General features: G+C 39.7%; 8 protein-coding genes across 21 annotated transcripts in view; 7 read left to right on the forward strand and 1 right to left on the reverse strand.

Annotated features, from left to right (window-relative positions):
* The first annotated feature begins 28,429 nt into the window (after positions 1-28,429).
* Positions 28,430-84,562, forward strand: LOC121867858 (uncharacterized protein PF11_0213-like). Its single transcript, XM_042367983.1, has 3 exons — positions 28,430-29,125; positions 29,284-29,409; positions 84,539-84,562. Exons 1-3 carry the CDS (start codon positions 28,430-28,432, stop codon positions 84,560-84,562), a joined length of 846 nt encoding a protein of 281 aa, XP_042223917.1.
* LOC121867950 lies at positions 80,780-114,791 on the forward strand. Of its 3 annotated transcripts, none has more exons than XM_042368102.1 (8): positions 80,780-81,388; positions 88,819-88,826; positions 105,668-105,763; positions 106,663-106,838; positions 108,286-108,415; positions 109,644-109,790; positions 110,677-110,820; positions 112,841-114,791. In XM_042368102.1, the coding sequence occupies exons 3-8, from the start codon at positions 105,678-105,680 to the stop codon at positions 113,010-113,012; spliced, it is 855 nt and encodes a 284-aa protein (XP_042224036.1). In that variant the 5' UTR covers positions 80,780-81,388; positions 88,819-88,826; positions 105,668-105,677; the 3' UTR covers positions 113,013-114,791. The 3 variants fall into 3 exon arrangements, with proteins under 3 accessions (XP_042224036.1, XP_042224037.1, XP_042224039.1); XM_042368103.1 differs by lacking the exon at positions 88,819-88,826 and adding an exon at positions 95,559-95,568; XM_042368105.1 differs by lacking the exon at positions 88,819-88,826 and having other exon boundaries at positions 80,780-81,392; positions 105,672-105,763.
* Positions 114,792-119,096: 4,305 nt separating this feature from the next.
* Positions 119,097-149,770, forward strand: LOC121867951 (DNA-directed RNA polymerase I subunit RPA49-like). Its single transcript, XM_042368106.1, has 9 exons — positions 119,097-119,273; positions 129,422-129,631; positions 133,271-133,458; positions 133,897-134,025; positions 137,746-137,858; positions 141,477-141,710; positions 142,085-142,207; positions 147,456-147,583; positions 149,592-149,770. The coding sequence occupies exons 1-8, from the start codon at positions 119,162-119,164 to the stop codon at positions 147,580-147,582; spliced, it is 1,236 nt and encodes a 411-aa protein (XP_042224040.1). The 5' UTR covers positions 119,097-119,161; the 3' UTR covers position 147,583; positions 149,592-149,770.
* On the reverse strand, positions 149,659-159,919 carry LOC121867952. The gene is made up of 2 exons (XM_042368107.1): positions 159,073-159,919; positions 149,659-152,419 (listed from the first exon to the last, which is right to left on the reverse strand). Exons 1-2 carry the CDS (start codon positions 159,772-159,774, stop codon positions 152,297-152,299), a joined length of 825 nt encoding a protein of 274 aa, XP_042224041.1. The 5' UTR covers positions 159,775-159,919; the 3' UTR covers positions 149,659-152,296.
* Positions 159,920-165,544: 5,625 nt separating this feature from the next.
* Positions 165,545-173,266, forward strand: LOC121867953 (tRNA-splicing endonuclease subunit Sen34-like). Of its 10 annotated transcripts, none has more exons than XR_006089272.1 (3): positions 165,545-166,041; positions 169,788-169,883; positions 170,827-170,886. XR_006089272.1 is itself a non-coding variant. In XM_042368109.1 (3 exons), the coding sequence occupies exon 3, from the start codon at positions 172,116-172,118 to the stop codon at positions 173,010-173,012; it is 897 nt and encodes a 298-aa protein (XP_042224043.1). In that variant the 5' UTR covers positions 165,576-166,041; positions 169,788-169,883; positions 171,981-172,115; the 3' UTR covers positions 173,013-173,266. The 10 variants fall into 10 exon arrangements, 8 of the variants coding, with proteins under 8 accessions (XP_042224043.1, XP_042224042.1, XP_042224045.1 ...); XR_006089273.1 differs by having other exon boundaries at positions 165,547-166,041; positions 169,788-169,839; positions 170,827-170,884; XM_042368109.1 differs by lacking the exon at positions 170,827-170,886 and adding an exon at positions 171,981-173,266 and having other exon boundaries at positions 165,576-166,041.
* Positions 173,267-187,853: 14,587 nt separating this feature from the next.
* LOC121867859 (inverted formin-2-like) lies at positions 187,854-228,953 on the forward strand. Its single transcript, XM_042367984.1, has 15 exons — positions 187,854-188,042; positions 212,590-213,122; positions 213,319-213,414; positions 213,545-213,758; positions 214,238-214,353; positions 215,721-215,880; positions 216,704-216,876; positions 217,263-217,342; positions 217,473-218,667; positions 218,971-219,087; positions 219,534-219,674; positions 219,869-220,047; positions 220,522-220,631; positions 224,088-224,263; positions 227,966-228,953. The coding sequence occupies exons 2-15, from the start codon at positions 212,667-212,669 to the stop codon at positions 228,209-228,211; spliced, it is 3,459 nt and encodes a 1,152-aa protein (XP_042223918.1). The 5' UTR covers positions 187,854-188,042; positions 212,590-212,666; the 3' UTR covers positions 228,212-228,953.
* An 8,838-nt stretch (positions 228,954-237,791) lies between these two features.
* Positions 237,792-268,515, forward strand: LOC121867956 (DNA polymerase epsilon subunit 2-like). Its single transcript, XM_042368120.1, has 13 exons — positions 237,792-237,905; positions 240,301-240,448; positions 242,770-242,942; positions 249,190-249,289; positions 250,887-251,031; positions 253,458-253,566; positions 256,785-256,926; positions 257,147-257,251; positions 257,733-257,863; positions 258,799-258,802; positions 264,328-264,510; positions 264,915-265,091; positions 267,271-268,515. The coding sequence occupies exons 1-13, from the start codon at positions 237,844-237,846 to the stop codon at positions 267,361-267,363; spliced, it is 1,572 nt and encodes a 523-aa protein (XP_042224054.1). The 5' UTR covers positions 237,792-237,843; the 3' UTR covers positions 267,364-268,515.
* Positions 268,516-268,632: 117 nt separating this feature from the next.
* The window catches only part of LOC121867955 (ninjurin-1-like), a 28,177-nt gene continuing 8,451 nt past the window's right edge, over positions 268,633-288,358 (forward strand). Inside the window, exons 1-4 of one of the 3 annotated variants that reach the window (XM_042368116.1) lie at positions 268,633-268,751; positions 277,478-277,575; positions 277,792-277,993; positions 284,909-285,097. In XM_042368116.1, the coding sequence (XP_042224050.1) occupies positions 277,484-277,575; positions 277,792-277,993; positions 284,909-285,097 (483 nt within the window). In that variant the 5' untranslated portion in view covers positions 268,633-268,751; positions 277,478-277,483. Of the gene's footprint in view, positions 268,752-271,793; positions 271,916-277,477; positions 277,576-277,791; positions 277,994-284,908; positions 285,098-288,358 lie in introns of those variants that run through there. The other 2 variants (XM_042368119.1, XM_042368118.1) reach the window with 2 other exon arrangements.

Raw genomic sequence — 288,358 nt, forward strand, 5'->3', positions numbered from 1 at the left:
GAGGAGGGAACTTCCATTACTTAGAGGCAAGATGTTTGTGTGTTTGTGTACTATCCTGTCCGGCTGTTCATAGATACTTGAGTTACAGTAAAGTCTTGTGCAGTATAATATGTTGCTCATCGCTTCCTGGAAACTCGAGTCTTCACAATAAACGAGGAGGTGGGTGATGACAATACCCTCAGGCCAAAACTGGTCAAGGGATAAAAAAGGAATGAGTCACAATACTAAGATGTTACTAGAGGAAATTATAATCAGAATTATGATATTTATTCTTACGTATGAAGGTCGACCACAGAATTTCGAGGTGATTTTCATATATAATAAATTAAAAGTTTGTATTCAAGGGTTCGGAGCAACGAGATTAAAATCATAATTATACGCCAACCCGGGTGTAAGTGCAGATGTAGAGCCATAATAAGATATGCCAGTTTACGTGGTGTTCCCTGGGTGCATGACTTGCACCACTGTATTTTACTTCGCGCAACTCCTCAGCCAGTCGGGTGAGTTGGCGCACCCTAACCTCTCTGCGAGCAGCCGCCACATTCTGGTTTTTGTACTGAGCATCTCATCCGATCTTTAAGTGTAATTTCAGCCAGGTTATGTAAAGGTCTTTGTGCTGCTCTCAAATATGTCGTGTGAAGATTATCAATTTTTTTATCGGGAGGATCGTTTCTACAACACCTGTTGCGGAAAGATCTCTCATACACTCACTGTTTGCCAAAGATTGTCTATATTGATGCAACCTGTGTGTTTAGTCTGTCCAGGAACTCTCAGTCCAAGGTTGTTCTAGCAAGTGAAGGTTCTCAGTGTGTTTACTTATGACGTCACACCAGCACAAAAAAGTAAACTTCACCCGCCGAGCAAGTACTGTAGTGTGGACCAGGGTGAGGTACTGAGGCCCGTCCTGGTTGGTGTTTCTCAGTGGTTGATAAAACTTGCACTGCAGACTGTAAACCTAAATTATTATCTGGGTAATGTATGTTAGTACAGCACATGCACTATATCTACTGCTACTTGTGCGTTCCAGATGTACCATAAATAAAAAAAAATGAATGAAGAATACAGGGTGGAGTACAGCGAGAATTACCACCCCAGTAATAGTATAATGACTTCCCCCGGAAAAGCAATTATAGTGAAAGTAATAAAATTAAATTATTAGACAGGATAATCTCTCTCGTGAAGCTGCTGTGTTGTCTGCTGTCACCTCAACGTCTGTTTGGGGTAAATAACTAGTTATCTTTACCACTTGTTATTTTATAAATATTATCATTGTTGGTGTTCATACCCGTCTTACGGCCAGGATACTTTTTAACACTGCTCCTCCTTCTCACCCGATGCAATCTCCTCTTGTCAGCCTTATTAGAACCATCCCCGGGGGCCCATCACTTTATGTGCCATGTTTGAGCAGCAGCAGATATAGACCTGAACAGACAAAGGCACTGGCTTGGTTGAGGGAGACGCTTAGGTGCATTATAATATAAGCTGTCTTTTGTGTACGTGATATAGAGTACAGTTGTTGTACCGTTAGTACCTTAGCCTGTATTACTCACAGTTAGGACCTGCGTCAGGTGGTGTGGTGGAATAGCAGTCTTGACTCTGATACATCCTGGTTGTGGATAATGGGGTTGATAGTGACCACATAACTTGTTCTGTGTCCACACCCCGCATGGAACAGTAGTTCACAGTACCCGGACAAAACCTCAAGAAATTTGTAATTTTTCTTATGATTACTACAGTCTATAATATTTAATGGTGGTCAGTAAACATCAGTGATTCACAATACCGGCACAAAAAACTCTAGAAACATTTGCTTATTTATGAGGTATTTATATATATTTATCAACACCCCAGAGGACCATTATGCAGTAATTCATAACATTTGGTCACAAAACCTTGCGAAATATGTAGTTGTTCCTGGGATAACTGTATCTATCTGTAACCATTTACAACCAAATCGGGTTCATAGGTGCAGCATCTCACCATAAAATAAGATCAACAAAATCCATTTATTAAACCTTAGAATTGTGTTGATTTACTGTACACTAACTTATGGTTCTCCAGCGTCTTAGCAGATTATCATACATCGTTCAGTTTTTTTTAACAGTAATCAATCATTATAATTATGTAAGTACAGATTTACTTTGTTTACTGTAAATGTGAATCATCATATTTTTACGTATTCATAAGCGTCTGTAGAGAGAAGCGTGTAGATTAGTGTGTAATAGGAAAGCCAGTGACTGCTAATGTACTGTTACTCTGGTCTTGGAGAAACTACACTATTTTTTCAGGATGCAGTTTGTTTAGTTTTTATCATTGTTGCCGTTCTTCTTTTCTTGACAAGTGAACATACTGTACTAGTGCGTGTTGATTTGTATAAATAAGCATAAATTTAGGTCTATATTCCATTGAAATTATTTACCAAGTACAATAACTCATAAATTCGTGGCATTCTAAAAAAACAAATTACTGTATGTATCATTTTGTGTAGATACTGTACATCCCAACCTAAACCAAATATCGTTTTATCTTAACATTGATGTACACTTCAGGAGAACTTTGTACGTATATTAGCGGGATAATGTGTGGAATATTAGTCATTTCCGGGAAAGTGAAATGGTTAATGCTTGTGTTTTCTTAACCCAAAGGTGAAAGTCTGGTCATTAATGCTGGCTCGTGGTGCTGTGACCCGATACAGCTGAATTTACCTATCCTGGTGAACAACGGTAAATGGAAATTGGGGTTTTTCGACCAACAAACTGGTTCTGGTTGACCACGACCAAAGACTTTACTGTACTGTTTATACACTGATCTATCTCTCGTTGGGGCTGTTAAGTTACCCCTCTGGTTCATGTCGTTTTCAATTTATTCTTCCCATCGCTTCACAATAAACTGTTTTAGTTTTGTTTACAAATATCAATATAATTTTGAATATTATGTTTTTTCCGAGTTGTTGATATTAAATATAAGTAATTAATATCCCAAAGTTGTAAGTAAATAACTACTACTTTTACTCCCTTTTTTTTTTACTGTGTTGTAAGTTAAATATAAGTATTATGCTCAATATAAACAGCAGAGGTGAGGTAGTGAGTTTGTGGGAAGAGTTGGCCAGTATGTCGTGTGTACAGTTTACCGCCGCTGGGAGATATTGATGGGTGTCTGTTGTATGTGTGTTCAGTAAAGTGTCTTTTGTTAGTGACAGCTCCCAGTGTACAGTATTTGTTTATCTCTCTCATTCTTTCTTATCATCTCTTCTTTATCTCTCTCTCTCTCTCTCTCTCTCTCTAGTTTCAATGTGTGTTTTATTAGCGTAGTTCCTTATATCTCTTACAATTTATCCCCTCTTCCCTATACTTCTTCAATTCTCTAGTAACTTGATTTAGCTTTTTTTTAACTGTTAATTCACTTTTTAGCTGTATACATCATGCCTGACTGGACCTGACTGATGGTGGTTTTCACTCATGAGGGATTGTAATTTTAAATGAGGCATAACGCAGACAATGGTCAATTTCTCCACACACTTGTTATCGTCTGTTCTTGGTTGTAGAGTTATTCCTTGTTTATTTCCTTGTGTTGTTCCTTTCCTTGTGTTGTTCCTTTCCTTGTGTTGTTCCTTTCCTTGTGTTGTTCATTTCCTTGTGTTGTTCCTTTCCTTGTGTTGTTCCTTTCCTTGTGTTGTCCCTTTCCTTGTGTTGTCCCTTTCCTTGTGTTGTCCCTTTCCTTGTGTTGTTCCTTTCCTTGTGTTGTTCCTTTCCTTGTGTTGTGTTGTTCCTTTCCTTGTGTTGTTCCTTTCCTTGTGTTGTTCCTTTCCTTGTGTTGTTCCTTTCCTTGTGTTGTCCCTTTCCTTGTGTTGTTCCTTTCCTTGTGTTGTTCCTTTCCTTGTGTTGTTCCTTTCCTTGTGTTGTTCCTTTCCTTGTGTTGTTCCTTTCCTGTGTTGTTGTCCCTTTCCTTGTGTTGTTCCTTTCCTTGTGTTGTCCCTTTCCTTGTGTTGTTCCTTTCCTTGTGTTGTTCCTTTCCTTGTGTTGTTCCTTTCCTTGTGTTGTTCCTTTCCCTGTGTTGTTCCTTTCCTTGTGTTGTTCCTTTCCTTGTGTTGTCCCTTTCCTTGTGTTGTTCCTTTCCCTGTGTTGTTCCTTTCCTTGTGTTGTTCCTTTCCTTGTGTTGTTCCTTTCCTTGTGTTGTTCCTTTCCTTTTGTTGTTCCTTTCCTTGTGTTGTCCCTTTCCTTGTGTTGTCCCTTTCCTTGTGTTGTTCCTTTCCTTGTGTTGTTCCTTTCCTTTTGTTGTTCCTTTCCTTGTGTTGTCCCTTTCCTTGTGTTGTTTCTTTCCTTGTGTTGTTCCTTCCTTGTGTTGTTCCTTTCCCTTGTGTTGTTCCTTTCCTTGTGTTGTCTTCCCCTGTGTTGTCCTTTTGTGTTGTTCCTTTCCTTGTGTTGTTCCTTTCCTTGTGTTGTTCCTTTCCTTGTGTTGTTCCTTTCCTTGTGTTGTTCCTTTCCTTGTGTTGTTCCTTTCCTTGTGTTGTTCCTTTCCTTGTGTTGTTCCTTTCCTTGTGTTGTCCCTTTCCTTGTGTTGTCCCTTTCCTTGTGTTGTTCCTTTCCTTGTGTTGTTCCTTTCCTTTTGTTGTTTCCTTTCCTTGTGTTGTTCCTTTCCCCTTTCCTTGTGTTGTTCCTTTCCTTGTGTTGTTCCTTTCCTTGTGTTGTTTCCTTTCCTTGTGTTGTCCCTTTCCTTGTGTTGTTCCTTTCCTTGTGGTGTCCCTTTCCTTGTGTTGTTCCTTTCCTTGTGTTGTTCCTTTCCTTGTGTTGTCCCTTTCCTTGTGTTGTTCCTTTCCTTGTGGTGTCCCTTTCCTTGTGTTGTTCCTTTCCTTGTGTTGTCCCTTTCCTTGTGTTGTTCCTTTCCTTGTGTTGTCCCTTTCCTTGTGTTGTTCCTTTCCTTGTGTTAAGTGGTGAGCGTTTTATTTTTATTTTATTTTATTTTTTTACAATTTATAGTTTATTTACATATTTTATTATCTTGTCTTGACCTTATTGTATCATGTTGCTGTATTTTTTATTTGGTTTAATCTTGAAATTGTATTTACTTTTGTGATTTTAATGTTGAAGGTAATATTTTATGTGTGTGTGTTTATATTTTTTTAATATTTAATCTTGTACACTGGGATCTCACTTTGCGGTTCTCACTTTGCGGTAAAAATAATCAGTTTGGAGTTGATTTAATGGTGAGAGTTTTAGTGAGAAATCAGTTGAATTAATGTTGTATTGTGTTATGCGGGAACAGCTCTTTGCTTCCTGCTTAACGGTAAGTAAAAATTCTATTGACTGACCTAATTAGTATTCAGCTGTTCTTGTCACACATCAAGACGGTTGTCACTGCTCTTTAATCTGCCTTTAGTCATTTATTTTCTTCTCTTGGTTGCTCGCCATTAATCAATTCAAACGTGTAGAGTATGACCTAGATTAGGCCTGATTTGACTCGCTAACCTGGATTTGTATACTGACCTGAGGTGCTTCCAGACCAGCGCTCGTGACCTTGTTCTTAGGGACTTCCACGTGTGTTGGGTCGTGTTTGTTGACTGATCACCGTCTCTCTCCAGGACCAACAAGGATATGACAGAACAACGTTGTCTCTACTCCTCCCTCACTCGTGTGTGGTGTTGATCAAGGGATAAGGGGAGGGGGGCAACACCAAGGGGAGGGAGGCAACACCAAGGGGAGGGTGGGAAATGGCACTAAAGGCCCAGAACAACAAGTAGAAATATTCCCCCACTAATCGTTGCAATTGTTAGAGTTGTAATTCTCCCGAGTCTCAAACTGTTTTAACAAGACAGTCTAAGAGGGTTGTGAACGAGGCAATAGACACCTCACAGTAAAAGATACGCCACTTCTGTAGTCTAGATAATTTTTGAAGAAGTGATACTTAATGTTGTAGCCACAAATTGTTGCATGCTGCGCAAATCATGTGATTGTATAATTATTAATTTGTAATGTCATTCAATAAGGGTTGCCAAAAATTGGTCATGGGTGTAAAGTGCCTTTACAAACAATATCCTTCACACCAGTGTATGTCAAGAGAGGAACACAGCGCCCATATTTCACCTAAACTCTAGCTTACAGTAAGACTACACCAGTATCAGGTGACACAGCAGATCACAGGATTCAATTGTCCGTTTTTAAATTTTCTCTAAATCCTAATCTATCTCGGTCAATATTTTCAAGGTGGAGCAGATTGAGTATAAGCAGTTCGCTGCCTAAGGATCCTATTAATTCATTAAATAGTTATAGGGGCGTAGACGGTGTCCCGTCACATAATAGTTATAGATCTCTTAATCAGCAAACCAATTAGAGGTCAGAATAGATATAAAACCCGTCCACTCGTGACTACGTGTGTGTTAATCAGATCTGTGAGACCATGAAGTGGTTCTACACATCCACTATAATGGCAGAAAGGTACAAAGATATAATGCCGCCACTGTCACTTCAGTAGCGACATAAAAATACCAATTAAATTATCTTTCAAACAATTTAAATTACACTAAGAGATAATGTCTCCATTTTTGTTAGAAAGATAATGCTGGAAGGCGCTATCAGCAGTAAGACATGTTGGGCGATGGAGGGATGGGGTGTGAGTTGGGAAGTAGGTTGGGTTTGGGCGTAGGATGAGGCCTACTTTGGAAGTGACTTTGCTGGGGTGGTGCTTTCCAGGGTTAAAGCCCTCCTAGGGTTGGGTCTTTCTATGATGGGCCTCTACTTAGAAGGGACGTAGCACTTCGGGGGTGGAATCTTGCATGGATGGGGCATTGCTTGTGGTGGAGCTTAGTTGAGATGAAACCTAGTTCGGCGGGGTCTTGCTTGGGTATTCCCAGGGCTGCTCCCCAACTGGTCCTCGATGACATAGGCAGCGAGTTACCAGTTCTTGTAGCTATCTAACTTGATGTTGCTTTCCCAGTCTGATATGCGCGTGAACCTGCCGCTTATTATTACTACTAGTTTGACCGGCTGACGGAGGCGAGGTCAGGCAACAACCTGTGTACAGGTGGCGGCTGAATACACAAGGCATCTCTTGCAGCCTTGTATTCCAAGATGGCTGTAAACTGCCTTTCATATACGAGTAATCCAAGATGGCATCTCTTTGAGCATAATGGAGAAGAGTTCTTTATGTTGAATATTATTTCTTCTGCGTGATTCATGATGCTCGCACGTTCAATGTCTCAAAAACGTGTGGAAGCTGTGAGTTGTGACATATTGTTGGCGAGTAATCTGAAACGTCACCTTTTAATTGATAATGTGACATATCCATGACAATACAGTTTGTGTTGAGTCGTTGTTTTCCTTTTTAGTGATTCAAGATGGCTGCAAGGTGATTGTCTCAAGTGCTTAAAACCTCCTCATATGATCTTGCAGCTGCGTAAGCCGTAATTACATTCTGCTGATAATGTAGAAACAAATCAAGCGTCATGTATTGGCTTGCTAAAAGTGATTCAAGATGGCCGCACAGTGATCGCGTGTCATATGAATGAAAGGTGTTGGTTGTGGTAAGTTGTTCCTGAGTCTGAAACAACTCTGCTGATCATACGTGTCAGGCATGAAGACCTGTGTATTATAGTATGTCTGGTCCTGCTGCTGGCCGCTTCAAGATGGCTGGAACCTGAATACATTTCACATGTAACAAAATCTGATGTGTTGTCATGCCTTTGAGCAATATGATGCTGCAAGTTATAGATCACACCCGTGGGAAACCGTAGGAGGAGTATAATGAAGTGTACGGTACAGTATATCAGTAGTGAGGTTAGTTTTTGTTTTTATCCTATCGTGGAGGACATAGGTTAGGACATCTTAGTTGGCTGTCAGTTTATTCTTCTTGCTGTATTGTCCGTTCAATACTACTCTAGTTTCTTGGTTAACGCTGTAATGATTCCTTTGAAATCTCAACGATTCACGTGTTAATATTTTCTTGTGTTGTGTGAGATATGAGTACAGTGATCTTATTTCGCATTGAAGAGTTCAAAAGTTTTAGCAGTATATCCGTAATTGGCCCAAGTTTAGTATTATGTATTTTGTCGTCATTATGCATAAACTCTGTAATTATAGTACAATGAATTAGGAAATAAATAAACTTTTTTTTTTTTTTTTTTGCCGAGAGAGGTGTAACTACTGATGACTACTGCGCATCACGACGGCGCAGTCTTGATATCGCGTCTTATCCCAACTACCATAACGGCTTGATTGTATACCTTTATAGTCTTGGTCTCCCCATTATGCTTCTGTGCACGTATTTATGATATGAACGGAACTCGTTTAAAAGAAGTTAGAGGACTGTGGGGGGGATGAAAGCTTGCAGGCTTATCATAGATTGTTTACGCATGAAAGAAATTGAGGTCGGTGGATTAAATCACAATTTCTCTATATTTGTCGTACGTCCTGAGGGGAATTCTCGTGCCGATCATCTGAGTTAAACTGTCTACGATTTTGGGGTTAGTGATGATGGAAGGGTATTGAGATATAATAATAATAATAATAATAATAATAATAATAATAATAATAATAATAATAATAATAATAATAATAAATAATTTGTTGTTCAAGTATTAGGTACCGGGTGTACAACTACATCTGTATTATAACATCGGATAAGGTAACAGTGAAGGCCTCTTATCCCTGAGTGGCGGCAACTCATTCAGTGAAGATAGATTTATTAAGTTGCCATGAATAGTTAAGAGGTTAATGAGGTGGTTACAGATTATCAGTGTCCTGGTTTTTGTGGTGGTCCGAATGAGTGTGGTAATAATGGTGCAAATTTGATGTCCGTTACTTCTTGGCTCTAGATTGAGAGCATAAAATTCATCTCTATCTCGTTCTGTATCCTGCTTGCTGATTGGTCGTGAGCATAGACCACTCATCTCTTTGATTCTGTATCCGATTTGGTTATTGGTCTAGAGCATAAACTACCCCTCTCTTTGGTTCTGTATCTTCCTCGCTGATTGGTGGAGAGAAGGAAAAAAGTCACCCCTCCTAACAAGAGTCTTTACATTTAAGTCCACAATGATTTAAAAGAGTTGATTTGTTTTGATGCTGTCCGGAGGCAGGATTCTCAAAGGTCTCAAAAGCTATATGAACGAATCTAAATATCTCATTAACTTACGACCAAACAAAGGCTCCTTCATCTTGTTTTCCCTTCAAATAGAGATGTGTGGTAGTGGCTAAGGGTTGAGTAGTGGCTAGGGGTGAATGATGGGTAGTTAGTTAAGAGTGGGTAGTGATTTGGGTTGGGTAGTGCGTATGGGTGGTTTATATTGCCCCTCTTATCGACCTGGGCAAAAACTCGGAGGGAAGAGTATGCAGGCCAGCATTGTTAAGTCGACTGTGTCTCTAGATTAAATCGGACAATATTTTTATTTGGGGTTAAAACGAGGATTGTCAACCTAGATGTTCCCTCGATATGCAAATGAGTAAATAGTATTGGTACATATTACTGTTAGTTCCAGTCTCTCTCTCTCTCTCTCTCTCTCTCTCTCTCTCTCTCTCTCTCTCTCTCTCCCTCCCCTCAGACCTGTTCAACTCCTTGCCTCCAGCCTTCCTTGTCAAACTAGGAAAACTTTTTAAGGAGGTTTTCAACAGAATGTGTTAGGGAAGTGACTACCAGGATCTCAAAAGTCCCCACGATAATTATTCCTCGTAGCTGAAGATATAGGAACACACACAACTTATAAGAGCTATTTTAGAAGAAAGTTACTTGAGAATCATGAAATACGTTCATTGTAATTCTCGTATAGTAACCTGTTCTGGAAGAGTCACTGAATTGTATTCCATGAAAGAATCTTCTAAAACAATTGTCTGTTCGTTGTTATATAGTAGTGAGGAAACAAGTAAGTCTTTTACAATTTGATAATAAAATGACTTACATAAACTTAACATTGTTGACGTCGTCGCCGTTAGAAGAGTCTTTCCTATGTCTCACTGGCCACCAAGACAAAAAGGAAATATTCACCCTTAGATATTTTATATTGTATTAGTGTTGAGGGTCGCTGAGAACCGCTTATGCTGCGTGTAATAAGTTCTCACGAGCTGCCGTCCTCTGCCGTCCTCTGTCGTGTTCCCGGGGTCTGATGGCAACTTAATCCATTGCTTCAGGCTCGACAAATTGTTTGATCATATGATATTTTAATCTTTTATGAAAATTCAGTGCATGGAAACAGTGGAAGCTTTTTGTAGTTTTGAACTTTTAAAGTCTTGTTTTTGAGCGATTAGGAATAATTCATCAAGCCAAAAATAATTGATATTTAAATCATATTATGGTTTTAAAAAGAACTTAACATTTGTGGCATTTTAAACATTAAAAATAACCATCATTAACATTTTATATATTGGGGCTTTGCTCCATGTAAAGATTTAGATAATACTTGGATTTTAAACAAATATTTGACAAATTAACCTGGAAAAAACTTATTAAGATACATCTAGAAATTTAGTTTTCAAGGCATCAAGAATATATTTGGCACACTGAAATTTTCAAAAGATGTTCAGGACTCATTTAGAGTTTCATGTCATGACTCGCGCATACTGTATTGTGTGTTGATTCTACCTCCTAACTGGTGTCAAGTGAACGTATCTAGTGTAATTGTGATGTTATTTTGAGCAGTGTTTTATCTTAATAAATGAGTGAGAAACATTCTTACATCAACACTTACGACAAAAACTTAACCTCTGAGATATCGGTGCTAAAACGTTATATACATACCTGACAAGACCTGTGTATTTTAGGGTAGTGATACGCTCATACGATTTTCATAAACAAAAACAAATTAGCTGGCCAAGGTAAATTTTATATATTACAGTAAACAGTGAATCGCGTACTGATATTTTCCATATGAATTTTTTTTTCAGTAAATAAATAAATTAATCATCCATTGTCAGTTAAATTCCCGCCACCAAGACCCTGAGTGTTAGTAAGAAGAGTTAAATTCATGTTATATCGGTTCTCGTATTAAGTAATAAATAGTTTTAATCGTACGTCTTAAACTTATGAATACAAAAAAAACCGAGATTGTAAAGTAACACACTGAGGGCAGAACATGTCGCCAGCATCTGGGTTGGACTCTCAAAAGATGGCAGGAATAACTTGTACCCGTTTGTAGCCTACACTTGGCCACGGATCTGAGTCACCTCCCAGAGCCTATCAACCTACTCTGCTCTGCTCATCACCTTCGTACATGTTATTATCTAAGACGTTGAGACATTATCTTGTTCATATTTCGTCAGTTTACCTAAATATTAAACATGAGGCCGCGTTTTAGTGAGCTAGTGTGCGCCTTCCCTGACTTGACTGGTGCAAATTTATTCAAGTGCTTGACTATACTCCTGTTGCATTCATGGCCAGTGGGCTGTCAGAGGAGGTCGTTAGGTCAGGTCTGCTTTGCCTAGCGTGTCATCGATATAATGAATACAACTTGTGGTATTAATTCTCAACTGCTTTACCTCATAAACACCAACATAAGCTGTCAAGACACTTAACTTAAGCCTGTTTATGGGATCAGTATTCAAGGTACAAATATGTCTTTCTTCTCGGGGCTATTAAAGGTGTAAGGTCACTTGTTTGAGACTCTGGTACCTTATGTCACCCTCCAATGGTACTATACCTTTTACCGTTTATCGCCTCGCACTGCCTTGTATTTCTCTTACTCCACACCCACATCCTTCTTACTCCACACCCACATCCTTCTTGCTCCACACCCACATCCTTCTTACTCCACACCCACATCCTGTTTACTCCGCAACCACATCCTTCTTACTCCACACCCACATCCTTCTTAGTCCATGCCCACGTCCTTCTTTCTCCATACCTACATCCTTCTTACTCCACACCCACATCCTTCTTACTCCACACCCTTGTTACTCCACACCCACATCTTTCGTACTCTACTCTACAGGTTTTCAATCGGTACCCCAGTTGGCCCCACACAAACTCCACGCAGCCAAGAAAAACTAGTTCGATGATTTTTCTGGTTTTGTTTTAACTCCATTTCCTTTCCATAAACCAAAACTAATTATCTGTTTTATTATAGATCTTGAAGAAAGTTTGAGATAATGTGAAAGTTAATGTTCCGTGAAATGAGAAGTAACCCCGAAGTGAAGGTTGAGGTGTCCGGCGACCAATGGTAAGCCGCCGTTAAGCTCCTCCTTGTAAATCATCATTAACACTGGACACGATACCTCGACCTCGACACGATACCTCGACCTCGACTTAGTCCTTTCTGAGGGCTAGTTTAGATCCTTCTCTACGATTATCTTGTAGTCCCGCGACGATTATTATTTTTAGTCTATAATAATTCTTTGTGGATGGTAATTATTTCTACTATGGACCTGATAACTTAATTTGGCGGAGATTATTACTTGAATATTTATAAACTAACTTTATATTTCGGTGGAATTAATTAATACACTATATTCGATAACTAAATACCTTGGAAAATAATACATTACTAAAGGTTATGTCTTAAGAAATAAATATTATAAATAGCTTTCTTAAATACGAGTAAGATAACGTAATATATCAAAAGAGTTTACTTAAAGCCTTGAAGTTGTACGATAATTTTGTACTTTGTCGACGATACTATTTCATACCGTCACGAGAGCTGGAGCTTAATATACCCTGGCGAGGATAATTATAAGTCTCCTGGACGCAATACTCTTGGAGGCAGTAATTTAATGAGACTCACCGATGGATTAATATTTAAGAGATGATAATTGTGTTCCTCGAATACCCGAGTCTAATTTACTTCTCTCTGGATTATAATGAAATCCTTTAGTATAGTAAATTGGCCTTTTAATGAGGACAGTTTGACCTGGAGACTTGAGTACTCTTAGGGCTTGAGTACACTGATGTATATACTGTACTCTTAGGGCTTGAGTACACTGTATTCTTATATCCCTAGCTTCAGTTAAAACTCTTCATATGAAAAATTCAACCTCTTGACCAAGTTACTTTACACTATTGTAAATACCAAGAGATCAATAATTTTAAGTGCTTATGTCTCACAAGGAATGATAATGAAAAAAAATCACCTGAAGATTAATTAACCTAATCTAACCTAATCTAACCTAATCTAATCTAACCTAACCCTGACCTAACTTAACCACGCTAACCTAACCTAACCTTACCTTACCTTGCTTTACCTAACCATAAATTAACCTAACCTAATCTAACCCCCTAAGGTAGCTAGCATCAAGACGGTTAAATCATCAGGTGATATAAGCTGAGGTGTCTAATCTTCAGGTGATCCGGGAAAAAATAAGTCAATTAGGAGAATGTCTTCGTCGGTAAATCTGTAGCGAGATAGTACCGGTGGTAATTTAAATCCGTGAATTATTGTTTGGTATTGAGGTGCTTTAGCGATCTAGAGAACCTGTAAACACTGTAAAAAACCAGGTCTTAGTTTCTTCAATAGACAACAATAATCAAGAAATACGAAAGATGTTCCTTAATGTACGACAACCAACCTTTTGAGTACGGTAGTTGGTAACTGTCGTACGAGGTCACTTGACGTCCGTAGTACGATAATTCACGGTCTAGGAGACGGTTCCCTTAACCTTTAAAGCTTGTAGTCTGCCCTCAATTCCTTCCTTGCTTTCACTCCTAGTCCTTCTTTGACCCCCTTCCCCGCCCCTCCCTATCAACATTCCCTCCCTGGCTTCCACCCTCCCTCCCTCACTCCCTCCTCCCCTACCCCGTATAGACCCTCCCCCACCCTCGTATAGTCCCTCACCCACCCCCCGTATAGTCCCTCACCCCGTATAACCCCTACCCACCCTGTATAGTATCTCCCCCCTCCCTGTATAGCTCCACCTCACTCCCGTATAACCCCTCCCCCACACCCGGATAACCCGTCCTCCTGGCCGTATCTCGAGGGTGGCCTAGTATGACCCAGAACGCGGGCTTGGCGGACCAGGTCACCAGCCTCTTACACCCAACACCTACCTGGTATTTCCTCTTGGGAGATATCTACCTGCTGCGCTACTCCCTCCTTTCTCTTCTGTCGTCTTTTCTTTTTATTTTCTTCTTTTTTCCTTCTTATTCACACTGGTCTTCTACTCCATGCGCCAAAAATTTTGAGCAGATTCAGTTAGTGAGGTAGAAGGCGCCCCGACGACTGTTAGAGGCATAGAGTTGATCCACGAACTGAGGAAATCTTTATAAACGTGGAATTTTAAGTTTGTAAAATTCTTGCAAAAATTACGGTATTTGATATACACTATTACACCAGTTGTGAAATGATATAATTCTAACCTAACCTAACCAAAACTTACCTCAGTGTTTTTGGGTATTTTAGTTTGGGTCGTTTCATAGTACAAGATACTAACGGCTATTAATACAAAAATCTATTTCTAAAAAAAAATTACTGGAAAAATACAAAAATACAATCAAATAAAATTTTTATTCGAGTTAGTAATACACGACTCCCAGGCCGCCCACAGTGTGACATATGAACCCCGGGTGGAGGTTCAGGCGGGTCGTACACCAAACAAACCGACATTTATTTTTTTTTTTTGTGGGACATTTGTGTAATACAAGTGTGTGAACTGTGTAGTGTTTTGCCTCTCAGTAATGGTGATAACGTGCTTTCAGTTAGTGTGGGCTGGGCAGGTGTGTAAGCTGGCAGGTAAGTAGAGTGGGTAGGTGTGCAGGCTGGGCAGGTAAGTAGGGTGGGAAGGTGTGGGAGTATAATCAGATAGGATGTGTAGGTGTAAGGTGGCCAGGTATGTGAGTGTAAAAGCAGGGAAGGTGTGTAGGTGTAGGGTGGTCGGTTATGTAGATGTAGGCTGGCCGGATGTGTAGGTGTAGGCAGGCCGGATGTGTAGGTGGGGGGGTGACCGGTTGCATAGGTGTGTCAGGTCCATAACGGGATAACAAGGGAAATATTCAGGAGACTGGACAGCGGCACCCAGACCAAGGTAGACCATAATGTCAGGGGTCAACTGCGAGTGTCTAACCCTGTATTGTTATGTTCCTTGATTTACTTGTGTTTTCATCTGTTTATTTATGACTGTGGCTCTGGATGGTTCATTGTACTTACACGATAATTACTACATTGCTACCACAATACTGCCACACCATAATGACAATCGCCACAGCATAAGTTTCACCATAGCAACAATAATCACATCTGGCACTATAACGCGAAGACTAACAACACTATACTACCTATATTACTTCTATACACTATATCCCCTGTCACACCACACTACTGGGTTATTACATCACACCACACCACCACCACACCAAACCACCACCACACCACACCACCAAGCAGACGTAAGCTAATATCGTAGTGGCAGCCTGGGATGATTTACCCTTCCCAGCAACTCGATTTGGGGCTTACGTATCACACAGCCTCACACTCTTACCTCCCTTACTCGCAGTGTCACTTAGGGCGATTGACTCCTTCATATACCATTGGATTATACTCCTCTAGGACAGTGTGGGATAGTACTGTGTTGGACTGGCATATGCAGGGTTGGGTGGGGCGTGGACTAGACTGTGTTGACGAGCCTGAAGGGTTAACGGGCGATAAGAGGGGAAAAGGAGGTGAGGTGAAGGGAAATGAAGAGAATTAAACGAGAGAGAGGAAGGGAATTATAGCGAAAGAGAGGGAAGTGAAGGGAAAATATTATAATTACAACGAAAGAGAGGAACTCGAAGGGGGAAATGAAGAGGTTTGTAACGAGAGAAAAGGAAGCGAAGGGGAAAGATGAGAATTAAACGAAAGAAAAGTAAGCGAAACGAAACAGAAGCGAAGAGAAAAAAAATGTTACTGAGGACGAAAGGAAACAATTAAAAGAAATATACTAGAGTAGACTAACTACAGCACAGGTGAATATAACCTGAACCTGACCTGACCTGACCTGGCCAACATTAACCAATGTAGATCTAAATTAAATTACTACCAGACCTAATTTAACTTTATTTAACCAAATCACTCTAAACCCAATATAACCTAACCAAACCTATTTTAACCTAACCTAAACAAACCCAACCTAACCTAACCCAACCTAACCAAACTCAACCTTACCAAACTCAACCTAACCTAACCAAACCCAACCTAACCTAACCAAACCCAACCTTACCTAACATGACTATTCGAACCAAATCTTACCCAATCATTCATCATTATTGTAAATTTTATGAAAGTTTTGCCTCTTTTTTACTTTATTATCTCTGTTTCTCGCGTCTTGGTTGAGAGGAGAACACGAGACTGGTCCAGCTTTGTCCCGGGTAATGGTGTGTCATCTGGTGACCTGATACTGCTGGCGAGGGTATAAGGGTGGTGTTGGTGGTAGTGGTGTTGGTGGTAGTGGTGTTGGTGGTAGTGGTGTCGGTGGTAGTGTTGGTGGTAGTGCTGTTGGTGGTAGGGGTGCTGGTGGTAGTGGTGTCGGTGGTAGTGTTGGTGGTAGTGCTAGTGTGGTGGTAGGTGGTGTCTGGTGGGTGTGGTGTCGGTAGTGGTGTGGTGGTAGTGGTGTCGGTGGTAGTAGTGCTGTTGGTGGTAGGGGTGCTGGTGGTAGTGGTGTCGGTGGTAGTGTTGGTGGTAGTGCTGTTGGTGGTAGGGGTGTCTTGGTGGTGGTGTTGGTGGTAGTGGTGTTGGTGGTAGTGGTGTTGGTGGTAGTGGTGTCGGTGGTAGTGTTGGTGGTAGTGCTGTTGGTGGTAGGGGTGCTGGTGGTAGTGGTGTCGGTGGTAGTGTTGGTGGTAGTGCTGTTGGTGGTAGGGGTGTCTTGGTGTCGGCGGTAGTGTGGTGGTAGTGGTGTCGGTGGTAGTGTGGTGGTAGTGGTTGTTGTGGTGGTGTGGTGGTAGGGATGTAGTAGTAGTAGTAGTAATGGGAGAAAGATCTACAATTTGTATTGGATGTTAGTAGTAGTAGTAGTAGTAGTAGTAGTGGTGTGACAAACTCCTGTCCATAGTGTATCATTCTGATGTATGGATGGTCGCCATTAGGGGGGTAGCCTACACACCCACGCGTGCACGTATGCCCTTACTACCTGGACACAGCAGTCCAGCCTGTCACCTCTCCGTCCTTCCCTCATAAGAACCAGTATTATCTTGTGCCTGGGACCAAATCATATGTTCGGAGGCGGACGTAACTGCCGCCCAAGGTGCAGATCATTATGCCGGGTGACAGACATTGTTGTCTGTTCTAACCAGTACCAAAAATGCACTAGCTGTGTTTGTGTGAGAAACAACCGACCATGTGTGTCTTGCATAAAGGGAAACAATTGCCGCAACCCTTATAACCTTCATGGCAGGGAGCCGACACAGGAGGCCACATTGGATATCGCCGGGACCCAACAGCCCGCTGATATCCTAAACGATAGCAGTGAGCCCACTCAACCTGAAAATGTAGTACCAATAAACGCTGCTCCAATAGTAGCTGATGTCCACGAGGTGAATGAGAGACAGCCACCACAGTGGAATGGCATGTCGATGGAAAATGCTGACATATGGGTTAAAAAAACTTACTCAGAAATTGTCAGGTGGTCGCCAGCTAACCTGTTTGAACCACCCAAGTGTGCGGCCACCAAAGAAATGATTCGGGAGATGATTAGTCTCATAAGTGAGTACACTCAAGACCGCCTCCTTGCCCTGTTAGCTCTTCATATACTGGCAACAATACCACATCTATTCTGTCAGAGGACACACACAAAGACTAAGCACAAAGAAAATGCGGCAGCAATGAAGAGAAGACTGACATTGTGGCAGAAGGGGGCCCTTGATGATCTCCTATGTGAAGCAAGAACACTGCAGGAGAGACTAAAATCTGCAGGAGACGGAAAGCAAAACACTGATGATGCTGCAAGGAAGTTTGGAAACAAAATGCGTGTGGGAAAAGTGTCTGGCGGTAAGATCTCTCACAGAGGAATCCACCGGTGGGGTCCTGCCAATAAACAGAGAGACTTTAAAACAACTGAAAGAAAAACATCCCTCTGTAAGTGATGACGAAGGCATCAGGTTTCAGAGTGCCTATATCCCACCAAATGCTGTCCTGTTCGAGAAAATAATAGGAGGGATGGTGTGGAAAAAGGTACTGAAGACTCAGGGAGGAGCCGGCCCTTCAGGTCTGGATGCAAACGGATGGAGAGTCATCCTCAGCACTAACAAGTTTGGCCCCGCAGCAAGGGATCTCTGAGCGGCCATTGCCGTCCTTGCAAGAAAGCTGGCATCATCATGCTGCCATCACCTTCATGCTCTGACGGCCTGCCGCCTCATTCCCCTGGATAAGAAGCCAGGATGTAGACCTATAGGAGTGGGGGAAGTGCTGAGGCGAATCATCGGAAAATGCATAATGGAGGTGGTAAAGGATGATGTCAGGGCAGCAGCAGGGAACCTGCAAGTTTGTGCAGGCCAACAAGCTGGAGGGGAAGCTGCCATTCACGCCATGAGAACGATATTTGAGCAACGTGATTGTGAGGCCGTTCTCCTGGTCGACGCTTCAAACGCATTCAACATACTTAACCGCAAGGCCGCACTGCACAACATCAAGATCAAGTGTCCAAGCTTTGCAATGTACGTTGAAAACTCCTATAGGAATCCATCAGACCTTTATATAGTAAACAACAAGGCCCTAAGAGGTGATACCATCTTACAGTCAACCGAGGGAACAACACAGGGGGACCCTGTTGCAATGGCAATATATGCAATAGGCCTATCAGTGATCCAACAAGAAATAAAATTTGAAACAACTGGGGTCAAACAAGTGGCGTATGCTGACGACCTTACAGGAACAGGAAAAGTGGAGGACATCAAAAAGTGGTGGGACCTGGTAACATCGCGAGGTCCACAAATAGGGTACCACCCAAACGCCAGCAAGTCCTTCCTCATCGTGAAGCTAGAACATTATGAACGGGCAGAGGAGGTTTTTGGCGGAAGTGAAGTCAAAATAACTAAGGACGGCCAAAGACATCTAGGCGCATTAATTGGCACTACGGACTTCAAGACCGAGTACGTAGCGGGAAAGGTGAATGAGTGGGTTAATGAAATCCAAGCTCTGTCTGAGATTGCTAACACAGAGCCACATGCGGCTTTCGCTGCATTCACCCATGGAGTCAAGCATCGTTGGAACTACCTGATGCGTACTATCCCTGGTATCGGATCCCTCCTCCACCCTCTGGAAGAAGCTATCAGTGTCAAGTTCATTCCCAAATTAGTTAAACACACTCACTTAACCCCAGCAGAAAGAGCACTTCTTGCACTTCCATCAAGACTGGGAGGGATGGGACTAACCAATCCACAGGAGATTGCAGCCACCGAACATCAAAATTCACTTAAGCTCACGGCAGCCCTCACGGACCACATAATAGCCCAGAACGCAACAGGGGAGGTCGTGACCGGTGAAGTAAACGAGATTCGTAGGTCCATTACGACAGATCGACAGCACTGCCAAAATGATAAGTTGCAGCAACTGTTGCTCCAGGTTCCAGAAAATTTGAAAAAAAAGTAGCTATAGCGCAGGAGGTGGGCGCCTCGAACTGGTTAACTACGTTACCGATAAGGGCAAATGGTTTCAGTCTTAACAATTAAGAATTTACAGATGCCATTGCTCTAAGGTACGGTCGGCCAGTAGAAGGTTTGCCCTCCCAATGCGTGTGTGGCTCTTCCTATGACGGCGATCACGCCATGGTGTGCAAGAAAGGGGGCTTCATATGCATGAGGCATGATGAAGTAAGGGACCTTACAGCAAATATGTTGAAGGAAATCTGCCGGGATGTCATGGTAGAACCGACCCTCCTTCCATTGGATGGTGAGATCCTCCAACATAGGACTTCAAACACATCTAACGAAGCCCGTGTTGACGTCAGTGCTCGAGGATTCTGGACGCGAGGACAGCGAGCTTTCTTCGACATCAGGATTTTTGATCCCATGGCCGCATGTCACCGTAACCTAGCTCTCGATGCTGCACATAGGAGGAACGAGAACGACAAGATAAGGGCATATGGGGAGAGAATCCAAAACGTTGATCAAGGCAGCTTCACTCCCCGAGTGTTCACAACCTCTGGTGGGATGGGCCCAAGTGCAAGATGTTTCTTCGCCAGACTCGCGGAGGTGATCTCCGAACAGAAGCAGCAGCCCAGAAGTTTCGTTACAGCCTGGATGAGATGTTGACTGTCTTTCTCTCTCCTTCGGTCGGCTTTGCTCTGCCTCAGGGGAACGAGAGCTTCTGCCCCAATTCCGACAACTGCTGCAGATATCGACTATGAGGCTACAGTCACTGAATGCCGCATAGATCTGCGGCTCAACTAATTTAACACAGATAAGATAGTTAATATTGTATTATGGTGGCGAAGGTGTGGCTATTGGGGGAGGCTGAGGCCACGTTTAAAAAAAAAAAAAAAAAAGTAGTAGTAGTCAATAGTAGTTTTAATAGTAATAGCATTCGTAGTAATACCTATACTAATGGTCTTGATGTTCAGTGTAGCGTTAACAGAACTAACATTTTTCCCGCCGCAGGCACCACCAAGACTAGCCTCCCCGTCCTAGTGTCCGTCAAGATGATGGTCGGGCTTGGCGTAAACAGACATGTAACTTAGTGTCATAACCATGAATTAAAGTTATCTGCCTCACCTGTCGAACCTAGTTGACAAGAGAGGTAGTTCTTGAATGCTCGCTAATTGACTGGGTGTTTATGTATACAGATAATTTGGTGGGATAGTCTGTAGTGGGTAAGTATACATATAATTTGGTGGGATAACTTGTAGTAGTGTGGGTATACATGTGATTGGGTGAGATGGCTTGTAAGTAAAGGAATCTGGCTCACCTAGTGCCCATAACTCTAGGTTTACCTGACTACCACGAGGACTGGTTTCTTGGTTAACCTCCGTGTGATCGGGACTGTAAATGTCGAGGGTGCGGGAAGGCAGGTAGTCAAGGTGAACGGGAACCGCACCAGCACCTGTGTGATATAAGGACACACACACACACACACACACACACACACGAATGTAAGGTACGAAACTCTCTGATACCTCCTTTCAACACTCAGGCTCATCAGTACCCGAAAACTTAACGTGACATTAAGAAAAGAGACGAAAAAAAATAGGGTTCTTCACCATGATCGTGAAGCGTAATACCGGAAAAAAGTCGTCAATAAGGAAGAAAATGAAAATGAGGACACTTGAGGCCATAATCACACCTCAGCCAGCTTATGGTCGTGTGAACAGAAGCAACAATAACCTCCAGAAACTAGAGAAGGTAGAGCTCTCTCTCTCTCTCTCTCTCTCTCTCTCTCTCTCTCTCTCTGAGGGTGAGAGAGAATGGGAGAGTGTTTGAGCTGTGCTGGAGGAGGTTGAGTAAATATTACCTAGAGCTGTGACCTGATCTCAAGTACCCGCCAGTGTGATGGGTGATGGTGGAGGCCGGCTGCCCGCACAAACATTGCCTCCACGGATTAATGTACCGGGTTTTTGTGAGTGTGACAAGTACCTGAGTGTGACAAGGACCTGTGTGTGACGGTGATTGTGGAGGGCCTCCAAGTACTGCCAGGCAAAGAACGCCTTAACTGACCTCAGATATCTGCGAGTGTGATACCAGATGATGGTTGTGGGCGGGCACCAGGTCGGACCACGCCAACAACGCTTCAGCAGACCTCAAGTGACTGGGTGATGCTGGTAGCCGGTTTCCAAGTACCGCCCCGCAAACAACTCCCCGACGCCATCGCACCAACACTGAATGATTAATGTGCCCGAACTTCATTAAAGAGATGGATACATTAGAATTGGTGAGGATTTGTTTGAAGCTAACAAGAATTTGCATAATGTGAAAAGTGTTACAGTAGCTGGGAAGGTCACTGGTTTAAGAGACCAGTCAGACGAAGACTAACTTAATCTAACTTTCATGTCGACTCCTCAGACTTGGAGGGAAGAATCGTGTCAGTACAGTAAAATCTCGTGTGGTGGCAAGAGAGAGGTACATTACCCAGCAATGTACCTTTAAAGTAAATGATAACAGAGGTGTCCGTAAAAAAGTCTTAGACCAAGAGAATACAGGAAACGTCACTGGTTGAGAAGTTGAGTATAATCGCCTGTCAGATTAGCATCAGAATTCAATATCTTTTATGGGTGGATTTTAAAGAATGTTTGAACTCCCGAATTATTTTCTTTATATGTAGTTTTGTTGTAATTTATTAGGTATAGGGAACTTCGTCAATTTAGTGATCATAATCGCTGAGTACTGTAGTAAACCCTCCTATTGTTTACCTTAATACAGGAGAGATTTAACCTTATCTTACCTTTTAAGTACATGAAAATTTTATCTGATTTAAGGGAAGAAACACTACTCAGAACCCGTCCCCTTTGCAACACACCACGGAAGGAAAGTTTTTTGTTCTTTGATTACGAAAGAAAATATGATAGTTTGTAAAGTACGAACATTTCTCGAAATACGAAAAAGGAACACAAGTCTAAATCTTGCCTCTGAAACATATTTGAGTTTCTTTGATTACTATACATAAATTATAGCTTTTGTCAAAATGTGTGTGATCACGAAACGCGTGTATGTACTCACAGCAAGAGACATCTGATGTATACCCCACTTTTCTTCAGCCGCGAGGTAAGTGTCCCTCCCTCGAGCTGTACCGCACCTTATCAAGTACAGTATGTCGGCGTGGCTACCGTGCCAATCATGCCGACACATCTCCAGGTGACCCTCAGCCACAAGTTCATTCTCACCTCCTCGTCACATGTCTCACTTTCCTCCCCTGTTGTTGTAAAGTCTTACCACCACCACCACCACGACCCAGATTCTTCACAATAGCTTAGGATAATTTTGACCTCAAACTGGAGATGTGAAAATGCATCATTGAACTTAGGACATCAGGATGTATTGCCAGATGTATTTACCATAATTTGGAGACGTTAAAATGTATCTAACTGGTTGATTTAAAGGCATCACACAGAATTGGCAACGATAATGGGGTGGAAATTGAACTTTTAAAACTCTACTAGATGCAATTGCGTTCTTTTATGCTCAAAACTTACACATAACTGGATATATTTACTCTTATTATACTTAAAACTTGAGATAATTACGTTCTCTTATAGTGGGTTAGAGAGAAAGAAAAAGGTAAATGATCCTATGAACGTGTGAGAATTCTGGCCGGGGTTGTAATAGTGTTATGGGGTCGATGGTGAATCAGCTGACTTGTGTAGCCAGGTGCAATGTTTACTTTATGTTGAGAAGGAAGGCATTTAGGGAGAAGGGGTGGGAGCACGTGGCTTACCTAGTGCTAATGTAATCAGGACAAGCTCTAGCGACTAACTGATGATAGGAATATAAATGATTTTTCGATGTTAAATAAAAGTATAATTACTGTATTTAGCCAGATCATATCCTCAGTACTTTATGTTGTTTCAGAATATAAACTGACTCAGGCTAATATCTGGCCCCAGATGCTTACAGTAAACCGGCCACAGGGTATAGAATGACCTGTTATGCCTGCTCACTACCACACACGTCATTTGATTGTTGATTCACCCGTTGGACAACACACACACACACACACACACACCTCACTTTCACGAGTATTGTCAGAGAACCACGAAGTCCTCATACTGGGTTACAGTGTCATGGTGGCTCTCTCTCCCTCTCACTCCATCTCCCTCACTGTATCTCCCTTCCACTATTTCTCTCCCTCCCTTCCTTCAGTACCCTCCTTCTGTCTCTCTCTTTACCTTCCTCCTTTCACAACCCTTCCTCAATCTCCCTTCTACCTTCCGTGTCTCTCCCTATATCTCCTTCACTCCTCCTCTTCCCTCCTTCCATCTCTGTATCTCTACTTTCTTCCCTCCACCTTCCTACATCTACCTCCCTCCCTCCCTCCCCCCACCTAATGTAGCTTCTGCCAGTCATCCTCACCTGGCCTAGTCTGCCCTCCTACCTGGCCTGATCGGGACGTTCACCTGGGTCTAATCTGGTGTCATCTGTCTAACGTCGGAACGTGAGGGGGGGGGGTCTACCTGATGGGCGTTCACCAGGTCAGGCCGTTCACTTGGCCAGCTCCTAATCGTTTCCAGCTTGTAGATTTTATTTTAACATTTTACACACACACACCGGCTCCTACTACCACCTGAGATCCCTAGCCCGAGAATTGCTGTTCGACACCACAACCGCATCCAGCCCATACGTGCACGAACTGATCGCTATAAGAACAGCCCAGTCCCAACCATTGTAAAAATTATCAATAACTTGTAATAAACCAGTGTATTCACTCCCAGTAAATCCTACTTCTTACACTGTCACTATGTTAAAATGCCCTGTAGTTTGAGCTTTTCCCCATCTAGTTATTATATATCTTATTTGTATCACTTATGTTACTTGTATATTATTTGTAAATCGAAACCCATTCCCCAAATATGTAACTGTATATTTTCAGCCTTCTAGCTGCTATGCTCTTTCAATAAACCGTAAATTATTTTTATCATTATTATTATTATTACACACACACACACACACTATTCATTATATTTTTATTAGTTTTTTGTGTTTACATAATATATCTGTTAAAATCTTGTAATGGTTTGTTGATTTTTATTCATATTTTATTGACATAATCTGTTGCTTAAAATCAGGTAGCGGTTCATAGACCTTTATTTAGATTTTATTTACTTAATCTTTGGCTATAAATCTTATAGTGAATAACAAAAAAAGTAAATTTCAATATATTTTCCTAACCTATCCTTACCTACCCATGTTCCGCATCAGAAGTTTTAGGGTAGACTTATCTAAATTATATCCCGTTGTTTTATAATGATTTAATATCGAATTCCTTATCGCTTGTTTTCATCTCGAACAAAATATGGGGTTGTCCGGGAGAGTAATTTAATATTCTTGTGTTTATTATATCCAGTGAAGTAAATTATTCTTAAGAGTGACGTGAGTCTTAGAAATAACATGTGATTTTTGTCTTTACCTTTAGTGATGTCAAAAGAATGTAGCGTATCTTACGGTTGAGTCTTAATGTAGCTATCGCATGACGTCAACCTCTTTCGTGCTTTTCTTATATTTCCAGTTCCTAAAGGTTGAGTCTTGGTGTATTTTTGGAGCCATTTGTAATATATCTCTCTAATATTATGGCTTAAAATCAACCTCTTAAATGCTTTCTTATGTATTTAGTTACGAGGAAATTTTAACATATGCACACCTGAGAAATTAGACTTGAGATACCGAGGCTCTTGGGTGATTATCGTACACGGCAACTGGTTTTTTTAGACATGGTAATAGAGTATTGTCTCCCTGATGGATAATTATCGTTTTTTGTCCCACAACTTAGGAAAACTTGTTATTGTACTCACAGAAAACCTTATTTAATCTTTGTGGTCATGAGAATTTAAGAGAAGCTAATATGAGTTTTTTATTTAATGCTTTTCATGCGTTGTCTTAGCTGAGTGATGTGTGACGTTTGTATTAGTGTGTTGCCGAATCAGGAAACTTTTATTGTGTGTCTAGATTAGTTACTCCGTTATTGACACACACACACACACCTAAACTACACTCGAGGGAAGTGCCAATTCACGTTGAGTATTGCCTTTTATTTTGAACCAGAGTTGTGACCTTGACCTCTGACCTTGTGTGCCCTTAAAGGTATCAGCTGTAAAGGTTGTTGTCATGAATATAAAAGAAACAGTAAATAAGACAAGTAATACTAGTTTATCTCGTACTGTTCTCGCTTTATGCTGGAGACTTACACTGAGACATTGACAGAGAGACAGACGGACACTATCTCACTGTCTCTTATATCACTACCTCACTATCTCCTGCCTATCCCTATCTCACTATCTACTGGCTCAATATCTTCAACTTCATTACCTCCTGCCTCAATATCTACTACCTCAGTATATCCTACCCCACTACCTCCTCGGCGTGTAGACAGAAATTGTTAGTATTATACTTTATGTAAAATAAGAGAGTGATGTACAGACTGCGACGTGTATGTGCATAAATTATGTATGTGTATGTGTGTGTGTGTCTGGATGTTTTTTGTGTGTGTGTAGGGGTGGGGGGGGCGTACAGTAAATAATTCTTAATATAATTCTTAATAATATGAATAAATATATCAGTAAAGAAAAGATTGCGATAAATAAAATCCCGTTTTAGATCTTGTCAGGGAAAGCATGAAGGTTCTAGGAACGGTGTGTGTGTGTGTGTGTGTGTGTGTGTGTGTGTGTGTGTGTGTGTGTGATCGGCGTGAAATGGGTGGTGAATGTTAAACACGTTCACCCACCACCACCACCCACCAGAAGCTTATCTCTGAGGCTGTCATGACCGCCTGACAGCCGCTAATGTGTCTTCACTGTCACGGAGGAAAACTGTGTTCCAGAAAGACTTGTGACTTAACTGACATATATTATGACATGAATACTAATACCAACATAATAATAAGAAGAAATAAATAAAAAGAAATTAATAATGATGAAAATGATAACAAACGTAAGTAACGCTAGCCACGTAACCTCTCAGAGTCGACGTAACACTCCGTAACACCCCCTCCTCTTTTTGGGAGCTGGTGGTAACGGTGTGTACAGAAAGCTCTCGTGTTATAGCTGGAATGTGTTATGTTGGGTTTGTTTTCCTGGAGTAGGTGGCTTTCTCCCGGTGGGTGCTGACGGGGAATACCCGACCCCCACCTGCTGCTGACAACACGGGTCTCTCTCTCTCTCTCTCTCTCTCTCTCGTATACCCTCTACTTTTTGTTGAATAAACTTAACGCTACACAAAAGGCTCAATGAACGTTTATAACCTATGAGGTACCGAGGTTTTTAGTTAGCATTCTTCTCACCAGAGGGAGACCACAACAGCTTACCGATACACACTCGTATGTCTGCCTTGTCTGTGTGTCCGTACGCTGTTTCTTGCGCCCCTGGTGAAGGTCACAAGGGTCAGAGGTCAAAACGTTTTCTCGGAACTTAACTATCGTGGGGTGACACTTTTAAAACTTCATGGGTGTTAAGTATCTTTAAATAAAGTTGTAAACACCAGATTTCTTTTTTTTTTTTTTGCCCCCGAGGGGGCTAGTTTATTGGGCACCCCCTTGTCATCCTGTGGTGCAAGGCGAAGCGCAAAAGCGTTTACAGCGCCCATCTGGGAAGCATGTGTAAGTCATGCTTGCCTTTATGACTCGTGCATTAAGGGCGTAAAAGCCTGAAGGGTCATGGGTTTTGTCAGCAATTTACCTAAAGTAACAGAATGATGAGTGTGTAGGGGGGAAAATTCCCGGTACAATTTATCTGTTTATGGCAAAGCGTGGCAGGTCCCTAATAACGTCAAGTGTCAGGCCTGTCTCTAGGAGGGGGGATATCTGGTCAGGGAGGGAAGAGGTGTTGGTAACAGGGTCATCAGTGGTTTGTGGGTAAGAAAGTCAGGAGTTACCCCGGGAGTTTGGGTAGGGCCGCTGGGAGCAGAGACTGGGATGTCGGGCATTGAGGTCCCCCACAAGGAGCTCTTAAGTTTCTGTGTGAAGAGATCAAGGTGACAGCTGCATGAAGGTCAAATTACAGGTGTGACAACGGGCTTAATATATTTTTAATCTGTATTATTATTATTATTATTATTATTATTATTATTATTATTATATTATTATTATTATTATTATTATTATTATTATTATTATTATTATTGTGTTAATGTTGTTATTGTATAAATGTCAGGGAAGAAATATTGAGTTAGAAAGGTATTTTTTTTATTAACGTTATAATGTTTCTGTTTAATAATTGTATATTTTATCTTTTGCAGGTAAGTTGAGGAAGGATGTTGAGTGTTCAGCGGTAAGACGAGAGAGTATAAGACAAACACGACGATAATTGGTAAGACTGCTTTGAAGGTAACTTGTTTATGTGACTAAAGAATGCAGTTAAGTAACGTGTTGGAGTAATTATGTGTCTTGTCCAGTACCTTGACACACACACACACACATACACACACACACCACTCCTTTTTGGGCATAATCCCATTTTTACCTCTTCGTTATCTCCCTCTTCCATCCCAGCTATGAATAAGGTGCTATAGCCTTTGTCTGCTGTAGAGGGGGGGAAGAATGCAGCTCCTTCCCTCTCTCACTCTCTCCCTGCCACGCCCACTCCCTCTCATACCTCCCTCTATACCACAGAACCCCCTTTATCTATGGGTTACTTTTATGGGTGGTAAATACCTCACGTTCCTGACAATCTCTGGCTGTATCTCGAGGTTCTATGGCTCCCTCTACCTCCACGATGGCTGTTACTGCGACTACAGACGCGCACGACCCGTAGTTCCAAGATCCTGAACAATTGACACATGCATTTAAATATATTGAAATCTTCCGTCAAAGTCCAGATTTTCGTGATGAATTTGCCCCTGTATCAGTAATGGACTCTACTAACGTCTTGATCTGTTTATATTATTTCTAAAACACAATTTTAATTTGGTTGTTAATCTAATGATTGATAACCCGACCAAAGATATAAAGATTGATAACCCGACCAAAGATATAAAGATTGATAACCCGACCAAAGATATAAAGATTGATAACCCGACCAAAGATATAAAGATTGATAACCCGACCAAAGATATAAAGATTGATAACCCGACCAAAGATATAAAGATTGATAACCCGATCAAAGATAAAAAGATTGATAACCCGACCAGAGATATAAAGATTGATAACCCGACCAAAGATATAAAGATTGATAACTCGACCAAAGATATAAAGATTGATAACCCGACCAAAGATATAAAGATTGATAACCCGACCAAAGATAAAAAGATTGATAACCCGACCAAAGATAAAAAGATTGATAACCCGACCAAAGATAAAAAGACTGATAACCCGACCAAAGATAAAAAGATTGATAACCCGACCAAAGATATAAAGATTGATAACCCGACCAAAGATATAAAAATTGATAACCCGACCAAAGATATAAAGATTGATAACCCGACCAGAGATAAAAAGATTGATAACCCGACCAAAGATATAAAGATTGATAACCCGACCAAAGATATAAAGATTGATAACCCGACCAGAGATATAAAGATTGATAACCCGACCAAAGATATAAAGATTGATAACCCGACCAAAGATAAAAAGATTGATAACCCGACCAAAGATATAAAGATTGATAACCCGACCAAAGTCACTATTATAATATCGGTATTCGTTTCATCATCACTTAGAATCGGTGTATTTGTTCCGTATCTTCAAGACCTCGTAGGACCGTGAACCAATATGTGTAGCGAAGACCATGACAGTGATACGGCTCACTTAAAAATCTTGAAATGTAAAATATAAAGATTGATAACCCGACCAGAGATATAAAGATTGATAACCCGACCAAAGATATAAAGATTGATAACCCGACCAAAGATAAAAAGATTGATAACCCGACCAAAGATATAAAGATTGATAACCCGACCAAAGTCACTATTATAATATCGGTATTCGTTTCATCATCACTTAGAATCGGTGTATTTGTTCCGTATCTTCAAGACCTCGTAGGACCGTGAACCAATATGTGTAGCGAAGACCATGACAGTGATACGGCTCACTTAAAAATCTTGAAATGTAAAAGTGTGTTATTACCTTTGTGGTTTTTATATTTAATTTTAGTTCGTATTTTTTTCGTGTTATTTGGAGCAGGAGGAATAACATTATTGTTTGTAATTGTTCATGTAATGGATTCCACCTCCACCTCCCGGTCAAAGCCATGACAGATGGAGTTTTTTGCCGGATTTCCACTTGTTTCACGGTGTTACTTGACCTTCTCCAGACACAAGCATTTCTGTGGGTTTCTTTTTAGGTTAGGTTAGGTTAGGTTTCTGAGGTTGGGTTAGGTTTTGACGACATGTAATCCAAGGTGGTGACGGGTTTGTATTTTTATTCTTAACAGTCGGTCATACACTCATCCACCCACCCAGTACAAGGACCGACTTGGATTCTTTGGTCACCTCAACAAGTTTCCTCTGGGGCTTAGGTCTCACTCACCTGACCGCCACTGTGGTCAAACATTTCCTCAGAATAACGGTGTGTTAGTTCTGTTTTATTATTGTTTTTCATGTTTCATTTTTTCTTATTCTCTCTCTTTTCATGCCCCCTATTCTCTCTCTCTCTCTCTCTCTCTCTCTCTCTCTCTCTCTCTCTCTTTCTCTCTCTCCCTCCCCATCATACTCAGAGCCCGACACACTAACCAAACAGGGAGGAACTACCGCCTGGGAAGATATTGGAAGCATAATGAATTGAATTGAATTTGAATTGAAACAGTTTATTTAGCCAGAAAAATACAGAAACAGAGCACCTGATATATACTATACATTTATCTTAAGGAAGTATTATATAACAGTTAGTATCATCTGGAATAGTACAATAGCGTGGTGGTAATAAGAACATTTCACAATGTTGCCACGGTTATCACGAATATTTATTTATTTCATTTAATTATTTTTTAGTATATATATATATATATATATATATATATATATATATATATATATATATATATATATATATATATATAAATACATTACAGTGGAATTGAAAAACATAAGTATAATGGGGGAGCAGTACAACATGGGTTGTACAGTAAACCCTGCTGTCACAAAAATTGTGACCAAGTCTCAGGTTGCTGATCTGACTTTCTACCTCATTTACACACAATTGCAGGGTCTCAATTGTTTCTCTTACTTTGACAACACAACATACATATATCGTTTCTCACTATTGATCTTTTTTCCTTATGGTTCTTTATTATTATTATTATTATTATTATTATTATTATTATTATTATTATTATTATTATTATTATTGTTGTTGTTATTATTATTATTATTATTATTATTATTATTATTATTATTATTTCGCCCCAGGCCCTGATGTGGGTCCGTGTGACCTCTGCCCGGGTGGGCTAATTCCATAAAAGTCACGTGTTACTGATGACTTATTAACTGCAATTATGTTATTATTATTTACTATTATATAATTATAATTATTATTATTATTAATTATTATTACTATTACTATTACTTATTATTATTATTATTATTATTATTATTATTATTATTATTATTTATTATTATTATTATTATTATTATTATTATTATTATTATTATTATTATTATTATTATTATATCACAAACTATGAACGGAAGAGCCGTGTGTATGGTGTGTGGTGGCCTGGGTGTGCGTGAGTCCGTGAGGGTGGCGGCAGCGCTGGGTATTATCTAAGAGAAAGCTTGAGAATTTTCCGCAAGAAGTCGCAGTGCCGGATTTAGACCTGTGGAGGCCCATGGGCAGCCTCTTTGTGGAGACCCCCCCCCCCTCATTATAACCCAAGAGGGTGGGGTGGTGAGTGAAGCGAGCCTAAACCTTATGGGAGTTCCGGGGGGCGCTGTAAGCCCCCAGGAAAGTTTTGAAATTTGAACACTTCTTTGGAGAATTTTGAAGCCATATGCAGTTATATTGAGGAAATTAGAACATTGAGAAATTTTTAATTAACTGTATATTTATTGATAGTGTACAAATTCCCAACACACACACACAAAAGTGAGACATGACTGGAGTCATTCATGTGGTTTCAAGTCGACTAGCCCTGATATAGCTACTACCGCACATGTGGAGGCCCCCAGATTGTGGAGGCCCCTGGGCAGCTGCCCACTTTGCCCACCTATGAATCCGGCCCTGAGAAGTCGTAAGCTTGGCTGGGACACGTGCGGTCACTTGGTCACCCTGAGAAAGTCTGAACACCTGCGGCCACACATACCCATCACACGACACGACACAACGCTGGTGGTGATGATGCTGATGATGATGACCTGTGTGACTCCAGATGAGGATTGGCGGCCTTTCTTTTCTTTTTTTTACGTAACCACAAATTGTATCGTGTGAAAAAATATTGTAGTGTTGCAACGTGAATGACGTTAGGTCAGGTTAGGTTACATTGCTTTTGAAGTGCCGGTTTTTTTATATATTTTTTTTTAACTCCAGGTATTCTTGATAAGGTAACGTTAGCTTCACTTAAGGCAAGGTTAAGGTTAGGTTTACGTTACTGTTATGTTGGGGTTGGTTGTGTGTGTTTGGTTAGGTTTGGTTAGGTTGCGATATTGGGATACTTTTTCCCATCATAAAAATGCCTGACTAAGGGGTGAGGCAGGAGAGGGAACGTGGGGTGAGGCAAGAGAGGGGGGGGGTTAAGTGGTAGTGCAGGAGGATGACACACTCCCCTCCTCACACCCCTCCTCACACCCCTCCTCACACCATAATGAAGATAACACCTCACTCATTACGCTCATAAAACTTCCTCAGGTAGGGAGATAACCTCTGCCCGATCACAGGAGGGAAAAAAAAAGAACTTTCCTCCACGACAAAGATAACAAGAACCTCCCAAATTACTGGGCCAAAAATTAAGAAATTGTGTGTTTGATTTTTCGATTTTTTATTTATTATAATTTGGACTTTTAGTTTTGCAGGTATGTGATATTTTATTTATTTATTTTTTTATTTTTTTTGTTGCGTCGGGTAGCTTTATGAATGCCAATCCTGAGTGTCTATTTTGATTGATTTAGTGAGATTCCTTTACCCACCAGCGTTAACGCAGGTTGTGAATAATTTCTCGTTGCCTTTTTGTGGTTTTTGGTGTGTGTGTGTGTGTGTGTGTGTGTCTGTGTGTCTGCGTGTGTGTCTGTGTGTCTGCGTGTGTGTGTGTGTGTGTGTGTGTGTGTGTGTGTGTGTGTGTGTGTGTGTGTGTGTGTCTGCGTGTGTGTGTGTGTGTGTGTGTGTGTGTGTGTGTGTCTGTGTGTGTGTGTGTGTGTGTGTGTGTGTGTGTGTGTTATATTCAGGTGTTGGGAATGAGATATACAATAAACACAAATTCTTATAATTCTATTTGGTTTTGTTGTACAGTATATTAAGTGACCAACACACCATAATACTGTATGCCGTATATCACCCACAAGATGAACTCACCTGAACATATATCATTCAGGTATTAATAATAAGAAACTATATATAACACCATTCGTCTTATATATGTCATTACTATATCTTCAACCTCTATATAAGAATCATTAGTAATAGTAAATTAAACTACAGTAAATACCAACGTTATATGATTACCTTAACTATCAATCTCTCATACATAACTACACGGTCAGTTATATACACTATCTTATATATCCCGAGGGAGAATAAGCTCAGTCATCTTATCAAACAAGAACGTAAAGTGTCTTCCCTCTTACAAGTCGTGACCCTATCTTGACCTCTCACAGCCCGCGGAGGAACTTACGCTGGTTACAGATGGGATTACAGATCGACAGTACTGAAGGTCAACGTTAACTACTGAAGGGTCAATAAAAAACCTGTTTGGTATAGATACAATATAACGTTATTAATGCAGTGTAGTTGTGTGGATTCATTCATGGTTTAAGTGGTTGTAATTTTATACTTGATATTTGGGTACTGTACAGTATAAGTGGTGTATGTGGAGCATTATTGATATGTTATTCTATAAGTCCAGACTACATATAGAGACTAATAGTTTGATATAATTCGTGCTATTTATACAGTACTTTTAAAGGTATATTTCTGCTTAAATATATATAACTGGTAGATAAAACCTTTACAGTATTATATATCAGGCATATAAGTCCAGCATACTTCAAAGACTTATAATATGGTAGATTGTAAAAATTATAGCAACATTATTTTTTTTTATTGCTCAAACCTCCATTAAAAGATTTAGGATAATATGTCTCACCGCCAACACGTGCTGACCCTGACCTGACCTCCTGGTGTGGGGGGCTAAGTTCAGGCTCGTTGCTTCAGTTGACAGCCGCTTGGTTAGGTCGTGGCCCAGAGAACAAAGTGAAGGAAGGGAACATCCTCCTGGTGCGTGATGTCGTGTTAAAGTTCTTACAGTAATATAATGAAAATTTTGAGTTGTAAAAGCAAAGAACTGTTGCATGCACTACGGCGTTTTGTGCAATGTTGTACAAGCACAAATGGTTCCTGTAATGTGGAGTCTTACTGAAAAGAAATTATTTAATTGGTGTAGTTAACTTTTTCGGTGAGTATTTAATTTATATAACTTCCTGTTTAAAGTTCTTACACCAATGCAGTGAGCTGTTTAAGCTTTAAACATTGTACTGGCCAACCCCAATTTCCGCTATCTCTTAAACTAGGGCAGATTTTTCCTTAACTATATACCCATGAGCGTCATTATTACAGAACAGTAGAACATCATGACCCAGGCCTCACTTGTGGCTGTACCGAGGCGGGTAGTCACATGGGCGGAGTACTGACGCGGCTCACACCATCACTGAGACAGACTACTGTACCAGAGGCGAACCACAGGCTATAGTAAGCCACTGACGTATCCTTATGAGAGTTACACCACACTGATATTAATGCAATAACCATGTGACTTACAGCTCACTGTTATTGATCCGACTCAAATCAGTGACCTGTTATGTGTTGAATTACAGTAGTGGATGCCAGTGGTCTTACCCATGAGATCATATTCTGTCCAACGTACAGCAAGTTTTGTTACAGGTACAGAACTATATTGAAGACTATATTACTGTAACAGGCCAATCGGATATACGAGTATTACAGCCCTGCATTTTAACGGTTCTGCATTAATTAGACTGTGAAGCTGTCATTTCCATTGGTGGACAGGACTGAACCTTGACTCCTGGCGTATGATGTAGTGAAGGTCAGAGGTCAGTACCATTAGACAGTCGTTAAGAAATCATTAATTGTAATGTTAGTAGTGCGTGGCGGTAGCGGGAGGTGGGTACACGCCGCCAACTGAAGACGGTCTCACCGGATAATGATTTGTCATTGTACAAAAACCCATCAGACCAGGTTACTTAGTTTTGTCCGACGAGCAGGATATGGTTTGATGAATGAGAATATGACTGATAGCTGTTTAAAGAAGTTAAATTAAACAAAAAACAAATATACTAGAAAAACATGAAACGAAAAGAAAAAGAGCTGGATGTAAAGGGAGAAATAAACCTTTAGCTGCCAGAAGACGGAAGCCAAAGCATACAACATAATAAAAGCAACAATCCATCGTTAAGCGAACACCACCTCTTGACGAGCTTAGCGAGGCTCAGGGTTAGGAGGTAACGAGATGAGACTTACTAACGACTTGGTTCTGTTAATCTTAGGTTACTACACACCTGAGCCCGACGCTTGGTTTATTTCTGTTCATGAGTCGAGAGTGTCAGTCAGTACCCACGAGGTTGATAAGGGCGCAGATGGAGTGAACCGTAACGTGTGACGATACTAACCCAAGAAGATATAGAGAGAGAGAGGGAGGCAGGTAGATACAGACATGGATAGATAGATAGATAGATAGATAGGTAGATTTACACACAAATTTACATTGATTCAGCGTGTACATAGAGCAGGGATATATACATTGGTAAAAAATAAGTCGATTCGACCAAGGTTAGACCAACAAAGTCATCATTATGCTTACCAAACCTAACCTTACCCAACCTTAGTCCTTGGTAGTGTTTACGTACTGTCGAGTTGAACTGTTGGCATAATAATTTGCATGTGCTTGTATGTTTGTGTACTTGCCCACGTACTTGTACTTGTAACTTACCTGGTATACATGTACTTGTATTCTGCACCTCTATGTACACTCTACCTGTACTTGTGCCTGTACTCTTATACATAATTTAATCAATACCTATTTCTGTATTAAACCTTACTTATATCTGTACCTGTAGCCGATACTCTTACTTGTTCCTGTACTTGTGGCTGTACGCTTAGCTGTACCTTTATTCGTATATGTACCTGTACTTGTACCTATGCCTGCTCTTTCATGTATGAATCAATGAAACACCAGAATAGTTTGGTAAGCACGTCGTAGATGGTAGACGAGAACAGACCTGGAGCTGAAATTTATTCGTTCTGTGTGAAGACAAACTCAAGGTAAACGCCGTGAATTAAAGGCAAACATTGTAAGTGGACAAGAAATATAGCTTTTATGTTTTTTTTACCCCAACAATACATGCCACGTCACAACTTGCAGCCTGTCAGACCTGTTACAGGCTCCCACACACAGCCCTAGGGCAGCCACAACCCCCGGCAGCCCCTCCCTTCTGTCTCCCTGACCTGCCCACCTGCTTGCTGGGGTCAGCAGGGGTGAGGGGGAGCGGCAGCAATGAGTAGGTCAGCAGACGTCCCCGGCTTGCATGATCACCCTACCCCGCTCATCCCAGCCACCGCGCTAGAAAGTACCATTTTTTTTATACTTCTTCTTTACTGGTTATGTATCTAAAAAGTTAACGATAGTGAGGCTGCTGCAGTCTTACTTTTGATCTCCCGTGTGTGTGTGTGTGTGTGTGTGTGTGTGTGTGTGTGTGTGTGTGTGTGTGTGTGTGTGGTCAGTACAGTATATGGGTGGGTGATGTACACACATTCATCAGGATGGTTACGGTCCACTGAGTAAGTCCGTCTCGCCAGAGGTGCCTGAGGGCTGTGGCGTCACTAGGTTACATGTTATGCATCGCCATTTTCAGAGAGGAATCGCTTAGTCTTACCCTGCCCGTCCACCCGTGTGAGGCACGTAACCTGAGAAACACTTCGCACATCGGCTTAAAATTTGGTCCATACTGCAGCTTTATAACATTGATGTTTAGGCTGAGGTTACTAATTAATAATTTAATACAAATTCAACAACCAGAAATTCTGTATCACATCAGCACCTTCACTGTTAGTGCAGTTTTCTCTATTGTTGTTATTGTATAAAAAGTGGTGCGTGTGTGTGGTTTTTGTTGTCTTTTTATGATAATGCAATTGTGCCCACCAGTGTATCACCATAAAAAATACAACAAAAACCAGATACACGAGGACCACTTTTTATACAATGACAACAATGAAGAGAGAAAAAACTGCACTAACAGTGAAGGTGTTGATGTCCTGGCCAGTGTCAACACTGAAAGTGTGATGCTGCTTCCCCTAACTGACCTCCTTAGTTCATAGGTAAATACACATGTTTGTGTATGTGTGTACACAGGCGTAGACACACAGTCAGAAAGGCAGAAGTATTTCTTAGACACAAACTAGTTAGGGAATGAGATAGCAATGAAACAAAACTACATTGTTGTGGTCGGGCCAAGGTGAGGGTGGTGCCTTACACCTGTACTGTCTCCATGTTTAGAGGCTGCAACCCCCCCCCACCACCACCACCGTCATTATGTACACCTCGTACATCTGCTGTCACTTTTAGATCCATCAAGCGAAGATCCTGAGTATTACTACAAGACAGTGTGAGATAGTAACATTACCGTATAATATCCAATGTTTTCCTTCTTGTGGTATTCATGATCCGAATACTGAGGCGTGGAGGACCAGATGTAAACACCTTATTGGACTGCTGTAAGACCGAGCTACTAGAAGTTTTGAGATAAATTTCAAACAAACTAGAGAGTGAAGGTTCCTGTCAGCTAAAAAAGAGGTAGAAGGCTTACAATAACACCATGAAGTGCTGGTAGCTACAGAGGTGGAGGGAGTGTGAAAGGTTTATTACACTGGCGCCTGACTGAGAAGGTTCAACGTCTCCTGCAGAATGATGTGCAAAACTGTGCGAGTAAAAGAGAGAATAAAAAAGAATACAAAAAAACTAACAAACAAGGCTGCCAGATGGTGTAGTTATGACCAGCTTCTGTGTGTTAACTTGTACATGATGAACTCATTCTCCTCTCCATGCACTCCAGCGACACCACACGATGGACGGAATGAGGCCAAGTCTTGCCCTTTTTCGGGATGAAGTACTGGTAAAAGATGACTCGGTATCATGGAGTAAGGAAGATGACCTAGACTTGCCTTAAAAGACCCCGGGTTGACCTAGCATCAAGGAAGAGAGTTGTTAATTGCCAGGCACATGGATGATGATAACGAGGATGACAAAGAATTAGACATAAGCTTAGTTTGTAACATGGCCTGGAGGTGCAGTGTGGAGCCCGTGATGTGAGCGGGTCAAAGCCTCAACGGAAAAAAAAAATCCGTGTCAGTAACTCACTCTCTCACTTACTCAGGAAAGGCATCCATGAAGCTGACTAACGCGGGTAAACATTTTCTCCACTGTTCGTAGTAATGAATGGCTGACCCACCACAGTTGTGAGTCACATACAGTACACAGGCATCACTGACTGCCGTGCTGAATATGCAGATCCTCGTACAATAGTCTCACGTTACTTCTACCAGTCAAGTCATGACCTCTCTCTCTCTCTCTCTCTCTCTCTCTCTCTCATTCACAATCAAGTTGTACTTACAGAACAGGTTATACCACCCCACCATACTATATAATATAAAGTGTGTGTGTGTGTGTACATATGTAGAGGATTAATATGGAAACCTTCCCGTAGATACACATCCTGGTGGAGGCTCACTTGGGACGCCCTGAGTGGGGATCATTTGGCGTCGAGAGAGCCACTGCAGGTGCTCATCATTATCACCCTCTACCTACAGCAGGTAACTGTAAATTAGGTCATGTGATGAATGTGTTATGGCAGGTGAATAAACCATAGCGTGACGGGGATTGGGGCGACAGGTGGGCGGAACAGCACAGGTATAAGGTGGTGCTGGTGAAGGGAAGGTGTCCTTGGCCTCGGGCGGGAGTAGACATATCACCTTGACCACACGCCACACGGCTCTACCACCTAACACTACCTATAGACTTTGTTTACGCTTTTCCATATATTTTACTCCATTTTATACCTGATGTTTGCCCTTTACTGACTTACTGCTGTTATAGTTCTGTACAGGTAAAGTCATTCCTTCATATTAACCGAATAACTGTAGGAGCCTTTACCTAAATACAGATAGAAATATGTTTAAAATTACTTAACATATCATTTACACTTAGTAATGTAACCATCTTGATTCATTATCTTCTCGTAGTTAAGAAATAAACCAAGAATTGAGTTAGAATCCTCAGATGGTGTCTGGTACTACTCAATAACTAACTGCGAGAGTAAAGCAATGCATTAATTTTTTTGTTCCAACCTCCCCTGGGTCACCGCCACCCTGCCAGACACCACAGCGCTGAGTGGGGATTTACCGTGGTAAGCCCTCATTCCTTGCACCCCATTCCCCAGCCCATCTTCCCTCCCCATCAACACCTACCCCTCCACTCCTCCCATCTTCCTCAACTCCTTTTCAACGTAATTCACTGAGCTTGATGGCCCCTCCCCCCAGCTACACCATCTCCATCTCCTGAACACCCCCCCCCTCCCACACATATCTTCACGTGTTTCCCTCCACACACACACACACACACACACACACACACACACACACACACACACACACACCTATGCTTGTTCAACCAGGACCAGTGGCTTGAATGAGTGTGTGCGCGCGTCTGCGTGTAAAATCGTATTGATATTCTTATTTTATTCTTTTATTATTTTCATTATTGTATTTTTTATTCTTTAATACAGAATACAGCCCTGTATTATTATTATACATCATCATCATCATCATCATTATTATTATTAGTATTATTATTCTTATTCTCGTCTCTCTCTCTCCTCTCTCTCTCTCTCTCTCACCTTACATTCGTTCCATCTCGCCCACGTACTCAGTTTGCGCGACAGTTTTAATTATTGGGAATAAAGAGGGCAGCCTCCCCAGCCCTCTGTTCTTGGCGACCTCCCAGCCCTCTGTTCTTTGACGACCTCCCCAGCCCTCTGTTCTATTGACGACCTCCCCAGCCCTCTGTTCTGTGACGACCTCCCCAGCCCTCTGTTCTGTGACAGCCTCCCCAGCCCTCTGTTCTATTGACGACCTCCCCCAGCCCTCTGTTCTATTGACGACCTCCCCAGCCCTCTGTTCTGACGACCTCCCCAGCCCTCTGTTCTGTTGATGACCTCCCCAGCCCTCTGTTCTGTGACGACCTCCCCAGCCCTCTGTTCTTTGACGACCTCCCCAGCCCTCTGTTCTATTGGACATCCCCAGCCCTCTGTTCTATTGACGACCTCCCCAGCCCTCTGTTCTATTGACGACCTCCCCAGCCCCTCTGTTCTGTGACGACCTCCCCAGCCCTCTGTTCTGTTGACGACCTCCCCAGCCCTCTGTTCCTTTGACGACCTCCCCAGCCTCTCTGTTCTTTGATGACCTCCCCAGCCCTCTGTTCTTTGTGACCTCCCCAGCCCTCTGTTCTATTGACGACCTCCCCAGCCCTCTGTTCTATTGACGACCTCCCCAGCCTCTGTTCTGTGACGACCTCCCCAGCCATCTGTTCTATTGACGACCTCCCCAGCCCTCTGTTCTATTGACGACCTCCCCAGCCCTCTGTTCTATTGACGACCTCCCAGCCCTCTGTTCTATTGACGACCTCCCCGCCCTCTGTTCTGTTGATGACCTCCCCAGCCCTCTGTTCTATTGACGACCCTCCCCAGCCCTCTGTTCTATTGACGACCTCCCCAGCCCTCTGTTCTCATTGACGACCTCCCAGCCCTCTTGTCTATTGACGACCTCCCGAGCCCTCTGTTCTATTGACGACCTCCCAGCCCTCTGTTCTGTTGACGACCTCCCCAGCCCTCTGTTCTATTGACGACCTTCCCAGCCCTCTGTCTATTGATGACCTCCCCAGCCCTCTGTTCTATTGACGACCTCCCCAGCCCTCTGTTCTGTTGATGACCTCCCCAGCCCTCTGTTCTGTTGATGACCCCCCGAGCCCTCTGTTCTGTTGATGACCTCCCCAGCCCTCTGTTCTATTGACGACCTCCCAGCCCTCTGTTCTATTGACGACCCCTAGCCCTCTGTTCTGTTGATGACCACCCCAGCCCTCTGTTCTATTGACGACCTCCCCAGCCCCTCTGTTCTACTGACGACCTCCCCAGCCCTCTGTTCTATTGACGACCTCCCCAGCCCTCTGTTTCTATTGACGACCTCCCCAGCCCTCTCTTCTGTATTGACGACCTCCTCCCCAGCCCTCTGTTCTATTGACGACCTCCCCAGCCCTCTGTTTTATTGATGACCTCCCAGCCCTCTGTTCTATTGACGACCTCCCCAGCCCTCTGTTCTATTGACGACCTCCCCAGCCCTCTGTTCTATTGACGACCTCCCAGCCTCTGTTCTATTGACGACTCTCCAGCCCCTCTGTTCTATTGATGACCTCCCCCAGCCCTCTGTTCTATTGATGACCTCCCCAGCCCTCTGTTCTATTGACGACCTCCAGCCCCTGTTCTATTGACGACCTTCCCAGCCCTCTGTTCTATTGACGACCTCCCCAGCCCTCTGTCTATTGACGACCTCCCCAGCCCTCTGTTCATTGATGACCTCCCCAGCCCTCTGTTCTATTGACGACCTCCCCAGCCCTCTGTTCTCTTGATGACCTCCCCAGCCCTCTGTTCTATTGACGACCTCCTCAGCCCTCTGTTCTATTGACGACCTCCCCAGCCCCCTGTTCTATTGACGACCTCCCCAGCCCTCTGCTATTGACGACCTCCCCAGCCCTCTGTTCTATTGACGACCTCCAGCCCTCTGTTCTATTGACGACCTCCCCAGCCCTCTGTTCTATTGACGATCTTCCCAGCCTCTGTTACATAAGAACATAAGAATGGAGGAAACTGCAGTGGGCCTATTGGGCCTTATACTGCGTCCTGCTTACACTCAACCCCTATTGCTCATATGAGCATCCAACCTACGCTTGAAGCAATTCAGCGTATTCGAGTTAATGATGATATTTGTAACTTGTTCCATTCATCCACTACTCTGTTTCCAAACCAGTGTTTACCTATTTCACGCCTAAATCTAAATTTGTCTAATTTAAAACCATTGTTACGAGTCTGCCCTGGTTGATAATTTGAGTACCTTTTTGTAATGTCCCCTTTGTTTAGCCCTGTCTTCCACTTATACACTTATCAGGTCGCCCCTCGCTCTATCAGTCTCTCGAGGGAAAATTAAGATGCTTTAACCCGTCTCTATACTCAAGGTTCCTAATGTCACCTGGATTATCTTCTCATTCTCCTCTGAATTTTCCATGATTCTACATCCATTCTGTAACACGGTGACCGTGAACTGAATCATGAATCCAGGTGTGGTCTCACAAGAGCAAGATACAGTTTAGGATGACCCTCGCTTAGTCTTGTAACTAACACTCCTTTCAGGCGAACCCAAGCACTTTTATTAGCCTTGTTACGAGCAAAACACATTGTTTACTTGGCTTAAGGTCTTACTTATCATTACTCCTAAATCTCTCTGCAGTCGGATTTCTATGGCATCATTGTTCATCTGGTATCTGGTTTCTGTTTACATCTCCTATACTGAGTACTTTTACATTTGGTCGACATTGATTTCATCTGCCATTTTCAGACCATTCGAAAAATTTGTTTAGATCTTCCCTGTAGTTTTGCCGAGTCCTCGTCAGATTTGATAACACGCCTCTATTTTAGTGTCATCAGCAAATTTTACTTATGTTGCCGTTCATGCCGATATCTATGTCAAGCTTATGTATATAATAAACAATATGGTCCAAGCACTGGAGCCTTGGGGAACTCCACTTGTGACGTTGCTCCAATGGGATTCTAGTGCTGCACGCTCACTCTCATGTTTCCTGTCCTGTAACCACGCCCTAATCCATTTAAGGATGTCACCTTTGATGCCGCCATTTACCTTTCTAATTAGTCTTTTCGGGGACCTTGTCAGAAGGTTTTGCTAAAGTCGAGATATACCACATCATAATTGTGCTCATTCACTGATTTTGAAAAACTGATGAAAAGAATGTTAATAGATTAGTTAGGCAAGAACGTCCGCTTAGAAGCCATGCTGGGAACTGGCTGATCAATTTGTGCTTCTCCAGGTGATTTTGGATAGAGTTTGAAATGATTGCTTCCAGTAATTTGCCTACTATTGATGTTAGACTGATTAAGTAGTAGTTAGAGGACAGCATCTATCTCCTTCTTGAAAAAATCGGTATTACATCTGCTATCCCTCCAGGATTTCTGCACTACACTCCAGCCAAGGGACATGTTAAACAATCCTGCTAAGGGCATACTAAGCTCTTTTCCCTTACATTCTTTTATTACTCTGGCAAATATCTCATCGACCAGGTGACTTTATTAGGCTTTAGTTTGTTCATTTGCTTAATAACATCGTTACTAAATACCACTATCTCAATTTAATTTGTTTTCTCTTTACTATCTCTGGAATAGAGTCGGTGCCTGGCATCATGTTTAGGTTTTGCAGAAAACTGTTGAAAAATATTTATTCAAATTATTGCTCATTTCTCCACAAGTATCAGTGAGCTCGCCGGAGTCTGACCAGATTGGTCCAATCTTTTTCTTTGTTTTAGTTTGATACATTTGGTAGAATCTTTGGGGTTTGTTCGCCTCCTTGCTGTCTTACCTCTATTATTCTCTTGCTTTCTTATCTCGGTTTTAACTCTACTCGCCAATACCCTATATTGTCCGGAGGAATTTCGCTTACCCATTTATCCTTCTACCCATAGCCTTCCTTTGGCCAATGATGTTCTTTAAATAATTATTTATCCATTTAGAAATAACATTGTTGTCTGATCTGAGCTTTTTTTGGTATGGGTATGGGTTCTGCCTTTTGCATTAAGTAACTCACTATTTAAATTATCGGAACCCTGCAATCTCAGATCTCGTTATCAGGTCGGCAATATCTGTCAGGTTCACGCTGCCGACAACTTCTCTCTCAGTTGCCTTCTTTAAACTGCCTTCCAAAGTTTGTCCCTTCTGAAATCTCAGTAATTTTAGTGAACAACTTTTCCTTACGCTCGTCTCCTGAAAATCTAACTGAATCAATTCTTTGTGATCGCTGTTTGCAAGTTCGGTTTCTCACCTCTTTATTACTGTTAATGAGGTTTTCTGTTCGCTTAACCAACCAGTATATTATTACCCCGTGTGGGTTCGGTTATATGTTGACTTAGGAAACAGTCTTGGATCGCCTCATGAGAAAATCCTCTGATTCTGAGTTACCTGTATGACAGTCCAATCTATTTGCCATAAGAAGTCGCCTAACATACAGACTTTATAGTATGGAAGCCCCAAGATTTCTTATCCTAGATAAGTCGCTTCATTGACGCTTATCAAGATTGGGGTCTATATATTACCCCCAGTAGATTAATTTTTTCCGACCGTCACTTTAATCTATCCAAATTGTTTCTGTATTCCTCTCAGTTTTTATTTCCTTATTTATTTACACTTCAGATTATCCTAAATATGATTGCTACTCCGCTTCCTTTCCTCTGTCTGGGTTTTACTGGTATAATGTTTGGTAACCCAATTTGGTATTTTGAATTGTAATTCACGTGGTATCTAGGTTAGATCCATGTTTCAGTGAATGTAATTTATATCGATTTTCTCGCTGTATACAATTTCGCGCCTTAAGATTATCCATTATTTTCATATTTCTACCGTTCGCATAGTATACATTTTGTGGAAGTTTAGTCGTGGTTCTGAGTCCTTCCCCACCAAGGCGAAGGTTTAAACTCCTGTCTAATTTAGTTTTGGTCATCATTCCCAACACTATTTCCTGCAATCTTCGCTTTGTTTACCCGCCCACTGCAGTCTCCTCCACCCTGTGCTCCTATATGTTCTCTTAGCAGCTTAAAGACTTCTGATATTCCTTTTTGAACTGCCCTCTAGAGCCCCAGCCAGGGTTGTTACCCATCCTTAGACAGGTGCACCCCATCCCAAGCATAAAGGTCCTTCCCACAGTTGTCCCATAATGAATGGAATCGATACACCAACATTCAGTCAAGACGGTCAGCACCAACCGCCTTGGCCAACCATTCATCACAACCTTCTAGGCAGGACACTTGATATGATGGTAACTTCCTTGGGTCCTATGGTAATACGATCTATGGCTATTCTGAATCATCAAGAAGTTCTTCGTTTCCTACACTGGCCAATATCATTGCTCCTGCACTGGAGCAAGCAGATAATGGGTCACACTCCAATACCAGACAAGACATCCATCCAGACCCCATTCTTGCTTTTAGTCCCATGGCCTTTACCCTGACCAAAGTCTCAATCACCCATCAAGGACTGAACGGGGTTGCGCTGTACCACTGTTGTTGTCGTTGTTGTCGTATCCTTCGAGCGCTTCTTGACCACCAGCTTGGTCCTCCCACTACTCACGACTTTCCACTCGTTTGATTTTTCGTCAGACACTGGCTTTACTCGTCCAGCCTCTCCTTTTAACTTCGCCAGCTCTTTCCTTAATTTCAGGTTCTCCAACGTGGCCCTCTCAATTTCTAACTTGGCCCTCGCCAATTCTTCAGTGGACCACTCCAGTTTGGTCAACAAACTCTCATACCCAAGACCGCACATATCACTGGCCATATCTGATAATTATCCCTCTGGAGCTAACCCTGCCGTGACCTTTCTATTGACGACCTTCCCAGCCCTCTGTACTATTGATGACCTCCCCAGCCCTCTGTTCTATTGACGACCTCCCCAGCCCTCTGTTCTATTGAGAGGAATCAATTAGCAGAATGGCGCTCCTCACTCACGTCGCCTGGCTGAGAGAGTTGGTGCTGTGTATGTTGCTGTATGTACTGAGAGCCATCTAGTGTTAGACTCTGTTGTGAGTCCTGAAGGATTATAAAAGGATATCTGTTGTGAGTTCTGAAGGATTTTAAAAGGATATCTGTTGTGAGTCCTGAAGGATTTTAAAAGGATATCTGTTGTGAATTCTGAAGGATTTTAAAAGGATATCTGTTGTGAGTCCTTAAGGATTTTAAAAGGATATCTGTTGTGAGTTCTGAAGGATTTTAAAATGATATCTGTTGTGAGTCCTGAAGGATTTTAAAAGGATATCTGTTGTGAATTCTGAAGGATTTTAAAAGGATATCTGTTGTGAGTTCTGAAGGATTTTAAAATGATATCTGTTGTGAGTTCTGAAGGATTTTAAAATGATATCTGTTGTGAGTTCTGAAGGATTTTAAAAGGATATCGGTTGAGTCCTTGATCTAGCATATATCTTCTTTAGTTAAGTTGGATTAGGTTAATTTAGCTTAGTTTTGGTTAGTTTAAATTTGGTTAGGTTAATTTAGCTGAAGTTAGGTTTCTTTAGATGAGATTAGGTTAATTTAGGGTAGGTTAGTTAAGCTTAGGTTAGGTTAGTTTAGCTTAGGTTAGGTTAGATTAGGTTAGGTTAGATTAGGTTAGGTTAGGTTAATTTATGTGAGGTTAGGTTAGTTTACGTTAAGTTAGGTTAGGTTAGGTTAGGTTAGGTTAGGTCAATTTATGTGTAGTTAGGTTAGGTTAGGTTAGGTTAGGTTAGGTTAGGTTAGATTAGGTTCGTGTAGGTCTTAGGCGTTTAAATGTTAATCTCAAGAGACGCAGGAGGTGTCATACATCAGGTGGGGGAGAAGGCCAGGGTCACTCAGCTAACGTTTGGGAAAGATCAGGACGTACAGGAAAGGTCACCATCTCTCAACACTGTCTCGGGCCCTCTCTACCTTCTACAATATCTATAACTTACTCCCAAGGTGAACAAGGTTGACCCCCAGACAACCACCATTTTTTTTTTTACATTTTGGTAAATTATGACGCTTTGACCTTTTAGCACATGTAACTAATTTGACCTTTTGGTGGATCATAGTTTGACCTTTTGATAAATCTGACTAAATTTGCCTTTTGGTGGATCATAGTTTGACCTTTTGATAAATGTGACCAAATTTGACCTTTTGGTGGATCATAGTTTGACCTTTTGATAAATATGACTAAATTTGACCTTTTGATGGATCATAGTTTGACCTTTTGATAAATCTGACTAAATTTGAACTTTTGGTAGATCATATTTTGACCTTTTAATAAATCTGACTAAATTTGACCTTTTGGTGGATCATATTTTGACCTTTTGATAAATCTGACTAAATTTGACCTTTTGGTGGATCATATTTTGACCTTTTAATAAATCTGACTAAATTTGACCTTTTGATAAATCTGACTAAATTTGACCTTTTGGTGGATCATATTTTGACCTTTTGATAAATCTGACTAAATTTGACCTTTTAATAAATCTGACTAAATTTGACCTTTTGGTGGATCATATTTTGACCTTTTAATAAATCTGACTAAATTTGACCTTTTGGTGGATCATATTTTGACCTTTTAATAAATCTGACTAAATTTGACCTTTTGGTGGATCATATTTTGACCTTTTGATAAATCTGACTAAATTTGACCTTTTGGTGGATCATATTTTGACCTTTTGAGGGATCTTACTCTGACATTTTTTAATAAATCATACTATTTTGAACTTTAATAAATCAGACAACAATATATTGCCACTGAAACACCAATACTCTTTTGGCCTTCTGATGGACCACAGTACTACAGGAGTGAATAAAGTAGGACACACAACACGTACTGAAGCTTTCACAGAAGGTGTACAGAACCTACGTCTCATGGTACTCTACACCTTGGGGCTCCCTGACCCTCCTCCAAAGCTGCCCGGGGGTTGTAACAGAGGTATGAGGGGCGAGTTTACGCATCTGGGGCCAGGTGGGAGAGAGAGGTTTAGAGAGAGAGAGAGAGGGGAGGAGAGAGAGGTTTAGAGAGAGGGAGAGGGGAGGAGAGAGGGGAGAGAGAAGGAAATAAAGGAGATGGAAAGACCGGGGGAAATGAGGAGAGGTAGAAAGAGGGGAGGAGATTGAGAGAGAGATGTAGAAGAGACAGAAAGGAAAAATAGTAGGAGATGGAGAGAGAGCGAAAGACAGAGATTAGACCAGAGAAGGGGGGTGGGGTTAGTGCGTAGGGAATAGAGGTGAAGGTTGCCCCGTTTAGTCAGGTGTAGATGATGGATCGTCGGGTTTGGAACAGATGTACAGGTTAGTCACATATGGATTAGGTGTGGGATGAGGGGTAGGTGGTTAGGTGGTGGTGTCAGATCTACAGGTGTGGGATGAGGAGTAGGTGGTGGTGTCAGGGTCTACAGGTGTGGGATGAGGGGTAGGTGGTGGGGCAGGGTCTACAGGTGTGGGATGAGGGGTATGTGGTAGTGTCAGATCTAGGGAATATATTAGACGGAAGACGGGAGCATAGTCAGGTCTGAGTTAGGTATAGGAAGGTGGTGGCATCTAGAGCGGGGATAGTTGTCACCGGAATAGGGGAAGGTGTGGGGAAGTGGGGGCCAAGGCGTCTCCAGATCAGGGCTAGGTGTTGGAGGTTTGTCACATGTGGGTCAGGTGTGGGGCCATGTGGTGGAGGGGGGGAGGGTGATCAGATCCTGTTTAGCTATTAGAGTTGCGTCAGTGGGTGTCCCCGAGGCTGTGTTGTTTATAATTGGCAGGGGGAAGGCGTGGCCGCTGGCACTGAGGCTCTCTCGTCATAACCTTCCCTCCCAATGTACTTCAGGGTGGTCCGCTGTACCTCAGGATGGTCCAATGTACAGTACATACTTCTGGATGGTCCATTGTACCTCAGGATGGTCCATTGTACCTCAAGAAAGCCCAGGATCCACCAGCATGGGCCTCTATCAGTGGTTCATGATGTATACACTGTAACATATCACCTCAGTCTCTGGCAAGTTAGGAGTTGATGAAACACTCGCGAGAAACTGCAGTAATGTATCAAAAGGAACAGTCACAGAGTTGAGTGCAATACTGAGCTTCGTCACAGACACCTCGTATGGTCACCTGGTCACTACTTCAGCAGGTACAGGAACAAGAGACCTTTTAATACAGATTTAGATTACCTTAACCAAAATTAACCTCTCATTTAACTTATACCACTGGCTAGCAAAGTTGTTGATAAAGTGAGTAAAACTGATTAGATTATTATGAGCTTCTTACCATCTCCCACTTAATTCAATACGCTGGTGGTTTAATTAAAGAAAGAGTAAAGATACAATTAGGATTATATCTCTTTACTAATTGCTATACGGAGGAGACACATCGAGTTATACGAGAGGTTTAAAGCTGGCATGACACTTTTTATGGAACCTGTCTGTCTGTGTCTGAAGGAGTCGCTTGTATAGTGTGTTTATGGATCCCAAAATATTCATCTTCCGCCCACTGTGAGTTCTTGGTAGATTTCCTGAAGATCCTGCCGAGTATAACAGTGTTCTTTGTCGTGGCATTTGTGTTATTGTCTGGTATTATTAATGTTCACAAGCAGAAGGCGGGCGTTTGTTCGTCTAGCGTACTTAACCGTGAATTAATCGTTGCGAGGTTGGAAGTATTATCAGATGGTGTTGAGGTCTCGTGCTAGCGGTGTTGATGTCTAGTGATGGCGGTGTTAATTTCGCGTGCTAGCGGTGTTGATGTCTAGTGTTGGCGGTGTTGATGTCTAGTGTTGTCGGTGTTGATGTCTCGTGCTAGCGGTGTTGATGTCTAGTGTTGGCGGTGTTGATGTCTAGTGTTGGCGGTGTTGATGTCTAGTGTTGTGGGTGTTGATGTCTAGTGTTGTCGGTGTTGATGTCTCGTGCTGGCGGTGTTGATGTCTCGTGCTAGCGGTGTTGATGTCTCGTGCTGGCGGTGTTAATGTCCAGTGCTAGCGGTGTTGATGTCCCGTGCTAGCGGTGTTCTAAAATGCAGACATAGAAGCATCACTCCCTGACCCTCGGAACACAGCCCTCCCTTGTGGTCCAGCAAGACGACAAGGGATGTAGGTGAACCAAAAGTGTGTGTGTAGTGCAACCTATGTAGCCCCCGGCAGGTGAAAGGTAGGTTTCCTGACCCAAGGTGAATGGGCGCACTGGGTCAGTGACCAAGGACTAGGTCACCTGAAGCCCCTCCCTCCCTCCATCCTTTCCTCCATCCCTCCCACGGTCTCCACGCCCACCGTCCTTCCCGTCTGGTCGAGTGGCCCCCCTTGGCTTGCCTCAACCTTCTCATTCTTCGGTGTCTTAGTTCTTCTGTCTCTCAGTTCTCTCGTTCTCGGTGCCCCACTTCTCATATTTTTTGTCCTCTTTCTATCGTTTTATATTTCTCATCCCTGTGTTTGTCTTACATATTCTCAGAACTTAAATTTTGTTGTATTCTAGGGAAAATTTCTGTCGATATATCCCCTTCCAGTGCTGTGCTTCTCTGTATATCAGTCGTGTTGTTGTGTGCCCTGATTCTGTGTCGTCGAATTCCTGAACTTCATCCAATAATCTGTTGTAGCCTTAACCTGTTGTTCTTTTATGTCCTTATCCAGTTGGCTTTTGTGGTCCAACCTACCTGTGTTTTTTGTGTTCCTCCACCGGGTTGTTCTGATTGCCCTACTGTGAGACTGACGCACTGACAGACGATCATTATCACTACCGTTTTAGTACATGGCGGCGAGAAAACATACTCTCTTACTGAAGGGATGTTTTAGTAGTAGCTGTTAGTATATTATAATGAGAAGTTACCATCCCTAACTCCCCACATGACAACAGGTATCCCTGATTCCCTATATGGCAACAGACATTCCCGACTCCCCAACATGACAATAAATAATGGCAACAGGCATTCCTAACTCATCATGAGGCCAGAAGACAGTCGAGGCTGTACAACACAAGAGCTTCTCTGCTCAACAACCATTAAAGTGTCAGCTTGAGGCAGAGGGTCAATTGGCACTCACTTTTGACAACTTTATGGTGGAGCATCCACTGCTGGGTCAGGTATGATGCCTTCTACCTAAGAACCCTGAACCCTCGAACTCCTTACGTGAATAATCGAGTCACGTTAAAGGCGTTAAGAAGCCCATCGTAAACTAAGTAATTAGAATAGGTTAGGTTTGGTCAGGTTAGGTTAGGTTTGGTTAGGTTAGGTTTGGTTAGGTTAGGTTTGGTTAGGTTAGGTTTCATTTCTTTCAGATATGACTTGGTGAAACATAGGTTTCATTACTTTTAAATTTGAAACGGCAGCGTAACCCGACTTACCCAGTCTAGGCTAAGGTCAAGTTAGGTCTCATTATATTTAAGTACGGCTGTCTTTCCCTTTCGAGGTTCAGGGTTCACTAGTAGTGGTTCTCAAAAACGATATTCTCTCCCTTGATTCTCAAACACTTCTACGTCATATTTACTCCAGTAACTAGTAAATTAAGTTCACATATCACAAGGTTGAATTATGATACTTCACAAACATGTCAGTCAGAATGGTGTTGATATGTAACAAAGAATCAACTGTAGTTAGTTGGATGTGTTGTCTCGTCCTCAGCTGTGTAGTGTAGAAGTCAGTTATTGTTAACCTCTTGAGTACGATAACTTAACGGTGCTCTAAGACCCTGGATGTTGAGGCACCACAATACCTTCATAATAATAACACTTAGAGAAATGTTAAGGTTTGGGATCTTTAAGAGTATTGGCAATGGTCTTGTGATTTACAGCGACCGTTTGTGACTCTTAGTAGTTGTGTGCAGCCACCTGGTTAAGTATCGTGATTTGTGTTAGGTATTAATGGTTGTCAGGGAAGTTAATGGATGTTTCGTAAAGCATATTGAAAATTTGTGGCGTATTGTGAATCTGTATACTGTGTGTGTGTGTGTGTGTGTGTGTGTGTGTGTGATATATACTGTACAGCAGATAGTTTTCGCCGCTAAACTAAACAATTCTCGAGGTAGTGATTCCTGTTTGTGAGTTATGGACCTTAAACCACTGCCTAAGCGGCTTCAGTACTTGGAAGATTAAAAGAAACTGAACACTGCTTTCCGAGTCTCAACCTGGATATAATTAAACTGTCCTCCTTTAACAAATGTTTACACGAGCACCTGTGTGGTCAACAAAGGTACAGTTGTCATGGTGACGGTGAGGAGAGTTATAAGAATGTGTTATCAGGGCCACATCATCCCGCCATCCATCAACCTCCCTAGTGACCACGACCCTCAGGAGTTTCATTAATTATATTTACCCTCTAACTAGAGATGAACGAATGCAGGTGGTACATGTACAGTCTCAGTGTGATGAGGCAGCTAATTGCGTCTCTGCTTTTTTTCTTTATGTCTTTAATAAGTGAGTCAGATGCGTCTTCACATCTTCCTGAAGGGAAAAAATTAAGGAGTGGCCACACACCCTAGTCCGGCTCTCCTGTTTATTTTTGATAGAGAGCTGAGTATGACACAGCCTGTGGGCGAAATAAGTGGTTTTGGTGCCCACCAGGTTAGGTTAGGTTAGGTTAGGTCAGGTCTAATTGGTGTGTGTGTGTGTGTGTGTGTGTGTGTGTGTGTGTGTGTGTGTGTGTGTGTGCTTTCATAAAATCTTACATTGTAGTCTGTGAACACACGCGGCCCTCTAGCAAAAATAAAATCGAGACGAGGACGACAAACAGCCACGTCTTGCTACACGACCGCTGGTACATCCACAACATTTACACAAGATGACTAACTTGACTTAGGTCTTATTAATGTCCCTCTGCATTAGGTAGTGACATAGATCAACATGGCTACCTGGACCACTCTTGAGTATTACCCACTTAACACACGTACAGTTATATCAAGCTTGTCGACCTATAAATAAAACAATATAAATTTTTACTAATGATGCTTAATTCTTAGTCCTTACAACGGGACGCTTCTTATCTTCCTGCCAGAAATTTAAATGGAATTTTAGTAATGGTGTCCGTCTGCTCGTCTGTGAGAAATCTGTTTTGTTTTGTTTTTTCGGTGAGTTTTCTAAGACTCGGTCAACTAACTCGTATAAAGGACTAATATGGTGTACCTGCCAACACTTTAAACAGCTTTTCCCACCATCACATTCATGGAGACTCCCAGACTTGCCTACCTGCGTCCAAACACCAATACCAAACTTATTACCTGGATCTTAAACAACACACACACACACACACACACACACACAGAGCTACCCCAGACTTCCCTACATGAACATAAACTAACATTACCATTATTCTAGTTGACAGTATCGCAAAGAAGGTTACCAAAGCTTCTCTGGTAATATAAAGAGTCTCACACAGTGGACTTGTGGTTAGCAACCCTAATAACTTGGTTGCCACACTTACCGCTTCAGTGACTTCTTGCTACTAACGGGAAAGTCAGTATTTATAACTTTTTTTTTAGAACGATAACTTAATCCTTTGAGTAAGACGACTTCAAAATACCACATTTTGTAGCGATCATTCAGTCATTTTTTGTGTGTGTGTGTGTGTGTGTGTGTGTGTGTGTGTGTGTGTGTGTGTGTGTGTGTGTGTGTGTGTGTGTGTGTGTGTGTGATTCTACAACCCACTAAGTTCTCTGTCTTTTTATTTGTAATCTGAATTTCATAAAACTTCAAAGATCTTCAAAGGTTACTATACAGTTTTTTTTTTAATTTGAATCCCGTGTTGACTGACGTATATTTATATTTGTATCTTAAGCCGGGTGGCACACACACACACACACACACACACACACACACACACACACACACACACACACACACACACACACACCTGCAGCCCCCCACCCAACTCGCGCAGTCCGTCACTACAACAAAATTCAGCCCATAAGAGCCCGCACCGATAGATATAAGAACAGCACCATCCCATCTATTGTTAAAATAATAAACAACTCCTGATTTATGTACTGTACAGCCCTGTAAATGTATTCAATGCATATTATATCATTATGTCTAAATCAAATGTAAGTCTGTATATTTTCAGCCACCGGCTCCAACTCTATTAATAAACCGTTTATTATTATTATTATTATTATTATTACACACACACACACACACACACACACACACACACACACACGTTGAAACCTTTTAAGAGTGGTCAAAACTCCAAAGAGAACTTTCCACTCGACAAAACAAAGAAATATCGCTGTCAAGAGAATATTCATTGTGTTTTGTTCTTACTACTTTGTCATTGTGTCTAACGGTGAGACCACACGCACGACGGCACTGGGTACTTTAACTTCTTCAGAAATTGTGAATGCGTAAATTTAAGTTGTATTTTATATGAGTGTTGTAAATGGTGAGAGTGTGAATGAGTGAATATGAACGATTGAGTGTGAATGAGTGAGTGAGTGTGAGAGAGTGATAGTAAGTTGAGTGTAAGTGTGTGAATGAGTGAGTAAGTTGAGTGTGAGAGAGTGAAATGTGAGTAAGAGAGTGTGAATAAGTTAATACACACAGAACATAACCCAACTCTCGGTCTTGGTTTCACTCCCCATCACTCACTGCTGCTCTAGGGGACATACAGACCTCTAGGTAATGCTCCACTGATTGTAGGTCAAGTAGGCTCCATTCCTGATAGGCTCCGAGGATACTAGGTCACAACTTAACCCAATCATGAATATTAAAATGGGAGCCTTTGTGTTTGGAACCTGTTATGACTGGGACCTATTTAAGAGTGGAAAAAAACACACACACACACACACACTTTATGTACGCATGTATTTATATTATATGTACTCTGTGATCTTTATATTTACGTGTGTGTGTGGGGGGGGGGGTGGGACTCCTCATCACAACAGTGGGAGGCGCCGCCGCTACAGGAGCCCACGACACACGGGGCAGACCACAGCAGGACGCCTGATGGCCCTCTCCCCTTTGGTCCCGGCCCGCCCCTCCCGCCGCTAGCTTACAGATTTATGCTCTTCATATACAACCACTTGGGACTGTAAATCATCCCCACACTGATGGATTTATTCTCCTTATTTACAGCCTCTGGTGATTTTCATTTACTATTTTTCTCCTACCTGAAGGATAAATGTTTTATTCATTTACAACTGCTTCTGGTTTTGCCTGTACAATCTCTGCTTGTTAGTGTATTTATGAGGCATATTTACAGTCAGTGAAGTTTCTTATTTACAGTTTGTCTGCCACCTGATGGAGATATGTTTTCATTTACAATATAAAATCTCTCCTGTGAAATATCAGCGAACAGGAGAGTATCTCGGTGAGTCATCCTTGGGTCTGCCTCTCCTGACTGACTTAACTGAGAGAGTATTTCCTCCTCGTGCGGTGCTGCCTGGCGTATGGCTGTGTTATTTATGACGGTTGTGAATTTTTTTGCATGGTGGCTTAACATTATTTTCTTAAGACCCATAGAGACACTGTAAATGTTTTCTTTACACACACACACACACACACACACACACACACACACACACACACACACACACACACACACACTATACAACCCTGTGAGAAACGTACACATAAATTTCAAGTCATGGTTTCTGGTAGTATATTGTTGTGAACTTTCATCTTGTCCGATTGACCTCCGAGGAAGATGTATATGAGGGAATAATTTTGAGGTGTTTGACCTTTGAGATCATAAACTCGAACTGTGTCTACTTGTGATTGATGGAGGTCAAGGTGTTTATGCACAGTTTTGTATTAAATGAAGGCCTACTCACTGGGGGTGGAGGCGGGGAACTTATGATTGATTATTCTCTCCTCCACTCTCATCCCTCCCTTCCGGGCCTCTCCTTCTCTCCTCTCCCTTCCCCTCTCCTCCCCTCTCCTCTCCTCTCCTCTCCTCTCCAAGCTTTATTCCCTATGTGGTTACCTCCTAGTGCTAGTCTGTCTCTTTGTCTTGTGTTGCTGGTCTTATCTTTTTATATTCTTCACATTTTTCTTGTCTTTATCACCACCACAAGTCACCAATTCGTTCACCACCACCACCACCACCACAAGTCACCAACTCCACCCATCATAATACTTCGGACCTTCCCTTATGTGTTTCTCTCTAAGGCTGTTCAATAGTCTGTAAGTATATTTCCCCTTCCCTTAACTAAAGACGTAAGAACACCTGTAAGTAAAAACGATTAACTATTATTTGAAGATTTTGGGGTGAATTAAATAGGTTTAAAAATGGTACTGACGTCCCAAAGAAATAGAAACTCTCTTTTAACCAAATTTGGGGGAAAATATTGTTTGGGGCTGCGGGTGGTGTTGAGGCGCTGGGTGAATGAAGGGCGTGACGAGGCCCCTGTGGCAGTACCAGTCAGCGTTGCCAGAAAAGTCTCACCCAGTTTTGCTAGATATGGATTAGTCATTGTTGCCAGATACTGAGAGAAAAATAGCTATCGTATGAGGCTGCCAACGTTATCGTATTTGTGGGATATCTCGACAGGTAATTCTTTATAAGGAGTGTGTGTATATACAGTACATGTGAATGGATAAAATGAAGTGGGTGTTTTGTGTGTACATTAATCACGCTTATCTTTCCAATTACTTCTTTGTGCAGCTTAGTCCTTTAATAGAAATCTTTGTTGATAAGTTCTTACCTTGCATTTTTTATATTTTCATGACTATACCCTGTACTGTATCTCGCTTGTTGCAGAGAAAACACCCATTAAATGTGTTACCCCTCTAACGACTTAAAGTACTGACGCCAATATTATTTAACATTTCCTCTTTTCAAACCTCAAACGTATCCTACATTTGAATTTAGCGATGGAATTAAGTACAATTATCATACTGGGTTTAACATTATTGTACGTGTGTGATAAGTATCGTACCTGTGGCAACACTGCTCTCGGCCAGCTAACTACAAAATGCAAAAATTCATGACGTGACTTACGGATATTTTTCGCACGTGAGAGATATTTACTCGACAACTCTAGGTTAGGTTAAATTTGATTGTTGTTTCGATTTCAATAGCTGCAAGGGTTGTTGTATCGTGTTTGTTTTTACCGATTCATCTCGTTTGTTCAGTAAGACTGCTGTATATTAGTGTTATCAAAAAGGCAGTAAACCTTATCTTATAGAATAGTCAAACTTTACGTAGGTTGACTTGAATTAGGTTTTATTCTGATACTGATTAAAGAAACACAATATCGCCCCCAGCCAAACTCATCACATTGTTGGCACCACACCGCAGGCACCACACCGGCCGCAGGCACCTCACCAGCCGCAGGCACCTCACCTGCCGCAGGCACCACCCACAAAGATTCACGGGTTTCAGAGGTGACACGATACCGTTTTAGAAGTGTTTGTGCACACACACACACACACACACACACACATTTACATAAAAAAAATATCAAGGACAAAAACTTGTAAGCTACTGTTCCACCAGCGTAGAAATGATTTTCTAAGAATGAATATCAGTTTTTCTCGATCAGTGAGGACTTAAGAATTGTTATAGTGTTTCATAGTTATTAATAAGTAAGAGGAGGAGGATGACAGTGACCAAGGCAGGGGCATCTTGGTGTGGCTCCGTTAGGCGAGAATCAGGTTGAACAGGTCTTGGATAAATCCAGATTTGGTGTACTAGCTACTCGCTGTTCGGGCGGCTGCCACTACAGTACAATACAGTACTGTACTTCTATAACTGAATCTTTTCTACCAACACTGTGACGTGCGGTTGACTCTTGACTCGTCAACAGTTTTACAATGTGGATATCTTATAAACTGTGAGAGAGCGAAGACTTTTGAGGGAAATGTGTGATGGGGGTGTATCTGTTCCTTGGTCGTGTCCGAGACGGTGTGTCGGTGAGGTTAGTCTGCCTCTAGGTGCTGCTGGAGGCCGCGGGAAGGCCTGCATTAGTAGAGTTCCTCCCGGTCGGTCATGCTGTCTTCAACACAGCATGTTGGGTCCAGCGCAGTTCCTCGTGCAGCAGCAAAGTGCATAACATTGTCCACCAGAGATATGGCGCGTCAAATATGTTGATTTAACAAGTTCAGTCGTTTCTGCACCGTCACCTGCATTTTGGTGCTCCATGGAACACTGGCAGACTCTAATCTTAGTGCTCCAGTGACCACCAGGGAACACCGGCAGGCTCTGTCTTGGTGCGCCAGGGAACAGTAAAAGGCTCTATGGTCGTGGTTAGTACTGAGGTTTAAGCACCGACCATGGCTGGTTTTAGGTGGTCGGTTAGCACCTGTAGTGACACACGTTGTGCCAGGCCAGGATGATACTCACAATAAACACCAAGTGATCATCCCTTGTGTAGAATATGTATTTTACTCCGCGTAATGATAAATATTATTGTGTTAATGAAGAAAGATGCTACTCTGACCCCAAGACTCAGGTCAATAATAATAATTATAGTCCTCGGTGTCCTCTGTTAGCGTCACAGTTTTGTATATACAGTTTTCTGTACCCAGTCTAAATATAGTATTAGTAAAGGTTGAAGCGTTGACCCAGTTACTGTTGTCAGGAAATAAATGTCAATATTACGTGTGTTTATATCATGTGTAAGATAACCTTTGATCTGCTCTGACCCGTCATATTTACCACCTTTGATAGTGTGGCGATTATTACTTTATAATTTGTCATAATTTACATTTTAACTAAATTAAAGTTATTAAGCATCATAAAACAGGGTGAAATTACAGATTCAGATATACAATATATGTCTTTTAGATTTACTTATAGGAAACACTGGCTGGTCTGTCTGAAGAAATAAAACTAGCTCATTTTTTCCACCATTATGAAGAAAGTTAATGCACAACGCTGGAGGAAGCATACATCAACTGTGTGTCCGGATGTTTAACAAATAATCAACAAGTTAGTGATGGAAACGAATGATTCATTGTTTGTGATGTGTGAGAGTTTCTCGAGTCCAGTTCCTCACCAGTGGTAGAAGACGGTGTTCACTTAACCACAGTCTCATACCAGTTATTACTTCGGGGTTATTAAGTTTTGTTCCTGTCTCACCAGCCATTATCACCACCAACACAAGATTAGAATATACACATTAGAGTCTAAATTGCTTGATAATCGTACATGCATTACATCCTGGGTCTTTGTTATCTCAAATTCAAAGTAATGAAATATGCAATTTATAGATGCTTTATTGCATCCTGCTTGAGCAATTAGAGACTGAACTTTACAATTGGGGAGGTTAGGTTAGGTTAGGTTTGGTTAGGTTAGGTTTGGTTAGGTTAGGTTTGGTTGATAGATAGATGACGTGTTAAAGAATATTAGCATAAGTGCACATTAAATTATGAAACGTTGAAAAATCGTCAGTAAGACAAATGATGACGCGCTCCATCGATCACTACTTCGTCAGGTATAGTGTTTGTTGTACCCTACAAGGTGGTTTGGTTAGGCAGGTCTTGAGAGAACTTTACGCAGCTTAAGTTCTTGTCTGGGAGGGTCTTGTTTTGTTCATACATGTTTATACGCAAAGTCGTGTTAAAAATATGCAAGCGCTCTGTGTATAGGAGTTGAAAGAGAAATAATATGATAAGACACATTAGTCGTCAGAAGGGTAGAGATCATGGTACAGGAGAAGAATTATTTAGTGAAAACAAGGACTAGTTTCACCAGGGAGGGAGAGAAGGTAATGCTGCACACTTCTTGGGTAATGACTCGTGTGGACTGACCCGCCCGTATACCCGTGTTAGGGAAGCAGTAACTTAGGAGGTGCATTTTTATTGGCTGGACCAACCGGTTTTACCAACAATTTGCCGTAATATTTCTCACAGGTGTGTCCAGAACCAACTCTCCAATATCTCAAGTATTTCTGATACTAGGAATGATGTCACGAACTAACCTCGCTAAAAAGGTTTCAAATGGCGTTATCTTTGTTTTCCGGAATCAACTTGTAATTTTTCAGTATTGCCTTTATTAGAATTGTTGAACCAAACGTTCTATAGTATCTCGTTTTTTAAAGGTGCTCGTCTTCGAAAAAAAATGCTCGAAAAATCAAACTGACGTGTACTGTATACAGTGATATCCATATAAATAACCTTGTTACAGCCTATACGAGCATGGTATCACTGCTAACGTAACTAACGTAATCTTGTGAAAGTGGGTCCCATAGGTCTGACGGCAGTGCGGATACTGCACACTGAATACTAAGCCATCAGTGCTAAAGGAAGCAGCGTTGCCGGCACTACACTCCACCGCCTTCACTTAACCCAACTGTGAAGTTAAGAACCCATACACCGCCGGGTGGACCGGGAGTGCCCCAAGCGTAAATAAGCGACCCGTGTGTGTGTGTGTGTGTGCGCATGTGCGTGTGTGTGTGCGCGCGCGCCCCTCCCCCTAAAAAAGTTGGAACCCCTCACCTGGGAGTCGATTACTCCACATCGTAACGCTTGGAGGAACACCACCACACGAGAAGGTGTCAATACTTTCGAGTTAGCCCGACTGCAAACCGAGGCAGACAAGCCCCAACGCCAGAAAGACGCTGCCACCGCCCCTCCCGCACTAGATGCAGCCCTCCACATGTGCAACGAATGTGGACGACCCTGCGGGTTCCGTATCGGCCTCTTAAGTCACCTCAAAACTCACTGACCTAGGTGACATCCCTAATAACTCATATCATTGTATCATAGCTGGATGATCGTCATACTCGATTCCGAGTGACAGCAAAGTAAGTAGTAGTAGTAGTAGTGTGTGTGTGTGTGTTAATATGGCAATATGGAAAGAATGTGTTATCTAAGGAAAACGTTGCAGGAGCTGTCATGAATGGGCTGGTCAGCTGAGAAGTACCTGTCGATGTAAACACGATCATTAGGACGCCTGGTTGTGCGCCGCTTATTGTGTTGTCAGTGGTGATAACCTCAGGGCTCATTGGTTTGACTTAATTGACGGAAGCCGTAAATTAAAACATGATAATGAGCTTAAGTTAACCTGCAGCACGTGTGATGTGTTCTTAGAGGAATTAAAGGTATGTTCTAATGTTAAGTTGGTTTATTTTGCCTTTGATATGTGTATGGCATTATAGGAGATCTATTCCCAAATAAGTTGAGAGATAAGGATAGTGTTTAGAGTTGTGTAAGGAACCGTGACGGGTGATTGGGTTAAATTCACCTGCTGCGTAGTGAAGTGTTTGTATGGATAGATGACAAGGAGAAGACTATGTTTGAGACCCATCCTGTTGGCTAGTGGGACACGACTCATTGGATAGATAAAGTCATAATGAGGATAGTATAACATGGAGGAGTCTTAACCATGCGCCATCCTGTTGGCTAATGGGACAAGATACATTGGATAGATCAAAGGTTGAGTTAGGATAGCATGTCATAGTAGAAACTGTCTGAGTCTCATGCTGAATAGATGAACACGGATCGTTGAAGGGATAGATAACTAGATATATGACCTATACGTGTTGTTACCAATATCTTCTTCAGGTAATAACACTTGCCAGTCTTGATAACTGTTTTAAGGGTCGTGACAAGAGTTGCCCCCTCTGGCTGGAGATGGTCAGTGATTGGCTGTATGCTTGAGTGTTGTCAGTCACGCGGGCCTTGACCAGACTCCTAGTGTTTTTGTTTATTTGTGGTTATTATTAGTTTTATTTCCTACATATACGCCTCGGTGGTTACAGTGCATCCTGTTATGTATATTATGTGTATGAGCTTGTTCAGTTTAAATAGTAATGATTGTACTTCCGTATGATTACTAGTAAGTGCGTGTGCGTGTGTGTGTGTGTGTGTGTGTGTGTGTGTGTGTGTGTGCGTGTGTGTGTGTGTATGTGTGTGTACAGTATGTCTTCCCTGATAACGTTTGCAGTACACCATAGAGTAGCATAATATGAAGTCTTTATATAGTGTTGTTTATACATTGATTAACACTAAATGTTGCTGTTGTTGTTTTTTGTAAACATAAACGTTTCAACTTTTATAACAATCTGTCTCAACTCATTCAACTACAGGTTTATACCTTTGTAATTATGGCCCCATAAAGCTACAATCAGAACTCATACGCCATTCATTCTGGTTCTCCTGCCTGGGGATATGATAAGAGCTCCTCGTAACTGAGCTGCGGCGATGATTACACAGACATTCCTGTGTAATAAGCCACGATTACATCTGAATATTGCCGGGTCGGGGCCCATGTGCGTCCCGTTTTACGTTGAGGTGGTTAGGAGGGGCAGCTCACCCACACGTCTTTCCTTAATCGGTTTCAAGTCTTAGAATTTCTGGATTATCGAATACATTTTCGTAATTGATGATCATATAATCGGTGTAGACCCAGAATTATGTAGAAATTCTTTTATATTTTATAGTTACTCGAATATTGTAGTGTTTTTTTTTCTTCTCTCTTTCGGGTCTTGATGTGTCTTCTTCTTCTTACAAACATTTATGGTCAATTATAAATGGTAATGGGCGCAAAGATGCCTAACCACTACAGCCCCAGAACAGAACCTAAAATTTTTGTTTTCTCTCCATTTTTCAGCGGGTCATAATTGCATTTTTGGCCTAGATTGGGGAGAAATGTTGAATTATATCACGGATGTTGTCTCTTTCATCAACATCCGCAATATAATAGAACCGGTCTCTCTCCCCAATGTAGGCAAAAAATGCAACTCTGTCTTCCTTGTTGTAAAACTTGTCACTTACAAGATAAATTCACTTCCAATTACATATTATTTGGTGGTAAATGTCTGTCTATTTCCATTAATTAACTTCAGATAAAAGTCTTCCAGTTAGGTTATTGTGTTGTTTCCTGGATGTTTGGAGTATTTGAAGCAGGTCGAGAGGGTAGCAGGTCGATAATCAGGTCGAAAGGGTAGCAGGTTAATATGCAGATAGACCAAATAGAAAGCAGATAAGAAAAATTAGCAGATGGAGCAGATGATTAGTATTGTAAAATAAATGAGCAGATAGAATAGTAATGGCTAGCAGAGGACAGGTCGAGCAATAGGTCACAGGTCGTATATCAAACGGATAGGAGGAGGTCGAACATTAACAGAAAGTCGACTTGTACTGAGTGAGACCCAGCATCCAACAGGTCACATACCACACACGTCGAACTAAAAGCAAATTCATGAAATAATAGGTCACCACTTGTTCTTTCTTGTGTCTTGGTGAACAGTAGGAAAGACGAGGAGGAGGAGGCAGGGGGGCAAGTCGACGTCTAACCTAAACTCCAGCTCGAAAGATTCATACGGATGTTAAAACCTGGCAAAAACTGGACGAGTGTGTGTAGCCAGGAGGCAGATTCTCAAACTCCCATACGGAATAATTTTTTTTTTTTTTTACTTTCATCACAAGGATAAGAAAACACGTTGAATTCAAGGGGATATCTAGGGGTTAGTTATTAGTGATTTGGGGAGTGTTTGAGATGGCGTGGGTGGCGTGTGGGGAAGGGTGTAAGTATGTGGGGTGGTGTAGGGGTGTGTGAGGAGGTGTGTGTGTGTGTGTGTGTGTGTGTGTTTTGAGTGAATTTCGTCTAGAGTTCAGTTACCTCAACAATCATCACCGAAGTTCGTATGATTGTTGTTGTGTATATATATATATTTTATTTTTGTTCTTCAACAACTAATCATCAAAAATTAAACTGTAAGTAGCGGAAATGTTCACTGTTCATCCTGGAAGTTATAATGACGTGTTGCCGGTGTTGGAAATGTTCACTGTTCATCCTGGAAGTTACAATGACGTGTTGCCGGTGTTGGAAATGTTCATGCCGTCCTCTGAGACATTGGTTCATATTATCTCATTGTGCCACGGAGGAAGTCATCATCCAGTTAAAACTATGATGACAGTGTTCAACCGTGTTCCCATCACCGGCTGTTGTGTGTCTGGGAAAATACACCCGGAGGTTAAAGGCTGCACACTGTTTAACATAATGGAACATGAGTTTACAAGTAAGTCATTATACTTGTAAACAATGAAGTCATAGGTTTCAGATCTGACATCATCATGACATCTGTTAATAATGAGATGGTTTACTAATGAACAACTTTGCTTTTGAGGAATATCAGTTTAACTTTGTCTATGTTGCGTTTGAGGGATGAGCCACTTAACACCCTTCTAATAATAGCACAAGTTAAGAGGGTACATTTGAACATACTGTACAAACCTTTTACGAATTTAGTCAAGGGAAAGTCTCGGTACAATTTCGACTCCATCATGTTCGTCGTGGGTTGAGAGATTCGGGTAGATGAACTCTATTCTTGGCTCCAGTTAAAGGTAAATTTTAACGAAAGAGCCTTTGAGAGTCGGAGCAAAAACTGGATGTCTGGTCGCTGGGCACCGGAAGGGCTTCGCCTCCACCAGATTCTTATCGGGTCAGCCTCACAATGGGCAATGTCGGGAGAGGTCAGGTGAACCGGTTATCCCATGCAGTATGATAACTGCATCTTCTGTCTTCGATAACTCTAACTCATCAGTAAGATAACTCTATACCTTTTGTTAAAGAGAATTTTAACCCATTCAGTATGAAGACAATATTTTGATGCGGAAATTAAGTACAGTTATTTCATCTTTTATGTACGATAACCTAATCTTCGTGTACGATAACTCGGCTCGCAATAACTTTACTTTATTTGTGATCAGTTAATCTTGTTTGTGTGAAAACTTGTATACGGCGACCTCCCCAATCTGTTAATTAAATTTTTCCTTGGTCATGGCAGCTTGAGTGTGAAAAATAATGTAAAAAATAAATTTACTTAAAAATTTGCTTAAATGTAATAAATGACTTTGTATTAGTTACCCTGATGTGCGATGACTAAACCTTGAGCACAGTACTGTAACCTACTGAGTACCCTGACCAAACCAACTCATTAGTAGACTACAGTTATTAATCTGTCATAAAAGGTATTTCTCGCTAACTTCCCATCTAACCTTGTGATAAAGCCCACCACAACAAGAACCCAGACAAATTAAAACGATAAAATAATTGAAACAAGTAAACTAATTATCTTTAACTATATATCAGCGAGACGAGTAGTATTTTTTTTTTCTGGGCCGTAAAGGTAGTCTCATGGCTCCCGGAGAGGTGAGAGCCATTATTCTTTTACTGGCTCTTAAAGCTAGGTTCATCTTCTCCCGGTTGCCTGTGTTGTGAGTTAACCGCACAACGATGTTTCTCAGTGTCGTATTTCTTAGCCCTCTGAGATTGATGACTTAATTTCCTGAGTACTATAGTTTTTTTTCCTTGAGTACTATATTTTTTTCCCTGAAGACGGTATCATATTCTGCTTGGTACGATAACTTAATTTCGATAACTTAGTCCTCTCAGTAAGATAACTTAGTAATTACGACAATAATTTAACCCCATAAGTAAATTGACCGCGATAACGACCTCTTATGTAGTGCATTCGATTAACACCTTGAGATAAAATAAAATTAATTTCTGTTAACAACTATTTTGATCTCTCACACTGCTCAAAGTCACACAACACCATCAAGTGTGGAGAACAACAACTCTCTAACATGCTGGGATGGGTCAACACAACGCCGCGTCTGTCTGCACACTTGTATAGATTGCCTTCACATGTTAGTTCCCTCATCCATTTACTTCTTGTTGTGAGTGGCTGTGACTACAAACCTTACGCCTGGCTCCTCAAGTACAGTAGTCAAACACCAATGTATCGTCCTTGAAGATTATATCATCGTTTGGGAAATAAAAGACCAGAAGATAAGTACATTAAGTAGTTGTGTAATTAGACCTTGATATTTAGGTGGTTTAGCTGTCGGGGTCACTGAGCACCGTACCCAGGTGTTTCTCTCCTCAGACAACCTTTAATAATTCATAATAGCACGACTCCAGACTACTCTTCTTGTTTATGGGGTGTAACTATACTGGCAGAGCCTTATATACGCCTGTGACTAATGCCTTTATTAAGTATAGACAAATATCAACAGGTTCTACTTGGCGAAACGGAAGAAAATAATCAATAATCAGCATATACCTAGATCACGCGCACCTACAGTGATTTACTTGCATATATATATATATATATATATATATATATATATATATATATATATATATATATATATATATATATATATATATATATATATATATATATATATATATATATATATATATATATATATAGTAATGGTAGTACTAATGACATTGATAATAAAAGATTGAATTTATGTGAAAAAGTTTGGATTTTACAAAGATTAGGAACCCCGTTTATTTCATTTGATTAAACATGCAAATGCTGACTGGGAAGGGGATTAGGTTTAGCATTAGAGTGTTTAATCGTCAAGTGAAATAAGCGGGGGTTATTAATCTTCATGAAGTCCATAGATTAGAACAAGAATGGCTGTCATATACCAATAAATGCTGTCACTTTAGCAAGAACGCTTTTGCCATCAGATAAAAAGCAATAATTGTAATCTTTTTTATAGGTAAATCACCTGGGTTTTTTTTACGTATATATGAGTTACAAACATTTTTTTTTAATGGTTGAGGAAAATAAAATTAATATAAAACTTGTGGTAGGTAAAGGCAGGACCGTACACTGAATACACTGCTCCCTGCCTCTACAGTTCTCTCCATAAAGTCGTCTCACTGATACTATATTACATGTAGTTTAAGTATAAATAAGATTATTATTATACTCAGGTAACATGATTTATATATATATTCATAAATTATTCATTTAAAGACTTTAATTTGGACTTACAGTATATGAATTAAAGATGACGATGATTTGATCCAAATAAAAGTTGGGGACATTTTTTTGTGGAGTCTCGCCTTAAGTAGACAGAGGCGTCAACGTGTTAGTCAGGGTGTTAACTCAGTCACAGGATGATTGTTTGTTTAGTTTTTAGTTTCCATTGTGATCTTTTTCTGGTGCTTCTACAGTCTTTCACCAAGAACTGACTCGAGCTGATCAATTTTTACTTTATACTTTATTATTATTATTATTATTATTATTATTATTATTATTATTATTATTATTATTATTATTATTATTATTATAATAATAATAATATTTTCGCCCCCCAGGCCCTGATGTGGGTCAGTGACCCGTACCTGGGTGGGCTAATCCCCGGTAAAAATTTTAGTTTCAGACATCCCTGTATTTAGATATCCAAACTATTTGATTGCCGTAAAGATATGAAGGTGCAAATTGTTCAAAACACTTCACATAGTTTTGATATCTAACCTAACTTAACCTAATTCCTACAATTCCCCGGGTAGTCGAGCTTAACAGTCTAACTTAATCTTCCCTAACCTAGCACTCTAACAAGCCAACCTTGACTTAGCCTAACCTATAAGACTCCTAAAACTCTCCACTGACCAGGAAGAACACAAGGATCTGATATCATCCTTTATGCTCCCTGAAGTATATGTAACCTAAGCATATTTTTTGCCATTCTTCCGACTGTTCCATATTTCGTAGTCCTTGATCTCTCAGCCAGCGAAGAAATTTCAGTGAATCTAAGTACCTAAATGGAACTTACACAGTGCAACCTGCTTTAGCCAATACTTCAAAGTTGGGTTTCACCGGACTGTTTTGAGGTCAGGCATAATAGACTACAGAACTCTTGTGTGTGTTGGCGGGTGCTCGTGTACAGCAATTATTGCTCAGTCACTGACACCACTTTATGTTCTGTGGCTAGTGAAGGAGGTACTCGTTCACCTACAGACAGGTCCTGTTACAGTAAACACCAACTGCCGTCTTGTATTATTAGTAGTCAAAATAAATGCAGTTGGCTGTCCAGATACTATGTTCAACAATTATCGCATTATTCATAAGTAAATATAAATTCAAACTCAAAACAGTACTATATTAGGATATGTATGATAAACAAGACACAAACAGTGCTAGGAAGTGTAGGATATACAAGACACAAACAGTGCTAGGAAGTGTAGGATATACAAGACACAAACAGTGCTAGGAAGTGTAGGATATACAAGACACAAACAGTGCTAGGAAGTATAGGATAAACAAGACACAAACAGTGCTAGGAAGTGTAGGATATACAAGACACAAACAGTGCTAGGAAGTGTAGGATATACAAGAGACAAACAGTGCTAGGAAGTGTAGGATATACAAGAGACAAACAGTGCTAGGAAGTATAGGATAAACAAGACACAAACAGTGCTAGGAAGTGTAGGATATACAAGAGACAAACAGTGCTAGGAAGTGTAGGATATACAAGAGACAAACAGTGCTAGGAAGTGTAGGATATACAAGAGACAAACAGTGCTAGGAAGTGTAGGATATACAAGACACAAACAGTGCTAGGAAGTGTAGGATATACAAGAGACAAACAGTGCTAGGAAGTGTAGGATATACAAGAGACAAACAGTGCTAGGAAGTGTAGGATATACAAGACACAAACAGTGCTAGGAAGTGTAGGATATACAAGACACAAACAGTGCTAGGAAGTGTAGGATAAGCAAGACACAAACAGTGCTAGGAAGTGTAGGATATACAAGACACAAACAGTGCTAGGAAGTGTAGGATATACAAGAGACAAACAGTGCTAGGAAGTGTAGGATATACAAGAGACAAACAGTGCTAGGAAGTGTAGGATATACAAGAGACAAACAGTGCTAGGAAGTGTAGGATATACAAGACACAAACAGTGCTAGGAAGTGTAGGATATACAAGACACAAACAGTGCTAGGAAGTGTAGGATATACAAGAGACAAACAGTGCTAGGAAGTGTAGGATATACAAGACACAAACAGTGCTAGGAAGTGTAGGATATACAAGACACAAACAGTGCTAGGAAGTGTAGGATATACAAGAGACAAACAGTGCTAGGTAGGAAGTGTAGGATATACAAGAGACAAACAGTGCTAGGAAGTGTAGGATATACAAGACACAAACAGTTCTAGGAAGTGTAGGATATACAAGAGACAAACAGTGCTAGGAAGTGTAGGATATACAAGAGACAAACAGTGCTAGGAAGTGTAGGATATGCAAGAGACAAACAGTGCTAGGAAGTGTAGGATATACAAGAGACAAACAGTGCTAGGAAGTGTAGGATATACAAGAGACAAACAGTGCTAGGAAGTGTAGGATATAAAAGAGACAAACAGTGCTAGGAAATGTAGGATATACAAGACACAAACAGTGCTAGGAAGTGTAGGATATACAAGAGACAAACAGTGCTAGGAAGTGTAGGATATACAAGAGACAAACAGTGCTAGGAAGTGTAGGATATACAAGAGACAAACAGTGCTAGGAAGTGTAGGATATACAAGAGACAAACAGTGCTAGGAAGTGTAGGATATACAAGACACAAACAGTGCTAGGAAGTGTAGGACAAGAGACAAACAGTGCTAGGTAGTGTAGGATATACAAGACACAAACAGTGCTAGGAAGTGTAGGATATACAAGAGACAAACAGTGCTAGGAAGTGTAGGATATCCAAGAGACAAACAGTGCTAGGAAGTGTAGGATATACAAGACACAAACAGTGCTAGGAAGTGTAGGATCTACAAGAGACAAACAGTGCTAGGAAGTGTAGGATATACAAGACACAAACAGTGCTAGGAAGTGTAGGATATACAAGACACAAACAGTGCTAGGAAGTGTAGGATATACAAGAGACAAACAGTGCTAGGAAGTGTAGGATAAACAAGACACAAACAGTGCTAGGAAGTGTAGGATATACAAGAGACAAACAGTGCTAGGAAGTGTAGGATCTACAAGAGACAAGTAGGAAGTGTAGGATATACAAGACACAAACAGTGCTAGGAAGTGTAGGATATACAAGACACAAACAGTGCTAGGAAGTGTAGGATATACAAGAGACAAACAGTGCTAGGAAGTGTAGGATAAACAAGACACAAACAGTTTTAGGAAGTGTAGGATATACAAGAGACAAACAGTGCTAGGAAGTGTAGGATAAACAAGACACAAACAGTGCTAGGAAGTGTAGGATAAACAAGACACAAACAGTTTTAGGAAGTGTAGGATATACAAGAGACAAACAGTGCTAGGAAGTGTAGGATAAACAAGACACAAACAGTGCTAGGAAGTTTAGGATAAACAAGACACAAACAGTTTTAGGAAGTGTAGGATATACAAGAGACAAACAGTGCTAGGAAGTGTAGGATAAACAAGACACAAACAGTTTTAGGAAGTGTAGGATATACAAGACACAAACAGTGCTAGGAAGTGTAGGATAAACAAGACACAAACAGTGCTAGGAAGTGTAGGATAAACAAGACACAAACAGTTTTAGGAAGTGTAGGATATACAAGACACAAACAGTTTTAGGAAGTGTAGGATATACAAGAGACAAACAGTGCTAGGAAGTGTAGGATAAACAAGACACAAACAGTGCTAGGAAGTGTAGGATAAACAAGACACAAACAGTTTTAGGAAGTGTAGGATATACAAGAGACAAACAGTGCTAGGAAGTGTAGGATAAACAAGGCACAAACAGTGCTAGGAAGTGTAGGATAAACTAGACACAAACAGTTTTAGGAAGTGTAGGATATACAAGAGACAAACAGTGCTAGGAAGTGTAGGATAAACAAGACACAAACAGTTTTAGGAAGTGTAGTATAAACAAGACACAAGACTCTGCGGGTCATCAGTAAACCAAATGAAGAATGTATCTGTTTTTTCTCGTCACGTCAGTAGTGTAAGATAGACCAGGTGACCGTTTTCATCAGTTTCTTCTGGACAAAAACTAATACCTAACATTGCTTACAAATTAATTATTTATGATATGGATTAAGAAACCTCAAGTGTGAACCGGTGTTCTTAATTGGAGATAAGGGCTTAGATAACGTGATTTTTAAGCCACTCACATGTCAAATCTTCGACATTCCAGTCAAATCGTATTCAACTTTGACTTTTCGTGCAAAAGAAGAAAATTGCTTCATTTAATTGTTGTAAAGTGAGATATCCATTTCATGATATAGGTAAGCATTTCAGGAACCAGTGAACCGGAATGATGCGATGTGCAATGGAACAGAACGATCAGTTAGGGACAATTGAATGTTGGCTAAGAAATTATCAGCTGTTGTGTCTCGGATGACGTATGGTTGTAGACAGCAGAGTTGCCAAGGCAGAGGTTGTTGATTTTAGGAGAAAATTAAACATATGTCAACCTATCCCGTATATCCATAATGCCAAGTGGATTTATGCTCTAGGATGATCCGTCTGATGTATGAAGCATTAAAATACATCTCCCTGACAGAAAGACATTATTCTTCCGAGCACAAAAGAAATATTTGACAGGATAGTACACCGTCATCGGATTATGCCTTTGTTGCATGTTTTCCAGCTGGAGGTATACTGCACTGTAACTGTTTAAATATATATTTTGTTTGATATGGGACATTAACGAAGTTTGTGATTATATATTTTGATAAAGAAAGGTTTTAGTAATATATTTTGAAATTTAGAGTACATACAACGAATTATTTTGTGTTGCATGATATTTTGTACTTTGGTGAGATATCGATGTGTGAGACGGTTAGTGAGGACGGAATTACGTTGCTATTCTGTCTGCTGTCAGGATGACCCCAGGTAACAAGTTGGTTTTCAAAATGGCCCCTGATCGAAATGGGATCATCCATTCCACCGAGACTTTTTTATTTATTTCAGTAATTTCATCATTATCAATTACCTCTGTTATTTAGAATCAGGATGTAGATATACAGTCATTTATTGCCATCGATAAAATCACCAAATTATTGTGTGTGTAAATGAGTGGTGAGTGGTGAGTGGTGGAGCCTCTTTCCGTCGACAGCAGGAGATGGCTTTCCCTGGCCTACATGGTGTTCCCTCGTCAGTATATTCTGGGTTACTTGCACGAGGGGTTGAGCCTCGATGATGACCCTGGTACTGTGGCTGGCCATGGTGTGATGGTGCGTGTGTGTATGTATGTGTGCGTGTGTGTGTGTGACGTATATTTTAGGTGTAAATAACTTAAGATAGGGATACAATTATTTCCTCTTATCTAAGCTAAGACCACCACTTTAATGATACTCTCACCTCTTAGAAATTACTGTAGCTGTACTTTATACTGAGTCGTGTACTTGTACTGATGTCTCCTGAATAAACTTACTGAATCTCACTTTAGCTTCGTGTAATCTGAGGCCCTCACTCCTTGGCTAAGTCTCAAGGTAAATAAATAGGACATTGACTCTGAAGGCGGGAAAAATGCAACACGACTTTTTTTCTACGGCTGCAAAGGCTGTAAGAGGCTGTGCAGTACCTAGTAATTTTAATAGAAAACAATAACATTAATCTCTCTTTGTCTTTCTTCTTCATTATTATCTTTGTACGTCAGGTGTCGGAGGCCACTTTGAAACGCTGTCTCCAGGATGCACCAAGACTTTAGGCTCATTTTTTCTTCTCCTAAATGGTGTTAAGAGAACCTAACTGAAGTTGGGTTCTCAGTTCTCCCCAGTAGTAAACTTTTAAAAGGTCTTGGAAAATGTGAAACTACGAAAAGAAATTACAGAAATTCTAGTGTAAAGATTAAAGGTCGCGAATATTTGAGAATTGTTTCATACTGTGTTTACTATCTGAATTACAGCGTCTGGCCACACAGCTCTGCAAACTCCACGACACCCTAAAATCCTAAATAGTCCAAATTCCAGCGAGGCTCAGTTTGTCTTTTTTCACCTGAGGAGTGTTTGGAGGACAGGTCGTGACTTACCTTTTTTAGAACACAACGGTCTGAGTTCCCTTATTGTGTTTTTTTTTAATTGTCTTATTGTGAGTCTTATTTCGAACTAGGGCTTTCGAAACATTATCGTTGTAATTTGTCTGTACCGAACGCAGTCATTGCAGCATATTTTTTAGGGGGGTTGTCCGGACACAGCATCCTGAGAACTGTATTTTAAGATTATTTTAGTTCTGTCGCCTGAAAACTTTTTTTTTTTGGGGGGGGGACATGTTTCTACTAAACACGGCCCACATTTCTTTGAGAATTCTTACTATGGCATTCCTATTGTGAACGTGTCCGGCCTGAACCCATGTCGTGGTGAGTTTATCCCCTGGAAATGCATGACTCCTCTGAACACGGCCGCTTGCCTTAGTCGAGTCCAGCGTGTGCATGCCACCATGAATTGTATTTACAAGAAAAACTTGATTTCTTCGGTGTTTTTCAGTCTGCTGGAAATTCTTGCGGTTGATTGTATCTTTGACATAGAATAATGTTGTTTATTGATCTACCTCGTGGATTTAGGTGTCTACATTAAGATAAGTGTGAGTGTGTTTGTCATACTGCACTTGGTTAATGAGTTGAAGTGTTTACATTGAGCTGAGGTGTTTGCATGAACAGATGAGTGTTAAGTGTGTTTGTCGTAACTACATTTAGTTAAGGAGTAATCGAGCGCTATGTTCACCCCGGTGGTCTTTAATAATCAATGGTGGGAAGCGTCACACACAACACAGGAGTAAGGACAGGGATGGATTTTATATTACCTTGCTTTGTTATCAACTTACCGGGTAATTATGTTATGTTATACGTGGTGTTATGTTATATTTTTGCCTTATCTTCATTTTTGATGTGTTATGTTACACTGTCATGTCATGTGGCACCTTCCTCGGTTACGTCACCTTATTGTGGTGGTTTTAAGAGAATGTTTCTTATTATTTCTATATGCTTATTTTGTGTCATGAATATGTGTGTGTGTGTGTGTCGCTATATACAGTTACGTGTGACTAATAGACAGTGTCAAGTAAACAGCGCCTGATTGTAAACTTTACGTCAAGTTTTTAGTCTGTGTGTGTGTGTGTGTGGGTGTGTGTGTGTGTGTGTGTGTGTGTGTGTGTGTGTGGGGTGCCCTCGTGCAGCTCATACACAAGGAGGGCTCTCTGTACACACAGGGATGGTTCATGTACACACAGGGATGGTTCACAAGTACACACAGGGAGGGTTCACATGTACACACAGGGATGGTTCACATGCACACACAGGGATGGTTCACGTGTACACACAGGGATGGTTCACATGCACACAGGGATGGTTCACAAGTACACACAGGGAGGGTTCACATGTACACACAGGGATGGTTCACAAGTACACACAGGGAGGGTTCACATGTACACACAGGGATGTACACACAGGGATGGTTCAACACACACAGGAGTGGTTCTCATGTACACACAGGGAGGGTCTACATGTACACACAGGAGAGTCTACATGTACACACAGGATGGTCTACATATACACACAGGAGGGTTCTGTACACACAGGGACAAAACCAGTCCCGTCCTGTTGTCCGCCACCCGTTAAAAGGAAACTGGGTTATCCAGGGCCTTCACTGTCAGGCCGACCTCGATTATCCAGGGCCGGTAATCTGGCAATTATCCAGGGCCGTAATCTGGTTCCAATTATCCAGGCCGGTAATCTGGTTCACAATCATCCAGGGCTGTAATCTGGTTCACAATTAATCCAGGGTCGGTAATCTGGGTTCACAATTATCCAGGGCCGGTAATCTGTCTTTCACAATTATCCAGGGCCGGTAATCTGGTTCACACTAACCAGGCCGGTAATCTGGTTCACAATTATCCAGGCCGGTAATCTGTCTGCCAATCATCCAGGGCCGGTAATCTGGTTCACAATCATCCAGGGCCGGTAATCTGGTTCACAATTATCAGGGCCAGGGCGGTAATCTGGTTCACAGTCATCAAGGGCCGGTAATCTTCTACAATTATCCAGGGCCGGTAATCTGGTTCACAATTATCCAGGGCCGGTAATCTGGTTCACAATCATCCAGGGCCGGTAATCTGGTTCACAATTATCCAGGGCCGGTAATCTGGTTCACAATTATCCAGGGCCGGTAATCTGGTTCACAATTATCCAGGGCTTTTAACGGACTACAAGACTTGAATGTAGTTTAGCGGAGAATTTTTTTTTATTTGAAAACGAATATTGTTTTGACTTTTAAAATATCAACAACAAATAAACCCGTTTTCTATGTCACAGGTGAGAATCATAACAAAGTTGGCTAAGAATTGTTGATACTTGTGTGAGCACGGGGCTGGCAGTACGACACACACACACACACACACACACACACAATAAACCTACAATAAACCTACAATAAACCTACAATAAACACTACAATAAACCTACAATAAAAACTGTAAACCACTGTGGATTTAGAAACAGACAGACTGAAAGGAGAACGACTGCCGCCACCCTTAGCATCACAGTGAGGTGGCGTAAGTCGGAGGTGTTCACTCTAGTGTTACAGGTGGCGGCTGCTGATCACGTCCTTAGATACTGTCACTAAGGTGGTGGTTATGACTGTATGGTGGTGGCGTGTGTGTGTGTTGAGGGGTGGGTTATGTTACAGTCTCTCTCTCTCTCTCTCTCTCTCTCTCTCTCTCTCTCTCTGTTTTTTCTTTCTTTCTTTATCGATGTATGATTTTTTTTTATGTTTTTCAAAGTTACCAATTTAGTTTCCACTGAAAATTAATAAAAAAAAACTCACACAATTTTTAACCTGTCGAGAGCCACTGAACCGAATGAAACAAGATCTAGTATATTATTGGTGTGGTAATTTAGGTGTGTCCAAGAGGGAGTGTTTCCTCATAAAAACACACACACGCGAGGTATTTGGACCCAACCACTCATTTTTGTTGCGATATTTGAGTTTCATGAACAAAAATTCGTTCATTCTCCACAACTTACAAAACCGATTAAAGCGAAAGTTGTCCCACATGATCGTTGGAGCAGGACTGTTCAGGTTTGTTCATGGTACGTGTTATTTAGTACAAAACAACATGGCAGCCGTGACCCAATCAGCATCAACATTAGTGATAATGAAATAGTAATTAGTTAAAGTATAGTTAGAGCAGGTAGACGAGGTGGGGGAGGTGAGGTTGTTGACTTGAGGGATTGTGTTTATCGAGGATACTAGAAGTCTCTCTCTCTCTCTCTCTCTCTCTCTCTCTCTCTCTCTCTCTCTCTCTCGGCGTGATGACCACCTTGGCTGAGCAAGTCTTGAAGGTCTTTATGCCAGTTCTTTTGCACCTTCCTCACCTTCCTCACCTCTCCTTGTGTCTCACCCATTGTCTCCTCTTATTCTCGTCTCCACGTTGATCTTGTGTTTCCTATTTTGTTTTCGTCTTTCTTAGCCATTTATGCATATCTTCATCTCTAGACGTTCTCCTCACGCTATCCTTTCCCATTTATCGCTGTCCTTCTTCACCCCTCACTATCCTTCCTCACCTCTCACTATCCTTCCTCACCTCTCACTATCCTTCATCGCCTCTCACTATCCTTCCTCACCTCTCACTATCCTTCCTCACCTCTCACTATCCTTCCTCACCTCTCACTATCCTTCCTCACCCTCACCATCCTTCCTCACCTCTCACTCATATCCTTCCTCACCTCCCTCACACCTTCTTCACCCCTCACCTTCTTCACCCTCACTCATCCTTCCTCACCTCTCACTATCCTCTTCCTCACCTCCTCACTCATCCTTCCTCACCTCTCACCTTATCCCTTCATCGCCCTCACCATCCTTCCTCACCCTCACCATCCTTCATCGCCTCTACCATCCTTCCTCACCTCTCACTCATCCTTTCACCTCCTCACCATCCTTCATCGCCTCCTCACCATCCTTCACCTCTCACTGTCCTTCATCGCCCTCACCATCCTTCCTCACTCTATCCTTCCTCACCTCTCACTATCCTTCCTCACTCTCACTCATCCTTCCTCACCTCCTCACTATCCTCTCATCGCCCTCACTCATCCTTCCTCGCCTCCTCTATCCTTCCTCACCTCTCATCCTTCCTCACCTCTCACTATCCTTCCACACCTCTCACCATCCTTCATCGCCTCCTCACCATCCTTCATCCTCACCTCTCACTATCCTTCCTCACCCTCACTCATCCCTTCCTCACCCTCTCACCATCCTTCCTCACCTCTCACTCATCCTTCATCGCCTCCCACTATCCCTCCTCACCTCTCACCATCCTTCCTCACCCCCTCACCATCCTTCCCTCACCTCACCATCCTTCCTCACCTCCTCACCATCCTTCCTCCTCCTCACCATCCTTCATCCTCACCATCCTCCTCCTCATCATCCTTCCATCCTTCCATCGCCTCTCACCATCCTTCCTCACCTCCTCACTATCCTTCCTCACCTCTCACTATCCTTCCTCACCTCTCACTATCCTTCATCGCCTCTCACTATCCTTCCTCACCTCTCACTATCCTTCCTCACCTCTCACTATCCTTCCTCACCTCTCACTATCCTTCCTCACATCTCACTATCCTTCTTCGTGAAAAGCTTAAAGGTCAAGATCACAGAGGTCTATATACTGGTCCTATGGCTGGCAGTTGAGTTGTTGATGGTGGCTTTGGCGGACGCTCGCTGCCGGGTGTCTGCAGGTTGAAACTGTCGTGCTGCACAAGAGGGGCCGAGGATCTGCATTCACTGGATATTTTCTTTCTTTTGGTGCTATAGTAAGGAGCTGAAACAAGACCTCAAGATCACCAGTGGGTACAAGGGTGGTGAGCTGAGACAAGATCACCAGCAGCTGACACGAGTTTAACATTACTACCAACTGAGATTACCTAACTTAAGATTACCAACAGCTGAAAAGAACTTAAGATCACCAGCACCTGAGACTAACTTAAGATCACCAGCACCTGAGACTAACTTAAGATCACCAGCAGCTGAGACTAACTTAAGATCACCAGCAGCTGAAACTAACTTAAGATCACCAGCACCTGAGACTAACTTAAGATCACCAGCAGCACCTGAGACTAACTTAAGATCACCAGCACCTGAGACTAACTTAAGATCACCAGCAGCTGAAACTAACTTAAGATCACCAGCAGCTGAAACTAACTTAAGATCACCAGCACCTGAGACTAACTTAAGATCACCAGCACCTGAGACTAACTTAAGATCACCAGCACCTGAGACTAACTTAAGATCACCAGCAGCTGAAATTCGGATCAGAAGTGGGAAGGTGGGGAGTGGGGAGGGAAGGGGATGAATGTGGTCAGGCTCGGGAGTATGCAGGTCAGCTACCCGCGTCAGGCCAAGCTAGGTCACTGACACCTGACGACTCAAGCATTCAGTCCCCCTACACCTGTTGCTTGGTACGTGCCCCGAGGGAGGGTGAGGGAGACAGAGAGAGTAAGAAGTATGCAGGGAAGATAACGTATGATAAGGAAGGAAGAATGAGGGAGAAAGAGGAGGAAAGGAGAGAGGTAAGAGTATAAGTGATAAAAGGGGGTATTTAGAACCGAGAGTGAAAAAATGAGGGGGAAGGAAAAAGGAAGGAGAAGGAAAATAAGGAAAAGGGAAAGAATTAAGAGAGGGAGAGGCGATGGGGAAGGAGAATGGAAGGAGATGGAAAAGTAAGAGACAGAGGAAGAAATAGTCAAAGATGAAAGAATTACTGCAAGGATTAGAGGAAGACCATAGGGAAACAGGGGGAAGGAGGAGAGGAGGAGAAACAAGACGAATACAGAGAAAGCGAGAAGACGGGCTGGACCCTGAAGGTTTGAACGTCGCACAAGCACACCTGGTGACCAACTCCCCCCTTCAACACCCCCCCTGTACCCACTTTCTTACTTCCCCTCCCACATCAACCCTCCCACTTTCCTGGTTCTCCATCAGCAACCCTCCCAGCCTCCTACCGTCTCCAACTTCATCTTTCCTCTTCACGAGAACATCTTCCACACAACCAACTCCACGACGCAGAAGGCGCAGTAGGGAGGTGGACGTGAGGAGGAGTGGGCGTGTGGACAAAGGTGTAGTCATTAGCATACTGAGGTAAGGATGTGTGGACGGTCCTCTCCTGCATCTACTGGAGAGGAAAGGGGGGAGGAGGAGAAGCCTTCACCACACCTAAGACGAGTTTTGTCGGGAGGCGGGGTTCTGTATAGGGGGTGGTGCCTGTGCGGGGTGGGGCCTGTGCTGAGGGTGGGGCTTTTTGACGGGTTGGGGGCTTGTTGGGGGATGGAATCTTGGTGGGGCCTTTTTTTTACGTGCGGGGCGTTATTTAGGGGCGGGGCTTATTAAAGAGTGGAGCTTAATCAAGAGTGTGGCTTGTTGGATGTGGACCTTAATGAAGGGAGGGACTGGGATTTGTGAAAAATCAGAGCTTGTTGAGGAGCGGAACTTACTGAAGGGCGGAGCCTTAGAAGGGGCAGGATCCCTCTTGAGGGCGGACCTTGTTTATGGGCGGGTTGTTGTTAATGACAGAACTTGTTCAATCGTGTATCGGCATAGAAGTAAACTGGTCCCCTGTTGTTATAACGTAGACAGCAGTAGCCATTGTCTGTCTGACAGTGAAAGCACACATTGCACACACAAGGTCAAAATTATAATATTAGTTTTGTTTCTAGGTTTTGATGCCGAACATCTGGTAGTTGAATCAGCCAATGAGACGTAATCATTCTACCAATGGATACCTGTTGTGTATGTAAGACAATAGGCGGCGAATAAAACTCAGAGGCACCTATGAAGAATCGACACCCTGGCGGCTGTCCGGCGTAGAGAGATGAGAGCGGGATATTTCCTGGAACCTGTTTTATAATGGTGTGTCGACAATGACGGCGTGCGTCAGCATGTAAACAGTGTTTCTCCATTATCCACCTGCTTAATTATTATCAGTCTGTCTACATGTCCCTATCTCTTTCTCCTGTTATTTTTTGTTCTTTAGGTGATCTTGCTACTAAGGTTTTGTCTCCAGGTGGAATTAACAGAAACACGCCAAACATAATTTAACCTTCGACTGCCAAAGTGACTCAAGTCGCTCGATGTTACTGTTGCCTGTGTTGGTCATGTTACTTTGAGGTAATAATAACACTAAGTGTATCTAATGTTGATTTAAACTAGTTCCCTGGTGTCGGGCTGGCGATTGACGGTTCAGGTTAACTAATATCTTGTCAGTGAAAGAAAAAACGTGTTGTGTCCGCAAAAACGTAATTCTAAAAAATATGAATCATTCCAGATATTACGAACTTCGTAATTGTATGAAAAACATGATACATGGTGCTTAAAATAGTTTTAGGAGAGCGTTTATTGCTGCAGCATGTCTGATGGGAAGTCTTACTTGCTGATTTATAAATAATTTATTCTGCTGCATATATGATTGTTTTTCTTCTATTAATTTGGCATAAAAACCATTAATATCGTATAGATTTCCTGCTGTTAAGTATTTATTCTTCACATTATTTCAAAATGATGGAAAATAGTCGAAGATGTACTCCTGCACGATTCCTTCCCCGCGTCGCACTGCTTGACAACCCAACTACTCAGCGCTGTTGATCGGAAATCTATACCTGCTGCCCTTTTATCTCGACAACAGGGAACCAGTTTAGAGTAGTTGCTACGCCTAAGGAAACAAGCAATCATTGGGTATCAAGGTGATCCAGTAGCACAGGCTTGGCAGTAATGGAACCGAGTGTGTGCCCGTCAGTTAGTGCTAAAAGGATTGATCACTTGGTCCATTGGCATTAACCCCTTCACTACGGGGACGTCACCTTCAATACGCCAGCCTTTAATTCGGCACAGAGGGGATCCCGTACCCAACTCACCTCACATACTAGGGCACGAGAACAGGAAATACCGTCCATGTCGAGAGTTTAGTTCCACGCTTAGTTTTCTCATGGTGGTGTTTTCTAGCAGTTAAGGCTTTATATTCCGTCGGTTGATTGGTCGGAAAGTCTCTTTAAATTTTAACCTTTGAACCAATAAACCCTCGAACCAGTGAATCATCGGAACATGGAAAGAATCGCCTCAAGTTCCCAATTCTAAACAAACCTGCACGATTTTGTTAAGGTGATTATGAATCTGTAACATTACATAGCATAACCCATCATTAACCTTGGTGTGTAGAACAGCATCAGTTGATGGCGGGAACCTTTTCCCGAGTTTAGTTTTTTGGCGGCGCCATCAACCATTTTTTGCATAACGCAATTATTGTTCTATTTTTAGTAATATACATTTACTGTGCAGACAGTATCTCCCAACTCCTTGTAAATAACACCCAGGAAAGTCATGTGATGAGAGCATTATAACACGGAGGGACAAATACTCGTTCACATAATCATTGTAATCCTGACGCGGCAGTGCACGGTTTTTCAGTTTGAATCGGCCCGTGCACGGCATCCGCACCTCCCTGTGTTTATCTCGTAATTAATCTGAATCTCACTGAGTGATTTATTTTCTACATAACCTAGACTAAGTTTCTCTCGCCCTAATAATACGCAAATGAGAATTACCAAAGGAAAGTATCCGGTGGTTAAGGTACTGAGCCGGGAGCCAGGCAGGTCATGCCTTCGTCCTGGCGCGCGACAAAACCCAGGCGAGTGAGAGAAGCGTGGTTAGTAGTGCCCGTGTCGTGGTGGTGGTGATTCCTCCTCCTATTGCTCCTCATTTTGAGTGTTCACACTGCATTGTACATTTTGTGCTCAACCTTCCCACTATACCAGTACTGGTGTTCCAGGAGTGTTAAGACTGCGTTAAACTTTATTGTACCTGTGCTTGTGGTTCCAGAAAAGTTCATACTGCTTTCAACCTGTAAGCTGAACCTTCCTGCACTGAGAGTACCTGTGGATGTTGTAAATAACTAAAGTGTTAAAACTAACTGTATTGTGGATGTTAGCGGTGAATGGTTGTGTCGCAGATACCTGGCGGGATTAATCCTCTCACCACGGGTGGAGTGAGGTCTGTTACAGCACCAGCAACCTTGAGCAACCAGCACACCTCTTTAACAAGTTTAAGGACACTAACTCATGAAAAAGTGATACGGAAATAAGCTTATCGTTACACCACTATATTGATCGTTGTAGCCCCGTCAGCTCTACCTGACATACCTGAATAATAATGGGAGGAAGAAGATAGTGGTGGCCGACAGTGAAGATTCTGGAGACCAGGACCAGTAGTTTCCACGTGTGTTGCGCCTCAACACACACACACACACACACACACCAGGTAAGACGAAGTTCCAGGTTTGTATCTTACTGAGGACATTGTGTTTGGAGGGTCCGGAGCCAATTCAAAACTGGGTTAGGACAGGTTATTAATCTGAGTTCTCAGAAATGCATTTACTCTAGATTCGGGGTTTGATTCCTGGACCTCCAGGTATTACGACCCTATTGGATCCAAATTGGGTGAAGTTATGTTATTTGTGTGATCCTCGGAGTTCCTGCCTCTGTAGACCAGAATCGGAATTTAAAACCTGTTATTGGAACGTCCACAGTTAGGCTGTGTCCCCTGGGGTGGGGTAGGGGGGTACACGAGCTGTGGCAACAATTTTGGATGCTTTAGCTCAGTGCCGCACATGACTGATAATGTCTTTTGTGTGTTTGGATTCTTTTTATTTCTAGTACAGCGTGACGCAGCTGCTGGCATATTCTTGATCGCCTTGTTTCATCCAGTGCAGAAAAACATAAATCATAATCACTAAAATACCCCAAGATCCTTCATTTTATATATATATATATATATATATATATATAATTTTTTTTTGGGGGTGGGGAGGGGGAGAAGAAATGAAGTAAACCATAAAAGCAAAAAAGTTTTCATCATGCCGTTAGACGCCTCTCGGCGAGACATGCATGTTGCCACTAACCTGTTTCTCTCGCTCCCAGCTGTCTCTGGGCCGTCTTGTCTCCCTATTAACTAATCAAAAAAGTTCCTAGCCATAAAATGCTTCAGTAACGGTTGCCATTTAAGGTCATAATAATCGAAACTTAAATTAAAATGTTAAATACCATCTCCATCATTGTGTGTGTGTAAAGTGGGACACATAATACAAGACAAACTAACTTATTATATAAAGATGTGAATGGTATAAAATCAACAAGCTTATAGGTAACATATACCTGTATATTGCCCTCAAGGGGAGTAAGAATATGGAGGTGACATAATATGAAAAGTGAATACAAGATAGAATAATAATAGATAAGGTTAGTGCACACGGAGGCTGTAGCTTGTTGCAACAGATAGACAGTGTCAACACCGGCGTTGGGGTGGTCATGCACTTGACCAGGGCAGTGTTGGTGTGTGTGCTTGCTCGAGTGGCTGCTTGACTGACTGCTGAGCTGCGCAAGTAAACCATTGCCTGCTTGTTGCTTTCGCAGGCTCACTGCGTGTGTGGTTGATCTACTCAGTAGTTATTTACTGATTGACTGAGGCACTGCACAAGTAAATCAGATTCTGTTTGGTGTTTGCTTACAGTACTCACTAGCTGTCTGTATTAGTTGCAGCCGAATGGTTTGTTTGTCTAATTAATCGATTGTCTCAGCTAATGAGACAGTGCTTACCTGGTAATATTGGTATTACACATTTTAGAGTGAATTCTAAACTACTGTATAGTCTGTGCTTCTTAGCTCAGTGTTTGACTAGCCTGTGTCAGCTTGAGCCATCACTGAATCCTGTCACCGTATTAATATATATATTCTTAATACCAGTGACCTAGATATTTTATGATTCAAGACCAGAGAGGATTGGTCGTGGTGCAGAGCTGTAGTGATTATGCACTGTGCAGCATTGATAATTTGACAAGTATCTTATTGTCTTAACTCCTGCAGTACATAGTGGTGTTACCTGGGAATAATAACGTGAATAATATTAGAGGTGATTGAAACATGGCTGACTGAGAATCTTAGACACGAAAGGTTAACATTGTCAGCGACGACTACACCGGGTGTGTCGTGTGCTCCAACTCAACACTTGATCATGGAGACAGAATGATGCTCAGTGTGTCAATGATGTATTAAGACCATATCCTAGTCTCTCACTCTCACTTGTCAGCTATAGTTTTCCTCCTCCTCCTCCTCCTCCTCCTCCTCCTCCTCCTCTTCCTCCTCCTCCTCCTCCTCCTAAATCAAAGTAATGAGCTGCTATATCGTGATCGTCTGTAGCCCTGTCTGTTATCGAAGGTAAAAATGTACCTCGTAGTGAAAGACTCCACGTGTTTTATAGATGCAAATTACACTGAGGATCTGAGGAATACAAATGGTTGTCTGGGCGAGAAGAAGAAAAAACATGGCCGTTAAGCTTAAATGAGGGTTATTTGTAAACTCTTTAGATCTATAGCATGATGATTGACACCTGGACAAAAATTGGATCAAGTACACACCTTACCGTATTTACTACAAGTATTGCAACGGCGATACTGATTGGTTAATTAGATGGATCTCGGGATAGAGTTCAGCTTGTCTTAGCCACCTTGATTGCAAAGGAAATATTATGTATGCGAATAATCAGATAAAAAACATTAATAATACCTTATATTCGAGAGGGAAATCTATATTGTATCTTATTAAACAATGGCGGACTGCTAACATACGTCGGTCATATTGTTGCGTGACACATTGATTATATATTCATAGTATTATTTCACATTGATTGAAGAGATATCTTCGCCGCATCAGTGTTATTTCAGTGTTTGCCTGCTGGGAGACTATTATACACCAGTACTGTACCGGGAACCTGTCTAGTGTCTACCAGTACCGGGAACCTGTCTAGTTTCTCTCAGTGCCGGGAACCTGTCTAGTGTCTCTCAGTGCCGGGAACCTGTCTAGTTTCTACCAGTACCGGGAACCTGTCTAGTGTCTCTCAGTGCCGGGAACCTGTCGAGTTTCTACCAGTACCGGGAACCTGTCTAGTGTCTCTCAGTGCCGGGAACCTGTCTAGTCTAGTGTCTCTCAGTGCCGGGAACCTGTCTAGTTTCTACCAGTACCGGGAACCTGTCTAGTTTCTACCAGTACCGGGAACCTGTCTAGCGTCTACCAGTACTCGCCGGGAACCTGTCTAGTGTCGACCAGTACCGGGAACCTGTCTAGTGTCTACCAGTACCGGGAACCTGTCTAGTGTCTACCAGTACCGGGAACCTGTCTAGTGTCTCAGTGCCGCTAACCTGTCTAGTGTCGATTAGTACCGGGAACCTGTCTAGTGTCTACCAGTACCGGGAACCTGTCTAGTGTCTACCAGTACCGGGAACCTGTCTAGTGTCTACCAGTACCGGGAACCTGTCTAGTGTCGATCAGTACCGGGAACCTGTCTAGCGTCTACCTGATGCATGGGACGGAACTGAAACAGGGAAACAGTTCATCTCTGTTTCCCTGTTTCAGTTCCGTCCACGTCAGTCGTCTTGATACAATTTTGTGTTTGTTTGTAGTGACTCGTGTGTTTGTTTATAGTGACTCGTGTGTTTGTTTATAGTGACTCGTGTGTTTGTTTATAGTGACTCGTGTGTTTGTTTATTATGGCTCTTGTGTTTGTTTATAGTGACTCATATGATTGTTTTTCATCAAATTTCTAAAAGTTGCTCAGAAGTAACTTTAATAAGACCAGTAAAATAAGTCATTTCTTCTCTGCAACTATCCATTATAACACTTCGTTGGCCAATCGTTCTTGGGTAAATTAAGAAACAATTAGAAAATAGTCTCTTTTGTTGAGTAAAGAGAATTTAGTTTAGTTGATCCACTGAACCGTAGTACGAAAAACTCTACGGTGGAAACTATTAGCATTTTACTTGTCTTGCCCGCGCCAGTCATCACTAGTGTAGGCGTGAGTTTCCAACACTTGCAGGTCGCTGTGAGGGGCAGGCTGCTGTGAGGGGCAGGCCGCTAAAAGTTCTGTAGATGATTGGTCTTCGTAGGTGAGTATTTAAGAATGCATCTAACTGGCTGACTTAGGGTAAAACACAAAACTATCGTACTGAACTATTGCCACATACGTTGATATCTTCACTAATGCTAAAAGAATTCGTGTAGTTAAGGTTGTCTCAGTGTAATAATGGTGTTGTTTTTAGGGTTTATCTTTGTACTGTAGCTGAAGTCAACCAATCAGGTGCATTCTTACCTGTTTTACTTGCAAGAGAGTGGCTGTGAGAGTAAACATTTTTAATTTGTTTTTCTCTATACATCATTAAATCTGATTCTCGAAGGGTCGCACAGTACAGTACTTTGAATTTTCCTCGTAGCCGGAGATGTAGGAACACATCCACTTAGTTGGTTAACTACAGCCCAAACTTTATTTCTAATAGGGGCATTTAAATTCCTTTGAGACGCAACATTGACTAGACATGTTCCTTTAACGCCAAAATTAAGCTTCAAAATTCTTGTGGATTTAAACCCAAGACCCTGAAGTGGGTGATACATTCCCCTGCGTCTTGGCCGGTTCCCTGCCAGCACTGAAGACAAGCGCGGAGTGTGTGTAACCTAGATGGACTCCCTCGCGATGTCGCTGGCAAATTTACATATTCCACCAAACACAAATACCCACTTGCAAGGCTTGGTCAAATACACCGTGCTCAGGGTGAATGCTTAATCGCACGCAACAATTCATGCAAGTGCAACAATCAACATAACAGCATTAATTAGGGAAGTCGAGAGTTAAATATACTAGACCAGTTTTTGCTCTGTTGGGTCACCTGCGAGATGGGTATCAGAGTAGGTTCATACTTGTGGGTGGTGACATGGTACTCAGTGACTCTGGGGGCTGGTCTGTGTATACGCGTACTGTGAAGCATTCTGGGGGAGGTACCGTACTCTCTCTCTCTCTCTCTCTCTCTCTCTCTCTCTCTCTCTCTCTCTCTCTCTCTCTTTCTTTCCCTTTCTCCATTCCTTCCATCCCTCAGACGACCCCACCTTCACCTGCCTTCTCAGGAGGTGGATGGGAGGGTAGGTCGCAGGTGTGGGTAAACATTGCTGACGACGCAAAACATAGCCAGCCACAGCGACCTGGGTTAGTAGGGCGTTGTCCGGCTGGATCAAGGTTGGGCTGCAGTGTCTCCTGTGTGCCTCAATGCGTAGACCAGAGGACGCTTAGGTGGTCATGTTGATGTGGGGTAGGTGACATGGTCTGATGCTATTATTATTGTTATTATTTATTGTTATTACTGTTATTGTTGTTGTTGTTGTTATTGTATTTGTTGTTGTTGTTGTTGTTAGTAGTACCTTTATTATTATTATTATTATTATTATTATTATTATTATTATTATTATTATTATTATTATTATTATTATTATTATTATTATTATTATTGCCGTTACTTATCATTATTTTAAGAATGTTGAAGGTTACACAAGTTTCTGGGATAATATTTTAGTATTTGAGGTGGGTGGTGGTGGGTTTTTTTAGGGGTGGGTGATATGGTCGTGTTGGTAATGGTGATAATGATGATGTGAGAAGTGTGGGGATTTGGTGATAGTGATAATGGCGATGGTGGTGATGATAATGAAGTTGATAGTGGTAATATTGATGGTGATTATGATAGTGATGATGATGATGATAGTGATGATGATGATGATGATGATGATGATCCAGGTTACCTTTGACAATTAAAAAAAAGAATACATCACCATCAGAGGCGACCAATCAGGCGTCTCACACACTACCACCAGCCATCAGAGACAAGCAGTCAGAAGATGCAGTGTCATCAGAACCATATGTGTCAGCAACAGTCAGCTATTAAGACATATTATCAGCTGTGTCAGGAGGAACAAACACTCAGAACAACATTGTATAATGAGAACAACATCGTATAATCACCTGCGTTCTGTGATATAATAGACTATAATCAGATAACACTAGTTCTTGTGAGTTATATTAGTATGATTGAGAATGGTATATAATTACGTGGTGAATTGTGCGTATCAACGATGATTTCTATAATATATTGAAACAAGTTAGTATCACATTTTAGGTTTGATCATTCATTACCTATAATTAATGCAGAAATGTGTTAATGTTATTTTAAGTAAATTGTACATAATTAACATAATATTGACATTAAAGTAAGGTTAGGTTAGGTTAGGTTAGGCTAGGTTAGGTTAGGTTAGGTTAGGTTAGGTTAGGTTAGGTTAGGTTAGACGTAGTAACGCTTTGATGAAATTAGATTAATTCTTCATTAAGTACGTGAGGAGCTTCTGACGTCACGTTGAGGTCGAGTAAACACAGAACTAACGTGAATTCGAAGACAACATGACACGTCATTGTGGCTTCGTGAGTTGAAGTGTAATGGATGTGAGTCAGACAAGATAAGTATTATATTGTGGTTTGTTGAAGACACTTAAGATCACCTCCCGTCACGAGTGACGGGAGGTGATAGACGTGACGGGAGCCTGAAGGGAGATGTTTCATCGGTAGTGTCTGGTTGTGTAGGAGCCTGGGTGAGTCTCTCTCTCTCTCTCTCTTGTCACACATCATTGACCTTCCTGCTTTCCCTCTACCTCCATCCTTATACAAGTGGCTTTACATTCTTTCTATCCATTACACACGCTAACCTAGAGGATTACAATTGAAATGAGCCTTAACCTAACCAATTTAAGGCTGGAGCCCTTACGGCTGAGCCCAAATAAGGATGGTTTTGTTAAGATGGATCAGGTTAGGTTAGGGCCAAGGAGGACTGGTGCCATTTGGGAGTCACTCACCCTGAGACTGTCTTCCTAGTCAGCGTGGAGGTAACACGTAGTCAAATGGTGCTTGGGATTCCCTGTGGCCTGCCCTACCTAGACCGGTGTTTGCCATCTCTTGTGTGTGTGTGTGTGTGTGTGTGTGTGTGTGTGTGTGTGTGTGTGTGTGTGTGTGTGTGTGTGTGTGTGTGTGTGTGTGTGTGTGTGTGTGTGTGTGTGTGTGTGTGTGTGTGTGTGTGTGTGTGTGTGTGTGTGTGTGTGTGTGTGTGTGTGTGTGTGTGTGTGTGTGTGTGTGTGTGTGTGTGTGTGTGTGTGTGTGTGTGTGTGTGTGTGTGTGTGTGTGTGTGTGTGTGTGTGTGTGTGTGTGTGTGTGTGTGTGTGTGTGTGTGTGCGTGCGTGCGTGCGTGCGTGCGTGCGTGTGCGTGCGTGCGTGCGTGTAGGTGAAGCTTCTCAGGAAGGCTAGAGACTCAACCAGCGACCTTATTTGCATCCACACTCATACTCCTGCCACCACTAAATTCCTACTGCTGTGTCGTTTCCTTCTGCGTCTACTGATGCTACTTCTCGGCTGAGGTTGCTCGCCCGGAACAGTTTCATATACTTAAAGCACGTAGGTGTCTTGACATACATATTAATCAGTTTTGGGACACCTCGTGACCCAGGTATATTATAGGTGTTTGTTGCATACAGATGTGATAGACAACAGTGCATAGCGTTATCCTTAGCGGACTGTGTCAGGTCTCTGAGCTTTCCAGGAAGTGGTTAAGCTGAAGACTTCACTCACCTCAACTGCCCCCCAGATCTTCCTCCTCCGTACTGCCCACCTGCCCACCCTCCCTAACCTTGAAACTAAGTGAAGGCCAGACGTCCTACAAATGGTTACAACAGAAGACATCATAGACCTAACCCGCCCCGACCAATAACCCAGCTCTTCCGCACTATCACATTAATCTTCACTCCCCAGTGACCTCACTATGTGTGTTCTTTTTTCTCACACACAGTAGACCAGAATCCAAAATAACTCTACTGATTTTCTCCCTCCCTCCCTCCCTCCCTCCCTCCCTCCCTCCTTCCTTCCCTCTCTTTCTCTCCCTCCCTTCCTCCTTCTATTAGAGCCTACAAGCATGCAGAAGAGCCCCTCTGTCAGCCTAACTCCTCTTGGCAGGTATCCACCCCCTCTTAAAATTCCTTTCTCGTGAGGAGAACCGAACACATTATTGATTGAGGTTACAGCTGCATGTATGAAAGTTGACCAGGAAGCGAAAGATGTGTAACCTGAAGAAACACGTGATTAGAAAACATAACGAGGGAAGGTGACAAGAAAGTTACGATTATCAAAAGAAACAAGTAAATGATTACAGAAAAGTATGATAACGAGAATAGTGTTCAGCAAGAACAGAGGCCGCTGTTATGTGGGCTGGTGATGGTGTCTCTCTTCAACACTTCTGTCTCAAGTGCGTCGACCTTTTCTTCCAGTATTATGGCCGAAGTCTTATAGCTTTTATTTCTGTAATAAAAGTAAATGGTTGTCATTCACGTAAGCTGAGTACAGAACTTAGAGGTGCTGGGGAAGTTGACAGTTGTGCAGGGTGCTTAGAAACTATCTTTATGTTTGTGTTAGTAGAGTCCCTCGAGGAAGTTACTCATCCAAATATCAGTATATACTGTACTGTCTGACATAGTTATCCCTCACCATGTCCGCTGTGACTTAGACTTGCATGAGGATGAGTAAACAACGCACCACTGATGGTTATGATGCGATGTTTACAGCCGTAATGCTTCCTTTACGGTCACTTGGGAAATTTCCAGTTATCATGGTGAAGAATACAGTTGTGTGCAGGAAGGGCTGGCTTATGTACCGATGTTTGGGATGTTTATCTTCTTCGGGGGACTGTAAGCAAAGAGCTACATCAAGGAACTTTGTAAACACTGTAGAAACAGAATTGTTAGAGTGTGTGATCTTCGTGTCATATGATCGTCGACCAGTCAGATTACAGTCTCAAAGTTGCTCACCCACTTCTAATGAACCGGTTTGGATATACGTGAAGCTCACACAGCAAAAGGAATAAGTGCTAACTAAATTTTTTTGACACATACAGTGTCTGTACCGTATTTTATTGACTTGATACATGTAGTTTTTGTCTTATGTGTTTCACATGTTTACAAAACCCTACGAAGTAAAAGAACACGAAATTTGTTCGCCGTAAATCTTAATGTTTCGATAAATAAATGTAGTAGTAAGTGAACGAAACTTTAAACCGAGCGACTTTGGTCAACTGCCGTCTTATGTTACTACCGGAAAGATTTTTGTTATTGTGTTTAGATAAACCAAGCTCTTTCTGGGGGTACGAAAGTATTCTTGGATTGCTGGTATTACCTGATGGAGGTGGCATCAGCGGGATCCACGTCCAGCGACGTCGACCCTGGGAAGCCTTTAGGCACTAACCAACCCGGACGCGAGTCATCCGGGTCTGAATTAAAGTGAGGTCGACTTATTTGGCAAGAACAACAATAAGCTCCACTCAACAAGTTTTGTAACTGTAACATCGGCACGCGGCGCCAGTTCGTGGCTCCTGTTGAGCGAGAGATAAAGTGGTCTTGTACAGTAGAAAGCTGCTGATGCCTTACCCAGAAACTTGACAGTCGGTAATCACAGTCTTAACGCGCTGCTTCTCGGTCTTTATGGTCTCAAAGTGTTCATGGAAAATTCAACAGTTGACTCAGTTTTAGTATTTTACCTTCGTTTGAGTATTAAACTTGCTTCGTTATTACGCTGGAACATGACAAGAACTTTACGAGAATCACAGCGTCAAGTGTAACATCCTCACAGCATTGCACTGCCCCACGACCTCCTCAGCATTGTACTCTACTTTCGCACGACCTCTTCACAGCATTGTACTGCCCCACGACCTCCTCAGTACTGCACTGCCCCACGACCTCAGCATTGTACTGCCCCACGACCTCCTCAGCATTGTACTATACTTTTCCGCGACCTCCTCAGCATTGTACTATACTTTCCCGCGACCTCCTCAACATTGTACTATACTTGCCCACGACCTCCTCAGCATTGTACTTTCACACGACCTCCTCAGCATTATACTTTCACACGACCTCACATCATTGTACTGTCCCACGACCCCCTCACAACATTGTACTGTCCCATGACCTCCTCAACATTGTACTGTCCCATGACCTCCTCAACATTGTACTGTCCCATGACCTCCTCAACATTGTACTGTCCCATGACCTCCTCAACATTGTACTCTACTTTCCCACGACCTCTTCACAGCATTGTACTGCCTCACGACCTCCTCAGCATTGTACTCTACTTTCCCACGACCTCTTCACAGCATTGTACTGCCTCACGACCTCCTCAGCGTTGTACTGTCCCACGACCTCCTCACAGCATGGCACCACAGTCGTCTGGCAACTCAGGGAAGGCTCTATCATGGCATCGTGCCCAGGTATATATTTGCACGATAAAACTAGTTATTTCTTCCTGACTGACACGCGAGTGGTTACCAGAGCCACCCCCTTGCCTGTAATTACTGCCACCTGGACGTGTTGTCATCTGGAGCCCCGTGAATAATGAAACTCAACATAGGTACTCTACACCGATGCCTCGACATAGGTACACTGGTGCCTCAACATAGGTACACCGATGCCTCGACATAGGTACTCTACACCGATGCCTCAACATAGGTACACCGATGCCTCAACATAGGTACACCGATGCCTCAACATAGGTACACCGATGCCTCGACATAGGTACACTGGTGCCTCAACATAGGTACACCGATAGGTACACCGATGCCTCAATACCGATGCCTCGACATAGGTACACCGGATGCATCAACATAGGTACTCTACACCGATGCCTCAACATAGGTACACCGATGCCTCAACATAGGTACACTGATGCCTCAACATAGGTACACCGATGCCTCGACATAGGTACACCGGATGCATCAACATAGGTACTCTACACCGATGCCTCAACATAGGTACACCGATGCCTCAACATAGGTACACTGATGCCTCAACATAGGTACACCGATGCCTCGACATAGGTACACCGATGCCTCAACATAAGTACACCGATGCCTTAACATAGGTACACCGATGCCTCAACATAGGTACACCGCTGCCTCGACATAGGTACACCGATGCCTCAGCATAAGTACATCGATGCCTCAACATAGGTACACCGATGCCTCAACATAAGTACATCGATGCCTCGACATAGGTACACCGATGCCTCAACATAAGTACACCGATGCCTCGACAAATTGCTCTTACCTTTTGTGTAGGATGGAAGATTTGGATGTACTGTGGAGTAGACGTGTTTACAGTCTTCCAGAATGGGCACAACGCTTCGCCAAAGATTCGGTCGTAGATATGTATCCATTCTTCAGTTTTTCTTTGGAGATAAATTGGTTTTCCTTATTCTTCCTCTCCCCTCGTCTTCCCTCTCCCCTTCAGGTGGCCGGGGGCTGCCCTCCTAGTACTGCAATAATAATAATAATAACAATTACGGTTTATTGAAAAAGTTCTGCAGCCCGAAGGCTGAAAATATACATTGGACAAAAATTACTTATTACATACAAAGACATGGGGTGGGTGGGTCGTTTAACAAAAGCTTTCATTACTAAAAGGAGAAGGAAAATTAATTGAACATACAAATTATTATAGTTTACAGTTGATGACCCGGGCCTGGGCCGGTCATGGAGACATCGGGTGGTGTGGTGTTCACATGGTGTAGTAACTCGTCCTCCGGTGTTGATATGAAGGACCTCACGTGGTACTGGAGACACCGGGTGGTGTAGCACCACGTGAACACCACACCACCCGGTATCCCCATGACCACGTGAGGTCCTTCATACTGTGTGTGTGTGTGTGTGTGTGTGTGTGTGTGTGTGTTTCGTCCTGTAGGAATGGGACTATTTGACCACTACTAACAACACTTCCTCGGGCGACACTTTTACGTAACAGGTAACGCTCTGACAAACCCATCCAAATAATTTAAATACGCCCCTATATGTATCCGCTTCACCAGCACCTCCCTTACACCGCTTCCAACACGCAGGAGTGTACCGCGTTACCTGTCCACCACAGCGCCGCCACCTGGCCGATCAACGTAAAGCTACCCCTCCCCCCCCCCAAAAAAAAAAAGTTGAGTACCATTTTCTTGCTTATGAGTTGTGTTTATCATTTATCTTCGTTTATTCGGCTAATTCACTTTCGACCGTAACGTCTTTGTTTATTTAATATAGTTTCGCTTCTCCTTTCGTCAGTATTTTCGACTCCCCGTCATCTTCAAGTGCTGTGACGTGTATTTTCTGCCAACCTGTTCAGTTAGCTCTTGAGAACCGGTGGTGCGTGAGGCGGTGAGTAGTAAAAATGGTGTTTGTGTAGTCTTAGTTACAAGCGCGTGTCATCTTCAGGGAGGAGACCGTCCCCACCCTCCCTCCAGCCGCAACCTTGACAGTTATAATGTTTAAAATAAATATATATTATACAACATCAGTTACCAAGGGTTAAAAAGTTGTAAGGTGTGTGTGTGTGTGTGTGTGTGTGTGTGTGTGTGTGTGTGTGTGTCCTGCTAACGCATTTACACCGTGTTAAATATAATCCCAACCTTCCATCCTTTATTAGTGATGATTGTGGGATTGTGGATTTTTTTTTTTAGAGTGCATTCATCATGTCCGCCTCTCCCTCGTGTTGACAGATATACTATTTGCACTGTTGGTATTTTTAAAATGGTTAAAATAACTTGTACATTACAAATACTACCATTAATGTTAAATAAATGTTGATTATAACTCGGGGTCTTCTTTTTATTTTATGTAGATTAATGTAACTATTTAGAATCAATAATGTTAGAAAATAAGAAATATCCCCTCTATTTATCAACAGTTCAGCACAAGGTATTATAATTTCTTAATATATCTGTACATATAACCGTAATATATAGTCTTTATATAATATTTACTCTGTAGTTATGACGATTCTCGTCTTCCTCATGTAGAATTTCTGTCTAATTGGAGTAAATAAAAGGAGTTTGAAACGCTACGTGAAAGAAAAGTCGAGGATGATGGCGAAGATGAGCTGATGTAACCGACCTGTTGCACTAGTTTTTCCCGGCGACGCTGCGGGAGTGTTGGCTCCTTGTGTCAGCCTTAGTGGGGGTTGTGTGTGTGAGGGCTGGCTGCACGGTGCTCATCCTTATGTGAACTACAATCATAAGTGAAAATAGAACTTAGATGAGGTTCAGGATCAGGGTATAATTGAGCGGCAGGTTTTGTTGATGGCGAGTGTTACGTCAGCTTCAAGCGTTAGTGAGGATTAAGGCTCGGTGATGCGCGAGTCGAAATGACGCCGAACTTTTGGTGAGACTTCAGTAAGGATTAAGGGTTTGATGATGATGCCCCGGTCTTGTGTGAAGTTTCAGTATAGCGAGGGTGAAGACTGTGAGAAGCAAGGTGTGGTAATGTTCAGCTTTACGTAAGACTCAATCTTAGTGAGGGTTTACGTCCACTCTTAGGGTGTAGACAGTGTACAAGAACCGCATCTTAGATTACGTGCGTTTGACAGTATCCTAGAGTGACGTTTGACAGTATCTTAGAGAGAGAGAGAGAGAGATGTGTGACAGAGCAGTAGTAGTGTGAGGTGAACAGTTGTGTCGTGGTCCATCGGATTATTTAGGTTAAGCGACCTGACTGGCCTCTTTCTGCACTTGATCTCGGTAGCAGCGGGATGACAACTCTCTCCCGCTAGTCCAGTTATGGGCATTAGTGTATCCATTTACATACCAACGTACATCTTTTTTTTTTATGTCCTAATTATAAAGATGGTCTTGCTGTTTGTAGAGTTGTGGAGATTTATTTATTTATTTATTTTTATTCACGGTTTTTGCTGTTAGTTATATTCTTACCAAGATTTTTGTGTGTGGTAATGGTATATATTTTTAAGTTTAGGCTCCTACAGCGTTAACATATTTATGAAGTTTGTAAATTCCTTGTGTGTGTGTGTGTGTGTGTGCGTGCAGACAAGCGCCAACGCCGGAAAGACACTGCCACCGCCCCTCCCGCACTAGATGTAGCCCTCCACATGTGCAACATCTGTGAACAACTCTGCCAGTCCCGTATCAGCCTCTTTAGTCACCTCAAAATTCACCAATGAAGGTGACATCCCTAATAACTCATACCATTGTATCATATCATTGTATCGTCATACTCGATTCCGAGTGACAGCAAAGTTGTGTGTGTGTACAGTGGCAATAATGATAAGTACTGTAATGACTCGGGGTGTGCCTAATAACAAGGTTCGTAATGAAGGTGGATAACTCCGCTGCACCGCAACAAATTACTAATATAACGAATTCGTGTGAGATCTTGTTTTTATAATGTCTACATACAAGATCGTATTCCCGGTACAAGTGTGTGAAGGAAGGTACAAGTGTGAGTGAGGGGAGGGAGGATACAGGTGTGAGTGAGGGGATGGGGTACAAGTGTGAGTGAGGGGAAGGAGGCTACAGGTGTGAGTGAGGGGATGGGGTACAAGTGTGAGTGAGGGGAAGGAGGCTACAGGTGTGAGTGAGGGGATGGGGTACAAGTGTGAGTGAGGGGAGGGAGGATACAGTGTGTGAGTGAGGGGAGGGGGTACAAGTGTGAGTGAGGGGAGGGAGGATACAGGTGTGAGTGAGGGGAGGGGGTACAAGTGTGAGAAACAGCACACACACACACGTGCATAAGACAGTTCTGTACCCTAGATAGCTAACCTGGGGTCCAAACTCATTCATTTACCTCGTCATCTTATTTACCTTTTTATCACAGGTGTATAATTAGTGTCATCCTTCTCCACAGTCGTCTAGTGAACATTCTCAGGCCATCTATATCTTTATACACACATTACCACTGTTTAAGAACATCTTGACGAAAGCTACGAATACTTCAAACCTGTGTATTTGTTGTGTCCAAGTTCCCAAGTGTCCCCGATTATATAACTGGCCTCTACCAACTTTTCACCGTAGATCGTGATACTTAACGTCAAGACACCGGTAATTTGTGGCCAGAATTAACTTTTAAGATCAATGGAAAAAAAAAGGTCTCCGAAAATTCTGATTTCCTTTGATGTCTTGTTAGTTGTTTATTATTAGTGTTATTATTATTATTATTATCGATTTATACATTTATATATCCATAAATATGGTATTAGTGTTGACCGCTTCCCATGACTGATGTATGAATATTAATGAGAGGAACGGGTGATAAAAATACAAATCACTTTAACCTAACTCACGACTTACATAACCGCAAGTGGCCCATGGTGGGTGTAAAGAGGGGCCACAATTACCTCCTACAAACCGGTTCTGGAGACATGCTGGCCACCTCAACGGTCACCTCACACATATCATTATCTTCTACCTCCAATAGACTCACATCAGAGTCAGGTCATTATTGTTCATGGAGTTTTTTTTTAAGATATATAGTTGGTCATCTCCCCCGAGTGCTCGCCACTAGCCACATCTGTCTATCACTTGCTTTACAACAATTATTTCCAATTCCGGAATAATTAGAGATACAACTTAAGGCACCCAGAGCTACTAACACCACCCCCCCATGCGCTCCTCTCAGTCCCAGACCTCCATAAAATATCACGGTGTGCAGGTGTGTAACAACTTACCCCCACACATCCGAGCAAAGACTACGCTCCCTTCCTTTAAATCATCTCTTAAAAAATATATATTGTCTAAGTATTGATATTTCTTGTAATACCTACTATATATATACCTGCTCTTATTGTACCATCAAAACCGTTTTATCGGAAATTATCATGTAAATAGATAAGAAATTACCATTGCAATAAATATATTTGCCAACTAGACATAATCCTGACAGCTCTGTCCTCTTGTTCAACCTTAATACTGTACAACCCATGTTGTACTGCTTCCTCATTATACTTATGGTTTTCAATTCCACTGTAACGTATGTATAATATTTATAATATAAATGTAAAAAAATAAAAATAAGTAAATACTAAAATAAATAAATAATGAAGTGATAACACTGGTAACATTATGAGATGTTCATATCACCACCATGCTATGTGTATTATTCCCGATGATACTAAGTGTTACATAATACTTCCTTGAGATAAATGTACAATATATATCAGGTGCCTACAGGAGAGCTCAGGCTCTCAACTGGCTCAGCCATGTTAATATTGTTATTATCTAATATGCTATGGCGCTAGGCGTGCGTGTATCTGCTCTGGGCAGCCGAAACGGCACAATCGTTTTTCATCAAACTTGGTGGAAAAATCGCAAAAAATTCGTAGAGTGAAACAAACCTGGTTCCATGTCGATGGTTTCTTTAGGAACGCATTAATTAACGATTTTATTTACGCTGGCAACAGATGTCGCTGTACTCTGTCAGCCGGCAGGACGATTGCAGTTACCATACGGCTCCCTCCTCCTCCCCCCACTTTTTCTCTTAGCCTACTTTTTTTTAATGTTGTTTGGATTCGTAAAGGAAGGAAGATGAGTAAATAGAAGAAAGAAGGGGAAACAGACAATAGTTAGAGATAACAGGTGGGGGGAGCTGAGTTTCATCATGCGTCTGGATGCGCAGTTTCAACTTTACCAGAGCATTTTCGGACCTTACGAGGCTACAGTGTGTACTTATTTCTCTCCTTATGGCGAATATTTCTTTAACTAATTATTCTAACCTTTATTCTATTCCTTCCTATAGTATATTAGATACTGTAAGTATCACGACCATGATTATAACAACCACGACCATGATTATAACAACCACGACTATGATTATAACAACCACGACTATAATTATAACAACCACGACTATGATTATAACAACCACGACTATGATTATAACAACCACGACCATGATTATAACAACCACGACTATGATTATAACAACCACGACTATAATTATAACAACCACGACTATGATTATAACAACCACGACTATAATTATAACAACCACGACTATGATTATAACAACCACGACTATGATTATAACAACCACGACTATGATTATAACAAACACGACCATGATTATAACAACCACGACTATGATTATAACAAACACGACCATGATTAAAACAACCACGACTATGATTATAACAACCACGACCATGATTATAACAACCACGACTATGATTATAACACGACCACGACCATGATTATAACTACGACCATGATTATAACAACAACGACCATGATTATAACAACCACGACTATGATTATAACAAACACGACCATGATTGTAACTACGACCATGATTATAACAACCACGGCTATGATTATAACAAACACGACCATGATTATAACAACCACGACTATGATTATAACAAACACGACCATGATTGTAACTACGACCATGATTATAACAACCACGACCATGATTATAACAACCACGGCTATGATTATAACCACGACCATGATTGTAACTACGACCATGATTATAACAACCACGACCATGATTATAACAACCACGACTATGATTATAACAACCACGACTATGATCATAACCACGACCATGATTGTAACTACGACCATGATTATAACAACCACGACCATGATTAAATACAGACGCGAGCTCACTTCTCCAAATATTTCCTCCATTACTGTTTTGTCGAACTATATAGTGAACTGGGCACGAAGGGCGAAGGATCTCCTGTTATTCACTCTACTCTATATCTGTGTTTTTCTGGCTAAATAAACTGTTTCAATTCAATTCAGTAAAGAAACTAGAACTCTATAAAAACTTGGTGGGCAGTGAGATTCGTAATATTCTCTCTCTTTTTTTTATCTAAACTATCACAGTTAACCTCCATGGATTATATCTTAAGTAATGTTCAATATCTTGTACAAACGATGCTAAAGAAGGTCTTTTTTTTTTTTTACTTATTTACGATGAAATCCCGTCAGTTTAATAGATGGTATTGGCCTTTAGGTGTACTGTTAGCTATTATATAGAATAAATAAACCACGATTAATATCAAACCGAAATAGTGACCCCGTTATACACACACACACACACACACACACACACACACACACATTAATGACACCACCACATAGGGGGGAACATAACCCGAAGTACAGGCAGCAAAAATCACATAGTTTGTAAACAGTAAACACATCAGGTTTGTCCAGCCTCGTGACTCTTAATACCTTGACCTCTGACTCAACCAGTAGAGAGAGAGAGAGAGAGAGAGAGAGAGAAGAGTGTGTTGAAGGTTATCATTGTTGCCAGAATGAGGTAATAGCGAGTAAGAAACAAATGGAGACAAATTTGAGAGAACTGTATAATTCATGCAACAGACAGAACGAAAGAGAAACAAATAAACCTATGAAAGAGAGAGAGAGAGAGAGATGTGGTCAAGGATTCAATATCTCCGGAGTCATTTGTACGACTAGGTTATCACACAACTGTTACACCCGCTGCCAAGGTCCTCCTGTAGGTGTGGACGACTCGCCAGGTGGGAGGAGGTAATGAGAGAGATGCTGTGAGGGATGGGGATGATGGGAGAGATGCTGTGAGGGATGGGGATGATGGGAGAGATGCTGTGAGGGATGGGGATGATGGGAGAGATGCTGTGAGGGATGGGGATGATGGGAGAGATGCTGTGAGGGATGGGGATGATGGGAGAGATGCTGTGAGGGATGGGGATGATGGGAGAGATGCTGGAGGGATGGGGATGATGGGAGGGATGGGGATGATGGGAGGGATGGGGATGATGGGAGGGATGGGGATGATGGGAGGGATGTAAGAGATTAATTTTATCATAAGCAACTTTTTGTGTAAGGGGCTCTTCTTTTTTTACATTTCCTATTTTTTCTCTATTTATTCTTCAATACTTATATACTTGCTTCATATCTATATTTTCTATTAATCTTTTCTTGTGTATATATATTAATAATTATATATTCTAAGTCTTTCTCTCTGTAAGTATCTATCTTAAATTTCTTTGCTTATATTTTCTAAGTCAATATTCTTTTTTTTTTACTTTATTCCTTCTGTTATATATATTATTGTATTTTCTGAATATTATGTCCTTACTCTCAATTATATCCTGTTTTAGTTATATTCTATACGATGGATTAATCTGGGAAACCATGTCATTCTTACTATAACACTTATTATACTTACCACGGTAGCCTGCCACCACCCAGACTTTTATTAGAATATAAAATATCTCATTGGACTGTGAGGTAGCATGCTTGCGAGCTTCTAGGCACGTGAGTTACAATAGTTATTTTCTGAGAACCAACGGGTAGAAGGGGTAGAGCGGTGATACTCGTAGTTTACTAATTCAATATTTATTAATATAAAGAGTGAACAAGATGTTAAATAAGTACACTCAGACAATACTGGACCACTTAGGTCTTACTTTACAATTCATAAAATAGATCTTCAATTATTTATTACATTATTAAACAGCTGTTATATTATTTCTTTGACAAGGAGCAAAATAGATCTTCAATTCTTGGTTACAACGTTAAACAATCATTATATTACTTCATTGTCAATACAGATGGTTATACGACACACTTGACAATATCCCAGATTAACATATTATTTATAACATCATGTTATTTGGGAATGAACAGCATGGTACTTTTCCCTTACTTGGTAGTACATTAGCATTTTATATGTTGTGCTAACTGAGGGTGAGAGAGACCTTTCTGGATGGCAAAGTCAGGTCAGTTGTGTAAGGTAATTACAGGTGTGTAGAAGGGAAGGGGGGGGGGTTGTGTTAAGCAGCGACACAACTGGCAATTATCGTACATAAAGGTGTGTGGACTGGGCGGGAATTTCACAGCCATGAGCGACGATTACTTGTTGTTGTCGTCACGGCAAGACGTAATATGGACAGTTCGTTTCCTTGGTGGGTTTATTTTCTTCTAAATTATAAAAATAAAATATTGATAGGTTGTGGATTTGATATATCTTTTGGGTGGTGTTCGTGTTTCTGTACTATTTTAGATAGTATATGCTTAGTAAATATAAATACCTATTTATTATACTTATTTTGTAAGGCAGGTAGAGAAAGACGTGAAAAGATATTTCTTTAGAGAGAGAGAGAGAGAGAGATATTACAGACTTCCGACACAGGCACACCAATAACCTGTAGAAGACAAGGACACAGTCTCATAAATTTGTACATCAAAACTTTCCTCCAGGTAGCGATGCTTTACAACGCGTCTAATTTTAATGCTAATAAAGTTAATTTTTTTCCCTCAACTAGCGATGCCAAAACGCAAATGAGTGTCACTCAAGCTACGACACAGAGGTGGTTGTTCAAGTGTTAGTAGTACACTAAGATTCAATTAGCTGAACGTATCCTAACCCAATCTGACCTAACGGTTCGATCCTCGGGCGCTCCCAGTTCACCCAGCTGTAAATGGGTACCTAAGTTTACAACTATGGGAACGTGAATGCGGTCGAGTGCAGTACCGGCCACGCTGCCTCCTTGTGTACCGAAGGGCGAAGGCTTGGTATACATTGTGCTGTATCCACACTGCACCCTTACGACCACTCATGCCTATGGGACCCACTTTCACTTTCTCACTATGTCTCATTCTCTATTTGTCGATCAATATATCTGTGTATCTATGTGCCTCAAGCAAGGCCCACCGGGAGACTGGTGACCCCTCACAAGGTGGCGCAGCTTATCCCAGGAACTCCTTTGTATTTGTGAACGATATTAAACCTATACTGTACAGGAGGTATTATGTGGGGTGTTGATCACTGCCTTGTGGTCCGTAGCTTCCTGCTGTAGTGTGTAGAAGGTGTTACTCACACACACATACACACACACGTGGTGGCAGAGGTGATAAGTTGTTATATAAAGAACGTGTTTACCTCCATGGTCAGACCTTCCCCTCCTTAACCAGGGAGCACACCACGGTCTCATCTGGGTCACTAGTCTGCACCCCCCTTCCATTTAATGCATTGATTATTATTATTATTATTATTATTATTATTATTATTATTATTATTATTATTATTATTATTATTGTCTTTGCACAAGATTCCTTTTGAAAGATAAAATGTATATAGGCAATACTTCAAGGGTCACCTACCCTGTAATTCGAGATGCAGTATGTGTGTGTGTGTGTGTGTGTGTGTGTGTGTGTGTGTGTGTGTGTGTGTGTGTGTGAGAATAAATAATTCATAACCGTTTATGAGATGGAAAATAATTATCACATTTTGATGATAAAATAACAGAAAAGTAAAGAGAATAAGAGACAACAGTTGAAGAAAAGATTGACAAAAAAATAACCAAGACCAAACAAGAGGAACAGGAGCGATGCAAGCCAGCAGGTACAGACCCAGGCAGGTCCCTTGGGCTACCTGACCCGCGACACACATCTGCTGCCTCGCCTTCAAACTCTTTTACTACCTTTATCTCTGCATCATTAACCTGCAGCTATCCACGGTGCCTCTCCCACATCCAGTAGTTCATCTTGGGGACAGATCAAAGATGATGTCGAGATAAACAGTGCGGATGATGACAACTGGAAGGAGGTCGGATGGTTGTCCCGTTGTGCTGGCGGCGAGTTGCACTGTATACTGCAGAGCATCACTTAATATTGATGACTTGCAAAACTTGAGTAGCGACTATTGTGGTCACCCATTCTGACTATCTCCTTCCCCTCCTCCCCCTGTACCCTTCCTCCATCTTTTTCTTACTTCCTACCTATTGGGAGGGAAGCTGGCCTGTCCTCATCAGAGAGAGAGAGAGAGAGAGAGAGAGAGACCGAGACCAAGTGATAATGGTGGTAATGACAGTGGTGGCAGGGAAGGAGGGCACTAGGTCTTTCTCACCGGCGAGGATGACAATCTTGCCTCATGCAACCCTGATATTTGTGCTCATTGCAGATAGATTACGATGACGTTATAGTACCTGCTATAATCCTCACGCCTAGATTTTGACGAGGTAAGCTGGATAAGACACAGGTGGAGGGTGTGGGTCAGCAACTTCCACACGAAATAAACCTCACTATTCTGTCATCAACATGTGTCCCGCCTGCTATTCTTGGTCCTACCGACGCCAGATTTAACTAATACAATTACGAGTTGTGTTTGGGAGGAATGTTACTCTGTGCTGACTGTTGTTCTTACGTGCCTGCACCCACAGTGGTGTTATGGTGTGATCTGGGCATTGTGTTTGCCAAGGCGGTCGTTCCCCCTAATGTGTTGAGATACCAGAGTGTCGTCCCGAGGTGAACCACCAATTGATTATATACACAGGTGTGTTATGAATGTAATGCATTAAATGATAATTAATTTATGTATTTATGGTATAATTAATAGAAGGGCTTAAGTTACTTTACTTTTATCGATATATTTATCCAGTATACATAAGAATGTTTGAACTAACGTGTTATTTTATTAGTTTATTTACTCACTGTTTTTGGCTCCAGTGAAATAAAATATTCTCAAGGGGGAAGAGCAACGGAATTGTGAGCTTGACTGAACTGATGTGACCCAACACGATGTTATCCTTGTGGTGCCAGCGTAGGTCACAACCTCCTTCCCGCACCATGACAGCTTCCTCACTATATATATATATATATATATATATATATATATATATATATATATATATATATATATATATATATATATATATATATATATATATATATATATATATATATATATATAAAAGAGAGGCCCTATGCTTCAACAGTCTTCTGTATTGAGTCACCTCTATTCATCAGGTAGTTATTGATATTAAAACAGTTTATTTAGCCAGAAAAACACAGATACAAAGTCGATAATAACAACTATTAACATGGCTGAGCCAGTTGAGCCAGAGCTCTCTTGTAGGCACCTGATATATCTCGAGAAAGTATTTATTTTTCTGTGGGATCAAGTCGAGGAGTTTCCTGTCATGGGCGTCAATGTTTATCACTGAAGGTTAGTGCTATAAGCCTGACGACTCGTTAGGAACAGTGTATATACCCAATGTGACGGTAGTAGCTGAGCACCGCAGCCATCGTCAGCATGAGGTCAATATCAGAGATGGGCAACATATGACATGGTTGAAATATTAAATGTAAAATATATATTGTACTGATAAGTCCCTTGGCTTAACACTTACCTTACTGTGTTATGGAAGAGATTTATCCCAGTTTGTCTAAGAGAGACAGACAGATAGACAGAAACGAAGGATGGATGTAACTTTAACGCTGCATAGAGAAGAAACCCACCCACCATCCTCACCTGGCTCACCTGCCACTTGTTGAATCGACACCTGCCTTAACCCATTCCCCACCCCACTCCTCCCAGCCCTCCCTCCCCACCCGCCGCCTACCCCTGCACCCCCTCGCTGGGCCGGCGGGGTCAGTCACCTACTTCCTCACCGCTGACTGCTGCACCCTGGCTACTCCTGTCCTGCTGCTGTTCTTGTTACCACTCCTTTTCTTAATCTCTCTCCTGTTACTGCTTAAAACTGATGTTATGAGTACCGTTATTAATGCTGTTGTGAGTACCGTTATCAATGCTGTTGTGAGTACCGTTATTAATACTGTTATGAGTACCGTTATTAATGCTGTTGTGAGTACCGTTATTGATGCTGTTCTGAGTACCATTGTTGATGCTGTTGTGAGTATCGTTATTGATGCTGTTCTGAGTACCATTGTTGATGCTGTTGTGAGTATCGTTATTGATGCTGTTCTGAGTACCATTGTTGATGCTGTTGTGAGTACCGTTATTGATGCTGTTTTGAGTACCATTGTTGATGCTGTTGTGAGTATCGTTATTGATGCTGTTTTGAGTACCATTGTTGATGCTGTTGTGAGTATCGTTATTGATGCTGTTCTGAGTACCATTGTTGATGCTGTTGTGAGTACCGTTATTGATGCTGTTTTGAGTACCATTGTTGATGCTGTTGTGAGTATCGTTATTGATGCTGTTCTGAGTACCATTGTTGATGCTGTTGTGAGTATCGTTATTGATGCTGTTTTGAGTACCATTGTTGATGCTGTTGTGAGTATCGTTATTGATGCTGTTGTGAGTACCATTGTTGATGCTGTTGTGAGTATCGTTATTGATGCTGTTCTGAGTACCATTGTTGATGCTGTTGTGAGTACCGTTATTGATGCTGTTCTGAGTACCATTGTTGATGCTGTGGTGAGTACCATTGTTGATGCTGTTGTGAGTATCGTTATTGATGCTGTTGTGAGTACCGTTATTGATACATTAATCCACAACACGATCAATCTCTCGTCTAAGATTCCTGTCACCTCGTTGTTGGCACTTGAAGGCTGACCTCAACGGGGATGGTGGGGGGAGGGGGTCATCCTCAAGGCTCTCACACTCACACTTGAACTCCATAGATGGTGTTGAGAGTTATAGATCAATCCATATGATTATAATTATCTGTAATATTATTGTTGTTATTTATTTATAATTTTATTTTTTACCGCTGTTGGTGAGTGTGGATGAAGCAGTGTTGCCTACATTATCGTGAGTCTTCCCTCCATTGAGTAGCGGGTACAAAACACTGGGATTAAGTTTCATTGTTGTATCATTATGTAACTATCCACATTGGGTACATTTACAAATGGTCACTCTTGTCTGTACAGTACTCATCTATACAAATGACAGGTATCAGTAGACAAATGTTGGCTGCCATTATCAGGGCAGCTAGTTCTATTACACTACAGTACCTTAACATGATTTTGGGTCTCCATTATTTATGCTGTACAGTTAATTTTATTATACTCTTTGTTCATAATTTGTTTCGTTAATTTAGTCATTAGATGTAATTTATTAATGTATTACGTAATGTTTGTTTCCAGAGGAGGATGGAGCGTTTAGTTCGGTGTGTGACCTTGGTGTTGCTGGCGTCTCTCCTGGCCGGCCTGGCTAGTAGTGCCAAATGTGTTAATAAGTAAGTTGCCATTAATATATAACCTACATATCGTCACCAGTGACAGTATACTGAAACTATTAGAATATGGAACAAAAACTCCAATTCTTATATAAAATAAAGAATTCCTGTTTCTTATTCCATAATTACGTAGCCAACAACGGGGTAGCTGAGTAATGTTTTTGGTCCAGTCTGTCAGTCTGTCCCTTAGATAACCCGACAATGGGTTTTACGGGTTCGCACCAAACTTGGTTGCTTGGATCAACATGACCACTGGACCAAAAACAATACCGTGGCCTACAGTTGCGGGCAGAACAATTAGGTAAATCCATTTCGAGCATTGAAGTTTCTCGTGCGATACTTGTAACCTAACCTAACCTATCCTATCCTTTCTCTGTTGTTGTGTTGACATAGTTCAGCTGTTGACATACATGTTCATAGTCACGATTCTCAGTACATGTAAATAATCCAGTCTGTCTTCACTATTGTGTTTCACCTGTGTTACACTCAGTGGGCGAGCCACCTGTACACATAAAGTGAAGGCCCTTGTACTGATTTGTATTATTATCTTGCACTGTACACACTAGCCTCCGTCACATTTGCATTTGGCAGCATCCTCTGTCACCCACCCGTCTGTGGGGCTTGGTTGTGCTTCCAGAGGTCTTTATTCCTTTTCCCTAGATATTTGTTCCTTGAAACGTCTCTCTCTTAATGTGTTGTTGCATCGCGTCCTATGTAGGTGGAATTCACTCCAGTGATCTTACTTAGTGAATATGAACTTCCTGCACTCAGTAACTCTGGTGAAGCTGTTCTTTTTCAGTCATTAATTCATATATAAACAGATATTATATACGTAGATAAATCAGATGAATCCTTCCTCGTTGTTGGCTTTGTATCTGAACTTAATTTTCCTTCCACAGGACCAGTAGCGGAATATTGTCTCGGAAAAAGAGGTTGATCTTCCTCTCATCAGAGCGACGTCTAACGCTACCACCGACCACCCTGCTGGTGCTGACGCCCACACTCAGCATCCCCCTCGCCAGAAACCTCCCCACAGGTTACGGTGCCTCTATGACCATCTCCATTCCCTTCAAGAGTAAGATGACCTCCCACGGCTTAGACACCCCACACATTTCAGAGTTTCTCACTAAATATAGTGGTGTTCTTGCGAGACTTTCTTGGTAGCATGTGATGTATATCTCTTGTGCCTCTTTCTTTCTTGTCAACTGTCAATTTCATCTCTTATAAGATCTGATGTAGTGTGCTGTGTGCGGTATCAGTGCTTGTCTGTGGTGTGTGTTCATGTTTTTGTGTGTGTTTGTGCGTGTGCGCTCAACGATATATTTGCTTATCTTATTTTATCTTCGTTGACTAGCCGGTGTGAAAGTCTCCTGCTTGTGAGACATCGTGTATGTGGTGTACGTCACACGCCTTGCATCCACGTGTACCTTACCTTACTGTCTCTCTTACCATCTTCAGGAATCTGGCTCAGGATTCTCAAAGACTTTCACCTTATATTTTTTTCATTCCTGACTGGGAATAAAATACCCAAAAATGGTCATATACACAGCTTGATGTCAACGTTATTTTGGTCATATTTGTGCCGTAGTTCAAGTGAATCAGATACGCTCTTACATATTCAAATGGAGGAAAATTTTACACCCAACTCTTTAAGAATCCTGGCTGTTCTGCTTATAATACTTCAAAACAAATATTTTGTTATGCAAAGGTGTTTAACTGCGTCGTAAACATGAATTGTGTATATAATTGTAGGCTATCTAATTCACCCTTACAGGCTTTCACAAACTTTATTTAATGCAGAAAGATGTTTTACATGCTTCCACTTTTGGTTGTGTATGACTGTGTGAGGCGGCCTTCAGTGGGTTAACATGCCTTGCCTTGGCTTTCATACATATTTGGGTCTTAGTTGGAGATTTAAAAAAAGCTTAAGCATTATGCCTTACCCCAGACTGAGCTGAGGATCAAGTATCAACAGAAGTTCTTGGGAAACTATCTTGATGATTATCTTGTACCAACTATTTGTGACCGAGACATTTAATGTGCCACAACAGTAGGTGAACGTTCAGGGCTACCCGACACCTTCACATGTCAGTTGTCGAGAAATGAAATTCTAATTGTTTAAAGTTTTTATCGCTTCTTGTAAATACTTGTGCAAGATAAATAGTAGCCTTTAGTGTTCACTTATAGATCTGACGATGTTTTAGTGAAATTAGAAAATGTGAAACTATTATTCTTCATATCTTCACATAAGCTTTTACTTGACAGTGACAACACTATGGAGAAGAGACAAGTAGACAAAACCACTGAACTTACCTGCTTCTAATTGACAACAAACTGATTGTCAGTATTTACATTCAAACTTTTAATTACTGCTACCCTGAATGAAGTTTTCTTTTCCATTGACAGCTCAAGACATCCTCTTGGGGACCCTGACAAAAATCATTTCAAAGTATTTACTTTTACTTGCTTTTTAAGTTAAGATGGCTGTAGCAAACCCTGATTTGACGACCTTTCTCTCACAGTTGCATTTGATGATCTTGGTTTGACCTCGGAAGAAAATCCTTTTGGATTTATCCCAACCTTCGGACTGTTTAGGAAGAAGCGTGAGGCTTTTTCTACTCTTCCCGGCATCAACTGGGCTGGTGGAGACAGGTAAGATGGTGATGGCAGAAGGAAATAGTGACGGACAGTTATAGTACACAGCCTCTGTACTATAGTAACAGGTTTTCAGAAGGTCGGTGAATGTGAAAAAAATAGGTGTGAAATGTGCAGGAAACTTGAACGAGCAACACTTGTTTCATCTATCTTGTAGATATTTAAAGTTACTGTCTCGTTTCCAGATTACAAATAAGTACAGAGATGAATGCAGTACATAGGAATAAATTATTTTACTTTCACTTTAAAATGACAACAGTAATTACTTAAACTGTTCGATGAGATACAGTTTAGTGTAAAGTATGAATGTGTCAGATAATATATGTGGAACTCTTGATGAAAGATACTCGTAGCCTTGGTGATCATTTTTGGTTTACTTTGTGGTTTGATATGTAAGGGAAGCTAACTGGACTGTATAGTATATGAAGTAAGTTGGTGACTTGAGCTGTTGAGATCAAGAGTTATGCCGAAATAAATGCCAGAAGATTTGTAGCAGACCTGAACAAGTTCGGTAAAGATTAGACGTGAAAGTTGAAGAATAAAAACAAAGTTGAATCAACTCACTGACTTAAAGTAAGAAAATGTTGATAAGCTTTGGTTGTTTCTCTCAGCTGGTGAACCAATGAGTTTCATGTTGGCTTTTGGGAGCAATTAGTCGCTTGGTTTATATAAAACGCAAGGAACGTAATAGGGAACCGTGTGTTACTCCTTTATTAATGACGAGACATTGTTAAGAAAGTTGAAGTGCTTCTGTTCTCCAAAATAGTCTGTAATGATGTTACTTTGCGGTTGAATTCACTTAACACCAAAATAAAATTATCGAGATTCGGAGCTTTAGCAATAATACTGTATATTCATCATCATCTAAAACGTATGGCTGAAGTTAAAAACGCTTCTGTCCAGCCCAGTTCAGTATGTTCTATGTTGTCTTCTAAAACAACACTGGTTTTGCCCAAACAGGTAATTGTTCCAAGATTCTACATGATTTTGCTGGCGGGCATTTTCTTTCTATAAGTTAACATTTTACAGAAAATATAGTCAATAAGTCATCCCTAAAAAAACACAAGTACAGTACAATATTCCCAAAGCTAATACAATGAATGAATATGATAACTAATTATCCTTTATAATACAATTAACGTACATCAGTGCCAAAGATTAATATTTTATACTGAATAAAGACGGTGATCAAACTTCTTATAAAAATTATTCTTTGTTCATACAGAGAAATGATGTACCAGGTAGTGGAAGACACACTGAACAACATGGGACTAAATGGAAAGGCTTGTCTCCTGAGGGCCATGTGTGAAGTGTTCCAGGTTCCATTAATTAACCATGGTTTCGTCGGCGAAGTTATGGAACTGTTCTTAAGGTGAGAATGAAAAAGATAATTCTTAATATCTTTTTTCCTAGTGTTAAGATTTATGTGGTAATTTTACTGGCAGGTCATATAGTGAAGGTAAATTCTTGCTTCTCTTTATTACTGTTACTTTTTCCTACAATTAAGTCAGATAATGGTCCCCTCCACCATTAGCTAACGTATTCCGCTGTGTCTGCTTTTATTGTCGACTATATTGCACAGGGAGGGGGGGGAGGGACTCAATTCACTATTCAACTGGGAATCAAACCCGTTTCTATTCGCTTTTGAGGCGAACGCTCTACCACTGAGCTGCTGAACTACTGTCATTAATTACTTATGACAGCTACCATTAAGACTATCAGATTAATTTTACTGATAGATAAGTTATTGATTCTGTATACGTGGCAACACTGCACGTTATGTGCAGTGTTGCCACGTGATAATATATATAAATGCTACTCGGCACAGTAGCTTATATACAGGGTTGCTACTCGGCACAGTAGCTTATATACATAACCTACAATGGTTTCATGTTAATCCTTAGCTAGATTACATATTATCGTTCAAGGTAAACTGGAGGTTTAAAACTTTGCAATAAATTTATTTTTCCCCAATTAAAACCATAATAATATTCTGGCAGGTTAGAAAAACTCCCTATTAATTTTAATCAACTCATTTAACTATGTGAAAACAAACAACAATTATGTATGAAGCAACATACAGTATCGTTAAATATTAACTTATTTTCATCTGTTAGACCAGATCATCTTCGTGTGTTCGTCAACTCAATTTTATGTCTTAACTCATTCTTATGTCGTATTCAGCTTATTTTTTGTCTTAATTAATTTCCGTATCTGAACTTATTTTCGTGTATTAAAGATTCTCTCTTCTCCCTCAGTGCTGGTCGTTCCCCCCATGCCGATAAGAGGCTGGGTGAGTACACGCTTGCAGAGAAGATTGGGAGGACTGTAGGGGACTGTTCTGACTATCATTACGAATGCCCGCACTCGTTATTCACCAACCCAGGACAGACAAAGTGGACGTAAGATCTCAGTTTTCTTGTTTTTCCTTTTTTTTTAAGATTGGATATGCAATAAAGTGAATATACATTGAAGCATGTGTTGCTGAAGATACCTATAGACTATGATTTAGAAGTACAGGGAATTTAATCTCATCTGTTTTTGAATATATATTTAGAAAACGAGGATCTCTTATCGTCACCCTGCTGTCGGCGGCGGCTTAATTATATCCGGAAGTTTCGTGTTTAACTTGGGAATCTATCGGAAACTTTCCTCCAGGCCTCACTTTTATATGGGGAATCAGTACAGTTTTCTACAAGAAAATGATTATACTGGTATTACATAGATGTCATTGCACATATATTAAATATGCAAAGAGTACTTACGAAGAGCTGCAGAAGGATCTCTGTGAGCTTCAAGAATGGTCGAAGAAATGGCTGCTGAGATTCAATGTCACGAAGTGTAAGAGGATGCACCTGGGATGTACCAGCGGTAAGGATGCGTATCATATGTCCCAACGGGACGAAGAGACTGCATTAAATGAGACGGAATGTGAAAAGGACCTAGGTGTGTACGTTGACAATGAACTGAAGTTCTCGGGTCATTGCGAGAAGAAGGTAAACCGAGCAACTAAGTTATTGGGTCGTATAAGAAGGTCGTTCAGATATCTAGATGGCCCATCCCTCGTAACGATCTTCAAGAGTGAAGTGCTTCCCCGCCTGGAGTACTGTCCCTAGATATTCTAGGGACTTTCAGCTGATTGAAAATGCTCAAAAGAGGGTCACCAGATTGGTGCCTGCACTGCGTCACCTCAGCTTGCCAAGCTTGTATTACAGACAGGCAAGGGGAAATCTGATTGAGGTGTACCAGCATCTCAGAGGGCAATACAAGGTCGAGTGTCCTTACCTAGAGCTGGCGGACGCTCGCCCCACAAGGGGACACAGCTCAAGGTTAAGCCGCAAATCCGGATAACTGTGAGGGGTAACTTTTTCGGAGTGAGAGTTGTGAACTCTTGGAACAATCTGCCAGAGAGTGTGGTGACGGCACCGAGTGTGAGCTCTTTCAAGACTAGACTTGACCAACACTGGAGCAAGTTCAGATACATTCAGGAGCCAGTGCATGCCCAGTACTTGCCAACAGTGCGTAACAGAAACGTAACCGATCGCCCAAGTGGCTAACGGGCCGATCAGTGGTGAATAGATTAAAAGAAAAGAAAAAAGAATAATAATGAAGACTAAATTTGCTAAAAAAAATATCAAATTTGTTCGGCGTCATTTCATTTACTTTGAATTGTCAAATGATATATAAAATTGATCATCGGCCGTGAAATAAGTTTGGATAATCCCCTCATGTTTTAATTTAATTGTAACTTGTAAATAAATTAGTTAAGAGTGTTTGGGTTACATTTAACATATGCTGAAATTCAGCAGACAGCCCTGCCAACATAAGCTTTACAACATCGTTAACGAGTACCACGTACTATATCAACTGGTGAAATTAAGGAAGCGAGGAGAATGATGAGGCTTGTAATACAGCGAATCTTTAATTAGCAAACCGAGGCGAGAGTCTTGTCTGGGTGGCACGAGGCGACAATGAAATGGCCAACTTAGTTTGTGACTTAAAATTTGGCTGAGGGCGGTCAAAGAAAGGCGGAACTCGCAAAGCTGTTTTCCATACTGCCCAATAAATACTCCACCTCCACGAAGCTGTAGCGTAATGTCAGCCTTACTTCTGTGTCACTAGTTTGATGGCTATAAAGGTTCCATCTAGCGAAGTTAGGACAGTCTTCTGGGTCACGAATTTGAGTTCCTAAACTTGCCGTAAAATGCACTGAAGCTATTTTCTCCTTTGTGTAGCTTTTCCCGCTATGACACAAGTTACCTCATTTGCTGTAATTCGTTTATTTCCTTCTCGTGGACTATCCATATTTACTCTTATGTTTGTATTCCACTATAATTAATAGTATGTCTCGGTTCACTTCCTGACACACTTACAGGTATGTAACCAAAAAAAATTCACACACAAGTGTTTTCTTGCTTACAGAGACGCTGAGCATTATATGGATGACAGTGAGGAGGAACCCAGTGATGAGGTAGAGGAAGAACCCATGGAAAAGAACACAATGAAAGACGAGTCCTCTTCAAAATCTAACAGTAAAAAGGCAACCATGAAAACCAAAAATATAAGAAAAACGACTGAGGAATATTGTGATTAATCTTCAGCAAATGTACAAAGCAAATAAAGACGGCATTCTCTGATTCATTGTCTTGAATTTTCAGTTATTACTCAAAGGTGATATTTATGATAGATTCAGTAATATCGTGTGAAATTTAAGTTGTGAATCAGTGACGAGACAGAATCCTGTTTTTGCATGCATTATGCCGGTTTCAGTATTTCTGTGATGTGAATATGCTGATACAAGATTGTTAGGAAATGTGTCTGTCTACATATTTAGTTTCTGCTTCAGTAGTTTAATTACGCAGGGCCAAGTTAACCCTGTGCAGTTTGCTAGAATTGCCAAAATGAAGAACTAAATAGAGGTCGACTTCTTTTGAATTAATAATTGCAGTGGATTGTATGGTTGGGGAAACTGTTGTTGTTGTTTTTTTGTTTTTTTCATTTCCTTCACAATATTATCTTGATTTATTATTGTAGAATGAGAAACTGTAGATATACAGTATGAAATTCCATACCCGTACAGTCAAAACTAGCAAATGCTATATTTCTTCCTAATAGTTTAATCAACATTTCAGTGAATTGCTGCACAAACAGATATGCTGTACATGTCAGTAAATTGCTGCGGGATGATTCTGCATATTAGTGAAGTATATAGTATATAGATGTATATGTCAAAACAAGCCTGCATATACGTATGAGTGTCAGTAATTTTCTGTGCAGTATAAACAAATGCGCATATCAGTTTATTGTTGCATAAACAAATGTACTCATCAGTGAATTGCTACATCTACAGTACAGTATCTGCCCTACTGAGTACAGTTCATCACGTTTATGGATATGCAAACTTTTTTCTGTAAATAGTAATGTACAATTAATGAAGAAATTTGATTCATATACGAATGTGCAATTATTATCTGTAACCAAAATTTCGGTGTTAAAAGATCAATAGGACGTATCAGGTTTTTCAAGTTTGTCTTATTGAGTTTTGTTTTAGCAAAAACTTTAATGTCTCAGGAATTCTCCAACTGACTTTTAAAACAGACACATTTTCCAGGGTATTAGAGTTTATGGTGGCATTTTTTACTTACAAGTCTTGGGCATCTTATTTATTGAATGTTGTATTGTATAGAAAAATGTAAGTTGATTGCTGAGAGACACAGATAAGTTGGCATTCTTATTGTTGTGCTTTGTTTTAATCACACTTACCACTGTGTTGTCATTGATTTTAAAGTTTATTATTTATACGCGTGGTAGTTAACTGTGTGTGGTAATTCTTTGTCTTTTTTGTGACTTGAAAATTGAGTTATTTTTGTGAGAGATCAGAAATATTATCATAGTTCCAGAACTATGTCATGTTGTAATCATTTTAGATTGCTTTACAGGATTTTTTGCACCATCTCTGAAAATATTATACAATATTTTTGTTAAGTTTTCTGTCAAGGAGTTTTTTATTTTACCTCTTTAGCAAGAGGTTGTTGATGTTTGTATTTATGATTTAGTTTAAGTATTTATAAATAATAAATTATGTTGATAGAAGAGGTTGAAGAAGATATGTTTGTATCTTTTATACACGACTTATCAGTTGTTTTTTTTTGCAGTATATATCAAAAGAATATATCAAACTTAATTTTTGTCACAGTGCCATACAAGATAATCAATTTTCTGAATTGTGTAAATGTGAGTTTGTGTACATCTAATGATAACTATATTGGCCAGATCCAAGAAATTGTACAAAAGTATCAATATTGAGTTAGAGGCATATTAATGGCCGAGACGGATGTGCTGTACAAATAGAATAAAACAAACTTCATTGAAATGAACTCATATTTACTCCTTATTTGACCAGTTTTCGATTCTTTTTTGGTCATAACTCGGCTGTTCATGACCGATGTTTTGTGACTTGGGCATAATCAATCTTTAAGAGGATGTACAAATAAAATAAACAAACGCCAGTGATAAACGAGCCACGTTACCCATATTATGACCGCCTTAGTACAGTACATCAGGTTGTTAACTTATTTTGGGCCAGAGCTCAGCTGTTAATGATCGATGTTTGTCACACCTTTCTTGCATCACCTCACGTACGCTGCTTAGAGTCCGGGAGCTCAGATTCATCTGTTCAATATATTCCTGAAACTGGGGATAAGATAAACATACCCAATTATGGTAGAAGCTCAGTACAATATCAACACCGTTTTCTTGCCGCAGTTTAGTGATCCCGAGCCAGATACAGTACGTAGATCCACTCACACCACCAATCAGAGAAAAAGTTTAACATGAGCCTTGAAGAATGTTTGCCTTGGCTTACCAAAATGACTTGCAAGATTGATTTCATTCAATTAATTAATGGAATAAAGTTCTTCGTAAAAATACAATTATGTTATTAATTTGTGAACGGTTAGAGCTGTAATAAATATCCTTTCACAGGTGACCGTGTTATTAGAATAAAGTTTTACAAATTCATTACAGTACTTAATATTTTGTGTGGGGGACTTTCTTAGAACGAGTTATTGGATGGTATTGTGGGGTTTCGAGATGTTGGTTCACACTCAGGATGGGTTGGAGAAAGGAAACTCACAATGCGCTCTCTGTACATTTATTGTATTGGATGTACAGTGCAGCTTGGTGCTGGGAAGTTGCAGCGTGGTTGGAAGCTGGAGTAGAGAGCTGGTTGGTGAGAGGCTTGCTCAGAGGAGGTGTTGCGTGCTGCATGGCTGTAGGTAGAAGAAGGGGCAGGTCACGGCGAGGTGAGGTCTTATATAGCGGAGGTAGGCGTGGCTTGATGGCTGACCTGCGCTTTGTCAGACGTCGCTAGTAGCCGACCTCAGACCACGAGAGACATTGGCTGGGTAACCCGAAAAGGGATCGACTAGTCAGCGACAAACGGCAGTTGTAGTTGTAGGGGAAATTTCCACTACAGTATCACAGGTCGTTATGTATTCAACTAACTGAATTGTTTATTCTCGTAATTTTATGTATCATGTAGGTTGTATTTTCAGTAATATTGTATTGTATTTATTAATTTCTTTGTTTTTTGTGTTCCTTGTCCTTCCATTTCAATTTTTTCTTTTCTTTATTTTTATGTCCATTATTGCATTTTGCCTTTTCTTAATTCGCTATTCTTGCGCATCATTTTACTTTTCCCATACTTAACCTCCCCTTCCCCTGCTTACCTTCATTTTTCCCTGCTTACCCTCCCTTTTCCTTGCTTACCCTCCCTTTCCCCTGCTTACCTTCCTTTTTCCCTGCTTACCCACATTTTTCCCTGCTTACCCTCCCTTTTTCCTGCTTAATCTCCCTTTTCCTGCTTACCCTCCCTTTTCCCTGCTTACCCACCTTTTTCCCTGCTTACCCTCCCTTTTCCCTGCTTACCCACATTTTTCCCTGCTTACCTTCCTTTTTCCCTGCTTACCCACATTTTTCCCTTGCTTACCTTCCTTTTTCCCTACCCACCTTTTTTCCCTGCTTACCCTCCCTTTTCCTGCTTACCTGCTTACCCTCCTTTTTCCCTGCTTACCCTCCCTTTTCCCGGCTTACCCACATTTTTCCCTGCTTACCCTCCCTTTTTTTCCCTGCTTACCCTCCCTTTTTTCCCTGCTTACCCTCCCTTTTCCCTACTTACCCTCCCTTTTTTCCCTGCTTACCCTCCCTTTTTTCCCTGCTTACCCACCTTTTTCCCTGCTTACCCTCCCTTTTCCCTACTTACCCTTCTTTTCTCTGCAGGGAACGAAAAATATGAATGATGATTAAATTTCAGTAAAAGGAACGTGTACAGAGCTGGGTCAGCATGATAAAATGTAATTACAGGTGATGGTGAACTGGATTTAATTGACTCGCTGGTCCTAGAAATAATTGTAGATAAAAGAATAAGTGTCAGTTCGTCTGATATTAAAACAAATCCAACTGCCAATGCGGCATTTACAGTAAGTTATACTGTACTGAGATTCGGTCGAAACTAGATGCGTTGTCTTATCACCAGTTACGGGGGAACATTTACTTTCAAATCTTTAGGAATTGGATACTTGTTATGCATACTTATTCTGTACTTCCTTTAATACATTTGGAATACTACTGTCACTTGTCATAACTTGTAATATCACTGTTATATTTGTACTTCTGTAATCTGTCTTCTGTATAGGCTCATTAAAAGCAAACTATGAAAACATTGGTTGCGGGTCAAATGGACCCCAGTCCAAATAGGCCCTAACCTAATCATTAAGATGAAATCCATTCGGACTGAGCCCTGGCCCTGATAGTTAAGTTTAAGTTGAGGTTTATTGGGGCTCTGAGGCCTATTTACCCTACCACCGAAGGCACCACAGTAGGTCGCACCCATAACGTGTATGTTCAACACTAATCATTGTCATGTAAAATATTCATATGTAACATCCAGTAGGTTTTTAATTCCTTGTAAATGTTATTTGTGCTTTTATTTTATATTTATTATACTTGTTATTTGTTAAATAGTCAATAAAATGTTACGTTGTACAGTGTTCATTCTTGTGTACCAATTTATGCCTCTACAATTGACTGAGTGTTTGCCATTTCAACACCGAGAATTAGTGTGACATTTTGTGTTTCCAAAATCAGTGTATGCCATTGTACATACTCAGATACTATACATCCTGAATTATAGTTTATGCCATTGTATGTACTAAACATTAAAGTATACTGTATACTTTTTTAAGCGTCCAGAATTAGTAATTTCCATTTAGTACACTTAAAAATCCCCAAATGCCATTTCATACTTAAGAATTTCGGATTTTAAGAACACATTTAACGGATTTATTGATCTACTATACGTCCCATAATATCCTCCACTTTAGGCAGCGGACAGGCTGTACGCTGGAGACCTCTCACTCCTTCAGGAACAGGAGCCCATTCGATACGAAGATATGTGGGGAGGTGGCAAGTTGGGGAGATATCGTAATCATGAAAAAAGATCTCCATGAGCTCTTCAATTTGTCGCAGAATTGTCAGGTGTATTTTAACCTAGCAAAAAGTAAGCCTGCGTATGGGGCACAATAACCCAAAACAAGACACTCTGTCAAAGACATTTTATTGATAATGGTAAAAAAAAAAATCACCGAAAGCAACACAAAAGTGATGAATAGTTTGGCAGTTGTAAGACTGGGTGACAAGATATTCAAAAGCATGATGAATGTCTATAAATTTATTTTGCATGGTGCAATTCCAACTCTCAAGACGTTTCGAATTAATGTGAACCATTGTTTGTTCATGGAACAAAGATGTGGCAGCCACACCCTGATACCCCAGTAGATTACAAGGAACCATCAGCTCATGAGAAGTGAGCACTGAAGACTTATCAATCTCGAGGGTAAGTTGGCTTGAACGTTCGGGACACTCACCGTCCAAGCCAGGAGAGAGAAGACGCTGGTTCCACACCGGCTGTAATTATAAATATTTGGCTACGTATTAGCCATTGAACTCCTTAATGTCCACATCTGTCTCATTAAATAGAGTGGTGTAATTGCTGTGGAGATAAGGGACAGGAAAGTTGTCAAGCGTATCAAGCAGAGTACGTTCAACTTTGTATCTGAATGCAAACTGAGAAGACGAGCATCAACAGCTAACAGGCAGCCAGTGGAAATATCCTTGACATGAATCGACATACTGTTTACAGTTGTCAGTATGCTGTACTTATATATATAAGCTAAACAAATGTAGGTTTTTGTCAATTTCTGACTGGTGTTATTATCAGTGAAACCCAAAACTTCTCGTGTCATTAGTTTTAGAAATATATGAAGCACTATATAAAAGCTTAGTAATGGTTTATTAAAAATTATATTTAAAAACAACAATAAATGATAACACTGGTAAAACATTCATTAAAAAATAAGATAATGGGGAAAGCTGATATGAAACGTGCGTGGGTATACACACACACACACACACCGTTATGTTAAGAGTAAAATTTTACTAATTTATTTTATCCTTTCATTACATTATATGACTTCGTTTTATCACAACAATTTTCCGTGTTATGATAGTGGATGTAGTTTATATTTATAGTCACTATTGCATATAAACATTTATACTCACGGTCGTTCTCCTTTTCTTAGCCGTCGCGCTGTGATTGGTTAGGGTCCAGCCTGAAAAACGATGCGGATTGGTTAAGTCACATTGTTGTTCTTGATGTGAGACGAGCAACACGTGTTAAGTGCAATGTTCCCTCCAGACGAAGACGACAAAATTTCGAAACCTGTATTGACGAAGAGGAAGTGTGTCATAGAGGATGTTATTATGAGAAACACAAGGAAAGTAGAACCATTATTTGGTAAGTTCTATTTAGTAGCTTATTTTATTTTATTTATTTTTTATACTGGATTCAGTTACGGGGGTTAGGGTCATCTCGTACTCAAGGTAAATCGTCCGCGACTCAAGAGGTAAGTCGTACCCAAGATTACTTACACCCAATTCAAGAGATAATCCATACGGAAACAAGACCAGTATGAGTAACATAACGACTTGATTATGAGTCACTCAATACTCATGCTCTTCCTATTTAGAGAGAGAGAGAGAGAGCAGACATACTTACTCTTAATTTGATAAGGTCAAATAAACACTTTTAAAAAAAAGTTGGTAAATTTGCACTGGCACACCCCACTCTGTTAGAAAGTAAAAAATATATGTTTCTATTGTATTTGTGTGTTTAGACCGAATATGACCTTCATTTCCGTCGGAAATTGCCCTTTTTTTTTATCGATTTTTTTTTTTTTTGTGGGACGTTGCCGAAAAAAATAATGGCTAAGCGAATAAAAAATACACCAAAAAACACTAGAAAAACAAATACCAAACCTAACCTAACTGACTCTCACCATATGATGGAATCACCTATTTCTTACCTTATTGGCCTGTTTTTTGTTCGTCGTTGGATTCTGAGATTCTTACACAACGCCACATATGCTGCCCTTTGCGATATTTACATTCAGTCTTGCACTTAGGACACTTTACTGAGGTTGGAAGAACACCATGCGATCCAAAAACTGCTATAGTGTCTTCGTTTTTTCCCAAAAACTCGCAATCAGCTCCATATAATTTAAGTGACACCCATCACAGACTTCCACAGTTGGAAATGAATATGAATTTGGAAATATGAGAGACCCAAAATAAAAATCGATTTTGATTGGGCCAAAAATACCGCGAATTAAACCAAAAAACATTTTAATTACTTGCAAAGTAAAAAAAAACGCTTTTGATTGGTCACGTGACGTGTACGGGAACGCATGCGCGGGATGATTTATTAAGGAGGCACACAGTCTGGGAGGTGAGGCAGGCAATAATGGCGGAAGATTAATGGAAGAAAATATAAAAAATTTTGGATATGCTATCTCCGTTATTATACATTTCCGCCGGTAATGTAATAGATGAAAATTATCTTATAATTAGATGTCTTATTTGAATATGATAATAGATTAGTGGTAGGAATGTGGGGTGTGGAAATGCAATAATACCAAAAAGTTTTATTCATATATTAAAATCAACCTTGTCCATATATATATATGGGTACGAACTGTCTCGTAAATTGGATAAGGAACTGTCTCGTAAATTGGATAAGGAACTGTCTTGTAAATTGGGTACGAACTGTCTCGTAAATTGGGTATGAGTTATCTCATATTTGGGTATGAGTTGACATGTTCTGATGGGTACGAGTTATCCAGCACCCCAGGTACGGCAGCCGTATTGATGGATAAGAACAGAAGAATGGGGGAAACTGCAACGGACATATTGGCCCATATTGGGCAGTCTCATTTACACCCAACCCCTATTTCTCATACATCCATTCAACCTATGTTTGAAGCTATCCAGCGTATTTGAGTTAATGATGATATTTGGTAACTTGTTACACTCATCCACTATATTTACAGACCAGTGTTTACCTATATCGTGCCTAAATCTAAATTTGTCTAATTTAAAACCATTGCTATGAATTTGCTCCTGGTTGGATAGTTTGAGTACCTTTGTTATATCACCTGTTTAGCCCTGACTTCCAATTGTACACCTTGATCATATCGCCCATCACTCTACTTCCCTCGAGGGAGTGCAAATGAAAATGCTTTAACCTGTCTCTGTACTCAAGGTTCCTAATGCATGGGATTAGTCTTGTCATTCTCCTCTAAATTCTTTCAAGGGATTCTATATCCATAATGTATGGTGACCAGAACTGAACTGCGTAATCCAGGTGAGGTCTCACAAGTGCAAGATATAGTTTTAGGATAAGTTATAGTAGTCTTAGGATTGTTGTTCGGGTGCTGGACTGCTCGTATTCAAGCAAATCATACCCAATTTATGAGACAGTTCGTACCCATACAGTGTGTGTGTGTGTGTGTGTGTGTGTGTGTGTGTGTGTGTGTGTATATATATATATATATATATATATATATATATATATATATATATATATATATATATATATATATATATATATATATATATATATATATATATATATATATATATATATATATATATATATATATATATATATTGATAAAATCACACAGGGAAAATGGAAACAACGGAGCACCTTAGCTTTCGTCTTTATTCAAGACATCTGTTGCCTCTGAAGATGTCTTGAATAAAGATGAAAGCTAAGGTGCTCCGTTGTATCCATTTTCCCGTGTGATTTTATCAAGATTTATCTTATCCACGTTTTCATTGTGGATTTACATGAAATATATATATATATATATATATATATATATATATATATATATATATATATATATATATATATATATATATATATATATATATATATATATATATATATATATATATATATATATATATATACACAGTGGGGTATGCTATAACGAATCTAATTGGTTCTAGAACCTTGTTCGTTATAGGATTAATCCGTTCCAGGCCCCCAAATACAACCACTTAACACTGAAAAATAAAATATAAAATTGTAAAATTTGTAAAAAAGTGCATAAATATGCATCTAAACCCCTGAAATAAAGATTATCATTAATACTTGTAATAAAAAAACAATAAATTAGTAAAAAAAAAAATTAAATAATGTTCGTTGTAGGAGTTTCGTTCGTTATAGCGTTCTCAATTTTATAGGTAAAACCGTTTGTTATAGTAATATTCGTAGTAGGATCCGTTCGTTATAGCATACCCCACTGTATATATATATATACTGTATATATATATATATATATATATATATATATATATATATATATATATATATATATATATATATATATATATATATATATATATATATATATATATATATATATATATATATATATATATATATATATATATATATATATATATATATATACACACACACACACCTTCGTATGTATTGCAGCGTATAAGTCGACTGCAGAACTTCCAAACTACAAAGCGGCATCCCTTTGATCGTCCGACGTCACGTTCTTCGATAGTCATGTATTCCAGCCAGGTTATTCGGCAAATTTGTGATATGTGACGTCGGATGATCAGAGGAATGCCACCTGCAGCGTATAAGTCGACTGCAGAACTTCCAAACTACAAAGCGGCATCCCTTTGATCGTCCGACGTCACGTTCTTCGATAGTCATGTATTCCAGCCAGGTTATTCGGCAAATTTGTGATATGTGACGTCGGATGATCAGAGGAATGCCACCTGGGTCACCGACCGTGCCAATCTCTCATTTTTGGAAGTCCATTAATCCTATGTGTGAGTTCAGTTTTGGATATAAGTTTGGGCTTCCTATTCCTAGATCCAGTTCCTTAGCATAGCGGTAAAAAGCCTTTGGGTTTGACTTGACCTCGCTTGCAACCAGCCTCTGGAACTCCTTTTCAACCCTTCTACACTCTGACTTTGCTTGGTTCCTGGCTCTTGCATACGTCCTCCTGTCCTGTTCATTGTTTGCAGTGGTGGGCACGCTAATCCGCTAACCGCTAATTAGCGAAGCTAACTTTCTCGGTAGCGGATTAGCATTTTCGCTAACTTTGGAAACCATTAGCGGACTAATTAGCTTCCGCTAAATTTAGTTCCGCTAACTTTAAGTCCGCTAACAAAATTTATACATGCTTGTTCCTCTCTTTTATAAGCGTGTGTGTCATGGGTTGCGTTAGGCTTACCCACGCAACCAACTCCAAAGTTTGTTTTACCAGAGATAAGACGCCCGGCGAGGCATAACTGGGACATGTATTTTTCAATTAGTGTATGTTAGCCAGCCTTTAGGGGGGTGGGCAGTGAAACAGTGTTGTACTGTTCATCGCTTCACACCCAAAAACCTCATTTTAAGTAGTATCCCCTGATCCATGGGTTAGTTAAGACGTCGTCTCCATCCTCTCCCTCCTGAAAGGGGGCGGGACACCACACCACACAGAGTCCTCCACCGCCACTCCGTCCTGTGAACCGTCGTCGACACGAGACTAAGCGTGTTAACCTAGGTTGTTATCCCCGTGGAAATATCACGTGTGGATGCCTGGTTGCGACAAGAGCAATCCAGGCTGGCCTATCAAACCTACAGTAAATGGTTATATAATTCACGCTTACAGAGTTCTCCTGCACGACACCCGTCTACCGTGACCGTGTTCGACACGAGACTAAGTGTGTTAACCTAGGTTTGTTATCCCCGTGGAAATATCACGTGTGGAAGCCTGGTTGCGACAAAAGCAATCCAGGCTGGTCTATTGCACCTAAATGGTTAATTCAAGTCACGCTTACCAGTTCTCCTTCCAACCAGTGAGGAGACTATGTGTGGTAGTACCCCGTGGGAAGAAGTTCTTGTGATGAAGCCTGGTTGCAACAAAAGCAATCCAGGCTGGCAGTAAATGTATCACTTGAAGAATTAAGGCTCTATTAAGTCATACCACAGTAGAGTAATCACATGTGTCCCCAAGTTGGAAATTCCCTGTTTTAGCAGATTAATTTTATTACAGCGTGAGTAAATCATATATCCATGCAAATTGTAAATCATTGTATGGAAGCTTGACAAATAAATGTAAGTGCAATTATCTGCCCGTATCTGTGATCCTATCTTATTATTACTAAAGGTAATGACTGATTGGTTATGACAAAGTATAACCAGTAACTTAGATAGATGTTGAAAATTAAATGAATTCATTAAATCATCATTTATCTAGTATAAATCATGGAATGTCGAGTGGTGGAGTGAACTTCTACGTAGATACTCCATAATCGCCTGTAAGTAATCAGTGTGAAGGTATCGGACTCTACGGTAAGAAATAAGAAATACGACATATTATTATCTTTATATAATATAATCCACTCCTACTACCACCGATTCATACCAAAACCATGACAGTGTGACGCCGCGACGCGTGTCTCCAACAGGCTCAGCCAGTCAGACACGCTTGGCTGACTGCGTGTTAGTATGTGTAAACGTGACAAGACATGATTTGTCGACGCCGTGCTGCAGCAGCTGAGCAGCATTGTGCAATTCCGCAGTTCTGAGTTCAGTTCACTTACAACGTCCTATACCTTTTTGGAAAGCTCTGTCTAAGCTACAAGACAACATATGAAAATTTCAGCTCTCTAGGTCTGTTTTTAAGGGTTTTAGAGCAAAAAAAACGAAGCTAAATTCATATTATAAAAGCGGTTAGCATTAGCTTCCGCTAATTTTTTTAGCTGTTTAGCGTTAGCGAAGTTAACTTGTTAGTTAGCAGATTAGCAGTTAGAGAAGCTAACTTTTTGTTTAGTTGTGCCCACCACTGATTGTTTGACATAACCCATGCCTTGAATTTCTGGGTTTTCTTCTTAAATTTGTCGACTGCCGTATGGTTCATGTGTAGGGGTCCCCTTGTCTTCCTAGAGGCACTGGGTTTGGTCTTGGGTATATATTTATCAATCAAATGATTCACTTTACTAATTGTGATATTCAGCACAGTGTCTGCATTCTTATGCCTTACTGTAGTGAGTCAGATCAATGGATACCCCACATCCTATCGTAATTTTCTTTGTAATATTTGCATCTTAGCCAGTCTAGACTCCTCCATGTCTATATATATGACGATTTAAAACGTTTACATCGCCCAGTTTATAAACTGAGACTGCCAAATCTATTAGCCTGAAACCTGGAAATTGCAATAAAGTTATTCTAAACCACATTGTGTGAAATATGTACTGTACCTGTAGTGCAATGTTTGTGTGACGGAATAACATACGGTACTTATGTAATGAGATGCAACCATTTTAAAGCGCTGCATTGCAATAATCATCATTCGCGGCCAGTTGGAAGATGGCGTCTGTGTAAGATGGATGTACAATGGCTGGCTGCCACATTATTCAGCACATTTTGGACAATGAAGCAGCAGCTGTTGTCATTTTTAGGGCTCATGGTGTTCTTGTTTCTTCTGTAAAGTGTCCAAGAACGTAGTTCAGAGTTTCATTACTGTGTAGATCGTCATGCATGGTACTGTGGAAGAGACGGACGCTGACAAAGACACCATTTCCTCATTCAAGTCGTATCACTCTATCCTCCTGTTTCTTTTCTTACTTAATGTAAGTTTCTTACACTAGGGGTTAGCTTTTTTTTTTTTTCTTTTTTTATATATCTCAACTACTGCTCATTTCCAACGGCATTGAAGGTCATATTTGTATTTAACACGATGATTTACACTATAAAAACCCATTTTCAAAAGTCAATCTGTAACTAAAAAGCAGTGGATATTTTGCAGTGACCAGTAAGTTCCTGCTAAGCTATTTTACCGAGAGTGAGCCATGTTTGGCTAATTGTCCATTACTGGCGAACAATGCAAGAACTATATTTGACCGTGACTGGTGGTATTTGGGATTTATTTCGCTGTGAGTTAATCGTTGTGTAGGTGTAAACATATTTAACCATATTTCTGTTGTGCATGGAACTTAAAAAAGAGGTGACATTTACTAGAACCTAATAGAACTTGACCAAACCAACCAAAGAAACCTACCTAACCTTATCTATACATAATTTTTTTTCGTAGTAATGCTGTACTGTACTATACATCGATTTCCATTATTTAATTGGAAATACAATCTTTATGAAAAAATCCCACTCTCGAACCCTGATGAGTTATTGCATCATCCTAGATTACCATTGCTTTGTTTACTTGGTATGAACACTGCAGCCACAGGTGCCTTTGAGTTATGACCAATGCAGTTTCAATCTTCCAGCTTCAAGGAGTCTTGATTCCTGCCATGTGTGCTCTCTTCTTTTGTTTTATATGGATTTTCTTTTCTTTCACAATACCTTGAAACAAACACAAAAGAGATAGCACTGAGTTTAACAGTGCTAAGTGTAAAAAATTTAATTAAATTCTGATGTAACTGGACCATGGACAGTCTATGAGGAACTGAAAATTGCACAGTACAATACAGTACTGTACTGTGGTTTCACTGTGGGCATTACATTAGGTAGCTTACAGCCAGTGGAGAAAACGTGTCACCACATTAAGAAATACAGAGTGTTCATACTGTACACCAGACACCTCAGTTTAGTCAGTTGATGCTACACTCACCCTCCATCGTGCATTACCGGCAATCTCTATACCACTAAACTTTTCTTCACTTCTATATTCCACACTTTCTCTTACAACATGACACCCGTATTTTTCATAATTACCGTAGAACTGTATAGAATTTCAAACATGGCGGTTATGGTCTGCATGGATAGTACGTTACACTTTTGCCCATTCTTAAACTACAGATTTTTTGGGTGAAAGTCATGCAAAGCTGCTATTGAAAAAAGGCAAAATGAACCAACCAAACCTAACAAGTTAATCTATAAGAGAAGGGTCTGTACTCATTAATAGGAATTCCCACAGGAAACTTCTCAGTGAATAGCTGAGCTATCTAAAAATACCCCTTATCAAAAACGAAAGTAACAGTTAAATTACACAACAAGTCACATGAATCATCTAAATTGAAACTTGACCTGGTTGGTTTGTGTTGTCTGCTGTCATAAATGGTTTATTGAAAAAGCCTCTTTGGCCCAGCTTTTAGCTTCTTGACAAGGCCAGTATTTCATATGACGATTTAATATATTACTATAGCATTAAAAGCTCACACAATTTTTCCTTGTTCCCCCATAGGGTTGTCTTTTTGCATTAAAATTATGGTACAGGTTGACAACCCTTTATCCGAAATTCCGAAAACCGAAATTTTTTTGAGGAGCATTTGTTTTTTTGTTTTTTTTTACAGGCATTAGCCCACACAGGCATAAATCACTGACCCACATCGGGGCCTGGGGAGCGAAAATGTAATAGTAATAATAATAATTATAATATACAGTATTACCCCGCCTAACGCGGTTTCACTTAACGCGTTTTATCATATACGCGGTGCCTCGCCAGAGCTGAACTTTCATTTAACAAGGATTTTTTCCACATATACGCGGTGAGTGTCCGGCTCGAGACGCTATTTTTAGATTTGCCCCACCCGCCACCCTGCCTGACTGCCTGTTTTAGCTCATAAAATTCATACAAATTACCCGGCCAGAATATAATTTACATTGCTGGAATTCTTATAATGTGGTGATCATTTTGAATATAAACATCATATATTTTGCATTAGACATACAAATATTAAATAAAAAATTTTCTCAGAGTAACTATGTTATCTTTAGTGCAAAATATATGACATTTATATTCAAAATATTCCTGGTCTTACAAGGAATCCAGCAATGTCAATTATATTATCCTAACTTTAGTTTGAGGTATTATTTATTAAAATTTAGTGGTTATCCCACACATCTCCTTGGGACGGTTGGTGGGGGGTGGGGGGGAGGGAGGGACCGACCGACCATCTGTTACCCGTGAAGAATTATTTTTTTTTATTAACTGAAGATATTTGTTTTAGCTCATAAAATTCATACAAATTACCCGGTCTGAATATAATTTACATTGCTGGAATTCTTATAATTTGATGATCATTTTGAATATAAACATCATATTTTTGCATTAGACATACAAATTTTAGATAAAAATTTTTCTCAAATTAACTATGTTATCTTTTGTGCAAAATATATGACATTTATATTCAAAATATTCCTGGTCTTACAAGGAATCCAGCAATGTCAATTATATTATCCTAACTTTAATCTGAGGTATTATTTAATACTAAATGTTAAAAACTCTGGAAGGGAGGATTGGTGGGGGGTGGGGGGGAGGGTTGGGACTGACCGCGCGGTTGGAAGAGGGGGGGAGGCAAGGTGGGGTACTTTGATTGACAGATAGTGTCGTGAAGATTATTTTTTTTTTTATTAACTGAAGATATTTGTTTTAGCTCATAAAATTCATACAAATTACCCGGTCAGAATATAATTTACATTGCTGGAATTCTTATAATTTGGTGATCATTTTGAATATAAACATCATATATTTTGCATTAAACATACAAATTTTAGATAAAAATTTTTCTCTAGGTAACTATGTTATCTTTTGTGCAAAATATATGACATTTATATTCAAAATATTCCTGGTCTTACAAGGAATCCAGCAATGTCAATTGTATTATCCTAACTTTAGTTTGAGGTATTATTTATTAAAATTTAGTGGTTTTCCCCCAAAAATTTCTCTGAGAGGGAAGAGCCAGCAGTGTAGTGTGAGAAGAGGGGGAGGGAGTTGAGTCCATTATTTGAATGGACATTAACTTGGCTACTGTATTTCTCTATTTCTCTTAAGTATTAATTGTGTGCATGTACCATCATAAAATTAAGATGTTATTTTTACTACAACATAGGTATGTGCCTTCAAAAAGTGGAGTTTGGGGGTCGGGCCGGTTTCTATTGGAATTAATCCCATATGTTCTGTTGTTCACTTAACGCGGATTTCACTTAACACGGGACCCTCTGGGTTCTATTGACCGCGTTAAGTGGGGTACAACTGTAATTATTCATAGTAAATAAAAATTTTAATAAAAAATACACCAAAATATAATAATAATAATAATAATAATAATAATAATAAAGAAATACAACAATGAAAAAAGATAAAAAGTGAGAAACACGACCTAGACCTATGAATTATTATTATTACAGGTATTATTATTATTATTATAATTATGTATTATTATTATTATTATATTTTTGCCCCCCCAGGCCCCATTGTGGGTCAGTGACTTGTGCCCGGGTGGGCTAATACACACATAAAAAAAAACCCTAACCATTCTGAAAACCGAAAAATTCCGAAATCCGAAATACCTCTGGCCCCAAGGATTTCGGATAAGGGATTGTCAACCTGTAGTACTGTACAGTATCAATAAAGATCCCATCAAAAAAATAATGAGTCAAGTGGCAGAAATAAATTGAATATCCTGAACTGTACAGTGCTGTATACCAAAGAAATTTTTATACATTTGTCTTATGTAGGTTATGTGCACTACTCATAGTTTTATTATTATTATTATTACAGTATTAAATATTACATTTAAAGAAAATCTATTGTGTACATTATTTTGTTTTTTTCTTTTTAGTAACATTTGCCAATGGACAACCAGTTGAGGGTGCACATCTGAGTGGAACATTGCATCAGAACATCACCAGGGATCGTCGACATCAGCACAAACGAATCCTTGAAATAGAGACTCCAGGATTGAACTATGATGGAACGAACTTTGGAAAAGAAGTCAGTTCGCTTTCCGCTAAGCAATCGGTTTTTCTTGGGATTTTAAACAAAGCTACAGGTTTGTGTTTATTTTTAGTGGTGATAGAATTCATGTTAAAACAAATTGCCAAGTATGAAGTGGTGAATGAAAAGGAAAAGACGAAACTCTGAAGCTGTATTGTTTATGTATTGGCAGTAAGAATGTTGAATAATGCTTGAAAAGAATTAAAGTGTACTGTACACAGTTTCCCTAATCATAAGAAGACGGATGTAATTACACAATCAGTCAATCACTCATAAGGAAACTTGTTTAGTATGCATGAATGTACCATATTGTGTGGTGTCATAAGTTTTAAGTTTCAGTCCTTGACCTAGTCCGCAAAAAATATTAATCTCTAAATTTATCATACATAAGGATAAAAGGACCAAAACATAAAAAGAAAACTATGTTTGCCATTTGTAGAGTCCTGTTGCTTGGCCCCAGTTACAAGGGGTGCCCCCTCCATCATCAACAGCATTGTACAGCTCATTTTACTACCTCATGTGGTACCTGCCAAATGCTTTCTCTAAGTTTACAGATACAAAACACAAGACGTGTTTCAAACTCCTCTCTCTTATCAAGGAATGTGTCAGTATTAGTGTACATGACATTCAAGCCAGAATTTGTTCTCGGTAACGTCTCTGTTCTTGGTAGTAACTCCAGCCCCCCTCCATTCTCAGAAGCTGCAGCATTTGCTAAGTACTGTACACTGTATTTTGCTGGGTGTGGTTAGAAATGTCATTGTTTACACGGCGCTCGCCTCCTCCCGGCTGGTAGGCGGAACTGGTGCCACCTCCCTGGTGGGGGGTGCGCTGCTGCCTCCTGACTCTGTGTCGGTACACTTGCTTCCACTACCCTCCCCCCTGAATATAACGCATGTACACCCGTCCCCGTTCCGCCTTGACTCCTCCCTCTTCTGCTTCAAGCCCTGCAGGAGCTTCTTGTGCTGTTCCCTCTGCATTACTGTGCAATCTGGGTGAATGAATGCACTCCGAAATGCCTCGCTCCTTGCTAAGTGTTTTGCCTGCCGAATAACCTCTCATTTCTCCTCCTCACTCACTAGTGTGATCCTGAGGGGGCAAGGCTTATCCCCCTGCTTTTGTCCCAGCCTCCTCGCATCCTGAGGGGTTGATGGCATCTTCAGAACCTCTGTACAGGTATTCTTAAACTGCATCTTATCGTGTGTTATCCTACTCTCAGTTCCCTCCGCCTGGCTCTCAGGGACTCCAAAAACTATTACATTGGTCTTGCGCTGGATACGTTCCCGTTGTTCCTCCTCTCCCCGAACAGTATGTCCACTAATTGTCATTTCTTCGACACACTTCTTCAGAGTCCCTAGCTGCTGTAGAACCTGTTCTGATTCTGCTTTCCTCTCCACCACTTCCTGTGGCCCTGCTAAGGTCTCAGCATAACTCCTCTTAGCAACCACCTCCATTCTATTGGCTACTTCCTCAGTCTTAGCAAGGATCTCTTTCCCAGCTTGTTCTAGTTTGGCAACCAGCAAGGATCCCGCTTCATCTATTTTCGTCCTTAGGGAACTCGTTTCCCTGTGGCTTGCAATCGCCTCTTTCACCTTGACTATGCAGTCAGGGCCATACCAGCAACAGCCTTTATGCCTTATGGCAACTTGCACCGTCCTAAATACTGAATTGGTCACAGCTAATGTTTACTTCCCAAATACCTGTACAAAAAAAATTCCACTTGTTTTTATGTTCCCGGTTGCTCACCATAATTTTGATTTTAGGATTTATTTCCAATTTGTAAATAACCACTACTTTTTTCTTTACGGCATTAAATCTTAACCCCATATTCTTCACATTTTCCATAATCTGTTAACAAGCTTTTGTAACACTTCTTCACTATCTGTGGTAAGCTCAGTATCATCTGCATATCAGATACGTATTTGGTATTACAGGTACTCCTCGACTTACAACCTACTTGACTTACGACCACCCGGACATACGACCACCCTAGTTGTACCAAAAAAAATTTCAAATTACGTATTTTCGAGTCCCGACATTAGTGATTGCGCTGTGTACTGACAAAATTTCTTGTTTGTAATTCCCTTTAAAATGGCTGGCAAGCTTAAAAGTGAGAGTTTGTGGTGCTGAGAAGAAAAAGAGACACCCATTTTAGAATTTTATGTATTATTTTCACATTTTCGACTTACGACCTGGATTTGGGTCCCTAACCCCGTCGTAAGTCGGGGAGTGCCTGTACAATCTCTAGCACGTTGACACTTGAACATCTCTTGTACCTATTAGTTCTCGTAAGGCCAATATCAAATCTGATTAGACCACTGTACACTATCCCCATTACAGACAACATATATTGTACTCTACTTAAAATACTGGCAATCATTTGTGGTTTAAACAGAAGAGGAAATATTGCTGAGGTGCTTAGGCATGATGGCATAGCACAAACTCATATCAACGGGGTACTCGGCGAACCTTCCCGGTTACAATTGTCAGCTACCCGGTATGCAAAGCATCAATCAATCAACGGGACCTCGGTTTACGGGGTATACCTGTATACAGTATATATTTGCAAACTAAATCACAAGAGCTCTTCAAGGATGCTAGCCTTGTGCATATGATAGCAATCTGCAATGGCTGAAAGTGGCTAAATATTTCATTCATTCCAATGAAGCATGTGAATTAATTTAAAATTTTTAACTTGGTAATACACAGGTAATGGAATCTGCCAACTGCTACAATTTAACTCAGTTTTGTACTGTTTGCAACATCAGGGATTCGAGCTGTTCACTTTCTTTAAACTGTGCTTTAAAATTTATATGTTCTGTATAATAGAGATAGTACTTGTACTGTAGTTTGTATCATAGCAGATATTATTTCCAATTATCTGAATATCTATGGGGTCCCCACAAGTCTAAATGCAGCTATGAGTACATGTGAAGTGAGGCCAACACTAATGGTATTTATGTGTACAATCATGTTTTGTGTCGTAATGTTTGCATCTCTATGTAGGCTCATTACATCTTGGAAAAGAACAAACTGTGCTGAGTGTAAGCCCTAATGAAACAGTATTATTTTCACATAACATACAACTAGTGCATGTTAAGTTATGCTAACACTAATAATATTTATTTACTGTACAGGGTATACAACTGTACAACCAGTTGCTGTATTTGTTTTGTTGTAAGCCTAGGCAGTGCCAACACCTAAGTATTGAAGTATGTTACCATCTTGTTGCTAGGGTGGTTGCATCATGGAAAAGTGCTGTATGGTACTGTGCTGTGCAGCACTAATGATTAAAATTGCAATCTTTTCAAAAAGTTTGGTAGATATTGGTTAGACTGTAATGAAATCTCAATAGAAATGGATTTGAGTTAACACTGGCAAATAAAAGTTTTTATTGGTAGCATTTTATGTAGATATTTTATGTTGCGCTCATGTGAAAAATATATGAATTAGCCAGTAATACTTTGAATAAGTGGAGGAGGATATAACGATGGACTATTGTATTTTACTTTAAGAACATAATACTGTACAAGAACATAAGAATGGAGGCAACTACACCGGGCCTATTGGCCCATACTGGGCAGTTCCATTTACACCCAACCCCTATGAATATTATGTATGAAGGTGTATTGTACTGTACAGTATATGAAATATTTTTAGTTCCGTACTTACACTTCTTTAATTTTTTCCTTGTCAGGGAAAATGCGACTTATAGAAACCAGCTCATATTGTGTTCATCCAGTGTTAGAATCAACAAAGACCACAAAGGCTCTTTTAAAAAAATCGTCAGACTTACTGACGTTTGCAGAAAAACAAGAGGCAATTACTTCAGCTTTTGGAAGTAAAAGAGCTCAGCAGTCTGTTAACCGCCGTAAACTGTACCAGGTGAGTCCAGGCTTCCTATTACCTGACAAGTGATGCTTCATAACTGACACATGATTGGAATGTTCAAGACAAATTATTGTATTATTATGAATGGAAAGCCAGCTGCAATAAGACTAGATCAAGGATATGTAATTTTTCCTTGATTTAATTTTTTCATGACTAGGGCAGTAAGGCAGGTGAAAACAAGCATGATAAAGAGGGAGGCTCTTTCTTTGTGGTTGGTATGTAAATGGGAAATGAGGCAGCTGCTGTTGGCAGATTCAGTGCCAGCTTAAGGGGGGGCAACCTGGGCTAGAGCCTGGGGCCCCCACAAAGCAGGTTGTATTCTGGCCACCCAAGAACGATACTGTGAGGGACACACACACACATGAATATATATATTTGTGTGTGTGTGTGTGTGTGTAATTTGATAATATAAGCTATGTTTCTACTTCACAGGTTAATGCGCAAAATATGTCTGTGGCTATTGATCAAGCTACATCATCTGTTACTTTGGACCCTACCTATCTAGAAGTTTCACAAGAAGACAAAACTATCTTGGCAATCTTACCAGAGTGCAACAGAAAAGTAAGTGCACTAATTACTGACTACAATATCCATCTTTTTAATTGACTTTGACAGGTGTGAATAAAAAATTATGCAGTACATTGTCCCCAAACTGGCAACCTTGTGACTTCAGGGTTGCCAGTTTCTAGACAATACATAACCGGTATACTAATGTAAAAGAATTTTGTTAAGGCATTTCGAGAAGGGGGAACAAGCTCTCTCTCTTCCCAAAAAATGTTCAAAAAGATTCTTTTGAAGCTATAAGGGTTTTAAGGGAAGTACAGTACAGGAGATCCTCGTTATCAGAGTACTGTACTGTATTCACTGTCCGCGGTTTTGCAGTCAAGTGATCAACTTTTTGTGACCATCCACATAAAAAGTTCCTGCATTTAAGTGAATTCTACTCAAAAACTCTAAAAACTCCTAATAAAAGCTACGGATTTTTAGCTGAAGCTTCTGAAATTTCATCATCTTCATGGCGTCATGCATGCACACACGTGTCCCCGTGCCAGTCTCCTGCTTTGTTTCATCCAGACCAGTGCTGTGTTTTGTTTATTCCTGCCTTTGTAGTGTCTTTTCGTGCATACTGTGGTGAATTATTTTATCATTTTTGTAGCCATGAGTTCCCAACCCAAACAGGGTGGTGCAGCACTCAAAAGGAAGCACACTAGCTATGGTATAGCTGTAAAATTTGAAGTGAGTAGGCAAAAGAAGAGTGGGAGTGGACAATCCACCCAGTCCTGTTTCTTTTTCATCCTCTCACTAATCCTCCATCAATCCAATTAAGCAAGACATTTCTACCTTTGAAGATAAGTAAATAAAAGTATGTTATTATATGTTAAAATTATTTATTTTTAAAACATTATAAAAAGTATTTTCTCTTAACCATTGGAGTGAGTGTGCACCAGCAACGGTTGCTGTGGACCACCGGGTCACTGGCACAACCTAAGTTGCCTCAACACACCGACCCCAATGAACTTTTAAGGACGTTAGATAACTTATAAAAATAAATAATTTCTTAAAAAAGTGTCATCAAATGTTTAACAAATATTTCTAACATAAATAATTGTTAAAATATATACAGTATAGTCTCGGTTTACGCGGTCAATTAAACCCATGGAGGTGCGCGTAAAGCGAGAAACGCGTAAACGAAATAACAGAACATATGGGATTAATTGAAATAGAGACTGGGCCGACCCCCAGACTACCCTTTATCCGACACAATATGTACGTTGTAGTGAAAACAACATCTTAATTTTATGATGGTATGTACACACAATTAATATTTAAGAAAAATATCAATAATATTAGGTTTTTTAACACTTACGTTAGTAGAAGAGATGGCTGGGCACACGGGGATGGGGGGGTTGGTTCCGAGGCAGAGGACAGATTATTGGCCCTCACCTGTATCACCTGTATCACTATCCACCACAGAGGCTTGCAGGGCTTCTTTGTCAAACCCCTGAAAGTCCATATCCTCACTATCACTGACTGGGGCTGGCTGTGGTGGGTGGCGGGTGAAGAACTCGGTACTGTAATGTTTTGTTGACTGGTCGACCTTGTGCGCGCCCTGCCCGAGCCGCTTCCCGCGTAAATGATGGAATGTACCGCGTAACTACCGGTAATAATTGCCGATCTGGCCAGGTGCCTCGTAAATGACCAAATGCGTAAAGGAAATCCACGTAAATCGAGACTATACTGTAATATAAAATTTTTTGAGTGTCGTGTACAATGTCATGGTCTCAATTTGACCTATTTCCATTATTTCTTATGGGATTAATTCCCCGCTTTAAGTGGATTCATTATCAGAGGCGTTTTTCCAGTCCCAATTAACTGCAGATAACGAGGGTCCCCTTTATCACTTATGTAAGATAAATTTCATGAAAAAATTTTCCCTAAGAATATAGGCCCAACTAATAACATCATGCATATACTACTGTAGTAATATTGCCAGGGTAGCCATGTGACTGAGATACATTCCACCTCAGTTAGAGAGTACAGTACAGGTGTACCTGCAACTCACCAAAATTTTATCCGATTCTTACCAAGATTCCTGACCCATCGTTTTTTTTTTTTTTTATATACCTAATTCAGTGCAAAAATATGGTCTTTTTTTTACATATGTGTTAATAACAAATACATGCATTGAACACTGCTCAGTCATCCTCATAACTGACTAGCAACATGATTTTACTTTGTAACAGTAATATCTCCGTTAGCAGGAATCCCTTTTAACTGGAACTCTCTGATAGCCGGAAATGAAATTTTCTCGGAAAATTGTTCCCAAAGCCGGAATTTTCCGGAAAATTCTGGCTTTGGGGATGATTTTCAGAAGCACATTTTCTGGAAAATTCCAAGAAAATTTTCCCTGTACCCAGAAAATTCTGGGGATGGGGAATATTTTTCTGGGTTCGAGAGATGATGTAATGTGCAATTTCTGGAACCTAAGAGAAAATTAGTGGTTTTGGTACTGTACCAGTGGACATCGTGAATTATTAAATTGCGGACTGTAGTTAAATTTAAATGGCAATACAGCTCCTCCCCGACTTACGTCCACCCGCACTTACGACCTGCCTCAGTCGTACCAAAATTTGGTCAAATTACGTATTTTCGAGTCCCAAAGTCAGTACACAGACAAAATTTTCTTCTGTAATTCACTTTAAAATGGCTGACAAGCTTAAAAGTGAGTGTTTTGTGGTGCTGAGAAGAAAGAGTGACCTCCATTTTAGATTTTCTATGTGTTATTTAAGCATTTCCGACTTACGACCATTTCGACTTACGACCTGGATGTCAGTCCCTAACCCCGTGGTAAGTCGGGAAGCAGCTGTAATTACTGTAGTTTGGTTCCAGAGGCTAAAAATTATGCATAAGCTGTTCCAAACCTATTTTAATAAAACCTATCATACATAAAACATCAAAATAAGTAGCGACACTTAAATGTACAAAAAGTACTGTTCTATATTACATAAGCATCTCCTTCCCTTCTCATAATTTTGTGTGGGTAATGCCAATACACCAACATCCACACAGGCAGGTGGTGGGGTTGGCTGTCTGGTCAGCTGTTCACCTATAAAAACAAAGCACCGGGAATGGATGAGTTGTCGGTCAGTTTTTTTTTCATGAGGTGGCAGGTCATGTGACTGCGAAAAGTTCTGTGATTGGTTGTGACGTCACAGGTTGGCACGAGTCACCAAGCGGGAGCCTGGAGGCAGCCAGCTGTGGTGTATGTGTTGTTACCAGCAGAAATACAGGACTTGTGGCCATATACAATGTTGATATACACAGGCATACCTTATTTTTAGGTTAAAATAAATTACTTCTCAAGCATCATCGTGTGTATAAGGAGGTAGCATTTTTATTAGAATTGGTCAAATGTTGGTATCATGTCATTCCCAGAGGATGGGGTATTTTAAATTCATGAAGGAGACAGGTCATTTCCCTCGATTTTAAGATGTTTTCAGCCACTTGTTGCTCAGCTCCATCCACTCTATTTATTCACTGAATATTGAGCATTTCATTTTTATATAAGTACTGTATAGATATTTCATTTATCACATTTTATTTGAATTTTAGTTTTTTATTTAAAATTTTAGAACAGTCAGTAACTAAAGCTAACTGAGACATGGGAAAGATCTCGACACAATAAAAAAAAAGTGCTTTGATATCTTTCAAAACTACTGCCTTATCGCAGTATTGTACTTTTGTATGTGATCTCTTCTAAAATAAAAATCATAATTACAGGCAAGTCGGCCAGAGGACGTGTACCAACTAGAGTCCATTGCCCCAGACAACTTCTTAGCTTATATGGAGGACTCTGCAAGAGAGCTACTAGATGGTAAAGATCCAGACCCCAAGTAAGTGTTTGTGAAGGACCATTAATCTTTTATGTCATTACAATTTATTGGATGGTAATTGTCACATAGAGAGAGAGAGAGAGAGAGAGCATAGCTCAGGGTATGGACATGGTTGGTAACCAGCTTAAGACATGCTACAGCAGAATAATGTTACACCAACATTTTCTATGAACTGCAGGGGGTACAATTGCACACAGAATTTTATGGTCCACCCAAGTTGGAGAGTATGGAACCCATCCCACCCTTACTGGACTGCAAGTCAGTCTCTAGATGACCCTCAACATGCAAAGTATCACCTGAGCAGTTTAATAATTGGTTTATAGCAGTTTTAACAGTATTAAAGTTTGGGGGTAAGTCTGGTGATGGGATAATATTTATAAAAAAGTGTAGAGTCGTGATGTTTCGCAACATAGGGACCGAGAATGTCTGCAAAACAAAAACATAATAGATACACAACTGTCAGGCACTGCATAAATATCCACACACCCCATTAAACGTGTGTTGCCTTAACATACATCTCACTGCGACTGTGTCCAATGTCCACCGGATTCCCACACTGCCCTCCTGGGATGGAAATCGGTATGAATGAGACATCATACAAATGATTTTAATGTTTTTCCCTCTATCACTTGACACCATTCATCATATTATTTATTCTGTTGACATCATACTTTATTTTGAGGATTTTTAACATGCACAAGTTCTTCCAAATGACAGAAAATAAAAGTTAGCTCTCTCTCTCTCTCTCTCTCTCTCTCTCTCTCTCTCCCTCTCCCTCCTCTCTCCCCTCCCTCTCCTCCTCCCTCCCTCCCTCCCTCCCTCCCCTCCCTCCCTCCCTCCCTCCCTCCTCCTCCCTCCCTCCCTCCCTCCCCCTCCCTCCTCCCTCCCTCCCTCCCTCCCTCCCTCCTCCCTCCCTCCCTCCCTGAATACACGCCACATAGGGTTTGTTTGCTTTTTTCACTTTCCTCTTCATATTCACTTAACATGGCATTTTATACAAGTACCCGGTACCGTATGCGGAATTTCTTAAATATCATAGTGGGTTGAAGCATCCTAATCCTCCTCTGTAAAAATAGCTGTCAACTCATCTTCTTCCTCCAGTCAGCTTCCACCTCCTCCTCCCTGTCTGCTGTTGCCACCTCCTCCCACGCTGACTCTGACACAACTGTCGAAACTGCATTTCTTTCACCCACACTGTTAGTCCTTCCTCAATTTTCTCGTACATCGGCAATTTGAGATGCAGCCTTATCTTAGAAATTTTGGGTTCTTTATAGTTTTTCTTATTACAGCTGCCTTCAGCTTGATGCTCCTAATTGTGCTCTTGTTAACCCCATAATGGTGAGCAACAGCTGAGGCCCTTGGACCACACTCAAATTCATCCAAAATTTTAACATTTTCTTAAATATTAGAAGGTCTTCCTTTTTTTCTTGGAAGGTGCACTTGGACAGTGCAAAACTGTGTTTACAACACGCCGACAATTACCATGTAGAAAAGTCTAAAAACACAGTCGTTGATATACACATCTACACAATAGGGAAGCTACCAAGTAACTGAGAGGATGCTCGCACGACGGGAGACATGCACGCGACAGTGCATTGAGAGACTGGAGGTGGGGGAGTTAAATTCGCGTTGTATTGCACCAATCCACGAAAATGAAAAATAATGGGAATAATGTAGTTACTCTTGATAAATCAAATGAATTGTATCAAATTGCAAAACATCATGACCCCATTAATCATATTCAACCACCATCCATACACACGAATGCATGTGGGTGGGTGTGTGTGTGTATGTTCATGCCTCTATGTCAGTAAATCTGGAGAGACCAGGACAGCCATCTTTTGCTCAGCCCATTGCCGTCAGTAATTTTCAGGGATGCCCAGCGTTTTCTCGTGAAAAGTGATACAGTATTGCATTCTTGGACCTGCATCGAAGGCCAGTTTACAAGTTTCATAGAGAGAAGTGTTTTACTAAAATAAATCGCATAGGAAAAGCATTTCCTTTTATTTTCCTTCGCAAAATGAAAATACTGTACTTAAATCAAATTGTGCACTATAGTGAGTTTTTCCCAGCTGAGAAAATATGCCCCATCCCCCTCCTCAAACAGCCAATTGGCTGTTTCAAACCTGTCCGATTTCGTCCTGAAGTAATGATGCATTTCTAAATGAGTTTATTCATAATCGCTGGGATGACCATCTCTGACGAGAAAGATATTTAGCTAAATTATATAAAGAGACATACATTCATTATTTCAATCAGCTTTATCTTTCCCACCTCTGCTGATGGCTGTGTAAATATTTCAATGTGATTCTGATATTTTAAAATGTTAGTTTTTGCATGATGTAATATTACTGATAGGTACCTAATTTGTCTTAGTTATGCCTTATTGTGGGTAAAATTAAGTATACATAGTATACTGTATATTAAATGGATCCTCCAAAAGTGTGAATTTGCAACCAGAGTTTAACAGTTACTTGATGTATAATGCTTCTGATAAACGTCCTACTTACAGTACTTATATTTGAAATAATGAATATATGTATCTTTATATAATTTAGCTAAATATCTTTCTTGTCAGAGATGGTCATCCCAGCGATTATGAATAAACTCATTTAGAAATGCATCATTACTTCAGGACGAAATCGGACAGGTTTGAAACAGCCAATTGGCTGTAATTCTTGAGGAGGGGGATGGGGCATATTTTCTCAGCTGGTAAAAATGCACTATAGTCATTGGCATTAACCAGAATATATACTGTAACTAAAGTAGTCATAGTGCTTAAAGGAATTGTACTGTTTGAGTAGTGCTTTTCTTGCTTTACCAATTAATATATTCTCTGACAATACTGTATAAGAAACAATAAAAATGCAAAAGTCAGCCAATTTAGGTTTTAGTATCTTGTCCAGCCACCTTATTTTTCAATGACCGGTGCTAGTTTGCATGTTAGACCCTAGGGCGTCTAGACACTGACTCATAGTCCAGTAAGGTTCGGATAGGCTTTATACCCTCCACCTTGGGCGGACCACGAATTTCTCTGTGCAATTGTACAAGTGATAATGTACCCTCTGAAGGCCAATACCACTAGACAAGTGACCTATATTCAAGCTAGACTTACCTAGTACAACTGAGTACAACATGATTATACATATACAGTACTGTATTTGCTGTTTAATAAAAAGTTGTAAATTGTATCAGACTTGTAGGTACACAATTAATGCACCGAAAGCAATTTCACCTGACTTCTCCAGTTAGATTATATAGTCCATGACTCTTTTCCAACAAGGTACTCAGCTTTAGACATATATTGATATTAAATACACTTCATCATCACTTTTGATATGCGTGGCTGGAAAAATGAAGTGCACAGTAGTTGATTGAATGCCGTGCGACCTCACAGGTCCACAGCTTAGAGGCAACATTGGTCATGTCTTACAGTGAGAATGGAGTCAGCCAACAACAGTATAATTGAAAACACATGCAAAAGAACTTTGCATATTAGCTACTTAGTTGTTTTAGAAAGTATGGTAGTACTGTAGTTTTTTTTTGGGAGGGGGTGACTTTTCCTTGACCTTCAAGAAGAAACTTACACTTTCATATGCTTTAATGTTTTAACCACAGAAGCACACTACTGTTCAAAGAGTTGTTAGCTGTTGCAAAGTTAGAGGAAGATGAAGAAAATCAGGTTAGGTTGACCTGCCTAGCTCTGTATGTGGAATACCTGGTGACATTCCTCAACATGAAGGGAAGAGATATCCAACACATGAAAGTCAAAGATAAGAACTTGCAAGGGTGCCCACCAATGATTAAGCGCCACATTTTGGATGAGTATACCCACAACCACCTCAATAAGAGGTAAGAAGTTGCCATTATGTTATGAAAATATTTGTTTTATGTATACCATATTTGCTGTATATCCTCAGCTCAAATTATTATCTCCTTTGTTGTTAATGCTTATTTTTTTATAATACAATAAATAATTGGAATTATAGATGGTAGTGTAGGAAACACAACTAAGAGATGGAGCTTTATTCCTGATGTTTCATCACAAGATCTTTTCAAAGGAAAACACTTGCACACACAAAAAGCCACTCCATATTTTTGGGCCTTCAGCCAGTTACTGTATATGAGTACCAGCCCTGACCCTTTGCCTGGCCTCAACTGTAGCAACTTTAGACCAATTTTTATTCATTCTTGTTCACCCCACAATGATATGTCTTTCTTGCCAGGGTACGTTCAAGCCAGAATGAAGACCGTGCTATGTGTTGTGCTATGGTGTTGTCTTTGATAGCTAGTAAATACCAGCTGTCACTCAGCACTCTTCTTAGCTCACTGATGGTCACTCGAGACAAGTAAGTTAATACCACTCAGCACTCTTCTTCACTCACTAACTCTCAGAAATGAAATTTGTTGTTTTCATTGAAGGGAAGACTCATCATGCCATTTATAGTTGGTATACTTTATTTGGGTAAAATGGGAATTGTAATGAATAAGGTTTTCAGTGAAAGTGATATACCAGAGTCCAAAGAAGAAATGGACATCTTCTTGAATGAATTTGGGATATATGAAATAGGAAGTGCACTTCAGAAGTTAAAGAACCGGAAGGTCCCTGAACCTCATGGAATAACAGGTGAAATGCTCAAAGCTGATACAAATATTACAGCTAGAGCTCTGTTGGATTCATCTAACAAAACCTGGAACACTGAGAAGAAACAGAATTGGGAGTAATTGTTAAGGTCCCCCAAAAAGGAGGATTTAAGAGACTGTAGAAACTGGAGGAGCTTCACCTTGAATGGGATTATACCCAATTACTTTAGCCTCCTATTATTTAATAGGAGAAACTACATGATGAATAAGCTCTCTTTAGAAAATCCCATGGTTTTAGCAATCAAAATTTCGGCTAAGACACATAATCCAACAAATTGTGAACATCGCATACCAGTACTCATAAATTTTGTAGAGTTTGAAAAGGCATTTGTATGTGCATTGCTTTACTTTGTGGGGGATTAGAGATGCACAGAAATAAAATCAATATCAAGTTATTGTGGGTGGTCAGCTTTCACCAGAATTCAAGGTGGAAAGCATAGTTCACTGTCCTCATGAATTAAGAGAAACCATTAAGAGATAAACATGAGGGAATTGATTCGGTTTACAGTAAACACCTTACAGACTTGTACTAGGCAGATGATATTCTACTCATGAGCAAGAATATTCAAAAGATGCAGGAACTAACAGAAAGCTGGGAGTAAATGGAAGGAAGGTTGGACTGAATGTAAACATTCAGAAAACCTAGGTCCTGTGAAGTGAACAGGCTTAGTAAGTGCATTTCCTTCTGAACTGGCACAGGACCAAGGATACTGACAAGTTTAAATATCTTAGAACAGTTGTATGAAATTCTGAACCCTTAGTTGTAAAATTCTCAGAGACTGCAGAAGATAAACCAAACTATATGCTAACTTCAGTATGGAAGTCTTCATACAGATGAAATTTTGATTGTATATGGCTCTGGTTAAAACTTTACATACCCTGTACTCATTTACAGGAAAGAGTCATGGTTTTACAATGAGACTGTCTTCAGATGATTCCGTGTGTTTAAAAACAAAGCTCTCACGAGAAATCTTGGAGTTAAATGGCAAGACTGGTTATGGAATGATGTTATTAGAGACATTACCAGCATACCTTACAGAGATGAAAACTTAATGAGAGATAATTGGAGATGGATGGGTCATGTGCTTTGTATGGAAAATGAAAGAATTGACAAGGAGGCTGTAAGATGGTGGAAACCAAAAGAAGTGGACTGCATCATACCTGGTTAAAAACAATGAAAAACACCGGAATGTAAATAACTGAAAAGACAGAAATGGTTAGCAAATTCTGTTGAAAGCAGTAAGGAATTGGGAAAATTATATTGAGATTGGAGGACTAACGGAATGAAGTAATGTACTGTACTGCACTGTACTATATTTTAAATTAAACTGACTGAAGCAGCTTACTTTGGATTGGAATTGATGGAATTACTATTTATTTTAATTAAATGAAGAACATGTTCACAAAATACAAATTTGCATTCTTAAATTTACTAGCCACCTCTTTAAAATTTTGCCCTCAAATGTTCATAATTACGCCTGGAGGAGCTACCGCTGTGTTGATTTACATAAGAAACCATAAAAGTTATAGAAATATAATTTCAATGCTTGAATATAATGTCATAAAATATAATATTAAACTATTAAATAAGAAATGAAAAGTGGGGAGTGAATTGTGTGGGAGGTATGGTGGTTGGCTGGTGGACTGAGCATTTCTCACCTTTCCCAGCGCTCAACACCCCTCCATGTCCGACCTCCTTACTACAATAATATGCAATTTTAACATAATTCCCATTTTTTTAGGTTCATTTGGTAGCAAGTTAATGAAACATTTTCATAAAGTAATCACTTTTCAGGAAAAAATCCCCTTTCAACCCCAGATGAGTTTGTCTGATACAGTATTAAATTCCTGGTTCTTTGTCGACATAGTGTAGTTACAGCCAGCATGGCATCTAGCTATTTCCATGTTGGAGTATTAGTGTTACCCACATGAAATTATGATATGGGAGGGAGCTGTTTATGTAATGTAGAAACACTTTTTGTACAGTATGTATACAGTATAGTCTCCGGTTTATGCGGTCAATTAAACCCATGGAGGTCGCGTGGAGAAACACGTAAACGAAATAACAGAACATATGGGATTAATTGAAATAGAGACTGGGCCGACCCCAGACTACCCTTTTCCGACACAATACGTCGTTGTAGTAAAAATAACGTCTTAATTTTATGATGGTATGCACACACAATTAATATTTAAGAGAAATATCAATAATATTAGGTTTTTTAACACTTACATTAGAAGAAGAGATGGCTGGGCACGGGGATGGGGGCTGGTTCTGAGGCAGGGCAGATTATTGGCCCTCACCTGTATCACTGTATCACCTGTCACTCTCCACACAGGGCTTGCAGGGCCTCTTTGTCAAACCCCTGAAAGTCCATATCCTCACTATCACTGACTTGGGCTGGCTGTGGCGGGTGGCGGGTGAAAAACTCAGTAATGTTTTTGTTGACTGAGGTCGACCTTGTGCGCCTCTTGTCTCGCGCCGCTTCCATAAATGATGGAATGTACCGCATAACTAATAATTGCCGGTCTGGCCAGGTGCCGCGTAAAGGAAATCCGCGTAAATCGAGACTATACTATACTGTATACATTTTTTGTTTTTTAATGTACAATATTGTGTATGATGTTTACTGTTAAAGAAGTTTTGGAACAGTTTATGAGTATTTTTTGGCCTCTGAACCAAACTAACTACAGTATTGCCATTTAAATCAGTCAAACTAATTCACGGTGTCTTCCAGTACCTGACCTGCAATTTATCAAGACTCCACTCAACTAATTTAATTTCCTTGTACAGTTAATAAAAATTACTATCAATGCTGAAAACCATTATAAATATGGAAATTGAGTTACATCTCATTTGCGATGTGGTCTCCATATTTTTCCAAGGTTTTGATTCTAATCCTTTATATGTTAGTGCAGTAGAAATTTTTACACTGGACCTGCAGGCTACTGTAGATAGATAAGCATACTGTACTAACTGTAGCATAATTCCAGTACTGTGACACTTTTTCCACATAAAACTTTTTGTACCTAACCAACTCGTAAGAAAATTTACAAATACTGTAAATTAGTTAATAAGTTATGAACACACAAACTACTTCAGCACACACCCACAGTACACCAACACACATAGTACACCCACATACACAGTACACCAACACACAGAGTACACCCACACACAGAGTACACCCACACCCACAGTACACCAACACACATAGTACACCATAGTACCCACATACATTACAACACACAAGTACACCCACACCCACAGTACACCAACACACAAGTACACCCCACACACAGTACACATAGTACCCACACACAGTACACCCACATACACAGTACACCAACACACAGTCCACCACACCCACATACACAGTGCAACAAGTACACCCTGCAAAGTACACACATACACAGTACACCCAACACACAGTACACCAACACACACAGTACCAACACACAGTACACACATACACAGACACACAGAGTACACCCACATACACAGTACACCAACACACACAGTACACCAACATCACACAGTACACAACACACAGCACACCCACATACACAATACACTAACACACACAGTACACCAACACACATAGTACCAACATACACAGTACACCAACACACACAGTACACCAACACACAGCACACACATACACAATACACCAACACACAAGTACACCAACACACACAATTACACCAACACTTGTGCACCAACACACAGCACACCCACACACACAGTACACAACACACAATGCACCAACACACAGGTACACAACACACACAGTGCACATGCACAGTGCACCAACACACCAGCACACACCCACATACACAATACACCAACACCATAGTACACCAACATACAGTACACTAACAACACACATAGTACACCCCACACAGTACACCAACACACAGGTACACCCACACACACAGTGCAACACACAAGTCCCACATACACAGTACACCAACACACAGGTGCACCCACACAGTACACCAACACATAGTGCACATACACAGTGCACCCACATACAGTACACCCACATACACAGAACACCCACACATAGCACACCCACATACACAGTACACCAACACACACACAGTACACCCACATACATGGTACATTGTGCCCACATACAGTCCCAACACACATAAATCCCACATACACAGTGCACCAACACACACAATTACACAACACACAGCACACCCACATACAATACACTAACACTGCAAGTGCACCCACATACACAGCACACAACACACAAGTACACCCACATACACAGTACACCACACACACACAGTGCACACATACACAGGCACAACACACACAGTACACCCACATACACAGTACACCAACACACAGTGCCCACATACACAAGTGCACCCCACGCCACAGTACACCCAACACACAGTGCACCCACATACAGTACACCCACACACACAGTACACCCCACATCACAGTACACCCACACACACACAGTGCACCCCACACACAGTACACCCACACACACAGTACACCAACACACACAGTACACCCACATACACAGTACACCAACACACACAGTACACCCACATACACAGTACACCAACACACATGGTACTTTATAACACATACAGTACACCAACACACATGGTACTTTATAACACAGTACTCTACTCCAAAACACATGGCACTGTACAATACTCTAAAATACACAGTACATTGTACTCCAACGTAAGTGGTACAGGAAATCCTCAATACAGTATACAATCGGGTTGTATTCCTGAAAAACCAATTGTTAAGTGAACATTTTTTACCGTGGTGTAATTGGGGTTACATTCCAGAAGTCAGTCAATCTCTATATAGTATTTAATCTTCTCATGCATACACTTTCATTTTATTCCTATTACACAATGTAGCCAGAATTTACTTGTCATATAATTTTTCTAATTTAATTATTTAATTTCTAGGCTTAATACTCTGATGAAGGTAGTTGGAGCAACTTATGTAACTGCAAAGAACTCCTATGTACTCAAGATACCATTAGCTAAACTTGCCAAACCATTCAAGAAGGGTGGACCTAAAAAAAGGAAATGAGGCAAGTGATTAAGAGCTTTATTTTCTTTAATGAAAAAAAATTATTGTCTTGTTTCATGTAGCTTTGTTTCACTTATATGTAGGTTTGTTTTTGTGCAATTGTTAAATTAGGGAATACAGCCTGTATATCCCTGTAACTTTTGTCAGTGATTCACTGTTACGTAGTTTGTAATTCAGAAAAACACATGACCTTTCCTATTTGCTCACATGTGGCACTGGTACACTCCGTAAAAAAACTACCGTACGGGTGGGGTCCAATGATTTTCCAACTGAACATTCCTGTTGTCTTGCGAGGGTTGGTAGTCCTGAATGTGAGACATTTCTTACTTACTTTTGGCAGGCCGAAATTAGCTATTTCATTGACAATACTGTATTGAATTACTTTGTTACAATTTACTGGAGAATGTCAGTACAGTGGTCCCTCGGTTAACGAAGGGTTCGATTAACGAATTACCTCCCATAAGGATCTTCAATTCGGTTAACGAACAAAACTTCGATTAACAAAATCCTTACGACAAACACGTTTTGTTGTGAGCATCAGCTGATGGGCTAGTCTGCCAATTCAGTAATCTGTTCTATGTTTACATTCGTTTCCAGTGGAGTAAATATCAAGAACGTTGAGCTCTTTATTATTTTTACATTAAAATTATTGGTCATTCTGAAATTTAGTTAACATATTGATAATATATCGTGCAGTGCAGTGTTGATTTAAATAAAATAATCTTGAATTACACCAAGTGAACTTAAAATTTTATTGGTGAAATGACGGCATCAAGCATGGGTCCCCTGAAAGGTGATTTCTCCTCCATTCCCACTTCTCTTCTCCCTTCTCCACCCCCTTTTCTAATTCCCAACATGATCATCAACCAGGAACCTTCTACATACACACCTCAAAGTAAGTGTTCTTTACGGCATTTTGTTTATACTTTGTATGTACTTTTCTGTGAGCTGGAACCAATTACCCAATATCCCATTGAAACAATGGATTCGGTTTACGAAATTTTCGGTTAACGAACGATCTTCTGGAACGAATTATGTTCATTAACCGAGGGACCACTGTATATAGAGATAAGTTAAACTGTATCTTATATTAAATGTTCCACACACTGTGAACCACAGTAACCATGGAAGTGGATGAGTTGCCATATAGGAATACATTATATGTTTGGCAGAATTGGTGGATATAGTAAAGGTATAAGATTATTTTGAAACTGAATTTCGAATCTGTATTTCTACTTCACTTTGGGCTAATGCCACATTGTCATTCTTTATTCGTATTGGAAAATATACCATGCTGTTCTGAAACATCTGAATAGTTCCACAGTTTCGCATGCCATCATAATGGAACCTGGCCCAACGATGTTTACCATACGGTCGATAATTCCGGAAAGCTTAGTATTGGGTTTCGTTTCAGAGTGCCGATCACTTGATTCGAGCACGTGTGGCCGAACCCATACATGCGCAGGGCTACCAATGCGATGAATGCCTCAGGTGCCTCTTTTGAAACACTTTGTTTGTAGTGTCAGTTTGTTTCGCACATGAATTGTAACGGTAGTTTTTTACCAAGTGTACAAGGAGTCTTGCAGGTAACTTTACCTGGCTGATCTCCAAAGAACTGTTATTTATTATTTTAGAGGCTCTTGAATTGAAAGTTTCTTGTAAAGTAAAAACCCACATAGGAGTGGAAAGTAGCCATAAAATGTTGATGACAATAAAGACAGGAAAATAATTAAGCCAAAATCTTGTTAATCAGTTATGAGAGAAGTGAGATCTTACTGGAGAACATTATATTTTTTCAGTGAGTATATTAAGACACCATGGTGCACTAAACCAAGTTAAAAAATTACTGTATATCACATTTACAATAAATTCCTATAAACACCCATAGTTACCTTGCTTCAGTAATATAAATGTTTCTCAGTATTTCATCATGACTAAGTGTTAGAATCACTTATTTATTACTCTTTTCAGGCAAACAGAAAGGTAACTCATGAATTTATTCATTACAGGTCCAATTTAAAATTCCAGTCTGCTCGGTGAAACACCTTAATTGCTTGAGGAAAGGGAAAAAATGTATCATATTTTTGCCTTTATTTAAATGTATACAATATTTATAAAACCTCTGCCAAAAAAAATAATGTTATTTTAATGTTACACTATCACCATGAAAAATAAAGCAAATAGTAACCTCATCAGTTTTATTAAAATCAAAACCAATAGTAATGAGCAAGATCAGAAGATCAACTCAAACTTAACTTTGTCTTTATATTAAAGGTAAATAACTCATTACATCATAAAAAAATAATTTGACAATTGCATTTTACATATAGCAATAGAATGAGTATGAAAAGGTCATGAAATTAGTTAAATCACAAGATTCAATCAGATATGACAAATAATCATGTCATTAGTTTCAAAAGACAGGTATTTGACTAGATATATACTGCTATGCCGTAGAAAGTGATGGCTTTCTAACTATACAATATCGACAAAGGATATATATATATTTTATTTAGTTTTTTTTTTACATTTTATAATTAATTACAAAAGTGCATCTACAACCTTTTGTGCCTGTATAAGAGATTGGGATTTCTTGCTACAAATTTCACTTGAATCTGATGATCACCCGAACAATTGCAGTATCATTTTTATATGAAATTGAAATGTGTAGAGAATCGTTTCCCCTCACTCTTCAGTGGTTTTGATGCACTATTTACAATGACACTAACAATAAAACTTTGTTGCTGGTAAGTAAACAAGTCTAAATTATGGGTTTATATGCCCCTGGACAGCAGGTTAGGAAACAAATATTTCTTTGGAGTACTACAGTAGATCAACCATTTGGGAGGAGAGAAAACAAAAGAAAGGCAGAAAATTACTTATTGATAATGGAAGAATCTTTTCACTCTAGGGGTCGTATCATATACCAATACTTTTGTTTGTATAATTGGAGTGTATATGGTACAACGGACCCCAGTCTTAAAGGGTTAAGCAGATGAAGTATTCTCTACCCCAAAGAGTGTAGCTTTCTGCTAAATTACAATCATCAGCAACTTATAGATTTCACACAAACATCATGACATATATGTGTATCTGTACATTGAACTGTACGAGCTTTGTACTAACTAGAACTGAAGCAAATTACATGAAATTTACTTCCAATGAAAATTTTGGTACAATAATAAGCTTCAGTTGCTATTTTGGAACATTTGCCTCCAGGTGTGTTGTTACCCCCCTATAGTGCCTCCCTTGTTCATGTGACATCTTAGACTACTTGTGTGTCTAGGAAAATTACTGGTAGAGCTGTTTCTAGGAAACAGCCCTACCGGGTATCAATCAGTTCCCTAACCAAAATTAGTGTGACATTGCCACATGAGTAAGGGAGGCACAAAAGGGGGTAACAACACACCTGGAGGTGACTGTACATTATACTTGCAATAGGAATTGAAAATTGAAAGTACAGGATATATATATATATATATATATATTCAAAATGCAATTTCTTTCAATAAGTAAGGACTTTCTGAAGTACACACTTAGCCTAAAAAGGAAGCTTATATGGAATAGTGAATTACATGTTGCTGAAATATATTTGCTCCTTCAGAGACTGGAGAATTTGGGTTACAGTATTACATTAATTTAACTGCATAACTATTGTCTTACAATTTCACATGGGACAAAGTTAAAATAAAGGAATACTGTAATGTACCAAAAAGACAATGTAACATTCCAAAAGATAATCATCAGATCCTCAACCAACCTTACAAGTACAACATGATGAAAAATATCTGCGAGGTATCCCAAACTCCTGTACACACATAAAGGGTCATAATTTGATGTTCCACACAAGTTATAATTTATTTAACAATGTAGCTCCTTATATAGTAATGTTTATGGAAATCTAAATATTTTATTTGGAATGACTAACCATAGATATTTTACGAAGAGCAAAAAGGTGGAAAATAAAAATATAATGTTATTTATATCATGTACTGTCAGGGCAAAAGTTTGCCTAAAGCAGTGAAAAGGTGTCACAGGAATGAGTCTCTGAACTTACATACCTTGACTGTCATCTGGTGCATGCTTAGTGTTTTATCTCATTTGGGGTCAAACTGCATCACACAAACTTTTAAACCTGACTGTAGATACAGAATTTTGCATGAAAAGTTTGTTATAACCAACTGATGCAAAATGAAACCAATGAAAACTTGTATTCCTATTACCTGTATCAAAATATATCATAGAAAGACCTCTAGTAGTGAAGATCATAAAAATCTTCATTGTGAAAGACGTGTACAGTAATGTATTATAAGTAATACATTATTATATTGTGTCACAGACCACAAAGATACTACTTTACCCACTTCAAAACTATGTATTCTGACCATTACCCAACAAATCCTTTCATTCAAATGTAGGTCAACAGATATAAGGCATTACAACTCAAAATACAGGTAATACAAATTGTACACTGATATAACCTACGGAGTACCGGTTCAAAACAGAAATAATAAATTGATACAAACTGTCAAATTCAGACAATAAAAATGAGAGTATTTTACATAATAGAGGTGCTATGAGCTACTCTGAAAGGCATATCAGTTGGCACATGAGTTGTGGTATGACAGGTAAAGCATAAACATGCTAGTTGATGAAACATTTGTTTTAATGTTGCATGACACAATATAATGGTAATGCAGTGTAAAAGTACCAATCAGTGCGAGGTGAAAAATGATGCTGTAGCTGCCAGTCCCAACCCAATTGCTGTCCATGTAAGGTATCGCCATGCCTTGTTTTCTAAATCATCTTCAACAGGAAACTCCTCACAAATTTTTTTCTGTATGGGATAAGAAAAGGATATTACTAAAAATGATTTGTTTAATTAGCTGTATTTACAAAAGTTAATTGCATTGCAGAAATCTTGGTTACTTTACAAAATAGCCCATAAAGGTTATTTTAAATTTTGCTTGTTTGAAGAGCCATATGTTAACAAATATAACAAAAGATGGTGGAGAAAAAAAAATTGGTTGAAAATAGCTCACAAAATCTTTGAACTTAAATAATATAGAAATTATTGAACAATGAGAACCAAAACGGCAAAGTTCAATATAATTTCTAAATAATCGCACTTTCAAATATTCATTCCTTAATCTACAACACCTCTATCGTAATTCAGGAACACCCGGGTTATGGTCCAAAGGACCCAAAATCTAATTCTCCATAATAACAATGTAATTATGAGAGGCTAGGTTCAGAAATGCCTCGCAAAACCTCAATTAATTAAATATCATATCAAATAACATGAAGACTATTGCTGCTTAACCCTTCTGCTGCATTTCGCACACTTGCCATTTTATTCTGATTACCGCCAGACGATTTTATTCAGCTTAGGGTAACCACTCACAGCCAAAGGGTTTAAGGCAGATAGTTAAATTAAATTAATTTTAGTGTTTTCTCCAAAAACTCAGCAAGTGCTGTAATTACTGTACCATCATCCTGCAATCATTAGCCAATGCAAACAATATCAGTCACTCTCTACTGTGCAATAAGCACTCGGACTTAGGAAATTTTAGGGTTTTTTATTAGTAAGTGTGACTATCTTGGTTACTGGTGATTAGTATACAGTACTGTATACTATAGCTACAGTACAGGCACATGTACCAAGCAAAAATATATATAACAGCATATTTCATCTCTGATAACTCGACTAGTGAGCTTTAGCCAATGTAGACTGAAATGGTCACCAACTACAGTACTATGCATTGGAACACTAACATTGTTTTATATTGGTAACAGAATATTGACTGGTAAATACCACATACAGTATTTAATGTACTAATATTCACAGAAATAGTTTTTCCTGTCTGCTTCATTGATATTTAGTTTTCACTATATAAATATTAAATAGTTCATAAATCTGAGGCAATGTTCATATACAGTGCAGTACTGCTGGTTAGGTTCTAAGAGGCTTGTTTATAACTGAACAGTAACCAACTTTTATTCTGTTACTGTACATTAAGTGCTACATGCCTTAGATACAGAAAGCAAAGAAGATAAATGATTACTGTACTATTTATGTACAGTAACTTATTAACTGAACTATAGTAATATTGTTCAATATTACTGTAGTATACTGTACTGTAAAAAAAATGCAACAAAACCTAGAAACCTCAAGTAACCTACCTTTTTTACCAAATTAAAACTTTGTTAAACAAACAATTTACTGTTTTTAGCATACTTTTTCAGGGAATCAAACCCAATTTGTCTTCAAACATTAGATAACAACTCATGAGTGTAAACACCAGTGCTACCAGTCAGATATTTTTAGTATGTACTGTATGTAATTTTGTGCTTATTTTAACCATTTTCAATGTTAATTTAAGTTGGCTTGTTTTTATATATATATACTGGTATTTATATATTTTATTGTTTACTTTGAATTTATTGAAATATTAACGAGTGCCCAGGAAAAAAAAAACATTCATCAGACCTGAATAGTAATTTAATTATTACAGTACAAGTTTCCTAAAGTAATATTTAAGAACAGTTGCTCAGGTTATCCAGCCACCCAAAGAAATATCCCTATATAAGATCATTTCTTATTTCAAGATTAAAGCAAATTGGCTGGAGAAATGGCACTTTCTGTACTAAAGTTTTTGTCCCTGGTTTTTTCTCATAAATACTGAGATGCCACTGTCACAACTCACTTTGACACTATGTTGTGGGTGACAAATGCAAACTTTACACATTTTAAAGGTAACATTAACTTTTTCTAGTGTATCACTTAACACCACCTCCTGCGATAAGTACCTAAACCCTTTAGAGGACAATGGTGCTCATTGGTATTTTCTTCTGGCTAATGACCAATGATTTTATTCAGCTGAGAGAAACCCCTGCCCTCTAAAGGATTTGCTGTCCAATAGCTCTATAAGATTAATCATTAAAATTTACGATAAGAGCTTTGAAGGGTAATAAGGGAAGAGTGTATCACATGTTAACTGAGAACTCAAGGAATTTTTTCCAAAGATTAATACTTTCTGACCTCGTGAAAACCCCAAAAAGTGTGGTGTATTTGAAATTTGAAATAAAATATACAGTATGTACTTGTGATCTCTATATAAGAACATAAGAATGGAGGAAACTGCAGCAGGCCTATTGACCTATACTGCGCAATCCCATTACACCAAACCCCTATTGCTCATATATCCAGCATATTTGAGTTAATGATGATGTTTGGTAACTTGTTCCACTCATCCACTAGTCTATTTCCAAACCAATGTTTACCTATTTCACGCCTTAATCTAAATTTGCCTAATTTAAAACCATTGTTACGAGTTCGCTACTGGTTGGATAGTTTGAGTACCTTTGTTATATCACCTTGTTCAGCCCCGACTTCCATTTATACTCCTCAATCATATCACCCCTCACTCTACGTCTCTCAAAGGAGGGCAAATTAAGATGCTTTAACCTGCCTCTGTACTCAAGGTTCTTAATGCCCGGGATAAGTCTTGTCAATTTCCTCCGAATTCTTTCTAGGGATTCTATACCTATTCTGTAGTAGTGACCAGAACTGAACCGCGTAATCCAAGTGAGGTCTCACAAGCACACGATATAGTTTTAGGATGACCTCGCTAATCTTGTAACTAACACTCCTTTGTATGAACCCAAGTACTTTGTTAGCCTTGTTTCGAGCAAATACACTTTGTTCACTTTGTTTAAGATTCCTACTTATAAGTACAGTACTCCCTCTTTATCGACGGATTTTTTATCGACGGTTTCGATTATCGACGGATTTTAATAAGCCTCAATCATCACACTTGTATATACTGTACACTGTATTGTTTACTGTAAGGACCGATGTTCACTTCAATAAATGAAATCGTAAGTTTGCTAGTATTTTTGTCCACTTATTATATTATTATTTATACACTATTATTTAAGGTTATGTGTAAAGGAAATGCATTAATGCTTAAAGGTACATTTATTCAACATATGCTAATAATAGTTAGAAAAATTACGTAACCATCACGGTATCGACGGCCGTCTACAGAACGTAACCCCCGTCGATAAAGAGGGAGTACTGTACTCCTAAATCTTTCTCAGTTGGATTTCTCTATAACATCATTGTTCATCTGGTATCTGGTTTCTCTGTTTACATCTCCTAGACTAAGTACAGTGTACTTTACTTTTGTCCACATTAAATTTCATCTGCCATTTTTCAGACCATTCAAGAAGCACAGCTACACGCTACCTCTTGGCAACACCATCTTTAATGTTTACATTGCCAAGCACTTCAATTCATACCTCCACACACATGAATTACCAAGTTTATAAAATTTTTGTAATGATAAAAAGATTTTTTTTTACTTTCTTACTACAAGCATTATTTACATTTGACCATTTATGTATACCATGTGCATTATTTGACACGAAAATCTGGAGAGCTCATTTTATAAATGGGATGGGCTCCTTGATAACCATTCATTAGGTGAATTTTCATATCTCGAATAACATACAGTATGGGGAAAATCGGGTTCAGTTCCACAATGACAAGAATAGGTAAAGGTGGAGCAGACGGCTAACACCAGGAGTTGCTCGCTTTCGTTCATTCATTTTTTCCACATGTTCGTTGGATGACAGTAAGTACTAAAATTTATATGACAATGCACATAACCTAATAGGACCTTCCTAATCCTAACCTTACCTAACTTCCGAGCCGGGAAGCATGGACCCCTGGCATATTAAGCAGAAAGAATTTACTTTGACATCTCGTACCAACGGAAGCAACCATCTTGATGCGTAATGAGTTAATTCTACGTTTTTTATGGACATGAGAGTACAATCGGTTGTTACATTGAAACACAGATATCTTCTTCACTGTCAATTCTCTGCTACATTTTAAAAATATGCACATCTTGCCAACTAGTCGATGTTGCCATACGAACTCCTAAAAGAGAGTCTGCATCCTCAACAAGCACAGAAAACTTGTGATAGGTTACAAAACACGAAGAACAATAAGTATACAAACATACAATGCACTTGTTAACCAATGCTACTTGTAAGGTATTAGAAATAAATCAAAACCTATAATATGGGTCTCGTTTCCAACAATATGATCATTATTTATAAATTGAATAGGTTTAAGACCCTATTGCACAGAAAGAACAAAATATATGGGATAGTGAAGGCTTAAAAATATAAAGACATTCAAGCCTATATTTAAGGTAGTACAACCCTCACTATGAGGCTCTTTCGTTAAATGACAATTTAAGCAAGACTGAAATCGGAGTTTATTTGTTGACGATCTGAGGACAACACTCAACGACAGGCCAGAATTGTCAGCGGTATATTTACGGTAAATAGTAAAATTCTTTGTGTACAAATTTAGTGTCATATGATTTTTTTTTTTTGCCGTGACTTTACCCTGCAATTTTCTCATTCTTCATGCCCTGCCTACTACAGGTGATTTATGGTTGTAGATAAAGAAAGGATATATTTTATTTAAAAAATTACTTATAATTAAGGTATTAGTGCACACAACTTTCCTACCCCAAATCTATTATCATATTCGAAAAAAGACGTCTAATTTTAAGATAATTTTCTTCTATTACATTACCCTTGCAAACGTATAATAACGGAGATAGCGCATGCCAAATCTTTCTCTATTTTCTTCCATTAATATTCCGCCATTATCACCTACCCGACCTCACACTAAGCGTGTTTCCTTCATAAATCGCCATGCGCATGTGTTCCCGTACACGTCATATGGCTAATCAAAATCTTTTTTTAGAGGGGGGGGGGGGTCACCAATTAAAATGTATTGTGGTTTAATTTGTGGTATTTTTTGCCCAATCAGAATCGATTGTGATTTTAGGTCTCATATTTTGAAATTCAAATTCATTTCCGACCATGGAAGTCTGTGATGGGTGTCACTTCAATTATATAAGAACAGAACATAAGAAAATATGGAGTCTGCAATAGGCCGGTTGGCCTGTGCATGGCAGCTCCTGTCGAGAGTTACTACCACTCTATCATCCATGAATCTATCCAGCCTCCTTTTGAAACTTTCCAGCGTTCCAGCACTTACTACAAAGTTGCTAAGCTTGTTCCACTCGTCCACCACCCTATTTGTAAACCAGTTCCTTCCTATCTCCCTCCTAAACCTAAACTTATCCAACTTAAATCCATTGTTCCGAGTCCGATCCTGCTCGGATATTATAAGAACTTTATCTATATCACCTATATTGATTCCTTTCACCCACTTGAATACTTCTATCATATCTCCCCGCACTCTTTGTCTTTCAAGGGAATGAAAGTTTAGTTTCTTTAACCTATCCTGATATGGAAGGTTTCTAAGTCCCGGAATCATTTTCATCATTCTTCGATGCACCGACTCTAGTGAATTGATATCCATTCTATAATAAGGGCACCAGAACTGAACCGCAATCGAGGTGCGGCCTGACTAGCGCAAGATATAGTTGCAATAAGACCTCTGCACTCTTGTTACTTACACTTCTAGATATAAAACCCAATACTCTGTTTGCCTTATTTCGAACATTAAAGCACTGTTTTCTAGGCCGTAAGTCCGGGCTTACAAGTACCCCTAGGTCTCTTTCACAAGCCGACTTCTCTAGGTTGATGTTAAGGCTGTATACATTGTCAGTATTTGTTCTTCCAATATTAAGTACGCTACACTTGCTGGTGTTGAATTTCATTTGCCATTTTTCAGACCACCCCTGCAGTTTATTTAGATCCTCCTGTAATGCATTTGCATCCTGCCCTGAATTAATCTGCCGCCCTATTTTGGTGTCATCTGCAAACTTGCTTATGTCACTGCTGATATGGAGTTGATTGCACGTTTTGGGGGAAAAAAGAACAAGCTATATAAATTTTTAGATCTCATGGTGTTCTCCCGACCTCAGTAAAGTGTTTTAAGTGTAAGAACGAATGTAAATATCAAGACCAATAAGGTAAGAAATAAGTGATTCCATATGGTGACGGTTCGGTTTTTGTTTTTTGTATTTTTTATATTGGCTTGGGCATGATTTGTATCGGAAAACGCCCCACCCAAACCCCAGATAACTAAAAAAAATTGGCAAATTTACCATAATTAAATTAAAAATTTGTATAGATTTATGAATTAATATCATCCAAAACACAACTGTGAAAATATGAACGAAATATAAAAATGTTCAGGTGTGAACCATCTCTTACACCTTTCACTTAGTATAGCATTTATAAATATTACCAAAATCAAATAATTGAAGATTGGTTTCTGTGAATTTTGTCAAAGGGGTAGAAGCCATGACCTACTTAGCATTTTCAAAATAAACTCCTACAATCTTTCCTTGTGCCACCGCCCATTTACTTTTAATACTTAAAATTAATCAATATATAATTCAAATGAAAATTTACCACTGTTAAGCCATTAGTCATTTAACTTCAATATTCACTATTCCGTAAACTTAATAAGAATAAATATGAACTTACCCATCCACCAACGCTCCTTACATACGGCACTACAACATTGCTGGCATACTTTCCCATAAACATGGCTATCTTGACACAGAAATCTTCCATATTTTTTTCTTTACAGTACAAGGCCAACTGTCCACCAAAGGCGTAGAGGGCCACTATCCTTCCCCAGGTGATAACCTGTCTGTCCCCCTCAAAGAGTTCGTTGGCCACAGCAACAAAGGAAACGTATCCAGTTTCCATAGTTATGTCTAATCTTCTCATCATTCCTTTCAGCAGTATTTCATGTTTCTGCATCATCGTTCTCACACACCTCAACAACGTCTGTTCTACTTTATCGTCAGTTCTGCCATTCTTTTTTCCAATTATGGTATATACGATGAACTCCGCGAGGGTCTCTGCCTGGTATTCCATTTGGTCTCTCTCTCGGTTTGAACTTTCATTATCACTCTGGCTACATCTTTCAGGCCGGGTCTCGTCATTTTCAACATCGGAGACCGCATGGGCGCCCGCTTCAGGCTGGCTGTCATTGTCACTTGTACTACAACTACTAGTACTATCACCCACTTCCGTCTCTGTTCCTGCTCGGCTGGCCAGATCCTCACACCTCAGCCCTGGTGCGCTCACAGATGGCGAGTGGAAACCTTCATCTGTGTCTATATCACAGTTCCCTTTTAGGCCCACAGTCAGACTATCTTTGTTCTCTATAGGAGCCATCGCATAGGCTGATAGAGAAGGTCACACGACTGGGAGCGTTGCTGTGATTCCTTTCTCGACTCTTGGTATCTCGTGTGACTGTGTCTGTCTGTCTGCCCACTGACTGACGACTGTTTCCGAGCCGGGGTTCGGCAGGACTCGGCTCCGTGTGACGTCACTACCCGGCCAACTCCCAGCCCTCATTGAGTGGCTCGCCAGGCGCAGCAGCTGATTGGCGAGTGATGAAATCATTCAGCTTTGTGCAAAACACACGTAAGAGCAATAATACTGCTGATTAAGAACTTGAAATCAACTTTATGGTCCAGGCTTAGAATATCTAGCTTACCCACATTGTTAGGTGTCCATAAAAAAATGCACCAGGGGTGGGAAGGCAACAGCCATGGTGGAGAAAATATTAGGATTGAAGAATGTGATGCATTCTTTTGTAAAAAAAACAATGAAATTATTAGTAAATACTCATTAGATTTCTGAAACTTAAGAGAAAATTATATTACATTCGTAGGTCTATTATGATAAGGCACGTTTGTACTTCATTTGTTGGTGGTGGGTTAAAAAAGTGCAACATTTTATGTCCACCACATTCATATGCAACACTCACCCGTAATACTCGTTTTCTATGTCTATTGATACTACCACTACACTACTACTATTACTACTACGTCACGCGACGGACCTTCATCGATCACATCGAATGTCTTCTTGATTTACTATTTGCTCCTCCACCACAACTAACTCTCCTACAAATTTTTACTTTTACTCTATGACTATTCCCAGTACTGTCTATTCTTTTCTATTACGATGTTGTTTCATCTGAGCTAATGAAGATTAGGGAACCTGCTTATTTCACAGTTTTCACCTGATGATTAAACACGATAACGCTAAATGAAAGGGGGGGGGCAGGGTTAGGTTATCACAGCATACAGTCAATGCTCTCCAACGGTGCACAACTTTGATGATTGACCGCCCAAGCGGCTAACAAGTCGAACAGTGGCAAAGAGGATAAAGTAAGAATACCTGAGCCCTGCATATAAACCCGGGAAGCCAGGGAAGGGTGTACGTAGTAACTAAAACGTCATAATACGATACCTAGAAAATATGCAGATTTATTGTTCAATCCTTATATATTATAGAAGGGAACGCGCAACGCAATAACGACGATGATATTACATGAGAACTGTTCTACCGTGTGGGCATATTACCCCAAGGCGCTTTCTGGGAATAACTTCGGCTGAGAAGGTTCTGAAGAAAAAAACATTCCGCGTTCCTCGCTTTCTTATCTATACGTTCGGCCAAACTAATTTCCCTTGACAACTCTTAAAGTACAACACTAATTTACAAATTTATCATTCAATTCTCAGATTCTAGAGTACATGGCAAATCTTGGTAAGGACATCTCTAGTATCATGACTGTAAGTTAATAAAAATTTAAAAAAACATTGAAAGAATAGAGAAAAGGAGACGCAAGAAACTGATAAATTTGGGAGGTGTGTCGATACCTGCAGTGGTCCACATTCCTGTCCGCATGTAAACACTGCCCACCACCAACGGTCCCCGGGCCCCTCGCCACCACCTCAGGCATTACCCTTATTTTTTCTTCATTCCATGGTAGATGAATGGCAGGAGCCTAGGGTCTGCATGTCTAATTAAGTATCGAGTAGTGACAGTGTCAGAACTACGAGTATGCCGCAGTGACATATTAAAGACTCCCAGAAACTCCAAACACTTAATTCTGGCCGTCATTAAGCCTAACCAGTAACTCCATGACCTAACTCCAAATATAGGTTGATAAATAGGGTGGAAACGTCAAGTGTTTTCCTTTGTCTAATTATTGTATCCTTATATTGATTATAACTATGCCCTCCCTCACTATACAAAGTGGACTTGATAATTTCACAATCTCTGTGTATATCAACGTGTCTAGTTTATATTGTACTCTGCACGGCGTACACTGACTGAAATATTACCATTACCAAATCTTGACTGGGTAGAAAGTGCACACACACACTGTTTTTAATAACACCAATTGACGACCTTCCCCAAATCCTGTTGCTACTGCTGTACTCAGTTTTTTTCATTAGAATGAATTTACCCTTGTTAGGTAAAAAAGAAAAAAAAAGACGCATGGAGGTTATTACGTCACGTTGCCATGAGTCATCCCAGCTGCCCACTCACCGCAGACTAACCAGTTTGGGTTGTGAAAAATATATCATGCTTTTCGGTGCACTTCAAAAGTTTTCGTGTAGATACTTAAATGCTTGTTGGTGAATACGTGGTGTTGCGATTTTAGTTGATTGGATTATGGAGCGAACAGGAGTTTTTGAGTGAGGACAGGTGTAGCGTAGTGTAGTGTAGTGTATGTGGCGGTCGACAGAGTTAAGAAGAAAACCCAAAAATTCAAGATGTGGGTTGGGTCAAATGATGAGCAGGACAGGAGGATGATGCAAGAGCCAGAAACCAATCAAAGATAGAATGTAGAAGGGCTGAAAAGGAGTTCCAGAGGCTGGTTGCATGCGAGGTCAAGTCAAACCCAAAGGCGTTTTACCGCTATGCAAAGTCGAAATTAAAAACGCGAGTAGGAGTATCAGACCTGAGGCTTGAAGATGGTAGTTACGCAGATTCTGACCAGGATAAAGCTGAGGCATTGAACAGCTTCTTTTCCTCGGTGTTCGCAAGAGAGGATGCGATTAACCTTCCTGCGTTTGAGGACAGACGGTTCGACACAGCACTGACCCACATTATATTATAAATAAACTGTCAAAGCTAAATGTCCATAACAGTCCCGGTCCTGACATGGTGCATCCTAGAGTGCTAAACCAGTTGAGCAACGAGCTTGCCGAGCCTCTGGAGATCCTGTTTCGTAAATACCTGGATGAACGAAAGGTCCCCAGTGAATGGAAAATGGCTTATGTGAGTCCTATCTTCAAGAAGGGCGATAGTCACTCCACGAACAACTATAAACCGGTGGGCTAATCCACGTAAAAAAAAAAATAATAATAAATAAATAAATAAATAAATAAATAAATATATATATATATATATATATATATATATATATATATATATATATATATATATATATATTTATTTTTTTTTTTATTTATTTATATATATATTTTATATATATATATATAATTTTTTTTTACAGGGGTTTATGTACATCAGTTTTGAGCTGACCATCACTAAGGTCAGTTGCTACACAAATTTATTTGTCAGTGGCCCAAGGTTATAAATGCTGTAAAAACCTTGGATCTAGATGCAGGATAGTTATTTAGTGGGTCCCCTATATTTTACCTGACCTGATTAGTCACGTCGCCCCCTTCTCTTAAGCTCCTCTGTGTGTGTAGGTGTAGGTGTGGGGATTAGTGGATGAAATCATTATGACCTGACCTCATGTTGAATAAGGTCACCCTGTATATTTAAGCCTCTCTCTGTCCATGCAATCCAGTTATCAAGATTTATCTTATCCACGTTTTCATTGTGGATATATATATATATATATATATATATATATATATATATATATATATATATATATATATATATATATATATATATATATATATATATATGTATGTGTGTGTGTGCAAATTGTCAACAAACATCACGAAGGACTAGAAGCAGGGACTGCAGGCAGTAGGAAATATCACCGCCATGATAGCGCCGGAATTCCCATCACTAAAGTGGCGCAATACTGTGACGTCACACCCTCCGACTGTCATTATTTTTCTGGTTAGCAAAAGCTTCACTAGGCTACTCCATTAAAAAAAAAAATAATAATAATAAGTGATGGGGGGGGGGCGGTGGGTTGCATGGGCAGACGCTGTTGCTCGTGTGTCTTTAGAGTGTTTGGAATGTGTGGGGTGTGTGGATACGTAGTGTGTGTAGGTTGGCGGAATTTGAATTTTTAATTTTACTTTTATCCTCTTCACCACTGATCGGCTCGTTAGCCGCTTGGGCGATCGGTCACGTCTCTATTACGCACTGTTGGCAATACTGGGCATGCACCGGCTCCTGAATGTACCTGAACCCGCTCCAGTGTTGGTCAAGTCTTGTCTAACAAATCTGCTAACGTTTTTTAGGAAAGTCTTCGAGGTAGTAGATAATGACGAAAATTACGATGTTATTTACTTAGACTTTAGCAAAGCATTTGACAGAGTACCACATCAGAGGCTTCTGAGAAAAATTAAGGCTCATGGTATCGAGGGTAAAGTTTTAAATTGGATAAAATCATGGCTCACCGATAGAACGCAGAGGGTCAGCGTAGATGGTGTTAAATCTGAGTGGGGCCGTGTAACCAGTGGGGTTCCCCAGGGGTCAGTACTAGGCCCACTCTTGTTCATAATCTACAATTCTACATAAACGATCTAGATACTGGGATCAGCAGTGACATAAGCAAGTTTGCGGATGACACCAAAATAGGGCTGCAGATTAATTCAGGGCAGGATGCAAATGCATTACAGGAGGATCTAAATAAACTGCAGGGGTGGTCTGAAAAATGGCAAATGAAATTCATCACCAGCAAGTGCAGCGTACTTAATATTGGAAGAACAAATACTGTCAATGTATGCAGCGAAGAATGAGTCGGTGCAGCGAATGACAAAAATGATTCCGGGACTTAGAAACCTTCCATATCAGGATAGGTCAAAGAAACTTAACTTGCATTCCCTAGAAAGACGAAGAATGCGGGGAGATATGATAGAAGTATTTAAGTGGGTGAAAGGAATCAATAAAGGGGATATAGATAAAGTTCTTATAATATCCGAGCAGGATAGGACTCGGAGCAACGGATTCAAGTTGGATAAGTTTAGGTTTAGGAGGGAGATAGGAAGAAACTGGTTCACAAATAGGATGGTGGACGAGTGGAACACGCTTAGCAACTTTGTAGTAAGTGCGGGAACTCTGGAAAGTTTCAAAAGGAGGCTAGATAGATTCATGGATGATAGAGAGTGGTAGTAACTCTCGACAGGAGCTGCCATGCACAGGCCAACCGGCCTATTGCAGACTCCTTATTTTCTTATGTTCTTAACAACATCAACATAGAGAAGTCGACTTGTGAAAGAGACCTAGGGATACTTGTAAGCCCGGACCTACGGCCTAGAAAATAGTGCTTTAATGTTCGAAATAAGGCAAACAGGGTATTGGGTTTTATATCTAGAAGTGTAAGTATTAAGAGTGCAGAGGTCTTATTGCAACTATATCTTGCGCTAGTCAGGCCGCACCTCGATTATGCGGTTCAGTTCTGGTGCCCTTATTATAGAATGGATATCAATTCACTAGAGTCGGTGCAGCGAAGAATGACGAAAATGATTCCGGGACTTAGAAACCTTCCATATCAGGATAGGTCAAAGAAACTAAATTTACATTCCCTAGAAAGACGAAGAGCGCGGGGAGATATGAGAGAAGTATTTAAGTGGGTGAAAGGAATCAATAAAGGGGATATAGATAAAGTTCTTATAATATCCGAGCAGGATAGGACTCGAAGCAACGGATTTAAGTTGGATAAGTTTAGGTTTAGGAGGGAGATAGGAAGAAACTGGTTCACAAATAGGGTGGTGCACGAGTGGAACAAGCTTAGCAACTTTGTAGTAAGTGCTGGAACGCTGGAAAGTTTCAAAAGGAGGCTAGATAGATTCATGGATGATAGAGAGTGGTAGTAACTCTCGACAGGAGCTGCCATGCACAGGCCAACCGGCCTATTGCAGACTCCTTATTTTCTTCTGTTCTTATTGTGCACCCCATACTCATCCTGTGAGCGGTAGTGCAAACAGGATTTGAGAGTAGAGGACACAAAGGGTGTTTTTCGGACCCCAATGTTCATGATATTATGGCATTGAGAGTGTTACAGATTATTTCTGGTCCAATTTTTTTTTAAGTCGGTGCATGAAATTTTTATTAGATTCTACAGTAGATGCGAAATGTGGATACCAAAGGTGGATACAGCCTTAGTATATCAGCTATTTTGTCATCATAGATAGTGTGCCATTGCATACACAGTGTGCTTGTAAACTTTAAGCGATAAGATTCAATTACAGTAGCTCAGTATACAATTCAATGAGTAATTGGCGATTTTTGTGAAGTATTGCCAATTGAAGCTTAAGCTCGCACAGCGACAGTCATCTGAGACTGAGAGATGTTTACAATTTACTCAAGAAATATAGAGGATTTTACCACGTGAATCGCGTCAATTGACATTGTGGATGTACTCGCTGACGGTGTGTAAAAGGTCTACGTATTACCGTATCTTCTGTGGTTATAGAGGAATTGTAGGTATGAGTTATGAGACTTATTAATAACATAGTATTTGGTTTACGGTAAAAGGCCTGCAGTTGCCTAGCTTATATTATAGGCGGGCAAGGGGTGGATGAATTGAAAGTGTGTTATAAAATTATTACTGCAAGGTCTTTAAGCGTGTAACAAGATTAGTAATACACTAGTCCAACAACTTTAAAATTTACTTTGGATATTTTTCTCGTCGGTTAGGTATGCTTTTTAGACTTACACCAGGAATTGATAGAATTGGACGAAACTCTTAGGAAATGTTAATTACAATTTATTAGATACATGGAAACGAGAATGCACAAAACCTATTAGAACTTGGGGGGGGTCCGACTAATTACCCAAATGTAGCCGCAATGAAGTCAAATGATGGTCCTACAAGAATAAATCGGACTGCCAATCACTTCTCAACTAGTATTTGGTGTCATGAAGTCACAAAAAATTGGTAAACTTAATTTAATCTGAGTTAATAGATCGAGTGCATGTACCTAACCTAACCTAACTCAACTCCGATTAAATTAAGTTTACCAATTTTTTGTGACTTTGACACCAAATACTAATCGAGAAGTGATTCACAGCCCGATTTACGCTTGTAGGACCATCATTTGACTTCATTGTGGCTACATTTGGGTTCATTTGGGTAATTAGTACCGGAACTTGGGTAATCCTGAAGCAGACGGCTAATACCAGAGTGCAATATTTCGTTAATTTCTTCCCCATGTTCTTTGGATGATAGTAATAACAATAGTGCCTAATTATTGACGTCGACACAGCCATTGATTTTTCATAGAAAACGAATTTAAAAATATCGTAATTTCATTGTGTTTCAATGTGCAAAAAAGTCTTTGGTTAATATCTTTTAGTTGCCAACACTTAAAAGTTCAACCTAAACTAACCTAGTGTAACCTAGCCTAACCTAAACTAAGCGGAACTAACCAAACCCCCAAAAATGATTAGCATGTTAGAACTCACATGAAAATATACTATGAATATAAACATCAAAACAAATAAAACGTCAGCGGTGTAGTTGTCAATATTAGCCATAAACACCATACAACAGTGAACTAAACCTAATAGAATCTGACCTAACCAAGCTAAGAATTCGACCTAACCTTACATTAACTTCCTTGCCGGGGGATAGACCCCCTGCCATATTAAACAGAAAGTACTGTATTTACTTTGATATCTGGTACCGTAACCTAACCTAACCAGCATGGTGTAATTTTACGTATTTGTGGACATGATAGTACTCAGGCCGAGTGACCCATTTGGTAAATAATTTCTATGCATACAAAGATATGTTATTTTAGTGTCATATCAGTTTTTCACCATGTTTTACCCACCTTATCCCTTCTCCTTCATACTCTGCCCTCTACAGGTGATTTATGATTGTAGATAGAGAAAACTAATAAATACTCATAGTTAATAAAAAGTTGTTGTATCCTTTTTAGTACTTACTATCATCCAAAGAACCACTGGAAAAATGAATGAAATTGAAGAACTGCTTCTGGTGTTAGCCATATTTTCCAGTGTTGCCAGAACTTGACCTAACCAACCTAACCAAAAGATACCTACCTAATTTACGAGAAAAATCAGTAATATTTTGTTAATCACTGATCACCTTTATTCACATGAAATTTTTTTTTTCACTAGTTTTCTTGCTCTTTTATATGATTCTGATGTTTTTCTTTGGGGCAAATCACTTTTTTGTTAGGTTAGCTTGGTTGGTTCTTTTAGTATGGGAGTAGCTTAGTTGGTTCATTTGGTATGATAATAGGTTATTTTTGGTGTTTTATTAAAATCTGACCATCATTTTTTGTGCAAATTATCATTTTTTTTGCAAAAAATTAACAATTTCATTTTAACAAACTGCTAATTTGCACAAAAATGATGGTCAGATTTGAATAAAATCACACAAGAAAAAGGGAAACTGGTGCACCATTGTTTCCCTTTTTCCTGTGTGATTTTATCAAGATTTATCTTATCCATGTTTCCATTGTGGATCTACATGAAATATATACAGTATATATATACGTACTGTATATGTGTGGATGAAATAAAGAAAAGGTTTGTCTGAGTGTAGCTGTCAGGGTAGGTCTGACACCCAAACATTCCATTTCTGTTTCAAGACACTCTGGTGATGGAAGATCACTGACCATTGATTCTTTGTACTTCAGAATTTTTTCCTCCATTCCGAGTCATTCATCAATAAATTTAGGTGGTCAACAAATGGAATTGTGATGGTGTGATGGAAATATTCTTTTGTGGAAGCTTTTGGCATGTTACATCTATTAGTTTACCTTCTGTTTATATAAGGTAGTCATGGTCTAGGGTGCCCCCCCAGTCTGGGCCTGGAAAGTTCCCAGTCTCATCACATGTCAATAAATGTGCTTGTGATTTTACACCTATCAAATACAAGATTGCCTGGTTTGTTATTTGTACAATCTTATATGTACTAATTTGCCATTCTGAATACATAATGTACTGGATATCTATTATGTTGATGTGCTATGATGCCATATTTACTACTGTATTTACATGCACAGTGTTACCAACTATATAGCTACATTATATGAATTATAGGATATAATATGAACCAACGTAATCAACCTATCCTAGATTAGGTTCGATTAGGTAACTTAGTTTTGGTTATGTTAAGGGTAAATTTTAAGGATAGTTGCCCGGGTTATCCAGCCACTTTGGGAAAAATTTCCATACATGTAGAAGAAAACTTATTTCTTACCTCAAGCATAAACCGGTCAGGTCGAGGAACTGCACTTTTCCTAATCAGGTTTTTGTCCAAAATTTTTCCCATAAATCATGAGAAATACCACTGTCACACACCCACTTTGACACCATCTTGCACATGATAAATGCAGTGTGCACCAACAACCTGTCTACAAACATTCCCCTAACTGTAGTCTTGTCTGTCATTTGCCTACATGAACTTAATTACCTGTACTGTAGTAACCTAAAATAATAATAATAATAGGTTAGGTAGATAGATAACTTGTTTTGTTGGTTTATGTGTGTTGCCAAACTGATACTGTACATATATGTACAGGGGTACACTAATATTGTAAGTTGGAAAATTGCAAATCTTACATACAGTACTGTACTTGCTATTATTGTACAGTACTGTATTAATAATAAGTGTCATATTTATTCTTTTTGAGATGTACATTAGGTGGTTTTAAAGTAGACCTGGTTTTGAAAATACAATATTATCTAGGTTACATGTGAATTCTTATTTGATTTAAAAAAAATATTTATGCCAAAATTTATTCAGATACAGTAATTTCAATAATATTTTTACAGGTGAAATGAATAACTTATTAAGTTGCACATGTTTTAAGTCTTACAAATTTATAAGCTGTATGAAATCTTGATTGCAGGTTTGGAACTCTATAAATTGTATAAGTACAACTTAGGGATGTATTGTGCTGCTAACTCAAAGCCACTCAATTCTGATTGTATACAATCCATGGGATCAAATCCAAGGTGTGAGTTCAGTAAGTTGTGAAAATATGATGCAATATATATGTGATTCTTAAAATTTTGTTATGTAAGTGAAAGTGAGTCCCATCATTATGACTGCCTGTTAGGAACAGTGTGGATACAGCACACTGTATACAGTACTAAGCATTTGGTACACAAAGAGGCAACAATGGCTGTTATTTCACTTCACCACATTCACTTACCTAAGTTGTAAACTGATACAGTATATCCATTTATAGGTGACTGAACTGGGAGCGCCCGGGAATTGAACCAACGACCCTGGAACAAGAGGTGAGTGCTGTATCCACTCAACTGCTGCACTCTTTATTATGCAAGTAAATTAATCCTAATACAGTACTGTATCATGTTTGCATTCAGTCCACTTAAGACTGTTTTGCATTCTATATGTTTTTACATTGTTTTTTTTTATTTACAATGGTGGTTTTACAGTTGAAATAATTTTGTTTTGTTTTGCTTTCAAATCACTAAGAATTAAAAAAAAAAGGTTTTCATAAGTTCCACTAGCCTATCACCAGTTATTGCACTTTATGGAGTCATTACTGTATACATTACAGTGTGCAGATACCTGTACAGTAGGGAGTGACAGTTTGGCAAAAGTTTTCAAAATCTAATTGCTTGGGTTGGATTATTTGTCTATCGGCCACGCTAATTCCGAATATGTTTGAGTTTTTTACATCATTGCATTAGAAGGTTTGTGGATACTTTTGGGTTTGGCATGAAAAACGCGAAAAAACTGTAAATAATAAAGGGACTGGCAATGTGGCACAACCTGTTAAAATCAAGTTATTGAATTGGATTATTCGACTACTGTGTACACTGGTTCATAATATGCTATTGTTTTACAACTCAATGCGCTACAAATTATGCCGATATTTTTGCTGCAAGTCACCACATACGTATATTTCGAAAACCAGGGCCCAATATTACCAACGGCGTGGATAGATTCCGTGGAATGAATTCAGGACATTCCCGCTCATGGAACATTACCAAACTCCGTATATGTGCCAATGGCAGGCCAATGGCAATATTTACAGAGTTTGTTGAGGCTCCCTGGACGGGAATGCCCTGAATTTATTCCACGGAATCTATTCACGCCGTTGGTAATATTCGTCCCAGGACTGATCAACGAATTCAGCCCAAGTAGCTTGACTTGGACAGTTAAGGACAAAATCTCAGTCCGTACTTTTGAATAAAATATTGTTCAATAGGTGGTGATATTGAAGTGCTGAAAGTTGTTTTTTCTGTGTTGTTTTGCAGTTAGTTCAAAGGGCCGCCACCAAGATGGGTCGTCCTAAGATTAGCAACACTCAGCTGCGCCAGGGTAACGATAAGGTGTTCGGGGTTCGGATGCCTCTGCCATCTAACAAGTTGGCTCTGAACAAGGAAGTTGGAAGTGCCCTGGCTTATGAAGCAGAAAACGAGAGGTTAAGGAGAAGAACAAATGCTTTTGATTATATGGATGCCACCAACAAGGTGACTGAGAAGGTACTGGATGTGTATAGGAAGGCCACTGTCCCCACTATCTCTGAAATCAGGGTGAAAATGAGAGTCCACGACCTGTGGAGGATGCGGAGGGAGACGATGATGATGAAGGGAAATGGACAGAAACAGAAAAGGAAGAAAACGAAGAACGGGAAGCTGAAGATGAGGTTCGAGGATATAGCTGAGAAGTTGTTTGATGTGGCAGACGACAGCAAAGTGCACGAACGAGAGAAAAGCTTCCTGGCAGCCCAGAGGAAACCGGGAAGGGAGGGCTGCATTGATGGCGTTGACAAAATTGTGACTGCCAAGCTGAAAGAAGAGAGGGAGAAGGAGCACAGTGACCAGGAACTGGAGCAATTTCTGGAGGAACCGTAGAGTGAGCCAGGTCTGCCCTGCACCACCACCGCAGTGGAAAGAGGAGTGAAGCTCACCACGGAGGCGGCAGACGTGGCCAGCTCTGCCTGGCAGCAGGACCAGGTCACCTGGAACAAGCTGGAGGCCAGGAAGAGAAACAAGCGGAGGGCTAAGAAAGAGGACTACCAGTGCTAGACTGTGGGGACACTGGGACTGAGGGGACACTGTGGGGACAGCCAATGTTAGTGTGCCAACTGTGCTAGTGTGCTGCTGATAAATTGAAGCATACATGCCAATAATAAAGAATGTCTACCATTATTCTTGTTTTTTTTATGTCGAACCGAAAAGTATCCACAAACCTTCTAATGTACTGATGTTAAAGATTCAAACATACTGTATTCGGAACCAGCGTGGCCGATAGACAAATAATCCAACCCAAGCCACTTGATTTTGAAAACTTTTGCCAAACTGTCACTCCCTACTGTACAGTATTGCCTTCTGTTCTTGCATATGAAATTTAAATGGCTCTATTTATCTCCAAAATTATTTTCATTGCCACATTTTCTTTTCCATAGGAACTGACTGCAACCTTCAGCTGATATCCACTCAGAATTGCTCATTAGAAGGTTCATCTATAATCAGTACAGTACTGTATACTGTAGTGCAGTACTGTATTATTGTATCTGTATAGATTCGGGTACAGTTTTGTCATGGATCCCCAAGCAGTTCCTGAAGATGAGCATCAAATTAATTTGGTCATTGCCCATGACCAAGGCCACCTGTGGAATGTCAGAGATGTGAAACTTGCATGGACCAAATACAGAATTGTAGGGTATCTCGTAGGAGCCCTGCCAAGGCACCCACACCAGTCAACCATGATGGGTCTTCCACTTAAGCTCCTGCCTGAAGAAGTAACTTTATTATTAGAGAAGGGTTTTGCTAAGCCTATTACATACCAGGAAATGGCTGAGCTACCATCGAGTAATATATTGGATACCTTCAAAGATCTGAGAGAAAAATGTTATCATGAACAAATTGTGGCTGCGGTACAACAACGTAAACAAGAAATTGAAACCTTTGTTGACACTATTCTTGAAGGTAAAGCTAAAAAAATAGAAAAAAGAAAAAAGGCTAATTCGGCTGTTGTTGAAAAGGAGAAAAATGAATTAACAAGAGAGAATGTCATTAGGGAAGAAATGCGTAAAATTCAGAAACTACCAGAACATTATCAAGTGATAGAGATATTTACTGAAAACCCTTTTATAGATAATTTAAGACCTGTTGCTGCTGATTGGACATTTCCCACAAGTAAAATGGACAAACTAAGATATGCAGTATTTAAGGATGTGTGGGAACATGATCAATATCTTACAGCAGGAGTCAAATTTGGTGGAGATTTTTTAGTGTACCCAGGAGATCCTCATTTGTTTCATGCAACTTTTATCATCAAGTGTGTAGAAGATATGGAATGTGTGAATAATAATGACCTTGTATCTTGGTCACGCATTGCTACTGCTACCAAAAAGACCCTAGTCTTAGCCACTCTTGACCAATATGGCAAAGTGTCTTACCAATCTTTTAAGTTTATAGAAGATGAATTCAGTTGAAATTTATTTGACACTGACCTGGTGGATTTATGTAGTGTGCCAGTCTTTATTTCATGTTTTAATGTCAGTTTTGTGTGTACAGTATACTGTATTATAGTAAGATAAGTACACTATACAAACTTCCTTTTTTGTTGAATAACTCTCCCTCTTTTGTTAAATAACTCAGTGGCATAATTTTCTGTGATATATCCTTTGACAAATCATAGGATTTTATAAGAGGAAGCCAAGTGAAACATTAAACAGTATAAGTGGTACTTAGTTTGTTTATTTCAAATTTTACAATAAAAAGCTCAGTCACTTATGCCTATTTCAGGAATGCTATGGGAATGTTAGTAGTTAACGTGTTATGTTAATTATTTTGAATTCTTCTTTTCTTGTTAGTAAATGTTATGAGTTAAGTATGTAAAACTGTATTCAAATTAGTTCTTTCTTTTGAAAGATTTGTGGAGAAAAAAAAAATACGTCAAAGAAAATCTTAACTTTAAGTTTCTAACAGTTCGACTCCAAGCAGCTCTCATAATAATGTAGATCAGACTGAAGGTTTTAAAACTGTAGAACACTGTCTTTACAAATTGAGACAGATCTCACAATTGTCCATCTCTTACCATTGCAGTAAATACCCTTAAAATGTTTAATAGAAACAAAGGTGACCTAGAGTCAGATCTTTAGATGTGTCTACCTGTCCAGTAGACAGATGCTCTTAAAATTTTCTGATCAACCCATCTGTCCATTTTCTACCTATAGTGAATTGACATTGTCTACTCCAGCTCTTGTCCTTATCATTAAGCTAAGTGTTTTCTGCCATACTTTTAATAATTTAAGGGGTAGGTAGTGGAGCCTCAAATTTTAAGTGTAATCATTAAGGAAAGAAGGTAATCTTTATAATCATTTGTAAGGGATGTTTACAATGATCCAGCCCCTTATGAATCTGGAGTAATGTGCTAATACTATTAGCAGTATCACTGCTCTCTGGGACATATCCAACTCTTAAATGGCCTAAATTTAAGGGGTAGGTAGTGGAGTCTCAAATTTTAAGTGTAATCATTAAGGAAAGAAGGTAATCTTTATAATCATTTGTAAGGGATGTTTACAATGATCCAGCCCCTTATGAATCTGGAGTAATGTGCTAATACTATTAGCAGTATCACTGCTCTCTGGGACATATCCAACTCTTAAATGGCCTAAATTTAAGGGGTAGGTAGTGGAGCCTCAAATTTTAAGTGTAATCATTAAGGAAAGAAGGTAATCTTTATAATCATTTGTAAGGGATGTTTACAATGATCCAGCCCCTTATGAATCTGGAGTAATGTGCTAATACTATTAGCAGTATCACTGCTCTCTGGGATATATCCAACTCTTAAATGGCCTAATTTTTTATTAGGGTTGGGCTCACTCCCATGTGGATTGATTGATACTGTTGCAAACGGACATGCCAGATGACAGTAAACTTGGGACTTTTCCCAAGCTTTAATATTCCCTTTCTGCTTTCTTTATTGACTTGTCCTTGTAGACATTGAGCACCAAATCTATCCTGACACAATTGCATCCAGTCTTTACAGCATTTTTTGGCCCAAGTGGACAGTTTTTCTGTTGGTGGTGAAGTACAAAGGCCATTAAATGACAACTATAGCAGCAAATGACATAGGAATGGAGACATACAGTATACAGTACTTCGTGTTTGAGCATTCACTGTGTTGAGTGTCTGAGTGAATGCTCGAACTCAAAGTATGTCTCCTACATCATGTGTTGCAACTGTCAATTCAGATTGCAAAATGTCATATATTGGCCTTCGTATGTCGCCATCTACTGAAAAACCATCCATTTGAACTGAAAAATGCTGTAGTGCTCAGATAAGTATCATGTCTGCCAACTCACCAATTGTGTACGTTTCACCATTCATTTTGTGGACCAAGACCATCACATCTATATTGCATGTATCTGTATGTATATAAATGACCGAGGAATTTCTTCAGCATGTGCTATTCAGCTCTCTAGGTTTCTTAAAAAAAATGTCGTGTTAGTTTTCGTCACCCTCCCATCACAAAATGCCTGTGTCAAGCCAGTGGTCCAAGTAGATGGTAAAGTGTTTCTTCTATGCAAAAATTTCTACCTGATACCGCTAAGGCTAAATGACCAAAACTTGTGATCTGCCTTTAACATCACCTCCATATTTTATGCCTTGGTTTTCTTGTCTGGTATTTCCTCACATTACCAAGTCTTAAGCTTCAACTTCAGCATATGATCTAATAAATTTTGGTTTGCACGAGTTGTAATATAGTACTATAAGTCATTTCTAACATCTGATAACACTGGTCTACAAAAAAATATTTTTTTTTCTGGCATGAAACCTTTTAACTGTTTTTTACTAACTTTAAGGTGCTGAATCCAAATCTGATCTCAGATTTGCTCCATCACGTAACGTGCCAGAATTTACTGAGCTACCAGAGATTGAGGATATAGACCGGAATTCACCTGTTTCTACTGATGAAGATGAAGAGACTGATCTTTTCAAGCCTCTGGTGAAGATTGTGAAAAGCCAACGTTGTTTACTCAGTCAGAATTGAATGATCTGGTCAGAGATCTAAATTTGCCAAAACAGTCTGCTGAATTGTTAGCTTCCAGGCTTCAAGAGAAACGACTCTTAAAACCTGGCACGAGTGTCTCCTTTTATCGCAACAGAGAAGAGCAACTGCGGAAGTACTTTCATTCATATGACCAGCTTGTTTTTTGTAATGATGTAGAAGGACTTCTTCTCTCCATGGGACTACCAGCATATGATAGTAAGGATTGGAGACTTTATTGACAGTTCTAAAAGGAGCTTGAAATGTGTTCTTCTTCATAACGGAAACAAGTATGGTTCAATTCCAATCGGACATTCTGTACAAATTAAAGAAGAGTATGAAAACATTAAGACTGTTCTAGAGAGGTTGCAATACCATGCTCATGAATGGTTAATTTGTGTGGACTTGAAAATGGTAAACTTTCTATTGGGCCAGCAAGGAGGGTACACAAAATGCCCCCGTTTTCTGTGCTACTGGGACAGCAGGGCTACAGCAGACCATTGGGTGAAAAAGAATTGGCCACCAAGACAGTTTGACGCCTGGTGACAAGAATATCATTAACGATCCTCTGGTTGACAGGAAAAACATTGTCCTTCCTCCTCTGCACATAAAACTTGGTATCATGAAGCAATTCGTCAAGGCTCTTGATCATAGTGGGGAGTGTTTCAGATATATATGCTCAACCTTTCCAAGTCTTAGCGACGAGAAGAAAAAGGCAGGGATTTTTGATGGACCTCAAATAAGAACACTACTCAGAGATCCACACTTCCTTGCAACAATGACTGAGGCACAGGTAAGAACTTGGAATGCTTTCTCTAATGTGGTGCGGAACTTCTTAGGGAACAAGAAAGCGGACAACTATCAAGAAATTGTGGAAGAGCTGCTCTTGAGTTTACAAGCACTTGGATGCAGAATGAGTATCAAGGTTCACTACTTACACAGTCACTTGGACGAGTTTCCAGAAAATCTGGGAGAAGTGAGCGAGGAGCAAGGGGAGCGCTTTCATCAAGACATTAAAGTAATGGAAGAACGTTACCAAGGTCGATGGGACTCGAACATGATGGCGGACTACTGCTGGAGTTTGATGAGAGACATTCCAGAAGCTGTACATAAGAGATCGGCCAAAAAGAGGAAGTTTATGTAACTGTAACTTGATCTTAATACTTGCACTATTTCTACCGTACATTAATTGTTTTTTTTCACCCTTCAATGTTACATTTAAATATTATATGTGCATTAACTTTCCAATTTGATATTAACAATTTTTGGTTATAGAAAAATACAAATTATAATGCTGAAAAAATTTATGTATACATGTTTAAACCGCCAATTTTGATCCAAAAGTTTACGTTTCCCAGCAAAAGTGCAATATGGTATATCTCAAAAACCTGATGTGATAGACAAAAACCAGTCATATTTGGATTCTGCACCCCAAATTTACTTAAAATCCGTTTAAAAACCTTGTGCCAGAAAAATTGTGTTGACCGGTGTAATTACAGTCACTGATTCATGATTTTTCACTAAAGGGATTGATCCAATTGTTTTCAGATATGTCAACAAGTGCCTGAACAACATTTTCACTCCTGTTGAATGTTGATGGCTCTAGATCAGTATGTGCTACTACCTATTTGTGAACCTAAACCATTACTCTTCGGTTTCTTCAAAGATATGCTACAAAACTTTGCTGTTCAATAATATTTACAGACTATCCCTGCTTTCAGGCTTAAACCTTTGGTACACCCAATGTCTGTGTATCTTTATTCACTGCTTTTTCTGTAAATTTATATTCCCAAATGGATTTGACAACCCACTTTGTGCAGCAAAACCACTATTGTAAACATCAGGCTGTTCTGTGGGAAGCCATGTCTTGTCATTGTAGTAAGTTTGTAGGTACTGTATGTAATCCTGCCAATCATAAGCAAAACACTATTATATAATACATTTAATCATGGCTATGTGAAGAAGCCAGTTTCCTTCTTGATTCTCAGATGAAGTCGAGAGCTACTTCCATCCAAATTGCTGGTAAATCAGTAAACACTTTTATACAGGATGGGTGTTGAAACACTTCCTAGAGTCATTCTTGCATTACATGTTATTTACCAATTTCAGTGATGGTGTCATTGACAGCGTGATTATCCTTTTGAAGCTGCTCGCAATAGTGCCTCATACTTCGGTTTGTGAAATATCACACTTTGTTTTAGCCTTTCCCGTCAAGTACTGCATTGATAGATCCCTCTGCTGTAATGACTGACTCAACGACCAAATACCTCAACCCAATATCTTGAAATCTCTTCCCAATGACTGAGAGCAACTTGCACATTGTGTGAAAGGCCCCTAATCTAACAACCACAGGCTGGAACTATTCATAATACTTCCACACAATCTCATGTACTTTGGAATACATTTCCAGATCATACGCTACTGTTATTGCACTGTGATCAAGCTTTTCTTTGACCTTCAGAACTTCTTGATTCAGTGTCTCATGGACAGTTGAAAGATGGGTGGCTTGTGCACTAATACAGCGTAGTGCCATCAGTAATGCACAGAAATATTTGTTACATAATAGATCATATAATCAACACCTCACCCTGCCAGGATTCGAACCCGGATATATATACAGTGGCGTATGCTATAACGAACGGATCCTACTACGAATATTCCTATAACGAACGGTTTTACCTATAAAATTGAGAATGCTATAACGAACGAAACTCCTACAACGAACATTATTTAAAATTTTTTTTTTTTTTTTTTACTAATTTATTGTTTTTTTATTACTAGTATTAATGATATTCTTTATTTCAGGGGTTTAGATGCATATTTATGCACTTTTTTACAATTTTTACAATTTTATATTATATTTTTCAGTGTTAAGTGGTTGTATTTGGGGGCCTGGAACGGATTAATCCTATAACGAACGAATGCTGTAACGAACAAGGTTCTAGAACCAATTAGATTCGTTATAGCATACCCCACTGTACCTGTGTATATATATATATATATATATATATATATATATATATATATATATATATATATATATATATATATATATATATATATATATATATATATATATATATATATATATATATATATATATATATATATATATATATATATATATATATATATATAATGCATTTACGCGGTTTTTGATGACGCGTTTGGTCATTTACGCGGTGCCTTGCCAGAATGAAAATGCTTTAATTACGTGGTAAATTTGGTCATTTACGCGGCGAGCGGCTGGAGAGGTCCAGACCGCCGCACCATTTTTTACCCACGCTGTCCATTCTTGACCATACGCGGGAAGCGGCTTGGTGAGTGGTGCGCATTAGGCCACTCTTACGCTATCGCTGACGTCATATGACGTATCGGACTGTGATTGGGCAACGCATCCTTACCACCCACGCATTCCCTCCGCCGCTAGCTGTGATTGGTCTAATGTAACATGATGTGCCCTGCCACCAGAGGGTAGAAGTCGCTGACCTAGCAGGGCCTGTCTCATTGTTCTCACTCCGCGTATACAGTTCTCTCTTGTGCCCGCTATTCCCCTCACAACTCACATTGGCTTCCGCGGGACCCCCACCAAGAGAGAAAAACATTGAATTACCTGGACCAAGACATGATAATGTGAAGGAAATCATCGAGTTGGGGAGAAACGTAAGCTCATCCTTGACAACGACCCAGACAAGCATCGGTATGAAGTGTCTAATAACCATCTGACGAAAGGTATGGAGCCGTATATCCAGATCTATCTCGACAACATCAATGCTAGTCGTCAACGTAGTATTACTTTTACTTTTTTACCTTTATCCTTTTCGCCACTAATCGGCTCGTTAGCCGCTTGGGCGATCGGTCACGTCTCTGTCGCGCACTGTTGGCAAATACTGGGCATGCACCGGCTCCTGAATGTACCTGAACTCACTCCAGTGTTGGTCAAGTCTTGTCTTGAAAGAGCTCGTACTCGGTGCCGTCACAACACTTTCTGGCAGATTGTTCCAAGAGTTTACAACCATCACTACGAAAAAGTTTGCCCTCTCAGTTTTCTGGACTTGCGGCTTCTTCAATCTTGAGCTGTCACCCCTTGTGGGGCGAGCGTCCACCAGCTCCAAGTAAGGACACTCGACTGAGTAGTGCCCCCTGAGATGCTTATACACCTCAATTAGGTCACCCCTTGCCTGTCTGTAGTATAAGCTAGGCAAGTTCAGGCGCTCCAATCTCTCAGGGTAGCTGAGGTGCCGAAGTGCAGGCACCAGTTTGGTGGCCCTCCTTTGAACATTTTCAACCAACTGACAGTCCCTAGCATATCTCGGGGACCAGATGGGGTGACAGTACTCCAGATGGGGAAGCACTTCACTCCTGAAGATCGTCACGAGGGACAGACCGTCTAGATATCTGAACGACCTTCTTATAAGACCCAATAATTTATTTGTCTGGTTTACCTTCTCACATTCGGTCTCCGCTAGTGCATGTTTTTAATGCAAAATAAAAATATACTATAATATAAAGGTGACCAAAATGTAGGATTAATCCACATTTTAATTATTTAGTTGCATATATATTAAATATATGAATTTTCTTTTATTATTGTTACCATTATTATTATTACTACTACTGTACTACATTTTGCCCCCCCTGATGTGTGTCAGTGACCTGTGCTTTGGTGGGCTAATCCCTGTAAAAAAAAAAAGCAGATCTCTTATATAATATTTTGCTTGACTGATTATGCACATCATTTAAAAAGGCAACCATTAAACACCATTTTCTGCAAAATCAAAGGGTGTTAATGGAAATGGGTCATGTCCTCAATAAGCTGCACAGGATTGAAGACGCTTTGTATTTCTATCATCCACTGATATGTACAGTCGGCTAAATGAGTTTGCAGAGACCCAACAAATATAGGGTATGGCAAAGGATCTGGTATTGGTGTAATATCTCGCTTCCAAACGCACAATATACCCAAAACTATTACCCAAACAAAGCCTCCCCTACCCTTTCCTACCACTCCTTGGCTCCCTTTACCTACCACACATTTTCTCCCCTTTTCTTTGCATTACTACCAGATCACTTGCCTTACCCTCTACATGTTGGATCTTTGCAAATTTATTTGGCCGACTCTTTAAAAAGCATAGGTTGAATTTGCCCCACCATTTGGGAGTCACCAGCCCTGTGGCTCATGGACTATTAAGAGACAGACCTATCCCTCCTTCAGTAGTTTGGTTAACTCCTGTATATAACGTGGAGATCTATTTGTTGTTTACTATACAACCACTTCCCATTTTTCTAGTTGGCTGCTGCTGTGAGAGCTCTTGGCAAAGAGCGTCAGAATAAAAATGAAAGGATTAATCACAAAATCCAATTTCTATGTGAGCTCTTAGCCAAAGTTTTCATATAATCACCCTCCTCCCTTGGGTTTAGTGATTATTCAGCTAAAATCTTAACCGCTTGTGTATGGGGTTGCCTCCGAGCTGATAAAAACGTGGTGTTAGACAAGTGAGCTATTAAGATGTGGCAGTCCCTTAGTGAAAGGGTTAAAGGTCATTCACGAAATTCAAAGATGAAGGGCCACCATCTGGGACAAGAGTGTCATACTGGACAGGTAGACAGTTTTGAAGATCTGCTTTTAGAGGGAATCTTTTCTTCCAGTCTTTGTAAGGGTGATACTGTAGTTGTGAGAGGAAAGGATAGACAATTATGAAACCAGTGCACGGCTGCAATAGCAAGGCCTACTAACCAAACAAGATAAACCAAAAGGATCTGACCAGACACAAGGACCTAAAGAACCAAACCTGAAAATTAAATCGAAAAATATAAACTTGCAACCAAAATTATATGAAATATTTTTATTTATGCTCTTATACAGGTATCCCTATGTAGAAATCAATATAGAGTTCTGTGGTTGACCTTTTTCCTAATCTTAACCATGTAACTGTCATGGTTTTAGAGTGTGGTAAACATAATTTACATGAATTCTAACGAGCTGTTCAGTGGCGAAGAGGATAAGGTCAAAGCAAAAGCATATATTGCCATGCCAGCTAGGAGCATAGGTTATTGCTTAAAGTGTAATTGTCAATCTTAATAGAAAGTTTTAAAAAAATACAGTAACCAATAAGAAATTTCCTAATTCATCCCTCCCCTTATTGATTTAAATTGATTTGATTTATTATTAGTGACTTGGTGGTATACAGTGCCCCATGAGTAACAACAACATAACTATCATATTTTTCCTGTGTTTAAGTTATTGCCTGTTAGCCTTATCCCCCAGTTATCTTCCTTTCCATTTCCCCTCATCATCCCCTCCATACCTATCTTCAGTGAGGGAAGGTTGACCACAAAGGGCTGGGGGGGATCATTATCCCCCATACACTGTAGTATAAAGAACAAAGTATTGAGAAATAATACTGAGTAAATAGTAATAAAAAGGAAGAAATACCTCATTTATTACAACCAAAATAAGTTTAATATATAATTATTAAATAAGGTTAAATCAAAATATAATTTGTCAGGTATTAAATTATTTGCATTGCTTGCTTTAATCAACATCCAGATAACGTTTTCCTACTTAGGTCACCTGTACATCAACATACTGTAGAATTATATAAAAGTTGTCAATAATGAGACATACGTTTACTGAATATCTAATTTATCTATCTTTGACGATTTTACTGAACTTGAAATTGAAATATAAATATTTTATTGACAAAAAAGTATTATATCAAAGGAGCAGGGTCGTATACTACTACTCCCCTTTGCTACCCTCTTCTGGGACTTACAAAAAGTTATAAATGTTATAACAAAGCTAGAAATTACCTTTACATCAATGAAATAGTTAATTTTGACATAAACACTGTACTACCTTTACTGAACTAATATCTATCGAAGCGAAGCAAGTCGTGTTCGGATCAAGGAGTCAAAAGACTCGAAGCAGTCAGTGTTGTGTTTGAACTAGTAGTGTGTGGAGGTGCTAACAATGGCTGGTGGAATTGACAGACTGGATGTTATGTGAAGGTGTTAGACTGACAAGAAGAGCTAGCATTGACAAGTGAAGGTGACAGGAGAAGTTGAAAGGAGAATGACATCTCACAAAAGCACCTGACTGACACGAGCAGCTGATAGGAAGGATTTAACATCAGTCAGGAGTCAGGAGGTCATTTCAGTGCTGGGGGTTGACGTCTTCGCTATCAGCTTCTGCAAGACAGTACATAATACATGTAAGTTACAGCTAATTACTGTAACATTACCTTTATTTACCCGTGTCAAGATGCTGTTTTCTCCTCTGCCAATCTATCAGTATACCCTTTCACAGGCCCGTCCTTTAGGTGGGGAACAGGGGCAACCGCCTGGGGCCCCGCGCGTGTGGGAACCCCGCGGGGCCCAGCAGTAGACCCAGTGACCTCGGACACATTACCTGTTGACTGGTTAATCTGACCTGACGGCTTTTCCACCATCGCAACCGTGACCTTACCATCCATAGCGACAGTCCCATAGGGGCTGGTGGGGGTGGGTTCCTCTGACCGCATAATCTGATTCCATAATCCATTGCACTCCAATCCACACAGCCAGTCCACCAGGGTCAGTAACTAGTGAGATCAGGTTGTATCCTGTCCTGGGGCCCCGCAGTGGCTGAGTTGCCCCGGGCCCCGCACCCTCCTAGGGGCGGCCCTGCCCTTTCATCCATCTGTCTATCCATCTATCTCATACAGTATATCGATCTATCACTTCTACTTGATGTTAAGTTAGGTGGTATTATTGCAGTTTCGGCCAATACGCGGCCGACTGTTTTAACCATCCCCAACCCTTAGATCTCCTTATTAGGAGTATTTCTAACCCCATTTCATCCAGGGGGGCAAAGAATAATAACGTCAGAAATGAATTTTAAAGATTATCCATATTTTGGGGGATAACTAAAAAACTAGCACTTTCTCCCTGAAATGAAGATCAATTTCGATTAAATCACCCCAAAATACACAGGATAAACACATTTCTAAACTACTAGAGCATATTGACCGAAACTGCAATTTTACCAGTTAGGTGAGATTAGATAAGGTTAGGCTAAATTGCTAGCTTAAGTTTGATTGGGTTAAATTAAGTTAGATTGGATTAGGTTAGATTAAATTAGATTAGGTTAGGTTAGATTAAGTTAATTTAGGTTGAGAAAAATTTATACAGCTAATATTGATATTATTATAATGTTGCCTAACCTAATGGAATGCGTATATCGTAATCAACAGGAATCAATGAATCACATATGCAGTTTTACATTTTTTTAATATCAAATACAAACCCTAATTATTATAAGTCTTGTTTAATAATACATGTTTATTCATATAAATAAACTTCCTGTTTTCTTCTTTAAATCTCTCATCTAACTTAACATAAGAATGGAGGAAACTGCAGCGGGCCTATTGGCCCATACTGGGCAGTCCCGTTTATACCCGACCCCTATTGCTCGTATAAGCATCCAACCTATGTTTGAAGCTATTCAGCGTATTCGAGTTAATGATGATATTTGGTAACTTGTTCCATTCTTCCACAACTCTGTTTCCAAACCAGTGTTTACCTATTTCACGCCTAAATCTAAATTTGTCTAATTTAAAACCATTGTTACGAGTTCGCTCCTGGTTGGATAGTTTGAGTACCTTTGTAATGTTCCCTTTCTTTAGCCCTGACTTCCACTTATACACCTCTATCAGGTCGCCCCTCGCTCTACGTCTCTCCAGGGAGTGCAAATTAAGGTGCTTTAACCTGTCTCTATACTCAAGGTTCCTAATGCCCGGGATTAGTCTTGTCATTCTCCTCTGAATTCTTTCCAATGATTCTATATCCATTCTGTAATACGGTGACCAGAACTGAACTGTGTAATCCAGGTGTGGTCTCACAAGAGCAAGATACAGTTTAGGATGACCTCGCTAGTCTTGTAACTAACACTCCTTTGTATGAACCCAAGTACTTTATTAGCCTTGTTACGAGCAAAAACACATTGTTTATTTGGCTTAAGGTTCCTACTTATCATTACTCCTAAATCTCTCTCGCAGTCGGATTTCTCTATGGCATCGTTGTTCATCTGGTATCTGGTTTCCCTGTTTACATCTCCTATACTGAGTACTTTACATTTGTCCACGTTGAATTTCATCTGCCATTTTTCAGACCATTCGAAAAATTTGTTTAGATCTTCCTGTAGTTTTGCGGAGTCCTCGTCAGATTTAATACACGTCCTATTTTAGTGTCATCAGCAAATTTACTTATGTTGCTGTCTATGCCGATATCTATGTCGTTTATGTATATAATAAATAATAATGGTCCAAGTACTGAGCCTTGGGGAACTCCACTTGTGACGTTGCTCCAATGGGACTTAGTGCCGTTAATGCTCACTCGCTGTTTCCTGTCCTGTAACCATGCCCTAATCCATTTAAGGATACCTTTGATGCCATGAGCTTCTACCTTTCTAATTAGTCTTTCGTGGGGGACTCTGTCGAAGGCTTTGCTAAAGTCGAGATATACCACATCATAATTGTGCCCCTCGTCCACCGATTCGAAAACTGATGAAAAGAATGTTAATAGATTAGTTAGACAAGAACGTCCGCTTGTGAAGCCATGCTGGGAATCATTGATCAATCGGTGCTTCTCCAGGTGATTTCGAATAGAGTTTGAAATGATTGCTTCCAGTAATTTGCCTACTATTGATGTTAGACTGATTGGGCGGTAGTTAGAGGATAGTGATCTATCCCCCTTCTTGAAAATCGGTATTACATTCGCTATCCTCCAGGATTCTGGTACTACACCTGTTTTTAAGGACATGTTAAACAACTTAGCTTAGGGCATACTAAGCTCTTCCTTACATTCCTTTAATACTCTGGCAAATATCTCATCGGGACCAGGTGACTTATTAGGCTTTAGTTTGTCTATTTGCTTAATAACATCGTTACTAGTCACTACTATCTCTTAAATCCTCTTGTATATATTTTTAATGAAGTTTTAATCTAACTAATCCTTACCTAACCTAACCAGTTTAATTAGAAAAGTCTAATATCCTTTAATTATTCAACTATCTCTTTTACCATACATTTTTCCCTTACAAAAGCCCATACTATTCAAGACTAAATATTGATGAATCTTACTCTCTTAATTCCTGTTAGGATATAGATTTTAATTAATAAATCCTACTGAACTATTAAATAGATATTAATTATTTTTTAATAATATATCCCAACTAAGTATTGTATTTAAATCCTATTCAATAAATATACTGCAGAGAGATTTTAATTAATAAATCCTCCCAACTCTCGATGTAGTCACTATATAGATTCTGATTAATACTTGTAGATCCAACCTAAATTTTGAATTGATCTTGATAAATTTATTCTAGCTAATAAACCCTTCCAAACTCTTGATTTAGCCATTACTCATTTATTTTAATTTATAAATCCTACCTCTCTAGAATCAATCTTGTATTGATTTCAACTAATATGACTTAAGTTTGGAATATCTTACCTAACTCTGAAATCGGTTCTTGATATGGGTTTTAACTTAAAAAAAACTGTCACATTAGTCAAGATGTTTAGAATGTGAGTAGTAATTCCTTACCCAATTCCTATATGATAAACCAACAATCTTTGACCCAACTCCAAAAATAGTGTCTTGACATTCGGATTTTAACTTATAAAACCTAACCAACCTGTCATATCCTAACCTCCACAATTTTGTGTTAACTTTTGGATTTTAAACTATAAAACCCAACTCCTTAAATCCATTTTTAACATATAAATTTAATTTATGCCAAAACTTTATAAGTGATTGTGAGGTCACATAGGCCTGATGGCTCATTATAAGAAAACAATATTTTACTTTATATTCAGTCTTCACACGGATTACAATGTGAATTTTAATTTACCTTACTCAACTCAGAAAATTTAGTCATGGTATATGGATTCAAAAGCTCATCACAGGCGATGAGCTTCAGTTTTCTCGTAAGTGTTGTCAAGTGGATGTATCTATTGTATACAGTTATGTAGTCCTCATTACAAACTGAAATTCAGAGTGAAGGCTGCAGTAGTCTGAACATACAAGTACAGTACAGCATTCTGAAGGCTCCAGTCACCAGCGTTAATACTAGAGCCTTCCTAATTGCTTTGTGATTACATCAGCCTGCACCCTGAATTCCAATTTCTTTAAAAGACACGTTCATCTAAGACTCTAATGGTTTCACAAATTTCTTGACCTTCAAGAGCAGATATTAGACTCCGTAAATATGGAATTTTTCACCAACATTACCGACATCGATGATGATTATGGTGATGGTGGTGATGTAGATAGAGATGCGTTTATGATTGGAAGGAGGGTCAAAAAGAAAGTGGGAGCAAGTGGCTCGCTTTGTAGAAGAATCTGTCAGCATTAAGGAGAGGCCATTACTTTGCCTTTTTTTTAAAACTAAACGACAAACGCTCATTTGCCTTCAAGCGCCGCATGCGAGCTCTATCGTTCACGTATTTGTGATAACCTAAGTCATAGAAATACGAAATAACTGTCATGTATGAAAAGGACATGATTCCGTACATCCCCCTAAGATTCTCGACTCTAATTGTTCAGTCCTTTTACGTAACTTCCTGAGGACTGGTGACTTGCCAGAGTCACGAGAAGATGCGGTGGATTTTAATCGAGTTACTGTGAAATTTTAAACGTTCTAGTTTTATAGAAAATATAGATTCCTTTCTATGTTTTTGCTTGTGTAATATATATCTTCTTTTTTCGCGAGCCATAACATAATTTCAGAAGGTTTGAAAAATGTTAACTTGGTAACTCTTTAATTGCAGATGTTACACGTTAAAACTCAAGAGCCACTGAGAGGTTATCTTCTCTTGGGCTGACCTAATATAATACCTGAATAGTTTACCTCTTTCCTTCTTATAGAATTGTAAATGGCTGTTAAATGTGATTCGTTATTCATGTAAATGCTTCACGTGGATCCGAGGGCGTTGAAGTCTCTAGAAAGGGAGGCGAGATATCTTCCACGCACCGTGAATCATACACACATCCCACATCAATCAGTAATTACACAAATCCATCAGTTATTGTATGACAATTTTCTTTCGGTTACTAACTTTTGAAAACGCTAAAAAATAGATTGTTCTTTCCAGAATATTACTTAAAAATAGTTCAGTACTTATATTGGAGTGAAATTATCATAAACGTTATATTGTGCGAAGAGTTGTGAAATTTTCCTGAGTGTCTGTGTGTGTCGGTGTGTGGGAGGCAGGGTGGGGCGAGCGAGCCAGCAGCTCAGGCTACACTGTCAGTGTGGCGAGAGTCGCCAGTCACTCAGCCAGTGCTGCAAGAGTCAGTTACGCCAGTGTAGTGTCAACGTTGGTGCTGAGAATGTGTCGTACAATGATTGGATCGTTCATTTTATAATCCACACTTGTGCTCAAATAATGGTGTGTTTTTTTGCCATAGGGGCCTCCGATTAAACGTATGTTAAAACTCTCTCTTGTCCAATTATGTGGGATGTATAAGGTGTAGTCGTTGAGAGAAATACCCATATTTGTTTTGAAGAAACGTTTATATTTTTAATAATCTCTGAAGTGAATATGTTGAAACCTTTTCGCTTGTTGAGGATGATTGGCAGGCACTCGTTTTGAGATGCTTGGATTTGAATTACTGAAATATGTGACTCGCTTCGTAATGAATTTAAAGGTTCTCACGCAGAATTTGTGAAGTGCGGATATGGTTCTCTGGTAACTTGGGACGCACTGCGTAATTATTATATGTTGTTTGAATTCAATACTTTCTTCATTGAATTAAGGCTTGAGGAGTATGGTGAAAACTTGTCTGTAAACTATTTGGTGTCTGTTTTGCAGGGTGTATGTCTGTAGGTGAAACTTTTTTCTGTAAGCAATTAAATAAGTTTGTTTACATGGTAAAAGAATGTGTACATGTGAATTTTGCCCTGTGGAAACATTTGCCTGCTTTAATTTATTTTAAAGCAGTTAAACATGTAAAGCTTTGGTAGTATCATATGGAATTCAGAACTTACCAATTTAAAAACTGCATGATGTTTACAGTTGTTAAATGAAAACGAGTCAAGTTTCTAGGAGTTAGCTTTCAAGAACATAAGAATGGAGGAAACTGCAGCGGGCCTATTGGCCCATACTGGGCAGTCCCGTTTACACCCAACCCCTATTGCTCATATGAGCATCCAACCTATGTTTGAAGCAATTCAGCGTATTCGAGTTAATGATGATATTTGGTAACTTGTTCCATTCATCCACTACTCTGTTTCAAACCAGTGTTTACCTATTTCACGCCTAACAAAAACAACCGGGGTAGGTTATTTTTAACTGCTGTATATGGTCGGAAAGTGATACAGTTACCTACTAGTGATTTTTTTAGTGACTTGCTGTATGAAGAACCTTAACACTTTAGTGGGTTACCTGACTTCAGTCCGCACTTATGCAACAAGTGTATATCCTAGATTAATTTTGTTAATTGTAGCCTACATTTGAAAACACAACCATATGGGCAACTAGATGAGGGCAATGTGGCTATTTTAAGATTCATTTTGTTTTCACTATTATAAAATAACGTACATACTGTACACTCACCACTTATCTTGCTGACCCTAAAAAGAAAAGGACCCTCAAAGCCCACCTGGTGACGATGGAATATCCATGCATAATACTGTGTATGTATTTTCAATTTCATTTCTGGCTACCTGTGTCTCAGGTCTATCCAGCTATGGGAAAATTTAAACACATAAATTTAGGAAAATCCAGGTATTGGATTACAACGCCGAAAATTTAAATTTTATCCTAAACGTTCCACGTGTCCCCTCCTATCTTAACAGCTTCCTGTCATTGTGGATTTTGTCAGTAGTCTAATGGTTGAGTGTTTATATATCACGATAACCGTAGTTACAGAAGGCAAAGCTTTTGTAACTGTTTTCACATAATATTCATAAACTTGTGTTTAATCCAACTGTCATATTAAATTCACTTTGATTTTTGTTTATAATTAAATTTTAAAACATAGATGATTATTAAAGTAGGTTATCAGTTTTCTCTTGTACGGTTGATCCAATGCTTAGATGCAGGCCCGTCCTTTAGGAGGGGGGGGCGACCGCCCAGGGCCCCGCGCGTGTGGGCCCCCACGGGGCCCAGCTCTAGACCCAGTGACCTCGGACACATTACCTGTTGACTGATTAATCTGACCTGACGGCTTACGCCACCATCGCAACCGTGACTTTACCATCCATGGCGACAGTCCCATGGGGGTTGGTGGGGGTGGGTTCCTCTGACCGCATAATCTGACTCCATATATATATTTTCTGGGGCCCCGCAGTGGCTGAGTTGCCCCGGGCCCGGCACCCTCCTAGGGACGGCCCTGCATAGATGTCTTTAAAAATTAAACGTGTTTGCATTTTGATTTTGTATAGTTTGGTAACAATAATAATATTACGTACATAGGTTATATACGTGAATGTTCAAAACATTTGCGTCTTTCTATAAGTGATGAAATGAAGTCCTGTTAATCAGAGCGACGAGTTCGTTAGACCGATACTTACCTGAACTTGGCAGTTACTTTCTTACACTTCCCCAACATCATAAGAACATAAGAAAATAAGGAGTCTGCAATAGGCCGGTTGGCCTGTGCATGGCAGCTCCTGTCGAGAGTTACTACCACTCTCTATCATCCATGAATCTATCTAGCCTCCTTTTGAAACTTTCCAGAGTTCCCGCACTTGCTACAAAGTTGCTAAGTTTGTTCCACTCGTCCACCACCCTATTTGTGAACCAGTTTCTTCCTATCTCCCTCCTAAACCTAAACTTATCCAACTTGAATCCGTTGCTCCGAGTCCTATCCTGCTCGGATATTATAAGAACTTTATCCCCTTTATTGATTCCTTTCACCCACTTAAATACTTCTATCATATCTCCCCGCACTCTTTGTCTTTCTAGGGAATGCAAGTTAAGTTTCTTTAACCTATCCTGATATGGAAGGTTTCTAAGTCCCGGAATCATTCTTGTCATTCTTCGCTGCACCGACTCAAGTGAATTTATATCCATTCTATAATAGGGGCACCAGAACTGAACCGCATAATCGAGGTGCGGCCTGACTAGCGCAAGATATAGTTGCAATAAGACCTCCGCACTCTTGTTACTTACACTTCTAGATATAAAACCCAATACTCTGTTTGCCTTATTTCGAACATTAACGCACTGTTTTCTAGGCCGTAGGTCCGGGCTTACAAGTACCCCTAGGTCTCTCTCACAAGTCGACTTCTCTAGGTTGATGTTGTTAAGGCTGTATACATTGACAGTATTTGTTCTTCCAATATTAAGTACGCTGCACTTGCTGGTGATGAATTTCATTTGCCATTTTTCAGACCACCCCTGCAGTTTATTTAGATCCTCCTGTAATGCATTTGCATCCTGCCCTGAATTAATTTGCCGCCCTATTTTGGTGTCATCCGCAAACTTGCTTATGTCACTGCTGATCCCAGTATCTAGATCGTTTATGTAGATTATGAACAAGAGTGGGCCTAGTACTGACCCCTGGGGAACCCCACTGGTTACACGGCCCCACTCAGATTTAACACCATCTACGCTGACCCTCTGCGTTCTATCGGTGAGCCATGATTTTATCCAATTTAAATTTTTTTCCTCGATACCATGAGCCTTAATTTTTCTCAGAAGCCTCTGATGCGGTACTCTGTCAAATGCTTTGCTAAAGTCTAAGTAAATAACATCGTAATTTTCGTCATTATATACTACCTCGAAGACTTTCCTAAAAAACGTTAGCAGATTTGTTAGGCAAGATTTTCCCTTTGTAAACCGATGTTGAGAGTCGTAGATTAATTTGCTTTTCTCTAAATGCGATCGGATGCTATCTGCTATAATTGATTCAAGAAATTTCCCCACTACTGACGTCAAACTGATCGGCCGGTAATTTGACGCTGATGCTCTGTCTCCCTTTTTGAATATGGGTACTGCATTTGCCTGTTTCCACAAGTCTGGCACAACTCCAGTGTCTAATGATTTTGTAAATAAGTTTACGAGGGGTCCGCTAATCTGTTCCCTACACCCTTTGAAGACTCGAGGGCAAATTTCATCCGGCTCTGGGGATTTTGTTTTCTTTAGTTTATTTATCATCTTAAGAACATCATCTTTTCTGATAGTGATATTCTTTAATTTCTCTTCTTCCTTTCCCTTAAATATCAGTTCCACCTCTGGAATTTCATCACAAATTTCTTCTGTGAAAACTGATAAGAAGTAGCTGTTCAATGCTTTGCTTATTTCTTCACTGCCATTTATCACTTCTCCCCTCCCTGACTTTAAAGGCCCAACTTTGTCCTTGACCTTTGTCCTATATACCTGGAAATATCCCTTGGGATTCGCCTTGGATTCTCTTGCTATTTTGATTTCATAGTCTCTTTGCTTTCCTTACATTTTTCTTAACATTCCTAGATAGTTCATTATACCTATTTCTGAGCTGCTCCTCCCCCCCTTTAATTTTTTATATATTCCTTTCTTTATTCCTATGTCATGTTTAAGTTTTCTGGTCATCCACCTTGACTCATTCTTATTTGACCTAATTTTTCTGTATGGTATATTTTGTTCTTGTGCTTTATGTAGTATACTAGAGAATATATTATAGTCATGATTAGGGCCCGGATAGTTATGCATTTGCATATTTCATATGCAAATGCATATTTTGCGTGATTTCTATGATAAGTGCATATTACCTAGATAACTGCATATAAATGCATATTTTGGTAAAATATTCATCTGGCAGTATCTCTTTGTTGCCACTGAATGAGCACACGTGGTACTGGGAGGTGAGGTGAGGTGTGGTTAGGTGAAGTGAGGTGAGGTCACGTCGCTTTAATCTGTTGGTTAATGGTGTTCTTGATGAACTGAAGAGTTTGCAGTCTGATGCTTACTATGGTAAACTGAGTAACGTGTTGTACAAAAACAAGGTATTTGAAAAGCTGAAAAAAGTCAGTCAGATAATGTCTGGTGATGCTATTATTGACGAGACGGTACAGCCACTCACTATGTCAGACCTCCTATGTATGAAACATGCACCAATCGTCTCGTGTGATGTAGAAAGGGTGTTCTCAGAATATAAAGCTATGCTGACAGACAACAGGCGGGGTTTTAACTTTGAGAACTTACGCCACCATGTCATCATCAAATGCAACCACAATCTGTAATGTCTGAAAATATGTCAGTCTATAATGTAAATACATGTTCATATATATTTTTTGAAGCACTTTCACATATATATGTTAAATACATTACGTATATTGCTTAATAAACATTAACATTAGTTCATATTAACTATTTTGTTTCCGTATAACCTGCATTCTTGGCTTTATAAGTGAATTTTTTAGTGCATATAAATGCATATTTCCCCTGTTTTTAGTGCATATTTGCATGCATATTTCATGGTTTTTTAGTGCATAACTATCCGGGCCCTAGTCATGATCAATTGTTGTGTCGTCTATGACCTCACCCCTTCCGACTGGGGACTGACGTGACTGTTCCCAGGTGACGTCACCTAGGTACCTTCTTAACCCCTGATAATCCGCCAACCGAAAGTTTGGTACTCTGACCATATTGTCATTGTTTTTCGTTTCCCAATTTAGGGTGAACCTGATTTCTCTGTGATCAGTGATCACTGTTACCTAGTTCTTCCCCTACTGTGATATCTCTGATAATATTTCCTTTATTTGTTAATACTAGGTCTAATATATTGTCACCTCTAGTAGGTTCTGTAATTAGTTGTTTCCAAATATTGTCCTGTACTGCGTCTAGGAAGTCTTCAGATTCATAGTCACCTACTATGTTGTCCCAGTCAATATTTCTGAAGTTGAAATCCCCCATAATGCATAGGTTGTTATATTTTGCTGCCCTACTTATTTCCTGCCATATGGGCTGTGCTGCTGCTTTGCCAAGACTTGGGGGCCTGTAAATCACTCCCATAATTAGTTTTTCTCTTCTTTCCGTGATTTCTACCCACACAGACTCGGTACCTATTTCACCCTTTATTGAATTATTAATACAACATTTTAATGTATCCTTGACGAAGAGTGCGACCCCTCCCCCCTTCCTACCTTCCCTGTCCTTGTGAAAAAGGTTGTACCCTTCTATGTGGTACTCTGATAACAAAAATTTTGCTCGCCAGATTCATCCAAGTTTCGGTGATTGCTATGACGTCTACATTCTCGGTACATACAACCGCTCTCAGCAAGTCTATTTTATTTCTAACGCTCCTACTGTTTGTATAGTATACATTTATACTTACCCTTCCCTGGTCCTGTTTTACCCCTTGTCCTGAGCAACTAATTTTACTTCCCAGGACCTGCTTGTTTTTTGACTCCCACTTTCCCCGACCTCTCTCTACTGGTGAAACCCCCCCTTCGGAGTGACAATTTCACGCTCCAGGGATGCAGACAACGTCTTTACCCCCTCACGAGACAAGTGTACTCCGTCGCGACTGTACAGGTAGTCGTTGCCAGCTATCAATGAATGCCCAACCATTGTTTGCACAATGTTTTTCCAGTCGGTAATTTATAGCAATTCCCCTGGACAGCCATTCACGACCAACCCCTCTTCTAGGCAAGACACCACATACTATCGGGATCCCTCCCCTATCTCTAATCTTCCCCAGCACCTCCCTATACCTCTTGAAAAGTTCCTCACTCCTAACCTTACCTATGTCGTTTCCTCCCACACTAAGACACACTACTGGATTGGTACCCTCCCCTGACAAAACCCTGTCTAACCTCTCAGCTACATGCCCTATCCCAGCCCCAGGAAAACACACCCTAGTCCTACGTTTCCTATCTCTCGCACAAAAAGCCCTATCTACAAACCTCACCTGGCTGTCACCAACTACCACGACCTTACCTGTGGGCAGGGTTTGTACAACTGCCCTTTCCTCTCCTTGCTCCATACCGTCCTGCCTCTTCTCTTCCTCGCCAGCTTCCTGCAGCACCTGGTAAGGGTTACTACACTCCATACTCTGGTCAGCTTTCCTAGGTGAAATGTAAGCAATCGGGGAAGGAAAATGGAAATAGTTTCAAGAAAGCATGAAATAATTATTGGTGTAAACGATTCATCATTACTGCACTAGGTTGAGCGAAGGCATCATTGGTCATAAACTGGTAAGCTACAGAACAGGTAAAGAGATGAGTTACAAGGTATGATGAGTCGGCCAATACCCTAAAAAACCTGCCACAGTAATTAATTTGTGCAGATAAAAGTTAAACTAGAACTAAAATTCCTTAGCAAACTGATAAAATGGAACTCGATAATTCATAGAGGAGTAATAAATCCCAGTGAACTACGACTGTGTATGAGGTGCGTTAAAAATATTAAATTGAACCGTATTAATGAATCATCTGATCGAGATTGTGACTTTGGTTATGACATTACTAGATTGAGTCATGTAGGCCTACTGTATATTGTGTATGGCCTCTCTCATGAAGTTCCGCTAATCGTGTTTCTTTTAATTAAACAACGCATTGATAAAAGTAACAATTTATCCTAGGTTATATTTTTGGAAATCTCTGCGAGTGTTCAGTAGATAATTTATACTATACAGTAACTAGACGAAATAATAAGGTCGTGCATTGCCGTCATTGTACTATAAAGAATTGGGTGATTATTAAAACACCATCTTGCTGAACCAGTAATCGTTGTTTTAGTTTTATTCAAAGTGAACTACTACCCGTTTTTTTGTACGTCAGCCTTAGAAACTAAATGAAGGTTGACACCTGTTTGCTAAAGAATAAGTTTACGCCTTACGGTAGAAACTTAGCTTAAACTTTTATTTTACTTCATTCATTAACCATAATTTTTTACCAACATCAGAGAGCTTCTTTAATTTTCTTCTGCTTAGACTTCCACAATCATGCTGCTATTAATATATTGCTACGTCTGTTACCTCAAGAAGAGTGAAGACAGCGTGCGATAACTAGGTCACAAAAACTAATCACAAAACCTGCAGAATTAGGCAGATACGAGTGTAAGTCCTCATGATTTTTGCCGTATTTATTTAAATACTCATGTGTCATAACTGGGCTGATTTGACTTTGTCAGGCTGTAGTGGTTCTTTGAACTCTCAATTTCGCAAACAAAGAAATTTCGAAACGAACAAAAACTCAAACTTAAATGTTTCCAACTAAAATTATCACAGCTATACAAAACATAAACTTGGATTCAGGTTCTCCTGGTATGAATTATATAATAAATCATATTTTAAAAATTTTCAGCTTCATATTGCGAACAAAAGGAAAAACTTATTAAACATTACTAAATACTACACGATACTGAGATGCGAGTGCAATAAGTACCATATTCTCTAAATTCAATCATAACATGATATTACAACTGTTTGGAATTTTGCACTGACATTTTGCAAGCTGTTATTATTTCCATAAATGCGCACCTAAGTGAAATTAAAAAATGGCGGATCTTAAGTGTTTGTTCCTGTACTCATGACGTTCTTTTGTTAGGGTTAATGTTTACACAAAGCGACGGTTCACATACTGTAATCTCATCAACTGCACTAATCCCCTTAAAGAAGACAAAATCCCCAGGGCCTGATGAAATTTTCCCTCGAGTCTTGAAAGAGTGGGGAACAGATTAGTGGACCCCTCGTAAACTTATTTACAAAATCATTAGACACGGGAGTTGTGCCAGACTTGTGGAAACAGGCAAATGTAGTACCCATATTCAAAAAGGGAGACAGAGCATCAGCGTCAAATTACCGGCCGATCAGTTTGACGTCAGTAGTGGGGAAATTTCTTGAATCAATTATAGCAGATAACATCCGATCGCATTTAGAGAAAAGCAAATTAATCTACGACGCTCAACATCGGTTTACAAAGGGAAAATCTTGTCAAACAAATCTGCTGACGTTTTTTAGGAAAGTCTTCGAGGTAGTAGATAATGACGAAAATTACGATGTTATTTACTTAGACTTAGCAAAGCATTTGACAGAGTACCGCATCAGAGGCTTCTGAGAAAAATTATGGCTCATGGTATCAAGGGTAAAGTTTTAAATTGGATAAAATCATGGCTCACCGATAGAACGCAGAGGGTCAGCGTAGATGGTGTTAAATCTGAGTGGGGTCGTGTAACCAGTGGGGTTCCCCAGGGGTCAGTACTAGGCCCACTGTTGTTCATAATTTACATAAACGATCTAGATACTTGGATCAGCAGTGACATAAGCAAGTTTGCGGATGACACCAAAATAGGGCGGCAAATTAATTCAGTGCAGGATGCAAATGCATTACAGGAGGATCTAAATAAACTGCAGGGGTGGTCTGAAAAATGGCAAATGAAATTCAACACCAGCAAGTGCAGCGTACTTAATATTGGAAGAACAAATACTGTCAATGTATACAGCCTTAACAACATCAACCTAGAGAAGTCGACTTGTGAAAGAGACCTAGGGGTACTTGTAAGCCCGGACCTATGGCCTAGAAAACAGTGCGTTAATGTTCGAAATAAGGCGAACAGAGTATTGGGTTTTATATCTAGAAGTGTAAGTAATAAGAGTGCAGAAGTCTTATTGCAACTATATCTTGCACTAGTCAGGCCGCACCTCGATTATGCGGTTCAGTTCTGGTGCCCTTATTATAGAATGGATATCAATTCACTAGAGTCGGTGCAGCGAAGAATGACGAAAATGATTCCGGGACTTAGAAACCTTCCTTATCAGGATAGGTTAAAGAAACTAAACTTGCATTCCCTAGAAAGACGAAGAGTGCGGGGAGATATGATAGAAGTATTTAAGTGGGTGAAAGGAATCAATAAAGGGGATATAGATAAAGCTCTTATAATATCCGAGCAGGATAGGATTCGAAGCAACGTATTTAAGTTGGATAAGTTTAGGTTTAGGAGGGAGATAGGAAGGAACTGGTTCACAAATAGGGTGGTGGACGAGTGGAACAAGCTTAGCAACTATGTAGTGAGTGCTCGAACGCTGGAAAGTTTCAAAAGGAAATTGGATAGATTCATGGATGATAGAGAGTGGTAGTAACTCTCGACAGGAGCTGCCATGCACAGGCCAACCGGCCTATTGCAGACTCCTTATTTTCTTATGCAGATTTGAAGATCGTGATAAAGTTTAGTAGAGTATCAAATTTTTTTTTTCAACGTGTATATGTAGCCCCAAGATATAAAGATCAGACAAAAGGCTATGCAGAATATTCTTAGAATGTAGTCCTTCTCTGAGTTTAGGAAACTCCACCAAATGACGTCGAAAACTACGCTTCCATTGTAGGTTACACCACTAGTGGCCTTGGTGGCTCCATGAAATTTACGCCATTTCCTGCACATTAAAAAATTCTTGGTAGAATCTTGCAATTGGTTGAGAAGTGAGAGTCGGACTGTCCCAACTCCAGTCTCCGCTCTTCTGTATATCTTTTATGGTGTCACTTCCTAATCTGGTATGGATTAATACAGCGGAAATTAAGGGTGGTAGGTGTGACACTCATGCATTGTAAGCGCTGCCGGAAGCACTCATAGTTTTATTCACTAGTTGGTACGAAATTACACACACAAAATAACAAAAGTATTATGTATTCATTTGCGTAAAGTAGCTAAAGTTAGCATATGAGCTAACGAGTACTGCATGCAAGACGAAATGGGAATATTAATTGACATTTAAGGTTTTTCATAAAATTAATATATAAACATTTTAGAGTTTACTTGACGCAATACATACAAATGTCTTCCTAAAGCCTAGAGCTGACCGATTGCTGTATCTAACTCTACTTGTTACCTTAAGTGATGTACAGAATGGAGAGTAAAGTTGTTTTTTTCAATAGGGGTTTAATGGAGGGGGGCATGTGCTCTCACCCAAGTAGCTGTCACCGCCGCCACCACACCGCCCTGAGGCACATCCTGGTCATAACAAAGGAAGATTCTGGGGCACCGGAGAGTCATCCCTCCTACCCCCTCCCCCTTCCTCACAAATCACAATAGGTGCCAGTAATCAGAACTACCCTTATTATGAGTTTAAATGACCGAGAATCAGTATATGAGACATAACCTTAAACAAATTATGGACAACACCATTCCTGAAGTAGTTGAAATTGTGGAAGAGCCCTGCCTCTGTTTATATTGATGGCTCTCTGGTGAAAGATTGCTGGTAGAACCGAGGCAACTCTTACAAGTTAGGTGGTTGAAAAGGGTTTTAGACTCAGCACCTAGATTAGCAGCACACAGTGGTATTTGATTAGGAATTTGCATTTTAATCACTAGACGGTAAAAAGCCACTGTCATTGCACAGCAGCCAGGATAGTACCGTAACGTCTGAAGGAAGCAATAGATATGAATTTTGCTATCAACTTTCTGTAGAGCTTCACACAACAGTAGATGTTGTGAGGAACCACTCCAGATATGCGAGTTAATAAAGTGGCAGTAGGACCTGATATCACATCAACCAGGGTTTATTACTAAGGATTTTCTAAACTGTTGTTTTAAGAGTCTTCTCAGGACTTAACCGATAAGTTATGAGAAGTCACCAGGCTTGTCTGTAAGGTACTATCAGACAGCAAGTTCAAACGTGAAAATTTTCGAACGAGAACAATGTTATGTAATGTAGTAACTCCCAGAATCCGGTTGGGCTGTTGATGTGACCCAACTGGCAGACTAGCAATGTTAAGGTTACAAGTGTATATTGTGTAATAATGTTGATTACCACACTTTGGAACATTATATTGTAAAGTGTGAAACTGTTAAAGATTTATTCTCCTTGATTTGAATTATGAGTAATTATGCAATGTTTAAGCAGTACTTACGTTCCGGAAGTCATGATTGTAATCTGCCCTGGCCTTATGAATCTACGAGAGGAATATGAATGATATAGCTTTGTTGATATAAAGGATTCCTTGTGGAAATTTATTTAAGTAAAACGAATCCATACAACTTCATGATGAAACGTACAGTGCTTCTTAACCACCACCTGTGACTCCTGTGGGCTCTACACCATTGATGTAGTTAATTAACAGTGACCACCTCTGTTTATTCTGATATCTAAGTATAAGTATAGAGATTGAGGGAAAATGCATCTCCAATAATTTCTACATACTCTACAGTATACTATAAGTGGGTACGTCTTAACCTTGATATGAATTTGAATGAACTGTATTTAAAAACTACTTAGCTCCTCATCTCCCAATACTGTACATCGCAAAGGCCTTGACGTCACAATACTGTCACATGTCGTATTCCAGCTTTATTTTCAAGAGCTACAGACCGGCAATCAATTTATTATTGTTGGCGAGCTGGATATAGTATCTCTTATCCTCTTCACCACTGATCGGCTCGTTAGCCGCTTGGCCGATCGGTGACGTCTCTATTACGGACTGTTGGCAAGTACTGGGCATGCACCGGCTCCTGAATGTACCTGAACCTGCTCCAGTGTTCGTCAAGTCTGGTCTTGAAAGACTCTCAGTCGGTGCCGTCACAACACTTTCTGGCAGATTGTTCCAAGAGTTCACAACTCTCACTCCGAAAAAGTTGGCCCCCACAGTTTTCTGGACTTGCGGCTTCTTCAATCTTGAGCTGTGACCCCTTGTGGGGCGAGCGTCCGCCAGCTCCAAGTAAGGACACTCGACTGAGTAGTGCCACTTGAGATGCTTATACACCTCAATTAGGTCACACCTTGCCCGTCTGTAGTATAAGCTAGGCAAGTTCAGGCGCTCCAATCTCTCAGGGTAGCTGAGGTGCCAAAGGGCAGGCACCAGTCTGGTGGCCCTCCTTTGAACATTTTCAACCAACTGACAGTCCCTAGCATATCTCGGGGACCAGACAGGGTGACAGTACTCCAGATGGGGAAGCACTTCACCCCTGAAGATCGTTACGAGGGACGGACCGTCTAGATATCTGAACGACCTTCTTATAGGACCCAATAATTTATTTGCCTGATTTACCTTCTTCTCGCAATGGCCCGAGATCTTCAGCTCATTGTCAACATACACACCTAGGTCCTTCTCACATTCAGTCTCAAATAGTGCAGTTTCTTCATTCCGTTGGGACATTTGATACGCCTCCTTACCGTTGGTACGCCCCAGGTGCATCCTCTTACACTTCGTGACATTGAATCTCAGCAGCCATTTCTTCGACCATTCTTGGAGCCCACAGAGATCCTACTGCAGCTCTTCACAGTCCGCATGGTTCTTGATTTCCCGAAATAACTTGGCGTCATCGGCAAACATATTTATGGAAGAGTGTACAACGTCAGGCATGTCATTTATGAAACAAACAAAGATTTCTTGCCATCACCACACACACATTGCTTGCACACACTAGGACGCTCTCCCGAATACTCTAATTGTTTAATTTTTGACCTTTCATAAGGTACTGTATGCTGTCCAAAGCTTTGCCAAAGTCCAGATATATATTATCAATATGCCACCAAGTCCCAGGATCTGGTTACAAGCATCCAGCACCATAAGTAATTGCTTATAACCATGTTGGCATTCTGTTACTAAGTTGTTTCATAGTAGATGTTTCATCATGGCATCTCGTATAATTCTCTTTAATACTTTAAGAACATAAGAATGGAGGAAACTGCAGCGGGCCTATTGGCCCATACTGGGCAGTCCCATTTACACCCAACCCCCATTGCTCATATAAGCATCCAACCTATGTTTGAAGCTATCCAGCGTATTCGAGTTAATGATGATATTTAGTAACTTGCTCCACTCATACACTACTCTGTTTCCAAACCAATGTTTACCTATTTCGCGCCTAAATCTAAATTTGTCTAATTTAAAACCATTGTTACGAGTTCGCTCCTGGTTGGATAGTATGAGTACCTTTGTAATGTCTCCTTTGTTTAGCCCCTCGCTCTACGTCTCTCGAGGGAGTGCAAATTAAGATGCTTTAACCTGTCTCTGTACCCAAGGTTCCTAATGCCCGGGATTAGTCTTGTCATTCTCCTCTCTGTAATACGGTGACCTGAATTGAACTGCGTAATCCAAGTGAGGTTTCACAATATATAGTCTTAAGATGACCTTGCTAGTCTTGTAACTAACACTATGGCATCGTTGTTCATCTGGTATCTGGTTTCCCTGTTTACATCTCCTATACTTAGTACTTTACATTTGTCCACGTTGAATTTCATCTGCCATTTTTCAGACCATTCGAAAAATTTGTTTAGATCTTCCTGTAGTTTTGCGGAGTCCTCGTCAGGTTTAATTACACGTCCTATTTTAGTGTCATCAGCAAATTTACTTATGTTGCTGTCTATGCCACTAATGACGTTGCTCCAATGGGATTTAGTGCAGTTAATGCTCACTTGCTGTTTCCTGTCCTGTAACCACGCCCTAATCCATTTTAGAAACATTATGCTGGTCAGACTCACCGGTCGGTAATCATTTGTGGAGTGACGATCTCCCTGTTTGAATATAGGACTCACGTATACCATTTTCCAATCGCTGGGTATCCTTTACTCGTCCATGCATCTGCACAATAGGATTATAAGGGGCTCAGCAAGCTCGTTTGCACAACTCTTAGCACTCTGGGATGCACGCCATTAGAAGCAGACTAACGAGTACAATAAAACCCAACTCACTTATTGTATATATATATGTATGTATCTGAGCATTCACTGTAAGATGTGGAATTGTCACGATCCCGCCATGAGTAGGCCTACACGCAACCTACTTGTTTCTGCATTCGTGACATTATTAAATACAGATTCACGCAGGTATACAACACCTCCCAATTCCGCTACTGCTTTTACAAAATGTATGTACTTATTAAAAAAAAGCAACAACATTTGGTACATTGTGTACAGTGCAGTGGGGGTAAAATAGCTTTGGTAGGGAATACTGTTCATGTGTCTGCTGGTGGTGTTACGAATTGTGAATGTAGTAGTCGTGGTGGTTAGAGTGGTAGTGGTGGTAGGTGGTAACAATGATTGGAGTAGTTAGAGTGATAGTAACTAATATAATGATGGTGAACTCACATGCCGGAGAGAGAGAGAGAGAGAGAGAGTCCATTAATGGTAATGTTTGTGCAAATGTTTCATGTTTTAAGTACAGTCCCATGCTGAGCTCCCACTTGTGAAAGAGGTGATGAGTGTATTGTGTTTATGTATGAATATGTTCAGGTACATACATGCTTGTGTGATGAGGGTACCAGTATTAGTTAAGTGTTTCAAAACAGTAAAGCAACAAAATGATACACACTAAATCATCGTGTGTAATGTGGCATTCATATCCGGTTCACTTGTCACCCGACGAGAGCGATAACAGTTCTTTCAATCGCATCCATCGTTTAATAATTTAAAGTCCCTTATAATGGTGATTTCGCCACGCCAGACCTTCCCAAAATATCACGCTGGCTGTTGTTTTACATTCATATATGTGTCGTGTGTGTGTGTTAATGGTGTTTATGTACGAGTGCTGGAGACGAACAGTGGATCTCTCATACGGTGACTCCTGAAGCAACACTGTACTGTACCAACACTAACACACAACACACCTACACACGCCCTCAACTCTCAACATGGACAGAGCAAGACCTCCATCAACAATAACAAGGTGAAGACACACCTTTAAAGGACTAAGAGAATGACGCCATAATCTTGAATACAATGGTGAGCACGACCCAACTCTGTGGCCTTTAATATTGTTGAGTCTCACATGTACACATCGCTTCCTCGCACACACACACACACACACACACACACACACACACACACCGCTTTCTCTTATTTGAAACCTATATAGCGATACGGGATTATTAGTATTGTTATTTCTCAGAAATTATTCAGGTCAACCTTGTTAAACAGTTATAGATCACAACATGTACACGATATCGTGAGTGATTAACTTATGTAAATTCATACTAAAGGCTAAAACAATATTTTCTTATCCCCAACTGACAGAATTGAGCTTTTCTTACATTAACGTCTATGTCAGTGTGAAAATATGCTGTAGAATATACGTAAATAGATAACCTATTGGCTAAGTGAATCAATACTGCATTCTTCTTAACCCCACTTTCTCAGAGATGTAAATTTCACTTGCCCAGTTTTTTTCTGGTTCATTGTGTTGCTACCTCCAAGGTCTCTGCTTTCTACTTCTATATCCAAGGGGTGTTATCTTCAGTACCTTAACCTCATTTGTTTTTGTTTGGGTAGTAAAGCGTTTGGCTTTCTTGAACAGCCTGTGTGTGTGTGTGAAACTGGTTTGTGGTATGTACTGCACGTGCGAGGGCATGATGAGACTAGCTGTGCCTGAGTTCTCTGTGGTGTGACTTGGTAAATTGTATTTACTTATTTTGCTGAATTTTGACCATGTTACTAGGCTAACACACACACACACACACACACACACACACACACACATAAGAACATAAGAAAATAAGAAAATAAGGAGTCTGCAATAGGCCGGTTGGCCTGTGCATGGCAGCTCCTGTCGAGGGTTACTACCACTCTATCATCCATGAATCTATCTAGCCTCCTTTTGAAACTTTCCAGAGTTCCAGCACTTACTACAAAGTTGCTAAGCTTGTTCCACTCGTCCACCACCCTATTTGTGAACCAGTTTCTTCCTATCTCCCTCCTAAACCTAAACTTATCCAACTTAAATCCCTTGCTCCGAGTCCTATCCTGCTCGGATATTATAAGACTTTATCTATATCCCCTTTATTGATTCCTTTCACCCACTTAAATACTTCTATCATATCTCCCCGCACTCTTCGTCTTTCTAGGGAATGCAAGTTAAGTTTCTTTAACCTATCCTGATATGGAAGGTTTCTAAGTCCCGGAATCATTTTGTCATTCTTCGCTGCACCGACTCTAGTGAATTGATATCCATTCTATAATAAGGGCACCAGAACTGAACCGCATAATCGAGGTGCGGCCTGACTAGCGCAAGATATAGTTGCAATAAGACCTCTGCACTCTTGTTACTTACACTTCTAGATATAAAACCCAATACTCTGTTTGCCTTATTTCGAACATTAACGCACTGTTTTCTAGGCCGTAGGTCCGGGCTTACAAGTACCCCTAGGTCTCTTTCACAAGTCGACTTCTCTAGGTTGATGTTGTTAAGGCTGTATACATTGTCAGTATTTGTTCTTCCAATATTAAGTACGCTGCACTTGCTGGTGTTGAATTTCATTTGCCATTTTTCAGACCACCCCTGCAGTTTATTTAGATCCTCCTGTAATGCATTTGCATCCTGCCAAGAATTAATCTGCCGCCCTATTTTGGTGTCATCCGCAAACTTACTTATGTCACTGGTGATCCAAGTATCTAGATCGTTTATGTAGATTATGAACAAGAGTGGGCCTAGTGCTGACCCCTGGGGAACCCCACTGGTTACACGGCCCCACTCAGATTTAACACCATCTATGCTGACCCTCTGCGTTCTATCGGCGAGCCATGATTTTATCCAATTTAAAACTTTACCCTCGATACCATGAGCCTTAATTTTTCTCAGAAGCCTCTGATGCGGTACTCTGTCAAATGCTTTGCTAAAGTCTAAGTAAATAACATCGTAATTTTCGTCATTATCTACTACCTCGAAGACTTTCCTAAAAAACGTCAGCAGATTTGTTAAACAAGATTTTCCCTTTGTAAACCCATGTTGAGAGTCGTAGATTAATTTGTTTGTCTCTAGATGCGATCGGATGCTATCTGCTATAATTGATTCCAGAAATTTCCCCACTACTGAGGTCAAACTGATCGGACGGTAATTTGACGCTGATGCTCTGCCTCCCCTTTTGAATATGGGTACTACATTTGCACACACACACACACACACACACACACACACACGCAGTTAATGATATGACCCAACTCACAAACATCTGCTGTTGAAGATTGTTCTTTCGAATATTAATACTTGTAACTGGTACTGGCAAAAGTAAGTGCAGTACTAGAAAACAGCCCTATCAAAAAGTTCCCTAGCCACGCGAGTAGTGCCATGGTGCACATGAGCAAGGGAGGCACTGTAGGGCGTAACATCACTATACGTACCCGTGAATCTGTGGACAGGCAAATATGTGTCGACTGCTTCGGGTTCACGAGTCTGAATTTCAGGGTTCGTGGAGCAGCGGAAGAACAAAAATTCGTGACTGTACCAGCTGTTTCCTGTGGTTTGTTATCTATTGTGGCGTAGAAAATATCCATGTGTATTGTGATATAATTTCACACGCTCGAGATATAGGAGTACAGTAACTCTAGTAATAACTATTAGAGTTACTTGTGTCAAACGTTAGCTGCGTGACTGACCGGGACCATATCAGGTATCATAGATAACTCACCTTAACGTTCTACTCTGTGAACATAACACCTGTCTTTACTGTCACATAACACCTGTTTCTACTGTCAACAACTTCCTCCTCACCTTCCATCCATCTCTGTCAGCAATATTACTGTACTGATTTTAGAAGAAACAGGTCGACTGCTATTCATACTTTTACTTTTTACTTTTATCCTCTTCGCCACTGATCGGCTCGTTAGCCGCTTGGGCGATCGGTCACGCCTCTGATTACTTTTCCTTTTCATTTATCCTCTTCACTAAAAGATCGGCTCGCTAGCCGCCCGGGCGATCGGTCACGTCTCTGTCACGCACTGTTGGCAAATACTGGGCATGCACCGGCTCCTGAATGTACCTGAACCAGCTCCAGTGTTGGTCAAGTCTTGTCTTGAAAGGGCTCGCACTCGGTGCCGTTACAACACTCTCTGGTAGATTGTTCCAAGAGTTTACAACCCTCACTCCGAAAAAGTTTGCCCTCACAGTTTTCTGGACTTGCGGCTTCTTCAATCTTGAGCTGTGTCCCCTTGTGGGGCGAGCGTCCGCCAGCTCCAAGTAAGGACACTCAACTGAGTAGTGCCCCTTGAGATGCTTATACACCTCAACTAGGTCACCCCTTACCCGTCTGTAGTATAAGCTAGGCAAGTTCAGTCGCTCCAATCTCTCAGGGTAACTGAGGTGCCGAAGGGCAGGCACCAGTCTGGTGGCCCTCCTTTGAACATTTTCAACCAACTGACAGTCCCTAGCATATCTCGGGGACCAGACGGGGTGACAGTACTCCAGATGGGGAAGCACTTCACTCCTGAAGATCGTCACGAGGCATGTGATGGTGATGTGCTCAGTGTTTATAGCTTTGTGATGTGGTAGAGGTGTGCAAGTGTTCAGGGTCTGTATACGTGATGGCTGCTCCATGGTACCTCAATCCTTATTTATCGTCGGTTTTCTCCCATCAGATTAGTGGATAAATGTCTGGGTATTATCTTCGGACCGATGTCTTGATTACCTTTATAGCCTATTGCAGCTACTAACTCCATGGCTCCTCAGAGCTGATTTGCATATGGCCTTGATTCCACGATTTTTAAAGTCTTTCCATTACAAGGCACTTCAACGTATTTTACTTTTTGTCAATACAGTTTCCGCTCTCCTTTATCTGATGTGTTTTTTTTTCAAGTGTTTCACAGTTGGATTTTTCGCTGTATTCGTTCACTTGACAAACTGAACGATGTCAATTGGTTAAAGAAGCTTTTTATGGTAATTATCTTTAAAGGGAATGAGTATGATAATTGTGTTATAATTCGTGGTTTAGTGAATAAATTACACTTCTATAGTGTGTCTGGTGTTATCGTAGTGTCACCTGGATGAGTGAGGGTGTACCATTTAATTAATGGGGGAGAGGCGGGTGCTGTGGGTGAGGGAGGAGTGATGGGTGAATGTAAGTGAAAGGGGTTGGATCATGCGGGTGAGAATTGTGATGGGTGGAGGAGGGGGATCATAGAGGCACCGTCACGACCCACACACCACATACATAGTCACTCGAAAAACTATCTATACAAAATTGTGTTACAAAAAAATTACAGAAAGAGTTAGTGAAAGAGTTTGGTACTAGATTATGGGATCTATCGCCCATAATTAATTAATCACTAGTGTTGGTGATGCTGAGTGGTACACGTCACACAAGGCACACTCACGTCTTGATTTCAGTTTGTCCAATGGTGTACCAGAGGCCAGGGTCTAAAGATTTCTTGAGACCTTGGCAAAGGCAACGACTAACATTTCGACGCGTCAGCGACACTTTTCGGACGCTGATATGACTCGCCAAATGCAGCATAAAATGTGTGTAAATTGAGACAATGCATTTCTCCGAGTTAGGCTATTATACACTCACTACCCTGTTAGCTAACTGTAATGTTCGTAATGGAATCTTATCTACCAAGAACAAGGTTTCAGTGATATTACCGTCATCCATATAGATAAATACTACAAAATTAATCCACACCTTTAATCTCTATATACAAACTTGGGTAGGTACTGTACGCACAAGGAGGATTATTTCACATCCTTGATCGGAAAGATTGGCTAATTTTTCTGTGCTCTCCGTGTTTGCAGGTTAGAAAGGTTGATGGCGTAATTCAGTCCGTATCTCCTGAACAGGTTCTCTGAAGTGTGTATAATCTGAGCAAGGGAAGACGTTTGTGTGTGACCTCAAACACTTACACAGTCGTGGATCTAAAAACGAACAGTCATACCTTACACACACACACACACACACACACACACACGCACGCCTGCTCATTATTTATTTTTTCTCGGGAACTCGTTTTAATGAAAGTGTGTCATGTTCCACCCTAGCAGTTTAGTTTATAATGTCGGGTAGACTAACAAAGAACACGTGCGGGATTGACATAGTTACCCATCAGTAATGTGTGTGTGTGTGTGTGTGCAGCTAATTTTGTTTTCACACTCCACAGAATTTGTTATATCTTAAGGCGTAACGTGTATTGACAGGTATAAATATCATTTGCATAATACATATTTTCCGTGTAAACGCTTGTGTGAGGGTGCAGGTAACGGTGTGACTGACTGCGTGGAGCACACTTGTGTAATCACTTGACCACCACCTGGCACTCTGCTGCTGCTTCTGCCTCTACTGCTACCACTGCCACATACTGCTACTGCTGCCCCATATTATTCTTACACTGTTTCTTCTCTTTAACAACTTCTAGATTTACCTTTCTGACAAATTTCGTTTTTGTGTCTTAAATGGTAGTTTTTATTACCCTCGTATTACACATTCTCATACGTTTTTCTGCAGCCGTTTGAAGACTATAGCAACTCCTCCTCTCGAGTGTGCTGGCCGGATCTGAATTCACCGCCAATTACTGTAGGCCTACTACTACTACTAATAGTAATAATAATAGATAATAGCAATAATATTTATCAGTGATATTAATATTATTATTATTTTGTCATTGCCTTTGACATTACAATCATCATTTTCATTATCATCGTCATCATCATCATCAGCATAATAAGCTCAGTCGCGTCAGTGGATTGGGTCAGCTAAGCCTCGAGTGTTTACATCTCTATGACTCACCTGGGAATACTGTCAACACAACAGTGAGACTCTGACGTATAGAATGACAAGGCTGCAGAAGTGTAGAATGACATGGTTCCCGGGTAGTAGATAAAAGAGGTTTCCGACATGTAAAATGACGTAACCTGTGACTTTTGAAAGATGAGTCACCACAAACCCCCCAAAAAAAAATCTGGTCATTCATAGTGATTCATTCATCTTTCAATTTTAAATCTGCATTTATTAGTTTTATTCTTCATGTTATGTGTGTAAATTAGCAGTAGGTAGGTACAGTATATGTATAGTGTTAACGGATCACCGGAAGATTATAGATCCCAGTAAATTTCACCAAATGATTAAATACCCTAATGCTATGTTGGTTTGTTTAGGTTAGGTTAGTGTTAGGGTGTTTAATTATCAGGTAAAATAAGCTGGGGTCTCTAATCTTCACGTGATCAGGTGACCTTGTTGGTGAGGTGCTAGAGTGTGTGTGTGTGTTGGAGGGGGAGGAGTAGTGTGTCCCACGCAGATGTTTCACTGCATCAGCGACCCAAGTGTTCACTGCTGTGCTCTACCTGAGGGGGGAGGCCTGACCTATTGATGATGGAGGACAGGTGAGTGGACGAGATGGAGTGACATCATTTGAGGGAGAGGGAGGAAAAGTTGGGAGTGAGATGGCGATGAAAGGATGGGGAAGGTTGATAACTGAGAAAAGGGAATGGAGGCGAGAAATGCGAATGGGTATTGGCCATAAGAGAAAGAGATATGGAAAGAAGAGGATATGGAGTGGAAAGGGAGGGGGGTTAATGATGGTAATACCGCGCTGTGTGTGTGAAAGAAATCTCGTGTACAGGGTGGAGAGAGTTTATCCGCACAATAAAATCCTTGAGAGTCACCTTGTGCTGGTACAATGATTATGTGTCCCCCCAACCGTGTTCCTGTAGCCCTCTCAACCATTTCCCTGTGTTCCCCCTGAGCCGTGTTCCCTGTAGCCCCCTCAACCGTGTTCCTGTAGCCCCCCTCAGCCGTGTTCCTGTAGCCCCCCCCTCAATTGCGTTCCTGTAGCCCTCTCAACCGTGTTCCCTGTATTCCCACTCAGCCGTGTTCCTGCCCCCCCAACCGGGTTCCCTGTATTCCCCCCAACCGTGTTCCTGTATCCCCCCCTCAATTGCGTTCCTGTAGCCCCCCCCTCAATTGCAGCCGTGTTCCCCCCCTCAGCCGTGTTCCCTGCCCTATGTTCCCCCCCCCTCAGCCGTGTTCCTGTAGCCCTCTCAACCGTGTTCCTGTATCCCCCCTCAGCCGTGTTCCTGTAGCCCCCTCCCAACAGTGTTCCTGTATCCCCCCTCACCGTGTTCCTGCCCCCCCTCAACCGTGTTCCCCCCTCAGCCCGTGTTCCTGTAGCCCCTCAACCGTGTTCAGCCGTGTTCCTGTAGCCCCCCTCAACCGTGTTCCCTGTGCCCCCTCAACCGTGTTCCCTGTAGCCCCACACAGCCGTGTTCTCTAGCCCCACTCTGCCGTGTTCCCCATGGCTCCCCTCAACCGTGTTTGTAGCCCTCAACCGTGTTCCTTATAGCCCCACTCAGCCGTGTTCCCCATAGCCCCCCTCAACCGTGTTCCCCATAGCCCCACTCAGCCGTGTTCCCCGTAACCCCACTCTGCCGTGTTCCCTGTAGTCTCACTCAGCCTTTTTCCCTGTAGTCCCACTTACTGTGTTCCCTGTAGGCTGTAGTCCCACTCAGCCGTGTTCTTTGTAGTCCCACTTGCTGTGTTCCCTATAGTCCCACTCAGCCGTGTTCCCTGTAGTCTCACTCAGCCGTGTTCCCTGTAGCCCCATTCTGCTGTAACAAAGACGTGACCGATCGCCCAAGCGGCTAACAAGCTGATCAGTGGTGAAGAGGATAAAAGTAAAAAAATCCCTGTAGTCCCCTTGCTGTGTTCCTGTAGTCCCCACTCAGCCGTGTTCCCTGTAGCCCCACTCTGATGTGTTCCCTGTAGTTCCAGTCAGCCGTTTTCCCTGTAGCCTCCTCAGCCGTTTTCCCTGTAGTCTCTCTCAGCCGTGTTCCCTGTAGTCTCTCTCAGCCGTGTTCCCTGTAGTCCCACTTGCTGTGTTCCCTGTAGTCCCACTCAGCCGTGTTCCCTGTAGCCTTACTCTGATGTGTTCCTTGTAGTTCCAGTCAGCCGTTTTCCCTGTAGGCCCACTCTGATGTGTTCCCTGTAGTTCCAGTCAGCCGTTTTCCCTGTAGCCTCACTCAACCGTTTTCCCTGTAGTCTCTCTCAGCCGTGTTCCCTGTAGTCTCTCTCAGCCGTGTTCCCTGTAGTCCCACTTGCTGTGTTCCCTGTAGTCCCACTTGCTGTGTTCCCTGTAGTCCCACTCAGCCGTGTTCCCTGTAGCCTTACTCTGATGTGTTCCCTGTAGTTCCAGTCAGCCGTTTTCCCTGTAGTCTCTCTCAGCCGTGTTCCCTGTAGTCCCCGTAGTCCCACTCAGCTGTGTTCCCTGTAGTCCCACTTGCTGTGTTCCCTGTAGGCTGTAGTCCCACTCTCTCTAGTGTGGGAGATGTTCTCTCACTGTACATAAACAATTCAGGGTCTGGAGAGACAGTGGTGCCGTTGTTCGTGGGAGCCTGACACCTGACTGATTATATATCTGTTAAGGAAATATCGGTAATGTTTACCTTGAGGCAGCACAAACATGACATGTACAGTTGGCTCCACTCTCGCGTTTACCACTTGGCGTTGCCAATCCTCTCTTTCCTTGAGGTATGAACCCTGAACTCTCAAGTGGGAATTCGAAGCATTCTTTAGTGAGAAGAGAAAATTTAACACTGGAGCACCTTAGTTTTCGTCTTTATTCAAGACATCCTCAGAGGCAACTGAATTTATGGGAGCTGAGTGGAGTTTATGTACAATGAGTGACCTTACAAAGCATCAGGACAGGTGAATGACCTGAGACCCACTAATCCACATGACCACAACTCACCTCCATCACAAATGAGACCAGACCTTTTTTTTTTTAATCGAAATTTATCTTCTCTACTTTAGTTACCATTGTGAATCTACAATGTATGTAGGCATAGTTTTTTATGGGTATTTAGCCCACCCGGACATAGGTCAATGACCCACATCAGGGCCTGGGGGCGAAAATAATAATAATAAAAATATGATTAATATTGATAATAAACCATAAATAAATAAGAACATTAAAAAACCAATAGTGAGAAACTATATACTGTACATATGTACAGTATGTTGTGTTGTCGAGGTAAGAGAAACAATTGAGACCCTGCAATTGTATGTAAATGAGGCAGAAAGTCATTTCAGCAACCTGGGACTTGGTCACAAGTTTTGTGATGCCATATGGCAGCAGGGTCTACCATTAGACAACACATTATGGTTTCATTATCTTCCCAGGTGGTTGTACCTCCCTTTTTGTTAGCTGCACTTCACCACCTTAAATTCTCCAACAGTAAAGTTAGGTACTCTTTGAAGCTAGGTGGACTCTGGGTGCCCTGGGTGCAAACCAACAACCCTTAAAACAGGATGTGGTAGGTGTATCCACTGGGCACCTCACCTCATTTGAATACAAAAATTCTACAGATATTATGACCTGTTCTCAAGCAGTGCACACAGTAATTTATTTTCTTTCAGAATAACAGTAAACAATAATGTATATTAGAAAATAGATCCTCATCAGACACAAAGGAGAGACCCACTGACAGACCAACATGGCGAACCGAGACCGTAGAAGCAAAAGTATGTCAGTGAGTGATGATGAATTCTACGATAGTGTTGACTACATAAAAGACAAACGTGAGAATGAAAACTGTGTCTCAGATCAAAGTGCTACTCAGGATGGCTTCAGTGAAACTGTTGACAAGAGGATCTCGGGAGAAGACTCCCCGGCCATGACTTCATCACCTGAGAAGAGAACAAAACTCAGAGATACCATAAACAGTTCACTCTCAGAAGAAAGTGACTCTATGTCAGAAAACACAGCCACTACTGACAAGAAGATCATCAAGAAACAATCAGTTCTCAAATGGACGATGATGGCTCGGGAGGTGATCCAGGCAGGAGTGAGCGATGATGACTCCCCCTTCAGGAGGTCTTCTAGCAGCTCCAGCATCTCCAGCACTGAGAGGAGAATCTCAGGCTCCACCATGTTGGAGGACATCGCTCAGGTGAGTTCTTACACTCAGTATAAAAGTGATGATGGTGAAGATTATGTCCATTTCAGGACTTTAACCAAAAGAAACAATAATTTAAATTTTTCTTACATATATGTGTCTAAATGGAACAGTTTTACATGACCTCATTTGTTCATTATACTGTGCAGGTATTGGTATAGCTTCTCTCATGGCTTGCATGTAATTTTAGGGTAACTTAGACAACTGGGACCCAGAGACCTGTGTGACACTGCTGCGTATCCCAAGTGTCTCAAACTATTCAGGACTTAAGAGACTCATGGAAGTTGTAAGTTTAATTTATTTCTCATAGCTTAAATGATGATACAGTACTAATTGATATTATATCCTGCCAACATAAATGCTAAATAATTTTGAATCTCTTTTGTTGTGACAATGAACGTTACCATTAATTTCAGGCAAGTAAAGAGTGGCTAGAAGACTTCTTGCATCTGGATGGTTTAGGAGTTTTGTTTGAATCCTTGGAGCGATTAAGTGATCGAGGCTTCAGCTCTATTGCAGATGCCTTACTTCAGCTTGAGTGTGTACTGTGTATTAAAGCAGTGATGAACTCCAAGACAGGCTTGGAATACATTATCAATAATGACAGCTATACACGGAAACTTGCCAAATGTAGGAATTGCACATCAACTTCCTGTGATTTCTTGCTAGCTTAAAGTCAGATTTATAGCTACAGTATCTGATTTGATGACGTTAAATCTTTGAAGTTTCTTTATTACTGTACTGTACTGTATTGTACTATACAGTACTGTATTGAATTGTGTTGTAATAATGTACAATAATTTTTTTATATTTTATTTCCAAATTTCAAGTTATGGCTTGCATTACTCCCTCTGTTTCATGTACTGTACAGTATAGTACAATATAATCAAATAACTAAAGACAATGGATAAAAATCAGTGATTAGGGCTTTGACATGAAGTACTACTGTACAGTACAGTATTAAGAATCATAAGATACTGGTGTAATACAATACAATAATAGCCAGCAGTTTTTTTAAATTATTAGAACATAGATAGTTGTGTATCCTGAAAAAAATATATATACGTATTTATTTTATTTTTTGCTAAACAGTTTACTGATTTTTGCAGCCCTGGATTCACGGAATATGCTGGTTAAGAAACAGGTATTCGAGTTACTGTCAGCCTTGTGTGTGTATTCTGAGCAGGGCCATGCTCTTGCTCTCGACTCTCTTAATAATTACAAGGTGAGTATAATTTGTATTTTGTTTCTCATTTACTGTATACAGTATAGTACTGTAATAAAAATGTACAGCAGTGCATGCCCAATACTTGTCAACAGTGTGTAACAGACATGACCGACAGCCCAAGCGGTCCATGAACCAAACAGTGACGAAGAAGATAAAAGTAAAAGTACTAACTGAAATTTTTTTTAATGAGCTAACAATAGAGTATAGAATTCAGTACTGTACATAATACGGTAACTACATCCACTTCTCCGTAATGTTTAGTCAAATGAATTTTATCTGGTACGTAAAAGTAATTTAAAAAAAATTTATGTACTGTACAGGGTGTTTGCAAAGTCTTCAAAACTTAATACAGTATATGAAAATAATGTACACATGAGAGTTGTAAAGGGAAATTATTAATACACAAGTGTTTTTGTTTTAAACCAAATTATCATTTGTTTGAAAACAGTTATATGTGTCATTTAAGCGAGTACTGTGTGTGGACTCTTGTGATACCACATGCTTATTACTGCTGTATACTACTGACCTGTACATGTTCTTCAGCCAAATATTTATTCAAGTTTGCCATTTGATTATCACAGGAACTACAGTCTCATATCTGTAACAAAAACACATGTTCAGCACTTAAATTGTACTGTCTTTTGTTCTAATTGGAATGGGATTGTAATTTGTAAAGATTACTCCAGCTGTATTATTTCATCCCTGTTTTTTGTGAAGGAAGAAAGTGAAGAATGCACAGTGAAACTTGCAACATTTGATTCTACATTCAATGGACTTGTTTATTTTAGGATGGTGTTTCATATAAATACACTTATTGTAAGACACCCATTTTGAATTACATTACTGTACAGTATTTAGTACATTACAGGTATCCCACACTAGTTAGCAGGGTTTGAATTATCCCTTTTTTGTGTACTGTAGCTTCATAAGTGAATGAGCACTTATTTGAATTTCCTGTGTTCTAGTAGATGTTAAGCCCATCTGAGCCTTAACAGATGCTGCTTAATTTTTTATAGTTTAGGCACTGGACAGGCATCTCTCAATTTACAAAGGGCACTTTAGGAACGAAACCCCTTCATATATGAAGGGATGCTTTTGTTCTAGCTTTTTTGGAATAAAATAATTTATAAGTCCCTAAAAGATCATTTTTCCCACAAGAAGATAACACCATAAATTAACAGTTTTAAAAGCCATTGAAGTACTACTGTGTTTCCAAATATATCCTCATTAACTCATGAGGTATATCTTTATTCATTTTTATACTTTTGCAGTTGTTATTATAATTAATCTCCATTATTGAGTGTGTGAACCAGCATTTTTTTTATTACTTCTTGTGCAGTATATGTTTTTAAATTTTGTTGCAGGTGTTCAAGAATCAGAGGTACCGGTTCATGTTAGTGGTGGAGGAAATTTGCAATGCAGAGGTTGTGGATTACCAAACAACACTGGTAGCCTTTATTAACTGTCTAGTGCTTGGCATCAGTCATCTACAGACACGGGTTGCCCTCAGGAATGAATTTGTTGGTGAGTTATCTCATGTGGTCATGGCAAGCGATAAATGCTCACTCTGAATGATTTTTTTTAATCAGATTGTCGTGTGATATTAATTAAAGTTGATAATTTTTTTTAACAAACATTATATTGATATGAGAAGATTCTGTAGTTTGAGAATAAAATAATAGAATCTAATTGAACTCCAGGTCTGTAATATTAGGTGCAGGAAATTGCAAATTACTGTACAGTATACTTAATTGATTTCAGAGGAATAGTTTAGAACATTGATGTCAAACATCTGAAAAGTTTATGTTGAATACAATTTTAATTTAAATATTGACCCCTTAGATATACAGTAGTATGTATATGTAAGATTTCAACAAGCTGAAGATATTACTAAATAGATTTTCAACATTTAATTTAATGTGGTTGTATCAAGACAGGGCTGACAGGATATTGTGTGACTGTGTGTGTGTGCGTGCTTGTTTGTGTGTGTGTGTGTGTGCGCGCGTGCATGTGTGTGTGTGTGTGTGTGTGTATGTGTGTGCTTAAAAATGCTCACTCCCATATCAGGGTCCCTATTAAGATTTTAGTTTTCATTAATAACTTAGTGTCATCAGCAAACATTTGTAATGATGAGTGAATAGCCTCTGGCATATTATTTATGAAATAGGCAAACAACACTGGTCCTATGTCTTTGCCCTGCAGTATACCACTGGACATTTATGAGCTAAGTCACTGTATCAGCCACATAGCCCTGGCATTATGTGTTAGAAAAGCTGAGATAGAATAAAATAAATACATTTAACCCTGTTTGTATGACCTTGATTATGGATTTGTTATATCTATCCAGGGTTGGACTTCATGAAGGTACTGAACAAATTACAAAAGGTAGAAGATGACCACTTGTCTCTTCAGTTGTCAGTTTTTGAGGATAGCTATGAAGAGGACCAAGAGCAGTTATATGGAGTTGAGGGACAACACAACATCAACCATTATGATGCCTTTAATGCACTCTTCACTAAGGTGATGCTATGTACATTATCATTTTTACAGCTGTTTATTGTAGAGAAAACAAATACTGTCATTTAAAGTACTGTATGTAGATTTTGCAATATTTCTGTGTGCTATTTTACTAATAAACCCCAAAACATCATCCACTTCCACTAAACATATGAATCTTATAACACTGCTTGGATCCATCATAGATGTTTGAGGATGATATTCATCTATTGAGATTTGTAATACAGAAAAGTGAATCATCAGTTTCATAATGTTTATGCATCAAGCAAGAAGCAAGTGTGTTTTTTTTCATAAATAATTACATTACATATTTATTAAGAGAAGTTCATATCACTTAACAGTATTCATGCCCAGATTAATCTTATTGTGGAGAATAAAACTTGTTGCAGGTTCGTGAAACACCCCACTCCCTCCAACTTTTGGCACTGATCCACAACCTCACCCAACTTGACCCAGACAAAGAGGAAAGGTTGGTACATCATTGCCTGCTTGCAAAAATTACTGTATTTACCAGCTATCAGCTGTCTTATCAGTTTATCATGTCTATTAGTTTTTATATACAGTGTAGAATATATTGGTTACCGGTATATATATTGCAGTGATGATGTATGGGCAGCACTAGATCGTGTGGGTATCCGTGTAGTGGAGGGCACCTTTACTACTACATGGGCAGAGACTGTTGCACCATCACAAAACTTTTCTCGCAATGTAGCTACCCAAACTATATCAAGACGTGGCTCACGTGTACCAGTGCCTGCAGTAGGAGTTAACCACACTCTGCTTCCTCATGAGTTACCTGAAGGCCAGCCATCTAAGAATATAGACAGAATTGCTGGTGATATCCATGGGGAGAATGATTGTACTATATATTCCACATCCAATGAGAGCGAACATACCAGCAAACCAGGGCCCCTTCCACCACCTCCACCACCACCTCCTCCACCTCCTCCTCCTCTCAACCATGCATTACCACCACCACCACCTCTTCCAGGATATGGAGGTCCTCCACCTCCTCCACCCCCACCACCACTGCCTTCTCTTGGATGGGGGGTCCCACCACCCCCTCCATTTCCTTTAGGTTTTAGAGGGCCTCCTCCTCCTCCTCCTCCTCCTGGATGTGGAGGGCTTCCACCACCACCACCACCTCCTCCTCCTCCAGGATATGGAGGGCCTCCACCTCCTCCTCCTCCTCCAGGATGTGGAGGGCCTCCACCCCCTCCTCCTCCTCCAGGATGTGGAGGGCCTCCACCACCTCCACCTCCTCCAGGATGTGGGGGGCCTCCACCACCTCCACCTCCTCCAGGCTGTGGAGGACCTCCTCCTCCTCCACCTCCTCTTGGTAGTAGATTTCATAATCCACTTAATCCTTCCATGTCATTCCCCACATATTCAACTACCCAGAATACTCCATCATTCTACAGTACACTTCCACGACCCCGCTCAAAAATGAAGCATCTGAATTGGAGTAAAGTAAGCAATAATACCATCAACAATTCTCTGTGGCAACATGTACATAAAGATCTGGTTGAATCCCCTCCAACATCTTTAAATTATCTTCAGATTGAAGAACTGTTTTGCCAAGTAACTAAAGCTCCAGCAGCAAAGGCTACCAAGAAACAGTCAACAGAGGTGACTTTACTGGATTCAAAGAAATCTCTTAATGTTAATATTTTCATGAAACAATTCAAGGCATCTCATGCGGAGGTTGTTGCCCTCATCCATGACTGCAAAAGTTCACAAATTGGCTCTGAGAGGCTTAGGGGTTTCCTGAGAATACTTCCAGAAGATGGAGAGGTGAGACCAACATGCAATATATTCTTGTTGAAAATAAATACAGTACAGCTACATGAAATTTTTTTTATAGTCATGACAAATATATAGCAAGAGTTTACTTACCTACTGTAACTACTGTATTTATAAATTTTGTTAGAGAAATGGCTATTAATTTCTATATACTGTACAGTACAGTAGTATGAATTAGATGTTGAAAAATGAAAAAGATTCTTTCATCGAAGGGGGTCAAGGTTCACAAACATAAGAACAAGCGTTTGTAATCATAGGTAACAAAATTTATTTCATGTGTGTAATATTCTGCAGGTGACAATGATCAAGGAGTACCTCGGGGATATAGAAAAGCTTGGTAATGCAGAGAAATTCTACTATGAGCTGGTTAAAGTCCCCAAATTCCAGCTCCGTCTTGAGGGTATGATCCAGGTATGTACTCATTCTCAGCTCCTGGGTATGATTTTATCCATCAATAATTACTGTACATGTATCGGTTTATGTTGTGGGGATGTTGAAACCAATTATTTATCCCCAGGTAACATAATAAAATTTGCCTACTCGGTTTATCCAGGTGTATGTAAATAATCCATTCTATGATTAACCCTCTGGCACTCATAATAAGTTTTTAAGTTTCCGTGGCCACAGCAAAAATCATATGGGACAACTCGTGAGGTCTGGTCATCTTCGTTTTGCAGTCAAGTTATCTCACAAGATTTATTATATTTTTTTGCATGATTTATACTTCACCGTCTTCTGTATTATTTTGGCTCATTTGTTTAATGTTCCTGTAATACACCAGATATTCAAAGATTTAAATAAAACCATATGCATACATTATCTACACTATTGGAAGTGACATCATTATATGTTCTCAGATGGAGGATCTGCATCCAGCAGCAGACAGTCTGAGGCCGCAAATCAAGATGCTCTTGACTGCTTGTGATAAAATTCTGAATAGTGAAAGTATTCAAGATTTCTTTGCATATATCCTTACTGTTGGAAATTTCATCAACACGGTAAGTTTCTGTTTAATGCAACAGGATTTCCACACTGTATTCCACTGGGTAGAGTAGAGGATAACAATGCAGATTGAGGTTACTGTTATTAAATTCATGTGTCAAGGTTTCTTGTTAAAATTTAAAAAGAATGTTATGATATGAATAATGTTCGTGAATCACTCCTCCACTTTCTGTTTTCATCAATATTTCAGGGGAGCTATGCAGGTAATGCTCTTGGATTTCGACTTAACACCATATCTAAGTTGTGGGAAACACGAGCCAACAAACCAGGAATGACTTTACTGCACTACTTGGTTCAGACAGTTCAAGATGACAACTTAGACATATTAAACTTTCTTGATGAACTTGGTGATTTAAGCAAGACAGCTAGGTTAGTAACAGTTCAAAATTTCTTGTACCTGTATTTTACCCTTTCTGTTAGTAACAAAGGGAACCAGAAGTAATTTCTTAGTACAGTACATTGGGTTCGCAACCCATAAGATGCAAGTTTATTTCCATATCCAGATAAGGTTAAAGGATATCATTGTTTTTGTTGTAGAGAGTACTAGCCATTGTCATATAAAGTCCTATTTCACCTTACAATCAGAACTCAACAAATTGTGATTGGAATAACGCTTGTTCATATTTTAAATATTGTTAAATGCTTGTGATTATCAAGTGTTCCTGCTCTATATGTCAGGATACTGTCATCTTTAAAGTTATCAAAAGTGAATTTGTAAAGAGTATATTCATAATAATGCCACCTAAATTAATGGACTAATGATGGGAACAGCATAGCAGTTATTATCTCATAGATCAAGAACTCTGACTGTCCTTGAAACAGAGTATGACTATTTTTTTACAGACTGTCTGTTGAAGGGCTAACTGGTGAGGTGACTACACTGCGAGGAGACCTCAATATGTTGTCCAAGAAACTTGAGAATGCCCCAGATGATGTGAAGAAACATTTCAAGGGTAAGACATTTGTAGCACAGTCTTTATTCATACCTCTTAAAACTCATCATTATGCCTGCAGAAAGAGGTGGCACCTATTTTATATTCATTGTCTCATTTATTAGTCCAAAATGCCTTTGGTACTTTAATTGTGTAATTACAATGCTCAATGTGGTGATTAATGGCACAAAATCATCATCTGTACCTGTCACAAGCAGGGTACCACAGGGCATTGTATTGGGCCCGCTGTTGTTTGTTTGTTTCATAAATGACATGCCTGATGTTGTACACTCCTTCATACAAATGTTTGCCGATGACACCAAGTTATTTCGGAAAATCAAGAACCATGCGGACTGTGAAGAGCTGCAGAAGGATCTCTGTGAGCTCCAAGAATCGTCGAAGAAATGGCTGCTGAGATTCAAAGTCACAAAGTGTAAGAGGATGCACCTGGGGTGTACCAACGGTAAGGAGGCGTATCATATATCCCAACTGGATGAAGAAACTGCACTATTTGAGACTGAATGTGAGAAGGACCTAGGTGTGTATGTTGACAATGAGCTGAAGTTTTTGGGCCATTGCGAGAAGGTAAATCAGGCAAATAAATTATTGTGTCTCATAAGAAGGTTGTTCAGATATCTAGACGGTCCGTCCCTCGTAACGATCTTCAAGAGTGAAGTGCTTCCCCATCTGGAGTACTTTCACCCGGTCTGGTCCCCGAGATATGCTACGGACTGTCAGTTGGTTGAAAATGTTCAAAGGAGGGCCACCAGACTGGTGCCTGCACTTCGGCACCTCAGCTACCCTGAGAGATTGGAGCGCCTGAACTTGCCTAGCTTATACTACAGACGGGCAAGGGGTGACCTAATTGAGGTGTATAAGCATCTCAAGGGGCACTATTCAGTCGAGTGTCCTTACTTGGAGCTGGCAGATGCTCGCCCCACAAGGGGTCACAGCTCAAGATTGAAGAAGCCGCATGTCCAGAAAACTGTGGGGGCAAACTTTTTCGGAGTGAGAGTTGTGAACTCTTGGAACAATCTGCCAGAAAGTGTTGTGACGGCACCAAGTGTGAGCTCTTTCAAGGCCAGACTTGACCAACACTGGAGCAGGTTCAGGTACATTCAGGAGCCGGTGCATGCCCCGTACTTGCCAACAGTGAAAGTGGGTCGATTCTCCTATTCTTGGAGAACAGTTCAACAACTCCTATTATATCGGGTTTGTGTCCCTTCAGTAGTGTTTCAAACTCTTATCTCTTATCAAAGAACGTGTCAGTATTAGTGTACATGACATTCAAGCCGGAATTTGTTCTCAGTAACGTATCTGCTCTTGGTAGTAACTCCGGCCCGCCTCCATTCTCAACAGCTGCAGCATTTGCTCAAAACACTGCATTTTGCAGGGTGTTGTTAGAAATTTCATTGCTTACACGGTGTTCAGCTCCTCCTGGGTTGGAGCTAGAGTGGGTTGGGGTGTACCGCTGCCCCCTGGCTCTATGCTGGTGCTCTTGCTTCCGCTACCCTCCCCCTGGATATGACCCACGTACACCCGTCCCCGTTCCTCCTCGACTCCTCCCTCCTCTGCTTCAAGCCCTGCAGGAGCTTCTTGTGCTGTTCCCTCTGCATTACTGTGCTACCTGGGTGAATGAATACATTCCGAAATGCCCTGCTCCTTGCTAAGTTTTTTGCCTGCCAAATAAGTTCTCATTTCTTCTCCTCACTCAAAAGTGTGATCCTGAGGGGGTGAGGCTTGTCCTCCTGCTTTTGTCCCAGCCTCCTCACATCCTGAGGCAGAATTCAGAACCCTCTGTACAAATATTCTCAAACTGCAACTTATCGTGTGTTTTCCTACTCTCAGCTTCCTCCGACTGGCTCTCAGGGACTCCATAAACTATTACGTTGTTCCTGCTCTCGAAATATTCCTTTTGTTCATGCTCTCCCCTAACAGTAGGTCTGCTAGTTGCCATCTCTTCGACACACTTCTTCAGAGTCCCTAGCTGCTGTAGAACTTGTTCGGATGCTGCATTACTCTCCGTCACCTCCCATGGCCCTGCTAAGGCCTGAGCATAACAACTCTTCACTACCACCTCCATTCTATCGGCTACTTCCTCATTCTTAGCTAGGATCTCTTTCCCAACTTGTTCTAGTTTGGCAACCAACAAGGATCCAGCTTCATCTATTTTCGTCCCTGGGAAACTCGTTCCCCTATGGCTTGCAATCGCCTCCTTCACTTTGACTATGTAGTCAGGGCAGTACCAGCAACAGCTTTCCTGCCTTACCACACTCTGTATCGTCCTAAATGTTGCATTGTTCAGACCCGCACAATCTATATTCAACGTCGCCCTGCAGTAATTGCGTGTCAACAGACTTCCTGGTGCCTCTTCAGCCCCTGACTCCATACCCCTGATGGTTGTTGCTGTTGGGGAGAAGGGGGGGTGGGGTGCAGACTCTGTACGGATCTACTCAACCTTAAGCCCACCAGTTTACCATGTAATGGACTTTTAACTGTCAGCTTTATAATAATAATAATATTGATCTTTATTATTACTATGATAATTGCTTCTAATCTGTGTCTTGGTCACGGTCCCTTTAAAAGCCCCGCTTCACTGCCTGCGTATAGGCCACTATGACTAGTGCCACCGACCGGACTAGCACAATTAATTTATTCTGACCAAGAAATTTACCCCTCAGTGGGATGACTTCCTTTATAATCACATCTACTAATTGAAGTCTAAGTGAAGTGGGGTGAGGGAGTGATCGTGTCCTTGTGGCAATGTTATTTAAAAATAAAGAAAAAACCCACTTAGCTGCCCTCTGCCTGGTCTTAACCTCCTTGGCACCCTCATGCGTCCAGTGTTGCTGCCCAAGACAGTTTGAGTTGTCTTTGTTTTTTTTTTTGTTTTTTTTTTTTGGGGGGGGGGAGGGTTCAGTTTTCCTTGACAAGTTGTTGGTATCTATGTGCTATCCCTATGTACACTGTACCTTGCTATGAATGATGGATCATATGCCCACTCAGTCCTTTAGAAACACAGAAAAAGAAAGAAAAAATTACTTTCTTTGAGACGACAATAAAATGCCGTTGGAGATAACCCGGCTTGTTTTTTGTTTTGTTTTTATTTTTAACTATTCCGTGTTTATTTATATTCTCTTCTCTAGTTCTCATTAACGAATATATCTCTATGACCTATCACTGTGTACAATGTATCTCCTTATGGATGGTAGATTGTAAGCACAATTTCAGTCCTTGAGAAAGCACACACAAAAGAATAAAAAATATCTTTGTGGTACCAATAATACGACTTGGTTACTGCCGGCAGTGGTGCCTGATTTCTTGCCCCAATTTGATCTTCACTTCAAATTATTTGCAACCTCCTCTACGGTCACTGATGTCACTATGAACTGTCTTAACTAAAGGCACAATACTATACTCTTGTTGGCCTTTGGATGGTCAGTCAGGTTAACCTTAACATTTCCTACATCTCCACAGATTTCACATTGAAGGCCGACTCTATAGTGCAGGACTTGGAGCAAAGCCTAAAGGAATTGGAACGATCAAGAGTCAAATTGTCTCAATACTTCTGTGAGGATGAATCCAAATTTCGCCTGGAGGACTGTATTGGTGTCTTTCATACTCTCTGTACTAAGGTTACTGATGGCAGGAAGGTTTGTATACATCTCTGTTTTGTCTTAATGAAATTGAAGATTAGGAAAATTTACAGATGTAGGGAAGATTACAGGTTTAAGGAGGTTGCAGGTTTAGCCGATACTAGGTAAGGGAAGTTTACAGGTTTATGAGTACAAGGTTAGGAAATTTCACAGGTTTATGAGTGCAAGGTCAGGGAAATTTACAGGTTTATGTGTCTATACAAGGTCAGGGATGTTTACAGGTTCATGAGTCTACCAGGTTAGGGAAGTTTAAAAGTTCATGAGCCTGCAAGGTTAGGGAAATTTACAGGTGTATGAATATACAAGGCAAGGGAAATGTACACGTTTATGAGTTTGAAAGGTCGGGAAAGTTTACAAGTTTAATGAAAAATAGAATGATCTGTGATATTTATGAGCCCACTTCAATAATAATGATGATTATACAAGGCTTAAGCAATATTGTTGTTTACATAACTGGCTTTGTAGTACTGTACAATATTTAGATTAAGAAAATTTCTATATTGTGAAGTTTGTAGTACTGTACTGCATTAATAGCTTTTACTGAAAGACCAATGCATTCTTTGAGAAAATTAAAACCTAGGGGCTGCTTCTTTTTCCATCTGAAGATGTGATTAACATACGTATTTCTTGTAAATTTATGTTAAGAGAAAAGTATCCCATGTTAAAGAATCGTGTCTTTCTTGATCCAGAATAATGTTTCAAAATGGTTCATTCATTACATATTATCATGTTACAACACAAAGACAGTAGTTCCTGATTTATCTCAGCATAGGTTAAAGACTGGTCTACTTGAAAATCACATAATTTTGTTAATTAAAGTTGTTTCAGAGTAGTATACAAGTTAGGCATACAGTAAACAGTTCGCCTTAAAGCTACAAGCTATAAATAGAATGAAGTCATCAAACCTATACCAAACTTATCGTGTTTAGTGATCAATATGGTCATACTTACGGTATATAAGTTATATTATGTTGATAAGGATTGCCTTGTGTGTATTTGAATTAATTATTTATTTCAATCACACAACAAATAATTTTATTAATTAATACAACCACAGTTAATTTTTTGCCTGTCATTGACTGTTAGAAGTGCATGTAAGGAAGTTTTTTTTTTTTTTTTTTACAGGGAATAGCCCATCCGGGCACACATCATCGACCCACAACGGGGCCTAAGGGGTATAAAAAAAAAGAGTAAAAAGAAATTAAAAATAGTAAAGAAAATGATTACAGAATATTAATCTACACCATGAAGATGCCGGAAAACCGGCTTTTTGAAGTGAGACAGATTGTATGAGTATGGAAATTCAGAAGAAGGCAGAGCATTCCACAGTTTGGCTGTGTAAGGAAAGAAGGATGTACTATAACGGGTTATTCTAGTGTGACCGACATTCACAGAGAAACGGTGGGCACCGCGGGCAAGACAAGTGTTATGAGCCCATGGCCTTGCCGGCGGTACACAGGATGCCAAATCCACCGAACATTGCTCGTTAAAGTACCAGTAAAAGAGAGAGAGTGAAGCAACATTGCGGCGAAGAGAAAGGGAAGAAAGATTATCAACTAAAGGAGGAAAGTTAATAAGACAAAATGCCTTTGATTCCACCCTATCTAACAGTTGGACAGAAGAAGAGCCACCCCAGATATGAAAGCAGTACTCCAAGTTAGGACAAATGAATCCCTTATAAACTTGAAGCAACTGCTCAGGAGTGAAGTAGCTATGGCATCTGTACAGCATTCCCAGCTTCGGGAGGCAGCTTTAGCAATGTTGTGGCTGTGTGGCTTCCATGACATATTAGAGGAAATGGTGAGACCTGGCATATCTGTTTTAGAATTTGGCAGAATGATTGCATCTTGAAATGTGATTGGTGGGAGATTGTCTAATTTGTAAAGTCTGATTGCCAAATACAGTGAATTTAATTTAACCAGGTTTCTACCTCCTCATTCGGAGATGCTGCACATATCCGCATTGATAGCTGAAATGATATCAGCTCTAGAAACAGATCAAGTTTGAGAATTAGGGGGAAGGGAAAAATGTGAAGAAGAGTGAAGAGTAGAATCATCAGCGTAAGAATGGATAGAATTAGTCATAGTGTGAAGTAAATCATTGATAAAAAGAAGGAAGAGAGCAGGTGAAAGAACAGAACGCTGTGGGACACCACTATTGGTTGAGAAAGAGCGAGAGATCGATCCCTCGACAACAACTGCCATGGATTGGTTCTCAAGGAAGCTAGAAATTAGAGAACAAAGTGGGGGAGAGAAACCATAAGAGGGAAGTTTAGAAAGCAAAGACTTGTGCCGTACCCTGTCAAATGCTTTGGAGATGTCAAGGGCCACGATGAAAGTTTCCCCATAATCCCTAGGAGAGGATAACCAAAGATGGGTGCAGTAGGAGAGCAGATTACCAGTAGATCTCGCCTGGCGAAGGCCATACTGGTGATTCGACAAAAGAGAAAGGTGCTAGGATAGCGACAGTAAGTAGTGACTTTTGCCAATGCAAGGTACAGTACCAAGATGGTAGCGTGTGGGTTGGCTGGCTCCATGAAACCTCCTTGGGTAACTGAAAGACAGAAAGAAAAAGTGATTGTCATTGTATAAAAGACTGAAACAGTAGAGACACTAATAGTGTACCAGTATGTAGTGTTAACATACTTGACACTATTCAGAGATCTGCAGTGTAAGTGGACTGTTACAGCCCTTAATGTAAAGAACAACCCATTTACTATGTTTCACTTATCTTATGGCTCGAGATATAGTGAAGACTGACAAGTCATTTGTGTCTTTTGCCAGAATACAAGTCTTCAAGTGGAGGAATGTGGGTGGAAGAGGACTGGCTGGCTTGCGTGAGGGCGGGCAGCCGCCAGGACAGCAAAGAGAGGCTGGCAATGCGGGTGTTGCCGACCTCAGCGAAATATTTTTTGTTTTATTTAGTTGTAAATTAAAAATTTTTGTATATAACTGTTTACATTTTTCCATTATTATACTACAATATAATTACAGTAGTTTCAAATAATGATGATAGTAAATGCCGGTACAGTGCATCAGTGATCAGTGTGACACTGGGCCGTGAGTAGAGAACATGGCGTGGTTAAGTGCATGATGTATCTGAGCTGTTTGGTGGCCACAGGTACAGTGATTCCTAAAAGAATATTTGCGGTTTTGGCTTTTCGTGGGGGTTTCAGGAACGTAATTCCCGCGAAAAACACGGGATTACTGTACTGTATGTCTGTAGGACCTCTGTAGATAATCTGAGTTCTGTAAACTGTGGTAGGTGCTTAGGCTTATTAATTTAGAGGACTTTCAAGATAATTCTAGATTGTTTAGTATACAGTATTTTTTTCCATATGACATTAGGACAATAAGACTTGAGGAAGACATGGGATTCAAGACTTAGGAGGACATGGGGGTTCAAAGCTCAAGAAGGACATGAGATTCAAGACTTTGGAGAACTTGGGTTTTAAGGTCCAAGACTTCAGGAGGAGTTCATATTTTAAAGCTTAAGACTTTAGGAGAACTTGGGGTTTTGAGGTGCATGATTTAAATAGCCTGTATTTATTCACTTTCTTCCTTTATGTAACTATTTAAAATAAAATTAAAATATTCCTGTTTCATCTAAATTTGGATTATTAATATACTGCACTTAACAAAGTGTATTATTAATGATGTAAAGACATTCCTGTCAATGTAAACATTGTACTTTTTTCAGGATAATGAAACTAGACGAAAACGCGAGGAGCGTAAAAAACGTATGGAGGAAGAAAAACAGAGACAAGAGGAGGAGCGAGCTAAAGCAGAGGCAGCAGGGATCCCTGTTAGGAAAAAAGGAGCTTCCCTACCTCCCCCTGAGGACAGTGGAACTTGTGTTGTGGATCGCTTGTTAGCTGATATTCGCAAAGGAGATTTTAAGCTTCGTAAGAAATCTGCACCCACTACTCCAGCTGTTACTAGTTGAAAGGCTCTGTATCCCACACTGAATTTGCATAAATAGCTTCAGATTTAACAAATTACCACAAGTTTTGAAAAATTGTAAGACAATTTTTTGGCAAAAAAATGGATAATTATAGGGGCAGAAATTCAGTATTAATGACTTACTGTAAAGGAAGTCAATAATTTAATCAACAAAAGTGAATCACTATACTGTACTGTAATACTGTATAAGAGGTCTGATCGAAAAGGATCTGACCCTTAGCAGGTGAAAAAAAAACAAGCTTACTTACTGAGTTCAGACCTTAATCCCCTTCAAAGTAGGCCCCTTGGGACTCAACACACTTAGCCCAGCGGTCCTTCCATTGCTGGAAACATTTTGTAAGTCAGTTTTTGGGATCGCCAACATGATCTTCATTGCATTTTTCTTTATCTCATTTGTGTCCTCAAATCTCGAACCCTTCAGCGGCATCTTAATTTTAGAAAACGGCCAAAAGTTGCAGGGAGCTATGTCAGGAGAGTAGGGAGCCTGCCGGACCTGTGTGATCCTGTGTTTGGCTCAAAAATCCTGGACATGATGGGATGAGTGAGAGGGCTGGAGCATTGTCGTGGTGGAGCTGCCAGTCCTCCGCCTCCCATAACTCTCATCTCCTGCGACGCACTGCATCCCATAGGTGATGGAGAACTCCCCGGTAGTACTCTTTATTGATTGTTTGGCCTTCTGGAGCATATTCGTAATAAACAACACCCTGGTAGTCGAAAAAAAAAAACTGTCAGCATGAGCTTCACCTTGCTCTGAACCTGCTGTGCCTTCTTTGGCCTTGGTGATACTGGTGACTTCCATTGTGACGACTGAGCTATCGTTTCTGGGTTGTATCCATACACCCAAGACTCATCTCCTGACATGGCTTCCCGCGACTTTTGGCTGTTTTCTAAAATTAAGATGCTGCTGAAGGGTTCGAGATTTGAGGACACAAATGAGATAAAGAAAAATAAGATGAAGATCATGTTGGTATCCCAAAAACTGACTTTACAAAATGTTTCCAGCAATAGAAGGACTGCTGGGCTAAGTGTGTTGAGTCCCAAGGGGCCTACTTTGAAGGGGATTAAAGTCTGAACTCAGTAAGTAAGCTTGTTTTTTTTTCACCTGCTAAGGGTCAGATACTTTTCGATCAGACCTAGCATATGTTACTACAGTACTTAGGCTGCAACACATGAATATTGGCAAGTGTATAGCCTAGGTATCAGGACAGTGTACTTCCACCAACATCATTAGAATTCGTAACTGCTCTAACCTACCGGTATATTTATAATCTGATTTTTTAATCTATCAGTTTCACCACTTGTCAGCATACTGTACTAGCTGGTCGGGCAGTCAGTCTGTTCTTTGTTATGACCTTCATTGTCCAGTGCTTGTACAGGAGGAAACAGAAGTACCCAGAGAAAACCTGCAGTGTTTGGTAGGGTCACACTGGATAACACCCATCTCACATCTGACCAGGGGATTAAACCGAAGACAAAGGTGAGAGGCAAACACACTTCCGTTGTACCACCAACACCCCATTTCACTGTTGAGTAATTTGATTTATGATTTAATTTATCCATTTCACCCCTGGTCAGTTTACTAGTTGGCCGGGTGGCCAGATTATTCTCTGCAGAAATGGGTAAAGTACTGATTTATATTTACTTGAGTAAATGTACTGTTACTGCTTGAAATACAGTACTGTACTTACATAAATAAAAGTAAGAGTACCCATTCATGGATGAATATTTGATTTAAATTAAAAGGTGCCATTATATACAGTACTTAACCCTTAAGCCCCGGGTTAGGGTGCTGTTGGAAGTAACCCCCCCCCCCTGCAGGGATAAATTGAAAAAAATCAACTTTTCCAAAAATAATAAAATAAAATAAAAAGTGGTGGGAATAGGCGGACGTTCTGGAACGTCACCTGGGGCCTAAGGGTTAAGAAGTTTGCAAAAGTAAAAAATAAAATATTGATAGTACAAATATACAGTGAAATCTTCATTTTTTATTAAAACAATCATTTACAGTACAGTTCTGCACACATTCCACTTCCTTAGCTTTAGTGGCAGCTGTTTAAAGATTTGTTCTTCTCGGGAACAAGAGCCCAGCGAAACTAAACAATGGCTCACATGCTGCAGAAGCAGACAAAGGGATATTTGCTTTGATAGATGCCATCAAGATGGATGAGAAATTTTTAAAACATCCATACTGGCTGACGTGTTTGTCAGGTAACCATCTAACTCTCTGGTCTCGTGGCTGGTGAAGATCTGACAGATGAAAAGAAATCTCCTTCATCCAATGAGCTGGTTTGGGGATTCAGATTTTATGATGGTGCTGCAATTTCACTGAATTTCCCACTATGGTTTTCAGTGAAAAATAACCCCTCCAGATAAAGCCACAAATGATTTTTTTAAGGTTGACATGGCCACAGCAGGATGAAGCTTTTGGGGTCAACACTAGATTGAAAATGGTTGCTGTGTTCCTGTTCCACACCACAGGAGACCTCACTGCTTGTGATTGATTGGTTTGCTTAAGGTGTCTAGTCAGTGGTCCAGGTTATGTAGCTGCTCTTATTTTGTTATAATCCTCCATGGTTTTGTAGACAACTATGATTCTACTTGCACGTACTGTATTGGTGTATTGGGGTAAAAATGCTTGTTTCATTAGTAAACAAAAGCTTAGCAGAATTCATAAGTTGTGACAAGTCACTGAGATGATAGAGAGGTCTCTTTCAGTGCTTATTATTATTTTTTACAAAAGCTTTACTAACTTGTTTACAAATATATAACTTTCATTGCTGTACATAGAGCTGTACAGTATTCACAGTATTTCTTAATAAAATGCATTTCTGTAAATCACACTTTTTCTAACAGTGTTAGCTGCCAAGGTGCAGGTGTTTATCACACTGCTGTATAAGATTTATTACAGGTATGTAAGCTCTCATATATTGGTCAGCCATACAAGGTACTTTGCCATTAGTATACAATGAATAGTATTCACGACAGTTGATATTCATATGTGATATGCTTGAAGAAATTGGGCATACTGTAGTTATTAGAATTGAGTAGGAGCATATTTGAAGCCAAAGAGGGTGCACAGTACAAGATATGTAAAGCAAACTACAGGTAAAAATACCCACATTTACCCATGTTCTGGCCATAAACAGGCTGTTGACTGATTTTGGACTGTAGCTCAGCTTCTACTGAACCAACATTTGTGACCCTTTTCCTACTTCAATTCACATATTTTTGAGTACATCATATAGGTACGATTTTCATGTCATATACAGTATTATGTGGCATACAGTAATCATACACTATACAGGAACAGATTTACCCTAGATGTTTAGGGTAGTGAAAGTTCACCATAAGATATTGAGATATTGTGTGTGAAGGGGAATAGATAAAGGTGTGTCCTCACCTATTTATGTGAGCGACTTGAGTGTTTTTGTACATGCACTTCTGTTATGTGTTTTATGTGAATGTGTAAATAAATTATGATTAAAATTTATAATTTTGTATATGAACCTTACTGCATTTTCCAACTCATGGGTTGGAACTGATGCAGAGCCAAAGAGTACAGCATTACGTATAAAGATTAAACATTCTCAGTGGATATTGATTGCTCCACCGATATTTTTAAATAAATATAAGCAATAAGTTCAGCAAAATAATTTGAACAACTGATTATCAAATTCTTCCCAGGTACTACTGCACTCATAATGTGGAAATGAAATTTTATGCAGATGAACAAATTGGTAAAAGTTTTTGCTCCCTCCCTGTACAGTATTTTGTGATTGGATATTAAAATCAGACTGCAATTGTGGATAATCTTATTAGCCATCCTAGCCAATGATAGTTATTTATTCTATTTGCCAAGCCTTTTGACAGCATACCCCATGAAAGGCTAGGAATTAAACTGAGAGAGTACGGGATTCAGGGAAGTGTTTTAGCGTGGATTGGAGATTTTCTTCATGACCGCAAGCAGTGTCTGGTGATTAATGGCATGAAATTGTCATGTGTACCCATGAGAAGCAGGATACCATAGTGCAGTGTACTGGGCCCATTGTTGTTTGTTTGTTTGTTTGTTTCATAAATGACATGCCAGAAGCTAAAAGCTTTTCCATACAATTGTTTGCGGATGATGCCAAGTTACTCCTGGGAAACTAAGAACCAAACAGAATATAAAGAGGTACAGAAAGATTTATGTTAGTGTAAGAGGATCCACCTAAGTCATACCAACAATAAGGAGGCATATCACATGTCCCAACAGGATGAAGAAGCAACATTAATAGAGACCAAATTTGAAAAGGACCTGGGTGTGTATGTAGACAATGAACTGAAGTTCTTAGACCATTGTGAGAAAAAGATGAATCAAGCAAATAAGCTAGTAGGTCTTATAAGAAGGTCGTTCAGATATTTAAATGGTCCATCCCTCATAACGCCCTTCAAGATTGAGGTGCTCCTCGTCTGGTCCCTGAAAATTATGCGAGAGATTGTCAGTTCATTGATAATGTCCAAAGGAGGGCCACCAGGCTGGTGCCTGCACTATGGCACCTCAGTTGGGGTGTGCCCTCAATCACCCACATCGGGGCCTGAGAGCGAAATTATAATAATAATAATAATAATAATAATAATAATTAATAAAAAGAATGAAAAAATATTAAATAAAAGGACAATAATAATAATAATAATAATTAATAAACAAAATGAAAAAAATATTAAATAAAAAGATAATAATAATAATAATAATAATAATAAAGGACCACCATAAAAAACGATTTAATAGTGAGAAACGATATATGTACTGTATGTTGTGTTGTCAAAGTAAGAGAAACAATCGAAACCCTGCAGGGTTTACCATTAAGCAACACATTATGTTTCCAATATCTTCCCCAGGCGGTAGTACTGTAGTGGATCTCTCCCCTACAACTGCGTATCCGCATTCCAATGCGACAGTATCCTAGCAACCAGTGAGCTGCTCAGTTGGGGGGGGGGGGGTCACCAGCTGCTACGTCTACCCTAGCAACGGAGTCAAGAAACCGGCGAGTTCCCACGGGTTTACTTCCGGCTGCTGTGTATATAAGCTCTGTCTCTCCATTGAGATTCATTCTGCCCTACGTTCCTGAACACGCAACACCTCCTCCAAGCAAGCTCCTCGCTGTCCAACTCTCTTTCAACCTGGAGGACAGCAACACGCAACATTCTTCTAACGAAGCTCCTGCACAGATACCTCCTAAAACACGCTACTCACTGAATGCGCCTTCTGAGCAAGCTCCTCACCACACAGCATCTCCAGCACCAGACTGTCTTGTATATAATATATTTTATATAAGAAAACCACCACCTAGAGTTTTCATCCATCCTGAGTGCTAGACAACATAATATCACGAAACCCTACAAATGGTGACCCCCGGAAAAACGCACTCACACAGGATGGAGGACGGACAGATCTCTCTACCGACTTTCAACCACAACGTCAATGACTGGTTAGATCATGTGGAAGCAATCCTCATCAGCTCACAAGCTACTGACGAGCAAAAGTACGGTGCCCTGCTCTCCTCCTTGCCCACGGAAGTCGCCACGCATGTATTCCGGACTACTTTCAACCCTCCAGAAAACAACAAATTCGCCACCCTGCCGGAACGTCTTAAAAACGCATTACCGACAGACCCGCCCCAGTCTCTTGCAGAACCTATCTTCTATCTTCCTTGGAAACTCAACTCCGGGACTTCTCTGGGAGGAGATGTGTTGGCTGAACTCCCGGCACGCAGACAGACTTCCCGAACCTATCCTGCACCAGCTTCACGCACAAGAGCTCCCCACACAAGTATTTATCACCCTGTCCACAGTAGATTACTCGTCGACACCTGAACTTTATGCAACCGCGACAGTGTATTCAACGAATACACTGCTGTGTACCATGCTGCCGCAAACCACTCAGTGGTTACACCTCCACTTAGCCCCGGTTTCGTCAACCTGATCAACGCTCCTCAGAGAAGTAGCATTCCACCAGACAAGCAAGACATCAGGGACCTGTTGCAAACTTTGAACCGCAGGATGGACACCATTGAACAACTCTGCTCCTCCATGCCTGCTTCTTCTCCTGTTCCTGCCCCATGCACTGTGTCCTACCAACCCCAATACCCCCGTCCTGCCCCAGACCCCGCCGCCAGCCCCCAGCACAATGTACCTACCTTCTGTTGGTACTATCAACGTTTTGGCGCTAAAGCTTGACGCTGTGAGGCTCCCTGCAACTACACGGCGAAGCAACATCGACGGAGACTGGTAGGCGCCATAACCTCTGCCACTATCAAGCAGCACATCACACGCCTTACTTCTGACCTTGACCACTTCACTCCTGCTGCCCATCACGACCTACTACAAACACAACATCAGGCGGTTTCTGCATTCAAGGCTACTGCCCCACGCCAGCCTTCCCACCGCCCTGAACACATTCATCCCGCACCTCCTCCGCCAGTCTACCCACCATTGCCACTTAGAGCACCACCTCGCCCACAACATTTCTGCATATCCTCTTTTCATCCTCAGGTACCTACTGCTCCTGACGACCCCGCAGCCGGCCCTAATGACCCAGATACCCCACCCGGTCCCCCTCCACCCGCGGCGATAGAAGCACCACATTCCTCGCGAGTGCAACCTTCTCCTATCCACAACCCTCCTTCTCCCTGTGCTTCTCCCACAGATCTTGTGCCTCCAGACAGAGTCATCTCCCGCAGTGGCCAACTGTTCCACACCCCTGCCCGTTTTGTCTCACATGTGAGATACAACCCTGCCGACAACAAGTCTCCTGCAGCGCCCGGAGGGGAGGGGGAGTATTGTAGTGGATCTCTTCCCTACAACTGTGTATCCGCATTCCAATGCGACAGTATCCTAGCAACCAGCGAGCTGCTCGGGGGTCACCAGCTGCTACGTCTACCCTAGCAACGGAATCAAGAAACCGGCGAGTTCCCACGGGTTTACTTCCGGCTGCTGTGTATATAAGCTCTGTCTCTCCATTGAGATTCATTCTGCCCTACGTTCCTGAACACGCAACACCTCCTCCAAGCAAGCTCCTCGCTGTCCAGCTCTCATTCAACCTGGAGGACAGCAACACGCAACATTTCTTCTAACGAAGCTCCTGCACAGATACCTCCTAAAACACGCTACTCACTGAATGCGTCTTCTGAGCAAGCTCCTCACCACACAGCATCTCCAGCACCAGACTGTCTTGTATATATATTTTATATCAGAAAACCACCACCTAGAGTTTCCATCCATCCACCCTGAGTGCTAGACAACATAGTATCACAAAACCCTACAGTACCTCCCTGTTTGATAGCTGCTTACTACCTTATACTGTACATTAGGCTTATATTCAATGGTGACCCCGGAGTGACTATTTGTGGGGTAAGGGTTGTTTGTGTTCACACTCAGGATGGGATGGAGGAAGGAAACTCACAATGCGCTTTCTGTATATACATTGTTGTACAGTGCAGTGCTTAGGAGTGACTAGGTGAGGAGAAGCTTGTTCAGAGGTCCTGTAAGGTGAGGAGGTTTCTGAGGAAGCTGGGTGGTGAGGAGCTGTGAGAGATGTTGCTGGGCCGGTAGCCGAGTGTAGAATGGTCTCCCTGGTTCAAGTTTAGAAGCTCCAAAAGTTGTTGGTAGCGAAAGGCAGAGCGGGGAAGATGGCAGAGGAAGGAGGAGGAGATTAGAAAGGGAATTGTAGTGGGAGAGATAGTGCCATGGCTTTACACGACTGCGTTTATTTGGTTAGCGCATAGCGCACGTATTTGGTTTTGTCTGTGTTGGGTGTGTGATTCTCGGGTCACCACTCCTCCAGATTGTGTCAGTTCAAGTTTAGAAGCTCCAACAACTTTCCCTGAATACAAATTCGCAACCTTTCGATTTACAACAGGTACCTACTTTACTGCTAGGTGAACAGGGACCAAGGGGGCTAGGAAGAGTGTCCAAACAACTTCCGCTTGCCCGGGAATCGAACCTGTGACATCTTGCTTGCGAGGTAAGAGCGGTACCGCTTCTACCACAAGCGCCCCTAGGTCTCCCTGGCCAGGCATGGCCGTATTTATACAATTTACGAGGATCAGGATTTGGGGTGAGCGTAGCGAGAGGGCCAATCACAGCGGCTTAAGCGTAAGGTGTGAAACGCTCTGATCCTGAGCTGGAGGTTGAAGATCGAGACTAGGTCGGCGATCGTACCCCTGTCCACTGCATAGACCTAGTCTCTCGGCGTAGCTGGCTGTACGCTGATTGGCTGGTAGGCGCGCGGCCGGAGCTCAGTTGGGAGTTGTAGGGGAGAGGATCCACTACAATAGTACATCCTTCTTTCCTCACACAGCCAAACTGTGAAAAGCTCTGCTTTCTTCTGTGTTTCCACACTCATACAATCTGTCTCACTTTAAAAAGCTAGTTTGCCTTTATCTTCGTGGTGTAGATTAATATAACCTATTCCTTTTCTATTTTTAATTTATTTTTATTCTTATTTTTTCGCCTCCTTGGCCCCGTTGTGGGTCGATAACCTTGTAGGGGTATCGAGATATTAATGTTGTCTAGCACTCAGGATGGAAGGAAACTCTAATGTGGTTTTCTTGTATAATATATAAGTTATATGATAGACAGTCTGGTGCTGGAGATGCCGTGTGGTGGGGAGCTGCTCAGTAGAAGACGTTCGGTGAGTAGCGTGTTGAAGGAGGTAGATGTGCAGGAGCTTCGTTAGAGAAGATGTTGCCTGTTGCTGGCCTCCTGGTTGAAATAAATGTTAACAGTGTGGAGCTTGCTGGAGGAGGTGTTGCTTGTTCAGGAAAATGGGCAGAATGAATCTCAATGGAGAGACAGAGCTTATATACCCAGCAGCAGCCGCTATGAGTCATGTTGGGAAAACCCGAGAAGTCGCCGGTCACTAGTTCCGTTGCTAAGATACGGTAACATCTGGTTGGTTGCTAGGGAGGATGGTAGCAGCTTGGTGACGCCGCTACGCAGTTGTAAGCAGTTGTAGGGGAGACGTCCACTACAACCTGTGTCCGGGTGGGCTAATCCCCGTAAAAAAAAAAAAGATACTTAGGTGTTTTTAAAATCAGTTTTGTACAATGATTATTTTCACTTCTATTTATTTTCTTGGGCAAGTACTTAGTTTTCTAGATATAGGCAAATTGAAATTTAGGTTAAATTAGATTAGGTTAGCACATGATTTCGGCTATTTTTCTATTTTTTTCCAAGATAATAATATAGTCTAATAAAAATAGTGAAAACTGGGTATTTAAAAAACAAAATCACTTTATAACAGCAGATGGTCACGATCCGAATAATTGTCATACATTACTATAAACGGGCGATAAATTAATAATATAAATTGCATCTGGGACATGCTGTACTAGGCCGAGGTTTATTTGAATCCGGATTAAAAATATTCTCAGCAATAAGCATGCAAAAAAAGTTTATCAATTAATTTAATGGGAATTACCGATGCTATTTATCTTTTATAATTAAAGAAATGATTGCTAGTAATTAATAAACAGCTATATGTGACTATATGTTTCTTCAATATTAATTATCTTTTAAGACCAATCACAGTCCCTCGCCTTGGTAGTTGGCGCCAATGGTTTGTAAATAGTGAAAATGTCATCTAACAAGAGTCATGTTATTAATTTGTTTAAATTACACGGACTTGCAGTACGTAGGTAAGGGGATTTTATGAAAGAATTGTGTATCAAAACCTCTTCATACTTGTGATAATATACACAATACATGTGCCAAACTGAACTGATAAACAGTAACTCTTGAGGACACTGGGTATATCTACGGCAATAGTATTAATGTTTAGGTTAGTCAGAAAAAAAGCTAATATTATGTTTTTCCAGTGTATTTTTTGGGTGTTTAGATTGGTTCTGACCTTTATATCCGTTGGAAGTGGCCTGTTTTTTTTTAATTATCTCCCCCTTCTACCCCCAACAAGATATGGGATCCTGATGGGAACCGGGGTATTGGGTGGAGCGTTTTCTGATAAAAATAATGACCAAGTCAATACAAAATACACCAAAAAACACTTGGAAAACATATAAACCTAACCTTTTTTGAATGACCTAACCTGACCTAACCTAACTCTCATGGTGATTTTACATAACCAAATTCTCACCATATGAGGGAATCACTTATTGTTTACCTTACTGGCCGGGTTCTGGTTCGTCTCTTCTTTATCTTGGGAATACGGAACAAATTACTATGTTGGTCTTGACGATATTAACGATAGTAACGGTCAATTTATAGTAGAGGACGTAATTAGGTATAGGTTTATTTTGTGGATAATTATAATTTCATACAAAAACAAAACAATTTTCTTCTATGACAGTTTTGTCACATTTTACCCATAACTGAGATATTGTGAATTGGGTATTTTTATATTAGTTCACACAACATTCCTACCCCAAGTCTATATTTGTATTAAAAAAAGACGTATACTTTTAAGATAATTTTCTTTTATTTCATTACCGTCGGAAGTGTATAATGGAAATAGCGCATGCCAAATCTTTCTCTATTTTCTTCCATTAATTTTCCCTTTATAAGTCGTCATGCACATGTATACATGTCACGCGGCCAATCAAAAGCTTTTCTTTTTTCATCTAATTTTGAGATAATTTTATTCTATTACATTACCGGGTCTGGTTACGTAAAAAACCGTGAGAGTTATGTTAGGTCAGGTTAAGTTATGTTAGCCCCAAAGGGGAGGTTTATAAGTTTTTTTTTTTTTTTTTTTTGTGTGTTTTGTATTCACTTGGCCATGATTTTTGTTGGAAAATGCTTGTTTCTCTCCCCCACCCAAAACCCTGGTTCCCAACAGCATCCCCTATCCTGTTGCGGGTAGAAGGGGGCAATAAAAAAAAAACCAGGCCATTTCCAACAGAAATCAAGGTCAGAACCAATCAAAGCACACAAAAAAAATAAATAAATAAATACTAGAAAAACATAGTTTTGACTTTCTAACAGAGTTGTGTGGACTACTATAAATTTACTATGAATTGAAAATCAGAAAACTGCTAGAACTGGTATTATTGCATTTGGGTAAATTTGCATTTTCAACCACTGTGGCTGTCGAGTTGAGCAATGTGTTTTTACGATGGTTTAGACAATTTTAAGACACTTTTCTTTTATGATGCTTCCCTCATAAATGACTTAAATATACCAGGGGATCCAGGGGGGCTGAGGTTAGATTAGGTTAGGTCATTTGCGAGGGAAACTTCATATAAAAAAAGTGTTAAAATTCTCTAAACCATCGGAAAAACACATTGCTCAGCTTGAGAGCTATATTGGTTGAAAATGCAAATTTACCTGCATTTGTTGCCACCTACTGAATCTTGGGAATTTTATCTTTGCCAACTATACAATGATACCTGTAGTTCCTAAGATGACCTTTCTGTCTAACCTAACCAAACTTAACCTAACTGTTAACAGCACAGTCCATTAATACAGCTGCTGTTCCTTTATACTTTTACTTTTATCATCTTCGCCACTGATTGGCTTGTTAGCCACTTTGATGTTTGGTCACATTTCTTTTATGCACTGTTGGCAAGTACTGGGCATGCACTGGCTCCTGAATGTATGCTCAACTGGATTTTTCATTACTAAAATAGTTTTTTATGTGTTTTGTTTTGATTTGAAAGAATATGACCTTTACTTTTGGGGCTAATGCTTAATTATGGAGATGTGACCCCTTTAACACTGGAAAGACAATGAATTGTTCCAAAGTGAGCAGGGGATTGAAAATGTATAGTTGTCTTAATTAACTATAATGGATGATGTTCATGTTTATCTTGACTTAGGGAGGAATTTTATCATATCTTGATCTAAGTTTGTCTTGAACTCAAAAGGTGAGAGATTTAAATGACAGAATCAGATGATATTGTACTGTACATGTAGTGTAAACTCCAGTAATAAGAATTGAGAATAATCGTTTTTGTGATGTGAGTTTATACCGTGCAGTCAATTTTCAGTGGCATTTTTACCTTTTATGTAAAAGAATGATGGAAAACCCAAATAAGACATTGATCACAGATATTTGCTCTGTCTTGGGTTTGTCAGTGATGGAGCCAAGTACCTGTGTGAGCTGCTGGATCCTCTGCCCAAAGATGAACATGATGAGTGGATAGAAAAAGTTATAGATGCTGTTCAGAAGCTACCCATAAGTTCCACCTTAATTTCAAAGGAACACATCCACAAAGCTGCTCAGGTAGGTGTTGTTGATGGTATTGTTAATGATTGCCTGGAAGCATATACAAATTTGAAATCCAGTAATAAAATTGTGTTTACCAGTTGCAGGAGCACCAAAAAGGACTGATATCAAACTAGTTCTTACAATAATCTACAAAATTTAATCTCTATTTAGTAATTCTGTGTTGATATTGTACAGTACGTACTTCCATATCTTTTGCTTTGTTATTCACCAAGCCATTGCTCATTATCAGCTTTCTCTTATTAATTTTCTTCATTGTTCATAATACTTAGCAGATATCTAATTGAGGAATCTTTTAAGGTACCCCGGTCACCACGAGTGACACACTTAAGGTTTAGGATGATGTACTGTATAATGTATCTTATTTTGGAAATTACAACTAGTATTCAGATTATACAGTAATGATATCAGGATGGACATGATACTGTCATAGTGAGTCTTCTAATACTGTACTGTATAGATAAAATGGGAGTACAATACAGTACCGTACAGTATTTAAAACTATTGTACTGGTAATTCAAAATGTTTGCACACGTGTACCAGTATAATAATGATCCTCACCTCACCTTTGTCTCATCAACCTGCGTTATATACCTTTACAGGTACTCCATTAAGTTTCTAAGATGCTGTGATACCAATTTGGAAGGTTTTTTGCTTTGCCCATTTGCACTTCTGTACCATTGTATGTTTTAATCTTATCACCAATCATAAGATGTATTTGGTGTTCATGGGCTAATTGCTCAGCACTCTTTTTGACTCTTCTTTTAACTTGTAAAAGTGTCAAAATACATTAATTTTGTTTAGATGGGCGAGTTGAGATCCCTTAAACTTTTTACGATAACAATCAATAGATTATGTGAAATTATGCAAATAAATCCAATGAGTTGAAAGTCTACAGTACACATTAAGGGAAGGTATAAGGTTGAGGTATGGGTGCAGGATACCCCCAAAATTATTGTTATTATTTTTTAGGTTAGTGATACCGTAGTCTGAACCTAATATCATACTGTATATTTGTTAAGATCTGAGGATGGTGGTTACCTTAACTTATACAGTACAGTATATCTAAGGGTCTCATTAGATTGGCTGATTGGCATTCCAATTTACTTGCTCAGATTAGTTTGACACTTAACATTTAAGAACCCAATGTCCTTGCAAAAATGAGATTAGTCATAATATGTTATTCCTGTACTGTACTTCATAGGATGAAGACAAAACAATTTCAAAGAAACTATTCAAGGCTCAAGATGAAGGATAAGGTATAGCTGATTAGTTTCTGTTGCATTATCTAGGATTAATTTTGTGTGTAACTTTATAGACCTAAGCAGTTGCATATTATAAATGTCACTCAAAACACTTGTAAGGTTATAAGAGGTGTTTTACCAATCTATATTTTACAGGTAGTAGCATATGTTGTTACTCAGATCTCTAAAGAAAAAACTATTAATATAACGCCTAAGAAAGCATATAATATTCCAATAGATCAATATCCAATGGTCAAGATGCTATCACACCAAAGAGGTATTGTGATAAAAAAGTATGCAACAGAATTGACACATTCTTCATAAACACCACACCAAACAGACCAGCAACCAGAAGCTATGAAATACACCACATTAAATTCCAGAAGTTATTGTACAGGGGTACTGGGTATTAATTCAGTAAAACACACGAATCCCAAAAAGTTCTGAATTAAGGGAAGTCAGCTATTTCCTCTTTATCTGACTTTACATTAGCTTCATAACCGAGTCCTTTTCTGAATGAATTTTCACCAAAGTCTGATCTTATTAAGATTTAATAGGTTAATTGGGGAATTACTGGTTCCAATTTAAGATTCTGTTCACTTTATTGTCCTGGTTTTTATTGTGTGTACATCAAGGTATAGCGTAGAAAATTTAACTTTTTCTTGAATATCTTCCACAAAAGATATGGCTGAACATGTTGATTAAAGTTACGAGTATAAGGTCAAAATGTACAATTCATCTATAAAGAGTTAAGGTATAGTTGTAGGACTAGAAACATGTATAGAAAAGTAGCTTTAAGACAAGAGGATAAAACACTGGGGGTGAAGTCTGTCATTGATTGACCATTGATGATTATTCTACATATTATGAAATGCAGGACAGTAGAACCATGGTACAGCTATTAGGGATATGAATACTGTGCCAGTACACTACCAACTTCACCACAGTGTAGTGTGCTTGTTTGTTATAGTATATACAGTAAATTGAAGATGGTAATAATAGTTACCCCATGGTTAACATTATACAGCTACTGTATCAATAGAAAGACTTATTGTACTTATTCATGTTTTGTAGGAGGTCGGTACTTCAGAAAATGATGATATTGAAAACCTTTTGCAAATTGTGGATATCTACAAGGTGCCAAAGTTGATGTACAATTTAGAGAGAAAGAAATTTGTGTTGGCACCAACAAGAGCACGAGACTTACATGGAGATGCTTCTGATAAAGCGGCTCTCTTCCGGGACAGGTAATTATATTCCTTTACCAATTTAATTCTCTTTCATAGTATTATATATGTATTATGTCATATATGGTATAACTAGTATGCTTTCTAGGTGAATCAATTATTTCTTGTGTTCACCAAACTTTGACCTTGAAGTTCAAGATAAAAGTAAATATCTTGTATCCTCAAAATTCATAACTTTCAGTCTGTACAATTGAGAAGTGATACATGTCTCTGCAATGCTTCTCTTCAGCAGTAATATTTGTTTCCTTTTAATTTTCATACTCCCATGTCATTCTACTTACACTACTGTACTGTACTGTACAGTGGGGTCTCATTTTATGTGATTGGTTGAAATGTGACCATAGTTATAGATTACATGGAAAGCCTTGGGTAATGCGGGTAGCACTATAGCATTGATTTAGTTATCTTTTACTTGTATTAGCCTCTGTCTCATGGCAATAACAATGATATAAATTTGGGTTAATACATTTAGTTTATATAATCCAATCACCCTACTGTAATTTTCCATAAGCTGTGAGGTGCCATGTGCTGTTCACATGAGGGGAAATTCCTCTATCAGTAGGCCGACCTTGAGAATGTAGGGTCAGCCTAGCCTCTCCTTCTGAGCATCCCCTCACAGGCACCAGTCTTGACTTGAGTCTCGCCAGAATCGGACGGGTGACCTAACTCAGTCAAGCTGAGCCCCCGTCCTTAACTAACACTCACAGCTTACGGTGATTATACAAATAGACTGTGACCAATATAGTTTTACAAGTAAATGGAGAAAAGACCTTTTTGGGTTTGTTACTTAACCCCTCAACTTATTTATATATATAAGCCAAGTTAAGGGAACTCTACCCAAAGCTTATATACTGTATACAGTACTTGTTTAGCCCCAATTTTAGCAATTTTATTAATTTTAGTTATTGGACATTATAAGTGCCTAACATAAGTACAGTACATAATATACAGTCAACCCCCACTTTACGCAGTCCCACATTCCACGTTTCCACGTTTACGCGGTACCTTGCCGGAACCCAGGATGCTCACATTCCGCGGTGCGTGTACCCCATTACGCGGAGAGTGTCCGGCTCGACGCTATTTTTAGATTCGACCCACCCGCCTGCTCCCGCCTCCTCCCTCCTCCGCCTCCGCCTGGGCAAGCTGCACGGTAAGGTTGCACAGTGCATGTCTCTGTTGCGTTATCAGTGATGTCATATGACGTATCGGACTGTGATTGGCCATGCATCCCTACCTCCCTCCGCTGCTAGCTGTAATTGGTTTAAAGTTATATGACGTGTCCACCCAGGGGAGGGAGGGAGGGAGGGAGGAAAGACGACGCTTGACCTAGCCGCGGCAGTTTCATCCCTCCAGGCCACACCGTGTAATCGTGCATCCATTGTTCTGTAAAATGGCTTCCGCCGGACCACCGCCCCCCGAGAGAAACCTTTCCTTGCCTGGACCCAGCCGCCCTAAGCCCAAGAAGACACGACGTTCCTTAAGCTACGAGGTGAAGTACAAGATCATCCAAGAGTTAGAGAAAGGAACAAGACAGGTTGATTTGGCGCGCCAGCATGGTGTGAACGAATCTACGATCCGGACGATAAAGAAGGATGCAGCCAAGATAAAGGAGCACATGAAGATCACAAAGTCTACAGGTGTTTCTATGATCAAGTATTTCCACAACCAGGTGCTTCTCAAGACGGAAAAATTACTTGTGGGAATTACAGAGCCCAAACCCTTTAATGCTTCCTCTGGGTGGTTACAGAGGTTTAAGATGCGGAACAAGATCACCAATATAAACATTGGTGGTGAAGAAGCTAGTGCTGACCGTGCTGCTGCTAGGGAATTTTCTCCGTTTTTACGTGAGATTATGGAGGAAGGACAGTACACCGACGACCAGGTGTTTAACATGGACGAATCTGGTCTTTTTTGGAAAAAGCTACCTTCCAAGACCTTCGTTGTGAAGAATGCCAGCAAGATTCGGGGCCGGAAGTTGCAGAAGGAGCGCATCACCATCCTGTTTACCACCAATGCCTCCGGTACCTGTAAGCTCAAGTTATCGGTGATCCACACAGCCTGCAAGCCGCACGCCTACAAGAGCATGGACATGACCAAGCTAAATGTCCACTGGCTGACCGCACGTAAGGCGTGGATGTTCTCTACACTGTCCCTCTCCTGGTTTGATGACTGTTTCGTTCCCGATGTGAAGAAATTCTGTGAGCAACAGAATGTGCCATTCAAGATTTTGTTGCTGCTGGACAACGCACCAGGACACTCGCCCCTACTGTTAGATCGTCACCCCAACGTAAAAGTGGTCTTCCTTCCTCCCAACACTACGTCTATATTACAGCCCATGGACCAAGAGTTAATCTGTAATGTAAAAGCTGCATTCTCAACATAAAAATTCCAGCTCCTGAACGACTACACCAAAACCAGGGAAGAGTTGCGTAACCTGAGTGACACCACCACCGATAGCAAGAGCGAAGATGACGAGGATCAACAGTTGGCAGGGCAAAAAATACTTATCAAACAATTCTGGAGAATATTCAACATCAAGAAAGCTGTGGACTTCTTGGTGGAGGCATGGGATCAGCTGTCTGTAGCAACTGTTCGTCACGCATGGAGACATGTGTTGCAAGGCATTCCGGGCGTTAGGCAGAATCAATCTGTGACTGGTGAGGTTCAGACTGTTGCAGTAGCAGTGGACCTTGCCAGAGAGGCTGCGCAGAGTGTTACAGCTGCAGGCTTCTCCGAGACCACCAACGATGACATCCTGGAGGTGATAAGGGATTCTGATGTGACTACCGACGAGATGGTAGATGATGATGACGTCAGTGAAGAGGCAGGTGGTGCGTCATCCCAAGAAGAACACCGCTTATCCCATAGTAATGTTAGGGGTGCCATTGCGTGTGTTGAGAAAATCAAGCTCCTCCTTGCCGACAACCCTGACGCAAACAGGTATGAAATCTTCACTACCCAGCTGTTGCAGACTATGGAGCCCTACTTCAAGGTTTATCACGACAACATAAACACCAGCCGTCAGCAAAGCATAACAGAGTTCTTCGCCCGCAACCCACCACAGCCAGCCCAAGCCAATGATAGTGACAGAGGTAGAGACAGTGAAGATGACTTTGAGGGATTTGTCAGGGAGGCCCTGACAAGTGTGGATGACAGTGATGGTGACTCACCTGAGGGCCAGTAGCCTGCCCTCTGCCTCGGAACCAGCCTCCATCCCCGTATGCCGACCCATCTCTTCTACTAACGTAAGTGTTCAACCTAACTTTTAGTTTTCCTAACCTAACCTTTATTTTTCCTAACCTAACCTCTTCTATATTAATTGTTTGTGCATACCATCATAAAGTTAAGATAAAATTTTTACTACAACATAGTTGTGTGTCGTCAAAAAGTGGAGTTTGGGGGTTGGCCCGGTCTCTATTTCAATTAATCCCATATGTTATGTTGTTCACTTTACGCGTTTCTCACTTTCCGCAGTACCCTGTGGGTTGAATTAACCGCGTAAAGTGAGGGTTGACTGTACTGTAATACAGTTCATTAAGAAAGAATTTATTTTTGATAAAATATATTACCTTTTTTTTTTATAAAAATATATACAGTACTGAATTGTCTTTAATTGGGATACTGTACAATGGTTCAATTAGATTTGATATAGGCCTAACAAGAGCTAATAGGTACAAGATATGACACTTCATATGTAAACGTGCTGGCGGTGGGGGGAGGTGGGAGCGGCTGTTGCTGCGTTCACCAGTTTGTTTTTATTTAATCCTTATTATACTGTATTCTTGTATGATCAACCTATAATGGTGTATGTTTCATCATAGATAATATAACATACTGTACAGTATTAAATAATAGAACAACCCGAATCAGAAGGTAATCCTCTTCCTTGACCACTCACCCTCTTCCTCATATGATCAGCCTCTTATGGTGTGTTTTATCATTAATAATGTGAAATATTAAATAATAGAAAAAAAATATGATGTATAATTTCTAATTTGGATTCAAAACAAAAACGACAAGCCAGATCAGAATGTATTCTCGTCTCTGACCACTGATTCCCTCTCTCCACAAAGGGGGCATGTGAGTCCGAATCTATGGTTCACAATTCGATTACGGGGTAATTAGTGGCCATAATGGCATTTGGGATATTTTAATTATATTTTTCAGTGCTAATTACTTGCTAACTATGGGTTTCCAAGGTGCAATTTAGGTGTTTCTGTGTTATTCTGTAAGTACCGTATTTTTCGGCCGAGATGCACCCCCAAATTTAGTAGGGAGTATTAAGGAAAAAACTTTTGTGTGAATTTTCCTCCTGTAACCATAGTTTTCTTAAAATAATATATACAGTGCCAGTAAATGTGAGTAATAAATAAAAATAATACCAATAAATAAGTTACAACAAAAATATTGTATGTACACTTGCAACAAAAAGTATCAGTGCATACTGTAGTGTGAACAATTTGAGATAAGTGACGATAGGTATTGGGAAAGGCGAGTTGTTCCAGCTGTATGTTGGCAGCCCTGATTGTCAGCCATGTGGAGGAGGGGGGGGGGTTATGAGGATACACTTAACAACCTTCCCGACATATCACAGTGTATACGTATCGTTTTGGAACTCGTTGATCTCACCCTGCAAAGAAATGTATATTCCCTTTATGTGTTTGCCCTAAGGACAATTATTTCTTTTACTTTTTTCAAAATTTTTATGCATGATGCTTTGTTCATGTAACTGAGTAAAAATAAATGAAGAAAGTTGCGTATATCTACCCGAAAATATGAGACAAATGACCATAACACCTCACAGCTTGGCCCAGTAGCCTGGTGGTTACAGTAACGAGTCTAGCCTGACTACAATGCTGCCAGTGATGTTAACTGATGCAAATGTGAAAAGAAAGTTATCTGTAAATCTTCATTTGTATCGGGTATTTGTAGATTTAAAAATAAATGTTGCAGGTATGGAATTAATAGATTGTAATGCTTGCAAGAGTTCAGAAATGGTTACTACTTAGCTACCTCTGAAGAGTTGGGTGTCTGTCGTACGGACTTTAATCATCTTAGGTTATCATCATCAGTCAAGTAGTTATAAATCGAGCTTTTATATTTACAATAATTAACCTACTGGAGACAGTATGCGGGGGATTCATTAGCTTATGGGAGATCTCAGCTTTACATATAGAATGTAGGCTGAAATTTTTAGCCATTTTCCAGAAAAAAATGCATCTTACATGCCATAAAATACAATAATGAATAGACCAGGGAATACTGTATTCACATGCATATTACACTACAATATTATTTATTAAGTGCTGATAGATACTGTTCACTGCAATATTATTTAAGTGCTGATAAATTCACTACAATATTATTGATAAAATGCTGAAGACAGTTGCTGTTTTAAGTATGAAAGATGGAGAGTGCTGTTAACATGGTGATGGAGCTAGGATGATCAGCTGTTCACTCTTTGTAAATAAAAGACTAGGAAAATGATTTGACTCATCTGGGATTGAGTATTTTTTTTTATGTTGATCATTTTATGGTAAGGCTATATCTGCACCAAGTGAACCTAAATAATATGGGAATAATGGTGTAATTACATGACGATATATTAAAGGGGTTGTAGTGACCAGGCCAGTACAACTCCCTCTATCTGGCAGAGAAAAGGGGAAGAGAGCGACCCACCCCTGCTACCTCCTGCCTACACCCTCATCTCCCAAATATTCTTTATTCATAAGACAGGGTGTACTGTACAGTACATTGAAAAGCTTTTCCTCATATTCTGTGGTTGCCAGTACAGTGCTTAAATATAATACTGTACAGTACTTTACAATATGAAACATTCATATCACTGAAAACAGTTGTTGATGACCAGAGTTATGTCATCTTTTCTTGAAACAGTCCAAATAAGCTTTTTTTGAACTTTTGCATTTTCTGGACTGGGGTCTGATCCAATTAGTCCGGTGTATTGAGGTACTACTGTATTTGAACTAATACAGTATCTATTAAGTTATAGCAATGATCAAAAATTTATTTCTGTTTAGCAAAATTAATTTTTTTTTTGTTTAATCAGACAATTGATCCTTTACACTGTTCAGTACTGTACTATATACGTGTATAGTTTGTGTGTGTGTGTACATATGTGTGCATGTGTTACTGCATAAAGTAAGGATTTGTGTGTGTGTGTGTGTGTTCATATTATACGTATATAAAAGTAGTTTCCACATGAAATTAAAGCAGAATATTATTTCAGATACACTGTGGTTTACCAGCGTACATGCAATCATGATTTGTTTCGTCAACCTGTTGTGGGCATGACTGATGATGACAACAAGAAATTTGGTCTTACAAAGGTACAGTATAACTGGGCCTGTTTGTTCTTTGTCTTTGTGTAGTGTCTTTCTGGCATTCTTTTACTTGGAAATATTTTGCTTCTTCAATTTAATTATCTTTTTATACATTAGAATTGGTAAATATTCCAAAATTGCCATGCAGGAAATTACTTTGGAAAATAGGTTTTTAATGTACTGTATTCCATTGTTTCATACTAATTTGACCTTCATTTTACATTGGAAATGAGTACTTATAGAGACAGGATCCCCCCCTCCACAATTACCAACAATATTGGTTGTACAAAGTTGGCAGGGCTCTGAAGTGGAGGGAAATTGTGTGGCAAAAACATGCAAAATACTGACGAAATGAAACCTAACCAGAAAAACCAGAAGCACGTGACCTAAACTTAATTAATAGGTGTAGGAGGATAAAGTGATGACCCATGAATGAGGAAGTGGTGCAGTATGGTGTTCAAACACCGTAAACCCACAATTACGAGATCTTTCCCTCTCGGCGAGTCACCCATTCGTTTGTGTTGCCGGGCGCTCTCATACATCAGGCAGTTGTGTATGCTGTCTAGGCTGTCACATTTAGCTCTATTCAAGCCACTTGCCCCCAAAATACCTCCATTTAATGACCCTTATCATATGTTTTCATAAAAGAATTGAGTTCCCATCATTATATCATGTTAAAATATTTTGTTAATGGATTTATTTTTTATCAGTCTTTTAGAGAATTTGTTTGGGATCATTTGGTATCAAATTTATCTTTCTAGCACAGTTAGAACAGATGCCATGGATAAAAGTTTAAATTTTTTCGCTAGCTGTAGATAATTTTGCTCATGGTCGCAGCCTAATATAATAGGAGAGTGGTAAGAGAATCATACGATGTAAAAGAGTGTTTCTTGTGGTATATATTACTGTATTATCTGTACTGCACTATAATATATCTGTTGATGAAAAATAGAAGCACATAGTACGTGTTAATAGCACAGTACTATGTTTAGTAATTCTTAAATTATCATGAGGCAGTTGAGTCTTGAGGTGACGAGGCGGTTGAGGCAGGAATTGATTGTACTACGCTCATAAGGAAGAGTGGAGATTAAGTTTTCACTGCTAATTTCATTGACTATATGCACTGTGTACTATTCATATTCCTTAGACACTTTTACTGCCTCCTTGGTGGCAGCGGTTGAGTTACCCTCCTGCGCCACTACAGTGGCAGCCCTCGCTTACACAAACTTTCCCCATTGCTACTAATCGAATTTTAATTGTGCTCTTCCGGGTTGGGATATGCGCATCCAGTGCTGGACTCCAGTCCGGTTTGCAAGGGGATCCATATTAAGCGAGTTTGGGTTAGAGGGATTTTACTGTATAAGAATCAATATAGAGTTTCATGCATGACAACTATGAAATATTAACCTTAGAATTTGTAGTAGAGGCTGAATATAATGGCTTAGTTTACTCCTTGGTATTTTGTTATTTGAGTTGATATATACAGGTATTTAAGAAAAAAATATTAAATTGCATTTATGTTCTCAGATCCTATAGTACTGTAATATTGAAAACATTTTAATGTCTTCATGAGAAGATGATTCAAACATTGGCAACATTTTAGGTCGAGTTTTTGATGGGATCCAGCTCACGTTTAGAAGAAGTTGTAACATTGGGACTCCTTACACAGCTAGTAGAGGGCCAACACCACCTTGAGGATGACACAGGAGCTGTCCGACTTGACCTTACTAATACCAAGTTCCATACTGGTGAGTAACTTAGTACCACACTGATGAGGAACTGTACATTTGTCACATTATTGATACCTTATCAAATTCTTCACTAATTCATATTAATATTAATTTCCAAATTGATAAACATTTGTCACATTATTGATACCTTATCAAATTCTTCACTAATTCATATTAATATTAATTTCCAAATTGATAAATGGTCTTAGAAACACCTGTAACTCCAGGTGGGTTTCTGTTGAGATGCCTTCAACATCAAATTCTTCAGTGTATGAGTTACCTCACCAAGTTCCACACTTGTCATTGATATGGTGACAATTTTCTACTGAAATGAGTAACCTCATCTATGTGAAGTTCCATCTTGATGAATGACAATACTGCCTTGCTTAACACAAAGTTTCATTTTTGTGAACAACTAGTAAAAATTTCTACACTGATGTACAGTACTAGTAAATAATTTCCACACTTAATTACGAAAAAAAAGCTCCAGTGATGCAGTTGTAAAAAAATTTCACCGTGATGTACTATACAGTACTGTATTAGTAAAAAGTTTCACACTGATGTACTAATATAAGGATCCACACTAATGTACTGTACTAGTAAATTGTTTTTACATATTGTGTGTTATAGACTTTGTATATGATGGTGTGTGTTGATATAGGAGTGAGGTATGATACAATGTGGTGTAATGTTCTTGTTAGTGGAATGGATATTTATCACATACAGTGCAAGGTCTGTCCAAAAAGAAACCAAACTTTTTAAAAACAATTTTATTGCTTTGCTTACAACTTAATCAGACTGTCTCCTTCAAAGTACTCCCCTCCACTGTTGATACACTGCTCCCAACGTTTTTTCCAGTTCTGGAACGCGTCCTGGAACGCATTTTGAAGGATGGTGTGCAGGTCTCGTAGCGAATTTTCTTCTATCTCTTCTAGCGTCTGAAATCGGTGACCTTTCAGGGTGGACTTCAACTTCGGGAACAAAAAAGACCACAGGAGCCAAATCTGGAGAGTAGGGTGGCTGGGAGACGATAGTCGTCTCGTGCTTCGCCAAAAAGTCATGGATAAGGAGCGACACGTGAGCAGGTGCATTGTCATGGTGCAGCATCCAGGTCTTGTTTGTCCACGCAGGCCTCTTCCTTCACACTGCCTCCCTCAAATGCTTCAGGACCTCCAAGTAAAACTCTTTATTGACTGTCTGACCGCGTGGAACAAACTCATGATGAACGACGCCCCTCCAATCAAAAAAGACGATCAACATCACCTCCACATTTGAGCGACTCTGACGTCCAGATTTGGGATCGTCTTCGGTGGATGTTCTTCCCCTTTTGAAACGCTGGTACCACACGTGACATTGCGTACGGCTCAAACAATCCTCCTCATAAGCCTGTTGCAACATTTGAAAAGTCTTTAAAAGTTTTTCCCAATTTGAAACAGAATTTCACACAAACACATTGCTCTTCAAGATCCTTCATTGTTCAACTTGCAACAAATCGCCAAGTGCACTAAACACACGTTCATTCTAGCGTGTGTAGCTTGATGACTAATTGACGTGGCATGATGCGGCTAGTGTTAGACTAAAGGTCAAGGTCACCGCTACACAGCGCACCCGTCGCGAGCACGCTGCACCGGCTCGTTGGCGCGCTATTTAAAAAGTTCGGTTTCTTTTTGGACAGACCTTGTACAGTACTATAACCTGGGTATTGGAATAGAATACTTTATATGGTAATTCCAATATTAGCATTTTAAAATGTTTATGGTTTTGCCAGTTTTAATATTGAAAATACACAGGAAACTGTAAATCTTGGCTTCTTATGATAATCATATATAGTAATTACCCTGTGTTCTTTGCTCTCTCTGATTGCCAGGATAGAGTATAGACTGCTGTGCATCCTCAAGTATAATTAGCAGGTTAATTGTGTCATGTGTTGCTCTTCTCCCTATACAATACCTTTTCTTTGTAATATGGAATACAGTGATATCCTCGTTAGCTGGAACAATTGGTTCAGATATTTCCGGGTAATGAGACGACTTTCTCAAAGCTGGAAAAAAAATCTCTCATCCCCGGAATTTTCCAGGTTATGGAAAAATGTTCTTGGAAGTTCCAGAAATTGCTCATTACATTATCTCTCGAACCCGGAAAAATATCCCTCATCCCCAGAATTTAACGGTAGCGGAAATTTTTTCTCAGTGTTTCCAGAAAATGCGCCTGATTCTCATCTCTCAAACCCAGAAAATAACTTCCCCATCCCCGGAATTTTCCAGGTATCAGGATTTTTTTGGGGGGAATATTCCGGAAAATCGTTCCCAAAGCCGGAATTTTACGGAGAATTCCGGTGTTGGGAACGATTTTCCGAGAAAATTTCAATTCTGGCTATCTGAGAGTTCCGAGTTTGAGGGATTCCGGCTAAGGGAGATATTACTGTATTTGTAAATTTTTATCAGGTTTATTCACACACAACTGTTTTGTCCTGGTGGATGGGTGGTATGAGGATGGCTTACTGCATGCCAATGCTATTGGACTTCCACCTCCTGAAGCTCCCAGCTCAACAAGGTTAGTTTGGGCATGTGCATTTTGGTAGAACATCCAGATGGTTAGTACTATACAGTGAACCCTCGCTTTATGCGGTCAATTGAACCCACGGAGGCCCGCGTAACGTGAACAACATAACATATGGGATTAATTGAAATAGAGACCGGGCCGACCATCAAACTCCACTTTTTCAGACACAATACCTACGTTGTAGTAAAAATAACATCTTAATTTTATGATGGTATGCACACACAATTAATAATTAAGAGAAATATCAATAATATTAGGTTTTTTAACACTTACATTAGTAGAAAAGATGGCTGGGCACACAGGGATGGGGAGTTGGTTCCGAGGCAGAGGGCAGATTATTGGCCCTCGCCTGTATCACTTGTATCAATTGTATCAGTATTCACCACAGAGGCTTGCAGGCCTCTTTGTCAAACCCCTCAAAGTCCATATCCTCACTATAATTATCACTATCACTGACTTGGGCCGGCTGTGGTGGGTGGCGGGTGAAGAACTCGGTAATGTTTTGATGACTGGGCGACCTTGTGCGCACCCTGCCCGCGCCGCTCTCCGCGTAAAAGAGTACATGCACCGCATAAAGTGAGCATTTCGGGTCTGGCAGGGTACTGCGTAAACGTGGAAACGCGTAAAAAAAAGACGCGTAAAGCGGGGTAATACTGTAGTACTACCACCACAGCCTTTCAGTTTTATTAGGTTTAAAAATATTTTGCACAATTTGTCGGTTTCCTCTGTTGGTTTTAGGAAGTCACTTTGATGTTTTGACCCAATGACCTTATAAAGAAACTTTGAGTGGTGATAATGATGTTTACTAAGATTTATGAGCGACAACAGGCTTTGTGCTCTGAGCTTGATGCAACTCCCTTCTCTCCTATCCCTGGGAGTTTAGAGGCCCTCCTTATTGTACCCGGTAAGTACTGTCAAAGAAATAAAAGCAGTGAAGATTGGGATTTCTGACATTGAATTCATGTAATCAGATTAATAAGAGGCAGAAAGTATGATGATTGAAAGGAACCCGATTTATATTTCTACTTTTTGTTATTGAAAATTTTATGCTAATATTTTTCATATGAATTATTGATACATATTCATGCGCTCTTAGTGTCATGTGTTAATTTTGTTTTTAATTCTTTCCTTCTTGGTGAAAATAATTGAAAACATTCATACTAACATCAGTAGGAAATGTACAGATACAGTACATAAGTTTCCAACCTGTAGGATAACTTGAGTTTTTTGAATGATGATACAAACACAAATATTTGTATTATTATTTTAAAAATTTTATATACTGTATCATACCATCTAACAAGAAAACAACTATAAAATTAACACTGGGAAATCATTTCCCCCCAAAATTTATAGAACAATTAATGTGGTAATCTAAAGTGTAAAAGCAAACATAAGAATGTTTGTTTGCTTTTAATGAAAATTAGCCCCTAAATAACCTCTTCATGTTTTGAAGTAGATACACAAGAATATGTTCTGAAAAAATTCACTCAGAAGTTGAGGTGGTGTGCTACACTTTCCCCAGTCAGGGCAAGCTACTTACTAACTAAGGCTGGGCACAGGCAGCTCTTACATAACTCATTCCAATTGCTTAATACTGTACCAGTGTACATATAATGATCCAATGTTTGACTTATTATTGCTGGATATTTAACAAAATAGCTCCATAAAAGAGAGGAATGGAAAGGAATTTGCTGAACCAACCCTTCCTAGATACAGGCAAATACCAGTAGAAGTTGTTGAAGTTTGTGGTGAATTACAGTATACTTTCCCAGGAGAGAATAGGTGTTTGAGTGTATGCTGGGGATTAATTATGCCTCTAATGTGATGTTTTATACTTGTATGTTTAAAGTCATATAGAATTCACAAACACTAAATAAATACCTGTACTTCATTATATTAGATAAAGGCAGAAATTTTAAGAAATTGCTTAAATTGAGTGAGGAATTTGAGGTAAAAGTAAGAGTTCATCGGGGGTATCTTTTGAGCCCCTTTCTATTTATCAGGTACTGGAGGCAATATCACATGACTTTAGGACTGGCCAGCCCTGATAGCAGATAGTATTGAAGAGGTAGTGAAGAAATTTAAGAAATGGAAAGATGGAATAGGGGCAAAGAGTCTGAGAGTGAATGTAACAAAAACAAAAGAAATGATTAGGGGTGTAGGTGAAAGACCCTTGATGGAAAGTGGAAAATGGCCATGTGTTGTCTGCAGGATAAATTTTGGTAGCAACTCAGTAATGTGCAATGAGTGTGGCTGGTGAGTACACAAGAGGTGCAGTGGTAGATGGTTGAGTGCAGGATGTTGATGACTTTTAAGTGTTCTGTATGTGCAGTTAACCATGTGCCCACAGCAAGGCTGGGGAAACTGAACATAAGGACATGTCCCTGAACTGTGTTGAAGAGTTTTGCTACCTGGGTGACATGATCAATGCCAGTGTAAGAGACAGAAGTGGCTGAAGGAAGTTTAGGGAGTTGCTGCCTTTATTGATGACAAGAGGACTTCTCCTTTGAGTGAAAGAAAGAATGTATGCAACTGGTGTAAGAAGTGTGATGTTGTATGGCAGTGAAACATGGACAGTTAAAGAGGATGACATAAGTAGACATGAGTAAGCTGAAGTTGAATGTTGAGGTGGTTGTACAATGTGAAACTGAAAGGTAGGATGCATTATTCAGAGCTAAGAGGGCTACTGGGTATTGAAGAGGAATGGCAAAATCCTGTGTAAAGGCAGGTTGAGATGGTTTGGGTTATGTGGAGAAAATAGGTGAAACCAGTTGGGTCAAGACTTAAAGAGGTACATGAGCCTAATTGTGGAGGGGAAGTGAGCCAGGGATAGGCAAAGAATGACATGGGAAGTGGTTGTGAGAATTACATGACATTAGAGTTTGGAACCTGGCAAGAAACCTTGCAGCATGGAGAGCTGCCATCAGTTAACAGCAGCTAACCCATGCAAGTGTGAAATATGGATGATGGTGATGAGTAAAAGAAATGTGGGTACAAATCCCCTAATGCCTTGTGTGGAGTGATATGCTGACATTATGATATTTAGAAAATTTATTTTTACTATCACAGATTTCTTTTATTAGATACTGTATTGAAAAAATAAAACAAAATTAAACTGATAATTTTGCCATATTTAGAATCAGTGCCACTTATACCACTTTCCATAATTTATGCAAGTCATTTAATGCCATGTGTTATCTCTTCAGAGCGTTAATAGGAAACATCAACTACTTCGGTGGTCAGGGGAATGTGTGTGCGAAAAATAACCCCAGACTCCAACAAATTGAGCAAGAGAATAAAGATGCAATGTTTGTTGTTCTATCAGATGTGTGGTTAGATAAAATTAAGGTAAAGTGCTTTATTGTTGAGCAAGTAATGTGTGTCAAGCATCCTGTAGATTGAAAAATAATTACCTGTATTGGTGTTTATCTTCATGGATATTTTATATTATTTATCTAATTATTTTTTTCTTCAGTTGTACAGGGTAGCAGCATTTCAATTATGAAATACACTGTATTTATTTACCCATTGGATTTTTATGTACTATTTTTCTGTTGTTTTATTTCAGGTCACTGAAAAATTGCAGACACTGTTCAATGGTTATGCTCAATTCCCTCCAACAGCTTTCATATTCTGTGGTAATTTCGTATCTTCCTGCCATGGAGCTCAGCAGGTCAGTGAACTTTTCATGAATATGTAATGTGTTTGTTGAAAGACAAAACCATTTCCGTATTGTTAAAACATTTAATAACAATGTGGAGAAGTTTTAAATGGTCCTCCATGCCTTGGAGGCATAAATATTTGTTAAATGTGGTGATATGAGAACTGAAAAAATGTGGTACTTGTTTTTAGCAGATGAAGTATATTCATCTCTTGTATTTGTTAAGTCCCATGTAAAAAGATATCTAAACTACCTAAAAACAGTCAGTCACAAGATTGATGACTTACCACAGGAAATGCTAAACATGTTATCAGTTTCTATAAGAGATTGTATGTGTGATTCCAAGAAAATTTTTAGCAAGTATTGATTCATTACATGTATACTGTACTGTAATTTATAGATGAATGAAATTCTGCATTTTGTTAAGGTATGAAGAAAGATTACAACATTTATTATAATTTATATTGGATAAACCAACTCCTCTCATCAATAGGCTCATGATCTACGGCAAGCACTGGGGTCACTGGGGACCCTCATCGCTGGATATCCTGAACTCATGGCACACTCCAGGTTCATCTTTGTGCCAGGGCCTAATGACCCAGGGCCATGTAACATATATCCCAGGTGACTATGTAGTTTAGCTTTAGTAAACCATTTATTAAGACTAGAGACTGCAGGAGAGGTACTGAAACATATAGGGAAATATAAATATTCATGTAAAAAAATCTCACCCCTCCAATGGTGATTAGTGGTTGGCAATTGAGTTGTTGTATACAATTAGTTAAACTATCATCATCTAATAGAAAATCCAAATAAGGATTAATATAATTCTTAGTTTTTGTTTTATAAAATTGTTTTAGTAACATTAAATTACTAATTAGAGCTGAATTGGGAAAATTTTAGTACCTGTACTAGAGTACCCGTAGTCCCTCACCAACCATGGATTTCGGGTAGCCACAGTTTTTACTCTGTATACCATTTCGCCAACTGTAGCGTTGAATTTCGAGTATCCACGGTTTAGCGCAGCTCTAGAAAGGAAAGTTTAAATGCTTGATAGACTAGTGCTCGGTGAGCGCGTAGCATCAGTGGAACGAGCCATGGGGGTAAATGGATCTTCGATTCATACAATTAAGAAAAGTGGGGCTAAGATAAGAGCTAGTGTTGCTGGTGGCACACGGAAATGTGCAAAAGTAATTAATATGTCACGTGACCATAATCTTGAAAAGATAGAATAGATCACTGAACAGATGGGTGTAAGACTTGGCCAAGGCCCAAAGAAGATAAATACCCCTTACACTGTTAAATTTATATTACGCTATTTTATATGTATTTGACTCAAATTTAATGGAATGTACAATATAGGCTTTGATGAGGGCTATTGGTGGCTGTGGAACTTAACCTCCTTTTTCCCATAAGCCTTTAGTCTTACCAGCCATGGGGTTTTCCAGGAACCTAACCCCTAAGGTTGACGAGGGACTACTGTGTAATACTGGTTTCGAATCCGAAAGATTGGTATTCTTGCACCAGCTGACACAAGTTTGTTTAGGTTATCAGCAGAGACCAGCCAAATTTCAACCTGCACATACCTCACATTCTATTAATCCTCAAATTTTTTTTATTGTGACGATATTTGAGGAGTGCATACCACTACACTTCACGACTAAGAGTTTTATTATTATAGATACCTGTCGTCATAATTTTTAGTAGCCACCTAATTTTCTTGTGTTACAGTGGTACTTTAAGTATATTAGTGTAGGGATTGACATGTAATATTAATTATTACCTACCTATTTACCTTAGTTTTAGGTATTTAATAGGAATTATTACCTACCCATTTAACTTATTTATGTAAAAATTTATAACTTTCGATAGTTCATTTGGGAGGGGGGTTACACTACACTTCACCACATGTGGGTTGTAAACTCAAGCCGTTGTTGTCTAATAACAACTAGCCCACCTTATAGAGTTGTTATCCAGGAGGCTAGTACCTTAATTATTTCAATATTAATTTATATAAACACAGTACAGCGAGTTCTGCTATAACGCGTGTTTTGATAACGCGAATTTGCTCTAACGCGATTTATGAATTAGGAACGATATTTGTATAACGCGAACGCTTGTTTGCTATAACGCGATTTTTGCTTTCTATTTCTCCAATTTTGTGGTATTAACTGTGAATATGGTAAAGAAGAATATCTCCAAGAAGCGTTCTGGTGATAGAATTCCTGGTGATGATCTTAAAAGAAAGGATATAACACTTGAAGAGAAGCTCGATGTTATCAACCTCAAAATCACCCTTCTCCCCCATCAAGTTACATTCATATTTTTTCAAGGTAAAGTGTTACATTTACTGTATGATTTCATTATTAGATATGAATGTAACATTTATTTAGACTGTGCTATCCTTTGTGTTAGGCTAACTACTAAATTTTTTCGATTTCGAGTAATCTGCACCTAACCCTATTTTCTCCATAAGCCCTGTTATTTCTATTACGCGATTTTCTATAACATGATATTTTACAAGAACACAATTATCGCGTTATAGCAGAACTACCTGTATGCTAATGTTGATGGAGAAATTGTTCTAGAATCTATTCCATTATTCTTAGGGTACGCTGAATATAGTAGTGTGTATTTCTCTCCAGTCTATAAACTCACCGTTCTACACTTGTGAATCAGAGACCAAATGTTTGAGTATCGTTGTTGTGGAAAATAAATTCCCACGAGGGAGGATTTCTTGACATAACCCTTTGAACCGAGAAATGGAATTTATTGGAAAGAACTCAGCACAGAAGTCAGTTACAGTTTATTTATACCGTTGTCAAGGGAAACGGGTCAAATTTCCGACAGTTCATTATTATAGATATTGGGGACATGAGCTCCACCTTTTTGAACCTTTAAATTTTCTTCAGTGTCTGTAATTAGTCTTGCTCACAACCACAACTCTAATGTATATCTAGTCTCAAAAATGGTATCACATATCTTCAATGTTGTAATACAGGGGTAATTATTAACTTTATACAAGATATTTATTCAAATGTGTCTAAGGGGATAAATGATTCAAGTTGACAAAGTAGAATACATTGTAATTTGGCATGTTGAGATCATTATCATTTTCCACTCTGTCTGAATTGATAAAAGCATTAACCCTCTCACTCATCATGATGCAAAGTGCATCAAATCATCGGGTAGCACTTGCATTGGTGATGCAAATTGCGTCAAATCATTGGGTAGCACTTGCACTGGTGATGCAAATTCCGTCATTAATTTTTTAAAAATTTGCCAAAGAAAAGAAAAGATTTCTAGATAATTGTGCCAAATTTTCATGCATCATAGATGACTGCATGATCTTGATATTGATATAGAAACAGTTTATATAGCTAGAAAAATACAGATACAGTGGACAAAGTGTGGGTGGAGTTCCTCTGTTCATTAGTTTCCTCCCATCAGCTGTGTTGGTAGGTTGCATTTGGCTCTCTGTTTCCTCTCCCACCCTCCCCACAATTAATTGCATCAAAATTCCAAAGCCACCATTAGAAAGAACATAAAATTCCAGTTCCATAACTATGATAATACCTTGGTAGGTTTGTGAGAAAATATCCGAGATACGATGGTGAGAACACAAATACAGGGGGGTATTTTTTCTTTATTAGGAGTGAAAAATAGTCTTACTTTTGCCTTTTTTCTGCCTTAATTAAAGTTAAAACAATAGTGAAGCCAATGATGTATAAACCATGCCAAAAAAGACAATTTCTGTGGGGATAAATTGGTCACAAAACAAAGATGACCAGGCCTCACGTGAGTGGTTCCATATGACTTTTGTCGTGGTCACGGAAACTTAAAAACTTATTGCATGCATGAGAGGCTCAAGTAGTTCAGTTTAATTTTATATAACTTTTTGTAAGATTTGTAATTTTCCATCTCACTTTCCTTTCTTCAGGCATGCACAGCCATAGATAACTACAGCTCCTCCCCGACTTACGACGGGGTTAGGGACCCAAATCCAGGTCATAAGTCGAAATGGTCGTAAGTCGAAAATGCTTAAATAATACATAGAAAATCTAAAATGGGTGTCTCTTTTTCTTCTCAGCACCACAAAACTCTCACTTTTAAGCTTGCCAGCCATTTTAAAGTGAATTACAAAAGAAAATTTTGTCTGTGTACTGACATTGGGACTCGAAAATACGTACCGTATATACTCGTCTATAACCCCCCCTCGTTTATAGGTCGACCCTGATTTTTTGACCAAGAAATCGTTAATTTATGATATTCCTCGTTTATAGTTCGACCCACGTTTTTGAGGGTAATGGAACAACAAAACCTTCAGTAAAAACGCTCTACGTCCTATAAACTGAGGCTCACAGTGCCTGAAACACGAGTGCCGAAAGCAAATTGTTTACCATTTATTATTACGACACTTTACACTGAAACGCGGGTAGTCTCAACAAAAATATTGTATATTTCCATTCAAGTATTTATTCAAGTCAATTAGGAGGGAATATTATTGCAATACAACAGTTTTTTAACTAAACCATTCGAAAAGCGATTACGGTAACATCTTTTGAACGAAAGAAAGCGAAAGTCATTGTTTTCGTCACGATTTTATCCCACTTTCCACTGTAATACGTACGTAATTTCAGCAAAAATATTACATTTCCGTGAATGTATTATATCAAGCACAGTATGAATAGAATATCATTGTAATATAACAGTATTTTAACTGAAAACTAGTAAAAAAACCAATAACATCTCAAGAACATCGAAAGCTAGGTAAAGTCTTTTGTTTTTGTCATGTATTTTATCCTATTTTACATTGAAATACATCACGTTTCACGAAAACTACTATTTATTTCCGAGAATATATTCATTCAGACGCAGTTTAGGTAAAATATGCGTGTGATGTAACAGTTTTTTAACTGAAAACGATTCGAAAAACACGTACCCTCTAGCCCTGTTCAAGGAGAGGACTGGGAGAAGCTGTTTGGTGCTGCAGACAATGACAAGGAAAATGATTTGGATGGATTTTAATGAAAATATTCAGAAATATGGTATCGTAGTATTTATTCAAGTCAATTAGGATAGAATATTATTGTAATACAATGGTTTTTTAACTGAAAACCAATCGAAAAGCGATTACGGTAACATCTTTTGAATGAAAGAGAGCGAAAATCATTGTTTTCGTCACGATTTTATCCCACTTTCCACTGTAATACGTAGGTCATTTCAGCAAAAATATTACATTTCCGTGAATGCATTATATCAAGCACAGTATGAATAGAATGCCATTGTAATATAACAGTATTTTAACCAAAAACTATTAAAAAAACGAGTGACTTCTCTTGAACATCGGAAGGTTAGGTAAAATCTTTTGTTTTCGTCACGTGTTTTATCCTATTTTACATTAAAATACATCACGTTTCAGCAAAACTACTATTTATTTCCGAGAATATATTCATTCAGGCGCAGTTTAGGTAAAATATACATGTGATGTAACAGTTTTTTAACTGAAAACGAGTCGAAAAACACGTGTACCGTCTAGCTGATTGATACTCAACAGCTGGTGGTGCGTCATGCGTCGTTGTAAACAATATGAGGTTGAAGTAGATTACCGGGTATTATATTACATGTGAAATGTCGAAAATGTTTTTATGACCAGTATTTTTTGTAGATCAATGAGAACTGTGATACCGTTTATGATATGATAAGTTAGCCTGTGCTAAGAACTTCAACATAGACTACTGAATCACGTTGTAAGGTAATTTAGCCTATTGTAAGTTGGTGAGCTTCATTTGCTGAAGGAACTGCACAACTTTTCATTACTAATTGGTACATATTTTACGCTTCCATTGTTTACTGGTAGTAAATGGTAAATATTTTTCATGTCTGAAGCTAAAAGTTGCTCCTCGCCCTTCCCATCATCTGGCGGTTCAACCTAACAAAACTATTACGCATGTATAGGACGACCCCCAATTTTTTGCCTAAAAATTTGGTCTTATAAACTCGAACACGAGTATATACGGTAATTTGACAAAATTTTGGTACAACTGAGGCAGATGGTAGATGCGGGTGGTTGTAAGTCGAGTAGGTTGTAAGTCGGGGAGGAGCTGTACGTACTGTTATTAATTTGTATAAATAAAACTTTTCAGAATACAGTCCTGTATAAAATTAGATTTAAAATTTCAAGAAAAACATTGGTAATCTAGTGAGCTAAAATTTATTTATATACAGTACTGCATTATTGAACTGTAACAAACGTGAATATTTGGAGAGAATGCTGTATTAATAGGTAACAATGTCAATATCAACATGATAAGAACTGCAGAAATTGTTCATTACAGTAAACCCATGATAAACCTCACTTAATTGGGAACATGTAGACTGTACCCTATCTGAGTTGTTCTTTCTTTGTTTCTTCCTTTTCTTAGGGGGGTTAAAAAATAGAAATACTATACAGATTTTATTATTTTCTTTGATTAATTTGGTTTGTTTAGTGAGTTCATATTGGTGCCACATAGTCAAATATGCAATTCATAAATATCAAAAAATATATGAGTATTATGGATTTGGAAAATGGTAATGTTATGAGTCAAATAGATTACATTTCAAGAAAAATGAAAAATCAGTAACCTAAATTTTTTATTTTCCTGGAGACCATGATTCAGACCAAGTCACAGTCTAGTGAAGTAGAAACATCATGAATTAAAATAAAATATAAAATGATACAGTAATACTAAAATTGCCAAGAGAAATACTATAAAATTTTTGGATTAGAAAAATTAGCTACTGTACTGTATTTTGACCATATTATTATCAGGGATGAGGGAATAATGGTTCAGGTATTAAATAGGAGGGCCTGAGGAAGGCTGTGATGTATGAATGAAATTCATGAGAGATGAGAAATCTGTGAAAGTTAGTAAAGACAGCCTGAAAACTTATGGAATGGGGGTCAAGGTTGCCAACCCTCAGGCATAAGGATGTCAACTTAATTAACTGTATATGATTGTGAGTAAATGAGTGCTTGTTAATCCAGTATCTCATTCTGTTAGTTGATTTTCCTCAGGTATAATGTGTGTATAATTTATCCCCAGACCTCCCCTGCAAATATCACCGAGGAAATAAAGAAAGCAGTCCCAAGTGCCTTCTTTGTCAGCAACCCCTGCCGTTTGCTCTTCTGTACCCAAGAGATCGTCATATTCCGGGAAAATATTGTGGCCAAGATGTGTCGCAACTGTGTTTATTTTCCTGCAAATTCTGATGACATTCCTGCCCATATTAAGTCTTTTTGTGTGGTCTTCCACATTTGGTAAATTAATATACTACAGTGCCTGTAGAACCATGTCTGAGAAGTAAATTGATGCAATTAATAATAATCACAAGCTGTATTTTAGTTGCAAATATCATGGTTCTTCATTCTTAAAAACATTGATTGCCAGCTGCTGGTCCAATAAATGAATGGGGTGTAAAATACACTTGCAAAATGGCAGAATGTGTTTTTGTCATGCAGAAAACATTTTGGAAGAGCAAAAAAAGATTATACAGGGTATTTAGGTTTTTGGATATACTGTACCTGTACAGTACAGTATTTGTGACTTTCCAAGCAATGAAAGTATATGATACTCGATATAGAATTGTCATTTTTCACTATACATAAATATCTTAATAACTTGTATTCCAGTTTGCAAAAACATTGGTGAGTCAAGGCCATTTGGCAGCACTACCCTTGCATGTGTTGCCTGTGTACTGGGGATTGGACCACTGCCTGTCACTCCACCCAACACCGGATGTCATCATCACTGCAGACAAAGGGGACTCCTTCACCACAACCCACAACCAGTCCATCATCATGAACCCGGTACAGTTGTGTCTTTATAAAAACATATTACTGTATATGCATTGTATATTCATAGAATTGATTTACTCTGTTAGGAAGTTGGGAGTGTATATAATTAACTACAGTACTGTATATCAGATATTTTGCTGTCCTTGCAGGAGTTCACCTAAAGGGGGGACTCCATACTAAACACTTCAATTAAATTTGAAATAATGAAGTTACGATTATATAACTTGTTTACCTGCTTTCTGCTTGAACTGTAATCTATTTTGTCATATATTCACCTGGCCTCTATTTTCTTGATGTCATTTGCTGCCCTCTTTCCATTCTTTAGAATGTCCCTCCAGTGGGAAAATTAATGGCTGAGGCTATTCATCACTTTCATATTGAAGGAAACAATAATTCTTAAATAGAATGATTGAATTTGTCTTTCATAAGTTTAGTTCATGTCTTCCCTCATTATAAACATATTTAGCCAAAGTATTTAGTTAAGAGTAAACCCATGCTAAACTGGGTTATTGGAAAGGATCCAGATTCTACAAATTCTGACTTTTCTGGGTACTGTATCCTAAGGATATGAAGTACCGTAAATTCTTCCTTTGCCAGTTTATTTGTCAGGTGGTCAGGCTGTAATGGAGCCCAAACTTTGTAGTACACTCAAGGACTAAAGTCGTGAGAGCTGCACGGAACCTACACTAGTGACCTCTGGCAATGAGGAAAATTTTTAACTGCAATGGGGGTACTTAACTGCATGTAATTTTTAAAAGTATACTCTGTATATCTATATATATTATTTTTTTTACTCATTTCATTTATATCTTATCATAGTTTTAAATCATGAATTTTCTCTTTGCCAAAGGTCACTAGTGTAGGTTCTGTGTGGCTGTCCATGACTTTCTTGGTTCACTGGTTGTACAATGTTGGGTATCAACTTGTCTTTGTATGGTTATTTTGAAGTAAGATGAAGCAGGGCATAATACACATAACAGTTCCATTTTGTCTTTGCTGTGTAATACTGTATAAAGTATCTTTCTGTAAGTAAAGTATCTTTAATGTTATTAGAAGGCACTGTTGAAGTCATTAATGAAATTATATCATGATTCATTATTTACCATTTTATTTGTCTAATAGTAAGAGTAAGAAATATTTATCTTTTCATTGACTCATATAGTTTTGTCTTCACATTGATTATAAAAAAACAAAAACATTGCCATAGGCCCCACTTCCCTTTCAGTTTTAAACCCGGTGTACAGTATAAAAAACTAGTACAGTACTGTATCTTCTGAGCTTTGACTGATGAATATTGAAACTTGGCATGACTGCATCTGGCCAGTTGGTAGCTATGCCTGACTAGGTACAAGCTTCAAGGTGTTCAATGAATTGTAGTTCGAAATAGTGGACTTATTATTTTAGTTGTGGAATATGGACACATATAATAATAATAATAATAATAATAATAATAATAATAATAATAATAATAATAATAAACGGTTTATTAATAGAGTTGCAGCCGGTGGCTGAAAATATACAGACTTACATTTGATTTAGACATAATGATATAATATGCATTGAATACATTTACAGGGCTGTACAGTACATAAATCAGGAGTTGTTTATTATTTTAACAATAGATGGGATGGTGCTGTTCGTATATCTATCGGTGCGGGCTCTTATGGGCTGTATTTTGTTGTAGTGGCGGACTGCGCGAGTTGGGTGGGGGGCTGCAGGTGGCAGGAGGTGGCGATGACGAGGGTGGTGCAGTAGTCCCCGGGTTACGAAAAGGTTCCGTTCTTGAGTCAGCTTTATGCATACCGTACTACAAAACAATGTTTAAGTCCTTATATACGTCTAAAATCACTTAATTTAAGACAAAACAAGAAATAGAATGACAAATTACAGTAAATGAATGTAAAAAATACATCATCAGGTAAATAAAATACAGTACAGTATACAGTACTGTAAATTTCAAGTTTAACCCCATTTGTATTGGTGGGAGTTCCAAAGTCGGGGACCTCCTGTACCCAATATTGAAAGATCGTCGAAAAGAAATTATGTGAATCAATAGTGTAACTGGCTACTCCTTCCACTGGTCTGCCAAGCTGGGAAGATAGTTGTTTCTTAGATTGTACTCTGTCATGTATGTTGTTCCTTCTTTTATTTTTTTGTCTTGAGACTTGTATAATTGATACTTCTCCTCCAGGGTTCATTCGCCAAAACGGACTTCTCTTTCAAAGTTTACATGCCAGCAACCAGACAAGTTGAGGACAGCCAGATTGCCGATGATGATACATAGCCCACTGGATTCCAAGTAATATTCCAAATACCTGTGCTTGTTAGCCCAAAATTGTTCAGTTGTTCAAGCTGCATGAGCTGAATATTTTTATTGTAATACATACAGTAATTCCTGATTATTTGCATATTTCACATTTGCACTTTCAAGAATTTGTCAGAGGTAATGAAATATTAAATAATAATACTGTTCTGTACAGTAATTTCAAATATCTTCTAATAGATGACATACTCATTTGTGCTGCCATCTATTGAGGATGAGAACTACAATTTCATCAACTGATCGACTGTCTTCGTTTGATATTTAATAAACATTTAAAAAGTTGTTTCATGAAACATAAAGTATTAAATATATTTAATGCTTCTTTTAGAAATGAAACATTAAAGACATATTTAATGTTCTTACACTAAAGGGTATGAGGGATACACTTCTGCAATAATAATAATAATAATAGCTGGTCTTTTGTTTCTCAAAAGTGCCAATTCTTCTAAAAATTCACTAGCGCTCGAAATACTACAATGTCAAGGACTTGAGATTAAAAATAAATAAAAATGCCAAGTACATACAGTACTACCAAAAAAAAAAAATTACAAAGTGACAGTTAGTATATCCTTAAGTTGTAACATTTCCTAAACCCTGTAATTCTCCCTTTACTGTAGGTGCATTAGAAAATTACCACCAAGAAATAGAATTAAGTAAGCAATTCTTCGATACCACTTTTCTCACTTCAACACTAGATCTATCATTTCAAAACAACTTTTAACAAATTATATGGTTACTATACACATCCGTCCATAATGGCTTGAGTAACTGAGTCAGAACAAGCAATACAGCAACAGTGTCCACATGATCAGCTGGTAAATGTATTCAGCACTTGTTATTGTTGCATTAAAATATTAACTTTTCTAAGTTTAAAGAGAAGTTAGCTAAATTGTGGTGAGGTTGGAATGTATTCGGTGATAAAAAAGAGCAGACTGCCTGCATGTCATGTTTGTTGCATACAGTACAGGTACAGTAGCTAATTATGAGAATGATATTCGGTAATTTCATATTTGTGGCCATTTTGAGAACGTATCCCTGGCAAATACCAGGAATGGTGTAAATATGTGTTTTAATGAAGCCAGCCTGAAAAAGAATAAAGTTTTATATAATTTATTTGGAATTTTATATTGCTACCCATATTTTTTTATATTCTGGATGAAGGCATCAGACATGTGCATCTGGATATTCATTGAGCTGTGGGACAAAAATATCCTTTAAATCTTGCAGGTTAATGGTGCTCCTTCATGTATTTGGGGCTCTGTATTTTAAATGTCATCTTTAGCCCCCTTACTGCTTGTCTATTCTTCCCTTCAAGATCAACACATTTGGAGACCTAAGCCCTTTGTCAGGTAAGCAGTTTCATGTACAGCACTGTATTTATTTGCTTATTTATCTTCACCACCTGTCAACTTAATCATTGGTTGGTCAGTCATATGGTTCTCTATTACAGTACTGTACAAGCTTTTGATATGTATTGGCACCTGAATGTACAACCTTGAATAAAAGTCCTGTTGCTTCTCCTGCTGTTCCATGAACCCCAAGAATCAGATTTGTGGATCAGAAGCAAGAGACACTGATTCAATATACTGTCCATAAATGCTTTGGATTCACGAGTTTGAATCTTGAGGTTCATGGAGCAGCAGTAGAGGTTATTCCAAGAGTTCACAACTCTTAATCCAAACCAGTTACCTCTTGACAGTTTTCTGTACAGTACTGTTTAAAGAAAATCAGTTGTTGTTGTGATGCATAACAAGATTATTAAAACACTCTTACATTAACAATAAAAAATATGAAACAGAACTCTGGTAAATTCAGACATAAATCTGGTTAATGACTACTGTTTTCACCGAGATGATTGTTATGTACAGTACTGTAAAGTGTGATATGTAAGTAACCACAGAATTTGTCTTATGAATAAAGAGAAAACTATACTTGAATTGAAACAGTTTATTTAGCCAGATAAACACATACTGTATACAGAGTGGATAATAATAACAATATTAACATGGCTGAGCCAGTTGAGAACCTGAGCTCTCCTGTAGGCACTGTACAGTACTATAAAGGTAAGAATTAGAAAAAAAATATTGTAAGGGGTATTGTGTGGCAGTGCTGCCGGGCTGGCATTGCTGTCAAAACTTAGGTCTAGAGTTGCTTGTATTGATCATGCTTCTCACCTGGCTGCCATGAGTAAACTGAATGTGGCTAACTGACTGACATTACCTTCCGCCATTACTGATTGGCAATTCCTGACACCATTATTGACATTCACTTCATGTCACCTTTGCTGACTGTCACTGCCTGCCACCATTACTAATTGACACGTCCTGCCACCATGATTGACTGTTACTTCCTATCACCATTATTGATTGAACCTCCCTGTCGCCATTATTAATTGACACTCCCTGCCATCATCACTGAATGACACTTCAAGCCACCATTGTTGACTGACACTTAATTCCAACCATCATTATTGACACCTACAACCTTAACTGATTGACTCTCATCCATAATTATTGTCTGTCACTCCCTGACATTGGTAAGGTGATGCAGCATGATGTAACAGCTATTAGTCACCAGCAAAGAGATCTAGTCTGATTTAACAATTATCAGTAAATACGTAATCTGGCATGTAATAAATCATTAATAAGGAGATCTTGCATGATGTATCTGAACCTGCTCCAGTGTTGGTCAAGACCAGGCTTGACCGACACTGAGCAAACTATCTGTATTCAGAAGCAAGTTTATGCCCAGTACTTGCCAACAGTGTATAACAGAGATGTGACCGACCGCCCAAGCGGCCTACAAGCCGATTAATGGCAAAGAGGATAAAAGTAGTGTCAGTAAAGTGAGACAGCATGGTATAACGGTCATCAGTAAAGTGAGACTGTGATGTAACAGTTATTAGTAAAGTGAGACCTTGATACAACAGTCATCAGTAGTTTGAGACAGCATAATGTAAGTTATCAGTAGTGTGAGACAGCATGATAAAATAATCATCTCAAATTCACTATTATCAATATACAGTATATATTTCCAGCTGAGTTACATGATGAATTTCCTCATATTTTCCTCGATGATCCTATTTGGGTGAAGCATAGGCGATTTCCAGTTTATTGTAAGATGTAGCACTAAAAATAACCACAGGTATTTAGCGTATCTTATCACCATATTAAGGTCTGCCAACCTAGTGAAGTGAAAGGTTATATATATATATATATATATATATATATATATATATATATATATATATATATATCACGTGCTACAGTGATTTACTTGCATATATATATATATATATATATATATATATATATATATATATATATATATATATAGACAGATCCAGGAAAAAAAATCACAAAAAGGCACGGAAAAAACCTAACCTAACACTAAGCTAACTAACCCCACGTGCAATGCCATCATATATATATTGTTACGTCAATGTGTACAAGTCATGTGACTTTTTTCCTGTGGACATTATTTCCATCCACCAAGACAACAGTCAATCTCTCCTTGGTAAAGATGTGACTCGCGTTCTAGGAACACAGGAAATTACATCATATGATATGTTCGTTTTTAGGTTGTGTTTCGAAAGTTTTAATGTTTAATGTTCAAATCGTTAATTACTTTTCGTTTGCAGAAGTTAACCCCGCAGACACAGGTCACCAATCCACAGTGGGGCTTGAGGACGAAAAAATTAATACAAAAAAAAGTACAGAAATGGAAATAATTAAACAAATAAAGAGTGAGAAACGATATAATTATATATGTCGAGAGGTCAAAGAAACAATTGAGACCTTGCAATTGTGTATTAATAAACAGAAAGTCAGATCAGTAATCTGGGACTTGGCCTCAATATTTGTGATGCCAGAGCCCATACAGCAGCAGTGTCTATCATTAGATCACTGCTGGACACTTGATGCTTCAATGGTGGACAAATCACGTCCACAGAAAAAAAGACTCATAAACACATTGACCTGATATATATATTATATATATATATATATATATATATATATATATATATATATATATATATATATATATATATAGCATTGCACAGTAGGTTAGGTTAGGTTAGATTAGGTTTTTCGTGCCTTTTATGACTTTTTGGATTCCTTCAATATCTACTCAGGCAGTAGTACCCCATGTTTTTACAAAGATAATATTAAATTGGCGGTCGAGTGTCTATTCTCATCTATAATTTACACCTCATTTTGATACATTACTAAAGAACTGTCAAAAATTAAACAAAGAAATTATTGTTTTGTGATCTAGGAAAATACTGCTTCAGCCCAGTGGATATCCTGCCTCGAGGTTCAGTGTCGGGGAATATAAAGTTCAACTATTATTACTTCAAAAAAGAAACAGGGTTACCACACACAACCTTCCATCCTGTCGGTAAAGAGCTTTGTCCTGTAGCATCTCATTAAATTTCTGTTTGATAACGCTTTCAGAACACCTAGAGCTACGTACTTCAGATTAGGCGAGACCTAGATTGACGTTGAAACAGGTAATATACGAGATGTTCTTGTGTCAGGACATTTATATCAACCGTAGTGAAGATGAAACCAATGTTGTTTAAAAACAGTACAGGGCGGAAGTCACCCGCGATCTATGAATCATAGTCTTAAATGAGTTAAACTTTATTTTCTCTGGCGCAGTTTCGAAATTAGTAGCCTTACATATCAAACAGTGACGACTTTCAAAAAAAGGTTCAAGTATTTGTGTTAGTGGCCAGACCTGCTTTGATCAGTGGTGCAGTGACAAGTACTTTGGTTTAACGATCATGGCTAATAAGTTCAGTATATTTATTGTTTCATTAACCATGCTTTTTCACGGCATTTATTTCATCGATTTTCCACCGACTTTCGTGTTTCAGCATTTATCTTGGGGGAAATAAATTATTATTATTATTTTTATTCACCCTTTCCTGTAACAATGTAGGGCGGTCCCAACTGGTACCCAAATGTATGAAGTCAAATGATGGTCATTGTGTCGTCGGACTGTGAATCGCCTGATTATTTTTTGGTGTCATACAATTCACAAAATTGACCATTTAATCTGAGTTGTGTTGTGTGGTTGGGTTGGGTTGGATGAAATTGCGCACTTGATCTATTAACTCCAGTTGTGATGCGTTTATAATTACTATTGACTCTGTTTCAAATACTAGCTCCAATTGATTAGGTTTGGTCACTCAAATCATTAACTCCAATTAATTACGTTTTCCAATTTTTTTTGCTTTATTTTAAAATACTGGTGAAGTATTGATTAACGGTCCGATTATTCATGCAAGTTGTATTTGACAGGCTGCATTTGAGTGGTCATTAGGACTGTTATTTAAATACTGGTTTTTTGGGGGCAGTGGCTGTTTTTCTCTGAAATAATATCAGAATCATCTAAACATAAAAAACGCAGGGGAAAAAGGCCAAAAGTTAAGCAAACCGAACATATGTACTAACCTAACTGACCTAACTACTTGACCTAACAACATAAAAATGATTTGCCACAAAATATATGAAACAACAAAAAAGCAACTAATATTTTTCCTCGAAAAAGGGCTGATGGGTAAATTCTTGGTACATATATTGCCTTGTTGCCTAATAGCTGCTAAAGGTGGCCATGCAGGAAAAAGGACATTAGGTTAAAATTATACTAATTCAATCTCTAGGATACTTAATTCACAATCTTACCTATAACACACTTATGTTCATATATAAAATTTGGGTGTTGAGGTTGCATTCTATCTAGGGTTAAGGTTAGGTTAAATTAGGTAAAAACACATTTTCTGGTTTTTTTTTATGTGCTTTCTAAATTTGACCTCTCTCCTCTAAACTAAAAGTTTGGGGAATATTTTAAAACCCTGCAAATTTCTTCAAAACTAGTTTCCCAAGAAGCGGTAATTTTAAATTACATAAAATCAAAAATGTTACAATTAAAAATAACGTAAATGCAGAAGTATACACTGTATAAAATCCTGAAGTGGGCAAGCCGCTGGTTGGTGGGGTTCCCAAGGGTCAGTACTAAGCCACACATGCTTCAATCTGCAAACGATTTGATGCTAGGATCGTGACACAAGAGTTTGGATGACACCAAATAGAGCCTTAAATTATTCAGGGCAGGACTGCACGTCAGGGGATCCTAAATAAAGCAAGAATGGTCACGAAAAATGGCAAATGAAATTCAACAGCAAGTGCAGCGTATATCATTGGAAGAACAAATACTTATAATGTATACAGCCTTAACAACATCAACCTAAAAGTGACTTGTGAAAAGACCTGGGGTACTTGCAAGCCGGATAACGGCCTGAAAACAGTCCGTTAATGAGTGAAATAAGGCCAAACAGAGTATTGGGTTTTATATCTAGAAGTGCAATGCGGTGCAAGTCTTATCGCAACTATAATAAGCTAATTGACCTCCCCACCTCGATTATCACGGTTCAGTTCTGGTGCTATTATAGAATGGAATATAAATTCACTAGAAGTCGATTGCGAATAATAAAATGGGACATGGATTAAAAAACTAACTTCCCCAGAAAGTCTTGATGATAAGTATTTAAGTGGGTGAAAGGAATCAATAAAGGGGATATAGATAAAGTTCTTATAATATCCGAGCAGGATGGGACTCGGAGCAACGATTCAAGTTGGATAAGTTTAGGTTTTTAGGAGGGAGATAGGAAGAAACTGGTTCACAAATAGGGTGGTGGACGAGTGGAACAAGCTTAGCAACTTTGTAATAAGTGCGGGAACTCTGGAAAGTTTCAAAAGGAGGCTAGATAGATTCATGGATGATAGAGAGTGGTAGTAACTCTCGACAGGAGCTGCCATACACAGGCCAACCGACCTATTGCAGACTCCTTATTTTCTTATGTTCTTATGTTCTTATGATATCTTGGGGAGCTTGAAGTTACATTCCTTCATGTTGGGTAAATTTTCACTTGTTGCCACTATACGAAATCAAAGTTAAATCTTTTTTCAATGGTTTTTGATGTTATGAACGAATGTAACCTTCATTTCTGGCACAAGTCATTAGCTTCTGAGATAAGCCCTCCTCCTTCCCATCTCAGAATTTTGAGATTTTCTATTAAAATCAAGGTAAAAAGTGCTCAAATTCATCAGAACAACAGTTTTGAATCTAACTGGGGAGCTCCACAGTCGTTCAATGTTCTGGGTGTGTACCGGCACGTACGAACATACATAAAGCATTCGACCTAGTCGACCACAATATAATCAACAAAGCTATTGACCTCGGGCTTCGGAGAAGTCTTATACCATGGCTTACAGACTTCCTCAGTGACCGACGCCAAGCTGTACGCTTCCGAGGGGCTGTCTCCACCTTTCAGTCACTCACCTGTGGCGTCCCCCAAGGCACCAAGATGGGACCACTCTGCTTCCTTATTCTCATCAATGATGCCCTAAAAGAAACCCCTGCTCGCTGGAAATATGTCGACGACTCCACCATTGGGATCAGCGTCAACAATTCTGCTCCCGACTATACCGCCCTTCAGGATTTATTGAACAGACTCCAAAACTGGGCCACCAACAACCATGTCACCATCAACCATACCAAGACCATGGTTATGCACATCAACCTCTCCTCCGACATTGTCCCACCTCCTTCCATTACTTTAGGTCCGAACACTCTCCAGGTTGTAGATTCCACGAAGCTCCTCGGCGTCACCATAGACAACAAACTAAATTGGAAACCACACGTCAGGGAAGTTGTCAAATCCTCCAGTTTCCGTCTCCACCTCCTCCGCCGACTCAAGTCCCTCAGAGTTCCTGCACCCGAGCTCCTCAGTGTTTACACAACATTCATACTTCCCAAGCTCACCTATGCCTCCCCTACCTGGTCTTCCTCCCTAAATGCCACACAACGTAAACACCTAGAAAAAGTGCAAAAGAGAGCATGCAAGATTATTCTCCCCCCCTTCCTACTCCACATATCAAGAAGCGCTCAACACACTGACCCTTTCGACTTTCACTGACCATCACCACGACCTCATCTGCGAATTTGGTAAGAAGCTTCTACATCATCCTCGACACCGGCTCCTACTACCACCTGAGATCCCTAGCCCGAGAATTGCTGTTCGACACCACAACCGCATCCAGCCCATACGTGCACGAACTGATCGCTATAAGAACAGCCCAGTCCCAACCATTGTAAAAATTATCAATAACTTGTAATAAACCAGTGTATTCACTCCCAGTAAATACTACTTGCACTGTCACTATGTTGAAATGCCCTGTAGTTTGAGCTTTTTCCCATCTAGTTATTATATATCTTATTTATATCACTTATGTTATTTGTATATTATTTGTAATTCGAAACCCATTCCCCATATATGTAACTGTATATTTTCAGCCTTCTGGCTGCCAAGCTCTTTCAATAAACCGTTAATTATTATTATTATTATTATTATTAATAAGATGTTAAATATCTCGCATAAACGTAATTTGTGCCAGAAATGCCATTGAAGAAAACTGTGTTAGAATTGTCAAAATTACTGAATACAATTATGAAATAATACTTATTGTTGGTGGTGCTTGATATGAACATTTATATATTGAGGAGATACTGGTACCACAACCAGTTAGAACACTGCTAAAAAATGCCTGCATAAAATTTTGGAGATGAAAGATAGGTTTGAGGGAATTAGTGTATGCTGTAGTTGCAATCAGCAATTTGGCAATTCTAAGACACTTTTCTTCAATGGCATTTCTGGCGCAAATTATGTATCAGCGAGATATAGTTTAGGTTTGGTTGGTTGGGTTAGGTTAGACTCAAAACTATGTTTTTCAAATGGTTTTTGATGTGTTTTGAACACTTTTTACCTTGATTTTTATAACATATCTCAAGATTCTGAGATGGGAGGGTGTGGGGGCCTATCTCAGAAACTATTGATTTGCGCCAGAAAGGAAGATCAAATTCGTTCATAATACATAAAAAACATTCGGAAAAACATAGTTTCAACTTGTATCATACGTCCCAACGGGATGAAGAAACTGCACTATTTGAGACTGAATGTGAGAAGGACCTCGGTGTGTATGTTGACAATGAGCTGAAGTTCTTGGGCCATTGCGAGAAGAAGGTTAATCAGGCAAATAAATTATTGGGTCTTATAAGAAGGTTGTTCAGATATCTAGACGGTCCGTCCCTCGTAACGATCTTCAAGAGTGAAGTGCTTCCCCATCTGGAGTACTGTCACCCCGTCTGGTCCCCGAGATATGCTAGGGACTGTCAGTTGGTTGAAAATGTTCAAAGGAGGGCCACCAGACTGGTGCCTGCCCTTTGGCACCTCAGCTACCCTGAGAGATTGGAGCGCCTGAACTTGCCTAGCTTATACTACAGATGGGCAAGGGGTGACCTAATTGTGGTGTATAAGCATCTCAAGGGGCACTAATCAGTCGAATGTCCTTACTTGGAGCTGGTGGACGCTCGCCCCACAAGGGGTCACAGCTCTAGATTGAAGAAGCCGCATGTCCAGAAAACTGTGGGGGCAAACTTTTTCGGAGTGAGAGTTGTGAACTCTTGGAATAATCTGCCAGAAAGTGTTGTGATGGCACCGAGTGTGAGCTCTTTCAAGACCAGACTTGACCAACACTGGAGCAGGTTCAGGTACATTCAGGAGCCGGTGCATGCCCAGTACTTGCCAACAGGGCGTAATAGAGACGTGACCGATTGGCCAAGCGGCTAACGAGCCGTTCTTTTGGTGAAGAGGATAAAAGAAAAGGAAAAGTAATCAGAGACGTGACCGATCACTCAAGCGGCTAACGAGCCGATCAGTGGTGAAGAGGATAAAGGTAAAAGTAAATAAGTTTGAGGAGTAAGTTACATGGTGACTGTAGAAGAATTATGACATATTGATAGCTTATTTTTAGACTTAATAACATACAAGTGTCAGAGAAAATTGAAGTTAGTGAAATAAGTAAGCAGATTGGTAGTTAAAGAAAAATTTTTTTTATTATTACTGAGGAAAAAATTACCAAAGTGGTGAATTTTTTGGTAACTTTGGATTTTTTATTGAACCATCATAAATTGGGAACTGCCTGTATACATATTTCTTAATTTCCAGTTTTCCATGCCCAGAGAGCTTCGTCGGCGAAACACAATGGAAACAAGGGAGTTGGCACCAATGGCAAACATCAGAGAGACTGATGCAGAAGATTTTGGGTGAGATTTACACCTGTACAAATGAGTCAGACAAATTGTTTTATTATTATTATTATTTTTTTTTGCGTCTGCCTTTTTTATAATTTAGATGGGTTTAGTGATTTAGTTTTCTTTGAAATTAAATTCTAGGTAGAGATAGATTTTTTTTACAAACTGCTACATGATGTTCTTCTAAATTGCAAAATAAATACTATACACTGTGTTGTTTAATTTTAGAAATGGGAGTAACAACCCCTCCAACAAACCAGATTATAGTCCTGGAGATGAAGGAATTGATGATGGATTTGACATTCCAAGTCAACCTCCAACTAATGGTATACCACGAAGGTCTCCATTCCCTCGCTCACCATCCCCAGCTCCACGGCCAGGGACAGGAGGCTATATTCCGGTATCCACAGACCCAACCAGCAGCAGGCCTGTATGTGTTTCACCAATTACTAGTGGCCTCTTACATTACTGTTTTTTGTTATAGCTGTGGGGAATTGTTGCAGCATAGCTTTGCCTACTTTTTGTTTTTTTAATACCTTTGTTTGCAATAATACATCTGTAATAAAACACCAGCTTGACCTTACTTGAGGCTTTAATGAGCAGAAAATCGCACAGTTCCTGTGAAAGACCATACACGTTAAGAGAGTTACATTATGTGAATAACAAGCAAATAAGTACAAAGTAATTGTCATTTCTATACACAAGCTTTCTTTATATATTCCTTTATAAGTGCAAGTTATCACAACTCATAATCTGTGGTAACACGGAAAATCAGGACAAATTCATTACCAAACCTTCTCTGAAGGGCCAGCCATGAGTCAGAATAACCGCCAGGCCAAGGACCACGAGTATAAAAAAGACAAGGGATCCTTTAATATAAACCTATAAATTTTCCATAGAATACATAGTTATTTGTAGCTAAATAATAACTAAATATTACCACAACATTAGAAGAGGTTTAATATATTTTTAATTTGTTGAAATTTTATGAACAATACAGGTTGCCCACATTTAAACCAGTTTTATTAGAAATGGCTTTGCATTTACTGTACAATACAGCACTTACTTTTTGTCATTCAAATTTCTTCTTGCCAGGTTAAGGTTTAGAAGTACAGGTATGCAACTGCACACCACTGCTGACTTCCTCCCTACCTTAATTTTTCCAATATAACACACTTACAGTACACTATTCATTGGGCTAAAGATCATACCATTTGTGCCGTACACACAGCCAAGCTCAGAGAGTTTGGAGAAAACTTGAAGAGTTGGAGGACCCAATCTTCTCCCAGTTAAAAGAAGAAACCACAAGAACACACAGCTGGTGGTCCAAGAGCCTCCATGCTAACATAGAAGAACAAGACTCACTTTATACATATATGTGAACAAATAACATCATCATTTAACTAACATAAATTAACACACATTACACTAATGAATGCCTAGCTAGCTTGGCTTCCCCCTCCTGCCTCCCCTGAGTGAGCGGGTGTGTGCTGTGTATGGCCACCACCCCAACCATTCACCTCGACTGAGCTAGGTGGACAGCCCACCTGCTATTACTCCCTATTACTTTACTTCCCATTTCTATTCTTTCCTTCTCTTCTTCCTCTCCTCTCTCATGGCAAAGTCATTTGTCACTTTATTTCATTATCATCTTCATACCATTTGTGTGATTAATACAGCATCATTGAATTAGATAAAGTTAATGCGGTAAATATTGGGGTTTCCTGTACATGATGCTGAAGCCTTGTTTTGCATATAGCAGTACTGTACAGGTATTGTACTTTTTAACTTGTTAATGTCTTCTCCAGTAAACTTGGATTGAACAAAATTAATAAACCTGTAGTCTATACATGTACAGTAAGTCCTCGTATAACATCGCCCTCATTAACGTTGTTTCGGTACAACGTCGCGACTCTTTAGATACCAATAATTCGGATAACGTCCCAACGACTCAATTTAACGTCATTTTTGCATCGTCACAGACTACTTTTTACGGCGCATCATCCCCTCTCGTCTTGCTGCACTAACGCTCTCTCAGGAGGAGGAGGCAACCGCTGAGTCTCAGTGACTCACCACCCTCCTCCGCTTCCATCCTCCTCCGCTTCCATCCTCCTCCTCCTCCTACCCTCCTGCCATCCGCTTATCCGCTTCACTACCCACCACACACTCACTCCACCCATCGGTGAGTACCAATACAAAATGATTTAGTTTTATAATGTATACTATTTTCTATAAAAATGCCATTGAGTTTCTGTATATGTAATGTATTTCATGGGACAAAGGGAGGCTTAGGAACGTAACTCGTATTTTATCTATTTCTTATGGGGAAAAATGATTTGCTTAATGTTGTTTCATATAACGTAGCGTTTTCAGGAACGTAACCATGACGTTAAGCGAGGACTTACTGTACTGTATTAATATCCCTGTTCAGTGCAAATGTACTATAAAATATAATGAATAATGATACAGGTATCCCTTGTTCAGCATTAATTCACTTAACATTAATTCGGTTTAGCGCTAGAAATTTTTTACACCCTTTCTCACTTAACATCAGGTAAAAATTTGTTTTAATGATAGCTTAACTCACTGGAAAAGGGAAAACCTGGGAATGAGATGGCCTGTGAGATGGCATGTTACCAATGTTACATATAATGAAATTATAAAAGTCATGATAAAAATCATTACAATAATTTAATGTGGCTTAGAAATAAAGAAAAGAGTACAGTGTACACTAATACATCCTTGTAACATTATACCGATATAAATTTACATTCTAAAACAATCTTACCTTTTGTTAAGGTGGTAGATGTTTGAGAGACTTGCAGTTAGGGGCTAAGGTTATGTCTTGAGGTCCCTCACTATATGATATATGACAAAGTAGTCTTCACACATTTGAACAAGTGAAATATCATAAAATTAACGTAAAACACTTCACAACACTTTGCATTACAGTACAGTAGACCCTCTCCAACCTTGGATTCCGGGTACAGGTATCCTCAGTTTTTACTCGATACCATTTCACCAACCACAGCATTGAATTTCGAGTACAGGTCTCTGCAGATTAGTGTGGTGTCTTTATCCCTTCACAGTCAAATGTATTCCTCCGTAAAGGTGAGAAATTAATAAAAATAATATAATAAATAAAAGAAAAGAAAAAATATTGCTTTGCCATTTGGCAATCATTTCACTAAGGACATGAGAGACAGGAACACACTCACTCCTTCTGCTCGCCCTTCCCCCTCCCACGATCATTGGCTAACTCCCACAGATGTAAGAAATTTTTAATTTCTTTGTTTTTGACCTTATGATACCGGTAATCACTTTTTTATTTTTTTTTATTTATTTTTTTTTTTTTACACTTTCTGCATGAACATTTGTGTGCATGTAACAGAGTAATAAAAAAATACTGTATGTATATCTACCCAAAAATACCAGTTGAAAAATACCAATAACACAGCTTTGCCTGGTATGGGGAGAGCTAAGGCATGTAGCTATAGGGACAGTCTAACTTGGCGACATGCAAAGTCCACACACACATACACCCATGCTCTTCATTTTTCTTATTTTATAGCAACATGCCATCGCCACGAAGATGTACTGTAAAATTTATAATACAGTACTATATAATTTATATTAAGCTATTTTATATGTATTTGATCAAATTCAATTAAATGTACAATACAGGTACAGTATTGTTTAGTGAAGGAACAGGTAAATTCTATCTTTGAAGGGTGTTATCCTCCATAAGCCAACCATGGGGTTTTTTCAGGAATCTAACCCCCGAGGTTGGCGAGGGACTACTGCACTTTTACAGATAGATGAGATGTTTATGATATCCACTGAGGGGAGTTTATTTTGCAGTTTACACATGTAACAGTTACAATGGATGGCAGTAGTGTGTGAGATGGTTATAGTTACATATAATTTTTAAAGGGCTAGCTTAGTGTATCTTGCAGCTAGCCTGTTCCTTACACCACAGGAAATTCCTATTCATTCCTTTCACCCTGTGCTACTTGTTCTTGAGAACCTGTCTATGCAGAAAATATATCTTACAATCTCACTTAGAAATTAGTTTTGTTCACAGCTTCTGGTTATGCAACTGGAGTGCAAATTGTGCCTATACACCAGGGGATTGAGATCCATAAAGAGTCGATTTAATATTTTATACATTGCTGCCATCACAGAATATATTGTGCTCAGTATTTCATAGAAGCATCTTGAACGTAAAACAGTTGGAGTTAAGTAGACAAAAGTTAGAGTCTTGACTATCATTGCTTGGTTGGCACAAGGTGAAAGTTATCAGTATGGTGTAATAAACTTATATGAAGCAAAGGTATTAATGAAAAATAACAGAAGTGCCACAAATTGGAAAATACTAACAGTTAAACTGCATGTTATTTTTAATGATAAGGATTTAATGTAGAATTAACAGTGTACTGCATAACAATGTTTTATGGCCATTTTCCATGCTCTTGTGAGTTAGCTGCTACAGTATTACCAGATGTTAGCTGTTAGGTAGGACCAGAACAGGATGTCTTCACCCTCCCCCCTGCTTCTTACCACTGCAAACCCAGGGTGCCAGTCCAGAAAATTCAGCAAGGGACCAGAGGGTGGAACTGGTGACCCAATTGCCATCAAGCATAGTGAAGCAATGTTTTATGGGTAGAGGCCTTTCCTTACACCAACCCACATGGTTGGAATATTTGTCAAGGCAAAGTCACAACTCCCTGAGGTAATCTAAAACGACCTGTACCTGCCTACTTGAAGTTGTTGATGCATTTGGTGACCAGAGTAATGTGTTCACAGGTAGGTTTAAGAGAGTTTTGTTATACATACTGTATTGTACTATTACTGATATGTGACCATATTGATTTACCTTGATGGAAAGAGCCAAATACAGTACAGTACAGTACTAAATATTGGTCTGTGAATAACCATGGCCATGAAAAAAGTAGTGTCTCCATATTTTATGTCAAGGTCTTTAAGAATATGATGTACCTTTACTGAAGGCTGGGTCACACACATATACTGTAGAGTCTTGCTCAATATCTAAGCCACCAACATCACACCAACCATAGTAAAATACCTCTTCTAATGTTCATAAGATATACTGCACTAGAAAAGAAAACTCATGAAGTTGCTGTTTTATCTTGAGAAAATTAAAGGTCAGAGTTCCCTGAGCAAGTATAGTCAAAGGAAACCCAAGAGGAAATTTAAATGTCATTCCTTGCACAACAGTAATAGGTCCAGTTAAAGTGTTGGGAACTGGCTCATGTATAATAAACCACATTGACCTTTCTTTTGAAGTCCTGGAACAGCAGGAGATTACCAGTAGATTTTTGTGTACAGTTCTGTGCATTTAAAAAAGAATAGCATAAAGATAGAGTTAAGAGCCTGCACAAATTTTATTTAAGAAATAAGCTTCAGGAATTGAGTTCAATAAACACTCAGTTTGCACAAGTTTTGTGTTAACAGTCTGCTGTCCTAGACTTGATTTTTTTTTATTTATAATTTTTTATTTTTCAACAACTGCAAAGGGTTTCTGTGTTTTCTGTATAAATGTTTTCCATAATACATAAACCTCCTCACTATGGGAATGGCACTTTAATATTTGATGTGGCAAATACCAGAGCATTTTATTCAGGTGGGAAGGGAGTCTGTACACAAGGGGTTAAAATAATTTTGCTTAAAGTTAGTGTACACAAGGTTTTCAAGAACACAGCCCCCCATGTAAAGTGAGGGCCCACTTTATACTAATGCTTAGAGTGGTGGGTGGACATGGACTTACATGAGTGAAAAGAAAAATGAGTACAGTATACATGTTGCAGTGTGTTCTTCTGTGGGCTTATGCCTTTCATTTGGAGTCTAATGACTTTTTGTCTTATAAAATTTATATTTGTAAGTGTTTATTATTTTCCATTGTTGTGAGCCTTACATAGTAATCCTTATACTGTACTGCATTGATTTATTTCAGTTATGACATTTGGGGTAATATACAATACGTTGCAGTATTTGTTGACAGTTGCTTTCCCCAGTATTACTTTTGTAATCATGAATATACAGTATATAATTTTCATCTCATTGGAGTAGCCTGTCTTACATAAGCAGGTATTATTGTCTGCAAATGCCTGGTAAGTCAGTACAGGTAATTTAATTTAATTTTTTTCCATGGTCTTTTTCTGGCTTATGCAGAGTGGCCAGAAGCAAGAGCCAATATACTGTATATATATATATATATATATATATATATATATATATATATATATATATATATATATATATATATATATATATATATATATATATATATATATATATATATATATATATATATATACCTGTATATATATTTTTCCTTAATTTGTTGTCATTCTTTCATTCTTATAGCAGTAAGGTGTCTTCTACTCTGGTACTCTCATCCACAACAAGGCTCAAAACTTCATGCCCTTGTTGCTCTATACACTCCATCATCTTCTCCCTCCCCCAAATTTCTGTACCATGCTCTCCTCAGATTCATGCACACTGCTGCTGCTCCTCCATGGATATCCATCCCTTCCAGTTTTAGTATCCTTCACTCCATCTTTCCTTCTCCTTCTTGGTTTCCCCCTGTCCCTCCTACATCTAACTTTGAATGATACACTCTGTTTACCAGTCTTTCACTTCCATTCCTCTCAGTACTGTACTGTATGTCCTTAACATTTGAGCCAACCCTGATCTGCTGTCCCTGATGTTTCTGTGATGTCCATGTATCCTTACTTCTGTAGTTTTATTCTCTACATCCTGTTTAACCAATACAGTCCAGTACTGGATATTACATTCAAACACATCATTTTTGTTCTTTCTTAATTGCTCCTTGCATCAACTCAACAATTACTTGATATATTCCCATCTCTGTCGCTTGTGATGCGGTTCCTCCATACATTTCTCACTCCACCTGTTAAATCTTTACTTCCTCACTCAGTGGTTCAGTTCCCTGTTCATCAGTTTTTTCGCAGATTCATCCACTCTTTGATATATGAAACACTCCTCTTAATCCATTTTATTTCCATTCAGTATGACATTGATTTTCCCTGTCTTTATTTTGTACTTAATTTTATCACTGTATTTCTGTACTTATTCTCCGTTGAATTTCTTTGAGTTAGCACACTTTTACATCGTGGAATACGTTGGTGTGAAAGTGCAGGTTAATACTGTACTGTACAGTACTTCATTGACGTAAAAGTGGCGTACTGTACAGGATGATAATCACAATTTTAATGTTATGTTTACCCATGCATGGAGGTTTTATTCTGTGAAGTACATTGTAAACCTCATATTTAGTAACTATATTTTCTTGTTTTGATAGGGTAAAAAACCACTAGATGTGAACCTTTATGCAACCAAGAAGACAGTGGCACAGGGCATGATGGATCTAGCTCTCCTTACAGCCAATGCTAATCAGTTACGTTATGTACTAGAAGCTGGAAAATTTGGCTCTCTTGGTGCTAACTACTACGTCAGTTTAACCCTCATCTCACTTAGCATTATCATGCAGGTATGTAAAAAGTTTTAGTCTTTACACATTTTTTACATGTACTGTACTGTAATTTTTTATTCTGAGGTACAGGTATCCCTCGTTTAATGATCATTCACTTAGTGATATTTACTTTAGTGATTTAAATTTTTAGCACACTATCTTGTCTAATGACGGTCAATTTTCAATTTAGTGATGTTCAACTCTGGGAAAATTTGGGCAGGGCAGACGTAAAAACTGGGATTCAGTGCTCCAAATGCGCATCATTATTGTGCAATACTCTAATGTGGCTTAGGAATAAAGAACATATATATAAAACTATAAAATGAGAACAATGAAGAGCATGGATGTGTATGTCTGGTAACTGTGTTACATGTATATTGAATCAGTAAATGTGAGAAATAAATATATTTTTTTTATAATAAATCAAATAAAAGAAAATATACTACTTGCCATTTGGCAACCGTTTCACTCCACATGGGACACGAGACAGCAAACAACTGATACAACCCCCCACATCCTTTCCCCCTTCCCCATTGTGTGTGCTAACTCCCACACACAAAAGAAAGTTTATTCTCTTTATGTTTTTGACATTATGATTATTTTATTTTTGCACATTCTGTATAAACAATTGTGTGTGCATGTAAAAGTAAAAATAAAAAAGACAATTACATATATCTACCTGAAATTATGTGTTGAAAAATAACCATAACATAGGTCACAACTGGCACAAAGAAATGTTTATTTTCTTTATGTTTTTGACCCTACAATAATTTTTTATTTATTTACACATTCTCTATGAACGATATTGTGTGCATGTAACATCCCCATCATTAAATGAGGCATACCTGCACCAGTATGTACTGTAGATATGAAGTTTGGCTTGGAATTGTAATTGTGTACATCTTATGACAGAAACAGGGCCGGCCAAAGGAACCAGCAAGCAGGGCAGTTGCTAGGGATGCCAAAATATTGAGGGAAAAATGAAAATGTTAAAATGTGAAAAAATTTCTGACATGTAATCTTACTGTTGTGATTAGACACAAAGGATAGCATCATGGCTGTTACCTGGAATAGCCTGGTTAGGTCAGCATACACAGGTACAAGGGAGCAGGTCTTGATGATAATTTGGGATGGACGGCTCAGGACACAGGTACAGTAATAACCTGTTTAGCGCTCAGGATATGATCCTGGATTATAGAGCCCTATCCAAACAGCATTCTAAGGGGTCATTATACCATTACATATATGGACAGGGGTTCCTGATGATGTTCTTTTTTACCAATGAGATATAGTGTATACAGTATTGTATATGAATGGTACAAGTATTAATAAACTCAGATTAGTACAGTGAAATATATTTACGAATTAATGAATAACAAATAAACAATATTGTATCATGAATGACATTCATTTGATGAACGAGTATGAGATGCCCTGGGTGGGTGGTAGGGAGGCAGTGGATATCGTACGGCTTGCTCTGGTTGATGCTAATCTATCTTTGCATCACTGAAATTATGATGTAGGTGGTGATAATAGAGGTAGTGGCGATGATGGGGTGTTGGTAGTGGTGAGGGAGATTGTGGTGAGTAGTGAGGAAATGATGTGCATCATTTTTTTTTGTAACACTGCGCCTGCAGTACTGCCAGATGCTATTGAACAGCTGAATAGAGAGGTGGGGCGGTAACATGCACCAGGTGTTGCCAAGCGCTCCTCAGCAGCTAATATCCAACCACCACCTTCACACATTGTGCATTACTTAGCTACACACAATTTAATGTCACACAATAAGACCTACACTTAATATAGCAACTTCGTGGCTGTCATGGCTGAAGCTTTTATCTTGTTTGTATTCTTAATAATAGGTCTAACAGTTGATGTATAACAGTTGATGCAGCCAAGTTGAAAGCAGCACCGACATCCACCTACTGCTCACCAGCTTCCAACCGTCCCAACACGTGTAATTTTACAACCAAGGAGATACTGTTCTGTGGCACTTAGGATGCACTAGCAGCACTAAAACTTGCAGGCCATTTTCCAGACATGATGAGTAAAAAATAGTCACTAATTTAAAAAAAAATGGAAAGTCAACAAGAATGGGTCCACAGTGTAAGCAACAAATTTGTACTGTACTGTAAACAGCGCTGATTGGCCAAGTGCATAAAAACAAAGAGAGCTACTCTTTGCGTGATGTGAGTGTACTGACTCGTGCCTTTTGACTACATTTATGTTTTTGGTATTTTTTCTTAGAGCTCTTAAGATGCAAGCAAGAGAGCTATAATGGAACCGGGATAATACTATATACTGTAGTGATTTGTGAATACTCCTTTGCAGTGCTTAATGATGAGTTTGGTGACCTTTGAATTACAGTATTTAAGATATAAGAAATCCGTGAAATGTCAAGCCAAACATTGACATTGCCAACTTAAGCATGTGACTGTATACTGTATTAAAATTTTAGTGAGAATAAACATATACAGTATACTGATAATCAATAAAATGTTACTATTTTGATTGGCCAGTAATTAGCAAATATTTACTTTATAATAGTATTTAGAATATTACTACAGTGGTCCCTTGGTTAACGAACGCCTCGGTTAATGAAATTTCGGTTAACGAATTACCTTCCAAAAGAATCTTCAATTCAGTTTACGAAAAAAAATTTTATTAACGAAATCCTTACGAAAATCACATTTTGTTTTGAACATCAGCTGATAAGCTGAGGAGGTACTCAGCCAATTCAGTGATCTCTTCTATGTTTACATTCAAACCTATGACTATCTTATAAGAATTCCAGCAATGCAAATTAAATATATTCACTTCTATTAAATTTTATAAGCAAAAAACAAAAACTCAATCTAAAGGACATAAATTAACAATTAAATATTTCACACCACAGGCGCCAACTGTCAAACATGTCACTGTCACCCCTCCCTCCATACCCCACCCACCCCCCACCTTCCTGAGAAACGTTTGGGAAAAAAGACTAGGTTTACAGGTTTAAAAATAAATAATACCTCGGACTAAAGTTAGGATAATATAATTTGCATTGCTGAAATCCTTGTAAGACAGGGAATAATTTGAATATAAACGTCATATATTTTGCACAAAAGATAATATTTTTGACCTCCCTAATAAAATTCTTAAATTAGATCTAAAATTTGTTGTCTAATGCAAATTTTAGCTTGTTTATATTTAAATTAATCACTCTCTTATAAGAATTCCAGCACTGTAAATTATATTCTGGCTTTACTTTGTATATACTTTTCTGTGAGCTGGAAC

The sequence above is a fragment of the Homarus americanus genome, unplaced genomic scaffold (assembly GCF_018991925.1).
Source record: "Homarus americanus isolate GMGI-L3 unplaced genomic scaffold, GMGI_Hamer_2.0 scaffold37032, whole genome shotgun sequence".
Lineage (NCBI taxonomy): Eukaryota > Metazoa > Arthropoda > Malacostraca > Decapoda > Nephropidae > Homarus > Homarus americanus.

Bases quoted from the DNA above. Each gene is read 5' to 3' on its own strand.
- LOC121867858 (XM_042367983.1), top strand. From the start codon at position 28,430: ATGATTGATAACCCGACCAAAGATATAAAGATTGATAACCCGACCAAA. The intron at 29,126-29,283 runs GTCACTATTATA...TAAAATATAAAG, and splicing joins AGATTGATAACCCGACCAAA to ATTGATAACCCGACCAGAGA. The intron at 29,410-84,538 runs GTCACTATTATA...TCCCTGTTTCAG, and splicing joins AGATTGATAACCCGACCAAA to TTCCGTCCACGTCAGTCGTC.
- LOC121867950 (XM_042368105.1), top strand. From the start codon at position 105,678: ATGGAGCGTTTAGTTCGGTGTGTGACCTTGGTGTTGCTGGCGTCTCTC. The intron at 108,416-109,643 runs GTAAGATGGTGA...TTGTTCATACAG, and splicing joins AACTGGGCTGGTGGAGACAG to AGAAATGATGTACCAGGTAG. The intron at 110,821-112,840 runs GTAAGATCTCAG...TCTTGCTTACAG, and splicing joins CCAGGACAGACAAAGTGGAC to AGACGCTGAGCATTATATGG.
- LOC121867951 (XM_042368106.1), top strand. From the start codon at position 119,162: ATGTTCCCTCCAGACGAAGACGACAAAATTTCGAAACCTGTATTGACG. The intron at 133,459-133,896 runs GTGAGTCCAGGC...TCTACTTCACAG, and splicing joins ACCGCCGTAAACTGTACCAG to GTTAATGCGCAAAATATGTC. The intron at 141,711-142,084 runs GTAAGAAGTTGC...CTTTCTTGCCAG, and splicing joins CACAACCACCTCAATAAGAG to GGTACGTTCAAGCCAGAATG.
- LOC121867952 (XM_042368107.1), bottom strand. From the start codon at position 159,774: ATGGCTCCTATAGAGAACAAAGATAGTCTGACTGTGGGCCTAAAAGGG. The intron at 152,420-159,072 runs GTAAGTTCATAT...TATCCCATACAG, and splicing joins TAAGGAGCGTTGGTGGATGG to AAAAAAATTTGTGAGGAGTT.
- LOC121867953 (XM_042368109.1), top strand. From the start codon at position 172,116: ATGGATCCCCAAGCAGTTCCTGAAGATGAGCATCAAATTAATTTGGTC.
- LOC121867859 (XM_042367984.1), top strand. From the start codon at position 212,667: ATGGCGAACCGAGACCGTAGAAGCAAAAGTATGTCAGTGAGTGATGAT. The intron at 213,415-213,544 runs GTAAGTTTAATT...CATTAATTTCAG, and splicing joins TTAAGAGACTCATGGAAGTT to GCAAGTAAAGAGTGGCTAGA. The intron at 219,675-219,868 runs GTAAGTTTCTGT...TCAATATTTCAG, and splicing joins TTGGAAATTTCATCAACACG to GGGAGCTATGCAGGTAATGC.
- LOC121867956 (XM_042368120.1), top strand. From the start codon at position 237,844: ATGTCATCTAACAAGAGTCATGTTATTAATTTGTTTAAATTACACGGA. The intron at 240,449-242,769 runs GTAGGTGTTGTT...CATGTTTTGTAG, and splicing joins ACATCCACAAAGCTGCTCAG to GAGGTCGGTACTTCAGAAAA. The intron at 249,290-250,886 runs GTACAGTATAAC...GCAACATTTTAG, and splicing joins AGAAATTTGGTCTTACAAAG to GTCGAGTTTTTGATGGGATC.